This window comes from Pelodiscus sinensis, chromosome 3 (assembly GCF_052426305.1).
Source record: "Pelodiscus sinensis isolate ZL-2025 chromosome 3, ASM5242630v1, whole genome shotgun sequence".
Taxonomy (NCBI): Eukaryota; Metazoa; Chordata; order Testudines; family Trionychidae; genus Pelodiscus; species Pelodiscus sinensis.
The window spans coordinates 86,921,239-87,209,596 of record NC_143054.1 but is presented as its reverse complement, the minus strand read 5'-3'; the positions used below and the strand labels follow the sequence as shown (position 1 = coordinate 87,209,596).

The window sequence follows — 288,358 nt, the reverse complement described above, 5'->3', positions numbered from 1 at the left end:
CACCACTCATGATTTTATAGACCTCTACCATATCCCCTCCTTAGTCTCCCCTTTTCTAAGATGAAAAGTCCTAATCTCTTTAATCTCTCTTCATATGGGACCTGTTCCAAACCCTTAATCATTTCAGTTGCCCTTTTCTGAGCTGGTGTTACTGAGAGTGTTTAGTGGATAAGGGGCTGAACATTGCAGGGGAATGCTTTAAAGAGGCCCTAGAACTGGGTGCTCCTATTGTTTCCCTGAAAAGTAGGGGCTGGCTTAGCACACAGGAGATTGGTTGGGTGGCTAACAGACTGGAAGGGCCAGGGAGCTGGGACTCAGGTAAGAACCAGCAAGTCACTTCTTCTCACAGGAGGCAGGGAGTTATCAAGGTGTCAAACATACACCCATACCAGGAAATTCCATGTTGGCTGGAGCAGGCAGGCAATCAAACTCTGTCCTAGTCTCAGGATTGCATCCTACCACCTGAGGCGCCGCTACAGGAGGGCTAAAGACTCAGAGCCACTTTGGGAGGGCTTGTCATATAAGCCACTTCTGTGAGGAATTGCTGTGAAAAGATCCAATACCGAACTTAAGTGACTTGTGAAACCCTCCTCAGCACACCAGCTTCATTGTCCAACTGGATACTGATGATACCAATGCAAGGAGGCAGCAAGGACCGTGGGGGGGGGGGGGGGACAAAAGACCCTGAGGATAAGGAATATCATGTGATTTTGCACCTGTATCTGGAGAGGCAGATTGAGGAAGGACCCTGAACCTCAGTAGGAACAAGAACCTAAAATTGGTAAGTTACAATGGACTTCTCCCTCCCCACCAATAATTCCTCTTGTTCTGGAGCCAAATTCCTGATCTTAAGATCAAGGACATTTGAGGTAACCTGTGCTGACTCATCCTCCCTGGAGAGAGGCCATACCATGTCTTGCGTGTAAGCTGCAGTGCGAAAGCAACCTCACTGTCACATCCCTTCACCTTAACAAAGTCTTCCAAGTCTTCCCTCCCAATTCAGCCCCCCTCTCCTCCACACCCCAAAATAGTGCCTGAGCATGACGTGGTTCTATGTAAATAATTTTATGGATTTCTGATAAACCACCATGATGTGTCTGGCCTCAAACACTACTTTTTTAAAACAGATTATTAATGCAAAATCATTGTGTCCCTGGCTTTCTGCATTTGGGGGGGGGGGGTGGCGCTGGCAATCAGATAGGAAAGGTCTTAGTTGTAGAAAATTTGTAGAAAACTGGTGGTTTTCTAAAGTTAGTAACAGCCCTTCTGTCCCTTGGAAGATTACCTAATTTTTCTCCCTCCCTATGAGTCTTAAATCCCCTTACAAATGGGAGCCACACAGAATGGAAAAGGAGGTAGAGGTGTCCTAGGAAAGGGAAGGAAAGAGGACACAATTACAGAACACACTGGTTGTCCGAAGAAAAATTACTCGCAGCAGTCTTTCTTCCTTGCAAGATAATACCTGTCCCTGGTGTCTGGTCTCTATCTACACTGAGGCATACTGCACACACTGGGGAATACAGAGATGGGAGATGGCTCCAGATTGTCAGCTGAGCAAACACACTATGGTGTCTGTTTGTAGTGGAAAGGCAGTGGGCTCGTGGTGTAATTTGAGACTTCAGGGAACCAAATCAAATTATTGGTTTTTTTTTCACCCTGGGTCCATTTCATTATTTTTAGTCAGGCACAAATTTAATATTTTCTGGTGATGTCACCTGTGCAAGGTGAATGGTTCACATCTCCCTTTACGCAGAAACTCCAAATGCTAGTTGAGAATATAGTCATTTCTCAAGTGAATTGCCTCCCAGCCCAGTAAGCACACTTCAGCAAATTTCTGACATCAGTGAGCCTGGAGAAGGGTCATTAAAATTATAATCTCAGTAGTTGCATGAAGGGCGCATTTGGTAGGCTGAAAACGTGTTGGTGCTGCTGGCACACCCATATAGATGCCATGGTAGCAAATGCTTTTCTGATTGGGGTGCAAGAGAGGGTATGGGATCTCAGAGGGAGTTTGGGTGAAGGAGTGGATTGTGACCCGGGGCAGAGGATGTGGGTGAAGAGTCTGGAAGGGAGTGTGGATGCAGGAGAGTACTCTGGCCTGGGAGTGGGGTGTTGGATGGGTGCAAGATCTGGGAGGGAGTTGTGACCTGAGGGCAGAATGGAGAGGAGATGCAGAGGGTTTGGGTGATACCAGGATTTGGAGTGTAGGAGGGGGTGGGGTATCAGGTGAAAGCTCTGGCACACAGGTGCTTACCTAAGTAGTTCCCAACCAGCAGCCCAGTAGGATCCTGAGACAGGCCCCCTGCCTGCCACAGCTCCAGGTTGCTCAAAGCAGTTGGCTGCTGGAGCCATGTGCCTTTCTGCACCTTGCCTGGGCAGGGTAAACTTTGTGTGCTGCCCTCACCCCCAACACAATCATCACAGCTCCCACTGACAGGAAACTAGCCAATTAAACCCGCCAATGGGAACTGTGCAATGATTGTGCAGGGGGATAAGGGCAGTGCGTAAAATCTCTCCCAGGAAACTCACTGCTCTGTCCTCAGCAGGGAGTTGTTGCTGAAACTGAGGGAGAGGTGCCTCTCCCCCAACCAGGCAGCTCCATGCACGGAGCCCTGAGTGCCTGGCTGGGTGCGGCTCATTAAGCAGCTGCAGAGTTATGCTTCCATGCAGTTTAGAGTGAACCTTGGACTCCTGCACCAGAAGCAGTGATCCACCAACAGACATACCCTGACAATACCAGCATTTCTCACATGAGCTGAATGAATTGTTACTGATCCTCAAGGTCAGCCATCTTCAATTTATCAGAAAATGCTGCCCAAATTTCATCCTTCATCTAACCAATCACCTATTCAATTATACAACCATATGTCCTACAATACAGCCCATCAGCCAAACTTGAATCAGCCCATTGCTCCCTCTCTTCCACCCATTTTTTTCAGGACATAACAGTGCATAGTGGCAGGGAAATGGTGACATGCTCAGGAATTGTCATCTGCACATGTGTGAAGCCTGGGAACAGTAGCAAGGACAGGCAGGAAAGTGGTTCATAGGAGGATACACAGAACTGTGAGTGACTGCACCTAAGAAGGTTGTTTTAATGTTGTGTAACAATCACAGAAGTATGGATGCAGGTATGTGCTTGTACACAGTGTGATACTCATGTCCAGCACAACACGTATGGATACTCACCAAAGAATACGAAGCATGCGTGAGCATATACAATCCAGTGCGGGTGTATGTACACCAGTGTAGCCATCACTTAAATCTAAACATGTTTTGTCAGTTGAGGTGATATATAACCCATGATGTAAAATGATTGCTGGCTTTAATACCTTGCCTAGTGTGATCAATGAGCATTTTAGTAAGTCCCATTTTTCAAATGGATGTTTACAGAAACATACCAAATTGTTTACAGATGTAACACATGCTCTCTTCTAAATGTTACTTAGTATTTGTAATGTGATGAACTGATTAATAATACAGAGCCATCATGCCACATCAACCTCTTCAGAGTAATGTAGAGGAGTATTTTACAGAGGCATAAGCACATTTGAATGCTCCCAGTTCCTAGCAATGATCGGTAACTAACTTAGTAACGAAAAGCAGCCTGCACAGCAACAAAACGCACAAAATCAACAATCCCGCTAAAGTGAAAAGTGTGCCAGGATTATCATTATACCAATTAGTAATAATAAAAGCAATTAAACTTTGCCAGTTCAATGAATGCTATAGGCTTTAGCAGTTAATGGTTTAGACCATTAACTCGCTTACAGCTCCAAGATGACTAATAGTAAACACTTTTTATTAACTGAACTGCCAATAAGCATAAATCAGTCCACATAAATCAGTCTTGTTGCATGTCCTACTTATAAGAGCATAAAAATGCTACAAGCTAAATCCTTATGGAGGAGATGGATGTTTCTGATATGAAATCTGTAGTTACTGCACGATGGAAACACAGGATTTTTGTGATAATCCCAAAAAATATTATGACGCTTCCTCCACAACCTTCCCAAATGCGAACTACCCATTTACTCCCATTTAACCAAACAGTATGCAAAGATCTCCTTTTCTCCCAAAATACAGGAATTTTGACTCTGATTAGAGTCTGACTTGCACTGTTATGTCCTAGGTTCCACATTTTTCAAGGAACCTAAAGAAATCTGTGCATTTTGATATGTGATCCACTTTATCTTAACTCCCCCCGCCCTTTCTTCTGCCCCACGTCAAGAACAACAAACATACTTTTCACTTCACATCTCTCCTCCATGAAGGAGAACGAATTGCCTGCAAAATTGATGTACGCAAAATCATCTAACTGCTGTCTTGTATATCCTCCCATTCCCCCTACTCACCTCAAAACCTCAGGTGATTAACCCTAGTGATTCAGTTAGTCTCCACTGTCACTGAAGAGAGGGAGTTTTTGGACATCGGCAACATGCAATTGCAGGTTACGGCACTGAGCTATTCAGATTTTATTCAGCTGAGACAATGGAACAGCTTTGACAAAGCCATTAGCCTCCTAGAGCATTTCAAACGCTCTGACTGACAATGGGGGAAAGGTTCAATTTCTGTTTAGTGTGTGTTGATGCAGCCCAAGTAGCTTGGTGGTATGCAGTGTACTTACTTGTATAGCTCCCCTAGCACAGGTTTAAATAGCAGTACAGTTGGCGAGGCACGGGTTGGTCACGTGGTGTTTGGTGTAGCTATAGCCTTGCAGTGACGCACAAACCCCACCCTCACTATGTATTTTTACTGTAGAGGGAATAAAAGACAGTGAGGGCTTGGGGAATGTTTCATTTTGTGGCTTTGTGAGTACATCAGTTCCGCTGAGCTTACAAAGTATCACATTATAGGATCCCATCAGTTATATTAGTCTTATAATGTAGACCTTAATCTGTATATTAGTTGTATTTTTTAAACTCACAGGGTATTTTCCTGTCTTCTGGTTTGATCATAAGAATAGCCAGAGTGGGTCAGACCAAAGGTCCATCCAGCCCAGTATCCTGTCTTCCAACCGTGGTCAATGCCAAGTACCTCATAGGGAATGAACAGAACAGATAATCATCAAGCGATTCCTGTTGCCCTTTCCTAGTTTCTGGCAAACAGAGGCTAGGGACACCACCCCTGCCCATCCTGGCTAATATCCATTGATGGCCCTAGCCTCCTTCCTTTTTGAACCCTCTTGTAGTCTTGACCTTCACAACATCCTTTGGCAAAGTGTTCCACAAGTTGACTGTGTATTGTGTGAAAAAATACTTAATGTTGTTTGTTTTAAACCTGCTGCCTATTAATTTCATTTGGTGACCTCAAGTTCTTGTATTATGAGGAATAAATAACACTTCCTTATTTACTTTCTCAACACCGGTCATGATCCTATAGACCTATGTCATCTCTTTTTCAAGCTGAAAAGTATCAGCCTGATTAATGTCTCCTCATATCAAAGCCGCTCTATACCCCTAATAATCTTTTGTCCCTTTCTGAACCTTTTCCAATTCCCATATATTTTTGAGATGAGGTGACCACATTGGCATGCAATTTACATAAAGACAGTATAATATTTTTTATCTTCCTTTTTTAATGATTCCCATTCTGTTTGCTTTTTTGACTTCTGCTACACATGTGTATGTTTTCAGAGAACTATCCACAATGACTCCAAGCTCTTTCTTGGTTGGTAACTTCTCATTTAGGCCCCATTATTGTATATGTATAGTTGAGGTTATGTTTTCCAATGTGCATTACTTTGCATTTAAATCATTTTTACTTTCTGTCTTCTTGGGCACAGAGTTGAAGGCTGAAATATACTTATGGAACAAACACTATGCTGGGCTATGGAACCGAGCTAACCAGAAGATTCTTACTCAGCCATTAAAATAACACTTTATATTCTATGGTGCTTTTCATGTGGAGATCGAAGCAATTTACAAAGGTGGCCAAGTATGAGTCCCATATTTACAGTTGAGGACACTACAGCACTAAGGGAAAATAATTTGCCCAAGGTCACACAGCAAGACAGTGGAACCATTGGCACAGAGCCCAGATTGCTTGACTCCATCCTTTGCTCTAGTTACTAGACAATGTTGTTTTCATATTGTAAAAACTCCCAAGTTTTTTAAAGTTCTTTCATAAATGACATGAGCCTAAGTGATTTCTATTGATTTCCTGTCACATCAGATGGGAGACTAGTAGACTCACCATTCCTAAACAGGCTATTAGTGTAAGAAATTGATATTTATACTTACATTTTATCTATCATGTAAAGAAATATAAATTGCTTACATCAGGGTCCAATGATAATTTCCTGTATACTTATGTATGCCAGATATTAAAATACATAAAGCTGTGACAAAAACTCTCAAGTTCCAGGGTGCAGTTTTGAGGCTGATGCTGTTTCTTACTGAGTTGAGGGCATATGATGGAAATGTAGAGACAGGGGCAGATATTTTTAAATCAAGAGAATTTGGGATATTTTCAATTCTATGGGCGCCCGTCAGGGATTTCAGGTGTAGAGGCAGCTCTGGATACAGATACTTCCCCCAGCTTGAGTATGTGCAAGACAGACTCAAGCTCTATCTGCTCTCTGTCCCCTTCTCCTACATGGGCAGCAACTTCCTAGTAGACTCAGCACTCTCCTGAGCTGCCAAACCACATATAGCTGCATGGCAGATGTGAACAAGACTGCCATATAGTGAAGCTGTGCAGCTGTTAAATATATTGACTACTCTAGAAATGCTAATGCCAAAGGGATACTGTCCTGATTGTATTATTAATATTTACATTTAGTTCATCTCAAAAACTACATGTTTAAAAGGTCTGACATTGCTGCAGAATTTCCAGTCTGCTGCACCTGAGCATGAGCCAGCATTGCTGCAAAATTTCAATCCAACTTTCTGTGATGTATGCAAGGTCTTATTTCTAATATTACATACTACTATTGCTGTATATTTTTTAGGTTGTCAAGCGATTAAAAAACTTAAGTGCGATTAATCACCCAATTAAAAAACTTAATCATGATTAATCATGTGCAGCTCCCCTTTGAAACACCGTCACGCATTTCAGTGGGGCAGCGCTGCATGGAGCCTGGGATCCGCTAGAGACCCCAGCTGACCCCAAGCTCTATGCAGCACTGCCCCTTTGAAGCGCTGCAGTGGCACATCAAAGGGTCAGTGCAACACAGAGCCCAGGATCAGCTGGAGCACCCAAATGATCCCGGGCTCCGCACGGCGCTGCCCCTTGGAACACCACCCCAGTGCCTCAAAGGGGCAGAACATTAAGAGCCCAGGATCAACTGGAGTGCCCAGCTGACCCCAGGTTCTGCTGCTGCACAGAGCCCAGGATCAGCTGGGCAGTCCCCAGCTGACCCCTGGCTCCACGGCTGCCCCTATAAAATGCCACCTCCACATGCGTTTCAAAGGGACAGCCCTTAGGGATGCCAGGTGTCCTGTTTTGAGCTGGACAGTCCAGTTTTTGAGCTTTCTCTTCAGGAAACAAATTGAGGAAAATATAAATGAGAAAATATAAATGTCCAGGGTATTTTCTAAATAAGATGTACAGGCAGTCCCCGGGTTACGCGGATCAGACTTATGTCGGATCCGTACTTACGAACAGGGTTTTTCTCACCCGGGAGGATGCGGGTGGCAGGACCGCCCAGACGCGCCGCAGTCCCACCGCCCGCATCCTCCGGGGCGAGAAAAGCTGCTCCGCATCTCCCTGGTCTGCTGGAGGGGGGGGGCGCAGCTAGTGCACCCCCCCCCCCCCCCCGCAGACCAGGCTTTTCTTGTGGACGCCTGGGGCAGAGCAGTTGGGGGACCAACCCGGCAGCACCCCAGCTGCTCTGCCCCAGGCGTCCCCAAGTCAGCCGCTGCTGAAACTGACCAGCGGCTGACTACAGGAAGCTGGAGGCAGAGGTGCTCTGCCCCGGGCTTCCTGGAATCAGCCGCTGATCAGTTTCAGCAGCAGCTGACTTGGGGACACCTGGGGTAGAGCAGCTAGGGTGCTGCCAGGTTGGTCCCCGCAGCGCCGAGGTGCGGCGCTGCGGGGACCTACCCGGCAGCGCCCCAGCTGTTCTGTCCCAGGCGTCCAGATTCAGCTGCTGTTGAAACTCATTAGCGGCTGATTCCAGGGAGCCCAGGGCAGAGAAACTCTGCCTCCAGCTTCCTGTAGTCAGCCGCTGGTCAGTTTCAGCAGCGTCTGAATCTGGACGCCAGTTCCGACTTACATACAGATTCAACTTAAGAACAAACTTACAGTCCCTATCTTGTACGTAACCCGGGGACTGCCTGTAATGTAGATTGTGGTGTAATGTCAAGCGTGTCCGGTATTTTTGTTGAAACCATCTGGCAACCCTAGCAGCCCTGGAGCCCGGCATTAGCTGGGGACTCCCCAGCTGATCCTGGGTTCTAGGGAAATGCTGCACGGAGCCTGGGATCAGCTCATAAGTCCTCAGCTAATCCTGGGGTCCACTGCTCCTTTGTGGCATTTCTAAGGGGCAGCCACCACACAGCTGATCCCCGGCACAGCTGTGAGGCAGCTGCCCCTTTGAAACACTGCCTGTTGATCCTGGGCTCCGCATTGCACTGCTCCTTTCAAGTGCCACAGTGACACTTCAAAGGGGCAGCGCAGCATTAACGCCTGCAATTAACGCATTACAAAATTTAACACATTAATCCTTGACTGCGTTAATCGCAGACGTTAACGCACGTCCATTGACAGCCCCAATATTTTTCCATTGTGAGCTACATGAGCATAGTATCAAGCTAACCTTGGAGTTTGCGGGCTGGAGAGGGCAATATGTTTCATCTAGCCGAACCTTGTTAATGCATCCTGAGAAGCAAGATGCTTTTAGGTGTGGGGGGTTTTGTTTGTTTGTTTGTTTTTGTTTTGTTTTTTGTTTTGTTTTGTTTTGTTTGCTTGGTTGGTAGGTTTGTTACGATCATATCTGCTTGGTGTGTGTTCTAGCAAAAATGGTAAATATCTATCAAAACAATTAATTAGCTGAAATTTGAATGTTTTGAGATCCCAATCTCTCAGCAGTGAAATGGCCAAAAGCTACTGCAGTCTTTCAATCTATTGCATACATGAGGTGGGTTAAGGGTCAGATGCTTGGCTTCACTTAAGTGATTAGTGGAAACATCTCTTACCGGCTAATAGGAGATTTACTGCACATTTCACAGCCTGTAATGGGGCATCTACCCTGCACTGGCCCTTTAAGTGTAAAAACCCAGCCCTGGGAGAGGGCTCAAGCAAAGCCCACAGCTGTGGCAGATAGTAGCTAATTAGGGCCCAGATGGGGCTACATAAATGAGGGCTCCAGGCAGGAGGAAGGGAGATTTTTGCTGGGGAGCAAGAGGGAGATGGTTGCCAGGAAAGCAGGTGACTTCCTGAGACAGAGCAGTGCTGGGGAGCCCAAGCCAGGCCTCACTCTCAGGCTGCAGAGCCTGAGGCAAGGCTTGAGTGTACCAAGCTGCAGGGAGACAGGCTAGAAAGAGGCAGCAGGTCGACACTCCCTGCCAATGATGAGTGTCACAGTTTGCCCCTGTGACGGGCTAGATGAAGACTGGCAGTGGGTTACTGAGACAAGGTGGAAATAGGGGACCTTGGTGTTCCCTGGGAGGGAAGACCCCATGCTGTGTCTAGACTGGCCAGTTTTTCTGGAAAATCAGCTGCTTTTCTGGGAAAAACTTGCCAGCTGTCTACACTGGCCACTTGAATTTCCGCAAAAGCACTGACTTCCTACTGTAAGAAATCAGTGCTTTTTGCAGAAATACTATGCTGCTCCCGTTTGGGCAAAAGTCCCTTTTGCGCAAAACGGCCAGTGAAAATGGTGATCGGGGCTTTTTTGTGGAAAAGTGCATCTAGATTGGCCACGGACGCTTTTCCGCAAAAAGTGCTTTTGCGGAAAAGCGTCCATGCCAATCTAGACGCTCTTTTCTGCAAATGCTTTTAACGGAAAAGTTTTCCGTTAAAAGCATTTGCAGAAAATCATGCCAGTCTAGACGTAGCCAATATGTCCTCTTGGCTTGATATTTTGCTTCTTGCATGTGTTCAGGAAATAATGTCACTATTTGTTCTGCTTCCTTCTTCAAGTTGTGATTCCATTTCAAATGGCAAATTGTGATAGCTTCCATAGTTGTTTGCAGTGGTGGTGTATCTCTTCTTTTTATTGGACCAACTTCTATTGGTGGAAGGTACAAGTAGAGCCCCGTGCTGATTCAAATTTATGCCTGAAGATGCGGCTGTCCATGGATACGCATCAGTAGCTGCAGAACCTCGGGGTTCTTCTGGAAACCACAGAGGTAAAAGGAGCAGAATGTGGAGCCAGTGCTCTGCGATGCCACTCCTCCAACACCAGTGTAACGCCCACAGCCCTGCCCAAAGGGGCAGGCACCAGTCTCACTAGCATGGACAGGAGATACAGATAGCTGGGGGTGGGGCTGAAGCTAGTAAAGCTGCGCCAGAGGAGCAAGGGCGGAATTTCGGGTGGTTGGGAGGGGCAGCAGCTGTGCACTCCGGGACCCGACTTGCTTTTCATCCCTTTCTTTTCATCCTTTTTCCCAGGACACTAAGGGAGTAAGGGGAGAGATGCTTGAATTCCATGCATGCTCCTCTTACCTGACAGGTACTGTCCCCACTCCCTTAGCATGTGGGGAAAGGGATGAAAAGCAAGTCGCATCCCTAAGCGTACAACTGCTGCCCCCTCCCCTTTGTCCAAAATTCCACCCTTGAAGACGAGCTGCCAGCATGGGGCATTGTCTCTTGATAAGTACAACAAAAACTGTGAATTAAAAAAAAATCAGATAAAACTTTGATTTATGTTTAATAGCTTGATTGTTTCCCTGGCATATGGCACCCTCATGGAGTCCAACTTTTTCCTGGTTGCTCAGAAACTGTGACCATGTTACCCATACATCTCTTGAAATAGTGCATTTTTATTGTGGCTATCTGAGGAGAATGTAAACAGATGAATCAGTAATAACTCCTTTGCCTGTGCTAAACACAAACATCAAATGCTTTATTTTATTTATTTATTACATAATAAAGCGTAATGCACTTTAATTCTCCATGTTTATAACCAATCTTGCCTTGAAATAATGATGAAGGACATTGTCGTTTTCAGCTCCTGACTAGAAAGCCTGTGTTTAATAGAGAACCTGCACCAGCCCAGATGAGGCTGGTAGCTTTTCAAAAGCATATCACTCAGAGGTCCCACAGGGGCTGAGACAAGTACTGCATAGCCCTGCTCAACCAGCTGGGCCATGAAGTGGCTTTTATTTCTCTGTGTGAGGGAACAGCAAAGGCATGGAGAGGACAGATGCTGTAGGAATAGAAGGGACAAAGGCATGGAGGGAAGGGGTTTCATAAAAAATAATTAATTTTAAATTGAACAAAATAGACGAACAGCTGTGCAGGGAGTTAAGACTCCTCCTTGGATTGTATGCCCTAAATTTTCCTGGACTCGAATTCAGTTTGAATGGCACCTTACTTATTCATATTATCAAAGCTGCATTAATTAAGCAACAAAATACCTCAGGCATTTATTGCTGGCAATCATGTTCATAATGTGTGTTATTGTGGGGGGCAAGGAGAAGGGAAGAACTTCCTAGTTCAATCACCAAAAAGGTGACTCAATGCTGAGGAAACAACAGTTTGGATTTCTATGGTATTTTGAATAACTACTGCACTTCTATAGCACTTCCCATAGCAGGATGCCAAAGAGCTTCTCCAAACATCAATAAATGTATCCATATAAGCAAACAGCAATATGAAGGGAGGTAAATGTTGTTAGCCCCACTTCATAGAAAGGGCAACTGAAAAACAGGAGAGATCAAGTGACTTACCCATGGTCACATAGGAAATGAGTGGCAGAAGTGGAAAGAGCATTGTTGTTGTTGTGGAATAGGAAGGCTGGATGAAGCTCAAAGGGAGATCGTGCCTGTAAAGGCAGTATAGTCCTGTTGCTCAGGCATTAGACTAGGCCTCAGGAGTTCTGAGACAGATCCTCAGCATGGTATAAATGGCCATTCTTCCATTGATTTATATTATCTGAATATCTATTTTATTCTCTGCTTTGCTACTATCTGGCTGGGCAAGTCACTTCAGCTCTCTGTGCTTGTTTGCGCCCATTTGTGAAGTGGAGGAAATACTATCTTTGTCTTGTCTAATGAGACTGCAAGCTTTGGGGGCATGAACTGTTTGGCTATGTCTACACAGCAATGTTATTTCAGAATAACGTCAGTTATTCCAAAATAACGTAGTGCACGTCTACACAGCAAATCTGTTATTTCAAAATAAATTTGAAATAATGGGCTTCTTACTCAGACTCCTGTAACCCTTTTTGTATGAGGAGTAAGGGAAGTTGGGGGAAGAGTGCTCTATTTCGAAATAACTTCTCTGTAGACAGCGCCAAAATTTGAAATAAGCTATTTCGACTTAAGCTATGCAATTAGCGTAGCTCAAGTTGCGTAGCTTATTTCGAGTTTAGCCCTGTTGTGTAGACGTACCCTCTCTGACTATGGCCTGGTTCACACTAGGAAAGTAGGGTGGTATAACTATGTCACCCAGAGGTGTGAAAAATCCATACTCCTGAGAGACGCAGTTAAACTTGTCTAAAGCCCCGATGGGAGAATTTTCTTGTCAAGCTGTCAACCCCCCTGAGGGAAGTGGAACACCTATACCAACTGGAGCAGCTCTCCCATCAGCTTAGGCAATGCCTTAATTAAAGAGCTACAGCAGCACAGCTGCAATGTTTCAACTGTAGAGAACCCCTTAGCCTACGTCTACATGGCAGGCTTCTTGCACAAGAACTGTTTTGTGCAAGAGTTCTTTTGTGCAAGAGCATCCATGGCAGTGTGGACTCTCTCACGTGCAAGAAAGCTCTGATGGCCATTTTAGCCATAGGGGTTTCTTGCACAAGAAACCCCTGTTGCCCATCACTCTGCCTTCTTGTGCAAGAGCTCTTGTGCAAGAGGGCTTATTCCTCGTGGGGACAGGAATAACTCTTGTGCAAGAAGCCCTCTTTTCCAACGCTGTACTGTAAATTTACTTGTGCAATAACACGCTTGCAATGTAGAAGCCTGCAGTGTAGATGTAGCCTCAGTGTTTGTGTTGTGCAGTACCTGGTACAATGGACCTCCAATCTTGCCTGAGACAGCTAGGCACAATTTTCATTAGGCAGTTTCAGCATTTGGTTGCTTATCTAAGTTTCTGGGCTGCACAAACAGCATAAATCACTGTCACCTTCCTCACAATCCCCCAGCCTCCATGTTCACCTTGTACTTACCATTGTCATCTAAGCTGGGAGACAATACACAAAAGTGCTGGCAAGCCCTATTGTGGTACCTATGTAACCACCACCAGACAGATTTGAACCTGGGACCTCTGAAGAGGCATATAGGAGCCTTTACTCTCTGAGCTAAAAGCCAGCTGCCTCTCAGCCCACGCTGTAGAGGTCTCTTGATCTTAACTGTTGCTGTGGTCTAGGTACCACTTGCATTGTTCAGTAACCGCACTAGGGCTATGTCTACACTCGCGGCTTCTTGCACAAGTATGGCCGTTCTTGCGCAAGAATCCGCAGAGCGTCCACACTGCCCGCCCACTCTTGCACAAGGAAATTTACAGTACGGCATGGTAATAGAGGGCTTCTTGCGCAAGAGCTACGCTCTTTTTTAACAGGTGTAAGCCCTCTTGCACAGGAGCTCTTGCACAAGAGGGCAGTGTGGACGCTCGGCAGGGATTTCTTGCAGAAGAAAGCCCTATGGCTAAAATGGCCATCAGAGCGTTCTTGCACAAGAAAGCATCCACATGGCCATGGATGCTCTTGTGCAAAAGCACAACTCGCACATGGCAGTGTGGACGTGTTCTTGCGCAAGACTTCTTGCACAAGAACCCTTGCGCAAGAAGCCGTCAGTATAGACATAGCCTAGTTGTGTGCGTTACACCTACTCTCACTGTTGAATTTAATTCTGTGTTGAGGAAAGTCACTCCTCACAACAGAAATGTTTTAAAATTGATAACAGGTGTGTGAGTCAGGACATCTTCATCCATGTGCATTTACTAATCTACTAATGAGACAGCTCTATTTATGTGCCAAGTGCCAAACCTATTTCTTAATCATTTGCCTACTAACAGGAAAACCCTTTTACCACTGGAGCCTTGCTTTACAGCTTCAGCTTTACACACTGCTGTCAGCCAGACATTTCCTGTCAAGCAAGGGTGATGTGATGGCCTAAACTTTGCCCCTACAAGAATGCACACGGGAATGATGATGATAGCTCAGAAAGGGAAAGCTGGGCTTTTAGTACAATTCTTTTCATGAAGTGAACTCTCCGCTCACTATAAACATTAACATGACAGTAACTCAAGATGCTCAATCTTTTCCTAAATACTGTTTCCTTAACATCTCTCAGGTCAGCCTGCATTTTAATCAGTAGCTCCACAGACAGGTTCTGGTTTTACATGCATTTTAGACTGGGTGCTAAAGAGAAAAATCTGTACATATACACTCAGTAACACATTTTTAAATACTTTGCCCTATTTGCTGTATCTTTTATTTTTTTTCTTCTAAGAAAACTTGCCTTTCTCTTGGGATTGGAGGTGGTATAATATTTCTATCTCCCACACCTTGACTGTCTTATCTGTTAGAGTGTAAGCTCTTTAGGTCAGGGACTAACGTTTATTGTGTGCTTGTAGTGTACCTCACCCCAAACATGCCTAAGGCTTGTAGATGCGATTGAAACATAAATTAATATAAATAACAATTACTTTCTCCATTTTTATCTTGTAAGGGAGCTGTTTTATTGGGCTATCTCAAAGACTAATAGAACCAATCAGGTTTTAGAGCGGTGCTAGGAAAAATGCTATTCATCCAACAGACCATTACTGATTATACCATAGGACCTTGCAATTATTTTGTCTTTGATGTAGTGGCTCCTAATGGCCTTCTCCCCTTGACTCATTCTCACAGGTATTCTGTTTTTCTTCCTTTTTTAAATCAATTTTTATTGAAAACCCGATTTAAAAGCTGCATAAGTTTAAACAGAATGGTGCCGTACAGACAGCAATATAATTACAGAGGAAGACTGGTCTTGTGGCTAAGGCACTGAATTGGAACACAGGAAATCTGAAGGTAATTGGTAATAAAAAAAAGCATGACTTAGCAGGGATGTAGAATGTCTTTCAAAGCAGTTTTTGCAAGTTAGAGGAGAATATTAATATAATTACCTGGGAGGGGCATATATGAAATTCTATTTTGTTTCATTAGACAGTATGAGGAATTAGAACAATTCAGCATGTATAATCTAACCTTGTTACAGTTTTGATTAGGAAATAATGATTTGCAGATCTCTACCTCTAAGCCACCAGACTGTTGCAATGGGGCTATGTCAGAAGCCAATCTTGCCCAGTGTTGCTTCCATTTGTAAAAGTTTTTCAGAGCTTTTTAAATTTGTGATAGAAACCCTTTCATAGAACTTTTTTTTAAAGTGAATTCAATCTCTTTTGGTGGCCTGCAAATTTATTCAGCGCTTGATTTATATGTGGCATAATATTTCATCTGCAGCTATTGAAAAACTGGACATATTTCTCTTTGACACATCTTGTATATTTTGTGGGCTCTGAATATGCTGTTAATAAAGAGTTGTGATAAGATAGATGGCTGCTGCTATGTAACAATCTGAAAGGCTGTTAGCAGAACTGAGTTTATAGCATTACTGCCAGGCAGACTTCTCTTGAAAGTTTTCAGGATCTTGTCCCAAATATAGAGTGCAACAATCCTGAAAAACTGTGCCTGCAATTCTCAAGAGCCAGGTTTCGATTTCTCCAACAAACTAGGAAAAGTTTAAATCTATCTGTTCAAAGCTGATCCATTGCCCCACAAGCAGCTTTTTATACCAGTGTGACAAAGCCCAGAAATATTGGGGAAAGCAATCTCTTTTCTGATTTTCATGTCTGAAAGGATGGTACAATTCAAAGAGGGACATATTTTAGGTCAAAGTAATTAATAATGTTTGATTTTTATTTAAAAAAGGGGTAGGTAGTGAAATCAAATTCATAGAAATAATATACAATATATCGGGATGGGTATGTGTCTCAATATTTTCTCAGTGCAGCTGATATAAAGTTTATCAAGGTTCCTTGCTGCTTGACTTAACATTGGAAAAAATTGTTTTATATATAATTCATATATCATGAAAGTTTCTAGATTATCAAATAACCTGAAATTGGATTTTATTTTTTCTGTCCTCTGTCACCTTTTTTGACCTAACAAAATACATAATCTCATAGACCGTATTTCCAGAAGGGACCATGATGACCATCTGGTTTGGCCTGTCCTCCACAGAACCTCACCCACCCTCTCCTCTATTAAGACCATAATCTCTGTCTGAGTTACTGACGTTCTCCAATTTTGATTTAAAGACTTCAAGCTAGAGAATTCATTATAGAAGAATTGGCCCTATTAATTCTGTTATGACTGTGCAAGTGACAAAGAGGTATTTTGCTTCTATACATTTCCAATTAGCAGTCGCCACTAGGTTGAAGAGTTAGGTATTTCACAGTGTGAGCAATTTTCAGTCTACAATACAGACTAGATCACTGGGACTCAAATTCTGAACAGTCATAAAATGAGAACCATGGAGCAAGCTAATTTTTGCTCTGCTTGAGCTTTGTCCAGTACAACTCACTCAGGTTTTTGAAGTGCTCCTGAATCTTCAGATTCCCACCTAGTGGACTCCAGAGGAGAAACATTGTTTTTGTTATTGGAGGAATTTGTCAATGCTTCGTTTTTGAGGTGTTAAATTTGCAAAATCTTTAATAGAAGCTATTCTTAGGCTCATGCTAAGAAATCCCTTTATTAACATTGAGCACCCTGCCAATTAATGTCCTTATCAGGACGTTTTTTGGGTTTTTTTAAGGGAAGATTGTGATGTTTTTGCAGTGGACAATATTACTAATACCTGGTGGATTCATATTCCCTTGATCCCTAATAATTTGATTTTAGTTCTCCTTAGGGCAGAGAGAATGCTCCTGCTTTCCTGTTGTTTAATAATTTCCTATTAGATCTTAAAGAATTAGCATAAACTATCAGTTGCCTTTGAGTAACAAGGTTTTACTGACATGCCTGAAGATCCCAGCATAGAGGGAATTGCTTAAGTTTCTTTACTGTTTTGTTTCTGAAAAGATCCAGAAGGTAGTACTGAGAGATTGCTTTTCTGCCCTCAGTGGGTTTTTTATGCAGGTAATACAAAGTTTTGTGTCATTACTGGTCCTATCTGTGAGTTATGTCAGTTGCTATAAAGAGGTGGCATGGTCTGCATTTCCATTAGTATGCAGATAATAGTAAATTCTATGTCTCTGTCCCATTGGACCTGCATGTTACAAAGGGGGTGGAGAAGAGAGATTATGACAGTTGTACAAGGAAGAAAACTGAGGCACAGACATTCTCTTCTCAATAGGTTCTCATTCTGGGCTTATCAACACACTATTTAAGTGCCAGCCAGTTCACTAAGCATCTGCTACTGTTTGTTTTCTCATCCTCTTTCCAGGGGGAGAAATACATACAATAGAATGTTTTATTTTGCAATTTTCTGTAAGGCACATGGCCAAGGTCATGAGTAAGACTTCTCCCCATTTTTTCCATATAGTGAGACCTGAAATATGAGGGTGTGTCTACACTGCAGCACTGTTTCGAATTAACTTAATTCGAAATAGTTAATTCGAATTAAGCTAATTTGAAATAACACATCTATACACAAAAACTATTTCGAAGTGGACCCTGAACCAAAGTTAAGGCTGGCCGGAACCAGTGCCGGCAGGGCATCAGGTTGGGACTTAGTGTGTGGGGTTGCTGCCCGAGGCTAACTGAGCTCCGTGCTTAAAGGGACCCTACCCCCACCCCGAACAGACAGTTCTCAGGGTTCCCCATTTGCTTGTCTACCTCAATGAGGGACAGCAAAGCAGTCCTGTCTTGGAATGCCCTGAATGCCCGTACTCGGGACACCACAGCACTCGGCCACATGGAGCCAGAGCTGCCCCTGGGCACGCAGGTGCATCTCGTGAGGTTGTTGCCACCAGATTGGCTGCACTTGCTGCAGGCTGCCATCCAAGGGTCCATTGGGGAGCTGTCAGGATCCAGGAGGCCCTGAGGGAGAGCATCCACCCCGAGGAGCCCAAGGAACCTCCCCGGTCCTCCCCATCGGGGGCTTGTGCCCCATTCCTCCTTCACGTCCTTCCACTTACCCCTTCCTAGCCCCTTTCTGATGTCAAATAAAAGACATGTATGTTCAAAAATAGAAACTGGGTTTATTGAACAAAACTGGGGGCGATGGACTTCTGGGGAGACTGGGAAACGGAGGTGGGAGAGGGGAAGAGAGAGGGTGGGAGAGGGGAGGGGGAAACCTGGGAGGAGAGAGCTGGAAGGGGGAAGCAAGGGGAAGAAAGGGGAGGGGAAGCTCAGGGCTCAGGGTTGGTGGTCTCACCGGAGTAACCTGACTTTCATGCAAACCTGCTCCTGGGTTCGCATGTGGCCTTTGGTGGCCAGACTGGCAGCTATCCTGCCATAGACAGCCATGTTCCTCCATGTAGGACTGAGATCAAGGAACTTGGGGGCATCCCCCCCAAAACTGAATAAGGTCCATGATCTCCACCCTGGACCAGGAAGTTGCCCGCCTTCTCCAGCCCCGTTAGGCTCCTGGGAGCTGGCAGACTGCTCCTGGGGAGCGGTGGAGGGCTGGCTGCCAGTGGCTTGCTGGCTCATGTTTTGGAGCCACTGGGTCAGGGGCCCCAGTGGCCAGTGCTGGCTCTGGGCTGGCAGGCTTGGATCTGGCGCAGTTACTGTGGCCACGATCTACCCCTTTAATGTCTCCGGGGCTGGGGCAGAGGAGAGTAAGTTTTCCTGGTTGTGCCCAGAGTAGCCACCAGGGCACCCTGGGAAGGGCTGGAGGCCCCCTATTTCAAATTAAGTGTCAACACAGCACTTAATTCAAAATAGCTATTTCAAATTTGGTGTTACTCCTTGTAGAATGAGGTTTACCAAATTCGAAATAAGGGCTCCACTATTCTGAATTCATTTCAAAATAGCAGTTTGTCTTTGTAGATGCTATTAAAGTTAATTCGAAATAACTGCTGTTATTTCAAATTAACTTTGTAGTGTAGACATACCCTGAGAGATTTATTTTCCTGTCCTTAAAACAGGTGATAACTTTCTTATCTTGTATACTGCTGTATGGTAGCTACATAAATGCTAATCATTATTATAAAATATGTAATAATTACATAAGGTTGAATGTATTAAAGACTCAGGGTTGTCTTTTTTAGATACAACATTCACCTGTGCATAAGTGGAATATCTATGGAGCTATTTGGCTAATGTGGTATTGGTGTCACTAAGTATGTCACAAAGGAAACAGATAGAAAGCAATGATGGGGGGGAAATCAGCAAAGCTATACCATGCAAATATTTTCCCCCTCTTGTGAAACAGAACCAAAAATGTCTACATTTAACTAGAACCAGTTATGCATAGAATATTGTACACCAGTACAACCTTACTGAAGTCTGTATTGTTCAGCTAGTGGAAAGACTGATAATTCTATGCTTCCACCTTCTGGTCACTCTAAGGTCTGCAAAGCCTCGTCAATTAATATTTCTGAAGAGTGATCTTGGCCTTTTCCTCTCTTGAATATCTTTTAGGATTGAAATCTGTATACTACAAACAACTAATGAGATCCAGGTTTTGACAATACCAAGTGGCTTTTTATCTTCAGGAGTTCTCTTACCCTTGCTGAGTTTTCCTTTGTAGTGGCTACTTTGGCACTGTTAGGGTGTGTGTACACAGCAAAGTCATTTTGGAATAACGGCTGTTATTGTGAAATGACTATGCAAGCGTCTACACAGCAATTCCATTATTTCAAAATAATTTCAAAATAAAGGACAGCTTATTCTGACTTCTGTAAATCTCATTCTATGAAGAATAACACCTATTCCAAAATAGCTATTTCGAAATAACACATGTGTCTACTCCACTTCTGCTACAAGCAGTCCCCGGGTTACGTACAAGATAGGGAATGTAGGTTTGTTCTTAAGTTGAATCTGTATGTAAGTCGGTACTGGCGTCCAGATTCAACCGCTGCTGAAACTGATCAGTTTCAACAGCGGCTGAATCTGGAGGCCAGTTCTGACTTACATACAGATTCAACTTCAGAACCCCAGGCATCCCCAAGTCAACTGCTGCTGAAACTGATCAGCGGCTGATTCCAGAAAGCCCGGGGCAGGGGCTTCCTGTAGTCAGCCACTGGTCAGTTTCAGCAGCGGCTGACTTGGGGACACCTGGGGCAGAGCAGCTGGGGTGCTGCTGGGTTGGTCCAGTGGCGCCCAGAGCGGCGCTACGGGACCAACCGGCAGCGCCCCAGCTGCTGTACCACAGGCGTCCGGAGCAAAGCCGCGGAGCACGGGGGCAGCGGGACAGCCCAGACGCGCCATGGCTATCCTGCTGCCCTCGGGCTCTGTGGCTTTGCTCTGCTTTGCTCCCCGTCCCCCTGGTCTGCAGACCAGGGGGATGGGGAGCAAAGCGGCGGAACACGCGGGCAGCGGACAGCTGGCTGCGTGCTCCGCGGCTTTGCTCTGCTCTGCTCCCTGTCCCTCTGGTCTGCAGACCAGGGGGACGGGGAGCAGAGCGGAGCAGAGCAAAGCGGCGGAACATGCGGCCAGCTGACAGCCCAGACGCGTCTGGGCTGTCAGCTGGCCGCGTGCTCCGCGGCTTTGCTTCCTCTCCCTGGTCTGCTGGAGACCAGGGAGAGGGAGAGCCCTGTTCGTAACTGCGGATCCGACATAAGTCGGATCCGCGTAACTCGGGGACTGCCTGTATTTTGAAATATCCCCTCACCAGGGCCATTCTAAGTTATTCTTCCTGGGGCTCTAAATCAAGATAGCACGTCTACATTAGGGAAGACTAATTTTGAGGCTTTCCTGCAGTGCAGATGTTCTATTTCAAAATAAGCTATTTTGGAATAACTATTCCGGAATAGCTTATTCTGAAATAACTGTGCAGTGTAGACGAGAGCCTTAACATGGATGAATATAGGCAAACAACACAGGAATGCAGGGGCAAGATTAGAAAGGCAAAGGCACAAAATGAGCTCAAACTAGCTATGGGAATAAAGAGAAACAAGAAGACTTTTTATAAATACATTAGAAGCAAGAGGAAAACCAAGGACAGGGTAGGCCCACTGGTCAGTGAGGAGGGTAAAACAGTAACAGGAAACTTGGAAATGGCAGAGATGTTTAATGTCTTCTTTGTTTCAGTCTTCACCGAGAAGTCTGAGGGAATGCCTAACATAGTGAATGCTAGTGGGAAGGTGGGAGGTTTAGAAGATAAAATAAAAAAAGAACAAGTCAAAAATCACCTAGAAAAGTTAGATGTCTGCAAGTCACCCGGGCCTGATGAAATGCATCCTAGAATACTCAAGGAGCTGATAGAGGAGGTATCTGAGCCTCTAGCTATCATCTTTGGAAAATCATGGGAGACAGGAGAGATTCCAGAAGACTGGAAAAGGGCAAATATTGTGCCCATCTATAAAAAGAGAAACAATAACAAGGCATTTGATATGGTCTCGCATGATATTCTTATCAATAAACTAGGCAAATACACCCTAGATGGGGCCACTATAAGGTGGGTGCATAACTGGCTGGATAACCATACTCAGGGAGTAGTTATTAATGGTTCACAATCCTGCTGGTAAGGTATAACAAGTGGGATTCCGCAAGGGTCTGTTTTGGTACCGACTCTGTTCAATACCTTCATCAACAATTTAGATATTGGCATAGGGCACCCCCTCCATTGCTTTGCAAGGCCTATCAACCTAGTGTGTGCAAGATTGGAATGATGGCAATCCCATATGGCAATTCAGAGACCTACCCTGAGCTAGTGCAAGATGTTAGTCTGTAAAACATCTGAACATTGAGATGTGAGTATGTTTTAAAAATATTTCTTCCTTATTTCTGCCCCCAATACTGTCATTCCTTTTCACATTTTGTTTGCTTTTGCATAGCCTAGCACTGGGCTTGAGCTCCTCTTCCACCATATAGGACTCAACTGAGCACTTAATATAGCAAGCGAACCAAAAGCCATCAGAATTTAGATCCATGTGCTCCTGGCAACAGAGAAGGCAGAGAAGAAATATCACGGCAAACAGCAATCCAGTGGAAAGTGCATCTTGGAGAAAAGACAACTATGTGGTATCTTGAGCTCCTTCACCCACTGCATGTGTAGTTCTCTTCCCTTCAGTCAAAGAGTTGGAACCATCACTATATTCAGCATGTTTCCCTCTCAAGAAATCAAAATTTAGAATGCAATAAGGAGCATAATTATTACTTCTCCAAGCATGGCAACTTTTATATACCTGACTAAACCACAGATGCTGCTTTTGGGATGGGGGACCTGGATGGACTGTAAATAACCTGAGATTTGTGGGAAAGTGTTCTTGGGTCTGTTGATTTCAGTCTTCCATGAGAACTGCTAGTTTTGACCTTTGACTGCTCCACTTTGCTCTGCTTCTTCCTCTGGCAGGAGAGAGTGTAAGGCAGAATGCCAAGCAGGAAATGAGGATCAATCTTCATCAACAGCACCTTCCCTTTCACATGGTTTTCCATGGGAGATAGGGTTGCCAGATGGTTTCCCAAAAAATACCGAACATACATGCTAAAAATTTGTTGAACAAAAAAAAATCCACCACGACTATGCTTAACACTGAATAGGAACTTTATTATAAACAATCAACAGTCCACATCATATATTTTGACTACATGAACCTCCCAATGCCAATAATGGCCCTGCCTCCCCACCCATTTCCCCTGCCCCTGCCAGGCTTCCATCGGACGCCCAGCCGGAAAAGCAGAAAATACTGACCAATTCATGTGTCCAGTATTTTCTGTATTTTTTTACTGGACAGCAGGTGCAAAAACCAGACCATCCGTTTGAATACCAGATACCTGGCAACCCTAGAAAGGAATAATATGGACCTTAATTGGCTAAAATGAGTTGGCGTCCACAATAAGAACTGAGTATTTCTCAAGAGCTCTCCAAGCATTAAAAGTATTGCTCTGTAGAGCAGAGAACATATTTTGAAAGGATTTACACTGTGCCAATCAATGTAACAGAGAGTCTTCTTAAACCTAGCAATGTGAACATTGGAAATACTTAGACGTCTCTAAACTACAAAAAGAGATTAAAATTTCAGGGTGAAATAATTTATTATAAGGCATTTGGATGCTTTTGGAACATTGCTTTGCACCATCCATCTTCTTCCCTTTGCTGCTATTTCTGTTCATTTTTAGCTTGGCTCCCATACAGCACTTATTTTGCCTTAATATGTTTGTAAGGCTTAAGTGCCCTTTTGCACTCATTAAGCTCTCAGCAGAAAATCGCTGTAAGTATAAAATGAGTTAGAGTGCCAAAGGGTCTGGCAAAGAAAGAAAGTATAGTGTGAGTACAAGGAAAACAGGAGGTCATGTGGTGGCCCTTCCTTCATAGGCCAGAGGGAGTGTTAATAAATGGGTCAGAAGTCACTACACAATGCTAATGCAAAACTGTCTTGCCAGCTGGTAGGCTTATGGGGTGGGGGCAGAAAAGGGTGGAGGAACAGTTATTTTCCAGCTGCCTGACATACTCATTGTGGAGGAAGGGGATGAAATGCTGTTCTCTTAATTGATAAAAGTCACTTATGCTGGTGCTTGTGGCTTTATTTTTCACAAGAGAGGGCCACCATGAAGCAATGGGCTGCCGCACACATATGCACAAAATGAGGAAGGGCGAAGAAGGGGCATGTCTTCTGCAGAAAGGTGCTATTGCTATGCAGACATTTTTGAAAGGCAGGGGAAAATCGTACGGTATATGCTAAGGAAAATAATGCCACTGGGAAAACTTGATGCGATGGCCCTCTAAAAATCTGTACACAAAACACAGGGTCTGCAAGTGAGCATTAACATGGACTCCTTGTGGTCTGTGGGATCTACTGAGTATAAACAACCTTCAGTTTCTCATGCACCAAATTCTTTTTTTTTTCCTACCAGCATAAAGCTCTTTTGCCCTCATGAAAGGCTGCACATGCTGACAGATGGGCTGCAGATACTGAACAAGTCTCAGTTAGGAAAATTAATTTTGTTTTCTCCTGCTACAGCTCACCAGCAGCCTCACAGTAATTCCATCGTCGGCAATTTCCCCACAGACACATCCAGACTCCCCTTTGACACCAATATACTCCCCTTCTTTGTTTTTCTCTTTACAAATGTATTGATAAGTGACAATGGAAACAGACCATTAATATTGAATAAACGTTAGTAATGTCTCTTCCTTTGCCTTAACTTCCCATTTTCCCTAGTTGCTTTCTCACAATACAAACATACTCTTTTCTCCACTGTCCTCTGAAAGGCCCTTCAGTCCTCCAAAACAGCCTTATTTCTCTTCTGCCCTTCACCTCTGAGCTCAGTGAACGTGCTTTTTCTCCAACCCAATGTTCAGTCTCCTCCAGTCCAGCTTTCAGCTTCTCCACATTCTTACTAAGGACCTTGAATAGCATCTTCCTTCTCAACTGTGAGACTCTGCTCTTTTCTCATTTTCTTTTATTTTGTGCTTTAGCTGTTCACAGTTATCACATCTGTGTCCCCCAAATCTGACATTCCTTTGCCAGTCATGACTTCTATCATCTTTTAGCCCTCTGACATGTCTGGTTGTTCCTTCAGTGTATCATTGGTGGGTTCTTTCCCCCTCTCCCACCTCACACACACCACTTTCCTTTGGATTCCCAAAAGGATCCATTCTTGGCCCCATTCTTTTTCTCTCTCACTACACCCTTTCCTTCAATGATCTTATCTGTTCAGCAAACTCAATTGCCATCTGATTAGTAAATGTGTTTATCTATTCCTGACGTGTATTCATGCATCCAGTCCTACATCGCAACCTGACTCTCTGACACTTCCTGCTGGATGTCCCGCTATCAGTTTAAACTCAGCATGGCAGTGTGGGGGCTAACCCTGGTAGACCAGATCCAGCCTGCGGGCCAGAGTTTTCCCACTCCTGCCCTAATATATTCGACTCCTCCCTCTAGACTGTGCCCAATTTCAGTTGCTTTTTCTTTCAAATGCTACTAAAAATCATCATGCTTTCTCACCCAACATCAATACTCTTGACCAAACTCTCATCATTTCCCATCTCTAATCTCCAAAACGTCCACATGCCACCAGCCAACTCTTTTTGAGCCATACACAATGCATTTGTTAGGCTCATTTGCCTGGCCTAGGATTATGACTTTGTCTCACCCCTTTGAATTTCTTCAATGGCTCCTTCTTTTCTGTTACATTGAATTCAAGCTTCTTGGTCTCACCATGAAGACCCATCAGACTTCACCCTTCACTTCTTATCCCCTCTTGTCTCTTATTGTATCATCCCTTCCAGTGACAACACCCCTGAATGCCCATTTGTCCACTTCCCCTGCTAACTAATGTTGTCACAGCTGAAAGTCAGAAATAGCTGATATTCAGTTGTACATTTTAACCCCTCCCCCCCCAGTTAGTATAATCAAATTGCACTATTTCTAATCCATTTTACCATTACGGTTTATTTCTGTTAGCTTTGTCTGCCTTCCCCATGTGTTTCTTGTGGCAGTCACTTATTTTGTCATGCTTAAATTATTTCCTCTTCTGGGCAAGCTTAGTGTCTTGCTTTGTGTTTATATAGTGCCACCCATGACAGGAAGACCAAGTAAGGCAGACAATCCTTTTGAAAACTGTCTTCCCAAGAAAAATGGAAAAATGTTTTGCTGGGGATGAGTGAACTAAATGTTGGCTAAAATCTGGATACATTTATGAAGTTGGAGGATAAGGGTCCACTGGTGATGGTGCATATGAGTCCTATTGACACTGTGTCAAGAAATATCTCATGATTGCCAAAATAATTTTGGCTGAGTTGCCAACAAGGCATAGAAAACCTTAGAAAAGTAATAACTGGCCTTTATTAATTGCAGTTATTTGAAATGCAATAGAAGACCTAATTGTTTAAGACATATTTGCTGGGACAATATTATGTTATGCCTGCTAAATCTTTTGACAACCAGACTTTCTTTGCAACTATAGTACAGTCTTAATGTAGAAATTGCAGAGGCCACAATATTAGACTTCTATCACAATTTTGTCAGCTACTTGAGGCTGATACTGGGAGTCCAGACTAACAGGCAGGGCTCCTGTGACAGCCCTGGGCATGTGGCAACCAGGGGCTCAAACTGTCAGCCTCAAGTGGCTGACAAAACTGTGCTGGAAGTCTAATAATGTGGCCTCTGCAATTTCCACTGTATCACAAGTTAAGTAGAGTCTTACTCATAGATTATTAATTCAGGGAGTTTAGAAGCATACAAAAGGAAAAGAATGTCTAAGTGAGATTCTCAGAGATCTTTCCTGTCCCACGAGTGAAGGAAGAGTCTAGACATGAATTGCTGGGTAAGGGAGAGGGATTTGGTTTTGAGGCACATTGGTCCAAATTCTGTGGGGAGAAGGGGTTGTATAGTTTGAATGGTTTTCACGTCAAGGGAAGGAGAATTAATCTTTTCAAGGACAGGCTGGCTGGACTACTCCTTAGGGGTGTTAAACTAACAACAAGAAGGAAATATAAAAGAGGGAACAAATGATCACTTATTTAGCACAAAATCATGATGTGGAGAACAAAATTAATCAAGAAACTATGAGACGTTAAGAAAAGTGATTCATTTTATGCTTATACACGGTGTTATGAGCTTGAGTAACAAACAAGAGGAAATGGAATTGCTCACTTATGACCATAAATTTAATCTGGTTGGTATTACTGAATCAGGTGGCATGAATCATCTAACTGGAATGTTAAAAATCAATGGTTATAACTTATTTAGGAAGGCCTGAGTGGGCAAAAGTGGAATTTTATGACAAAAATGACATCTGTTTCTGACTCACTGACAATTTGGTAGCAAATGATCTTGAATGCTCATGGATCAATGTCCTAACAGATAAAATACAGGATGGGGCATTTGATGTATGCTTCACAACAGCATATCATCCTAGGGAACAGGATGACTGGCTACTTAAGTACCTATCAGTAATGTGTAGGTGTGGGGAGGAGGGTGGGAGGGGGAACAGCATGATCAGGCAGCACTTTAGTCTGAATGACATATTCTAGAGGTCTCATGCTGGCAGTATTAAAACACCCTTGGAATTTCTGTACATAACAATTGAAAAATTCCTAACTCAGAAAGTGTTGCACCCAACATGAGGGAAATCTATATTAGTCCACATCTTGACAGAAAAAGAGGAATTGATTACAAAAACTCCAAATAAGAGGTTGCTTAACTTTTAATTGATCATGTTGCCGTGATCACATTTGATATAGGCCCAAACCAATAAGTGTATATACTTGGTGCTTTAAAAGGGCCAATTTTATAATGCTGAAAACAATTGTGAGCCAAATCTGTTGGGAGAAAGAAATTAATCAGAAAAATTTATATAACTGTTAATTGTTTAAGAACATCCTATGTATGACACAAAAGCCACAGTCCTTGAGAAAGAAGATCACCTCAGCAAAACAACCAAACTAACTTAAAGGAGGGTATTCTAATTAAGACCAATCAACATGGATTTATAAAAACTAAAGCCTGTCAAACTAAGTTGATATATTTTTTGAATAAGTTTACAAGTTTGGTTGACAAAACTACTAGTATTGACAATAATCTTAGAGTTCTGTAAAATATTTACTTGGTGCTGTATGACATTTTGATTAAAAAAAATCCTAGAGTAATGCAAAGCAGACTTTGGACATGTTAGACAGATTAAAAAGCAACTACCTAATAGGTCTCAAAAAAAGAACAACCCAGGAAATTATAGACCGGTCAGTTTAACGTCTGTCCCAGGGAAGATAATGGAGCAGGTAATTAAGGAAATCGTATGCAAACACTTGGAAAGTAATAAAGTGATAGGGAATAGCCAGCATGGGTTTGTGAAGAACAAGTCATGCCAAACTAATCTGATAGCTTTCTTTGATAAGATAACGAGCCTTGTGGATAAGGGAGAAGCGGTGGATGTCATATACCTAGACTTTAGTAAGGCATTTGATACGGTCTCGCATGATATTCTTATTGATAAACTAGGCAAATATAACTTAGATAGGGCCACGATAAGGTGGGTGCATAATTGGCTGGATAACCGTAGTCAGAGAGTTGTTGTTAACGGTTCTAAATCCTGCTGGAAAGGGATAACAAGTGGAGTTCCTCAAGGGTCTGTTTTGGGACCCGTACTATTCAATATCTTCATCAATGATGTAGATATTGGGATAGAGAGTACTCTTATTAAGTTTGCAGATGATACCAAACTGGGTGGGGTTGCGACTTCTTTGGAGGATAGGGACATAATTCAAAATGACCTTAGCAAGTTAGAGAAATGGTCAGAGGTAAACAGGATGAGGTTTAATAAAGAGAAATGCAAAGTGCTCCACTTAGGAAGGAACAATCAGTTCCATACATACAAGATGGGAAGCGACTGTCTAGGAAGGAGCATGGCGGAAAGGGATCTAGGGGTCATAGTGGACCACAAGTTGAATATGAGTCAACAGTGTGATGCTGTTGCAAAAAAAGCAAATATGATTCTAGGTTGTATCAACAGGTGTGTTGTAAGCAAAACTCGTGAAGTCATTCTGCCGCTCTACTCTGCACTAGTTAGGCCTCAGCTGGAGTACTGTGTCCAGTTCTGGGCGCCACATTTCAAGAAAGATGTGGAGAAATTGGAAAGGGTACAGAGAAGAGCGACAAGAATGATTAAAGGTCTAGAGAACATGACCTATGAAGCCAGGCTTCATGAACTGGGCTTGTTTAGTTTGGAAAAAAGAAGATTAAGGGGGGACATGATAGCGGTTTTCAAATATCTAAAAGGGTGTCACAAGGAGGAAGGCGAAAATTTGTTCCTCTTGGTTTCTGAGGACAGGACAAGGAGTAATGGGCTTAAAGTGCAGCAGGGGAGGTTTAGATTGGACATTAGGAAAAAATTCCTAACTGTCAGGGTGGTCAAATATTGGAATAAATTGCCAAGGGAGGTGGTGGAATCTCCCTCTCTGGAGATATTTAAGAACAGGTTAGATAGACATCTGTCAGGGATGGTGTAGGTGGAGCTTGGTCCTGCCTTGAGGGCGGGGGGCTGGACTCGATGACCTCTCGAGGTCCCTTCCAGTCCTATTATTCTATGATTCTATGATTCTATGTAACTCTCAGTGTGGAACAATCATCAAGCAGATGTATTTCTAGTGTGTTCCATGCAGATCTTGGCCTTAGGCTATTTAATATTGTTATCAATGACCCTGAAGAAAACACAAAATCATCATTAATAGGCTTTGCAGATTAAATTGGAGGAATGAAAAATAATGAAGAGTACAAGTCATTTATGCAGAGTATCCTGAATTGGTTATTAAGCAGGATATGTTAAGAAGTGGGTACCTTACTAATTGCATAGTTGATGCAATTTGTATCAACTACACGATTAGTTGATAAGGGGAGGCGCGAGCCGGAGCTACCCCCACTGTGGCTGTGCAGTTTAAATGTAGTAGGAGCCGGGTGCACAGGCCAGACTGCTGTGCCATTGTCACCCAGCTCTTACTATATTTAAAATGCAGTGCTGTGGCGGGGGTAGGTCCAGGACCTGAAGCGAGCTGGGACAGAGCAGTCCTAGCTCACGTTGGCTCCGGGACTTCTGCACCTCTGCCTCCCCTGCCCGCACCCCACTGCAGAGACGGTGTTGGGGGGAACCAGCTTTTAAGCCAGCCCCACCAACACCAGCTCCTGTTTCTCCCCTCCCCACTTTGTTGCCTCTGATATAGAGGCAGCAAGGAGGTGGGAAGCAAAAAGTCAAGTAGTGATTCAGCTAGTCGCTTACATCACTAAAGCTGAGCATAAGCAAATAATATGAGTTTAAATACAGCCAAAGGTAAAGCCATACATCTAGAAATAAAGACTATAGTCCACCCTTTTAGGATGAAGGATTACCCTGGGAAGTTGTGTTTCTGAAAGACTCAGAGATCATGGTGAATAATAAGCTGAATATGAACTCTCAGTGTAAGACTATAGCCAAAAGGGCTATCCCAATATTTGGATGTATAAGCAGGGGAATCTTCTGTATCAATTGGGAAGTTATTTTACATCCATATATGACATTGGTCCAACTATTTTTGGAATTCTGTGTCTGATCCTGTTGTCCACAATTCAAGAAGAATGTTTGTAAATTGGAGGTGGTTGAGAGAAGAGTCACAAGGATTAAAAAGCATGCTTTAAGATCTTCTGATAAAAGCACTGGATAAAGGTTAGGGGGTATTTGAAGGGGCAAGTGTCCCAGACTGATCCATAAGGGCAGCTGTTCAGGGGGCAGCTAATTAGGGAGGCGCTGCAAGGAGCAGTCAATCAGGGCCGAGTAGACCCAGATAAGAAGGGGCGTCAGACCAGAGCAGAGCAGCTTCCATCTCTCCCTGGAGCCTGGGATGGGAGGTGGAATAGTTGCCTTGCAGGTGGAGGGCAGCAAGCACCTTGGATAGAGTGGTGCTGCAGGTAGAGACCAGGGGAGCTAAAAGCAGCTCCTGATGGGCTAAGGGCCTGAGGCAAGGGCAAAGAGCAAGCTGGGTCTGTGGGAAAGTGGCCCAGGAAACTCTACCAAAGAGTCCTTGGGTCTGGGACCTGAGGTAGCGGTGAGCCTGGGTCACTCTATCCCTGCTTACCACTGAGGAAGTGGCTGGACTAAGGGACTACAATACTATCCCCAGGAAAGTGGGAGCGCAGAGTGTGGCACAACTGAAGGGTTGTGTCCTGAAGAAGCCATGGTCCTTGGAGTGATGTAGGTCCTGGGGCAGAAATGACTGTGGCAAGACATCCCCAGAAGGTGCACTAGTGAGTAGAGCTAATCCCCAGGACATCCAGCAGGACGTGCTGCAGCGGTGCGCCCCACCCCCTCAATGGGTATTATTATTGTTTTCATTATAATGTCAAAGGAGCCCAATCTATTTATCTTAACAAAGAGAAGGATAAGAGGTGAGTCCATCACAGTTTAAGTACCAATGTGGTGATCAGATATTTGACAAAGGGCTCTTCTGTCCACCAGAAAAAGGTGCAACCAGTGGCTGGAAGTGGATGCTAGACAAATTCAGACTGGAAATAATGTATACAGTTTTAACTGTGAAGGTAATTGGAACAATTTATCAAAGGCTATGATAAATTCTCCATCACTGGCAATACTAAAATAAAAAATGGATGTTTTTCTAAAAGATATGCTCAGTTCTAATAGGAATTAGTTCAGGGAAATCCTAAATCCTGTGTTCTACAGGGGGTCAGACTAGATGATCACGGTGGTCCCTCCTGGTACTATCAGCTATTAGTTAAATCTGTGAACCGAGCCCCTGATCCTGGTTGCAATCCTTTGGTGTTACTCCTGAGCAGCTCATGTAAGAGGATTGGGCAGCTAAGCTGCCTAAAAACGGCCATCCACGCAGGAGGGAAAAGCATGAGTCATCCCTCTGGATTCATGCTGGCTTTCCCCACTCCCAGGCAACTCCGAGTGGAGTCCTTCCTGCCTGGGGCTTGGGTGAGAGTTTATGGTGCCTAGAGTGAGGGGCAAAGTGGGAGATGGGGGCCCCAGCCCCTTCCATGCCCCAAGTTCCTCATCCACACCTTACGACTTGCACTCCAATCCTCTGCCCCAGCACTTAGCCCATCCCATGTCCAAACCCCTCATCTCACCCTAGAGCTTGCATCCCTACACCCCAACCCTCTGCCCCAGCCCTGAACAGCCCCAGAACCAGAGTCCTCACCCCCCACAACCTTACAAGACAGGTTTGGGGGGGGGCGGGACTTGGACCTGCTCTGGGCATCACCAAAAATTATACAACCCTACTACCCCTGGTTCAAGGAAGGGGATAAATAGGAGTGAGCAGCATGCGGAGTGGGGAGCCTTGGGAGAAGAGGCAGGAAGCAGTGAGCAGTGGGGGGGAGAGCCTTAGCAGGGGGTCAGAGGAGTGGGTAAGAGGGTCCCTTTGGAGAGGAGAAGAGAGAAATGAGGAGCAGTCGGGGGAGCTCTTGGGAAAGTGAGTGGGAAAAGAACAAGGGGTGGATGAGGGCGTCCTCGGGGAGGTGGGGGGAGTGGGAAGAGACTGAGCGAGGGCAGGTCCTCAGAGAGAAGAGCCCAAGAAGAGGTGAGGCCATGGTCCAGGCACTGGCAGGCTCCTCCCATATCTCTGGGAGCTTTTGGCACTCGTATATGAGCCTCCCCAAACAGAAGACTCATGTGCCGCCTATGGTGTTACTGCAATACTAGTAAGAATGATAAAGAATCTCTATCAAATTAATTGCTTAGGGAGCTTATTATAGATGATAAACTTCTCATACATGATATAAATGACTTTTTGCTGTTAAGTGAGTTTATTTTTCCTAATCAGGAACATAAACTGCTCTTTCTCGTTTCACATGCCAATGCACAAGTAGTACTGCACTTCATTGACTCAGGCCCTAGATTCCAATTAGATTAATATTAGGTTGATGTCATTCTCACTTATGCCACAAATTTTCCATTTTAAATGACTGGAAAGGAGAAAGTGCCTCCAAAGTTTTCCTGTGGGAGATAAGCCTTTCCTGAAGAATGTCATAATTGTGAACAATAGATACACAGGGAGATCTTATGGGCCTAGAATTCTGGGCAGCACTGGCACATAGCAGCAGCTGTCATCACCATCTGTTCCACCATCCACAATGTGCTTTAGGTACAGACCACGGAAAGTCCTGTCTCAAGGGATCTGACAGGCAGCAGCCTCATGGCTCCTGATTGGCTTCCCACTCTATAAATCTAAGGGTCATTCTAAGAAGTGTTGAAGCAACAGTGTTGATCTCTGGTAGCTGCTATGTCCATTCCAGCTCCTGAATTAGATGTCTGCTTGATTTGGATTTTGTCTCTTGATCTGGAGCCTGAGATCTGACCCTTAGTATCAGCCTGGCCAGGAAACATCTCTATTACTCAGATTTGAGTCAATCTCAGATTTCACTCTGCTCTGACCCTTGGGCCTGACTGATCTTGTTGGTATCCTGATGTACATAAGAGGGATATTAGCTATCATGTAAGGGTATGTCTACACTAGCCACCCTAGTTTGAACTAGACATACTCCAATTGAATAGTTGTGTAAACACATGAAATCTTAGCAGCTACACAATTATTTGATAGTCCCCACGGGTGGGGCCAGCAGCCAGCATACTCCTGGCCCTACACTTAGGGTATGTCTACACTACCCCCCTAGTTCGAACTAGGGGGGTAATGTATGCATACCGAACTTGCTAATGAAGCCCGGGATTTGAATTTCCCGGGCTTCATTAGCATAAAGCCGGCTCCGCCATTTTTAAAAGCCGGCTTGTTCGAACCCCGTGCCGCGCGGCTACACGCGGCACGGGCTAGATAGTTCGAACTATGTAGTTATTCTGAACTATCTGTACGCCTCGTGGAACGAGGTGTACAGATAGATTGGAATGGCTACATAGTTCGAACTATCTAGCCCGTGCCGCGTGTAGCCGCGCGGCACGGGGTTCGAACAAGCCGGCTTTTAAAAATGGCGGAGCCGGCTTTATGCTAATGAAGCCCGGGAAATTCAAATCCCGGGCTTCATTAGCAAGTTCGGTATGCATACATTACCCCCCTAGTTCGAACTAGGGGGGTAGTGTAAACATACCCAGCGAGAGCCCCCTTCTATATCAGAGGCAGCAGCATGGGGTGGGAGCTGGTCTGCCAGGCAAGCCAGTTTAAAAACCAGCTTCCCATGAAGGCTGCCTGCCTGGTGCCCCATGCTGCAGCCTTTGATAGATGATAGCAGCATGGGATGATAGCAGCCCCTGTCTGTGGTGTGCCCAAACACCCCATGGACAGCCTCAGCCTCTCCCTCATCCCCAGTGTTGTTGCCTCTGATAGAGGCAGCAGCACAGGGGCGGGCAGGCAACACCACAGAGCTGGTGCTGGGAGGAATCAGCTTTTAAGCCAGCTCCCCCAGCACCAATTCCTGCTCCCCGCCCTTACCTCTGTAGGAGGCAGAAAGAGGGAGGGGGCAGGTAGGTCCACAGAGCCAGCACACGTGGGTAGCTGGCTTGAAAGCGGGCTCCCAGCACATCTCAGTTCTAGTCTGCACCTCCTCACCCTCTGAGCTGCTGCCTCTCTATCAGAGGAGGCAGTACAAGGATGAAGGGGGCTGGTAGATCCAGAGCTTAAAGGCAGCTCCTTATGGGCATTGGGTCCCACTCTCCCCCCTTGCTTGCTGTCTCTGATACAGAGGCAGCAAGGGGTGTTTGTAGCCAATAAGATTAACCAATAAGCCAGGCTTATCAGTTAATTGTATAGTTAACTGCATGTTGACATCATTAGGCTGATCACAAAAGACATACATTATTTCCAGCAATCCTGTTGTATAACAGAATCCCCCTTAGTATAGGTTAATTGCCATGACAAGTAATGGACAGTAAATCCAGCAATCACAATTTAGCAATAATGCTAATTAAGCATCCAGGCTCATTTAATATGAAGTGACATGGTTGTTCGGTGAGAAATTTCCCTGTGTCTCAAAGCCACCCTTATTACTTTCACCATTATTTAGAGGGACCTGCCAACACCTATAGTTATTCTAGGGACACTTTGCTACTTTAACTTCTCCTAGTAGTCATTAGCACCTGACAGTATAGCAGCAGAGGCGGCAGCCTGACAGCACTCTGTCAATACTAAGCATTGCCTAATGCACCTGATGGTAGAGGCAATTTTATAAAGAAGCCTGACAATTTTTCAATTTGCCGTCTACTGAATCAACTGCAGCTTAGTAATCAAGACAATAGCTGCAAAATGCAGTGCACAGAGTGCATAAATGGGATGGTGTTTTTATGCTCTGAATCAGAATCTGAGAAAAGAGACAGTATTTTTCCTTAAAGCTATGGAAATTCAGAAAAGCCTCTGGATTTGAGCAGGGGGAAGCCAGTTTAAGTTTAATATACACCTGCTGATGTTCTTGAGATGCTTAAGCCTCTGATGAAACTGGTTCCCTAGAATGGGGCAAGGTCGCAGCAATATTATTGTGACATTGAAATTCATGACTGAGACTGTGCACTTATATAAGCACCAGAAGAAAATACAGAACTGCAGTGTCTGTATCTATGGGACTGAAAGGAGAAAGTGTGCTGAGTTCTTGTTTCTGCACATTAGAGATAAGCCTGCTACAGAGGCTGTTGTGAGCCAGTTGCCATTTTAAGTTTGCATTCAGATAAACAATATTACAAAAATAGTATCTTCTGTGTAATGGAGACTACTTGTCTGATAGTTTTGCTTGCCATCCTCTTAATTCTGCCATCTAAATGAAGAAACAATGAGGAGCTGTGCGGCACCTTAAAGACTAATAGATGTATTTGGACATAAGCTTTCATGGGTAAAAACCATTTCATCAGGCTGCATCTGATAAAGTGGTTTTTCTCTACAAAAGCTTATGCCCAAATAAATCTTTTCGTTTTTAAGGTGCCACAGGGCTCCTCGTTGATTTTGCAGATGAAGACTAACACGGTCTCTGAGACTATGCTATGTCTAGACTACAGAGTTTTTGATATCCTGGAAAAACTGCCGCATCCAGGGCACACGTCTGCTCTTCTGACATTTTTTGCAGAAGAGCAGACGTGCTCTTTCAGAAGTCCTGTCTTCCTCGTTCCATGAGGAAGAAGGGCTCTTCCAAAAGAGGAGGGTTTTTTTTAAATTTGGCCTAGTGTAGATGGCCCACATTTTGGAAAAGCCGCTTCCAACAAAACTATTAGAAAAAGGTACGCAAGTTGTGGAGCGCAACTGTGTACCTTTTTTCCGAACCCTCTACTTCCCCCCTATCCCCGGCAATCTAGACATAGCCTAAATGGAGAAACACATTCACTTTTGTATGGGAAAACATGACATGAAAAGGACAAACTGGGTAACATAGCTGCCCTTTGCATTTAATTTGATTACCACATTATTCCTAAGACCTGAATTTCTCTAATTATGGTCTCCCTAGAGCAAAGACTTTAAGCTCTTCCAGAGGAACCCCAAGCCTATTAAGAAAATGGGAAAAAATTACAGATTTTCTATTTTCATAGAGTCCTTTTTACTCAGGATTTAACCAAGCCAACTTTCCATTGAAAAGGAAATGAGATAGCAAAAAATAAAATTCAACTGGCCATGTCTTGGCTATATGCTCAAAACAAGGTTTAATGGACCCTTCCCATCAAATTGGAAATATGCAGAAGAAAGTGAAGCAACCAGAATGCCTAGTTCATAATAGTGGCTCAAGGTCCCATTACACTTTGTATAAATATTGTAATGGAGAGTCCCTGCCACAACGAATTTATAATCTAAATAATCAAGACAAACAGGAAATTTCTAGTAGCCTAGAAACTGAGGGATAAAAACCCAAGTTTAGCCAAAACTTAAAAAATAATGAATAATCTTGCAGCACCTTAGAGACTAACAAAACATGTAGATGGTATCATGAGTTTTTGTGGGCACAACCCACTTATTCAGCTGAATATTTTAAGCACCTGGTTAACTTGTGGAATATAACCCAGACCCGAAAAAGTATTTAGATGCCTAACTTCTATTGAAATAAAAAATTAGGTAAATAAGGTCACACAAAAAAGCTATGGCAGAGTTGGGCACTAAACCCAGAATTCTTGAATCCTAGGCCAATGTATTAACCACAAGATAATTCTTCCTTTCTCTTAGTCTCCTAATATTTCACTAGCTTAAGGGGCTATGTGGAAAAGGCAGCGAAAATGTCTAAATATTATTGTGGAATTTCACAATCAGTCAAAGCAACAGATTTGTGAAATACTGCAACTATTTTGGCCCCTATAAACATTTTGCAAAAGGGAACTAATTTCACACATCTTTTGACTGGTGAATCATTTTCAAAGGCAATATTCTAAATTCCTTGTCAGAATAAGCTTGTAATTTATCTGTCTCTGAAGAAAGATATCTGTCATGTATAAGACCACTACTGGTACTGTCACCAACAGTTTGTAATGTCAAGTCCATTAAACATTTAAAGTCCATTACATAAAAATATGACATAACCAGCAAAGAATGATTAGTGTAGAGGAATTGTATTCTGGATTTATGATGTCTAAAAAGTTGTTCTCCAAATTCACCATTTTGGATCCTGGCAACTGGATTAACACAGTGGGATCTGAGACCCACTGGTAACCACCTATTATAAGGCAGCAACAATCAATGTAAGCAATGTAACCAATCAGTCACCAACACTGTGTCGGCCTAAAAACATTGAATTTAGAGTTATTCTCCTCACAGAGGCAGAATTATTAAGTCTGTGTAGTATCTGAGTTACATCAGTGGGAGCTACATCTTAGTGTTGACATTTACACCGTTAGGCTGATATAAGTTGCCTGACATCAACCTAAGACCAAGGCTTACTCTTTAGCTTTCCCCTTGAGGAAATCCGTCTTTTGTCTGTGCTGATTGGGAAATGAGACCCACCTGATATGAATGGCCTGACTACATCAGCACAGTCACATGCCTTCTTCATAGCTGCTGATCCTTTGTCCAGCTGAAAGAGTTACCGTAAGAGGAAAGCATCTACAGGATTTCACTGACGCAAAAAGTAAGATGAAATGTTGCTTGTCATAAAACCAACCAAGATAGTAGGACAGACTTCAAAAACTGGGACACCCACAAGTACTGAAAAATACGTTCAATTAAATGATCAACAGAACTTGTCAGCCACACAGACTTACCCATATGGCAACCCCCAGTTTTTACCAAGATTAATGGATGACAATACATTTGGAGTTTCTAACTGAAACTGTTTAAAAGGTAATAAGTAAAATATTTAGGCAACTACATAAGAACATAAGAACGGCCGTACTGGGTCAGACTAAAGGTCCATCTAGCCCAGTATCCTGTCTGCTGACAGTGGCCAGCACCAAGTGCCCCAGAGAGGGTGGACTGAAGACAATGATCAAGCGATTTGTCTCCTGCCATCCCTCTCCAGCCTCTGACAAACAGAGGCCAGGGACACCAATTCTATCCCCTGGCTAATAGCCTTTTATGGACCTAACCTCCATGAAATTATCTAGCTTCTCTTTAAACTCTGTTATAGTCCTAGCTTTCACAGCCTCCTCTGGCAAGGAGTTCCATAGGTTGACTACACGCTGTGTGAAGAAGAACTTTCTTTTATTAGTTTTAAACCTGCTACCCATTAATTTCATTTGGTGTCCTCTAGTTCTTCTATTATGGGAACTAATAAATAACTTTTCTTTATCCACCCTCTCCACACCACTCATGATTTTATATACCTCTATCATATCCCACCTCAGTCTCCTCTTTTCTAAACTGAAAAGTCCCAGTTGCTTTAACCTCTCCTCATATGGGACCGGTTCCAAACCCCTAATCATTTTAGTTGCCCTTTTCTGAACCCTTTCCAAGGCCAAAATATCTTTTTTGAGATGAGGAGACCACATCTGTACACAGTATTCAAGACGTGGGCGTACCATAGTTTTATACAGGGGCAATAAGATATTCTGCGTCTTATTTTCTATTCTTTCTCAATAACTCCTAGCATCCTATTTGCCTTTTTGACTGCCGCTGAACACTGCGTGGAAGTTTTCAGAGAACTGTCCACGATAACTCCACGATCTCTTTCCTGATTTGTCATAGCCAAATTACCCTCCATCAAACTGTATGTATAGTTGGGGTTATTTTTTCCCGATGTGCATTACTTTACACATCAAGTGTAAACTATTCAACTATTCAAGAAGTGAGCTCATCTCATTCATTTTTAATCCTATTTCCAAAAACTGTGCCTGATTGCCTCAACTTGCCTCTTCTTGAATGCAATAAAAACCTGCAATAGGATTCTACTTGTGAAATTCCAGAAGGACTGGTTGAATTTCGATGACAGTTGGAGTAGTCAAAATGAAGAAACAGGCAAAATGGTGGAAGAAAGCTTCTGCCTTAACTAAGGAGATGTTTAGAATTGTTTCATAAAACGAAGGTTATGAAAGCATGGTCTATAACCACTTGGTCATTCCCTCACCCCTGCAAGAGATCCTATCTGCATAGAGTCAGCTTGTTGCAGTCACTTAGCTGTCAATCTGTCTGCTACATTTCTGGAAAGGTCAAGTATGATGAGGGACGCCTTTAGTGCTCTTTCAAAATACTTCATTCCCACGCAGAAAAGGGGCTAGCTCTCTCATGTGACAGACTAATTAATTAAGTCTTCTCAGCTGTGCTGAACTGTGACATTTATAATGTATTCTGAAAGGAAAATAAATATAATTTAATCCTTTTAAATAGTTCATCACTTTCCCTGCCAAATTCATGTATTACACTGTTCTATTCAGATAAGGTTTCAAACTTCAATGTCATGTTAGCATTTGGTACATATTTGTATTCTATGTGTGCGTCACTTAAAGATGGTCTCAGTGCAAGTGAGAAAAGAGCCTATATACATATTTCATTTTAGAAACCATTATAACAACCATTCCACAACAATGGCCACAAACATTCCAGCAATGTTAGTGTTAAGCTAGTATGTTTTGGATAATTATTATAGCATTTTTTTAAGTTTTAGGCTTTTCCCTCTACTTCCATCACCTACCTCTTCCTCACAATATTGGAAGAAAATAGTGCATCACCAGCATCACTGCTAACTCTTCTTCGGCCTGAACCTGTGGTAGCCCGTGTCTGCCAGATAGGTATCTTGATCCTGGCTGGAGACTTCAACTCAAGTTTTGGTCTTAACTTGCTGGAGATGTAGCCTACATATCATCTCCAGGAAAGCCAGGTTGAGGAATCCACTTGATATGCAAGATGTCTGTTGATGGAGTCCTTCAGGAAGCAAGGAGTAATGCTGCAGGAGGCGATGGTTTGTCACTGTAGTATCTTGGAGCATGAGGATCTCATAGAGAAGACGCACATGGAGACATCTGGGAAGCGTGACATGGATACTAGCTGACTAGACAAGACTACAGAAGCACCAGAGGAGAAAGGAAAACTGGCTGCTCTATGGGGCAAAAACTAGCTGTTGACTACCTCAGAAAGTAGACAGTGTTCCACCCCCAACCAGGTTCCCTGTCCATCACAGGGCACATTTACCCAAGGCTGGGTAGCCCTGGGCCACCATATTCGGTAAAATAATAGAAATGAGGCACTCCCTCCTAAGGGAGATGAAGGCAATGTTCTGAGAGATGATTTGGCTGCTATGACTCCGCATCTAAGACATTATGGGAAGGCTGCTGAGGGTCATTCACCCCGCAACACACACCCTTTGCTGATCCTGCCCTATGCTGCTTATCCTCGTGATCACTAATGATACTGCCAGGTATGAACCTGAGCAGATCAGCAATGGGAGGAGATCTGCAGGGCTCGGGGAACAACAGTGGAGAAGCTGATGGTACAGGTTGTGTTCTCATCCATCCTGAAGCCGTCAGCAGACATCAACTCTCTAGCCTAGTGCACAGGGATCTTATCTAGGAATAAAGTTAACAGATGACAAAAGCCTAAAAGACAGGCATAAAAAACGTGACCTTAAAAAGGGCTGTAAGTTGGGATGGAGGACATGGTAAATTACTGTAGGGTTATAGGTGCATCAAGAAGGATGATAGTGTGGAAATATACAACATCTTCAATATATATATATACAAGAAACTCTCACTATTCATGGCATCCACTGCCAATGGCAAAATTTGTGAATACTGGGACCTGCTTCCTCCTCCCCCTCAGCAAGCTCCCCAACTCACCGTGGAGGCTGGGACCCATGAGGAACTCACTGCTGGGGTCAGGAGCTGTGGGTGAGAACCACAGAACCATGAATAAGGATTTCGCTAATTATAAGTGTCTCCTATACACAAATGCAAAGAGTATGGGGTATAAATAGGAAGAAATAGAAGTCATGGATGTTAAATTTTGACTTAATTAGCACCACTGGACTAAATGTCATGACTGGAATATGGGTGTAAGCAGGGGCTGAACTGCTGCTTGCTCTCAGCCAGCTAAAAGGAGGGGTGGGTGTGTCCACTACAACTGTTTAGCTCTGCAAGGTAATTAAATGTTAACTGTTGATATGTAAATACAGCTCAGGAGAGAATCCGAGGTGTGGCTATGTAAATCCCATTCAGCCAGGGCTGATGGAGGGTCAATGTTGGAATGGAATGTGGAGAATTGTAAATAATTTGGGACTGTTGTGGGGGTCATTAATCATGCTACCCCTAAATGTGGGAACTGTAAAACATGCCACCAGTGCTTGCAGGAGAGATACCACCATCATGGTAAGAGGTCTCAGAGGAACAAGCCTCCCCCCTTCCAGAGTTGAGTGAACTGAGCTGGGGGCAAGGGTTAAAGGGCTTGAGTCATCCTGCTTCACACCTGTCAGGTGTGAGCTATAATACTGGCTCAACCTGCCCCTTCCCCCCTTTGTTTTAAGGACAGACCTAAAGCAGACTCCCTGAGGAGTCTTTTCTTTTGCTAGTCTAGTGGAGGCTGGATTCCTTTGCCAGTCCAGCTGGTGGCTAAAGAGTTGAAATCACTGAGAGCTGAAATCACTGGTTTAGCTGAGAGCCAGACCCATTACAGCCAGGGGAGTGGTGGCGACCAGCAGAGTGGCTGGTGGGAATCACTGGTTGGTGGCGTAACGTGGCCGGTAGGAGCAGCGGCAAGCGAGGAGCGGTGAGGAGCGGAAACCAGTGGTGTGGCGAGGAGCAGCGACCAGCGGTGTGGCGAGGAGCGGCAGCAGACGAGGAGCAGTGACCAGTGCCGGCAGCAAGCAAGGAGTGGCGGCAGGCAACCAGCGGAGCGTCCAGTGGCGTAGGACGGGACAGCTGGTGGAGCGTGGTGGAGTGTCGTAAGGTGCCCCCTATCTATCTCACCACTCCCATTTCTACCCAGGTTGGGAGGTGAAACCTTGCGGGTGAACTTTGGGTCTCTGGGTGGCACGGACCAGGGACAGAGACTTTTGGGGTGTCGGACTCTCTGGACTTCAGATGATTCTTGGCTGGTGGGCGCTTAGCTCATGTTTATGGTGTTTCCCCCAAGTTAATGCCATATGACTTCTCTCTCTGTTTCATTAAATGTTTCTTTCCTACACTCAGACTCAGTGCTTGCGAGTGGGGAAGCATTGCCTCTCAGAGGCACCCAGGGGTGTGTGAATTTCCCAGATTACTGGGTGGGGGCTCAAGCTGGTTCTGTGTGAGATGGATCCCAAGATATTGAACCCAGCCCTGGTTACTGCCAGGCCTACCCAGCAGAAGGGTTACATGGGCATAGAGGGGTATAGCTTATTCAGGAAGGACAAGCGAGTTTAAAAAGGGAGAAGATGTTGCATTATTTTATCAAGAATATATACACTTGTTCTAACCTCCAGAGCAAGTTGAAAGGCAGACTAGTTGAAAATCTCTGGGGAAAGATAAAAGGGGAATCATATATATAGTAGCCCAATGTCTGTGACTCTGTAATGCTGAAACACTGGCTGTTCCTTCTGGGCGGCACTGTTGCCTTCCACCGTGGTGCTCAGCTAACTTCTGCGCCGCTCAGCTAGGCCGCTGCGGGGGAGCAAGTGGCACAAGCAGCTGTTTGGGGTCCATGGTCCCCATGCAGGGGAGCACGGGGCCAAAATGGCCGCTTGCGCCCTTGATCCCGTGGCAGCCTGACTGAGCACCACGGCGGGAGGCGAAGGGGCTTGGGGCGGTGACGTGAGGTGTGACAGTGACTCCAAGCCCTGCCCCCTGGCCGTGAATGTCACCGCCCTGCCCCCCCTTCATCTCCCACCGTGGCGCTTGGCTGACTTCTGCACCGCTCAGCCGGGCCACCGTGAGGGAGCCCAAATGGACACTTGCTCCACTTGCTCCCCCACGGCAGCCCAGCTGAGTGGCGCAGAAGTCAGCTGAGCGCCACGGCAGAAGTTGAAAGGGGGGGCGGGACAGTGACGTGCGTCATGACATTGGCTCCAGGCCCCGCCCCTGGCTGTGAACAGACCCTGACCGGCGGGAGGGTGGGGGAACGAGGGGAAGGACAACAGGGAGGCTGCAGGATCAGTGCTGCGGTGAAGGGAAATGGTGCAGGGGGGCAGCTGGAGCTCATAGACAGCCGCTCAGCCAGGCTGCCATTTGGGAGGAAGTGGCACAAACAGCTGTTTGGGCTCCGCACTCCTCATACAGGAGGAGGAGGAGAAGAGAAAGAGAGAGTGAGAGGCAGGAGGGGGAGAAGAGAAAGAAAGACGGAGAGAGAGGCAGGAGACGGAGGAGAGTTGAGAGAGGGAGAGGCAGTAGGAGAAGGGGAGAGAGAGAGAGAGAGACGCAGCAAGAGACCGGAGGCTCAGGAGAGAAGACCGAGATAGAAAGGGAATAGGACGTGGAAGAGAGACCTGAAAATCCCATTTTATGATGGGCTAATTGGCTAGTATATAATAATAGGGATCTATAGCAGCCCACCAAATCAGGAGGAAGAAGTGGATGTGGTGTTTTTATAACAAATGACAAAAATATCCAGATTCTAAGAACTTTAATTAGGGACTCTAGCTACTCAGTTATTTGCATGAAAAGTAATATAAAAAACCACAAAATCTTCAGTAAGTTCTTGGCATGTGTGGAGGAAAACCTGTTGTTTCAGAAAGTGGAAGAAACAGATGACAGCCTTTTTAGATTTGATTCTGACTAAGTTGGAGAAATCAATTGCAAATCTAAAAATAGAAGGCAACTTGGGTGAAAGTGATCATGAAATGATAAATTTGTAGGGAATAATTCCGGACACACTGGGTGCAGGTGAAAACAAGCAGAGGATTTATTGGTTCACACAGCTGGTGGAGTACCCACCCAGGGTTAACCTGGAGAGTACTAACTTAACGAAAACATACATTAGATTATATAGGCAGCAGATGGGCGGCGTGGGAGTGATTTGATAGGTCAGGCAGCAGAAATGAGATGAGCAGAAAAGCCAATAAGCTATGAAGGTTACACAGGATCCCCACCCACTGGCAATTAAACATGTTATCACTAATACAAATAATTATTCCTAATAATCTAAATAAGCCAACATAAACAAAGGCATGTTGATGGTCATTTTGTTGTCTGGAAATTGAATACGTCTACTGCAGAGATGAGATTGCCTTGGGTTGGTGCAGTCCTTGGGATCCAAACTTATTTTCTAGGAATAAAGCAGACAGTGAAAACAACCCCCATGTGGCTTGTTTAGGCATCAGCGAGGGCCTTATCGAAGTGAGGCCCTTTTGGAATGTGGTTGACAGGGTGACAAGAGTCATGGTAGCTCAAGTTTAGGATTTGAGTTCTCAGTTCTCAACAAGATACCATGGACTGCCTCAGTTTACCCCTACCTCAGTTTCTAAGAAAGGAAAGTGGTGAGAGCAACTTGAAGAAGCCATCAGCTGAGGTGTGCACCCCTTCCCCCACTCTGTGCTGACCTGAGGAGAAGCAACCAGGGTGCGCAACCCCATCCCTGCCCTGGGTGAGTCTTCTACTAGAGCAATAAGTAATAGACAACATGATGTTGTCAATAACAAATAATGCCAAACAAATCTAATTTCCTTTTCTGACAAGTTTATTGACCTAATGGATGGCGGGAAGCAGTAGACATGATACATTTTGATTTTAGTAAGGCTTTGTGTACAGTTCCACATGACATTCTCAGAAGCAAATTAAGGAAATGTGATTGAGACACTATTACTAGCAGGTAAGTGCATAACTGGTTGAAAACAACAACTCTTTAAGTATTATCGGTGGTTTGCTATCAAACTGGGAGAATATATCTAATAGGATTTCACATGGGTCTCTCCTGGATCTGGCACTATTCAACACTTTCATTCATAACTTGGATAACAGACTAGAAAGTATGCTTATAATCTCTGCAGATGACACCAAACTGAGGGTATGTCTATACTACCCCGCTAGTTCGAACTAGCGGGGTAATGTATGCATACCGAACTTGCTAATGAAGCCCGGGATTTGAATTTCCCGGGCTTCATTAGCATAAAGCCGGCGCCGCCATTTTTAAAATCCGGATAGTGCGAACCCCGTGCCGCGCGGCTACACGCGGCACGGGCTAGATAGTTCGAACTAGGTAGCCATTCCACTAGGCGTACAGATAGTTCGGAATAGCTACCTACTTCGAACTATCTAGCCCGTGCCGCGTGTAGCCGCGCGGCACGGGGTTCGCACTAGCCGGCTTTTAAAAATGGCGGTGCCGGCTTTATGCTAATGAAGCCCGGGAAATTCAAATCCCGGGCTTCATTAGCAAGTTCGGCATGCATACATTACCCCGCTAGTTCGAACTAGCGGGGTAGTGTAGACATACCCTGAGTAAGGTAGCAAACACTTTAGAGACCTGGATTCAAATGTTAACAGTCCTTGATAAAGTGGAAAGTAGATCTAAAATCAACAAAATGAAATTCAGTAATTAGAAGTGCAATGTATGACACATAAGAAGCAAAAATCAATGCAAAAATACAAAATGGGGAATAACTGGGCAGAAGTACTGCTGGAAAGGATCTAGTGGTTATAGCAAATCATATTTTGAATATGAATCAGTAATGTGACACATTTATGAAATATTCTGGGATTTATTAACAGGATCGTCATATATAAGACATGGGTGGTATCTGGTGAGGCCTTAGCTGGGGGTACTCTATCAAGTTTGGAGTGCCTCATCTTAAGAAAGATATGAACAAATTGGAGACAGTTCAGAGGAGAGCAACAAAAATTATAAGGATTGAGAAAAACCTGAGCAATAAAGACATTTTTAAAGAAATAAAGGCCATGTTTGTCTTGAGAAAAGAACACTACTGAAGGAGAATCTGAGACTAGTCTTCAAGTACATTAAGGGCTGTGATAGAAGACAGTCATCAATTTTTCTCCAAGTCTCCTGAAGGGATGACAAAAAGCAATTGTCAATATGCAACCAGGGTAATTTAGATTAGATATTAGGAAAAGCTTTCAAACTATAAGAATAATTATGTACTGGAATATACTCTCAAGGGAGATTGTGGACTACCTATCATTGAAGTTTTTAATAACAGGATGAACAAATGCTTATCAAAATGGTCTAGATATACTTGACTAAGTGCAGGAGGCTGGACTACAGGATTTCTCCAAGTCCCTTCCAGCCTTACAAATCTATGATTCTCTATGGCTACGTCTATATAACAGAGCTATTTCAGGAAACCGGAGATTTCCCAAAATAGCTATTCCACATCTTTAAACGTGCCCATTATTTCAAATTATATTTCAAAATAAGGGGTGGCACTATTCTGGCATCCCTGTAACCTTCATTCCATGAGGATTAAGGGATTTGTCAAAATAGCACTTTATTTCTAAATAACCTCAAAATAAGCTACGCAAATTGCATAGCTTATTTTGCAGTAAGGATGCTGTGTAGATGCACCCTATGACTGCAGAAGTGGAAGCCAGTTTCCTTTTAGCTCTAGTATTTATTTATTTCAATGTCTACAAGGATATATTTTCAAGCTTATCTTCACAGGGAGAAAGGGCTAAAAATTGCTTTAAAAAGACATCTGAGACTTTCCATCATGCAATCTGAAGATCATTTTAGCAATCAAGTGAATCAGCATTGCGGAGTATAGTATAGAGAAAGGTAGTGTCAAACAAAAATAAACTTTCAACAAATAAAATATACAGATTGAAGTGCTGATTTTTTGCTAATAGAAGCCATGCTTAATCTAAATTACTGAGTCTGTTAAAGAAGGCAGTTTACCTGAATTTAAGGGATTATGGTAACATGCTCAAAAGAGATTTGATTTTCTCTTTTGGCTGCTGTGGTTTTACTTTCTCGTTTAGATTCAGAAAAACATACCCCAGACATTAATAACTCATTAGCAGGCTGGGACTCTTGCAAAGGCCTGGACTAGACAGAGGTGACTGGACTGTTAAGTGATTTTCTACTTCAGATTCTATCTGCCCCTCAGATGAAAGGATCTCTGCTAACAGACCTGCCTGCCTCCAGTCAAAAACAACAACCAGAATAATTCTGTATCTGTATATTGATCCAGATGAATGGCAGCAGATGCCTTTTTCTTGGGCTAAAGCAAGTGATACCTTTTATCCATTCACTATGCGACTCCTCATGTCAGGAGGCCATGACAGCTGTGGTGGCTATGGAAAGATCATGGCTCCAAATCGTTCTGTTGATAAAACAAATTTATTTTTTCAGTAGGACAGAACACTGAACATCCTTGGAGGAATTCACAGCCTTTAATATTAATGACCTTTCTTAAGTGCCTTGAAGAATCTGAGCACATCTAAGAATAAAGGTGATTTGCTGCAATTTCTCATCTGCTCTAATTCACCATTCTGTTTGAAAAACACTAAAGTCTAATTGTTCCTTCAGTAAAAGGCACATTGTTCTTACTATCCAGCATGAGATTGTGCTCCGAGTCCTAGAAAGACGTACCACAGTTACTGAGATGCCTTGTTGCAATAATTGGCCTGTGAGGCAGTCTCTAAAATGAGACTTTCATTGAATAGCCCTCACCCATGTAACAGTTTCTTGGGTTGGTTACCAGAGGCACAGAGCAGTAGTTATTAGTACTCAGTACAGAAAAGGGCCTCTTCCTGGGATGCTATGCCCTACACCTGTCTGGATGGTTACTGGCAGAATGTAATAATGAATTTGCCAGTTGTTTCATTTGCAGGTTGTATTTTGACTTTACGGGACATTGTGGTTACTGCTAGAGATTTCCCCAAGCATCCTGAGAAATTTGAGGACTTTTGCAGTTTGTTGGCACAGGTGCCTTAAGGACTTGATCTGTTTGTGTATACAACCTGACCAATCAGTACAGATTTTGTTTGTTTTATTGATATATTGTTTATGTCACATGAGCACAACTGTGGGTAGGAGATCCTAGCAGCAGAGTTTGACTCCACCCCCACCTCTTTTTAGGGGCTTAGGTATTGGTTGGTTCTCCCAAAAACTGAAAAGTCACATGGTCTGAGGTAACCCTTTCCCCGCTGTAATCTGCACAAATTTCTCTATTCCTTCCACACTTTAGGGACACACACCTTTACACAGTTCCTAGGGCTCAAGATGCAACCCTGTTAATTTACACACCCACCCTTACCCAATTCCTAGGGCTCAGGGCATAACTTCCTGCAAGTTTACAGGATCTTTTACCACTGAAAGAGCCTTATACAGTAATATTCTTATTCTTTATTTATTGACAATTCCCTAGCAAGCAGAATACACATGCTAAGCATACAGAGTCATGCTCACCAATCCTGATAAAAGCAGGCAAACTTCCCCTGTTGGCCAGGAAAGGTCAGTCTCTCTGGATCTTAGCTGCTGCACATCACGGTCATGCAGAGTAGTTCTGGCAGCTCTAGTCTTAGGCTATCTTGGAGGTGAGTTCTTCCAGTTCTTCCCTCCTTCTTTTGGCATTCCCTTCCTTCCTTCCTTCCCCCCTTCCCTCCCTTTTCCTCTTCTTGCTTTTCCTCTCTTCCTTTTTTCCTTTTGCTTGCTTGTCTCTTTCTTGGACCCCAGTTTATATAGTGAAACTTGAGTGCTTCTTAGCTATAGCTTAACCAATAATTTTACTAACCAATCATAACATACTGTAACAGAATTACCTAACCAATCATACCCCACCACCTTAGTTGATTTACACCTACCAAAATTAATTATACAACAGACAGAAACAGTTACAAACCAGACAGAGATCATACAGACAAACAATAGAAAATTAAGGACAATAATCATTGAATGTGGATTCCAAAACCTCAACTATTGATAAGCAGCTTCAGGGGGTAGCTGAGTTAGTCTGTACAGAAAAACAACAAATGGCCTGGTAGCACTTTATAGACTAACAAAACATGTTGCTGAAACAAAAGACAGGACGATGCATCACTTTAAAGACTAACAAGATGGTTTAATAAACCATCTTGTTAGTCTTTAAAGTGATGCATCGTCCTGTCTTTTGTTTCAGCAAGACCAGACTAACACGGCTACATCTCTATTACTATAAAACATGTAGATGGTATCATGAGCTTTCATGGGCACAGCCCAAGGCTGTTAACTAAGTTTTCAACTTGATATCTGTTTCTTTATCTGGTGACAGTGGGTACCATTAGGACAGGATTCCCTTCTCACAGCCTAGTGTGACACTATTTTAATACAATTTAGATGGAATGTGAGTATGTGACTCCAGGCTTTACAGCTAATGGCTGCTGCTCTTCAGTCTGGCTGCAGAAGAAGGCTTTAGTTTAGGCCTTCTAATATGGCTACAGAAAAACCGTATTGTTACACTGGGAATTGGGCCTGAACACATTTTTTGGGGGGAAAAAGTATTTGTGTGCAACTCTGAGCCATTATCAGTTGTGCCAAATGGAGAAGTTTAAAAATCTTGAGACAGACCCCAAAACTCATGGAACGTTATATTGTAGTTTTGGTCTGTCTTTGGACTGTGTGTGTGTGTGTGTGTATGTGTGTGTGTGTGTGTGTGTGCGTGCTGCTACGTCTCCCACATTTATTAAACAAAGTGATTTTGGCCCTCCTCCAGGAATTCTTGTTGGCTGTTTGATGGTGCAGAGATTTAAACTTCAGTGCAAACCCCAAAATTCTGATTAACTGTATGTTTTCTCTACTCATGTGCCCACCCTGCAGCCCAATAATTAATTATGAGCCTCTTCATCAGTTCTGTTATCCTAAATGCCCACAATCTGCTCCACCATACCTCATGTTTGCTCCTCCTGCCGCTTAATGAGTTCTTCATTCCCTATCCCAGGCCTGAGAGGCTGCAACAGGGTCTTCTCTCCTGGAGGGGCAGCTCCCTGTACTTCTGCTCCTTCCTTGTCCTGAAGTTGCAGGGACGGAGAGGGAGTAAGGAAGAGCAGACTGATACATTATTTATAGGAGGAGCAAGTGGAGTCATCCTGAACTCTTTTCTTTTACCTTCCTTTCCTATTGCCTGCCCTCCTCTATAATTAGTATCAGCTGCCCCACCTCCCAATAAAAGAGTCCTGTGGGTTCCTGGGGAGTGTGGTGAGAGCTGTGTATTCTTCCTGCAGCAGCTCTTGTTGTCTGCTCTTCTTCAGGTGGTGGGCAAGTTGATAACACGGCATCCTCAGAGGCCAAAGGTGCTCTCTGGAAGTGAGTTCTTCTGGGTTTCAGGCCACCATAGTCCTTAGAAGTAATGGAGGTTCTGATAAAGTCTAAGTTTTGAGCAGTTGTTACGTCCTGGTGCTATGACACTCAGACTTTAACTATCAAAAAGTGGGAAAAGCAGGCGACAGAGAAGCATTGGTGACTTTTCCCTTTTCATTGTGGCCTTGAGAATTTATCTTGCTAAGGAATTCATAAAGTTGCTGCCACTTGGCCCAAAAGACCAGATATCAGTGTTCTTTGGCTCCTGCCATTCACAGTAGCCGTTGATGTGTGCTATAAACCCTTTGGACACACCTCTGCTGTAATAAAAGACCTGTGGCACAACAATAACTGGCGCAGGTCAGCTAACTCGAGTCTATGGGACTCAGGCAGCTGGGCTAAAAACTGCAGTGTAGATGTTCAATCACAAGCTGGACAGGCGATTTGAGACCCTATGAATGAGGAGGGTCTCAGCCCCAGCTCCAGCCCAAGCCTGAACATCTGCATTGCAATTTTTAGCCCCAGCCCAAGTCCCACAAGTCCGTGTCTACTCACCAGGCTCTGAGACTCCGTGCTGCAGGTTTTGTATTGCAGTGGAGACATAAGCTGTGAGACCAAAGAAGAAGAAGCCCTCATACTCTGTTTCCCAAACATCCCAGTTTCCTTAATGAAGGGATGAAACATCTTCCTGTTAAATGAAAGGATTCAAAATATACTATCAAGTTCGGTTGTCGTTATAGAAGGATATTAGGGAAAATCGTTTGTACTGTATGCATAGGAACTGACTTCCTCTCTAGCTGGGGGGTATTGGATGACTCCACCCCTTCACCTAAGACACCACCGACACCACCACCTCCCCCTAATGCACCCAGTTCTTGCTCCTCACCTGCCCTCCTGGAGCTTCCTGAATGTTGCAGATCAGCTGTTCACAGTGCTCCAGAAGTGCTAGGCAGGTGAGAGAAGAGCTGGTCAGCAGGGCCAATCATGGGCAAGGGTCATGGGGAGGAGGAGAAGGGAGGCTGAGTGAAAGGACCTTGGCTGTGGGTGGCTGCAGAGCATCCACTAATTAAGAACATAAGAACATCACAGCCATACTGGGTCAGACCAAAGGTCCATCTAGCCCAATAGCCTGTCTGCCAACAGTGGCCAATACCAGATGCCCCAGAGGGAGGGAACAGAACAGGTAATCATCATATGATCCCTCTCCTTTCATCCATTTCCAGACAAACAGAGGTTAGGAACACCATTCCTACCCATCCTGGCTAATAGCCAACCTCCATGAATCTATCTAGCTCTCTTTTTTAACCCTGTTAAAGTTTTTGTCTTCACCGCATCATTTGGCAAGGAGTTCCACAGGTTGACTGTGTGCTGAGTGAAAACTTCCTTTTGTTTGTTTTAAACCTTCTGCCTATTAATTTCCTTTGGTGACCCCTAGTTCTTATATTGTGGGAATAAGTAAATAACTTTTCCTTATTCACTTTTTCCACATAAGTCATGATTTTATAGACCTCAATCATATCCCCCCTTAGTCTCCTCCTTTCTAAAAATCCAAATCTTTTTAATCTCTCTTCATATGGGAGCCATTCCAAATCCCTAATCCTTTTGGTTGCCCTTTTCTGAATTTTTTCCAATGTCAATATATCTTTCTTGAGATGACACAGTATTCAAGATGTGGGCATTCCATAGTTTTATATAGAAGCAATAAGATATTTTCTGTCTTATTCGCTTTCCCTTTTTAAATGATTCCTAACATTCTATTTTCTTTTTTGACTACTGCTGCACACTGAGTGGATGTTTTCAGAGAACTATCCACAATGACTCCAAGAGTTCTGTCTTGAGTAGTTGTAGCTAAACTAGCCTCCATAATATTGTACATATAGTTGGGATTATTTTTTCCAATGTGCATTAGTCAACATTAAATTTCAGTTGTCATTTTGTTGCCCTGTCACTTAGTTTGGTGAGATCTTTTTGAAATTCTTCACAGTCTGTTTTGGTCTTAACTATCTTGAGCAGTTTAGTATCATCTGCAAATTTTGCCACCTCACATGTTTACCCCTTTCTCCAGATCATTTATAAATAGGATGAATAGGATTGGTCCCAGGATGGACCCTTGGGGACCCCACTAGTTACTTCTCTCCACTCTGAAAACTTACCAGTTATTCCTACCCTTTGTTTCCTGTCTTTTAACCAGTTTTCAATCCATAAAAGGACCTTCCCTCATATCTCATGACAACTTACTTTACTTGAGAGTCTTTGGTGAGGGACTTTGTCAAAGGCTTTCTGGCACTATATCCAGTGGATCCCCCTTGTCCATATGTTTGTTGACCCTCTCAAAGAACTCTAGAAGATTAGTAAGGCATAATTACTTTATAGAAAGCATGTTGACTTTCCCCCAACAAATTATGTTAATCTATGTGTTTTTGACAATTTTATTCAAAACAATAGTTTCAATTAATGTGCCTGGTACTGACGTTAGACTTACTGGTCTGTAATTGCCAGGATCACCTCTAGAACCCTTTTTAAATATTGGCATCATGTTAGCTATCTTCCAGTCATTAGATACAGAAGCTGATTAAAATGATAGGTTAATAACCACAGTTAATAGTTCCACAATTTCCCATTTGAATTCTTTCAAAACTCTTGGGTGAATGCCATCTGGTCCCAGTGACTTGTTACTGTTCCAAAACAACCTCTAATGACACCTCACCCTGGGACATTACCTCAGATTTGTCACCTAAAAAGAATGGCTCAGATTTAGGAATCTTCCTAATATCCTCAGCCATGAAAACTGAAGCAAGAATTCATTTAATTTCCCCACAATGACTTTATCATCTTTGAGTGCTCCTTTAACATCTCAATCATCCAAGGGCCCTACTGGTGGTTTAGCCATTTTTCCCCACAGAGTCAGCACCTATGACTGTATGTCTTAACAGATAAAAATAGTCTACTCAGTTATTACAGAAAGTTATTAATGTAGTTTTACATCAGAGACTGCCTCAATGACAGAAATTCTTGTGTATTGTTGAGTGTATTTGTCATTAGTAATGGGATCACATAATAAACAATAACACTTTGCTTTTAAAGCACATTTTTCCTCCATGAATATCAAAGCACTTTACAAGCATTAATTGCTAAAACTTCACCAAACGATTGTTACATAAGTATTATTATCCCATATTACAATGGGTAAAATAAGACACTAAAAATAAGTTCAGTGACTTCCTCAAGATTACAAAACAAATCAATCATAGAATCATAGAGCTGGAAAACATCTCAGAAGGTCAAGTCCAGTCCCCTGCTCTAGGCAGAACCAATCCCAACTAAATCAACCCAGCCAGGACTTTGTCAAGCCAAGACTTAAACACCTCTAGGGATGGAGACTCCACTACTTCCCTAGGTAACCCATTCCAGTGCTTTACCACTTTCCTAGTGAAATAGTTTTTCCTAATATCCAACCTGGACCTCTCCCCCTGCAACTTGAGACCATTGCTCCTTGTTCTGCCATCCATCACCACTGAGAACAGCCTCTCTCCATCCACTTTGGAAGCTCCCTTCAGGAAGTTGAAGGCTGCTATCAAATCCCCCCTTACTCTTTGCTTCTGCAGACTAAATAGACCCAACTCCCTCAACCTCTCTTCATAGATCATATGCTCCAGCCCCCTAATCATTTTGGTTGCCCTCCGCTGGACCCTCTCCAATGCATCCATATCCTTTTTGTAGTGGGAGGCCCAGAAATGGACACAATACTCCAGATGTGGCCTCACCAGAGCCGAATAAAGGGGAATAATCACATCTCTGGATCTGCTGGCAATGCTCCTCTTAATGCAACCTAATATGCCATTAGCCTTCTTGGCTACAAGGGCACATTGTTGGCTCACATCCAGCTTCTCATCCACTGTAACCCCACTTGTCCTTGTTGAACCTCATCAGATTTCTTGTGGCCCAATCCTCCAATTTGTATAAGTCACTCAGGACCCTATCTCTGCCCTCAAGCGTATCTACCTCTCCCCCTAGCTTAGTGTCATCTGCAAACTTGCTGAGGGTGCAATCCATCCCCTCATCCAGGTAATTAATAAAGATATTGAACAAATCAATGATATCTATGGGAATAAAATTAGATCTCTTCACTCTAGCCATTTGCTTATAGTCTTTCATCTGCACCATATTTATCTAAGGATCACAATTTGTTCTCAAGAGCAAGAAAGTGGGCTAAAAATCACTTTAAAGGTGAGTTGCAATCACCCCATCTTTTGCCAGAAACCTTAAAACACCCAGATAATTTCCTGAAGCAGAATTGACCCTGACTTAAAGTGTGTGATGTTGGACTCAACACTCAAAACTATTTCTCATTATGTAAACTTTTAGATTGCTACGCTTAGCAGTCTTTGAAAAAAAGATGAGTTGGCAAAATAAAGATGACTCTTGGTTTATCTCTGCAACATCTGAATAAGTAACACTTTTCATTTGACACAAAAATTATGACATTGCTTTTGTAACATTGCAAAAACAAGCTAGCAATTTATATAGTGATTAAACTGAACTACGTTGTTACACTTCATGCTGATGATTGTGGTGATGTTCTTTTATTATGCTTAGGTACTCCTAATTGGGTTAAAGAGCATAAACAGTAATAATAAGAAGGTAAATTGTTATTGGAAGCACTATATAAGTGACTGGTATAATTCTAAATGTGAGTGTAGTGTGTGTGAAATTTTTTTTTAATCAGGGCCAGGTACTCCACTTGTGTATATCAGCTAAGGATGGAGCCTATAATACTTATTATGGCTTTCAAGGAAGGCTTTCAGTCAAGGCTTCCAAGTTAAAAATAAGGGCAGCAAAAAAGCTTACAATGTTAGTGTCTCTTAAATATATGAATTAACTTGTAAATGTGTTGTATTAGATGAATTGATGTTCCCAGTCAACTTTGAGAAATGGGTTTTAACTTCTCTTCCAGAGTTCAAAAAGGGTATTTTAAGATTATAGAAACATGTTTCTCTTTCCCATGCAGATTGTCTTAAGAGACTATTATCATGACACTCATGGAGAAATTAACATTGATTAACAGGATCTATTTGAAAAGGTGTAAAAATGTTTGGCAACATCTAAAAGATCATTATATGTTACAATTTAATTAAATGTACTCACATTCTTTATGTTCTTCTCTGTTTTGTTTTGTTTTTCCATTAAAAGGTTGTCTTTTAGAAGCTCATAACATATTACGGTATTTTAATACAAGAATGAAGTCTACCTTTCCTCCCCCTAAGATTTTGAATTCTTAGCACTATGAATCTGTCCTGCAGTATTGCTCTTCACCTATATTGATAGGTGGAAATTAATACAAAGGATTTATCTGTGATTGTTGTTTATCTGATTTGAGTGCCCTAGAGTTTATCTACCTCTTTCTGGTACTAGAGTTCCCAAAAACTGTTCAGTATTATAGGTGTAGCATCATTACAATTGCCTATGCAAGGATTATTATTGGGTGTCTATTAATCACAGTTAATGCGCACAATTAACTAAGAAAAATTAATAATGATTAAAACATTACTCGCAATTCATCATGGTTTTAGTCACACTGTTAATAAATTTCACCTGGCATTCTATTGTTTAAATATTTTGAATGTTTTTCTACATTTTCAAATGTATTGATTTCAATTACAACACAGATTACAAAGTGCATAATGCTCAGTTAATATTTAATTACATATATTTGCACTGTGAAGAACAAAAGGAATAGTATTTTTCAATTCCCCCATTGCACATACTGTAGAGCAATCTCTTTATCATGCAAATTTAATTTACAAATATGGAATTATGTACAAAAACAGCATTCAGATATAAAAAGGTAAAATTTTAGAGCCTATAAATCCACTCAGGCCTACTTCTTGTTCTGCTAACCACTCAGACAAACAAGTTTGTTTACCTAAAAGCTTGTTACAAGGAGAAGGAAAAAAATATTCTTAACCTCTGAGGACAGAAGAAACAATGGTCTTAAATTGAAGTAAGGGAGGTTTAGTTTGCACATTAGAAAAATCTTGGTCTGTGGTTGCATACTGAAATAAATTGCCTTGGGAGAAGGGGCTGAAGGTTTAAAGAATTTTTGGTGGGGCCCAGAATGGATCCAAATCCTGCCACCCACCTTCCTAAGGCTCCGGGAGGGAGTTTAGGTGAAGGAGGAGGTTTGGGGTGTAGGCTCTGGGCTGGAGCATGGTATTGGGGTGCAGGCTCTGGAAGGAAGTTTAGGTGCAAGAGAAGTGAGGGGTCAGGCTCCGGGAAGGAATTTGGGGGTAGAAGAGGGGGAGGGAAAGTGGTGAGGGGTGCAGTGCTTACCTGGAGCAGCTCTAATAAGTGACCCAGTTCCCTCAACAGCTGCCCCTAGGCAGGGGGCCCGAGGGTTTCTGTGCACTACTGCCTGTAGGTACTGCTCCGGTAGCTCCCATTGGCACACATATATATGCTCTGGGCTGCCAGCCACTTTAGCCCTGCTGTGCTGTGCTGTGGATGGTGGTGATGGTTGGGAGCCTCAGGGCCCTTATAAATCACCTGCCAATGATGGTGACCCTGATCTTTGGTGGAGCGGGGCCCCCAGGCCTGCGATATTCCTCAGGCCCAGGCACCACAAGCCCATATAACTCACCCTCCCTGCTAGGGAGGTTTCCACTTCCACATGAAGTTTCTTGTGATAAGAAGGAGCCTTTCATGGCTGCGGCAGGGGAGACGGGCTGTGTTGTTAGATGTCTGATTCCCATTCCAGTTAGGAAGGGATGAGTGTGGTATTGATGAGTGTGGTATTGAAATGAACCCTGCTGAGACTGCAAATAGGAGTGCTAATCGCAGTGCGGAGTGTTTGTTGTGTGGACACTTATCCGCTAAAAGCTGGACTCAAAGCATTAACTAATTTTACATAGGTGACTGACAAACCATCAAGTGGTGATAATTTTGGCTAATGCATATTTGGGTTAGATTTGAAATAGCATTTTAGGAATGGCAGAAATTGTCACTTGCCGTATGACCAGTTTGGTCTTCTCATTCTGTTAGAATGAAACCATGATATGTGAGTCCTGACAAGATACCTTTGGATCAACCTACTCAGTTACTTATTTGGAATTTGAAAGTTTCTTTCAGACTCTAGGTTGTAGTCATTTAATTGATCACATAAACCTTTTTTAACATGAGGTTTTAACTGCAGGTGGCAGCAAAGCCCTAAAGATCAATGTATATTTTGAACAAAGTACAAGCAAGGCTACATTTATCATATCAAGAGTAAACAGAAATATATTTAAAAGCTGTAGATCATGAGACGATTGCATAGCAAATAGAACCACGTAGAATTCATTTGTTAAAAACTAACTAGACATCTCATCCCAGTTGAGTGATAAGCAGTGACAGCTCCCTTAAAAAGCGTGGCAAGCGTTTTGCAGAAATAGTCTCCACCAAAGTGACATTGAGCACTATATGTAAATTTTTCTCCTTCTGTCATTCCCTCTAGCTGACCACTGAGAAGATAGCAGCCAAAAGAAGTCTGGTAAAGCAAGGTTTTTATACGTCCTTGCCTAGGACATTAATGCAAGCTCTGGCTGCTCCAAAACATCAGAGCATTCTCCTGTAGGACGTGATGAACATAACTAGCAGAAATAATGAAACCAAGCAGAATCACAAATAAGGACATATGCTTAACCTCTGAAAATTGTCAAAAGTCAAAGTTAATGATGATTTAATGAAAAATAATGGTATGGAAATTAAAGGCAGCAGGGTGTGTGATGGAAGGTAATCCACAACTGTCTTAAACATGATGCAACAGGGCCAGGGCAGTTGATGGGTGGGGGGGAGGAGGCAGTTGCCCCATGTCCTGGAGATTCAAAAGGGCCTGGGGCTGCTTTTAAAGGAGTGGTGTAGGCTGCAGCCCCAGGTCCTTTAAATAGCTGCTGGAGTGCCACACGCTCTGGGCAACTTGGAGGGCTAGGGGGCCAGTGTGATGTGCTTTGGGGGTCACTAAGGAATGGCTGCAGTGAGTTCTGCTGCCCCTTTTGCCCAAGGCACGACCCCTTTGGGAACATGGGGCACTGCCCGCTTGCCCCGGGGCCTGGCAAGTATGTCAGCCCCTCCCGCCTACTGTTTGATAGTTATCATGATACTGTTATCATGCACATTTAATTTACAAATATGGAATTATGTACAAAAACAGCATTTTCGGAAAAGAGTGTCTAGATTTGCACGGACGGTTTTCCGCAAAAGCACTTTTTTCCGCAAAAGCCATTTAAAGAGGGATAAGGGATCTTTTGGAAAAGGCTTTATTTTCCGAAAGATTCGCGTCTAGACCGGCGCTTTTTTCCGGCAAAGCTCTGTGCCGAAAAAAAGCGGCAGTGATTTTTATGCTAATGAAGTGGGGGAGATTTAAATCTCCGTTTCATTAGCAATTGCGATACGTCTAATTTGCATCCCTTTTACGAAAAAGTCCTTCTTTCAAAATAATCCTTACTCCTTATAAAATTAGGTTTAAGGGTTATTTTGAAAGAAGGTATTTCAAAATAGCGGTCGGATGCAATTATGCAAATGAAGCGTGGGAAATTCAAATTTGCGCTTCATTTGCAATTTCACTCGGCTGCATTTGCATTCCTCTCTCGAAAGAGGAATGCAGTGTAGACACCCAGAGTAAGAAGTCCTCCAGATCATTATTATTCGAAATAATGGTTTGTAGTGTAGACATGCTCTTTGTAATTCAGAATAACGTAAGTTATTCTGGAATAATGCAGCTGTGTAGATGTACCCTCAGTGTTTTATGAGACAGGCATCTGTAAAAGCTCTGTAGAGGTTGATAGAACCTAGAAGTTGGTGTAAATTTGCAACAATCAAGTCTGAGTACTTGACTTTTTCATCTGGATTGTTTTGTCCTCTACATTTAAAGAGTTACTATAAGTGCCCTAATTATTCAACTTCTGAATTGAAGTCTTTGCTTCTTCCAGTACATTTTCAATGGATGTCTCCCAGACTGATCCAAGTGTAGTTTCTATTGCTGGACAGAGATCTAGCACTCTTGTATCAGATGCCTGGATTGCATTGTTTAATGATACAAATGGTTTCAACAGTAGTGTGGCCGAGTCTCTTGGGCAGAGGGGGTGTCCTCCTTTTTGGTCCGCCCCCCTCGCCCCCGCCTCGGCCTCTGTCCACCTGAGGGGCCGCTCCTGCAGTTCGTGTTCTCCGTCCACCTGTGCATCCCGGGGTCTGGGCTGGCCTGTCGTGGCTGGAGTGTCCGTCCTTTCCCCAACCCTCAGGTTCGCTGGTCCTTCCCGGTCGCTGCTGGGTGCTGCCCAGTTGGTCTCGGCTCCTCCGATCCGTCGTACCTCTGGGCTCTGCTTCTCCCCAGCAGGCCTCTCTCCCGCGACTTGTTCAGGAGGGGTGAGAGCCACGCCAGCCCCTGCTCTCCTCCCCCCTTCCTCCTCTTCCTCCGTCCTCTTGTCTGCCCCCGCCCAGCATTCGCCCTGGCCCTCCGTTGCCTGGTCCCCGCGTCGGGTGGTTTACGCGTGGGGAGGGGCTTTCTCCCAGCCGTGGCTCACCGGCTTGGGGCCGCGGTCAGTGCGGTGGTTGAATCCCCCGTAACAAGTAGAATTACAAGAAGATAGTAAGTTCAGAGAACACAATCACTATTTTATCAAAAGTACTCTGCAAGCCTTACTGCTTAGATATGTCTTGGTAGATACTTTCCAAAGGGTATGTCTACACTACAAAGTTAATTCGAACTAACAGACGTTAGTTCGAATTAACTTTGATAGGCGCTACACATACAAACCGCTAGTTTGAACTTAATTTGAACTAGCGGAGCGCTTAATTCGAACTAGGTAAACCTCATTCCATGAGGACTAACGCCTAGTTCGAATTAAGTAGTTCGAATTAAGGGCTGTGTAGCCACTTAATTCGAACTAGTGGGAGGCTAGCCCTCCCCAGCTTCACTGGTGGCCACTCTGGGCACCACCAGGGAAACTCTTCTGCCCCCCTCCTGGCCCCGGATCCCTTAAAGGGGCACGGGCTGGCGACGGTTCCCGTGCCAGGTGCAAGCCTGCCAGCACCCGCTGCCACCCAGCCCTCCGCCTCTTCCCGGGACCAGGCTGGCGGCTCCCAGGAGCCTGCCCCGGGCCGCAAAAGGTGGGCGCCCGCCTGGTCTAGTGCAGACATCATGGACCTCATCCATGACCTCCGCACTAGGCACAGGAAAGTGGCACAGGATAGCTGCCAGCCTGGCCACCCAGGAGCAGGTTTGCACGAAAATCAAGGTAGTCCAGTGAGACCCCCGACCCTGAGCCCTGAGCTTAGAATGGCCGTACTGGGTCAGACCAAAGGTCCATCTAGCCCAGTAGCCTGTCTGCTGACAGCAGCCAACACTAGGTACCCTGGAGGGGATGGACTGAAGATAATGACCAAGCCATTTGTCTCGTGCCATCCATCTCCAGCCTTCCACAAACAGAGGCCAGGGACACCATTTCTACCCCCTGGCTAATAGCACTCCATGGACCCAACCTCCATGACTTTATCTCACTTCTCTTTAAACTCTGTTACCGTTCTAGCCTTCACAGCCTCCTGCAGCAAGGAGTTCCACAGGTTGACTATTTGCTTTGTGAAGAACTTTCTGTTATTAGTTTGAAGCCTGCTACCCATTCATTTCATTTGGTGTCCTCTAGTCCTTCTATTATGGGAACTAATGAAGAACTTTTCTTTATGCACCCTCTCCACACCACTCATGCTTTTATAGACCTCTATCATATCCCCCCTCAGTCTCCTCTTTTCTAAGCTGAGAAGTCCCAGTCTCTTTAGCCTCTCTTCATATGGGACCTGTTCCAAATCCCAGATCATTTTAGTTGCCCTCCCCTCTCCCACCCTCTCTCTTCCCCTCTCCCACCTCCTTTTCCCAGTCTCCCCAAGTTTTGTTCAATAAAGAGAGTTTCTATTTTTGAACACACATGTCCTTTATTTTGTACATCAGGAAGGGGTGTTGGGAAGGGGTAAGTAGAAGGAGGTGAGGGAGGAATGGGGTACGAGCCCCCGATGGGGAGGACTGGGGTGGCTCTCCTGCAGCCCCCCAATTGACCCCCTCCCCAGATGGCAGCCTGCGGCAAGTGCAGCCGGGCTGATGGCCGAGTGCTGTGATGTGCCGAGTGTGGGCACTCAGGCACTCCAAGACAGGACTGCTTTGCTGTCCCTGATCGAGTTAGACAAGCGAGTGGGGAACCCCTGAGAACTGCCTGTCCGGGGTGGGGGTCGGGTCCCTTTAAGCACAGCCCTCGGCTAGCCTGAGACAACAGCTCCAGGCTCTAAGTCCTAACCTGATGCCCTGCCGGCACTGCTTCCGGCCAGCCTTAACCTCGGTTCAGGGGCTGCTGTGCAGGCTGAGGGCACCAATAGGCTGGAAATGTATTTCCCTCTGCCACTCCAGAGTTTAGTTGAGGGGCAGAGAGGCTTCCCCATTCTGACACTGTATGAGGCTTTGGCACATACAGAGCTTGACTCCTCCTAGCCAGGGTCCCAGGCTAGATCTTGGGCATTCTTGGGGCACTGATCCAACCAGAGGGAGGCAGTGGGGGAAGGAAGGAGCCTATAGGCCAGGTTGTTGAGCTGAGTGATCTGCCCAGGGTCTGGTTCTCTGCACAGTGCATCGTCCCACCGGGGGAGATATGGAGGAACAGGAGGGGCTCAGAGAATAAAGGGAATATCAGGGAGAGGACAGCGAGAGGCAGAGCCATAAAGGACTGATGGGTGGGCAGCAGAGGTGACACATAACTGGCCACTTCCTGGCATCTGCCAACATTCAGAGCTATCCTTAAGATTTATGGGGCCCTTCACAATATTGTTAAACTGGTGTCCCAATGCCCAGTGGCAGCCGATTTTATAATTGCTCAGCAAGACACTAATGACAATTTTGTAAACACGGTACCAGCACAGTCCATCAGACTCAAACCAGCTCCTCCCATGGAGCTGTCCATGGTGCTCCCAATCTCTCAGCCAGCCAGCCTCATGGACTGCACACCTTGGAGCATAGGTGAGCAATAAAATGGCAGCAGTTTGTCAGGGTAAGCCCCTGACAGCCCGCCATCACTATATTTAATTCCACAGGTACCGGTGATTGCAGCTCCTTATGGCCATAGAGCACTCTTTCCGGCCAATGGGAGCTTCAGGAAGTGGCATGGACTGGGACATCGCTTCCCATAGCTCCCGTTAGCCGGGAATGGCCATCCGTGGCCAACAGGAGCTACAATTGCCTGTACCATAAATATAGAAATGGTTAATCTGGCCCACAGGCTAGTATTTACCCACCCCTGTGTTGGAGACTGCAGAAACACTGACTTCTGTCTGGTCCCTCGGCTCCTTTTATATAGCGTTCCTGGCCCCTGATTGGACACTTCTCCTGTAGCCACTCTAGTTTCATTGGAGGATTTCTTTATTGTCCTTTTCTGAGGTGGGGTGGGGCAAGGCCACAAGCCTCCAGTGGGGAGCTTTGGGGCCTGTTCCACTCCATCAAACTCCTTCCCCCTCTGACAAGCAGGTTGGGCATCTACCTGAAACAAATACCAATAGTCTGTGCCCCTGTTTCCCCAGGTTCTCTGTCAAGGTCCTTAGCCTGTAGCAATCTGCTTATAATAGTATTTTATCTAATAGGCTTGCCCTGGCTTCCCATGGTTCCCTTCCCCTCTGCCTGCAGAGATTTGGTAGTCTCTTTGTTACCATGGGTTTTGAATGTGTATGGTGATGTAGTGGTAAATACAAAATGGAGTCACAAATGGGTTCCATTTTAGACGAGAGGCAAAGGTTAGGGTTTCCCGCCTCAGGTTTCCCACCTAATCTAGTCCTTGCACTTGTTACTAGTCTGTGCACCCCATCCTAACAGTGTGCACATGACACTCCGAGGCTATGCACACCACCCATTATGCACTTGGCACCTCAGATCTGCACGACACCCTATGTAGCCTATGTGCATACATCGCCAAAGAAGTGCACTCAGCCCTCCTCAGCTTTTCCCACCTTAAAGGCAATAAAACCCTTTGGTTCTGAGAGGTTCGGATTGGTGCTTCCCTTGTGGAGGTACTTACTGGATCGTGTGGAGTTAGCTTGTTGTCTTGTCTGTCTACCCAAGTCGGTCCTGTTTGATATGAGTGTATGAGAGGTTATTAATTGTATCACCATTGGGATTATGTCAGTAAGGGTATGTCTACCCTACCACCCTAGTTCGAACTAGGGTGGTTAATGTAGGCAGCCAAAGTTGCAAATGAAGCCCGGGATTTGAATTTCCGGGGCTTCATTTGCATCTTGCCGGGCGCCACCATTTTTAAAGCCCCGCTAGTTCGGACTCCGTGCCCGCGGCTACATGCGGCACGGACTAGGTAGTTCGGATTAGGCTCCCTATTCCGAACTACCGTTACTCCTCATGGAACGAGATGTACCAGTAGTTTGGAATAGGAAGCCTAATCCGAACTACCTAGTCCGTGCCGCGTGTAGCCGCGGGCACGGAGTCCGAACTAGCGGGGCTTTAAAAATGGCGGCGCCCGGCAAGATGCAAATGAAGCCCGGGAAATTCAAATCCTGGGCTTCATTTGCAACTTCGGTTGCCTACATTAACCACCCTAGTTCGAACTAGGGTGGTAGTGTAGACATACCCAGGGGCTACGTCTACATTGGCATCCCTTTCCGGAAAAGGGATGCTAATGTGACGAGTCGGAATTGCAAATCCGCGGGGGATTTAAATATCCCCCGCGGCATTTGCATTTACATGGCTGCCGCTTTTTTCCGGCTTGGGGATAAGCCGGAGAAAAGCACCAGTCTAGACGCGATTCTCTGGAAAATAAGCCCTTTTCCGGAGGATTTCTTATTCCTAGATCAAAGTAGGAATAAGAGATCCTCCGGAATAGGGCTTTATTCCGGAGGATCGGGCCAGTCTAGACGCTTTTTTCCGGCTTTTCCCCAAGCCGGAAAAAAGCGGCGGACATCTTTATTTAAATCCCGCGGGGGATTTAAATATCCCCTGCGGATTTCCCTATTCTGAAGTTGAAAATTAGCATGCCCCTTTCGGAAAAGGGGCCAGTGTAGACGTAGCCTAAGTGTTTAATTAGCTGGATATTTTTTTGGGCCACCTGCGCATGGTGTATTCCTGCGTTGAAGTAATTAGGCCAGGAATAGTGGCAGCTAGACCATCATCGTTATTGCTTGGGGACTATGTGAGCGTGCTGAATAGTCACTTTCAGTTACTCCTGTGCATAACTGCTACCCGAGGAGCTGAGGATCCTAAGACAGATCAGTGTCGTAAGGCCTGGTAACTGAGCTCGAGGGCTCTCCTCACTGTTCCTCCATTGCGGCTTTCCATTAGCCAAAGTGTAGAGGTCGTGAGCAACAGCTGCATTATCAAGTGACTGATTGTAAAGTATATTCCTATTGTCTAAGGGACTTTTCTATCTTCTTTATTTTCAGGGTTTACCAGTTGCTTGTCATTTTCTGTGTATGTTATCTAAATGTGTTACAATATATGGTTTTGCCCCTATTCTTTCAAAACTCCACCAGTGATTAGATACGGATTTCTCGGGCATATCTCAGGGTATGTCTACACTACAGCGCTAGTTCGAACTAACTTAGTTCGAATTAGTTAATTCGAACTAAGCTAATTCGAACTAACGCGTCTAAAACTAAAAACTAGTTCGAATTAGCGTTTTGCTAATTCGAACTAGCAAGTCCACATTGAGTGGACTCTGAACAGGGCTTAAGGATGGCCGGAAGCAGTGCCGGCAGGGCATCAGAGGAGGACTTAGAGCGTGGAGATGCTGTCTCAGGCTAGCCGAGGGCTGCGCTTAAAGGGTCCCGACCCCCACCCCGGACAGACAGTTCTAAGGGGTGCCCCGCTTGAAAACCAGTCCTGGCTTGGAGTGCCCGGAGTACCCACACTGGGCACATCACACCACTCGGCCATCAGCCCGGCTGCACTTGCCGCAGGCTGCCATCTGAGGAGAGGGGGCAATTGGGGGGCTGCAGGAGAGCTTCCACCCCCAGAAGCCCGCAGAGCCAGCCCAGTCCTCCCCATCGGGGGCTCGTACCCCATTCCTCCCTCACCTCCTTCCACTTACCCTTCCCTAGCCCCCCTTCTTATTGATGTACAAAATAAAGATAACGTTTCTTCCAACATTGACTCTGTCTTTATTGAACAAAACTGGGGGAGACTGGGAAAAGGAGGTGGGAGAGGGGAAGAGAAAGGCTGGGAGAGGGGAGGGCAACTAACATGATCAGGGGTTGGGAACAGGTCCCAGATGAAGAGAGGCTACAGAGACTGGGACTGTTCAGCTTAGAAAAGAGGAGACGGAGGGGGGACAGGATAGAGGTCTCTAAAAGCAGGGTTTGGGTGGAGAGGGTGCATTCAGAAAAGTTCTTCATTAGTTCCCATAAAGAAGGACTAGAGGACACCAAAGGAAAGGAATGGGTAGCAGGCTTCAAACTAGTAAGAGAAAGTTGTTCTTCACAAAGCAAATAGTTAACCTGCAGGAGGCTGTGAAGGCTACAACTAGAACAGAGTTTAAAGGGAAGTGAGATCAAGTCATGGAGGTTGGGTCCATGGAGTAGTCTTAGCCAGGGGGTAGGAGTGGTGTCCCTGCCCAAGGTTTGTGGAAGGCTGGAGAGGGATGGCACGAGACAAATGGCTTGGTCACTGTCTTCGGTCCATCCCCTCCAGGGTCCCTAGGGTTGGCCGCTGTCGGCAGACAGGCTACTGAGCTAGATGGACCTTTGGTCAGACCCAGGACGGCCATTGTAAGCTCAGGGCTCAGGGTCGGGGGTCTCAGTGGACCCCCTTGATTTTCATGCAAACCTGCTCCTGGGTGGCCAGGCTGGCAGCTCTCCTGCCCTAGACGGCCACTTTCCTGTGCCTAGTGCGGAGATCGTGGACAAGGTCCACGATGTCCGCACTAGCCCAGGAAGGTGCCCGCCTCTTGCGGTCCAGGGCAAGCTCCCAGGAGCCGCCAGCCTGGTCCCGGGAAGAGAGGGTGGGCTGGGGGACATCAGGTGGGTGGCTCTGTGCCGTGCCAGGTGCAGGGTCTGCTGGCTGGGTGCTAGCAGGCTTGCACCTGGCACGGGCACCGTAGCCAGCCCGTGCCCCTTTAAGGAGTCTGGGGCCGGGAGGGGGGCATAGAGTTTCCCTGGTGTTGGCCAGAGTGGCCACCAGGGAAACCTGGGGAGGGCTAGCCTCCCACTAGTTCGAATTAAGGGGCTACACACCCATTAATTCGAACTAGCTAGTTCGAACTAGGCTTAGCTAGTAAACCTCGTAAAATGAGGTTTTCCTAGTTCGAACTAAGCGCTCCGCTAGTTCAATTCAAATTCGAACTAGCGGAGCGCTAGTGTAGCAGCTATGAATGTTAGTTCGAACTAACGTCCGTTAGTTCGAACTAACATTGTAGTGTAGACATACCCTCACTTCTGAAACAGGAACAATATAACAACTAGATAGTCAGAGTGAGCCTAGGTTATTTCAATTAGATCAAATTAATCGTTGCTGTGTTTCCTGTGCAACATCGTAGCCCCTCTACCTTTGGTAGTTCTAATCCAGTGGTCTCCAACCTTTTTAACCACAAGATCACCTTTTCAAATTAAGTGCAATGTAAGATCTACCTCAAACCCAAATACCCTTGCCCCCCTTCCTTCCTGACCCCTCTGAGACCCCACCCCTGAACCTCCCCCTTCTCCGAGGCCTGCTCACTCCATCCCCCTTTCTCCCTTAACCTCATTCACTTTCACCAGGCTGGGGCAGGGAATTGGGGTGCAGGCTCTAGTCTTGGGCCAAAGGGGTTCAGAGTGTGGGAGAGGCTCCTGGCTTGGCCCAGGATGAAAGATTGGGGTCCAGGACACGGTTCAGGGTGCAAGCTCTAGGAAGGAGTTTGGGTGCAGGAGGGGGTGCAGGGCTGGGACAGGGGTTCAGGAAGCAGGCTTTGGTTGGGCACCACTTAACTGAGACTGCTTCCAGGTGGTAGAGCAGTGAAGTTAAGGCAGGCTGACTCCTGCCCTGGCCCTGTACCACTCCTGAAAGCAGCTGACATGTACAGCAATGGCTCCATGTGCTGCCCCTTATCTACAGGCACTGACCTAATAGCTTCTACTGACCATGGTTCCCCATTACTGATTAATGGGAGCTGCAGGAGTGGTGTCTTCAGGAAAGGACAGCGTGGGGAGACCCCCCCCTGCTCTGTGTCTCAGGGGCTGCAGGGACATGCCAGCCACCTCCAGGAGCAGCAATTACCACAGGGATAATTATTCCAGACATGACAGGTTAGGTATTTTAGAACTCACTACTCAAAGAATTAAATTTAAGCATAAGAGAGAAATGAAAATTATGAAATGCACAGACCAAAAATAACCCACTTTGCAAGCAGCAAAAGAAGTAAAAACACAAAACCCACGTATGTGTTGAGTCAGGAGATGAGAGTGAAAGACAGTGTGAGAATGACAGACACACACACACACAGTGAGTGAGCGTGACAGGTTTGCATTGCCAAGCTCTCTATACCCCTTTTCTCTGTGTGGAGATAGGGTATAGAAGTTGGGGGGGGGGAAGACATCCTGACATCAGCACCCCTCTTCTCCCTCCCACACACTGCACAGCAAGCAGGAGGCTCCCGGGGGCAGCTCCAAGGCAGAAGGCAGGAGCAGCATGACAGTGGGTGGAAGGGCAGCTGAAGTGCCAACACTTCATAGCTTCCTGGCCAAACCAGTCAGGATCACCTGTCAGAGGCTCCAAGATCTACCGGAAGTTTCTGACCTACTAGTTGGTGACCACTGTCCTAATCCTGGGCTCCAATACAGTCTAGGATCCCACTGTAGCCTTCTCAGCTCCCTGGTTGGTTCCCCTTCTGGCCTGGGTCCCTGCTATAGCCCTCTTGGCTTCCAGGTTGGTTCCCCTTTCAGTCTGGGTCCCTGCTGTAGATCTCTCAGTTTCGGTGTGGGGTACCCTTCCTGTGTGAGTCTGCACTGTAGTCCTCTTAGTCCCCAGGTATGTCCCCTCTTTTACCTGGGTTTCTTTTCCCTGGTTCTCTTTCTGCTTGGACTCCGGTCTTTACCACCCCCTCCTTTGGGGGTAGTCACTGGCTGAACCCGGTCCTTTCACATGCCTCTCTCCTGTCTCTGGGAGCAATGCCTCTTCATATGGCCCTTATGATGGCAGTGCAAGCATTTCCCATGCCTACCACTGGCCACAGCCTCCCCACTTTCTGATTTTGGCTTAGCCCTTCCCTCAGGGCTAGCCTGGGTCTTGCAGGTCACATTAGGGCACTCCCTTTTTATGTTCCCAGGCTCCCCACAGATCCAACATACTCTGGGACCCCCTATGACCCTCACAGAGGGCACTCTTGCAATGTCCTCATTGTCTGGGTGAAGCCACCTTGCCTTTCCTGGTAGGGTACTCTCTCCTTATGTGTCCCCTGTACCCAATAGAAATTTCTTGGCCTTGGAACTGGCCTCCCACCCTTGGTGCCTGTTCTCTCCTGAGGTCCATATGCTCAGTCCTACAACAGCCCAAATAGTCCCTATTGCTGCTCGGCAAGGCAAGCCACATAGGACCCCCAATAAACATCTTTCTTGCTCAGCCTCAGCTTCTCAAGTCCTGTAGACCCTTTCCCAGAATAGCTGTACTCCTACAGTATGCAGCATCAAAATGCACACTGACACAGCGCTTCTGAATTGCCACAGAAGAGACTAGAGGCCTCAGGACAGATTTTCCATTGCCTCTCTGCACCTTGTGTAAGCATTTTATGCTGGTGGAAAATAAGTGCACAGTGGAGGTAACTTATTAACATTCTGTGATAGAATTTTACATCTATTTTGTTCTCACTATATCTTGGTTGTAAGGCTGCATGTGGTGCAGGCCAATGGAGAATCTGATACCTCTTCTTGTCTCTTATGTCTCACATGTGAACGAACAACTTGCCAAATTCTCATCTTGACTGATCCTGCCAAGATAACAACATATAACAGCTAACTCAGGCCTCAAATAAATTTACTGATAAGGGAAAAATTAGAAAGTTGAGATTGTCAAGTAACCAGGCTTGAAAAGGAATGAGGCCATTGGCTGCTAAGGTATTTATTTGCATGGCCACAAACCACAAATTAATTCGCAATGCATCACTTTGACATTCTGAACGTGAAAATACTTGAAATCCACAATTCTGCCTTCAGGGTAGTTTTACTATTCCTATGAGATTGTGATGGCCGTGACAGGAAGGAGCTAGAATTGTACATTCATTAATAATGACACATCTATTTGTAGCCTTGTAGCCTTTCTTACTTTGGGATATGTGTCTTCTCACAGAGGAAGATGGAAGGTTAACTGTAGATGGCTTTATATTACAACCAAAGGTGAGGAGCTAGAAACTGAAACATGTACATGGGATATTTGATCTGCTGTTATTCTGCCACTTGTCCTGTACCCAAAGTAAACTCAAAGTATTTCAAGGTCATTATATAATAATGGAGGTATAGTAGATATAAATGTCCAGTGGGTTACTGAAAAGGAGAGAAAAATAATGAAATTCTGCCATGCTTCATAGGCAATGACTCCAGAAAATTAAGAATTGTACTCTGTGGCTCATGTCTGCCTGCACCTATGATTGTAACAACAACACAAATTGTGAAGAACAATTTCAGTGTATACCAATTATGATCCATGTTTGTGTGCCCCATGGTTGGTTAGTAATTGTGCTGTGCTCTGCTAAAATGCCTAAGAAGCTAGGAGCTGGGGATCTGTCCTATAACAAAAGTTCAAATGGATAGGTGGAAGGAAGCTCCCATGGGTATTCCCACAAATGAATGGACTTTACATGAACAAGAGAAGTGAGTGTTTACGGGCTCCTACATTTTTGCTAAATCCAATAAAGCAGGAAAGCAGTTTTCAGGTGGGCTTATTTCAGGTGGGTAGATCATTGACAGACTCTTGGTCATCGTGAAGACTAATAACTGCCAGTCTTTTGCATTTACAGCATGATATCTGGGGAGGGGAGGTAGTTGATCAGAGGGGCTACTTTTCTGCAATTACTGAGAGAACTAGAACTGAAGAAACTGCTGCAGTTGCATCAAGTGATATTATTTAAAGTGTAATTACAGGAGCAGCTGGTGGTCCAGAGCAAGATGAGAGTCCCATGATGCTAACTGGACAAGTAAAGACAAGGGGTGAAATTTTGCCTGAGTGAAGTTAGTGACACAATTCCCATTGAATTCGCTACTAGGGCCAGAATTTTACTAGAAGTCCCTAACTTGGCTCTTTCTCTCTCTTTTCTCTTGGTCCAATAACCAGTGGGATGTTTCAGTGATGCTCCTAAAACTGGAGAGGGAATGAAATGCTCTAACTGGAAGGATGCCATGGCAGTTAGAACCGACAGTTAGGGCCAAATAGCAATTTTCCTGTGACTGATTGGAAGAGCTGTTCCCAAAGGTTCTTCGTGGAAGAGGGAAAAAAGCTGCCAATGTTAGGTTACAAGTTACCAGGAGTCCCAGTTTTCTGTTCTCAGTTGTATGAAAAATATGAGGGAGAGAATACATCTATTTATACACTGCAGTAGTGAGTGTGATATAGAAACTGTGTCATCAAGTATCAGGAGGTATAAACGGCATGTCCATGCAGCTGAATTCTCAGTGGTATCTTTGTATGTAGGAGTCTAGTTACCCTGACATTGTACATCCTGGAAGCACCTGCCCTGTGCCCTGAATAATGTAAAGATTAGAACTAGGTGGAAAACATTTTTCCTGTCACATAAAATGTTCATTCTAAATTTTTTTCCTGTCCCAAATCGGTATGAAAACTCTGTCAAAACTTTTCATTTTAACTTTGACCATTTATGTTTTAAAAATGTGATTAAAATCATTAGCTTAAATCTGCTATATATTTGAAAAAGCTTTTGTGTCTGTCTGTGTGTCCATCCGTCCGTCCATCTGTGAGTCTCTTCAAGAACTCCTCCTAAACGGTAAGAGCTAGGACCATCAAATTTGGTATGCACCTTCCTCTTATCATAACTTAAAGCAAGGACAGGGTTTGTTTGTGCCAGAACAATTGGATGTGTGTGGAATGTGATCATTTTTTCATTAAATACAAATGGAGGGGTCTGGTAGCAGGGACAATCATACTCCAGAATGATCACAGGAGTGCAGCAAACAACCCCCCCCCCCCAACAGCCCCAGATAGCACTGAAGCAGCCACCAGCCTGGCCCCCACCACTCCAGCCTGGCCCAGGGCAGCAGCTGCCACTGTCCCAAGCAGGCCCCAAGGAGCAATACCAGTGACCAGGCAGTGCAGCCCCCGAAACCCCAAGCCAGCCCCAGGAAGCAGCCACCAACCCCTCCCCTGAGCCCCCCATAGGTCCCAACCCCCTGCCATGACTCCTGCAACCCCACCCCCTGCTTAGACTCTGGAATCCCTCACCTCCTGTCCTGAGCCCCTCCTCAACCCCAACCCTGACTCCTGAACCTCCTCACTCCAGCTCTTTGCCCTGACTCCTGCACCTCCCCCCTCAGCCCTGACTCTTACCTCCCAACCCCTTTCCCTGAGCCCCACCCCCTGCTCTGACTCCTACAACCTCCACATCCACAGCTCCCTGTCCTGAAGCGCTTGAACAATGCCTGGTAAATCTTCTAATCTTAAAATGAAAGTAATTTTGAATAGAAAAACTAGACTTTTTTTGATAATGTGAGTAAAAAAATTTCAATAGTTTCTATTTTTTTTTTAAATTTTCAAGCTGAAATATTAACCAAACCTTTTAGAAAGAAAGAGTTGGATAGAGACACATTGCTTTATCTGAGGAAAAAACATTTTATCAAAAAATTCTTGACCAGCTGCAGTGAAGACTATCAGGGTGGTAGGGTGGGGCAGAAAAGAACTGGGACACAGCCTTTGAACTTGATTGGAGAGTGATGGAGTATTGTATCTTCCACACACGTATCAGTGCTTGTCATAAACCATTCTGGCCACCCAGTTTCAGTGCTAACATTGCAGAGACTCTAAAATCTCTTTACCTAGAGCTAAAGTAAAGACACTGCTATGCAAATACTTGGACTAGGCCGTAATGCTGTTCTTTACTTCACATTGGTTGTTGCCCACAGTACTTCCTTGATCAATAAAGAGGGGTTCCTTTTAAATTGTTTGATTAAAATACTCTGTTGCTAGGTATAGTATAAGTGGAGGTAACTTATTGACACACCAGACCTAGTAAGCAATGACTATCCATATTACTCTGCATTCATAATCCTTCATGCTGTTCTCATTCTAATTTTTTTAATGTATTTGGACAACTGGTTCCTAAAGACTCCTTGGGGAAGGAAAGTAAAGGGGTGACAGTTACAACGCATCCCTTCCTTTGTGTGGGATGATGATATATGTCTTTGATAAATTTACAAGCCACAAATCTGAAAACTGCAAAAATGACAATTTGATATGTGTTTTGCATAGTCATAGCTCTTTATAGTTCAGCCAAAAATGTACATGTTAATGTGTACATTTTTGGCTGAACTATAAAGAGCTATGACTAAGGCTATGATTCTGCCACAGAAATCACAGAGGTCACAGATTCCAGGACTTTGTGGTGTTACCCAGACTAAGAGAAGATCATAATCAAAATGGAGTCTGCTGGGTTCCATTTTACCTCAACAGTTTTTCCCACCAAAACTTACAGGCTGTGTCTACACTGCACCCCTTTTCCGGGATGCAGCCATGTTTATACACTTCATTTGTATAAACATGGCTGCCGCTTTTTTCCGGCTCGGGGCTTTGCCGGAGAAAAGCGCCAGTCTAGACGGGATCTTTCGGAAAATAAACCCTTTTCCGAAAGGTCCCTTAATCCTCTTAAAATCAGGAATAAGGGACCTTTCGGGAAAAGGTTTATTTTCCGAAAGATCCCATCTAGACTGGCGCTTTTCTCCGGCAAAGCCCTGAGCCAGAAAAAAGTGGCAGCCATGTTTATATAAATGAAGCAGGGGATATTTAAATCCCCCGCTTCATTTGCAATTCTGACTTGTCTCATCTGCATCCCTTTTCCAGAAAAGGGGTGCAGTGTAGACACAGCCACAGAGTGCATCATCTCAAAAGGCTTTGCACTCCACCCCCTAGCCTGTGCACATGGCCCTATACCTGTGCACTCCTCTCCAATATGATGTGTGCGCATCCAGGTCGTGCACCCGACCCTCTTTTCGTGTGCACACCACCCTATTTCTGCACCCCTCACGCCAACCCAGTTTTCCCACCTTAGACTCTTTATAAGCCCTCTCTTGAGGAGAGCTCGGGTTGTTTCTCCTCCATCCCTTCATGATCGTGTGTCATCGTCATCTCTGAGGAGCTCCATCCATGCGTGGTGAATTGACTAGGACTGCCCGAGTCCAGTCATAGTGCTGTGTTCTTCTGAGGTGTGAGGGAAGCCTCCCCTATAAGGAAACTGGGACCGGTGCTGCGGGACTTTGGGACTGTTATTATCCACTACGTGTCCTGCCTACGGATCGTACATCTAGCCAAAGGACTGGTGTCAGCAGATCCTAAAGGTGTCAACCCACGTGGAGGTGAGGATCCAGCTCGAGGACTGCTCCGGAATCCAGACTGATCTACCTTCGAGGGATTTCCCTGCTGATCCTCCCCTACGGCTTCAAATAAGTCACAGGGTAGCAGGTCGCAGACACCCATCACTGCCTCCAAGTTTTGTAAAGTATATTCCTTTTGTGTACAGGGACCTTTCTATCTCTTTTTTCTTCCGGGTTAGGGTGGGACAATTACAGTTGTGTTGTTGTTGCTGAGCATTCCTATTTTCAAAATATGTGGTTTGGCCCTAAATTTTGTCTCTGGCCTGATTTGTGGCTCCATTCCAATGGTGATTAGATACGTACCACCAGGTTGAATCTATCTTCTATGGGGGGACAGCCTTAGGCTTTAATTAATTGCTTAGGCTCCACAGCAATTGTTTACCTAAGTCTTCCAGGTAACAGTTGGATCTCTGTAACTTCTAGGGCAGGGCTGGAGTAGTTGTCAGCCCCACATTCACCGAACAGTTGACCAACTGTCAGCCTCTGGCAACAGTTCCTAGCTACTGGAGCAGTCCGTCTAAGAAAGGTCCAGCAGTCATCAGCTCCTGCCCCAGGAGCAAGATCTGGCAGCGCTCTCTTACTCCACTCCCTCTCCCCTCAACCCTGATGGTATTTTTGTTTAAAGTCTGGGCAGATCGCAGGCTTACATAAATTTTGATTTATTACCCATGACCTATCTATTACTTTAACTAAGATTCGTGACAGAATCTTAATGTTACCTATGATGCTACGATTAGGTTTGTTTTACTCATTGTGTAACATAAGAAGACTGCAACCTCTTTAAAACATATTTTTGGTAGTTTAACTTATGCTTTTATCACTTCTCTGGACTCCTATCATATCTTACTTTACAGTTGTCAAGATGCTGCTGGTTACAGATCTGAGGTTATTCAGGAAGCACCTCGGGCAATATTAGTTGAAAAAGCAGAATATATTATACCTGTTGTCAAACTTTCATAGTCAGTGCCGATGAACCTTCAGACATGATTTTTTTACAGCATATCATGGGCACAAATCCTTTGTCTTTCCTCTTCTTTCCGTGTTCTGTGCTGTAGCAGTAATGACCTTTTCCATGCATGTCTAAATATTGCCTTCAAAGAGCTAGGGGCCAGAGCAGAGAGCAGTGTGGCTCCTTGAATGTAATACTCCTCCAGAGGGTATTCGCTGGCCTGATGCGCTTAGCATTTTTAAAAATAACTTAAGAATGTATTAGGTTTAGAAAGACTTTCTCAAAGTGGGTTAGACTTACTGATAGTAACATGATGAATAATGAACACCAACTGCATACACAAATATTCCCAGACAATAACTACATTAAAATGGAATTAAGACTGAGAGTTTATGCCAGTAATTTAGGGCAAACTACATTACAGGGATGTAGCTTTTGTGCTAAAACCATGTGCTGAACTCTCAGAACTTTTCACATATTAACTGTAAAGAAATCCAGTAAGATTTAGTATGTGTCCCAGAACCCTAAATTAATGACTGACGAGTAACATCACTCCTAAAAATGATAAAGAATTACATCTAACAGTATGAGAAAAGCTAAAGTGTAGAAGAGAGAAGTATTTAAGAATATGTGCAAATAAAAGAAAACAAATATATGTTCTGATGTCATTTCTATATATTCCCAGTTGATCTGATTTATATATTCCTAATATTCTCTAATAGTTTAAAATTATTTTTAATTTGAATTTAGAGCTTGCATGTTGTGTTGACAACACTGGAAAATGTGTCAGTGTTAAGACCTGACCTTTCTGTTCCCCTCTTTGAGGATTTTCTATTCTCGGAATTCCAGCCCCCGTATTAGCTTTATTAGGCTGCCATTACTCTTTCCTTTTCTCCGGATAATCTCTATTCAGGTCTTTAATGATCAGCCAATTGATGGGCAGACATGTCTATCATTCCCCTGTCTCCTTAGCACAAGGAGTATAAGGCATCATAGTGTAAATGATAGTCATAAGATATCAGACCTGCTGATAGAGGGGTGCAGAAGGACAAAGGGGGCAGTTGCACTGGGGGCCTTAGTCTCCTGCTGCTACAGGCCTCAACCAGTTCTTTAAACTATCACTGCGGAGAGCCCCTGAGCTCAGATCTGCAGAGTGGCAGTGCAGGAGCGGGTCCAGAGTTCCTTGCCTCTTTAAAGCCTGTGTTCAGGACTTCAGAGCCGAGGATTGAGAGGGAGGAGCTTCCTGTCAACCCCACTCAGGTCTGCAGAGTGGCAGCAGTGTGGGTGGGGGGCAGAGTTCCGGAGATCCCTACCACTATGAGTCCACACCTGGGGGGAGCAGCACTGTGGCGGAGGGGGCCAGAGCGCTAAACAGAGGCAGCATTTTCCTGTTTAAATCTGTCTCTCCCTTCCAGGCTGCATGTCTACAGACAATGAGGAAAACCCTGGGTCTGTGCAGTGACCAGTCACTATCACCCACCAACAACTTTCCTTTCCCTTCCCACACCAGCCAATGTGAGTCTGTGGCTGCATTTTTACTGAGTGAGCACATGAGGACAGGACTGGTGGGGGGGGGGGAGCAAAGGCAAGGGGGTCAAAGGAACCAGGTTTGGAAGGGAAAAGAGGGAGTCCCTCAATGCTGCTCTTAGTTCACAGGCCCTGGAAGGCTTTAAGGCCAAGTTCAGTCCCATGAGAGTGGGAGCAAAAGGAGAAATTGCCCAGGGGCCCTGAGAGATTTAAAGGTGCCCAGTGTCCTCTGTCTAGAGCTGCAGTAGCAGCTGCTGTGAGACCCAGGCCCTTTTACATTGCCTAGGTGGACTTCAGGACTCCTAGGCATATGCTCCCAAGTCCCAGTGCCTGCTGCGTGCTGCAGAATGGCTGTGCACATTTGGTGGTGCACCCTGCTGGACAGTGCCAAGGCAGGAGGGGCCAAGGGCGGCCAGAGGGCGAGTTGGAACAGCAGCCCCCAGCTGCACTGGGAAGACAGAGCTGGGGGAGGAGCCAGCCTGGCTATGGCAGCAATCAGTGCAGCTTTGTAACCATGAGAGTGAGCTGGGAGGGAAGAGCTGGGTTGGGAATAGGGAGAGCTGGACTGAGAAGAAAAGGATGGAGCTGAGCTCTGGGGCTGAGCCAGGCATGGGGCTGTTGGGAGTGAGGGCCAAGAGGGGCAGAGGAACTGGGCTGAGAAAGTCTGGAACCTCCCAGCCAGAGAAGGGAAAAGAGCACAGGAGTGGGGACAGAGATAGGCAGCTATGTCTAGGACAAAGCACCCAAGGGCAGAAAGGGGGTCACAGACCGCTTGGGAGCAGAGCTGGGCTGGGGTGAATCAGAGAGGAGAAAGGGCCAAGCTAAGCACAGGACTGCTGGGGGGCAGGGAAGGGAAGGGTGGGAGGAGCACCTCCAGGCAGGTGGGGGTTGGGACTGTGACCAACCAGGGAGTCCTCAGAGTAAGGGGTGGTGGTCAGGATTTCTCTGGGTGGGGGGAGTTTGTGGCTTCATCCAAGGGAAGAGGACAAGGGGACTCAATTTATTGTACTGTCCTTGTGCCTGGAATTCCTGTCAGCAGGCCTGTAAGACATAAGGATAGAGATAATTCATAAAATCAAACTGGATTCATGAGTTATTCTTAGACAAATCGTATCTCGTCCTCCTTCCAAAATAGTGGAGTCGAGGTAACTCTCAAGGAGCACAGAAGAGTTCTTACAATCCCTCTCTGAGATTACTGCTTACTGATTTCAAGCTTCACGTGTTCATTCAGCAAACAGTCCCAACAATAATACCAGTATAGTTTCATCAAAACATTGTAAGTCCGTTTCCATTTACATTATATACATCTCATTCCTTTTTATCCCACAGGAATGGCACATGGGGCAGAGTTCATGGGGGCGCTCATATCACTCCAATTCTTCTAATTGGTCGAGACAGCCACTAGTGAGTTGTCCCCTTGAAGCATGAGTTTTAGCACCACAATCTCTTGTAGATGGGTGGTCCTTGTCCCCCAGGGAAGTAGATTCTCTCCACTTTTTCCCAGAGCCAACTTCCCTGCTTCTTCCCACCTGCTGAGGAGGTGTGAACCGCACTTCCATTCCTGGCCCTGTCAGCTTCATTTTATGTATGCAGTGCTGTTTTAGCGGTGTCAGTTTTAATGCAACATGGTGGGTGAGGTAATGTCTTTTATTGGACCATTCTGTTGGTAAGAAAAACAAGCTTTAGAGCCACATAGAGCTCTTTTTCAGAGAAATTTAATCAGAGTGTCACAGCTAAATGCAAGGTGGAACAGATTGCTTAGCATAATTAGTTCACACACATTAAAAGGGCCACTAGTAGTTACTGGGGGGAAAAAGAGGAAGAGAGGGGAAAATAATAGGAGGTTGTCTGTGACTAATACATTGTTCTAATTTGCCATAAATGTAGAGTCTCTATGTAGTCCACGATTTTCAGTTAGCAATGTTATTCCAGGATTATTTTTTGAAAGTATTGTGCATGTTTCCTTTGAGAGTTGAGGACTGATTGTTCGATATAGACCATGTGTAAACTATAGAATTAAGTCATCTTAAGTTACAACAATGATCATAATCTATTCTAAATACACTGCTTTGCACACGTTCATGCAGTGCTCCCTGTGTCAGTGGAGTGTGCCCACAGTTATTCTAGTGCTGACAGAGAGCAGTGCACTATGGGTAGCTACAGGGCATCCCCGCTATATGTCACCCCAGTATACATCGGTTCTGCACTAACATTGTTGACACTCATAGGAACTATTGCATTATAAGTCCTCCCATTCCCCGCTTTTACATCGTGGGGGAAAAAAAAAGACCAATTCACGCAAATGGAAGTTGACCACAGGAAAAAAATTCCCCGCTTTACATCATTTGTCTATACATCCACATTTTTTGGAATGTATCTTGGACGTATCACATGGCACAGTGTATCTCACTGTAAATCGCTCTCCCACTAGCAGTTCTAGAAATAGATTACAGTGGGAAGTGCATAATGATAGGATCACTGTCCCTTGATGCAGTTTTCTCCATCCCCTAATTCCAAGGGCTTCCAACTACATTTTGTGCCATTGGTCAGCTGCCCTTGTAAACTTTGCACCTGCCATCTCTGCTTGAAAGCATGGATCCTGCACTGCTTACCAGTCTAGTGATAAGCATTATGAACACAATATGACTGATCTTGCAGTATTTCATGAGCTGTTAATCTGAACAGGAATCTTTAGTGCCTACCCCGGTATGTGCCATGGAAAGAAACAAGTCAAGATTGAAGTTGGCATTTAAGGAGCAGTTGCACACAGTGGATTGTCATTATTTGGATTGGGAAATAAGAACTAAGTGGTGGGATCAGATTGTGATGCAGGTATGGAACGACAAGCAGTGGCTGCAGAATCTTCACATAGGCAAAGCCACCTTTCTTGAACACAGTGTGGGGCTTTCTCTTGCCCTGCAGCATGAGGACATGATAATGAGAGCTGCCCTAATGGAGGAAAAACATGTAGTGATTGCTGTGCAGAAGATGACCACTCCACACTGCTACCAGTGAGTCACTCATCAGTGTGAAACTGGGAAGCCCACTAGGAGTGAGGATTGTGATATAAGGCTATGTCTAAACTACATCACTCTGTCGAAACAGAGATGTAAATTAGGCAGATCGAAAATGCAAATGAAGCGGGTATTTAAATATCCCACGCGTCATTTGCATAATGGTATCTGAGCACTTTTTCGAAAAAGGGCTTTTTGAAAGTGAAAGTGCCATCTAGACGTGGTTCTTTCAAAAAAAATCACCTTTTTCGAAATCCTGTACTCCTCAAAAAATGAGGCGTATGGGATCGTTTGGAAAAGGGTTTTTTTTTTTAAAAGAACCACGTCTAGATGGCACTTTCACTTTCAAAAAGTCCTTTTCCGAAAAAGCCATTATGCAAATAAAGCACAGAATATTTAAATCTCCACTTCATTTGCACTTTCGATCTGCCTAATTTATAGTCCTCTTTTTGAGAGAGGGATGTAGTTTAAACATGCCCTAAGTGTGCAGGGCCATTAATTACCAGCTGTGAAGGACTGCAGCTGTGGGCAATGCATGGAAAATAGTAGATAACTTTGCAGCAATAGGATTCTCTAACTGTGTCAGAGCAATAGATGGTATGCATCCCCCAGTTTTGGCCCCAGAGCATTTTGCAATGGAGTACATCGGGATGTGGAACTTTTTTTGGATTGGGAGCCACTAACTCACAGAAAAATCACTCAGGGCTGCACAAAAGTGAGAAACAATGCTGGGGGAAGACCTAAACCTCAGAGCCAAATCAAGGCAAGACGGGGGCTGCATCTGGCCACCAGGATTTAGGTTCCCCACCTCTAGAGTACATCAACAGAAAGGGCTTCTTCTCCATGGTATTGTAGGGGCTAGTAGATCACCAGTGTTGTTTCACTGACATCAGTGTGAGTTGGTCAGAGAAGGTGCATGATAAATACATCTTCAGGAATACTGGTCTGTATAGAAAGGTGCATGCAGGGACTTTCTTTCCAGATCAAAGATTGCAAAAGGGCATGTGGAAATGCCCACAGTAATGTTGGGAGACCCAACCCATCCTTTACTCCCGTGGCTCTTGAAGCTATACACTGTAAACCTTGACAGCATCAAGGCACTCTTCAATAACAGGCTCAGTAGGTGCAGAATGCCCATAGAATAAGTGTTTGACGATTAAAGGGGTGCTCGCACTGCCTTTTTATCAGGTTAGTTCCAATGAGGAGAATATCCCCATTGTTATAGCAGCCTGATGTGCTCTGCATAACATATGTGAAGACAAGGGGGGAAGTTTCCCCAGCAATGGAATGCAGAGGTGGATTGCCTTCTTTTAAGCAACCAGACACAGGCTATTTCAAGGACTCCAAAGGGGTTCTATTTTTATCAGAGAAGCTTTGAAGCACCATTTGAACAATGAGCCCCAGTAATGTGTTTTTCTGGTAATGACTTGAGTCAGGTTTTGCTTACTTGCCACCTTAAATTACCCTTGTAATGATGCCTGCCTGAGCATTAACTGTATTCTACATATGTGTCATTATGTATGATTTCTGCTGCAACAATCCTGTATAGGTAACAAATAAAGAATCACTGTTTTTTGTTAAACTTCAATCCATAGATTAACATTTCTTACACGGGACATGATGGTGAGCAGCACTGTTCAAAGTGAGACTCTTACAACTATATGTAAATTCAGCTGCCATAATGGAATATACCCTGGGGCTACGTCTACACTACAAATTTAAAATATGCTAATGAGGGACTCATTTTCATGAGTCATTATCTCATTTGCATATTTTCTGCCAATCCATTTTTGCGCTTGGGTTTTTGTGCAAAAACAAGCAGTGTGGACATTTTTGTGTGTGTGCAAAAAACCCCTTTTTCCGCAAGATCCTTATTCCCCAAAAAAGGAGGTATACCAATCTTACAGAAAAAGGGGTTTTTGCGCAAAAAGAAAATGTCCATACTGCTTGTTTTTGTGCAAAAACCCTAGCGCAAAAATGGATTGGCAGAAAATATGTAAATGAGATTGTGGCTCATGCAAATGAGTCCCTCATTAGCATTTTTTTTTTTTGCCAAGAAAACTCCTAGTGTTGACGTAGCCCTAGGGGTGGAATGCAAGCAGTACTGCAAGGGGTTGGGAATGTGTAAGGGGAAGTTTGAGGAAGGGAAGGAAGGCTATTTCGAAATAAGGTATGCAACTGTTGCAGCTCAATTTGTGTAATTTATATTGAGTCAAACCCTGCTGTGTAGATGCACCCCCAGTGAGCCAGCAGACTCTTCCTCTAGCCACCTCTCTGACTGAAAGAGGGAGCCTAACAGAGGGGGATGAGCTGGGTTGGATTGGGCTTTTAAGGGCAGGAAGCTGATAGTGGAGAGGGCCGTAGTCTCCAGTTACACCCTAGGAAATGGGAGGTTAGTTTGGCACTATAAAGGAAAATAGCACTCCCTGGGAGGAGAGAGTTTGCAGCTGGCAAACTCAAGATGAAGAGAGAGCAAGAAGATGTGGAAAGGCTCAGGGAAAAAAGCAATCTGGTCCAGGATGGAACACACTTTGGCTGATGCCTAGAAGGTTTCTGGGCTGGAACTGAGACTAGAGAATGGGCTAGGTTCTTCTACCAACCACTGGGGAAGTGGCACAGACATGGCAGAGGAGAGAAGACTCCCCAAAAGACTAGAAGAGGTAAGCTCACATGGTGACCTGGCCCAATGGCCAAATTATAAAGGGTGTGTCTAGACTACCTAGTTTTGTCGACAAAAGACTTTTGTCGACAAAACTATACCAGCGTCTACACTACCGCTGAGTTCTGTCGACATAACGTCGACAGAACTCAGCAGTTTTGTCGACGCTGGTATACCTCATTTTACGAGGCATAACACCTTCTGTCGACAGAACTCTGTCGACAGGTGTTATTGCCTGTAACATTGCGTCCAGACTACGGAGTTCTGTCGACAAAGCAGCTTGCTTTGTCGACAGAACTCAATGTGTCTGGACGCTCTTTGTCGACGGAAGTTTTGTCGACAGTATCTGTCGACAAAACTTCCGTCGACAAAACGCGGTAGTCTAGACGTACCCAAAGAAAGAGCAACGAGAGTTGCAGAGACACAGAGAAAATTCAGTAGACAGTAGAGCAAGCACCAGAAGGGGGCCCTGGAGCTAGTCCCCAGAGTGGCCAGGAAAAAGTGACCACTAGCACTGAATGAACCCCAGGACGTAGTGTGCAGGAAAACTGTTCCTCAAGTATTTTACATGTATGAGATAAAGCAGGGTGGACTTTTATACTGAGTGAGAACATGGGACCAGAAAGAGGGGAACAATTATTCAAAAAATACACAAAGTTCTTCTTATCTTGTGGCATTTCTCCTTTCCTTTTTGTGATTTCCTTGATGTTATAGCGATGGCTATGGCTTAAAAAAAATCAACTTTTCTTTTTGAAAAGTCAAAATACCATCAGTATTTAAACCATTTTATAGAAAAATGATACATTTTTAATAATTATTTCCATAGATTTATTTATGCCTCCAGTGGGTCAGAATTTGTACACAAACATCTGTACAACCAGCTGTAATCATAGATTGCTCCTTTTAGTTCATAGAAAATATCTGTATTAACTTGTATGTTTTTGAGACACACACACAGAAATCTCAGCATCAGAGATTAAGCTCAACATCAGGAACTAGTCCTTTACTTTAAAATAGGGCACAGTGGGTTTATTCTGTAATGATGTTCTATCAGGTTTGTTAGGATCAGGGTATTAAAGCATGAAGGACAGAAATGTTTAAGTTTCATAGTTATTTTTAAAAATCTTACAGCATGCTTATAAATAGTGAAGTGTAATTTTATAAAAATGGTAACACTGGCATACATAAGCAAAGAGCTATGGTAGTTAGGAAAAGCTATAATTGTCTTTGTCTTTAAGATTTGAGATATCTTATTGGTATTTTAAAATAGTTGCATTATTGAAATATTTAACAAAAATAAGAATTAAGGTACCTTTCTGTGAACATACATGCCCGCACACAAATTGAAAGTATATCATGGCTGCTAGCTAACAAATTAAGCAGAGCAGAGGAGACCTGCAAATAGAAGTCAAATATCTCACAAAAATGTACCTTCAGAAAAAATTGGCTGACTTTCTAATATCTTCATGGTTGTCAGGAGACATAATTACAAGACTCACGTAGTCTTGGAAACACTTTTTGCCTCAAAAGATTCAGCAGTTGAGCTTTAGACTAATGGTTTAAAACAAAGTAAGCAGTGATTGCAGATGCTTCTCTTTATTCAAAACTATAATAAGATAAATAAGAGTCCAACAGTATTTATGAAAGTGTTAATACAGATAAATCCAAAATGCACCTTGTAATCCTCAATATAATGATTCTGTATTTTAAGGAACATGAACACCAAGCGTAAGGTTCACCTCTACAAACACAATGTTAAACAAACATGCACTAGAACAAAGTGACTGTGGTGGATAGCCCCATCCCTTGTCATGTTGGTTTTATTTCAGAGAAAGCAAAACTAAAAATCATTATATCCTTTATACACACACCCAAGCAGCTCTGCAAATCACATATAGGCAAGTATATGTACAATACACGCACACCTTCAAAACATATTAACGCTGGTGGTTTTCAGTTATTTTATAGAAAACATCCACATGCACGCAGAGCACCCTTGCACAAAATACATACACAGCAAACATAAGGCTATACAGACACTGAATACATAGCTACAAAATATGTATCCCTGTGATAGTATATTAACTCCACACACGTGAACAAAGGTTTAAATGTGAGTCTAAGGCTACGTCTACACTGCAGATATTTGTCAGCAAAGAGTATGCTAATGGCATGGCTGCAACTGACCTTGGTCAGCTAATTTGGGCTCATGGGGCTTGGATTGTTGCAGTGTAGATATTTGAGTTTAGGCTGGAGCCCATACTTGAGACAGTGTAAGATTGGTGAGTCTCAAAGCTCAGGCTTCAGCCGGAGCCTGGATATCTACACTGCTATCTTCAGCCCCATGAACCTGAGTCAGCTGACCTGAGACTCTAAGGCTATGTCTAGACTACAAAGATAAATCAGAACAATTTATTGATTTACTTTTGAAAGAAGCTTTTCCAACATTTGGCCCATCCACACGGACAAACCTTTTTCCTTGTAAAATGAGGTTTACAAGGATGCCGACAAAACGTGTCCACTTTTCTGACATTTTTTTCAGAAAAGCAGACACGTTCCTTGGATGCGGCAGAGTTTTCCAGGATACTTCTGGTATCCCGGAAAAGCTCTGCATTCTAACATACCCTAAGACTCAGTGCCACAAGGTTTTTTTTTATTGCAGTATAGACATATCCTGGGACCTCAGTTTGCTTTACCTGGAGCGTATATCAGGCTTCATGTGTTATTAGACCCATCTGAGCAGGAATAGGGTCTTCATAAAAGAAGAAGGTGAAAGCTGAAGGAGACAGGTGTGATGGACGGGAATTTAAGATAGAGAAACCTAAGAGACATGGATTCTCCATCCCCCATACCCCTCCTTGCCCTGGCTCTAGGAAGACAGACTATAGAATGACACAGATATGGAATTAATCCCTGGAAAGGGGGAAAAGACATAAAGAGGCAGTCCTGAATGGCTAGCATTCCAACAGGGAAAGAAGCTGTGTAGACCTGAGCTGTATTCAACAACCCCTCTCCCCATTAAATCAGTCTTGTGTAAAACTTGGAGAGTTCGTCACTAAAATTGGGAAGGGAAAGAGAGGGCAAAGGGGGCAGGGGCAGTAAGGGAAGGGGGAGGCACCAGGAGGGTGCAGGGCTAAGGGAAGGTGCAAGTGCCAGGGGATTCTGGGGTGAGGAGGAGGGCAGAGCTGGCCACCGGAAGCAGCACTGGACGGGGGAATCGGGGCAGGCTGGGGAGATTGGGGGGCCGGTGGAAGCAGCGCTGCCAGGGGGTGTGAGGTTGGGGGCAGGGAACTGGCCAGGGAAGATGGGAGGGGGAGAAGAAGCGGCTGCCGGAAGGAGGGCTGGATGCGGGCAGCAGGGCTGGCCAAGGGAGATTGGGAGGAGAAGCGGGAGGGACCTGGCTGCCCAGGAGGGGGTTGGGGGAAGTGGGGCTGGCAAGAGGCGCAGCGGGGGGAGAAGGGGGGAGGAATGCGAGTTGGACTGACCCGGCCATATGTAGATCTTGGGATGCTGTTCTCCCCCCCCCCTACCCCCCCCCCACAAAGCATGAGTTAGTCCGGCCCGGGGATTCTATTGTCCCCCCCACACACCCTCCCCTCCAGTAGTTGCGAACTGTCTGGCTGGTAGACACACTCATGCAGCCTGAGCACATTTACCAACCAGGCAGTTCGAAACTATAAACTGATACATCTAGTAATAATACTACTTACCTAATGAGAAAATACCAGACATGTTATATGTCTGGAATTTTCTCAGTTTGTTTTTTATGTGTTTATATTTTTGGGCTGAAAAAAGGCTGAAAAAAAAGGGTTCCAACTAAAGTAAAAAGTTTGGGAAACCCTGGTCTAACCAGCTTTCTGTCTGTCTTACAGTCCATTTATCCAATCCATATTCCTTAACTTGCTGGCAAGAATATTGTGGGTGACCATATCAAAAGCTTTGCTAAAGCTGGCACTGGGGGTTTTGGGAGGACCAGAAACAACGTATTTGAATATTCATAATTTGATTAATGAATATGCAAATATGCAAACGAACATTGCCGGTCCTCCAAAAGTTCGTGAATGGATTTACTGGTCCCCGTGTCAAAAAGTTTGGGAACCCCTGCCCTAGGGCACGAAGGTTTTTTTAGATTCCCTTACACCTCTGTGGAAAAGCACAAAATTCAAAATAGATTCCAGCATGTGGTGACATGGACACATTTCTTCGTAGCATTCTGCAAGAAGATAGTTCTCACCCACTAAATTGTCTTTTGGTAATGAGCTGTTAGCTCTCTGTCTGGCTTCATCATTGTTGTTCCTGATGAACTAGAAATAGGCTTTTCCAATCATGGACACATTGATAATAAATCTACAGTCAATATTCCTAATATCAGGTACAGAAATACAGAGCTGTCCTTACCCTTAAGCAGAATATGCAGTTGTGTAGGGCACCCAAAAATCTGGGGTACATCCCGGTTCTGTGGAATCCTGAGCAGGTACTTAAATTGACCAGATTTCTTCCTGAGTTCTGTGGGTAAAAATGGGTGCTACAATCTGCCTAGCTATGAGAATGAGCTAATTCTTATTAATATGTATGAATATGATAGCCAATAGAGTAAGCATCAGTATTATGTGGGTTAGGAAATTGTTAGAACAGTGGAAAGTTGAACAAATATTGTCGGACTCTTTAAAAGAGGCATGTTCAGTATTTAGTTTTAGGTGGTTTTTCCTTGGATTTTTCTTTCTTAATTTCTAGCTTCTCCAAAGTTTTTTATCCTTTATTTGAGCATAGAGGAACCTGGACCACGAGATACTTTTGACAAGCCAGAGCCAAGGCTTGTCCTTTGTCTCTTTCGACCAGGTTCTCGAGGAAAAGTGTGAGCACATTAATCTAGGTTATCGTTATAAAAGATACCCTGTGTGATGGGGTGTGGTCACAGTAGTCCCCTTGATATTGTTCCCCAGAAGGCCCGTATGCGGGGGAGGTGGGGGTGCAAAGGGTACACCCCCCATTGTCCCCCAAAGAAGAGTGAGGCTGGGGCAGTGAGTTGCCCTCGCCCCCGTCCTGCCGTGCTCCAGCCAGCCAGCCAGGGAAAGGCAGAAGCGGCATGTTGCCCCAACCTCCCTTCCCTGTGCTCTGGCTGGCCAGAGGAAGGCAGGGGCAGCACTTTGCCCCATCTTCCCTCTCCCAGAAGGAGGCCAGGAGTGGGGCTGAGCTATGGGAGCAGGGCAGCTACCAGCCCCTCCCATGGCTCACACACCCCCACCGAAATTCCTGAGTACAGGCCTGCCCCGTGTGCTGATCATGCCACTGATACCTGCCTTTTTGCTCTCTGGGGCTCCCCACCACTTTGTTCTTCAGGGTGAGATCCTCTGCTCCCCCCCAGATAAGGCATAGAATTGGAGTTACCACCTCTGTACAGAGCAATGCAGACACTAAACCACTTCAGCTCTGGGAAGACACAGTTCTAGGGCATAGCACTCATGAAACCAACCCTAAGTAGGACAAAAAACTCAAATTCATCCATCTTTCTCTGTGTAAAAGTTTTAAACCATGAAAACTTACCAGGTTTTATCAATGAAAGAGAGAGATACACTGTGGTTACTCCTCCGAGGTACCAATCATTTACATCGGGCCTGATAATAAACAAAAATGTATTTTATTATATATTAAAGTAGGATTTAAATGGTTGCAAGTAAAAACAAACAGATCAAAGTATATTACTAAATTAAAATGAATAGAAAATACAAAGCTAGTTCTAATGCACTAAGAAACTTGTCACATGGAAATTTTTACCCAACACAGCTGATCTTAATTCAGATCTTAGTTTCAATCAGAGTCAAAGTCTTTTACATGAATAGAAATAGGATATACACATTCAGCAGATTATAACATTAAATTGATAGTTTACATGAAATATTTTGTTTAAAGCATCTTATGTATATTCATATTCTTGAAGCATGGGGGTGGGGCCATCACACCCCACATCTTTAGATCAGTACTATTTCCTATTAATTCTGGGTTTGGAACTTTGACAACTTTTTCATTTATGTTAATAAATGTCTCTAAGGCTGTATTTTGATCTCATCATGAATGTCCTTGCATCTTGAGGGTCCTAGCAAGACTCTGTGTAGCCTGATTTTGAGGCAAGCATGTTATTATCTTCTGTTCAGATCAACTGGTGAGTTTATAATCCACATTATGTAAACACTATTAATCTCCCAAAATCAGGCAATAGGCATCATTTGAAAACGCATAATCTGGATATTACTAGCCTGTTGAAATGCATATAACAAAATCGTATGTAAAATTGAAATTTTGCTATATGATTGTTACTGAAATGTTGTAGTTCTGAGTAACACCCACAAAAAATTCATTTTCTTGGATACAATGACATATTAGCATGCCAGAAAGGTGCTCAAGAGCCATTTCCTGCTTACCTGGCCATTCACCAGTAGCTGCATGTCTGCACTAGGAAATAACTTATTTTGAAATAACGTATTTTGAAATAATAACTCCAGAAATAATATTTTGAAATAGTACGTCCATGCTACAAGGAAGCCTCAAAATTAGTCTGAGGCAGGCGCCCTTCATGTGGATGTGCTACCTCGACTTAGAGCCCCAGGAAACACTGAGGAGTAATTACTTTGAATGACTCTGGGGAGTAGTGATTGAAATGTAGCTGTGTTAGTCTGGTGTAGCTGAAACAAAATACAGGACTATGTAGCACTTTAAAGACTAACAAGATGGTTTATTAGGTGATGAGCTTTCATGGGCCAGACCCACTTTCTCAGATCAAATAGTGGAAGAAAATTGTCACAACTATATATACCAAAGGATACAATTAAAAAAAATGAACACATATGAAAAGGACAAATCAAATTTCAGAACAGAAGGGGAATGGGGGGGAGGTAAATGTCTGTGAGCTAATGATATTACCAGCAGTGAAACGTCCACACTACCACTGTTTTGAAATAACTGTTTTGAACTAAGTGTTATTCCTCATGGAAAGCAGCAGTTGTTATTTCAAAATAACCAGCCTTTTATTTCAAAATAATGGGCTAGGTAGTATGAACACTCCACTTATTATTTTGCAAGAAGGGGAATTATTTTGAAATAACTCCATAATGTAGACCAGAGTTAGGAGAGAAGGTATAAATAAGAAATGTATATCGCATCCCAGAGATGGTTCGAATCTTGCACATGTACAGGACTGTTTTGTCTACACTCTGTTGGGGGTGTGCATGTATGCATGTGTGTCTGTATGTAAACCGCGAAGAGGATATACAAATAAGTGACTCTGATCTCAATACCACCCCTTTTTTCCTCCCATCTCTGTGCTCGTTGCATCAATACATATTTGAAGAACCCCGGAATGTGGGGGGTGGGGGGGGTTTACTGGCTGAAAGAAAATATAGTCTGTGAAATGTTATAGTTAATGGTGAGAGAGACATTTTGCTTTTAAGTTTATTTAGGTGTGAGCTTGTGGTTTTATTTGTTTTATTTCATTCATAACCAATTCTAACTTGTAGCCCATAGGGCTTGCCTGGTTGTTTGCCAATAGATTTTTTTCTCATTGGTTTCTTATTTTATGTGTTTGATTATTTGTTTTTCTGTCTGTCCACTGGTTCAAGAGCTCCTCCTAGATGACTAGAGACAGGACCAACAAATTTGGTACACAGCTTCCTCTTATCATAACCTAAAGCAAAATAAGGGTTTGGTTGTGCGAGGAAAATGGGATGTTAAGGGATTGTTTCACATAAAACCATGGGCTATGTCTACACTGGCAGCTTCTTGCACAAGAACTCTTTTGCGGAAGAGTTCTTGTGCAAAAATTCTTCCACAAGAGAGTGTCTACACTGCCATGTGCATTTGCGCAAGAGATGTGCTTTTGCACAAAAGCATCCATGGCAGTGTAGACGCTCTCTTCTGCAAGAAAGCTCTGATGGCCATTTTAAACACAGGGGCTTCTTGTGCAAGAAATTCATGTTGCCTGTCTACATTGCCCTCTTCTGGAAGAGCTCTTGCACAAGAGGGATTATTCCTCATGGGGAGAGGAATAATTCTTCCGGAAGAAGCCCTGTTTTACAACGCTATACTGTAAATTTACTTCTGGAAGAATGCTCGTGCAGTATAGACAGCCGGCAAGTTTTTGCAGAAGAACGACTGTTCTTCTACAAGAAGCTGCCAGTGTAGACATAGCCATACAGAAAAGAAACAAATTACCGGGGGGCATGCCCCCCTGATTGCCCCAACCCCGAGCCTCCCATCCTTCAGTCACCCTTTAAGGAGGGCAAGGGGGCTATAGCTCTCCCCGCAATTCATATGAGGATATAGCTGCTATTCCATCAGGGAGTCAGGAGAAAGTGCACAATTTTCTGCATTCTTCACTCTGGCTGGGGAGTAGGAGGAAGATTAATCTGGACTTGCCCCATCCAGGTAACATGCACCCTTCCCTCAACTGCAGCAGCCGGATAATATTCACCCCTCCCTCAGCTGCAGCTGGATAATATGGACCCCTCCCTCAGCTGCAGCAGCCATGGGAGAGGCACTTCTCATCCGGACCCATGCTGCTGTGGGAGAGAGGGCTGGGGACAATTGTCCTCTCTCCCTGGGGCAGCCTGCACACTGAACCACTCATCCCCATCCCAGAGCATGTACATTTTTATTTCCCCAAAACCAAAAATTAATCGAGTTAAGGACTAAAGAAATGCTGGGTAAATTTTCTAGTAGGTTTATATTGGGAGTATTTTTGGCTTTAACACAAGGGACCTGCAGGCTACATATTGTACGTTGAGCTAAGGCAACGTTAGTGTGTGTGTTTGGGACTCTTCACCTAGAGGTGGTGATGGGCTAAAGCACAAGGATCATGTATGGCTGTGACCATATAGATAAATAGATATTGTGTTGAAGCAGAACAGAGAGCTACCTAAGTTCATACCCTGTTTAAACTTAACAGATACACCACAGCTTGGAAAGAACTGAAATAAGTTAGAACAGAAATAAATGTCATCAATATGTACAAAACATAGCAGCCTATGGAGTGAGTACACTCCATCATTTCGGTGGGTGAGGAAATCAGACCACCGAGGATGGCTGCTCGAGGGGGGGGGAAACAACTCTCACCCCCAGCGCAGGAGGCCCCAAGGGGCACAAAGCGCCGCGCCCCTTCCTGGTCTGCAGGGGAGCTCGAGGCCCTCCTGGACCTCTGGGCCGAGGAAGAGGCCCTCCACGACCTACGGTCCTGTCGGCATAACACGGACATATTCCGCCGCATGTCCCAGAAGCTCTCTGACCAGGGTCATCCAGCCCAGACCCTGGAACAGGTCCAGGCTAAGGTCAAAGAGCTGTGGCTGGGCTATGTCCGGGCCACTGAGGGCCAGGGGGCAGGAGCCGACACCTGCGTCCACTACCAATGGCTCCACGCCATCCTGGGCTAGGCACCACCACCCCACGGACCCTCAGTGCCGGTGGACACCTGCAGGCGCGCCCCCCCGTCACCAGGCCCAGTGAGGTGGAGGAGGAAGCACAGCTGCCCAGTGGGTCAGAGGATGAGGCGGAACAGGGGAGCAGCGGGACCCTCCAGGAGGAGGCCCTCTCCGGCAGCCCCGACGTCTCCTGTGCGTCCTTGGAGGCCGGGGAAGGATCCACTGGTGAGTGTTGCACTTTGCACTCACAAGGGCAGGAGGGAGCCAGGTGCCTGAGGTGGGGAGGGGGTGAGCACATCACTCCGGCCGTGCGAGGTGCACACTGTGTAACATTAGCAGTATGCAGCACGTGCAACCACATGCAGCCTGGTGACCGAGCAGCACGTGGCCGCAGTAGGTAGCTCCAGGGCACACCTGGGACCATGCTGCTCACACACATCCGGCAGGACCAAGGGAGAAGGCTACGTGGATGCCAGCTCGAACCAGCCAGGGCCCCAGGGGCTCAGGCCAGAGCCCACACCTCCGCAAGGGTGCAGCACGCAGAACGGCACACTGTCCCATGCCTGGCTGTGAGGCACAGCCAGCTGCTCCTGGGAAAACCGCAGCATCACAGCCCTGTGAGCGTGGCCCCCACTGAGCCCCTCGCCTGCTCCCGGTGCCTTAGCTGGCCCCCCGAGGGAAGTCCCCACTGCAGCCACACATGTCCCGGGGCTACGTGTGTGAAGGCTAGCAGGAGGGGGAGAGGGGAAGTGCTCAGGGCGGTCCTAGGGCCACCTGAGTTTTGCTGCAAGGATGGTGCACTCCCCAGCCACTCTCCTGGTTCTGTCCAGGAGACATCCCACATGATGGGGATCTGAGAGCCCAGACCCCATCTGCTAGATGTGCTCCCTGTCAAACACCATTGATTAAGTCCACCGGCAGGGATTTCCACAGGTTAACACAACACAAGCGCCCTCCCACCCCCCCAGGGTCCAGGTCACAGACTGGTGGTTACAATAAATGGAGGAGGACCCTACTCCAGGGTGGTCCTGTATGCAACCATACAACACGGAGAGAGGGGGGGTAACTGAGTGGGCCCAAGCCACATTACTGTGGTGTCACCTGGGCTCAGGGGTGGAGGGCATGGGGTACGGGGACAGTGGCCGGGCTGCCTGACTGACCCATCCTTTCTTCTCTTCCCAGCAGTGGGACCAAGCAGAGGCGGGGGACCCTACAGCCCTGTGGCAGCAGCAGCACCCACAGCCATCCAAGCACCAAGCTGGGGACCAATTGATTCAGTGGCACGTGCAGGCCGTCGAATGGGTGGAGGCAGCCATCACACGCCAGGTAGACCTGGAGTGGCACCAGCAGGCCTGGGCCTCCTTCCAGGCCCAGTGTGTGCACCTGGCAGATGCCATCTCCGCCTTCACCATGCACATTGGCCATGCCATTCATTATGGCATGGCATTGCCCCATGCACCCGCCATCCCTCCCATAGCAATGCCCGTGCCCCCTCCTGCTCCCGCAATGGCCCCTCCTGCCCACCTCCCCGTGCTGCCTGCCCCGACGCGGCCTGACCCCCATGTGCAGGTCCACCCCCACAGAAGCAGTCGCTGTGGCCACCCCTCCCAGCAGTAGCTCCCTGCTCCCAGTTAAGAGCCTCCTCCCCCCTCCCACCCTACATCTCCCCCATCCAAAATTGTAAATAAAAAGTTCCAAATGTTATGTTGTGTTCTAAAAAAACCCTTGTTGGTTGTTTATTGGGAGGTAAGGGAAGGAGAGGAGGGAAGGGTTGGGGATGGAAGGGAGATGTAAAGAGAGACAGAGGCGACCCTACTGTGGGGCCTGGGAGAACATCTCCATCAGGGCCTCCTGGATGCCCACCCCATCACGGTGCGCTTGATGGCTGGCAGCTGTGTGGGACTGTTGAAAGGCCTGGCCCTCACCTGCCATCCATACCGGAAGGAAGGCCTCCCCCCTCTGCTCCACGATGTTGTGGAGCACACAGCACGCGGCCACTACCTCGGGGACATTCCGCTCACCCATCTCCAGATGGGTGAGCAAACACCGAAAATGGGTTTTCAGACAGCTGAAGGCGCACTCGACCTGGTTGCAGGCCTGGTTGAGGCAGTCATTGAACCGTGCCCGGTTGTGGTCTGTCTGCCCCGTGTAGGGCCACATTAACCAGGGCAGCAGGGGATAGGCCGCGTCCCCCACAACACGTGTGGGCATGGACACGTCCCCGTCAGTAAATTCCCGCTGGGGGAAGTAAGTGCCTGCGTCCAGCCTGCCAAACAGGCCGGAGTTGCGTAGGATGCGGGCGTCATGTGCGCTGCTGGACCAGCCTGCATAAATGTCCAGGAAGCGGCCATGGTGGTCCACGAGGGCCTGGAGTATGATTGAGAAATACCCCTTTCTGTTTATAAAATGGGCCTCTCGATGCTCCGTGGCACGGACGGGGATGTGGGTTGCATCCAGGGCTCCCCCACAGTTGGAGAACCCCAGGGCAGCGAAGCCAGCCACTGTAGCCTCCACGTTGCACAGGCAGATGACTCACTGGAGCAGGACATCGTTGATGGCATGGACGACCTGCAGAAGGGTGCACAGAAACACAGGGGAACGCATCACATAAGGCAGGGTGAGTGCATGCTCCCACTTGCCCCAAGATCCTTCCCCCCCCCCCACCCCACCAGCAGGCTTGTGCAAGGGAGGGACAGCCCAAACCCCTACGTGATGGGGCATTCCCCATCGGCCCAGCCTGGAGTCTTGCCTGCCCCTGGGCATGAAGTGCAGCACCCTACCCTGCCCCTCACCCCCATGACTTACCTGCATGACGACGGCACTGACAGTCAATCTGCCCACCCCGAACTGGTGTGCCACCGATTGGTAGCTGTCCGGGGTGGCCAGCTTCCATACTGCGATGGCGACCCTCTTGTCAACGGGGATGGGTGCCCGCAGCCGGGTGGTGATTCTCTGGAGCGCAGGGGCAAGCCAGGCACATAGCTCCAGAAACGTCTGCTTTCGCATCCGAAAGTTCCAGAGCCATTGCTGGTCATCCCATTGCCCCAGGACCAGCTGGTCCCACCAGTCGGTACTGGTGTCCAGTCTCCACAAGGGCCTCTCAACGGTGGGGTGGGGATGCCACAGGGACACCATGGCCTCCCTAGTGAAGGAGTCCAGAGTGACCTGCGCCTCGAGGTCCGGACTTCTGCTTTTGCGCAAAAGCGCCCCGCCAATGTAGACACGCTTTTGCACAAAAGCGCATCGTTCTTACGATATAGATGCTTACGATATAGATGCTTTCTTGTGCAAATACTCTAATGCAAAAACTCTTGTGTTAAAAGTATTTGCGCAAAATCAGGCCAATGTAGACGTAGCCTCTAAGTCTCTCTTAAGTTCTCTATAACTTACAGCTTTTTAGCATTTAAGCTCTGCTTCTTCTACTAAAGAATTGAGGAACCTGGATCTGAACTCTCTTGGCATGCCAGAGGTGAGACTTACACTGGTCTTGCTATGGAGGAGCTTGGCTGATGTAGACTGAAGCCTGCCCGTGAGGCAAGGAACTAGACTTTGGGCTGCTGTTGGCCACAAAGGCCAATGTAGACACACTGCTGATACCCCCAGAGTGGTGGGCCCTGCTGGAGAGCAATGCCCTGAAGAAGACATCACAGTTTAAAATGCAATGCATTTTCAGGCAGTGGAGATAGCAGAGCAAAATGACAACAGGTGAGACACGATCCACAGAGGGCAGCAAGGACTGGATGTGAGTTAATTTGGCTGTTGAATATAGTTCAGATGAGCTCAGTTTAGCATGTCATGGTGCTCTGTAGAACTTGATTGTCATTATTTTGTACTCCCCTAATCTTTATTTGTGAAATGACCAATAATAATGCTCTCTTCCAGACAATACATGGAGAATGATATTTGTATTTTGTATGTATATATGTCCCTCAATTTACCTACTTAACATTGAAGGCTGACATACAGAGTTAAATGAGGCTGTTAGGGAGAACAAAGTAGGAAAAAGAACAATGACAGAGATAAGACACCTCCAGAGAATACAAAATACCCTAAAGAGAACGAAGAGGCACCATCTATTGGGAAATGCCTATCACCTACCTGATTAATAGGTTTATTTTATCAAGGGCAGTGCCTACAATCAAAGGGATACTAAAGTGTTTTTAAAAGTCATGTCTAAAGCAAAGGAGGGGTGAACAAGTACCAACTTCTTGGGGAGAGATTTTTGTCAAGTTGCTCTGTGACAGGCTATTACTCTCCTGCATTTCAGTCTCCCAATCCAGAAAAGGAAGTACAGGCAGTCCCCGACTTACACGGATCCGACTTATGTCAGATCCGCACTTACGAACGGGGCTTTCTCGCCCCGGAGCTCACAGGCAGCGGTCAGCCACCTCGAGCTCCGGGGCGAGAAAAGCTGCTCCCGGTGCCCCTGGTCTGCTGGGGACCGTCTCCAGCAGACCAGGGGCATCGGGAGCAAACCCGCAGCAGCGGCAGGTTCCCCGCTTCTGAGGCTTTGCCAGAGCAAAGCCTCAGAAGCACGGGAATCCGCCGCTGCTGCGGGTTTGCTCGCGGTGCCTCTGGTCTGCTGGGGACCGTCTCCAGCAGACCAGGGACACTGCGAGCAAACCTGCAGCAGCGGGGGGGGGGGGGGGTCCCGTGCTTCTGAGGCTTTGCCAGAGCAGGTTTGCTCGCGGTGTCCCTGGTCTGCTGGAGACGGTCCCCAGCAGACCAGGGGCACCGGGAGCAAACCCGCAGCCGCGCGGTCCGGCCAGAGCAAAGCCTCAAAGGCGAGGCACCCCCCGCTGCCGCTTTGCTCCCTGTGTCCCTGGTCTGCTGGGGGGGGCGCAGCTAGTGTGCCCCCCCCCAGCAGACCAGGCTTTTGTTGTGGACCCTGGGGCAGAGCAGCTGGGGCGCTGCCGGTTGGTCCCGCAGCGCCGCTCTGGGCACCACTGGACCAACCCAGCAGCACCCCAGCTGCTCTGCCCCAGACGTCCCCAAGTCAGTCGTTGCTGAAACTGACCAGCGCTGACTACAGGAAGCCTGAGGCACAGTTGCTCTGCCCCAGGCTTCCTGGAATCAGCTGCTGATCAGTTTCAGCGGCAGCTGACTTGGGGTTCTTAAGCTGAATCTGTATGAAAGTCAGAACTGGCGGTCAGTTTCAGCAGCGGCTGAATCTGGACGCCAGTTCCGACTTACATACAGATTCAACTTAAGAACAAACCTACAGTCCCTAGTACGTAACCCGGGGACTGCCTGTAGTCGCGTTAAGTTGAGCTTTTTATGTTCCACGGAGTTGGGAAACAGAGTAAACCATTCAGGTGCCAGCACAGTCAAAGTGTGGATTCCACTTTCTATCCCAGAGAAAATAAAAAAAAGTCACCTGAAGGGTGCACTTAAGAGAGATTGGAATGGGGTCTGAAATGCAGCTTGTCCTGTAACCATAACATTGTTGAGATTGAATAACGTTGGCCTGAAAAAAAATTATTCTCCATTGTCAATGGCTTTAACTCCTTCTGGACAATTCTCCACGTAACTAATAAATCTGTAGAAGTAATGGTAACACATGTTTAATCATGTTAACTGCTGACAGACTGATTTTGTTGAGTACTATTTTTAAGCAGACTGTTGTGCAGTATTTAGGCAAAGGAAAGGCTGTAGCAGAGCTAGGTATGATGGCATTGTTCATGTTTACAAACTACCCTGTTAACATTTTTCAAACAGTAAAATGTCCTCACCTCTAGTAACCAGTCTCCGACTGTAACAGTGTCAACGCTCTTCCCAAGGAAAAGGGCAGGAAAGTAATTCCTCTGACGGTTCCCTGCTCTTCCCTGGGAACAGTGTTGTCCTACAGAGCATCGCATGGCGAGCACATGCTGCAGCTAGGCCAGGACAAATGCAGACCTTTTCGTCGTGCAGGATCAGGGCTCTGCCAGTACCGGGGCAGCACCGTCCATCCATGTGCAGGAGCAGGAATAACGTGCGAATAGGAAGAGTGCCACCTAATGCTGGAAGGGGAATGGGAGCAATTGAGGGAAGCGGTGGCTGGGGGCGAGGAGGTGGACGCGCCTGTCAGCGGGCGCACCTGCAGCGCGGGAAAAGCGCGTGGTGCGCAGCACCAGCTGATAAGACCAGCCCTGTAGGCAGCAGAACAGCTCGCGCCTGTTTGGGAGGGGGGGGATACGTGCGCACGCGCGGCTCCGGCTGCCTCGGAACCCTGGCGGCTTGGCCTGCCAGGGCCGAGCGTGAGCAGCCGGAAGTGACGTCGTGCCGAGGGTAAACAGTTGAGCCGGAGCCTGGTAACCAAGTGGCGGCTGCAGCAACAGTCGCCGGCTCCCCCGCGCGGGGCCAAGCGGCAGCTCCGCTCGGGCTGGGCAAGCCGCGGCCGCGGCCGGAGACCCCGCTCCCGAGAGTGGCGTTAGCGGGCAGCCGCTCTGCCCGAGCCCGGCAGCGGGGGACGCGGCTGCCAGCGGGAGGCGGCACCGGTCGCTGGTCTCCCCCGCCGCTTTCAGCCGCACCTGGCGGGGGCGCCCGGGCTGAGGGAGCCGGGACCGGCGCCACCGCCGCGGGGAGTTGAGGACGCTCCGCCTGTGACCCGGGCAGCGTGTGCGGTCAGCGCGCCGCGGCGTCGCTCCGCTGCCCCCCGGTCGCTTTCCTGGAAAGCGGCGCGGGAGGGGTAACGGGGTCTCGCGGTGAAGATGGCGACCCCCGGGATGAGCTGGCAGCAGCATTACTACGGCGGCGGCTCCTCAGCCAGCGCAGGGAAATTCACCGCGTCCAATTCCCAAGCGGGGCTCAGCGTGGAATACAGCCAGGATCTGCACCTCAAAATGAGCAAGAAAATAGCCCAGCTCACCAAGGTAAGAGCTTTCCTCCCCACTCTCCGGCAGGGTCGTGTCTCCTGCTGCGAAGTGCTCTGCAGGTGAAAGGTACAGATCGCCCAGCGCTTTCTCGTCTCTTTCAAGCGCCTTCCTTCTGGGAGGTACAAAACCGGCTTAAAATCCCCCATTACGATGGAGATCTCTGTCATTACAACCTGACGGATCAGTCTCTTTTAAAAGCGGCGTGTGGATTGGCTGCGCTGCCCCGGTTGGCAATGATACCTCAGTTCCCCAAGGTAGAATCCACAACCTTGGTAGAATCCAATAGATATAGTGGAATTCACGATTGTCTTGACGTCTGTTGAAGGTGAAATCGTAAAGCAAAGGATGACAGCCAGTGAGATAGTTTGTTTAAAAAGTGACATTAAAGTGCTTTGTAAAGCTGTAAAGTGAGCCCCAATTAATTCTTTGTGTACATAGTTTTGCCTGTATAACTGTTTAAACTGGCACTGAATTTTATGTTTATACACTGAAATTTATAGGTTTTTTTTTAAACTTGTCGTTTGCATAAGAGGTAGCTAAGCCATTTTAGTAAACTTGACTCTTGCTCTGCTTTTGACTATGAATTAACTCGAGTAATTAGTTCGTTTTTTTGAGGGGGTGAGGGAAAATTTAGTTTTGTCTTTCTGATTTAATGGCTTTTATGATAGGATCCTAAGCCCTGTAAGATGAGACTGTGCATACATTTTTTTAAAGCTGACATTTTAAAGGAATATTGTCAAGATTAGTAGACTGAAGGATGGCAAGAACTATTGATTGCTATGGTTGTGATTTGTGTGCTCAGAATAACTTTTTACAAATGCATAATTCAAGTCTATACTTTTCCTAGGTATGAAAAAGAATCACAGTGCATGAACAGCTTTGCATGAGGGAAATACAAAATGTGTGTTAATTTCCCTTCATCTGTTAAATAAAACATTGTTTCGAGCATCATATAGCTTATATTTAAAACAAGAAGATCTCAAACCCATAAGTGATAAACATATTAGTATCTTTCAAACATCTGCTAAATTGGAGAAAGAAAAACATTTGATCTTTGTTCAGCCTTTTTGCTGAACAGAAGCATCATACAGGCCATACCAATCTTGTATCTAATTTTTGAATGAAATTAAAGGCAAATACTCCAGAGTTTGTAAATGTGGACACCATAAACAGCATAGTATGCTATCTCTATCAGAAAACAAATTAATTTGACAAAGTCATATTTTTTTTTTCTTTTTCTAGATGTTGACCTAATCCTTGCTCTCATTAACTTAAGTTAGAGAAGGATCAGAGCTTTCCTTAGGAAGTCATTTTCATTTTGGGTAAAATATGGTTAAAGCTAATCAAATAACTGCTGTAGTTTAGCTTATTTTCTATATATGTATTATCTTAAAACTTAAACTGTGGTTTAAAACTAATACAAATTATATTTTTTATCTTTGGTCACCATGTCTGAAGAGTTTTCACTTAACTTCCTAAAAGTGGTGTAAGCCAACTTAAATTGTGGCATGAATGTAAAATAATATTTGTACAGACTAATCCCATTTTTGGTTCATTTCCTATTTTAGTAGCTTTCACAGCATTTAATTATTATCTTTAGATGCATATTCCATTTCCATAGTAAAATAAATGCACGGTCATATGAGTTCCTGTCATGCTGTATACTCTGAAACGTTCAAGTAGCTCCATATTCAAGGATTTTGTGCATATAAATGTTCAGAAATGTGGTGTTTTGTGGTCTTTTTCTCAGTGTCTTTCATTACAGTAGTTTTATCAGAACTAATGCTACAGTTTATTTAAAGGTTCATGTTGCTATAAAACGAACCCAATACTACGTTATGTATGGGGTTTTTATTTCCAATGATCCCAAAACGTTTCATAAAGCTAAGTACAGTTTGAACCTCTTTAACTTGGACTTTCTGGTTTTTCAGCATCTGTGGCCCAGAAGGGCCATGGATGTTCCAGGATGAGAGTCCCAGTGAAGTCTTCTAGCTGGGAGCCCTGCATCAGGGCTGGAGCCCAGTAGTGGGGCAACCCTGTGATGGAGCTGGGACTTTGACAGTTGGGCTGCCCCAGAGTGGGAGCAGGAGCCCAGGAGTGGGGCTGCCACCCAGCAGCACAACCAGGAGTCTGGCAGTCCTGCAATTACCCAGCGAAGATGCCCGGAGTGGCTGGGAGACACCTGCCTGGTGGGACTGGAGTCCAGCAGCAGGGCTGCCACCTGGCAGCTCAACTGCCAGAGGGAACTAGGATCCCTGCACATGGAGGGGTGTGTGGCAGGTGGGGATCTGGCAGTAGGCCATGGCTAGGGGTGCCAGTGCTGAGGGGAGGGGCATAAATGATCTCCTGTGATCTGGCAAAATTCCTCATCTATGACTGGTTAGGTCCCGAGGAACCTGTGTGTGGGTCACCCTTCAGTATATGTATTAAAATGTTGGGTAAAATACAGATTAATGGCTTGTCCATGCAAGTTGGGATTCTAGCTGGGTCATATATGAAGGTCTAGCTATGCTGGGACTAACCATGTGGATCCTACTATTATACATTAAAAGTTCAGAACTTATAGCACATGGGAGCAGGATCCACATAGGTAGGAGGTGTGTGGCAAGCTATTGCGCTATAAGTTTACATCAGCATACCCCATGTTCTCTGTATGGGTAAGTACCACAGTCCTGATCCTGAAAAGTTGTGTGTGTGAGGCTTTATAGCGTCAAGTCTTCATATTTGTTTGCTGGCAATACTATAGGTTCTACTGGCTTTTGTTCTGCTTTTGTTACAGAAATACTCTTGTTCCAGATACTAGTAGCGGAATTTTTCAGGGGATTGAGCCTAGAGTAGAAGAACTCACAGAAAATGCCTTGTCACTAGTTAAGTCTCACTCGAGTAAATCAAGAGGGTTACATGTTTGGGTACCTCTGTGTCCCTATTATTGTGATAATGTAATAGCTGTTATCAGTTTCTTAGGTAAATAGGTCCCAAATCTTTTTAGGGATGTACGTAAAAAACACCTTAAACTCCATACAGAAGCTGGTTGGTAAGCAGTGCAAACTATGGAACACTGAGATTATTGTTTGTAGTAATATTTCAGTATCTACAAGTTCCAGTTACGGGCTAAGACCCCACTATGCTAGGTATTGTACATCCATAGAACAGATGTCACTGCCCCAAACAGCTTACAATTTAAGTAATTTTTTCTAAGGGGAAAAGACATATTGAGTTGTTGTCTGCATAGTCTCAGATGCAAGCCTTACATTTTTGTATGTGATGGAAGAATTTTAAAAAAAGTTCAAGTGACCTTAAAATGATATCTTCCAAATAAAGCCAGAAATTCATCTTAAATTGTGTTCCGGGTGTTGAAATTTCAGCCCATCTCAAGCAAACAAATACTTTTTTTCCCCTCCACAGCAAGCAGTTATTTCATACTGCTTTGATATTCAGACATGCAGTTGGTCAAATGTTCATATGCAATCACATATAATCACAGATTATTTCTTGATGGCATGCTTTAATTTTGTTGTCAGATACTATTTTATCTTCTAAACTGGTACACAGATCTTTTGAAGCGCCTGGAAATAAGGCGCTTAAGCCAAATAGGGACTAAAATTGTTTCAGCCATGATTTACCACACATCTCCTACATGAGGCATCCTTTTTTTAAGAGTTGTATTTGTTACTACTATCTGATCTCTGTTTTCCCTGTGATTTAAGTACTTTAAAGTTACTGATTATGTACTGTTGGTCTTGAGTACTTCAAAATTTTCAATATGTTGATACGCTAACTTAGAGAAAACTAACGTGTATGGTTTTGCAGGGGCAGACTAGAACCTGTGTCTGGGATGGCTGCTATTTCTATACCACAACAATGTAGCTATGGTAGGACTGCATCTATTACCTCCTCAGACCCTGAAGGGAGGAGCCCCAGAAGTAGTACCACCTCAGAAGGTTGGACTGAAAATTTCTGTCATGGTACCTGATTGGTCCATGTATTAGGTCAGGAGGAGTTTGAGGATATGTCAGTGTAGTGAGTCACTATTTGTATAATGGGACATGGGTGGGCACCCACTGCTAAAGGCCCCTCCTCCAGCCTTGTGAGAGGGACAACTGAACCCAGATTTCAACTGAACACGGGGGACAAATAATGAATAATGGGATCATGGGTGTGGGTCAAAGGTTTAAAATGAGGGATCAGGATGGGGACACTGAGCATAGAACCTTGGACAATGCTCACTGCTCCTTGAAGCTGTCCAGGGAGAAAAGTGGATGCCATCCTGAGGAACTCCGGTCTGATGCGTGAAACTATATGTCAGTGCAATGAGACAGACTGTGCTGTAATATCTGCATTTTGGCTCTCTCTTGGATTTCTGATTCCTCCTTTGCCCCATAACTTTGGTACTTTGATTTCTGACTGCAGACCCTAGCTTTGTGCCTTGGATCACACTCCCTAGTATTGGTACTAGAACTCTACCCCCCGGTCCTAAACTCAGACTACTGCTTTTTGGCCACCCTGCTCCTTTTTGCACATGCACTGATCGCTATGCCTGCCTGCCCTAGCCCTGGTCTCGACAATAAGCAGCTTCTGAAGAGCCTAAGAGTGACTAAGAACCTGATGATGTTATACTTATGTGTTTTTGCCTCAGTCAGGATTAGGGTCTTGTTGTGATAGGTCTTCTGTAGAGGCACAGAAGACCCTTAAGGAGCCTGGAATAAATGATTTGAGTAGTCCTGAATACAGGATAATTGTTACTGGATTACTGTTTCAGTTGCTCTTTTTTTTTTTTTTTTTTTTTTAAACTGCATCATCAGAGTCCTTAAAGTGCTTTTAACATATGAAGCAGGCATCTCAAAGATCTTGATTGTATATGTACTTTATGAATTACCTATGTGCCTGTGGATGAAATACTTTCATCTTTCACTTAATATGCTGGAATTACAAATTGCATTGGGATGAAAACTAAATCCAAATAACGTGTATTAGCTGAGTCACAGTGTAGTTTAGTCAGCTGAAACAAGTAGATTAGATAGTTGGAAAATAACCATCTGTATGTGCCTCCATGGGGAGACTTTAGAATTGCAGATTTCTTGAAGTGGGACATTTTGACAGCTGTCAGTTTTTGATACCTACCCTGAAACCTTTATAATGTAATTAGCATTGCTTCAGAGAAGCTATTTCTTCAAAAATAAAAAAGCATCTGAAGGCCAACTACCAGTTAAAATAATATGAAAGTAGATCAGCTCTCCTCAAACACTAAGTTTAAAATTTCCTTTTGTAGGCTGCTTTGTGCTTGGCCCTGTGGCTGATGTTCAGTTAAGAATTCAGCTGGCAACAAGATCTTTTAATAGAAGAACAGTAAACTCTCTTTTCCTAGACAGTTAGGATTTCTTTGTTTGCCATAATGACTAAATATTTCCAAAACCTATTTAGCAATTCCCCCCCTTCACTGTCTTGTTTTCAGAAAAAGGGTTTGTTTATTTGTTTTAAATTAGTAAATTCTTGTAAAGAAACATACAGCTAGAGATTCCTATTGGTCACTATTTTATATGTGGAATTTTCATTGAGGTTAGTGGTTTTTATTTGTTTATTTATTTATTGGTAAGAAAGAATGATAGGCTTTGGTCCAAACATCTCCACATAGACATGGCAGTATGTTTTTACCTTTACATGTAGTTCATTCATGCTGGATAACTTGATTGAGCATAGGACGTTTGGGCTATGTCTACACTGGAAAGTTTTTGCGCAAAAACTCGCGGAGCATTCACACTTCAAGTGTGTTTTTGCACAAGAAAATTTACAGTGAATCAACAGGACAGAGGGGTTTTTGTGGTATAGGTATTCTTCTTTCTACAAGGAATAACTCCTTTTTGCACAAGACCTCTTGCGCAAAAAGGTGTGTGTGTGTATGGGAAACAGGATTTTTGTGTGTGCAGAAACAGCCTATCGAAAGTAGAGCAAGTGTCCTAGTGGCCATTCTGTTAATGGCAATCAGAGTTTTCTTGGCAGAGAGCGTCCATGCAATCTGGACGCTCTCTTGTGCAAAGCGCATCACTTTTCTGATGCGCTTTTGCAGTGTTGATGTGCTCTTGCACAAGAAGTTTTTGCCGAAGATCTTTTCTGCAAAAAGCTTCTTGTGCAAGAAGCCTGCAGTGTAGACATAGCTTTGGAAATAAAACTTGACTCTTGGGAATTCTTTCAAATCATGAGACTTGACTCTGACTCAGTTTCTGATAGCTGTAACTTAAATTGTATGCTATATAAACAATGAGAAAAGAGTGCTTTGTTAAAAGTGAGGTTACTCTCTGCTGTAGCCTTTATCAAATACATTTATAGTCTAAAATAAAGTTAGAAACTTAAGATTGTACCCAGAAGCAATTTCTAGTTTCCATGACCTTTCTTTTTGTACCTGTCTCTCTGAAAGGTCAAAAGACTGTCTGAATGAAATAATAAATTCTGATTTCTATCTGTGATTCCAAGTGTGTCAAATGCTTCTTCTCTACCCCGTCAAGTTAATGCAGTAAGAATGAAATATTTAATCTTTGGGAAAGCTTTTCTCTTAGCTGTACAACAGCCATAAATATACGAGAGCTGCTTCATTATTATGCATCCTATGTTAATTCTGAAAATAATGTTTTATGACTGGACTCTAGATATTTTTTTACAGGCAGTCCCCAGGTTACGTACAAGATAGGGACTATAGGTTTGTTCTTAAGTTGAATTTGTATGTAAGTCGGAACTGGCTCCAGATTCAGCTGCTGCCACTGAAACTGACCAGGGGCTGACTACAGGAAGCCGGAGGCAGAGTTGCTCTGCCCCCAGCTTCCTGGAATCAGCCTGATCAGTTTCAACAGCTGCTGAATCTGGAGCCTGGGACAGAACAGCTGGGGCGCTGCCCGGTAGGTTCCCACAGGACCAACCCGGCAGCACCCCAGCTGCTCTACCCGAGGCGTTCCGCAACAAAAGCCTGGTCTGCTGGGGGGGGGGGGGGCGCACACTAGCTGCGCCCCCTCCCCCCCAGCAGACCAGGGAGATCGGAGCAAAGCCGCACAGGCGGAGGGACCCCGCTGCCCGTGCGGCTTTGCTCCTGTCTCCCTGGGGTGCTGGGGGGAGTCTAGTAAATAGTCTCCTGAGTTATGTTCTCAACTTTGCCACTGACCTGCTTGAATTTTGGCAACTCACTTCTCTTTCTTTGTTTCTCCTTCTGCCCTTTTGCTGTCTTGTTTGTTTAGATCAGTTTGTTTCTCAAACTTCTGTTCAGGTGATTCCTTTTGTATAGCAAGCCTCTAAGAATATCAAGAACCGCCCGCCCCGCGCCCACCCCGTGCATTACATTTTTTTTAATTTACAATTATAAATTATGGCAGCAAAGCATGGTTTGGGATGGAGGTTGATGGCTCGCAACTGTGATTTAATCTCATGACTCCATGAGGGCTCCTGATCTCCAGACTGAGAACCCCTAATTTAGATGTCAAGTTTTTGAGACTGGGAACTCACTTATCTAATGTACAGGTACCTACACAATGGAGCCCTGATCTCTTTGGGGGCTGTAGGCATTAGCAGTACTTGTATTTATAATCCAAGTCATATTCTTCCTAATGGAAAAAAAATTGCTTCCCATTTACTGTTACAGGATGCTTCCCGTTCACTATTACAGAATATTTTCTTGTGAGAATAGAAGCCTTATGGTCAAAGCTACAGTCCCCCATCTTGCCAGATCATGTTCAAGGCTCGTAAAGTACACAATAGTTTAACAGAAAATTGAGCTACTAGCAGGTGAAGCCCATCGTTGACTGGGCAAAGTCGTTTTACGTAGGTTACTCATCTAGGAAAGCAAGAAATTTAAATATATGTAATAGACACTTTTATTAATGTGCTGCAAAAGGAAGTAAAAGAACAGTTTTAAATTTGTAGGATTTCAACTTTAAACGTTACTAATTTTATTGAATGACACACTCATAAAGCTTCCGTTACTCTTTCCCTAACTAATTTGATTTATTTTGTGATTTGTAACAGTAAAAATTTTTTTGCATTAAAATGATAGTTGGATAGGTGACTTGATTTTAATTTTGTTAGCAAATATTTTTATGAACTCCAATCATCATTGTCGTGACTTTTTTCGATGAAAAACAAAAATAATTTAAACCTTTCACCCAGCATATTCTGGTGTAAAAAGTAGTGCAATCAGCTAATTTAAGTGGCAGGATTGTTGATTCAAAATTTGGTAGGTAATCATGAAGTATGACTTTGTTTGTTTGTGGATTTGTTTGTGCAAAATAAACTCTTCAAAATATATAATAGATTACCAGTACCAATTCTGTCCTACTTTGACTCTACAGTGCTAACAAGTATTGTTGTGTCATTCCCTTCCTTCAGTCAAGGAACTAAGACCTATTAAAAGTTTGCTAGTATAGGACTAAAAGAGAAACCTTGAAATGAGGAAAGAGGGGGAAACCTCCAGATAAGCCAGGTTTTACTGAGAGATATCTTACGGAATTCTTAAATTGCTGTATTGCTCAAATTACATTTTTATGTTAACTACCATCCCACTGTAGTGTTAAGAGTGTTAACATTTTTCTAAAAAAAGGTTTTAAGCGTTTTGATAGTTTTAAACAAACTTATGTTTACATCCCAGTCTGCATTAAAAATAGCAGTCGTTCATCATTCCAGTATGATCCTAGGATTGCAAGCGAGGGACAAAAATTTGGAGGACAGGAATTAATAAAAGAACAGATTTAAACAGTAATACCACATGGACAAGTCTTGAAAAATAAAATGGGAGATGTTAAATGATTTGATACTATTGCAAATTTGGCAGTGCTGGTATCTGTGTCCTTTAACTCTAAATACTGAATGTATTAAGGATTTCCTTGCAGTGTGCTCTAATTTTTTTCTATGCATGTGCAGAATGAATTTTACATGCACCAATGTGGAGGTGATGTGTGATGAGAGTAAGTTGATGGGTTTGAGTTGGAGAGGGCTAAGAGTTGGCATAAAGGATCACGGTGCATGTAGGTGGGGGTTCCAAGAGGAGGTGAGAGCTCTGGGGTGGTGCTGGGGATGAGAGGGGTTTGGGGGATGCAGTTGCTTTGGGAAGAGGTGGCTCACTTGCCTCCCCCACTCCAGCCCGCTTTGCCTGCAGCAGCACTGGAATGAGAGGAGTGGAGAGGTACTTCTCCCTGGCTGCAGCAGCTCTGGGGTTGGGGGAGAGGCATCTCTCCCCCTGAAGCTCTGAAGGCGTACACAGCCCTTGGTAGGCTGCTGCATGGTCACACAGCTTCAAGGGAAATTAGATGTGTAATCAGGGGCAGATGACCGTTTTGTGAGGCCCCAGGCAGCATAATGCCGCGGGGCCCCCCTTTGCCACGGCGCATGCGCAGTGACGCCATGTGCATGCGCGGTGGCACCACAGCGCATGCGCGGGGCTTTCTGAAGCGCGGGGCCAGGGGCGGCCGCCCCGTTCACCCTACCTTATATCCGCCCCTGTGTGTAATGTTTTACACTTTTTATCAGTATTTTCCAAAGTATTTGTTGTGCCTTTGTGAGGGTGTGAAGGACCAGTGATATATGGCCATGCCCACCTGTCTGTCCATCTCACAAATTTCCAGAAAATACAGAATTTCAGGTTTTTTTTTCTTTTTTTTCTTTTTTTCAAGTTGATTTGTAGCTGTTATGGTTGTGAAGAAAACATTTAAAATTTGAGTCAGGGTAACCAGTTCACTAATGTCACACCTCAGTTTTCAGAGACCCATTCATTTCAATGGAAGTTAATTAGGATACCAGTATTACTTTTAAATGCCCGCTTCAGCTATGTCATGCTTCAGACATCAAAGATCTTATGAAGAGCTACACAGTTTGCATTACATGGTTACTCGTTTTAGTTCTACACCTAGAAAAGGAGGCAGCAGGTCTTGCAGTGATCTTCTGAATGCATTCCATATCCCAGTTCAATTTCATAGCAGAGCCGCATAGCATGTTGACCTCTTGAATGGTAATATTTAAGTAACCTATTATAAATTTAAAAATCTTGAAAAGTAATCTTATGTTTAACTTTTAGATAACATTTTGTACCCAAGATTGAATGCCATTTCCTAAAATAAAACTAAATTTCACTTTGTTAAACTGTAACGCATGGTGTTGAAAAGGGGCATGGTTTAATTTTCTGGTAGCTCAATTTATAAGATTGGGCTATTCTGTTCTGCAGTATAAGTAATGACAATTACATTGCATTACACTGCCTAAATCATTCTATTTTCTTTCTACTATATATTACATTTTTTTTAAATGAGAACTCTTGTGTCAAGACGTGCTTGACCTTTGTAGAGCATAGATATAGTTCTTATTCGGTATGTCCTATTTGGTCTATGCATTTCAGCCTTGTCCCACCGAGGTAAGTGCCCTGCTATGTTAACATAACTCCTATTCCACAAAAGGAATAGCACTTACAGTTTTGTAGTTAGGGCCACTCAATGTCTGTCTGACCTTGCCATACTGGAGCTGTGAAATTAACAAGAAAGCCAGGCAGCAAAATTCCAGCTGCCCCCAACTCCCCATTATTAGCTGGGCTATTCCCCATTGTCTAGAGGCACCTCACTTCTCACTCAGGAGGTAAAAAGCACAGGTGGCTGGCAGGGATGTAAAATCCTGTTGAATTAGTTAAAGGTTAAGTTTAACCAGTTAACTAATTAAACATGGGAATGACAGGGGGCCCTCTGCTGCAGACAGGGTCTGCTCTGGCCAGGCTGGAGCATCTCTACTCACAGCAGACCTCCACAGAGCTGAAGCATCCCCCTGCCTGCAATGGCTGCTCCACCCTGCACCAGTTAACCGTAACCCATAAGCATCACCCTTTAAGGATGATACTTACTAGTTAACCATTCACATCGGTAGTGGCTGGTCCCATGCTTCTGTCTGGGGACCTGCAAGGAATTGAGAGCCCTGTCTGTCAGCCTCTCACGCTGTCCCTCTTCAGTTGGTGGAAGCATTCCTTCAGAGGATGCACACCACCAACAGAATGTGATTTAGTGTGGACATCTGCCACCACAGTAACTACTGCAAGTAGCAGGGTCGAATTAGAGCTGTAGTGTAGACAGAACTTTAGTATCTTACCTTCTTGACAACCTTAACTATAAGTTTTCTCAGTTTTAAACTTCCTGATTTTGGGGGCAGGGGAGAGAGGGTTGTGGGTGTATATACAATGGTGTATGTGTGTGAGAGGCCGACGAATGAAGACCATATCCTACCTTGAACTTTTTGGAAGTAAGATGTGTAATGGGCTGCTTAGTTAAAGACTTAATTACAGGTACTTACAGAATTGCTTGTCAAGGTGCTAACAAAATCCATGGTTTTCCTTCATCCTGTTTGAAACAAGTTGATAAAAGAGCATCATTAAACTTATTGGCTAGAAAAATTAGTGACTTGGCATTAGATAAATAAAGCAACATAATGTTTCTAATGAGTCAAATTTTCTGTTGGTAGCTAATAATTCACTTGGGGGGGGAGGAGAAACCAAATAGGCGTTCATACATTCTAAATGCCTTTCAAAATAAAATATTGTCAGTTCTGAAGTCAAATTGGGCATGGATCCTGAGCTATCCTTCCATTTCTCTGTGCTTGCTGAAAGGACAGCATGGAGAAAAATCCATCACAAAACAGCAAAAATGTACTTTATATGTGCATAGAGAGAATTGCAGCCATTCGAGCTTTCCAAAAAACGTGCAATTGGAAGAATGGCAAATGTAGAAATTAATTATTGAAAACCAAGAGTTTCTGAATTATAGCCAACCTTCCATTGCACTGCTGGCTCAGGCGAACACTAATTTATGTGGATTTACCTCCTTTAATTAACTAGTATTCAGAGAGAGGGAACCCATGTTTCAATACGCAACTTCAGAGGAATCTGTCAGTGTGGATTTAGTATGCCTTTTTGAACTGCAGAGACGGTCTTTTATTTAGTTCATGTGGGAGAACATACAAAGCAGTGGTAATGCATATTGCAAGGTGTTCAGTTTTGTCCATCAAACTAGCTTCTTAGTTTGGCAACTTTAAAATCCCTAAAGCCTCATCAAATTAAAAAGAGATCTCTTATGACAGCTGGATGTGATAGCCAGAAGGTGGTCATAAGCCTGGAACATCACATTGTGGGCATTGTGTCCTGGTACCAATATATAGAACAGCTTTGGTTGTAGAAATACTGGTTGTCTTAAGTCTGACACAATGTATAGCATGATGCCTCTGCGCTGTTTGACAGTAGTAGTTACTAAGCAATGACTTCAGGATCTGTGAGCAGTAGCTGCTTCTGCCTGAAGAATCTAGGTTCTGTAATTCAAAGGCTATAGTAGATCCATAAATGTCAGTGCATGGACTGCGCACTAGAAGGGGACAGTATATATGTGGGATGTGTATATAGGATTCTTATTTCCCAGACTTAATTAAATCTTGCTAAGTTTCACGAGCTCTATAAATCACATTTCAGTAGTCCCTACTATTGCTTTCAATACAGACAGATAATTCTTGATCAAATCCCTACTTCTATCCTAGCAGAGAGAGAGAACCAACAATTCCCAAGGTAAATCCAAGAAGCAGTGGGACTTCCATTTTGTTTGCCAAATGTACAACACGGAAATCCTGTTTTACCATCTTTGGCCTGCTCTGCACTACAAAGTTAGGTCAACCTAAATCAGTTTCTTTTGATATAGTTTTGCACCTCAACTAATCTCCCAGAAGTATAAGCGTCCCATTTCATTGATGCAGTAACATCAACTGCCCGAATGACAGTCATTTTTTTATCTACTTTCATTGACATATAGTGTAAGTGTAAATGTGTTACTTGTGTCAATCCTAACAGTCCTTCAGCAGCTGTCCCACAATGTCCCTCTCCTCTCCACAGTAGATCAAGTCACAGTTTTGAGCTCCACTGCCCAGAGATCAAACAATAGAAGCTTGCCCCCTTAAAAACTTGCAGCATCAGAGGCAGCAGTGCATGTAAACCACATGAAATTTTCAGCGGTTACTCATTTAATTAAGCATGTTTTTATATTCCTAGGTGGGAAACCAGCAGGACCTGGACTATGCTAGACTTTCAAAGAGCATCTACAGTTGTAGAGTCTTGTATAGTGTACTGTTTGTGGGTGCAGGGGAATTATGGGAAGCAGGCACGGGAACCAGAGGGAGACTCAACCCATGTTGCCCAAAATCTCCTCTTTGCTTTCCTTCCCCTACTCCTTTCTTTGCTATTTAAAAAAGTTCCATCCTGCTGCTTTTAGAGAATACACCAACCACATATTGACTCATTTTGCAAGTCAAATAGAAAAAATTAAAGGCAATGAGTTATAGTTAAAATCAAATCACTCTCCCATGCTTGAATAGAAGTAAAAGAAAGAGGCAAAAGTAGTATCTGATTTTCCTTTCTTTGTTTGTTGAGCTAGGTAGTGGCATAATTCTTTGCACGAAGACAAAGAATTTATCTGAACACGTATGTCCCTTCTGTACTAATGAGCCATCTCAATGAAACCTTTATCAATATACTCTGCAGTCCTTTCCCAGATATTTCTAGGGATGGAGCCTGTGACAGCGCAGTTGGGATTCCTGCGATCTTGCACCCCCCGTAGCAGCAAGAACAGATTCCGCCAGCAGTAGAATAGAGGGGTTTTATTGCTTTTCCAGGATACAGCACAGCATAGATGTGGTGTGATTAAAGGAATTGGGGCCAGGATGTTTCAGATCCTTTGGGTTAGGGATCTATCACCCTTAACCTCAGCTCCAGCAACTTTAGTCTTTCTCCCTCATGGTTCCAGCCCAAGACTGACCCTTCCCCCAGCACACACTTCCTTTGTCCCATCTCTTCCCTTAACCAGTAGAACCGGTTTGGCCACTGTCCTGAGGCCCCTCTTGCTGGGCCTTGCTTACAGATAACCGCCAGTGGGGGTCCTCCAAAGCCCACTGCCCAAGCATAGCAACCAGTAAGATACTGACACTACATCAAAACATGTGGGCAAGTCAGTGGGAATCACACATCACAGCACAGAGGGACCCCGGGATACAGAGCAGACAGCACACCACAGAGCCTTATTCTTTCCCCCATAGTTAACATTCCCATGTCACTCTGCAATTAATTCTACTGGCACAATTACAATAAATACGATAGCACCGGGTTAGTCCCTGGCAGAGCCCCCACTCCATGTTTACCTGCGCCTCCGCATGTATCAGAGTTGCGCAGCTCATTGGCAACAAATCACTGTTCGTGGCCAATGCGGCCATAACTACAGTACTGTGTATGAAGACTTTTGTATTGTCTGAGTCTCAATAGTTTTCATATTTACTTAGAGCCAAGCGCGCAGGGTGGATTGATTTAAATCCACAAGCAGCAAACCTTCATTTATATAATTGTTTTTAATCTTGTTTTGCAGTTTTACTTTAGTTATTTTCTGAAGTAAGATTGATTAGTAAGCATTCAAACATTTTTTTTATTGCAATTCAGTGTACCCTTTAAACTTGGTGCTGCTTCTTGCTAACAAGACTAGTCTGTATTTCTTTCCTCTTATTAGATGGTCTCCACTACACAGCTCAATATAAGGCAGCTTATGTTGACCTAATTATGTCAATGTCTACATGTTCCTTGTAAGAAGTAAGTGTCCTACTATACCTATATAATAACACTACCTCCATAACAAGAGGCATAAGGCTTTTGTCAGTGTAGTTAGGGTGGTGCGGTGTCTGGATAGACACCGCACCCTTTAAACTAGCTATCTAGTCAATTTCACCACTCCTGAAATTTTCTGCCATGACACTGACAAGAAACACTGGCAGCTGGAGTCCCCTAGAGTTCTCACTTCCTTCTGGGAGCTGAGGAGATAAGTTCTGGACCCTGTTCCTCACTGGGAGCTGTGATGAGAGAGACTGGATGGCATTCACCCGAGGGTTCTGAAAGAACTCAAATGTGAAATCGCTGAACTATTAACTGTGGTTTGTAACCTAGCCTTTAAATCAGCTTCTGTACCCAAGGACTGGAAGACAGCTAACATAACACCAATATTTAAAAAGGGCTCTAGAGGCGACCTGGCAATTACAGACGAGTAAGTCTAACGTCAGTACCGGGCAAATTAGTTGAAACAATAGTAAAGAATAAAATTGTTGGACACGTAGAAGAACATAAGTTGTTTGGCAAAAGTCAACATGGTTTCTGGAAAGGGAAATCATGTCTTCCTAAACTATTAGAGTTCTTTGAAGGGATTTACAAACATGAGGAAAGGGGGATCCAGTAGATATAGTATACTTAGATTTCCAGAAAGCCTTTGACAAGGTCCCTCACCAAAGGCTCTTGTGTAAATTAGGTTGTCATGGGATAAGAGGGAAGGTCCTTTCATGGATTGAGAACTGATTAAAAGACAGGGAACAAAGGATGGGAATGAATGGTAAATTTTCAGATTGGAGAGGGATAACTAGTGGTATTCCCTAAGGGTTAATCCTAGGACCAGTCCAATTCAACTTATTCATAAACGATCTAGAGAAAGAGGTGATCGGTGAGGTGGCAAAGTTTGCGGATAATACTAAACTGTTCAAGATAGTCAAGACCAAAGCAGACTGTGAAGAACTTCAAAAAGATCTCACCAAACTGAGTGAGTGAGCAACAAAATGGCAAATGAAATGTAATGTGGATAAGTGTAAAGTAATGCATATTGGCAAAAATAACCCCACTATGCATACAATATGATGGGGGCTGATTTAGCTACAACTAATCAGGAAAGAGATCTTGGAGTTATTGTGGATAGTACTCTGAAAATGTCCATGTGGTGTGCTGCAGCAGTCAAAAAAGCCAATAGGAATCTAGGAATTATTTAAAAAAGGATAGAAAGTAAGACGACGAATATCTTACTGCCCCTATATAAAACTATAGTACGCCCACATCTTGAATATTGTGTACAGATGTGGTCTCCTCATCTCAAAAAAGATATTTTGGCATTAGAAAGGTTTCAGAAATGATTAGGGGTTTGGAACGGGTCCCATATGAGGAGAGGATAAAGAGACTGGGACTTTTCAGTTTAGAAAAGAGGAGACTGAGGGGAGATGTGATTGAGGTCTATAAAATCATGAGTGGTGTGGAGATGGTGAATAAAGAAAAGTTATTTATTTGTTCCCATAATAGAAGAACTAGAGGACACCAATTTAAATTAATGGGTAGCAGGTTTAAAACTAATAAGCAAAAGTTCTTCTTCACACAGCACATGGTCCACCTGTGGAACTCCTTGCCAGAGGAGGCTGTGAAGGCTAGGACTATAACAGAGTTTAAAAAAGAGCTAGATAAATTCATGGAGGTTAGGGCCATACAAGGCTATTAGCCAGGAGGTAAGGAATGGTGCCCCTGGCCTCTGTCAAAGGCTGGAAAAGGATGGAAGGAGACAAATTGCTTGATCATTGTCTCAGGTCCACCCCCTCTGGAGCACCTGATACTGGCCACTGTCGGCAGACAGGATATTGGGCTAGATGGACCTTTGGTCTGACCCAGTGTAGCCATTCTTATGTTCTTATGGGTACCTTAAGACCTCACTCTTGCTTGAGCCATGAACTGACAGACTGCACAGCTTCTGTCAGGGAGCAGGTGGAATGGGCAAGAATCTAAGGCAGCTGAACCCTACTTCTTGGGGATGAGAAGCCCCCAGTGATTTCCCTGCTCCTGCAGGAAATGGGGGAAGGAGGAGAAACTAGGCTCTTGCCAGGAACCTGAGAGATTGGGCTTTCAGCTCCCCACATTGCCCTCTTAGGTTGGTGAATGTCCTCTTTTTGAGGACACACACCACCTACCCAAAAAGGGTAGTGTGCATATGAACCACTGCATCCATGGTGACCGTAAGCTGACCTAATACAGATCAACTTAGGTTTGTAGTGTAGACATACCCTATGACAGGAGAGGTGATAGCTGTTTACTTCACCTTGAATTGTCCTTTGGGTATGTGTTAACTATTTAGCCTAAATGATCTGTTCAACCTTTTATTTAATTGTGTGCCATTGTGAGTACATATAAAGCTTGTCTCTTTCACAAAAGTTTGTCCAATAGATATTACCTCACACACATTGCATCTCTTATCTATACACATTTAAATAAAATATAGCTTAACATACATTTATTCATTTTATTTTTACAAGTTTTATAAAATGAAGTATATTACATTTAATATTTATTATTACCTTTTTACAAGTGATTTGTGACTGGCACAGAAGTAATAGTTTGTTTGAAAGTATAACCACTAAAATTCCTAACTATTACACATACTGCATGCTCTGCAGTATAAAACCACAGTAAAGTCATATGAACATAAGAACGGCCGTACTGGGTCAGACCAAAGGTCCATCTAGCCCAGTATCCTGTCTACCGACAGTGGCCACCATCAGGTGCCCCAGAGAGGGTGGACCGAAGACAATGATCAAGCAATTTGTCTCCTGCCATCCCTCTCCAGCCTCTTACAAACAGAGGCCAAGGACACCATTTTATCCCCTGGCTAATAGCCTTGTATGGACCTAACCTCCATGAATTTATCCAGCTTCTCTTTAAACTCTTTTATAGTCCTACCCTTCACAGCCTCCTCTGGCAAGGAGTTCCACAGGTTGACTACACGCTGTGTGAAGAAGAACTTTCTTTTATTAGTTTTAAACCTGCTACCCATTAATTTAATTTGGTGTCCTCTAATTCTTCTATTATGGGAACTAATAAATAACTTTTCTTTATCAGCCCTCTCCACACCACTCATGATTTTATAGACTTTTATCATATCCCCCCTCAGTCTCCTCTTTTCTAAACTGAAAAGTCCCAGTCTCTTTAACCTCTCCTCATATGGGACCCGTTCCAAACCCCTAATCATTTTAGTTGCCCTTTTCTGAACCCTTTCCAAGGTCAAAATATCTTTTTTGAGATGAGGAGACCACATCTGTACACAGTATTCAAGATGTGGGCGTACCATAGTTTTATACAGGGGCAGTAAGATATTCTGGGTCTTATTTTCTATCCCTTTCCTAATAATTCCTAGCATCCTATTTGCCTTTTTGACCGCCGCTGCACTCTGTGTGGAAGTTTTCAGAGGACTATCCATGATAACTCCAAGATCTCTTTCCTGATTTGTCGTAGCCAAATTAGCCCCCATCATACTGTACGTATAGTTGGGGTTATTTTTCCCGATGTGCATTACTTTACACTTATCCACATTAAATTTCATTTGCCATTTTGTTGCCCAATCACTCAGTTTGGTGAGATCTTCTTGGAGTCCCTCACAGTCTGCTTCTGTCTTGACTATCCTAAACAGTTTGGTATCATCTGCAAACTTTACTACCTCACTGCTTACCCCTTTCTCCAGATCATTTATGAATAAGTTGAAAAGGATTGGTCCCAGGACTGACCCTTGGGGTACATCACTACTTACCCCTCTCCAATCCGAAAATTTACCATTTATTCCTACCCTTTGTTTCCTGTCTTTTAACCAGTTCTCAATCCAAGAAAGTCACCCCCTTGGGACCAGGGTCTGCAAGAGCAGCTGCCAGCCCTGCTCCTAGGGGGAAGGCTTCATAGCAGGCTCTGCAGTTGTCCCCCCAGGAGCCAGTGTGTAATCTACAGTGGGAGAGGTGGGCTGGTCCTGCCATGGACAGAGTCTGCTCTGGGAGGTTCCATGGGGCTGAAGCCGTCCCCTGCCCAGAGAGGCCGTGAGTTGCTCCAGTCCCTATTGGTTAACCAGAACCCGTAAGCCTCACCCATTAAGGTTAACTGGTTAACCATTTACATCCTTAGTGTCAAGCTCTATTTAGAACAGGGGTGAGCAAAAGGGCCTCCGTGGGCTGAATCTGACCCGTCCCTAGGCCAATTAGGGCTTGGGGGTGGGAGAGCACCCAAAGCCTTCAGCGCTGTGCCCCTGCCCTGCCCTGCGAGGAGCCCGCACCACAGCAGGGTGGGGGCAGGGAGGGAGAAGGCTTTGCATGCTCCCCCGCCCCCAGACCTTAATTGGGATGGGGGTGGGAGAGCGCGCAAAGCTTCTTCCCGACCTGCCAGGAGCATGTGGCACTTTGAAGCGCCACGCGCTGCTCGCAGGGCTGGGGGGGAGGAGAGTGGAGGAGGCTTCGTGTGCTCCTCCGCTCCCAGGCTAATCAGGACCTGGGGGTGGGGGAGCTCCATGAAACTTCCTTCACCCTGCCCCGGCCCTTTGAGGAGCCTAAGGTACTTCAAAGTGCCACGTGCTCCTTGCAGGGTGGGAGGAGGCTTCCAGCATCAGGTGACATGGTCACATGTCTTTGTAGCAGTGATGTAGTCAGCAGGATCCACAGAACCAAGTCCATTAAGCTTTAGATCAGAACCCCATTCTATTCGAAATTTGAATTTTGGGATTGAGAGTTGTGTTGGTTTAAAAAGCAGTTGCAATAAGTGAGCAACAATATGAGAGCCTTGACAACCTGCCTCCCCCAAACCCTGGAAACAACAGACTGCTCTGTTGGATGCTGTCGCAGCCTCTGTCCGTGGGGATCCTGGGCCTGCAGTGGAAAGAGACTGTTTCACAGCAGTATTCCCCTCCTCCATCCCACACCTACCTCTGCCGCTGCTGCCTCTGCCTTTTAAGACAGTGAACCCCGCCCCCCGCAATTACTGCCTCTGCAGGAAGCAGCCAGGGGAGGCAGATCTAGCAGGCATGGAAAGTGGCCTTAATGGACACCTCTCCGTACCTATTGGCTCCCTCCTGCCCCTTCACCCTCTGCCCTCTGTGTTGCTGCAGCGTGGGGGGGGGGGGAGAGGATGAACTGGTTCCTGCTTCCCCCCCCCCCCCCCCGCTGCCTTTGATACAGAGGCAGCATGGGGAGGAATGAGTGTAGTCAACAAGATAAACCTGGCTTATCGGTTAATCATCCCTAATGTCTCTGAAATGAATCTGTAATTAGATCATGCACAGACAGAATCTATTGGTCAAGAACGTGTTTCTTTGGAACAGATTAAAGGTGATGATCAGGTTAAAGCCCTTAATTGAGGAAAAAGGTAAAGTTTCTGTGGATGATGGATTTTTGTCTAGTAAAGCTTATGAAATTGAATCTGAACAAGATAAAAATGATTTATTTAAGGTAAGCTCGGTGTGATGTGTCACTGTGGAGAGTAGCAGTTTATCTGCTGGGAGTGGCGGTCTGTGAAGGAAGCTGTCTTAATTTCTCAAATTGGCCATGGGTATATTAGGACAAAGGAGAGGATGTATCCAATTGTTTGCCCGTATTGAATCACAGGTGCATGCCTGTGGAGGAAAAGTTTGTTTTCAGTTCTTTGTAAAGCAGACAAAAGAAGCCTGTTCACCTATAGTGGTTGAAAATGTGCCAGTTATCTGAGCTGGTTCTGGATACAACTACAGCTCAGCAAGGGAATGGTCTAGAGTTGGTCTGCTAGGCAGAAGGACGTTGTTACTAGGTTCTATCCAGTTAGTGTTAATACATAATCCCAGAGACTAAACAGTTCTGGTGCTTATATTTTGCCTTTTGCTTTATTGCTTGTAAAGAATGTCACAACTCTGAACAGGGTCATATCTTAGCCAGGACACACAAGAGGATAAAAGTGATATGACTGAGTTATTCATTGACAGTGTGGAAACTTGTAATGAGGAGGAAATGCTTCCTGTGCTTGTATGTATTGAACCTGGTAACTTTCAGGATGCCAGTGAAGAAAGCTGCAAAAGGAAAGAGTGCCTTTTAACATTTTGCCCAGTGAGTTTTAGGCATGTAAAACATTTATTAACTGGTTAAATGAAATGTTTAACTGGTCAGCTGTGATCCAGTGGAGGGGGCTGGGACCAGAGCCGGGGCTGGGGCTGCTGCTGCAGCGCAGCCAGCCAAGTTCCTGCCTGCCCCTGCCCAGAAGCTGTGTGTAATTCCTCTTCCTGGGCCAGAGATGATCCTGGTGTAAGTGAAACTCAGAAGGAGTTGGTTGTAGCTCATCAGAGCAATGCTTCTGTAGAGCCAGAGGAATGTGATTTGTTTCTTGAAGTCCTAAAGAATAGAATCCTTATGGTAGTTTTTGTAAGCAATTTCCTGTATCTGAAAGGTATGGAAATGATTTCATGGAGGTAGTTTGTTCTTAATTACCAAAGGTTTTTTTTTTTCTGTTGAAAATGGATCCACTGACTTTGGTTTGGAAGGATCCAGTGAGGGATGTGAATGGTTAACCGGTGGGGGCTAGAGCAGCTCCCCCTCCCCACCGTCACAGGTAGGGGACTGTTTCATCCCCTCTCCTAGCCCCCGGGGCCTATCAATGGCAGGGAGGGCTTCAACATGGCCGGAGCAGCCCCTGTTGATGGTGGGCCCGTCCCAGGCATGATGATGGGGTGGCCTCTCCAGTCTGGTAAGGCCGGAATGACCCTAGTCTGGCTGCTACCTCTTTAATCTGTTAAACATTACAGTTAACTGGTTAACTAATTAAATGGAATTTTATATTCCTAAACCAACTTTGAGGAGATTTTAGATGGAGTGGAAATTGTCAAGGAATTTGAATAGCCCTGTGATTGACCAAATGGCTGTGTTTGATCACCTTGCTGGGAAGACAGTGTTATTGGGACAGGAGTGTCTCCAGGATGATTCTGTATATGAACCACAGTGTGTGTGTCTTAGGTTCAGAGATGTCTGTGTAGCTGAGTGTGCAAAGCAGAACAGCTGTGCAGTTAACTTAGATGCTGTGGATATGTCTTGTAATCCCTTAGTGGACTTGACATCCGATTCCATGTGGAAGCAGAGAGTGGTAGTGGAAAGACAATAACGTGCTAGTGAAAATGGATGGTATCTCTTTACAACAGATTCCAGCCTTGGAATAGAACAGTTAAAAATCTGAAAATGGATTAACAGGCTAGTGGCTGTGTTGATGCAAATTACCTGATTGACTGTGAGGGGAAAAATGTGATGCTAAATGTTAGTGGAGAAGATACAACCACCCAGTCTGTAGATTCTGTTAAGAAAGAGAACTCGGAATTTGACCATGCAGAGCAAGGAGGAAGGGAGGAAACAACATCTTGAAAGGAAGCCACCAGTTAACCCTTATTCCTACTTTCAATAAGAGATCCTCCGGAAAAGAGCTTATTTTCCGGAGAATCACGTCTAGACTGGCGCTTTTCTCCGGCTTATCCCCAAGCCGGAAAAAAGCGGCAGCCATGTAAATGCAAATGCCGCGGGGGATATTTAAATCCCCCACGGATTTTGCTATTCCGAAGTCTACATTAGCATCCCTTTTCCGGAAAGGGGTGCCAATGTAGACACAGCCCATGGGTATTGAGCCACAGTTGCGATTGTATGTTTTTGTTATCAGCAACACATGGGTTACAAAAGTTAACATTAACAAAAATAAAATTCCATTGTAAGTGTCCATTTACAATGTGCTTCATATTATGGGGGAAAAACACTGAAAATGTTAAGAATGATATATCAAACACGCTTTATGTTAAGATCTTGTGATACTAATATTTCACAGTGCTTAAAACCCAGTCTTGGAACTTCACACAAGAAAAGACATTCTAGACATACTGTGCTATATGTAAAGAGAAAAAGAGGCACACAGCCATGTTGTTTTCATTGCTAAATAACAAAATTTCTACACTATGGAGAACATTAATATCTACTTTGACTTGATGTTAATTGAATTCTAAACATTTGCCAGAGCTTGTATGGGTAAAGTAACTATTTTCTTTAGCTTTTGGCAATATCACCCAAGACCTACAGGAGCCATGCTGCAAGACCAGCTCCAATCCACTATTGTTCTAGCCAAGTTTTACCTTGGATTTGTAAAAGGGGTTCAGTAGTATTGTTAATCATTATGTTGATAAACCATTTCTGTTTACACTGATAGTACAGCTACTAATGGGTTAGAAACTGTAATACAACAACAAGAAAGAAAATCCTTGAGATGCAATCAGCGATGTTTGTATCAGCCCTTTCTGCATCAGTTTTGTGTTGACTGTGATGTTATCTTATTAAAATATGACCATATATATCACCATTGCAGCCACTATTACATATTTGCAACAAATCTTATTCAAAGTGTGCCATGCAAAGTGTCTTTGAAAAGCTTATGATCTGCTGGTTATGTTTATGCTCTTTGTATGTAGGTCATAGAATCATAGAATAATAGGACTGGAAGGGACCTCGAGAGGTCATCAAGTCCAGCCCCCTGCCCTCAAGGCAGGACCAAGCTCCGTCTACACCGTCCCTGACAGATGTCTATCTAACCTGTTCTTAAATATCTCCAGAGAGGGAGATTTCACCACCTCCCTTGGCAATTTATTCCAATATTTGACCACCCTGACAGTTAGGAATTTTTTCCTAATGTCCAATCTAAACCTCGCTTGCTGCACTTTAAGCCCATTACTCCTTGTCCTGTCCTCAGAAACCAAGAGGAACAAATTTTCTCCTTCCTCCTTGTGACACCCTTTTAGATATTTGAAAACCGCTATGATGTCCCCCCCTTAATCTTCTTTTTTCCAAACTAAACAAGTCCAGTTCATGAAGCCTGGCTTCATAGGTCATGTTCTCTAAACCTTTAATCATTCTTGTCGCTCTTCTCTGTACCCTTTCCAATTTCTCCACATCTTTCTTGAAATGTGGCGCCCAGAACTGGACACAGTACTCCAGCTGAGGCCTAACTAGTGCAGAGTAGAGCGGCAGAATGACTTCACGAGTTTTGCTTACAACACACCTGTTGATACAACCTAGAATCATATTTGCTTTTTTTGCAACAGCATCACACAGTTGACTCATATTCAGCTTGTGGTCCACTATGACCCCTAGATCCCTTTCCGCCATGCTCCTTCCTAGATAGTCGCTTCCCATCTTGTATGTATGGAACTGATTGTATGTATGGAACTGATTGGTCATCATTTTCATATTTGAAGAGGAATACTGGCTTTGTACTTGTCTTTCAATACATTTGATTCTAAATAGGGAAGTTAAATTGCAAGTAATTTGTCGTGAGAATCACAGGTCCGATGATGCATACCCAAGGGGGGGGAAGGACAGAACCAGATAGACAGTTTTAGCAAATAAAGGATATTTATTTAAGAATTTATAGTATTTATTCTAAGATTTTTAATAGACCGTGTTAATAATGAATTTACAGTATTATATTTATTCTATGATTTCTAGTTAAACGTGTCAGATATAAAGGCAGTCCCCGGGTTACGTACAAGATAGGGACTGTAGGTTTGTTCTTAAGTTGAATCTATATGTAAGTCAGAACTGGCATCCAGATTCAGCCGCTGCTGAAACTGATCAGCAGCTGATTCCAGGAAGCCCGGGGCAGAGCAACTCTGCCTCGGGCTTCCTGTAGTCAGCCGCTGGTCAGTTTCAGCAGCGGCCAACTTGGGGACGCCTGGGGCAGAGCAGCTCGGGTGCTGCTGGGTTGGTCCAGTAGCGCGGCCGCTCCTTGGTGCTACTGGACCAACCCAGCAGCACCCCAGCTGCTCTGCCCCAGGCGTCCTGATTCAGCCACTGCTGAAACTGATCAGCAGTGGCTGAATCAGGACTCCTGGGGCAGAGCAGCTGGGGTGCTGCCGGGTTGGTCCAGTAGTGCCAAGGAGCGGTGCTGCGGGACCAACCGGCAGCACCCCACCTGCTCTACCACAGGCCCCGGGCTTTGCTCCACGTCTCCCTGGTCTGCTGGGGGGGGGGGGGGGCGCACTAGCTGCGTCTCTCTCCCCCCCCCCCCCCCAGCAGACCAGGGAGACGGGGAGCAAAGCGGCGGAGGACCCGAGGCCGGAGCCGCGGCGCTTCCAGATCAGCTGGAAGCGCCGTGGGTCCGGCCGTGTCCTCTGCGGCTTTGCTCAGCGTCTCCCTGGTCTGCTGGCTCCCCCAGCAGACTAGGGAGACGGGGAGCAGCTTTTCTCGCCCCGGAGGAGGCGGGCGGCGGGACCAGGCGTCCGGCCGCTCCAGTCCTCCGGGGCGAGAAAATCCCCGTTCGTAACTGTGGATCCGACATAAGTTGGATCCGCGTAACTCGGGGACTGCCTGTATAAGGATGGGAACGGCAAAGGGAATAGTCTCTAATCTTAAAATATCCAGCTACACTAATTAAATAACAACAGTGATAACTACAAACTCGATGTACTACCCAAAACAACTACAACACTAAGCTTATACAACAAGAAAAAAATCAAATCATACATACCAACTTACACAGCACACAGAACATTTCACAGATATCGGTTCGGTTGCGAAGGCCTTGGTTACACCTGAGTCGGGGGAGGTGGCTGGTCGGTTGATCAGGCCGGCAGCACTTTGAAGTATGCGAGAAGGCATACTCACGGTGGTACGTGTGTTGTGAAGACCTCCTAGAGCGAACTGTGCGATGGGTATTTATCCCCAAATCTGCACATTGCTTTCCCGCGCTTGCATATTACCATGCATGGCCCAATGGTCACCAAGTGGGGGGTCTGTGTCCCAGGGGTTGGGCCGAAACTGTGCAGGTTTCATGCAACCAGGTAAGCCCTGCAGTTCTCACGCCAAGGTGACAGGTGGGAGAGTCTGAGGCTATTTTCCCCTTTTCACACCTTCCCTTTTCCGATGCAGGAAGGGTGCGGCCCGTTTCTCCCAAGGAGTACTGCAGCCAACTATGGCAAGAGCGGCTCGGCCAAACTTTTTTACTGGGGGGGGCAGTTTCTTTTCTCTAACATAATTGACTAATCAAATAGTTCATAGGGCGCCTCCAACTTTGAAGTGTAGCAACAGCACTAGGGCTGTTGCTATACTTCAAAGGCAAAAGTGCTGTGGGGAGCCCAGGGTCAGCTGGGGACTCCGTGCAGTGCTGCTGCTTTGAAACGCCGCAGGGAGCCTGGTATCAGGCTCCTTATGGCATTTCAAAATGGTAGCACCACATGGAGCCTGGGGTTAGTGCGGGAGTCTACAGCTAATCCTGGGCTCCACTTGGTGCTGCTGCTTTGAAATGCTGCGTATAGCCTGTGGACACCCCAGCTGGCCCTGGGCTCCACTCAGCATTTCAAAGTGGCAGCGCTGCATTGAGCCGTGGGCTCTGGCCCCAGGCTCCATGCGGCACTGCCGTTTTGAAGTACCCCCTTCTCTTCTCCAACTCCCTCTTGACTTGGGACATTAGGAAAAACTTTCTGATAGAGGCAGCAAGGGGGGGAAACGACTAGTCAACTAGCCTGTCAGCTATCTGATAAGCATTTGCTTATCGGATAGTCGACTGGTCCTTCACATTCCTAATTCTGAGTAGCACTGGTGAAGCACTGGGCCTGCATACTGTGAAAGGACTAATCAAATTGTATGGTCCATTGAGTGGTACTTGACTGACTGGTCTTTGGAAGGTGCAAATTCATATCTGATGATCCTTCCTGTGAACATTCAGACTTGCATGGAGGCAGTAGCATCCACCTGCAAAGAACTGAGTCATGTATGGACAGTGATTTGCCCATGTGACTCCAAACGCCATCTTGTTGCTGTACTCACAGTAAGAACAATGGGATTTCCTCCAATGTGGCAGAAGGTATAAAATGCCCTGGAAACCCCACCCCCCATTTCAACTTCAGTCTAGGGATGTTAAATATCAGTTAATTGAATAGTCGAGTAACCTCATGAATTCTTATCAGTTAGTCGACTATTCTATAATCCCCGGGGGTGGGGTTGGCAGCCAGTGCGCTCCAGCCCCACTCCCAAGGAGTCTCCAGCCACTCTTTACAGGCAGGTGCCAGGTGGGGAGCTGGTCCGCAAGCAGAGCCAGTTCAAAAACCAGCTCCCCTCACAGACCAGCTGCCTTTCGCCCTGTGCTCCTGCCTCTGATACAGAGACAGTACCGTGGGTGGCAGCAGCCCCTGTCCAGTGGGGGAGGGAAATGTGTGTATTCTATAGCTTTAACCTATAAGCTTTTGCTTATTGGATAATTGTTTAATTGACTACACTATTACATTTGTAGCATAGAGAATACACTTATTAAGTTTGCAGATGCTACCAAGCTGGGAGGGGTTGCAACTGTTTTGGAGGATAGGGTCATATTCAGAATGATCTGGACAAACTGGAGAAATGGTCTGAGGTAAATAGCACAAAGGACAAATGCAAAGTGCTCCACATAGGAAGGAACAATCAGTTTCACACATATAGACTGGGAAGTGAGTGTCTAGGAAGGAGTACTGCAGAAAGGGATTTAGGGGTCATAGTGTGACGCTGTTGCAAAAAAAAGCAAACTTGATTTTGGGATGCATTAACAGGAGTGTTGAGAGCAAGAGAAGTCATTCTTCTGCTTTACTCTGCCCTGATTAGGCCTCAGTTGGAGTATTGTGTCCAGTTCTGAGCACCACATTTCAAGAAAGATGTGGAAAAATTGGAGAAGGTCTAGAGAAGAGCAACAAAAATGATTAAAGGCTTAGATAACTTGAGCTATGAGGGAAGACTGAAAGAATTGGGCTTGTTTCATTTAGAAAAGAGAAGACTGAGGGGGGACAATAGCAGTTTTCAAATACCTAAAATGGTGTAATAAGGAGGAGGGAGAAAACTTGTTCTCCTTGGCATCTGAGGATGGGACAAGAAGCAATGGGTTTAAATCGTAACAAAGGAGGTTTAGGCTGGACATTAGGAAAAAGTTCCTAACTGTTAGGGTGGTTAACACTGGAATAAGTTGCCTAGGGAGGTTATGGAATCTTCATCTCTGGAGATATTTAAGAGCGGGTTAGATACATTTATCCGGAATGGTCTAGACGGTATTGGGTCCAGCCGTGATGGAGGGTGGACTAGCTTCGATGACCTCTCGAGGTCCCTTCCAGTTCTAGTGTATTATTATTTTATGATCCCTACTTCAGTCCTGTTTCTTACCTTTGGAGAATCTTTGCTACAAACTGAAGCTCTTAAACAAAGGATTGAATGATCCATCCAAACTCCAAAGACTTGACTTAAGCCAGCAATTTATTCTATTACTGCTACAAGCCTGAACAAAGAACTTTGCAATTGTTGTATGTACAGGCAGTCCCCGGGTTACGTACAAGATAGGGACTGTAGGTTTGTTCTTAAGTTGAATCTGTATGTAAGTCGGAACTGGCGTCCAGATTCAGCCCCTGCTGAAACTGATCAGTTTCAACAGCGGCTGAATCTGGACGCCAGTTCCGACTTACATACAGATTCAACTTAAGAACCCCAGGCATCCCCAAGTCAGCTGCTGCTGAAACTGATCAGCGGCTGATTCCAGGAAGCCCGGGGCAGGAGCTTCCTGTAGTCAGCCGCTGGTCAGTTTCAGCAGCGGCTGACTTGGGGACTCCTGGGGCAGAGCAGCTGGGGTGCTGCCGAGTTGGTCCAGTAGTGCCAAGGAGCGGTGCTGCGGGACCAACCGGCAGCACCCCACCTGCTCTACCACAGGCCCCGGGCTTTGCTCCACGTCTCCCTGGTCTGCTGGGGGGGGGGGGGGGCGCACTAGCTGCGTCGCCCCCCAGCAGACCAGGGAGATGCTGAGCAAAGCGGAGAAGGACCCGGGTGGGACCGCGGCACTGATCTGGAAGTACCGCGATCCCGCCCGGGTCCTCCTCCACTTTGCTCAGCGTCCCCCTGGTCCGCAGCGCTGATATGGCTCCTCCCCCCCCCCCCCCCCCCCAGCAGACCAGGGAGACGCAGAGCAGGTTTTCTTGCCCCGGAGGGGACTGCCTGTACTGGATTTCTTTAATAATTTTAACTTTCACCCTTTCTTTCTCTTGTTAAATAAAGTTACATTTTAGAAGATAAACAACTGGCAGCGGAGTGATATTTGGGTAAGATCTGAGTTATGATACTCTTATCAATAAACTAGGCAAATACAACTTAGATGGGGCTACTATAAGGTGGGTACATAACTGGCTGGGTAACCGTACACAGAGAGTAGTTATTAATGGTTCACAAACCTGCTGGAAAGGTATAACAAGTGGGGTTCCGCAGGGGTCTGTTTTGGGACTGGCTCTGTTCAATATCTCCATCAATGATTTAGATATTGGCATAGAAAGTACGCTTATTAAGTTTGCAGATGATACCAAGCTGGGAGGGGTTACAACTAATCTGGAGGATAGGGTCATAATTCAAAATGATCTGGACAAATTGGAGAAATGGTCTGAGGTAAACAGGATGAAGTTTAATAAAGACAAATGCAAAGTGTTCCTCTTAGGAAGGAACAGTCAGTTTCACACATACAGAATGGGAAGCGACTGTCTAGGAAGGAGTACGGCAGAAAGGGAACTAGGGGTTATAGTGGACCACAAGCTGAATATGAGTCAGCAGTGTGATGCTGTTGCAAAAAAAGTAAACGTGGTTGTGGGATGCATTAACAGGTGTGTTGTGAGCAAGACACAGAAGTCATTCTTCCTCTCTATTCTGCACTGGTTAGGCCTCAGTTGGAGTATTGTATCCAGTTCTGGGCACCGCATTTCAAGAAAGATGTGGAGAAATTGGAGAGGGTCCAGAGAAGAGCAGAAGAATGATTAAAGGTCTAGAGAACATGACCTATGAAGGAAGGCTGAAGGAATTGGGTTTGTTTAGTTTAGAAAAGAGAAGGTTGAGGGGTGACATGATAGCAGTTTTTAGGTATCTAAAAGGGTATCATAAGAAGGAGGGAGAAAACTTGTTCATCTTGGCCTCTGAGGATAGAACAAGAAGCAATGGGCTTAAACTGCAGCAAGGGAGGTTTAGGTTGGACCTTAGGAAAAAGTTCCTAACTGTCAGGGTAGTCAAACACTGGAATAAATTGCCCAGGGAGGTTGTGGAATCTCCATCTGTGGAGGTATTTAAGAGTAGGTTAGATAAATGTCTATCAGGGATGGTCTAGACAGCATTTGGTCTTGCCATGGGGGCAGGGGACTGGACTCGATGACCTCTAACGGTTCCTTCCAGTCTTGGTATTCTGTGGCTACATCTACATTGGCAAGATTTTGTGCAAAAGAGACTGCTTTTGCGCAAAATCTTGCCACCTGTCTACATTGGCCACGAGTACTTGCGCAAGAACACTGGCATTCTAATGTATAAAATCAGTGCTTCTTTCACAGATACTCTGATGCTCCCGCTCAGGGATAAGCCCTCTTGTGCAACTGCTCTTGCGCAAGAGGCCAGTGTAGACAGGCAACATCAATTTCTTGCGCAAAAAAGCCCAATGTTTAAAATGGCCATCAGAGCTTTCTTGCACAAGAGTGTCTACACTGGCATGGATGCTCTTGCACAAAAACACATATTTTGTGAAAAGCACATGCCAGCGTGGATGCTCTCTTACTCAAATACTCTAACGCAAAAACTCTTGCGTTAAAGAGTATTGGTGCAAAATCTTGCCAATAAAGACGTAGCCTGTGATTCTATAAATAGACCTGGCTGTGTGGCTGGCCCTTTGGAATTGGAAGAGCCCTTTATTGTACGAGATTGGTTTTCATAATCACTAATCCATTAAGAAGTTCTACTGATAGTAATGCGGGGGAAATGAAGTGGAGTATCTGAGATACTTGCCTGTATGACTTTTTTTAGCTAGCGTGGTGAAACAGAAATCCTCATTTTGACTGCATTGGTGTGTCTTATAGTGGAGGAATCCCACCAGTTTTGGGCTGCAGCAGCCCTGTCTCAGCAGTTCATCTTGAATTGATACTCCCAGTAGTGACCTTCCATAGCATCGTTTCCCAAAGTGTGTTCCACAGTCCTGTACCGGTCCTTAGAAAAATTGTTGCATACGATGCTACTTATTTGTGTGACGGGGTAGCAGCACCCCACACTGCCAAGCGCGGAGGCGCGGCCCTCTTGGGATAGAGCCTGCCATCGCGGCATCTCTGCCGGGCATGCTTCTGGGTGGTGGGGCTAGATCCAGCGGGCGCTAGGACCCAGGGAGAAGACCAGGCACTGTGCACACTGACGCAGAATGCCTGGCACCGGACACAGGCGGGGGAGCCGGCACCAGCCGATTAAAGTGGCTGGGATTGGAGTTGGGAGGGAGGGCAGAACAACTTGCTGGACAGGTAGGGCCAGTGACACAAATTATTTACATATTCATCATCTGCTTAATAAATATGCAAATAAATGTTCCCGGTCCTCCAAAAGCTTGTGAATTGATTTACTGATCCCCAGTATCAAAAAGATTGGGAACCACTGTTCCAGAGCATGCCTTGTTACAGTTGCATTAATAGATCTCCTAGAGAAGTTGCATATAGTTCCATAATAATGCACCCATAGTTTTTTTTAATATATCAGAGATATTAAATTTAAGATTTTTGTCTAAGACTTGGTAGGAGATTCCCATAATTGTCACTGAATTAATATAGGTGGCTGTAATTTCAAATGTAGTTTAAAAAAGATGAGCCACTTAGTTATAAATCTGTATTATTTAAATACATCTGATTTTTTTAAAATCATTTTTATACACAAAAATAAATTATGAGAAAATGTTTGGAAGATAGATTGCTGTAGCAGAATCTACATTGTGCAGCATGAATAATAAAATTTTGAGATTATTCTTGGAACATTTTTTAAAGTAACATGTTTTTGTGTCTGATTTGTTTTAAAAATTCTCCATGTATAGTCCTGTGTATGCTAGTGCTACAATATATAGATTTATACATGGAAAATTTTTAAAATAATCAAAGAAAATGGAAGTAGCAGGAATCACTTTAAAATTGTTACTGATTAAATTGAAGAAATTAATAGAATTAACATCTCAAAGAATAAAATGAAACCGGTCTAATTTGGAATACTACATGAGTTAAACATACAATTCCAAGAAACTTCAGGGGGTAACAGAGTTAATCTGTACAGGATAAACTTAAAAAACAACGAATGGTCTGGTAGCACTTTATAGACTAACAAAACATGCAGATGGTATCATGAGCTTTCGTGGGCACAGCCCACTTCTTCAGATGACTGGAGTTTTGAGTTTAGGAAAACTCTGGTCATCTGAAGAAGTGGGCTGGCCCAAAAAAGCTCATGATACCACCTGCATATTTTGTTAGTCTATAAAGTGCTACCAGACCATTTGTTGTTTAAGTTTATAAAATGTCAAGTTACACAAATATAAAACTGAGACTTGTACAGCATAGACCTCTGTAAATGCCTCAAGGCACAAAGCCTTAATCAAGAGTATTGTCTGTAATGTCAAATCACTAGTGACTGTGTAGTAACTATTCTGCCTTATTATAATTGCACATATGCAAAATCATTTCTTCTATTTATTAAATTAGTTTTCATTTTGAATATAATATTTCTGCCTTTTCATTTTCACTACTGAAAAATCAAAGATATCTTCCCCTTACTCCATTTTTAAAGTTCTGTTGAAGGGAAACAGACTGAATAATTTGTAAATGTCTTTCTACTAATGTGCTTCCCTTCCCCCATCCGTGGCCAATGGATTGGAGGCCAATGGACTGGAGGCCAGAAGGGCCATTTGCCCTCGACCTCAAACTCAGAAGGGGCCTCAATTTAGACGCTTGTTAATTTTTTGGCATTTGATAACATGATGAAGCAGTTAAAGAACTATCACCATTCAAAGACGAAATGAGTGTATGAATGGGCTCACCATGCTCAGTATTAACTGTGACTTTGCACAAAAGCTAGATTTTTCCCCCCCTTGATAATTAGTGCTTTTTCATAAAAAAAAAAGACTAGAAAAGCATTTGTTAAATAAAAAATTCAAATTTTGTGTCTTTTTTTGTTTTGTTTTGTGTCTCATTAGTTTTTGTTTGTTACGGGTAGGAGCCTCAAAAACTGGAAGTGGCCCAGGCTTCTCTGAACCTCTGAGAGTGCCTGCTGCCATCATGTTGATTAGTAAAGATATTTCTTCATTCCCTTCTTTTTACTATCTTTATTATTGTGGTGCCTCGGATGCTAGTCATGGACCAGGAACTCACTATATTGGGTACTATTCAAACATAGAACAAAAAGACAGACCATGAAAAGGTGATGCTCATGTGCCAGTGTAGTACTTCTGAGTGTTACAGATTCATAATAACATTAACTAATAAAAGAATGTTTTGATTCTTGCGGCTATGTCAGTGGAATGAAAACAAGTCACGGTGAATGTTGTGATATATGAATTTATACATATAGGCTGCATTTTGAAATCTGTGTGGTTTACTTTACATGATAGAGACCTATAGGTTATTGGAAATGTTCCCAGTGGACCACATCCTGTTATCCTTCTTTCATCCACAAAGGTAAAGCTCATTCTGATTGGAGAACACTGTGATATGAGTAGAAGTGTCTGAGCCACCCAAAGGTCCTCTTAAAAAACAAAACAAAAAAAGAAACAAACAAAAACCTTGTGGGTATGTCTGTTGCTAAGCTAATTCGAAATAACAGCAGTTATTTCGAATTAACTTTAATAGCATCTACAAAGGCAAACTGCTTTTTTGAAATAAATTCAGAATAGTGGAGCCCTTATTTTGAACTTGGTAAACCTCATTCTGCAAGGAGTAACACCAAATTTGAAATAGCTATTTTGAATTAAGTGCTGTGTAGACACTTAATTTGAAATAGGGGGCCTCCAGCCCTTCCCAGGGTGCCCTGGTGGCTACTCTGGGCACAACCAGGAAAACTTACTCTCCTCTGCCCCAGCCCTGGAGACATTAAAGGGGAAGACCCTGGCCACAGTGCCTGTAAAAGCTCCAAGCTTGCCAGCCCAGAGCCAGCAGTGGTTATCGGGGCCCCTGACCTAGTGGCCCCAAAACATGAGCCAGCAAGCCACTGGCAGCCAGCCCTCCACCACTCCTCAGGAGCAGTCTGCCAGCTCCCAGGAGCCTGACAGGGCTGGAGAAGGCGGGCACCTTCCTGGTCCAGGGTGGAGATCATGGACCTTATTCAGGTTTGGGGGGGGATGCCCCCGTGTCCATGATGTCCGCACTAGATGGAGGAATGCGGCTGTCTATGGCAGGATAGCTGCCAGCCTAGCCACCAAAGGCCACATGCGAACCCAGGAGCAGGTTTGCATGGCAATCAAGTTGGTCCGGTGAGACCCCCAACCCTGCGCCCTGAGCTTCCCCTCCCCCTTCTTCCCCTTGCTTCCCCTTTGCAGCTCCCTCCTCCCAGATTTCCCCCTCCCCTCTCTCTTCCCCTCTCCCATCTCCTTTTCCTAGTCTCCCCAGAGGTTCATCTCTCCCCCCCACCCCAGTTTTGTTCAATAAACCCAGTTTCTATTTTTTGAACATATGTGTCTTTTATTTGACATCAGGAAGGGGGGGCTAGAGAGGGGTAAGTGGAAGGATGTGAGGGAGGAATGGGGTATGAGCCCCCGGTGGGGAGGACCGTGGTGGCTCTGAGGGCTCCTCAGGGTGGACACTCTCCCGCAGGGCCTCTTGGATCCTGAAAGCCCCCGATGGACCTCTCGGATGGTAGCCTGTAGCAAGTGCAGCTGGGCTGATGGCAACGACCCCATGAGACGCACTGGCATGCCCTGGGGCAGCTCTGGCTCCATATGGCCGAGTGCTGTGGTGTCCCGAGTGCGGTCACTCAGGGCACTCCCAAGACAGGACTGCTTTGCTGTCTCTGTCATCGATGTGGACAAGCAAGCGGGGAACCCTGAGAACTGTCTGTCCGAGGTGGGGGTAAGGTCCCTTTAAGCACGGAGCTCAGTTAGCCTCAGGCAGCAGCTCCACACACTGAGTCCTAACCTGATGTCCTGCCGGCACTGGTTCCGGCCAGCCTTAACTTCGGTTCAGGGTCCACTCAGTGTGAACGTGCTATTTCAAAATAGCAAAACGCTATTTCGAAATAGTTGTTGTGTATAGATGTGTTAATTCATAGAATCATAGAGCTGGAAGAGACCTCAGAAGGTCATCAAGTCCAGCCCTCTGCTCTAGGCAGGACAAATCCCAACTAAATCAATCCGGCCAGGGCTTTGTCAGGCCGAGACTTAAACACCTCTAGGGATGGAGACTCCACTACTTCCCTAGGTAACCCATTCCAGTGCTTCACTATCCTCCTAGAGAAATAGTTTTTCCTAATATCCAACCTGGACCTCTCCCACCACAACTTGAGACCATTGCTTTTTGTTCTGCCATCTGTTGCTACTGAGAACAGCCTCTCTCCATCCTCTTTGCAACCTCCCTTCAGGAAGTTGAAGGCTGCTATCAAATCCCCCCTCACTCTTCTCTTCTGCAGACTAAATAGACCCAGTTCCCTCAGCCTCTCCTCATAAGTCATATGTTCCGGCCCCCTGAACATTTTGGTTGCCCTCTGCTGGACTCTCTCCAATGCGTCCACATCCTTTTTGTAGCGGGGGGCCCAGAACTGGACACAATACTCTAGATGTGGCCTCACCAAAGCCGAATAAAGGGGAATAACAACATCTCTGGATCTTCTGGCAATGCTCCTCTTAATGCAATCTAATATGCCATTAGCCTCCTTGGCTACAAGGGCACACTATTGACTCATATGCAGCTTCTCATCCACTGTAAACCCCAGGTCCTTTTCTGCAGAACTACTACTTAACTGGTTGGTCCCGAGCTTGTAACAACGCTTGGGATTCTTCCGTCCCAAGTGCAGGACTCTGCACTTGTCCTTGTTGAACCTCATCAGATTTCTTGTGGCCCAATCCTCCAATTTGTCTAAGTCCCTGTGGACCCTATCTCTGACCTCAAGCGTATCTACCTCTCCCCCTAGCTTAGTGTCTTCTGCAAACTTGCTGAGGGTACAATCCATCCCCTCATCCAGGTCACTAATAAAGATATTGAACAAAACCGGTCTTAGAACCGAACCTTGGGGTACTCCGCTAGAAACCAACCGCCATCCTGACATCGAGCCATTGATCACTATCCGCTGGGCCCGGCCTTCTAGCCATCTTTCTATCCATCTTACTGTCCATTTATCCAATCCACATTCCCTTAACTTGCTGGGAAGAATATTGTGGGAGACCGTATCAAAAGGCTTGCTAAAGTCAAGGTATATCACATCCACTGTCTTTCCCATGTCCAAAGAGCCAGTTACTTCATCATAGAAGCTAATCAGATTGGTCAGGCATGACTTTCCCTTTGTGACTCCATGCTGACTATTCCTAATCACTTTCCTCTCTTCGAAGTGCCTCAAAATGGATTCCTTAAGGATCCCTTCCATGAGTTTTCCAGGAACTGAGATAAGACTGACTGGCCTATAGTTCCCTGGATCATCCTTCTCTTTTTTTGAAGATGGGCACTACATTTGCTTTTTTCCAATCATCCGGAATTTCTCCCGATCTCCATGACTTTTCAAAGATAATGGCCAAAGGTTCCTCAGTGACATTTGCCAACTCCCTTAGTGCCCTCAGATGCATTAAATCCGGACCCATGGATTTGTGTACGTTTAGCTTTTGTAAATAGTTCCTAACCTGTTCTTTACCCACCATGGGCTGTCCATCTTCATCCCATCTTGCGTCACTTAGCGAATTAGTCTGGGAGCCCACCTTGTCCATGAATACAGAGGCAAAGAAAGCATTGAGTACTCAGCTTTCCTCACATCATCTGTCACTAGGTTACCTCCTTCATCCAGAAGGGGCCCCAAACCCTCTCTGATCACCTTCTTCTTGTTAAGATGACGTGGAAACCTTTCTTGTTATCCTTCACATGCTTAGCCAGTTGCAGTTCCATTTGCGCTTTCGCTTTCCTGATAACCCCCCGGCATTCTCGAACTATACATTTAAACCCCTCCCTGGTCATTTGTCCAAGTTTCCACTTTTTGTAAACTTCCTTTTTGTGCTTAAGTTTACCAAGGATTTGCCCTGTAAACCAATCCGGTCTCCTACCATGTTCGCCTCTCTTGCTACGCATCGGGGATGGTTTCTTTCTGTTCCTTTCAATAAGGCTTCTTTATAATACTGCCAGCTGTTCTGGACTCCTTTCCCCTTCATATTAGCATCCCAGGGGATTCTGCCCATCAGATCTCGGAGGGAGTCAAAATCTTCTTTTTTGAAGTCCAAGGTGTGTATTTTACTATTCTCTTTTCTTCCTTTGGTCAGGATCCTGAAATCTACCATCCCATGATCACTGTTTCCCAGGTTGTCACCCACCTCTACTTCCCCTATTAGTTCCTCCCTGCTTGTGAGCAGAAGGTCAAGCTGTGCACGGCCCTTGGTCGGATCCTTCAGCACTTGTGTCAAGAAGCTATCCCCAACATTCTCCAAAAACTTCCTGGATTGCCTGTGTATTGCCGTATTGGTTTCCCAAGAGATGTCAGGGTGATTAAAGTCCCCCACGAGAACCAGGGCCTGTGATCTGAAAGCTTCTCTCAGTTGTCCGAAGAAAGCCTCGTCTACCTCATCCACCTGATTCGATGGCTTGTAGCAGACACCAACCACAACATCAGTGCTGTTGTTTGCTCCTTTAAACTTAACCCGTAGACTCTCAACAGGCTTTTCTCCCTCTTTATACTGGAGTTCAGAGCAATCATAGTGCGCTTACATATAGTGCAACTCCTCCTCCTTTTCTCCGCTGCCTGTTCTTCCTGAACAGTCTATACCCTTCCATGACAGCGCTCCAGTCATGTGAGTCATCCCACCAAGTCTCTGTTATCCCAATTAAATCATATTTCTTGGACTGGGCCAGGGCCTCCAGTTCTTCCTGTTTGTTGCCCAGGCTTCTCGCATTAGTGTACAAACACCTCAGGTAACCAGTTGATCGCCCTATCTTCTCCATTCGAATCAGGGGTCCTCCTTTCTTGCTCGTTCCTCTCTGCATTTCTTCCCGGTATCTGATTTTCCCACTCCCCTCAGGGTTTTGGTCACTGTGCCCCGACGAACCTAGTTCAAAGCCCTCCTCACTAGGTTTGCAAGCCTGCCCGCGAAGATGCTCCTTCCTCTCTTCGTTAGGTGGATCCCATCTCTTCCTAACAATCCTTGTGCCCGGAACAGAGTCCCATGGTCAAAGAAACCAAAGCCCTTTCTGCGACACCACCTGTGCAACCACGCATTTACGTCCTCAATTTGACGATCCCTGCCCAGTCCTTTCCCTTCAACAGGGAGGATGGATGAGAACACCACTTGCGCTCCGAATTCTTGGATCCTTCTTCCCAGCGCTACGTAATCTGCAGTAACCCGCTCAAGGTCATTCTTGGCCGTATCGTTAGTTCCCATGTGGAGAAGCAGGAAGGGGTAGCGATCCGAAGGTTTGATCAGTTTGGTAAGCCTCTCAGTCACATCATGAATGTGAGCTCCCAGTAAGCAGCACATCTCTCGAGATTCCAGGTCCGGACGGCAGATGGATGACTCAGTCCCTTTTAGGAGGGAGTCCCTGACCACCACCACCCATCATTTTCTTTTGGGGGTGGTGGCTGTGGAACCCCCATCCCTAGGACTACACTTCCTATGCCTTCCAGTAGATGGTGTTCCTTTCCGGTTTCTTCCTTGTGAGGTCCCTTCCAAAGCATTCAGCACTGCAGAGCCTGTGGAGAGAGCCTGATTCGAATTAACTTAATTCGAAATAGTTAACTCGAATTAACGCTGTAGTGTAGACGTACCCTGAGAGATTATGGGAGCCATAATCATATAAAAAGAGCAGAAACTTGGTGATCAGTTCTTAGTTTTAACTTAAATTGTGTTCTTGATACAATAGGGGTAAATGCTTATGAGAAAGAAAGGATAAGGCTATTTACAGGGTAGTGTGGCATGTCATATATTATTTTAGCATTATTAAGAAGAGACTTATCCTTAAAAGATCACAAACAGACTTTTTTCCTGTTTCCTGTAATGAAGAATTTTTACCTTTTCATCATTCAGTGGCAGATCCCAAAATGTCAGTACAATAAAACACCTTTAGAAATTATCAGCGTATTAACGCTTCCGCAATTTTTTAAATAATCTATTCTAACTCCCAGTAAACCGGGGGGAACTTTTTAAGAAATATGTTATTTCAGGACAGTTATATGAATTTAGGAGACTTGATCAGTATTAAAGAGTATTCATAGTCTGACTACTTTGCTAGAATTGTGAGTACCGTGAATTACTTTAAAAATTGATGTTCATACTCAGATGGACTTTATGAACATTTGCGTATAAGTGGTATAGATAAATTTTCAAGTTCATGTCTGCAACTTTCAAATGGAGGAGTTTCAGTGCAATGCACTGGTGTGTGCTACAGTTCACATACACACAGTTCAAACTGCAAGGCTAAGTAGACATGCCCATGATTGTGTTTATAACTGTGAAGGGCAACCTTGGTTAGTGAGTGGGCCGTGTGAGTAACCCTCCATCTCAGTGGAGGGTAAGATAGTTGTAAATAAGACAGGCTTCTGGGTTAGGGTAGTTTTGCTAATTGCGATTGCATACTTAGAATTTATAGGCTATGCCAATTGAACCATAGCAATGCTTTGATTGACTGAAAGCCATGCGCTCCCTTTGCATCCAGTGTTCTGTGCAGTCAGCATGCATCTTGCTGTGAGCATGCCACTTTAGTAATACTGGTAGGGGAAAAATCTATATGGACTAGGGATGCCATGGACTAGGGATACTAGTTGACTACATGATTAACCAATTAAGTCCAGAGGCAATGGTAAAGAACCAGTGTTCGTGGGGAGCTGGCTTTTAAGCTAGCTCCCCACAGCATCGGATCCTGCAGAGCTGCTTTCCACCCCCTCCCTTGCCCTACACTTTAAGGAGAGCATTAATCTCCCTGAACATTCAATAACAGATTTTAAAAGTATTCTTCTACAAAGGAATTTTATCACCTAATTACAGAGAGGGACTTCTGAACTGGAATTCATGTACAAGTTCAACACTGTTATTATCTTTATTCAAGCCCAATTTAACTGCTTAATGCACTACAAAGGCAATTTTCCCCATCTTTGATATTCAAATTTCCACATCAAAAGCTATAAATGGGACTCATCCAGCCTGATTCATTTAGCTTCATTAATATTGGTCCTACAATTGACAGGTAACTGATTTTGCTGTTATATATATACCCTGGATCTATAATTTCCACTCCAACTCTGATGAAATAATTGTCTTCCTCCTCTCTCTCCTCCCCCCCCCTCCCCCCGAAAGCTCATGATATAATGTATTAGTTTCTAAAATGCCACAGGACTGCTTGTTGTTTTTAAGAGAGATTTTAATTACTGAAAAGCTTTTTGCTGGCTATATTTGGTCTGAAGTAACTCATAAAACTCTTAATAGTTAAGGAAAGTCTGTGCTGGAACATTCAGCTTTATAGTTCACATGTTTTCTATTTTTTATAGTTTTATTTTGCTTAATTTACTTTGCATTACAGTTCCCATTCCAACCCTCGTCATTTGTGGTATAATTTTCTGTCTACTGTAGATAGATTAGGGGTGGCAGAAGCTTTATTTTGGGACAAACTCTATCTGCTCTCTTCTAAATTGATTTGGTACATATAGTTGTTTTGTTTTTTAATTGGTCTCCCACAGCATCTACCTCTGACAGGGGTTTTCCAAGTCATGGTCTTTGCTTCAAAGGACTTTTAAATGTCTTATTTCAAAATAACAAGGTGAGTGTCCACACTACCAAGCCCGTTGTTTTGAAATAACTGCTGCTTGTGAGGAGGAATAGCTTATTTCAAAATAGCTGTTGTGAAATAATTCCCTAGTGTAGACATAGCTGAAGATACTACAGTCGAAAGCTCAGAACCTAAAATGATGCATGTGCTTAGTTGTAAGCATGAGAGGTCTCTTTGTCTCAGTCTTATTGACTTCAGACACTTAAACATGTTTAAGTTTTAGGTCTTTATCCTACAAATTGGCAAAGGGAAGGAGAAGTGGTTATAAGTAAAGCAGTCAAGATGATAGTTGTTCAGCAGGTATTTTAATAAATTAAAGGTATTATGTTCAATTATCCCCTGCCTTATCATAAACAGCCAGTTAGTTTCTTGTAGAAACTATAATTTTGCCTTTGGTCAGCTTTGATGAAAGATTTATACTGCTTGCAGCAACTAAAGGTATGAATAGTGGGGAGAAACAGAGTCCTGAGGGTTCTGTTGATATATTTTTATTTAGTGCCATGATGATTAACAGCACAATACTATGGAAGATAAAATCACAAAATAAAGGAGTTTTTCTGATTTAGTATAGTAATTTCTAAGAGTATATCTACACTATGGGATGAGGTCAAATTGAGATACTTCAATTTCAGCTACACATTTAACATAGATGAAGTTGCGTATCGCAACTCAACTATTGGTGCTGTCCACACTGCAGGAAATCGAAGGGAGAATACTCTCTCTTCCACTTCCCTTACTCCTCATGGAACATAGGACTACAGGCATCAACCAGCGTGCCCCTCTCAGTTCAAATTACCGGGTCTTCACTAGACCCACTAATTCGAACCTTGGAAAATCAACAGCGGCAGCTTCAATCTTTTCTGTCGTGTAGTACCTAAGTTACTAATTCATAAAACTTTTTGTTCTCAAGGAGGTATCACAAAACTTAAATGCCTGTTAGACTGTATTTAGTATAGATGTTCAGCAGAAACTATCCGCAAAGGACTGATTGGAGAGAGCACCAAAAAAAAAAAAAAAAACCTGGTCTTAACGTTTCTCAGAAAGTGTGGAACGTTAGGTGGTGACAGAAATTTGATAGTGATCCTGGCTTGAATAAATTCTAATGAATTTCTTTAATAACATTACCTAGTACATATTTCATGTTAAATAGAAAAAAATAAATCCATTGCTAGAGGTGTTTTGGTTTTAGATTTGTTTTTTTAATAATGTAGCCAAGAACAACAATTCAGTATTTCCTTTTTCACTGGAGCTTAAAATTAAAAAAAAAAAAAAAAAAAAAAAAGAGGGAAAGCAGTCCTTTAGGCAGAGGAGGTAGTGTACTACATAAAGAGCAAACTAAGTTAATGCCTATTACACCCGCTGGCGTGTAGGGCAGCAACGAAGGTTCTGCGTTTTTGTCTGTGTTTGGCCATTAAAGAGCAAACTAAAGGGCATACAAAATACTGTAATTATTTTGTGAAAATGAGGTTTCACATTGAATTTTTCAATTTGACTTGATGTAATGGAATCTAAAACTGTAGGATATTATCTTTTCATATTGCTAACAAGATTTTTCAGAAAACTGACAATATGAAGGGCCAGATTTTACAGAACAGTATGGCTGTGTCTACACAACAGCTTTATTTTGGAATAATTGGCAGGGGCCTGGGGATGTGGGGGGTGCAGAAGTCTGGAAATGTGGGGATATGGGGGACTGAGGTCAGGGGATTCAGGTGTATGATGGCCTTAGGGTTGGTGTGTGAGATGGTGCAGGAGTGTTATGATGCTGCAGACAGATGAGGTGTGGGCCCAAATTGGGGCTTGTTGGTCAGGTTTCATTTTTAAATAAACTAAAATATTATATCCAACACAAAAGGTTTCAACATTATCTTTATGGTAGGAGTTGGGAACCTTTTTTGGGTTGGGGGCCACTGACCCACAGACAAAAATCAGTTGGGGACCACACAGGTGAGAAGTAAAAACAAAACAAAAAAAAAACCCAACCCTCATTGATGTGACTCCCAACTGAAACACCTCACTCTCCTGGTGCTCCAGCCCCATAGTGGGGTGAGGGGTAGGGACAACTGAGGTTCAAGGCCTTAGGCCAGATTTATTCTTCTGTGTTCCATGTTTAGTGGATATTGTGGAGCCCCCTAGCCTCTGTGTTAGGGCCAAAAATGAGGCATTAAGTGTGTGGGACAGGGCTGCCAGTGAGTGGGGTAGGGATGGGAGTGCAGGAACTGAGAAGGAGACTGGGTTTAGGAAGGGATGAGGGTGTGAGGTCTAGCCAAGGGGCAAGCTGCCTGGCCAGGGGGCAGGAACAGGTTGTAGGCTGGCTGCCTGGTGAGGGGTGTCTGGCCAGGGGGCAGACGACAGGAGGTCTGCCCAGGGAGCAGGGAAGATTTTGGACAGGGGGCTGAGGGCAAGGGTGGTGATGGCCAGAAGGATGGGGGAAGGAGATGTCTGGCTAGGTGGCAGGGGGGATTTTGACCAGGGGTTTGGGGCAGAGAATGGCTGGGGGTGATGAGTGGTGTGTGTGTCTGGTCATGAGGGAGAGGAGACACTTGTTTTTGCATTGTGTGGCAGGCACTGTGTAATATGCCTCCCCTCCAGCTGCTCCCATTCACTGTCAGGAAGCCTCTGGAAAGAGTTGGTAAAGGAGGCTGCATGAAGTGTGGTCTGAGGGAAGGAAATGTCAGTATGCAGGGAGACATGTTTGGTTCCTGGTTTCCCCCACATGTGGGGGAGGAAGAGGTGGGAGGAACGGCAGGAAAACGCTCTTGTGCTGAGCCATGTCTAGCCTGTTTGTTCCTTGGGGCCTTCTCCCCCAGCCCCTCTCTGCAGGAAGCTGCACTGGCATTCGAGTCGGGGGGGGGGGGGGAAGGGAGAGAAAGCAAGATGCTGTAGCACCAGTGTTGGCTTGGAGCAGCAAGTGGGGGCTGAGCTGGGGCTGCCTATTGAGCCATATTTGGCTTGTGAGCCATAGGTTGCCGAACCCTGCCATGGAAACCTCTGCTTAGAGCTTAAATTCTCAGATTATTTCCTGGAGCCTACTATGGTGGCTCTTCATATGCTAAAAATACTCCAGGGCACAGTTGGGGTGAGGTGGCTTGGGATTTCAGGCTTCATATGTTGAGCTGGGAGTGGAGAGAGCTTGGGGCTTTGCCCTGTGTTGGAGATAGGGGCTTCTGCCTTGCAGGGCTCTGGGTGTCTCTCTGGGGAAGGAGCATTTGGGTCTTTAGCTCTATAGTTGGGGCACTGGGCATTATCCCAGTGGGAGTGCTGGAGTTTGGGGCATTAGCACTGCAAGTTTGAAAATATTTACTGTAGCTCTGATCCAGATAGCTTTGGCTGAATTTAAGCCCTGCATCTAATGCATATCTACAAGTACTTTATTAAGCGCTAAAATATTGTGAAGAGGAGTAGGGAGGGATTAAAAAAAATTTACTGACTTGGATTCTAACCAGAAAACTTGCTTTAAGAAGGGACTGATGTGTAACTTTTCACTTCAGATACATTAGGTGGTCTCAGCGGGTCACAGAGTTGCACTAGTTTACTCCAGAACTGGCAGATAAGGCAGTAATGCCTTCTCCTTTGAGTGCTTGCTCACGTTGATTCCATTCTAGGTGTGCACACTCCCATGTCAGAGATTTTTGCCTAGCACTATCTGTAGGGTCATCAGTGGAACTCTCAAGTGCTATGCCCAGACCATGGTATATCAGACATTGCTGGTCCTTTGCTGTCTCAGTGTCGACTGCCAGTTTCGACTGATGGTCATTCGGAGAGCCAGTTTCGACTGATGGGCAGCCAGCAGCTTTTTCTTTTAACTCAGTACCTTGGGCCACTGGTTCAAACATGACTTAGGTCTTCATAGCCATGTCAGAGAACTCAAAATGGTTTGTGTGGGCTGCCAGGCTTTCTTGTCCCTCCTGAAAGGCAAGGTGGTATAGGTCCTGACAGACAATGTTGCCTTGCTGTTCCTTACTCTGGCACTGTGAGGGTGTGTCTAGACCACAGGTTTGTTTTTTTTTTTCCCAAAAAAGTGGCCTTTTTTGAACCCCAAACAAACTGTACCTGCTTCTAGATTGCCACCACGTTCTGTCGACAGTACATCGAAAGAATGCAGCGGTTTTGTCAACGGTGGTAAACCTGGTTTTATGAGGGAGAACGCCTTTTTCGACAGAGATCTGTCAAAAAAAGTTGTGTGTGGATGCGGGGAGCCTGTTCTTTCAGGGGAAAAAAGTCCTCCAGGAAGAAGCCCTGGCGGACAGTCCAGCCTTTACATGCTGAGCAGTGCCAGGTCGCAGAAAGGTGGCAGGACCCTGTGATCAGAGAAGCAGCGGCCCCCTCCAGGTCTTCAGCCCCCTACCACCGCAATTAAAGGACGTTTCAGTTACGAAATCTTTATTTTTGAGTGACAGGTTTACTTTGTTTATAAACAGCTGAACAGTAACAAGAGAAAGGTGGTTTATACACAGTTAGCACATTTTCTGTACTGCTAGTGTTTCTAATAAAAAAACAAAGAAAACCGGGTGTGTATGTATTTATGGGAAGAGAGTGAGGGTTGTGGAGGGAAAGGTAGGGGTGGGCCAGGCCAAACCCTCCATGGGGGAGGCCCTGGGGAGAGTCTGTGGGCTGCTTCTGAGAATCTCTCCCTCAGGGCCTCTTTTATTCAGACACCATCCTGGTGAGCCTGGCGGATGGCAGCTCTCCGGGGCTGCTTAAATGGCCTCTCCTTGCCATCAGCACCTGTCCGCCCACCCCGGCAGGAAGGCCTCCCCTTTCCTCTCCACCAGGTTATGGAGGGCACAACATGCAGCCACCACCTCCGGGATGTTGCATTCGCCCATCTCCAGGCATGAGAGGACGCAACGGAACCTCCGTTTCAGATGGCCAAACGTGCATTCCACCTGGATGCGAGCCTGGCCAAGATGCACGTTGAAAAGCTCATTGCTTGCATCCAGGTGGCCAGTGTAGGGCTTCATGAACCCAGCATCAGGGGGTAGGCTGTGTTGGCCACTGTGCACACCGGCATCTGCACGTCCCCGAGCATGAAGTGCTGCTGGGGGAAAAATGTTCCTGCCTGTAACCTGCAATACAGGTAAGAGTTGTGGAATACACGGGCATCATGTGCCCACCCCGACCACCCGACACAGATGTCATTAAAATGTCCCCACTGGTCAACCAGGGCCTGCAGCACCATGGAATAGTAGCCCTTCCTGTTTATAAATTGGGCTGCTCGATGGGGCAGTGCGCGGATTGGGATGTGTGTCCCATCGAGGGCTCCTCCACAGTTCAGGAAGCCAAGGGCAGAAAACCTGACAAGGATGTTGTCCAGGTCCCTGAGATGGACGAGCTTCTTCAGCAGCTCCACACTGATAGCCCTCACCACCTTCAGCAAGAGACAAATAGACAGAAACAAGGGAGTTAGACAGGTTACCTTAGAGCTTGGGAGGAGACCCCCCCCCATCCACTCCTCCCCTTGTCACGATGCCCCCCTCCTCTGCATCAGTGCAGTGTTGGCCGAGAAGCTGCCTCCAAGTGCCACTCCATCCCCCACTCCCTCTTGCCCTTGCCTGGCAGTCCCCCTTCTTAACCCTCACGCTAAGCAGGGCCTGTCCCCTGAAAGTGACTTACCTCCATCAAAATGGCCCTGACAGTAGGACTCCCCATGCCAAACCAGTGTCCCACGGAGCGGTAGCTGTTGGGGGTGGCCAGCTTCCAAAAGGTGATCGTGATCCGCTTCTGCAGGGGGATGGCGGGCTGCAGGTGGGTGTCCTGGTGTTAGAGTAGGAGCGAGCCAGGCACACAGCTCCTGGAATGTGGCCTTCTGCATTCGGAAGTTGTGGAGCTACTGGTCATCATCCCAGAGCTCCATGACGAGCTGGTCCCACCAGTCCGAACTCCTCTCATGCCTCCAAATCCGCCTGTCCCCAAAATAGTTTGGGGGCAAGGACAGAGCTCCTGCATCCTGGACAAAGGTCTCGAAGGTATGGTCTGGGTCCACATGGGGCAGGAGATTTATGACAGAGTCATGAAGATGCAGCAGAAGCTGCAGTATGGCAGCATGGGGCCATCGTCTGCCCAGGGGTAGCTCAGGCTCCATGGCCAAAAACACAGTGAAAAGCAGAAAAGAAAAAAAAAACAGAAAAGAAACTGCTGTGGTGTCCAAGAAAGCAGGGCAACCAGAGCAAGAACTGCAGCAGCTTTGCTTTCTCTCTAGGAGGTAGGCAACCCAGAAGCAGGCTGTTCAGGGGAATCCCTTTAAGCACATGTCTCTGCAAAGGGCATGCAGCAGCACCGGGAAGTAAAGGCTGCCCCCTTGCCCTATAGCAGTTCCAGGTTCCTTTTTTGCTGAAAGACCATCCAGCAGTCTAGATGCTTTTTTGAAAAGTGGATCGATTTTTTTCGATCCGTGTAATGCAGTCTAGACGTTTTTTCAAAAGAGGCTTTTTCGAAAGTATCTTTTGAAAAAGCCTCTTTCAAAAAAGGCGTGTAGACTAGACGTAGCCTAAGTGCAGCAGGTGAGGGACCGCAAAGACCTTAAATACCTTGCCTCTGTAGGCTCTTCTTAAAAAAAAAATAACCTCCCCAGAGTCATAGATGCACTGGCTCTGGGAAAGAAAAAGAAGAAGAAAAAAACTGCCACCCCATCAAGTTATTTCACCCTAAAAACCAGGACGGAACACTTGAATTACTTCCCCGGGGGTACCCCAAGCTCTTTTGCCCTAAAGAGCTTGAAAAAAGAAGAGAGAAACTAGCTGCAGTCTCTGATAGCTGACTGCCTAGTCTTAGGCAAGCAAATACATACATACAGACGCGCGCGCGCACACACACACACACACACACACACACACACACACACACATCCCCTGTTATTTTCCAGGACACACAAATCAAATAATCACCTTGAAGTGATTTTTATTAACACACAAAAGATATACTTGATAAAGCATACTTGGTTGCTAGTTGTATAGAGCAGCTAAGTAAAACAAATTAAAACACAGAGAAAGTCTTTGGGAAGAACTCTTAGATAGTGAATGAGGGAGAGAGAGATTCACACAGAGAAGCTTAAACCAAACATCCAAAATAAAAAAAATATCCAGATCACAACTAGATATACTTTCCCTCTGCTCATGATACATGCTGATCTGTACTTCAAGGTCCAGTTGACTCTCACGTCCAATATTTCCTACAGGCATGGTAATTCTGATCCCTGCATCTGCTCTCCCCATCCCTTTTCATAGAAATTCCCCACAAATGAAGAGCAGACCAGATATTTATATCTAATTCAGATTTCAGTATCCTGATTGGTACGTCTGGCCCCATGCCAACACCCTTGCTAGCTACCTGAGTTTGACCCCTTAGTCACTAGGTGCTGGCCAGTGCTGCTCCTATCCATCACAGATGCCTTTCTGATTCCATATTTGGGAGCACTGATGTACACTTTCCTGCTGGTGCCATCCACAAGGTCCTGCTAAAGGTGAATCAAGACCAAGCCATGGTCATCCTTATAGCCCCAACTTTGCCTCATCAGAACTGGCGAGTTTGTCAGCAGTAACCCCTCTGCAGCTGTCTCTTAGCCATGGTTCTGGGACCTCAGACCCAGGTGATCTGCTGAACCAAAACCTGGTGATGCTGCACTTGACATCCTGGCTGCTGCATGGCTAAGTGGGGATGAACAACTGATGACCAGTAGGTCCTGCTGGGAAGCAGAAAACCCTCCACTAGAGCTACCAATCTGCAACATGGAAGTGGGTCATCTGTTGGGCCTTGGCTCATCACTTTTGTGTGGAAAAGGTCCTGCTGCAAGATGTCCTGGAGTATTTACTGTACCTTAAGCAGCCAGGGCCTGTCACTATCTTCAGACAGGGTATACCTGGCTGTCATTTTGGCTGTCCAATGTCTATTTCATCTCAGAACAGTCTTTGCCCATCCATGATGGCGTGGTTCTTGAAAGGACTGGGGTGTCTTTACCCACATGTGCAGGACCTGGTATCCCATTAGAACCTGAATCTTGTGTTGTCAAGGCTCATGGGTATGACCTTTTGAGCCCCTCTCCTTCCTTCTCCTTCCTACTTCTCTGGTCGAAGGTCTCCTTCTTAGTCACTATAAATTCAGCTTGTCAGGGTTCCAAGATTAGGGCGCTCACATCAGAAGCTCCTTACATGATCTTCTATAAGGACATGGTCTGACTGCATCTGCACAAGCCTTTTCTATCCAAAGTCATTACCAGTTCCATACTCATCAAGGCATAGACTTGCTGGTTCTTTGTCAAAGGCTTCATGCAACAGATGAGAAATGCAGGTTGAGTATGTTGGATGTCTGACAGGCCATGGCCTTCTGCATGGAAAGAACAAAGCCATTCCATAAGTCTACACAGTTGTTTGTTGCTCTTCTAGATAGGATGAATGGGGATGCCCAGTGTCTGCCCAGATAATTAATATTGTGGATCACAGCCTGCAGTCGCTACTGTTATGAGCTGGCAAAGATGTTTTTGCTGGCAATCATGATGGGTCACTAAACTAGGGTCCAGGCATCCTCAACAGCCTTTCTTGCTCAGATGCCAGTTCAAAAAATTTGTTGGACTCTTACCTGGTCGTCACTTCACACTGCAATGACCCAGCAAGCTCGAGATGATGCTGGTTTCAGCAGAGCAATCCTCCAATCTTCAAGACTGAACTCTAAGCCCACCTCCAGGGATTCTGATTGTGAGCCATCTGGAATGTATTCAACATGAGCAAGCGCTCAAAGAAGAAAAAATAGTTCCTTACCTTTCATAATTATTGTTCTTTGAGATGTGTTGTTCATGCCCATTCGATTATGTCCTGCCTATGTCAGTTGTCAGCAAGAAGGAACTAAGAGGACGTTGGTGTGGCAGTGCCTGATATATGCAAGAGTCCCAGTGGCCTGTGCTGCTTCCTGCAGCTTCCCTTTGGCTTAGAATAGTGAACCACAGTCAATGGGAGCCTTTGGCAACCATGCCTGTGGACACTAGGTAAATAACCTGTCTGGTGGTCCATCAGCAGCTTACCCTGATGAGCTGTTACCCATCACTGCAGGAGAGGTTTTGCAGTTAGAGCTGAAGTTGTTCACAAAGATGTATGAGTTGCATACTAGTCTCTGCTCCCAGGAACTTCCATACAATCTGAATAGAAAAGACCGATATGAAGCACCAGTTATAGGGAAACCAACTTGCTGAATATGGCAGAGGCCCTCAGGGATTAGGGATTTCTCAGCAACAGGGTAGATATAAAGAATTTGTTTAGTATGCATGTTTGGGGGCAGAAATTAAGACATTCAACAGGAAACGGCATATATGCTGGGAGACAGAAATAGAAGCTTTTGACTTAAAATGCTGGATATAGCCATATGTCAGCTAAGGTAATTTGACCTTTAGAACCTATGTGTAGCATTGCTGTCATATTTATAATTTTATTCAAAATCGGCAGGACTTGTATACCTATTGTCTGTTTTAGATACTAGAAGGAAAGATTATTAATCTAATTTCTTTCCTAACATAGGAGCTCTGCTTGCTTACAGAACAATATTAACAGTTTAATATGAAAAAGCATTTAGACCTTGAAAGTATTCTCTTCTTTTGAAATTCATCAATAAATCACGTGGAAATATCTGTTTAAAAATTAACTAGAAATGAGTTGAAAAGACCTGAAATAATTGTCCTTTTAAAAACAACTTTCTTGTTATCTCAAATAAAATCTTGAGAACATTTTCCTTCATTCTCCTCCTTACGCCCATTTTATTTGACACTGCTTTTCTCCTCTTTTGTTTTGAATGGAACTGAAATTGATCTGGATGATGATTACATATTGATGGTGAAATGGTGATTTTTTTTTTGGTGTTTTTTTTTAAATTATGTCAATAAAGCCTTTAAATTTTTAGAATTCAAAGGACTTTTCCCTATATTACAAAAGTCCATACAATGAACCTACGTATGTAGAGCTGGCTAGAGCTTTCATTTGGCAGGCTCCACAATTGCACATGGTTGCGTCAATCCAGAAAGGAAGTCCTCTCTGTTCTTTGACTGGAAGTATTCTGAGTCCATCCTAGCCCTTCCTTAACCCTGAAGTAGAGTATGGACTTGGGCTGCTTTAAGTTCTTTCTGCACAGGTGAAGAGAAGGAGGAATTCTGTACCAAAACAAAAAAGTCTGTGCATTGTATTTTCAAATTCTGCATATTTTTATTTTGACAAATAAAACAAAATCACACCAGTGTCAATTAATTTAGAAATTTTTCTAAATATCTGCCAGCAAGTATGTCTGTAACAATGCAGATAAAAAAGATTCAGAAAATGTTTTTTTCACAAATAGATTCCTTGCTAAGAATATTAATATAGAACTGTGGTAATTCAATAAAGAACCATATTTCCTACACCTCCCAGAAACAGTGCAAAGGCTGGGTGGAGTCTGTCATAACAGAGGAGCTGAGGGAGAAGGAAGTAATTGCAGGAAAGGAGCCAGAGTGTGAACTTAAAGGGTTTGTAAGGAAGGTGGAGAACAGAAGTTTTTTGGGGGTGGAACTGTTGGGGAGCTTCCCCCATGCAGACCCTGGCTGAACCTAGCCTCTCCTATTCAGCCAGGCACATGTGTCCTACATCCCCACTCAGACCACCACTTCTCTCATCCCCATTTGCCCTTGCACTCCTTACCCCCATCTCCATTTATCTCTGGGCCCTCTCTCAGCCACTCCCATTCTTCCCTGTAGCTCTGCAGTCCCTCCCCACTGTGCCTCCACTCCCATTCAGCCCCTGTCCCAGTCTGTCCTCCCCCACTAGCCCTTATGAATTCCATCTGCTCCGCCAGCGATCCCATGTCGTCTCCCTCTTCATAACCCCTGTGTCTCCTACCCTGGCTCAACAGGTGCTGGGTAGAAGGTAGGGTCTTTTCTTCCCTAAGGTTTACAGGATTTTTTTGAAAAAGCCTTCCCTTTTAGAAAGAACCGTATCTAGACCGCGGTTTTACTTTGGAAAGAGTGCTTTTTTTGAAAGAGTGCCATCATGTGATTATGCAAATGAAGCACAGGAAATTCAAATCCCGGCTTCATTTGCAATTTCTAAGTGCCTAATTTACATTCCTCTTTCAAAAGAGGGATGTAATCTAGACACAGCTAACTTGCTGTGAGTGGCGCTGTGTTCTATTGCCCCAGTGCCTCCTGGTGGGCAAAAGGCAGACTTGTAGTATTTTTTTTCAGTAGAAGCCTTTTATCTGTGCAAAAAATTTAAAAACGTGCATTTCATTAATTATGCATGCAGTAACACAGAATCCCCCAGGAGTATTAATTTGCACAAGTCCCTGCCTTTTCCTAGGCCTCTGGAATCCACTTGATTCATTTTTAAGATTTTTCTTATAATGGTTACTTAGAAAGAAAAAAGTTTCTACATTGCGGATCTTTGTCCTTTTTGCTGCTTCTTTTAGTGCCTCTTAACTCTTCCAACCATATTTCTTCAATGTCCCTTATGCAGCTACATTCTGTAGGTTTGGGAGTGAATGACACTTTTCTGTTAGAAAATACTGATACAAAAGAATTGAAATGCTCCATAAAAATGCTTCAATTCTATCAAAACTTATGATGGAAACCAGAAAGGCCAGCCTTCCTGGCATTCTGTTAGCCTGCCTGGCTCCCTACGTGGTATGCTGCCTTTTTGGTTTGCCGGCTAGGCAACTCTCAAAACTTGTGTAGCTGGCAAGTCTCTAGAACCCATCAGCTCCCTAGGAGGGAGCTTGCAAGGAGCCGGACAGCAACATATTTGGTGTGTCCTAAATGAAATATTTTGGAATTTCAGTCCTGTGAAAAATGTTGACTTTTCAACCTGATACAGGACAGCTTGTTTTTCAAAATCTTGACATCTTACAAGAACAGAGATTCCATTTACCATTCAGCTCTTATGTTTGATATACATTACTCTCCAGCAGAAAAATTCTTACACACATTGCAATCTTTTATATTAATATTTGGGTATTCTGAGGTATGTAGATCATTTTTTCCTTTCTGCAAAACTTGCGTAAGATGCCATATGATTATTCACCAGCAGAATGGCAGTACCAGAAGCACAACAATACTGTTTTACTCAAAAGAATAAAATGACTGTGATATTTGGTACATAAGGCCTGTGAAGTCTCATTCGTAAAAATGTATGCTGCTTAATTTGGGTCATGAACCTGTATGATTGTTTGTTTGTGACTGCATGTCAAAATGTTTGGAGATTATTTTTTGATTTAGCAATAAGTCATGAATATACCTTACTTAATAAAATTCTGTTTTAAACTTGCAGGTAATATATGCTTTAAATACCAAGAATGATGAACATGAAGCCGCTATTCAAGCCCTCAAGGATGATCATGAAGAAGAAATCCAGCAAATTCTTACAGAAACAAGGGAAAAGATTTTACAGTATAAGAGTAAAGTTGCTGAAGAAATGGATCTTAAGAGAAAGATCCAGGTTTTGGAAGAGTCATTAGAAGATCATAAAAAGATGAAACATCAAGCTTTGACAGAATTTGAAGCTTACAAAGATAGAGTAGAAGATATGCAGCTTTGTGCAGAAGCCCAGCATGTGCAGCGTGTAGTAACTATGTCAAGAGAAGTAGAAGAAATTAGAAAGAAGTTTGAGGAGAGGCTACGAAGCTTTGTACAATTGCAAGTCCAGTTTGAGAGAGACAAACACTCAGCTCTGGAAGACTTGAAAGCAGCACACAGACTGGAAATCCAAGAACTTCTGAAAACTCATCAGAATCACAATGCTACTTTAAGTAAGGGGCAAGAGAAGCTGGAGGAGTTGCATAGGCTGGAACTGGAAGATTTAACCAGCAAAACTGAAGAGCTAAGACTGGAGAGGAAAAAACTCATTGAGGAGTATGAAGGCAAACTCAGCAAAGCTCAGTCTTTTTATGAACATGAACTTGATGCCTTGAAAAGATCTCAGCTCTTTACAGCTGAAAGCCTGCATGCCTGCAAAGAAAAAGAAGTGGAGCTAAGAAGAGAGTTTCAAAGTCAAGAGGCTGTTTTACGGAAGAACCTTGGGAAACTGAAGAATGACTTGCAGATGGTACAGGATGAAGCAGGCAGTCTGCGAGAGAAATGCCAAAAGCTTCAGATAGCACTCAATACAGCAGAAAACATGGTTCAGGTGAGATTGACAGCACATCATTCTTTTAAGTTCCAGTGTGTTTAGCAGAAAACTAGCCATATGAAATCAGTGGCAATCGTTAGCATAGGGCTCTAACAAAGTCCCTGTCCATAATGGTCATTTTAGTGGTCATAAGATTGTAAAAATAATAAATGTCATGATGTCAGATATTTAAATATGAGGTTTCAGTGTGCTGTGATTATAGGGATCCTGACACACAAAAAGGGGTTGTGATGCTGAAGGGGTCACAAGGTTATTGTGGAGAGTGTTGCAGAGCTGCTATCCTTACTTCTGCGGTAGTGGTGGTGACAGCACTGCTGTCAGACCAGAGTAGCTGGAGACAGTCAACTGTATAAATCAGCACCTTTCATCCTCCAGTTGAGGGCTATATTGTTTTTACTCAGCTAGATTCTGGAAGAGATTTGTTATAACTTGCCTGCTAGTGGTCAGACTAACACCACAGTGAAATCTCAGTCTCATCCTTTCAGTTCTCACCAGATCTCCCTTTCAAGCATTAGCCACCCGCTTAAGTTCCCATTTCCTGATGATAATTGTCAGATTTATATCCAAATATATAATTGCTGTTGTATCAGTTGGGAACATTCATGGCATATCCACTGTATACCATTTTTCAAAGAGAGAGAGTCTCTCTCTGTCTCCACCTGAAATTGGTCCCTAAAGTAAATACAGACGTCAACATGAATCAAACCATACACTTCCTAGTATTTTTATTTATTTATTGTAAATCCTTGTGCTTCTGATAAGAGAAGGTTTTCCTTTGAGTGGTGTCCTTGTGGGTGCTCCACTCAGCTGTCGGTGTGTTCTCTCACTGGCGTTTGGAGATTTTTAGTGTAATGGTGCCTTCCCATGCCGTGCATGTGCAGCAGCCATCTCACACTGTTTTTGTCAGTTAGCTGAGTGTCCCTTAATTCTTTTTTTACCATCCTTGGTAGAAGATGGAGTGCTCTCCTCAAATGAGAAAAGATAGGAAAATTTAGTTAGTTGTTCATAGTTTTACTCGGTTTAGTGTTAGTAGTTATTTAGTTACTGTTTTAAAAAAAAAAAATGACTCCCCATTTTTTCCACCTTGTTTCCCTGCTTCAAGGTCTTCACCCTAGTTCAGCATAATGCCAGGTTCTCCTGACGTTAAAAAATGCAACTCCTGCAGATACTTGATGCCCGCCTCAGACGGGCATGCCTTGTATATAAAGTGCTTAGGTGAATGTTATGTGGCGCATAAATACCCACATTGTCAAAGTATGACTGCCAGGGCCAGAAAGGACCAAGAGATGAGGCTTAAAAACCTGCTCTTGCAGAAATCTTGCCTTCTGGCAGCTGAAGGGATAACAGCCCCCTCAGAACCTGTAACACCAAGAAAAAGGGCTAACTCGTTGCCCAATTGCGATTCCCATAAGTCCCAGGCCTCTATGGCACACTCCTTGCCAACCATGCCATTCACTTCATGTGCTCCATGCTCGTCAGTGTCATCAATATCCTGCATGGCTCATAAACAAAAGATGGCACTGCCAAAAGGTGTTGAGCTGGAACTGAAAAGAATGGACACCGCTCTGTTACTGACTACGCTGGCACCCACAAAGATCCAAGAGTCTTGGTGCCCAGCAGCACTCAAGCATTCCTCAGCACCGCAGGCACCAAAGCTTAAACAGAATGAATCAGAGCTCTGGCACCGAGCATCACTGTTGCTGCTGCCCTCCTCACTGGTGCCAATGGATAAGATGCTTCCACATTCCCCTAGGATTCAGAAACCTACCCCGTACCAGTGTCCCTTTGAGAATATTTCATTCTCCCCTACGCTGTCATCTCCAGGTACGGGACCTGACACTGGAAAGGACAGCCGTTTTTCCTCCCAGCACTGGTCGTCAACGGCTTCAGTGAGCTCTTGACACTTAAGCAAGCACAGACCATGGTACCATCTGCCTCAATACCCTTGGGTCAGTCACCCATGGCCATACCCAGCTCAGCAATACCAACCTCAGTGGCCTCCCTGGGAACCATGGGCCCAATACCATCCTTAACCATTTCATCGGCACTGATCTCGTCACTTAACTGCGGCTACTCCAACGTGTACCCCAGCAAAGTCTCCCCCGCAGACTACTCAATCCTCAATAGAAAATACTTTATCCCAATGAAGGACATGGATTTTTATCTTCTCTCCATCCCCAGCCAAACTCATTGGTTGTTGATTTTGTTCATCACCAATTTAGTCAACCACAGTACAAATCTACACCTCAGGACAAGGAGCACAAAAGACTTGATATTTTAGGGAGGAAAGCTTTTTCATTGGCTACGCACCAGTTTAGGACCTCTAACTACACAGCCCTCCGGGTTAATTATGATTATTCTAATTACACTAGGCTTCAGGAGCTGCTCAATGACTTATCAGAAGAAAAGAGGCTACAGCTGCAGTCCATCATGAAAGAGGGCCAATCCATTGCCCTACAGCACTCCAAGCATCGATGAATGTAGCCAATAAGGTGGCCTGATCGGCTGCAATAGTGATTGTCATATGCTGAGTTGGCTGCAGTATCTGGTGTTCCCAGGGAACAGCAAACCAAAGTGGAGGACCTGCCCTTTGATAGGGCTCAATTTTTCACGGACAAAATAGATGAGGTAATCCACTCAATGAAAGGTTTGCACACAACCCTCCGGACACTTGAAATGTTCATGCTGTCCAATAAGAGGAGGTGGTACACCCCATATCAGAGGACAAAAGATACCTCCTACCAAAAGCAGCCTCAGAGGCCATTTGACAATGGGCCCAAGCACTGGCTGAGTAGAAGGGCACAGCACACCCAGGTATCAGTGCCCCAATCTGCTGCTCCCAAACCACAAGTTTGAAGGTTTGTTGAGGGCATGAGTGACCACCCCCTACATCTGGTGCGTACCATCCATGTGTTCCATCATCATTTGAGGCCCTTTTACCACCAATCTCAGCACTATGGACCTTGAAATAATAAGAATTGGCTGTACCATCCCTTCCTGTCCATACCCCCTTTCCCATCTCTCTTCAGGGACCCCTCTCATGAGCCTCTTCTACAAGCAAAAGCTCAAAAACTACTCAGTTTAGGGACCACAGAGCAAAGAAGGCTAACAGAAGAGGGTTCTATTCCAACTGTTTTCTCATTTTGAGAAAGATGGGGTAGAAGCCAATCTTAGATCTCAGGAAGCTCAGTACATTCAGGATGGTAACAGGAACCATCATCCTGGCACTGGATGAGGGGGACTGATTCTCAACCCACAACCTTCAAGATGTATACTTTCATATAACAATATACCCAGCTCAGGCAAGGTTCCTCAGGTTCATGGTGGGCAAAGAACATTACCAGTATCATGTCCTCCATTTTGGATTATTGATAGCACCGCACAGCTTCAAGACCCTAGTCATAGTCACAGCCTTCCTCAGAAACTAGGAAGTCACCGTATTCCCATACTTCAACAATTGCTTAATCAAGAGGTCTTCCTGACAACATACAATGATCATGACAGACCTTACTTGAGTCGTTTTTACCCATTTGGGTCTTTTAATAAACATAGAAATCTACTCTGGATCCCACCCAGAGAATAGAATTTATTGGAACATTACCAGATTCTCCCTATGAGAGTGTTTCTCCATATGAACTGTTTTTAAACACTGTGTGATGTTGTACAAACCATTCTATAGGCCCCAGTGACAACCCACACATGCCCACAGGCTTTAGGACAGATGGCAGCCACAACCTTAAATACTGCATACAGATGTGGTCTCCTCACCTCAAAGATATTTTGGCATTAGAAGAGGTTCAGAAAAGAGTAAGTAAAATGATTAGGGGTTTGGAACGGGTACCATATGAGGAGAGGCTAAAGAGACTGGGACTTTTCAGTTTAGAAAAGAGGAGACTGAGGGGGGATGTGATTGAGGTCTATGAAATCATGAGTGGTGTGCAGATGGTGAATAAAGAAAAGTTATTTACTTGTTGCCATAATATAAGAACTAGAGGACACCAAATGAAATTAATGGGTAGCAGGTTTAAAACTAATAAAAGAAAGTTCTTCACACAGCGTGTAGTCAACCTGTGGAACTCCTTGCCAAAGGAGGCTGTGAAGGCTAGGACTATAACAGAATTTTAAAAAGAGCTAAATAAATTCATGGAGGTTAGGTCCATACAAGGCTATTAGCCAGGAGGTAAGGAATGGTGCCCCTGGCCTCAGTTTGTCAGAGGCTGGAGAAGGATGGCAGAAGACAAATTGCTTGATCATTGTCTTCAGTCAACCCCCTCTGGAGCACTTGGCGTTGGCCACTGTTGGCAGACAGGATACTGAACTAGATGGACCTTTGGTCTGACCCAGTATGGCCACTCTTGTGTCCCTACGAGGCGCCATGTGAGATGCCTACAAACCTGGCTGTTAGAGCACAGTCTCGTGAAGTGAGTTACACCAACAGCACTAGTGCTGACATCGCTGCAATGGTGGACCTGCCCACACAATCTTCTCTCTGGAGTCCCCTTCCATTGCCCAGATCCCTTGCAGATAATCACCATAGATGCTTCCATTCTAAGCTGGGGAGCTCACTGCAGGCACCATATAGTGCAGGGCAGATGGTTACTGACCAAGAGTCAAGGCTGCACATCAATACTTTGGAACTCTGGGTAGTTGGCAATGCTTGACTCCATTTCCTACTGCTGATTCAGGGTCATACCATATCCCTCCTCATGGGCAATGCTCCCTGTATGTATTATATCAATGGTTAGTGGGGTGCCCAATCACACTCACTATACCAAGGCAATCAAGATCTGGAACTGATGTGTGGAAAAACAACATTACACCAACCTCAATGTACATACCAGGTCAACAGAATACCAGAACAGACAAGCTAAGCAAACATTTTTCCCAACAGCACGAGTGGGAACTCAGCTTGATAGTCATCCTGCCCATATTCTGGCAATGGGGGTTCCCAGTCATCGACCTCTTTGTCAGAACAATCAACCACAAATGTCACTGCTTCTGTTTCTGAGAAGGCCAGGACAAATGCTCCACAGGAGGACGCGTTCACCATACCATGGACGGATTCTTTTTCATACGTATTTCCTCCAATTCCCCTGATCCCCAGGGTAATGTACAAGATCTGAGAGGATCGAGTGTATGTCATCCTAATACCGCCATGTTTGTGGAGGCAGCATTGGCTTCCTTACCCCCAGTACCTGTCAGTCACCAAACCTATTCAACTCCCTGTAACTTCCCAATCGTTAATTCAACACAAAGAGTGAACATACCACCTGAACCCTCAGAATCTGAAGCTTACAGCCTGGCTTCTCCATGGTTCCAGAATACTGATCTTTCCTGCTCCCACAGAGTGAATCAAATCCTCCTCAGCAGTTGCTGCCCTTCCATGAGATACATCTATCAAAACAAATGGAAGGGGTTTCGGGAATGGTGCAGTCAGTGCCATCTACAACCACATACTTCTTCAGTACTGTACCTATTGTACTGGAATACTTAATGTGTCTGTGATGCCGGGCTCTCCATCAGCTCCAGAAGAGTTCATCTCTTGGCCATCGCCATTTTCCATGAGCCAGTAAATGGTGTCTTGGTGTTTGTTCATCCCATCGCCAAGTGGTTCCTATCTGGCCTATCGAAAGCACAACCCAACATATGTGTGCTTGTCCCATCATGAGACCAAACCTTGTGTTGAACTTGTTAATAAAGACACCTTTCAAACCTTTAGGAATGGCCTTAATTCAGCACGTGGCCATGAAGATGTCCTTCCTTGTTGCTATCACATCGGCATGAAGGGTAGGGAAGATTGCAGGCCTTATGTCGGGCCCACCCTTTACACTCTTTACCACGGATAAGATTATCCTCAGACCCCGGCTTGAGTTTTTACCAAAGGTCATCTCTGACTTCCATATCAATGAGCCCATTTACTTACCCATTTACCATCCCATTTACCACACAACTCACCCTTGATACAAGACAGGTGCTCGCATTTTACATAGACAGGACCAAATCCTTTAGAAAATCAAATAGACATTTTATATCCATGTCCGGCCTTACCAAAGGAGAAGCTATCTCTGCACAACACACATCCAGATGGATTGCAACTTGCATAAACAGAGCCACTGCAGTCAGTTACTGCGCATTCCACCAGAGTGATGGCTGCATCCACTACCTTTTTACGCAATGTGCCACTAGCCAACATCTGAAGAGCAGCTACATGGTCTTCCTTGCATACTTTCGCACAACATTATATACTACAGCAAGGACTGCTACCCATCACGTTCAATAACTCCAAAGACTGCCCCCCCTCCACTACTGTGGGTTCTGCTCTTCAGTCACCTAATTGGACCACCCACAGGGACACCACTCAAGAGAGACGAAATTACTCACTCGGTGCAGTAACAATGGTTCTGTGAGATGTGTGTCTGTGGGTGCTCCACTACCTTCCCTTCCTCCCTTCTACTTTGGAGTCCATTAGAGGCTTTCCAGTAGAAAAGGAACGAAGGGGCACTCATGCTGCACATGTAGCTAATGGACGAAAACAGCACAAGATGGCTGCTGCATGTGCACTGCTAGACTAAAAATCTTTGATTGTTGGTGTGAGGACACACCAACACCAAAGTGGAGCATGCATCTCAAAGAATAATCATCGTTACTGCACAGGACAAGTAACTTCTTTCATGCCATAGATGCCCAACAGGCACTAGTATTCAATCTACAGCAAACAAAAGCAATTACAAAGACACCCTGGAGGGGGCTAAGAGCCCACTCCACCAGAGTGCAAACAACCTCTGTGGCATCTCTATGAGAGATACTTATTAAAAGGTGTATATAGGGTGGCTATATATAGCTCTATCTACAACTTTACAAAACATTAAGCATTGATCTCCAGACTTCTTTTACAGAGATAGCTGTAGGACATCAGTATTATGGACATGGGTACCATTTGTATCCTTGCACCCTCCTCCTTGCTGACAAAAGCTTATTAATTTCCCTCATGCTGAATACACATCATTTTAAGAAAAAATTGAGGTTAGTTACCAGTAACTGGAGGTTCTTTGGAATGTGTGGTCCTTTTCTCTGTTCTGCCCTACATCTCCTCTGTTGTGGATCATGATTTGGTTCATGGTAGAAGGAAGAATTGGGAAAAAAAAAAAAACCCAGTCTGCATGGTCTGTTATATCTTCAGTTCAGCACATAAGGAGAATTACAGATATGAGGACCAACCAATACTGCTTATTTAAAATTTCCAGTCACAAGTGTGTGAGGCTCATGAATACTGATATGTTGAATACAAATGGAAACTACATATCCCAAGGAACTTCCAGTTATAGTTGAGTGTCCTCCATTTACCTACCTTCTACAGTAACTTGAGTTCTTCCAGATCTGTGTTCCCAAAGATAGCTGCGCTTTCTCTACCCTTCACCTCTAATAGCCTAATGGGGTTATAGCTGTCGTAGTATCTATCTCTTTCTTCCGTGTGGTCATTCTGCAACATAACTGATCTTACCTGAGTGTGGATCCAAATGTGAATTAGAGGCAGTAATAAAAATAATAAAAACCTGTAATTATATGCTTCTATATAGGTTTGTTAAATTTGTAACAGAGATCAGGTACACATAGAAACAGAAAGCTTTCTTGGTAATACTCAATGTTAGTATGTGCATCATTTTATGTAGAGGACCTTGTTTTGTATATGAATAATAAGCCTGATAAGCCAAAACATCATCTGTTGCTATCCTAAATTTGTATTTGTTAAAGTTAACAGCAGAATTATGTAGTGTTAATGAATATCATGTTGATGTTTCCTTAGGTGCTTCAAAAACAGCTAGATGATGTCAAGGAGGAGGAGATATCATTGTTAAGCAAACATAAGGAGGTGGAAAGTGAGCTAGCAGCTGCTAGGGAGCGCTTACAGCAGCAGGCCACAGATCTTGTACTCAAAGCCAGTATGTATGTCCATAACTTTGTATGTAAATGAGTCTCAAATATTAATTTAGGATCATGCTATTAGTTTTTCTATTTAAATTATGCAGTTCTAGCATCTCTGACAGGTTTTACATTGTCCCTAAAAAGTACTGAAGCACTTTTTTTAAAATTGATGTTATATGCATTGTGTTTATGATTATATTTGCTTTACAAGCTTTATACTATTTGTAAATAGTTTTAAAAGTAATTGACTTTTATAAGTGGCCTAATTCTTGACACAGCCAATTTATTAAAATGTCAGATCATTTTACCTTTTAGGAAGGTGTATTCTTCATTTTTCTGACACTGAAGACATATAGTCCCAAGAAAAGTCTCTTGGGGTCTAAGTATAAGCATGGGAGGTATGTTTATACCTGTCACAGTTCTATGGCAACTGCACCTATTCTCCCCTCCTTTCCCTTATGATTGACTTCAGGTCTCGGTTGTCCAATTGCCACTTGTCTTTGGATTTCACTTATTTCCTTTCTAGGAATTCTATTGCCACATAGCAACCTGCCTTGCTCTACAATATCTCCAGTGAACCGATCTAGCAACTGGTGCCAATGTTGTTGAACTTAGAGTAATACAGCTATCAGAATCTTATTTGGGGGATAAGACAATATGCCACATTTATTGCAAATACAGAGTTCATGTCCTGTCCTTAGCTACTAAAATTATTTCACACACTCTCTCATTCTCTGATTCACATGCACAAACTGACACACTTCTACGCATGCGATATTGCCACCCTCCAGTTGCTCATGCTAGTCCACTGGCCAGGTGGTCTAGACATGAGGATGGGAGCTGAGTCATATTGGTACACACTGATGCTCCTGGAAGATGATCATAGAATTAAAACACCTGACCCTTTAATTTTGCATCCATCTTTTTATATGGTTTAGTCCTTAGATCCTGTCCTGCAACAGGGCACTGTATGACCGTGAGTCATTAGTTAATAGCAGATATGACTTGGATCTTTTTCTTAATAGGGCTTTTTTGTCTCTCTTTTTTTCAGTGGGTTCTTTTGCAGGGTTCAACCACATTGTTTTTTTTTAGCCATCAAGACAGTGCTGGCAGGTATTGGGGATTGATTGGCATTGGTGACTGGTTCCATTACATGCACACCTACATTCACACTTTTAAATAATACTAAAGGGCTGTGCCCCACTACTCACTAGGCTCACCAGCCCCCTCTCTCTCTGGAGGTAGGCAGCCCTAGCTCTCCCCTCAACTGCCTATGAGGGCCAGCCGAGGCCCTGATTCTCTTCCCCCGCTGTCGAGGACTGCAGGACTGAGACCGTGCCATCCCTGGTTCTACTTCCTTCCCTCCCACAAGCTGTGCCAGCCCAGCTGCCTCTCCTTCTCCCCCCCCACTGTTGGGCAGGGCCAAAGCCATGCCAGCCCCAGCTCTACCCCATTCCCTCCCTCCCCCTCGACTGTGCTAGCCCTGGCTCTCCTCTACCCACCTCCACCCACCAAGGAGCACCAAACCATTCGAGGCCCAGCTCTCTCCCCCTGACAGAGAGATGACCTCACATTGTCATCCCACAGGAAATTTTTTTTGGCCCCCAGCTGAAACACTTTACTTCCCTGGTGCTTCAGCCCTTGGAGTGGGGAGGGAAGAGGATTGAAGTTCAAGGTAAGGCCAGATTAACTCATCAGGCATTTCAGGGTAAGTGGATTTTGTGGGCCCCATAGGCTCTGAGGTGGGGCCAAAAATGAGGGGTTCAGTGTGGGATAGAGCTGACAGTGAGTGGGATAGGGATGGGAGTGCATGATCTGAACAGGAGGTGGGGTGTAGGAGAGGCTGAGGGTAAGAGGTAGGAGGCAGGAGCAGTCTGGGGGCAGGGTGTCTGGCCAGAGGGAGGGGGCAGAAATGGGATGGGGGAGTGACTGGCCAGGAAGGAGGGGACAGGAACAGGCCTGGGGAGGGGTGACTGGCTGGAGGGTGAGGGCAGTTGTAGGCAAAGTTTAAAATGGGGTTTCAGTCACTTCTGTTACAATGTTTTAAAGGAGTTACTAGAACAGATTCTTCAGAGGCAATTCTTAACAGGCTATTAACAAATTAATCTAAAAGTGGTTAACTGTTTCATTTATAAAATCCCATTCATAGAAATTGGTCCACTGTTTATGAAATAACATAACATCACAAGGGTAGATATAATTCATTAAAAGGGCAACTTTGTTCTTTAGCCCTACATTGTCCCCCTTTTGACCTTTCAACTTTCACAAGGGGAATGGGTTAGTCTAGTGTGTAATCATCTGAACTGTAGTGAGAGGTGACATCAGTCTGCAGCTTTAGTTTGGCATTCATTTTCTTTATCCAACAATACATAACACACAGACACAAACAAATGCAGTGTAATACCAATACAATTAGCAAAGGGTAGAACATAATAGATAGTATGCTCTTGGATATTGGGGACCAATCTATGAAAATACTGTAACCATGATATGCAATGATTTTTTTTTGAGATTTAGCAGTTCTTAGCACGTCTCCACTTGCATGCAGTATCTGACACATTTCCCTATATCCTTTTATCTGTTGTAAAAACTGAGTCACCTTTGTTTCTTTAAATAAGTGATCAGTCAAATCATGCCAGTCCACATTAAGATTATCAGAAAAGTTAACCAGATTGGTAGTTACAGCTCTCTCTAGCTTTTACCTTTGGTAAATAGTAAGTGTGGTTGCTAATGTACAGCATGCTGCCATTGCATCTACATTCATCCACCAGCAGCTGACACTTTCCCAGGAAGTAATGCATATACACTGACACTGTCCATTTGAATGGCTTACTTATTTGCCAAAATGTAGCTCTGACAGTGGATATTCTCAAAGCAAAGCCTGCCTGAGCACTCTCCTGCAACTCTCTCTCTCTTTTTTTCTTCCTCCCACTGTTCCTGGACACATTGAGAGTGAGGCTATAAAAGGGAGCATGGTGCTCTGGTCACCTCAGTTTCTTCTTCGGGTAGTGTTCCCGTGGGTGCTCCACTGTGGGTGTCGGGTTCATCCCGGCGCCGCAGATCGGAGATCTTTTAGCCATTGTCTGCCAGACTGCGCATGCATGGCAGCCATCTTGTGGCTTTTCGCGCCATTTCTGATCGTGTGGTCTGGCTCCCGCCAGTTCCTCCTAACCATCTTCAGGCACAGATGGAGTAACAGCTCCACCTCCTGTCTACCTTGACAGGAATTGAGAGAGTGAAAAATTGTATATAGTTAATTGTTCTATTCATACTTATAGTTAGTTCATAGTTCTTAATTAGCACGTTCGCAAAAAAAAAAAAATTTTTTTAGAGAACAAAATTTGATAAAACTGCCAAATGCTGGGATTCCCAGGATTCAAGAAGTGTGCAACATGCAGGGAGTCCATGCCCACTTCAGATGGGCACACGTCTTGCATAAAATGCCTTGGTGAGGAACACATTCTTCAAGTGTCCCCACTGCACTAAACTGACTGCCCGGACACGATGTGACTGAGATGCGACTCAAAATGCTGTTATTCGACAGAGCTCTTCAGCCACAGTCGGACTCCTCAGCCATGCCACCCCGCTGTCCTTCTTCGAAGGTGGCGCATAAAAAGAAAACTCTTTCCCCGTCCCGCTCTCTACCACCGACTAGAGCAAGTATGGGAGACAAGCCGGGCACCTCTCAATTGACGGTGGCCTACAGACCAGACAAAGAGAAACAGGTGCGCAGCACATTGGCACCGAGCCCAGCAGTACGTACCGCCCCGCAACTGAAGTCGGCACCCACTCCGGCATTCACTCCGGCACCAACATCGTCGGCACAGAGTCCGTTGATTACATCGGCACCGGAGTTTACACTGGCACAGCCGACACCGCACGTGTTGGCACCGACTCCGCTGGCACCGGCCACTTCGGTACCGGACTCTTCAGCAATGGCTCTGTCAGCACTGACACGTCATTCTGATATGGAACTGTCTTACTCATGAGCAATAACAACTCCCAGATTGATGCCACCCACATCTCCCATACACCATTCCCTGGCACCCACCATGGGAAGAAAGAAGACCCACAAGCTTCCCACACCATCACCAAGCCTAGAATTGGAAGCATTCTCCCCTGAACCACCTTCTCCATCTCTGGTGCGGACCGCTCATTCAGCCATTACACTCCCATTACTCAACAGTTCTCACCCAGGCTGCGTCTAGACTGGCATGATTTCGTGCAAATACTTTTAACGGAAATGTTTTTCCGTTAAAAGCATATGCACAAGAGAGCGTCTATACTGGCATGTGCCTTTGCGCAAAGGATTTGTTTTTGTGCAAAAGCATCCGTGCCAGTGTAGACGCTCTCTTGCGCAAGAAAGCTGCGATGGCCATTTTAGCCATCGGGCTTTCTTGTGCAAGAAATTAACTTGGCTGTCTACACTGGCCCTCTTGTGCAAGAATACTTGCACAAGAGGGCTTATCTTTGAGCGGGAGCGTCGAAGTATTTGCGCAAGAACCACTGATTTTTGTACAGTACAAAATCAGTGTTCTTGCGCAAATACTCGTGGCCAGTGTAGACAGGCAGCAAGATATTGCACAAAAGCAGCCACTTTTGTGCAAAATCTTGCCAGTCTAGGCGCACCCCCAGCGTATCTCCTCATTCAAGATTCCACCACCATTACCACCACCATCATCAACCTTCACCAGCTTACTCACACGGTAGTTCAAGATCCCCTAGGTCTCCCTCATACTCCAGAAGTTCCAGGTACAGGGATGACCACAGATGCACGTACAGGCATTCACCTTACCGTGATGACCGCTAGCGCAGACACTATAGTCACCGGGAGCAGTGTTTCTGTTCACCGACTGATTCAAGGGGCATCTCACCCTCACCTGCTCCTTCATACATTGCCCTGGACAAGAGCAGATCTCCCTCTCTACCTGCAGAGAGACCACCTACGCCCACTGGCGACTAACCAATAACAATCCAACAGCTTACGGCAGAGGACGTGCATCTATCTGACACAGAAGGGTCACACCACCGATCCTCCACAGACATAGCTCCTTCTTCTCCGAATGATTCTGTCTTCTCAGGAGACGCTTCACCGACAGACGACCTGAAGGATTTTCAGGAACTGTTTAAAAGGGTCGCAGACAGCCAGAATGTCCAACTAGGGGAGGTTCATCAGAAGCAACACCACCTGCTGAGAAACCTCCCTCCCTCCCACTCATCCAAAGTTGCCCTCCCATTGACGAAGCGATACTTGAGAGAGCTAATGACATATGGCAAACTCCCACCTCCACGCCTCTGACTAACAAAAGAGCGGACAAAAAGTATTTTGTACTGGCCAAGGGGATGGAATTCTTATTCAACCTTCCGCAACCTAACTCTCTGGCCTTGGATGCTGTGCAGCAAAGGGCCAAAGCACCCCATTACAAGAATACCACCGGGAATAAGGACAGCAAATAACTTGACCTCCTAGGCAGAAAGGTATACTCAATTTACAGGATGCCTATTTCCATATTATCGTTCATCCGGCTCACAGGTGATTCCTCCGGTTCCTGGTAGGTGCCGACCACTACCAATACAAGGTCCTTCCATTTGGCCTATTGTGAGCCCCCAGGGTTTTCTCCAAACGGGTGGTGGTGGTGGAGGCCTTCCTTTGACTAGGGATCGTCATTTTTCCCTACCTGGATGACTGCCTTCACAGAGCTCCCTCTTTCGATGAAGCGTTACGTGCAGTCAACACGACAAGGTCTCTGTTCGACGCCTTGGGTCTCATAATCAACATCCAGAAGTTGTCCCTCATACTTCAACAATCCATAGAGTTCATAGGAGCCCGTCTCGACTCCATTACGGTGCAGGCTTACCTACCTGCCTCCAGCCTTCACACTATCCAAGATCTTGTACAGATCCTCACTATGCGTCCCACGGTTCCCATACTTACCTGCCTGCAGTGACGACATAAGCCGTAGCCAGTGCAAGGCTGCATTTCTGATGTCTTCAACATTGGGTATCCACAATATATGCTCTTCACAGACAAGACGTACACAGAATGATGGTCGTACCTGCCATAGTCAATCTCTAAAATGGTGGACTATCCCCCACAACATGTTGTCAGGTATACTGTTCCACCAGCCCGAGCCTACTGTCCAGATTACGATGGATGCATCTCTACTCAACTGGGGAGCTCATATGCAAAACAAGCAGTCAAGGCCACTGGTCTCCTGATGAATCTCTCCTCCACATAAACTTGCTCGAGCTATGAGCTGTCTCCAATGCTTGCAAATACTTCCTCCCACTTATCCGCAACAGGGGGTACGAGTATTCACAGACAATATGACAATAGTCTATTATATAAACAGACAGGGAGTAGCCTGTTCCCACTCTATTTGCATGGAAGCTGTACGCTTGTGGAATTTCTGCAACCGACACAATGTGACTCTTACAGCAGCCTACCTTCCTGGGGAGGACAACATCACAGCAGATGCGCTCAGCAGGTGCTTTGCCCAACAGCACGAATGGGAACTACATCCAAATGTTCTTCGCACATTATTTGACCATTGCGGCCACCCATTAGTAGATCTCTTCACCACACAGTGCAATGTGAAGTATGTACAATATTGCTCGAGGGCAGGCATTGGCCGCACATCCAGGGGAGACGCTTTCCTCTACAGTGGGAGTCATCGTCTCCTATATGCCTTCCCTCCCATTCCTCTAATTCCTAAGATCCTGGAGAAGGTAAATTATGGACAAAGCAAGAGTGATTTTAATAGCACCATTCTGGCCGCATTAGACTTGGTTTCCTTACCTGTTGCGTATGTCACCTCACCCTCCATACCATCTTCCCAGTCAACTCAATCTGTTGATACAGGATTACATCCACAACCGGATCACCTCGCTCTGTCCGCATGGCTCCTAATTGGTTCCAACAAAAGGAAATGAGTTGTTCCCATGCAGTCAAACACGTACTATTACGTGGCAGAAAATCTTCAACTCGTAATACCTACCTTCATAAGTGGCAAAGAATGGTGCTCAGGCAAGAACCTAGACTCCAGCAAAACTCCTTTACACTCAGTCTTGGACTATATTTTATACCTCAAGCACCTTGGGCTCACCCTTTCATCTCTCAGAGTACATCTGGCAGCAGTTACAGCATTCCACCAACCTATCTATGGTTATATTGTATTTTCCCATCCCACTACGAGAAGATTCATGAAAGGCCTGACCAATCTTTTCCCTGAGCACAGACAACCTCTGGATCCATGGAATCTAGAATTGGTCTTAGACACCTTAATATGTCCGCCATTTGAGCCCTTGGACACATGCGATTTTCATATATTCATACGAAGGTCGTGTACCTCTTAGCGATCACCTCGGCTCGCAAAGGGAGAGAACCAGTGGCCCTCTCGGCTCCTCCCCCCGTATCATTTTTACAGCACAGGGAGTCATTCTACCTCCCCAGCCATCATTTTTGCCCAAGGTTAACTCTTCCTTTCATATAAATAAACCCATTATTCTCCCTGTCTTTTATCCCAAGCCACATTTCTTGGAGCATCATGCAAGACTGCACTACCTTGATGTCCATAAGGCTTTAGCCTTTTACATCGAAAGAACTTGCGATCTGCGGAAGTCCCAACATCTATTAATTTCACTGGATGACCGTTCCAAGGGTCGCCCACTCTCTGCACAACGAATTTCAAAAATAATAGTTTCCTGCATCCTACGATGTTACGAATTAAGAAACATACTGCTTCCACACACCATAAGGGCCTACTCTACTAGGGCAATGGTGTCTTCAGCAGCCTTCCTCAAGGGAGTTCCCCTCAAAGACATTTCTCGAGTGGCCACTTGGTCGTCGGGCCTTACGTTCGCAAAACACTACGCGCTATCAAACGTACTTATGACTGACACAGCAGTAGCCACTGCAGTCCTTTCTACAGCGGCAACTCATTGACTCCGAACCCACCGTCTTCAGTTCGGCTACTGCTGTTGAATTACCCACAGTTGAGCAACCAGAAACAGCGCGAAAAGGCTCAAGATGGCTGTTGCGCATGCACGGTCCGGCAGACAACAGCTAAAAAATCTCCAATCTGCAGCGCCGGGACGAGCCCGGCATCCACAGTGGAGCACCCATGGGGACACACGCCTCGAAGAACCATCGTTACTACACAAGGTGAGTAACTTCTTCTTCCATCCTCATTGCAGATGAACCAGGAACATCAGTCCGATATTGAATCATCAACTTTGACTTCTCAGTGCCAGTTTTAAATATTTCTTTTTAGTCATTTTCAGTGCTCCAAAAGAGGTGTACATAACTAATAAATGTAAACTAATGGGAAATCCTAAAGAAAAAAGACCAAGATTTATGACATGTGTCTTTGGTCCTATTTACAGCTTCAGATACCCATGTTTGGTGTCTGACTTGTTTGGAGGAAGATCATGATTCATCTTGCTGTGCCATTTGCACCACCTTCACCTCAAGAGCTCATAAGGAATGAACAGAACAAAACAAAACAGTTCCAGCTCTATAGGATTTGTGATTACTGATAGGCTTCATACCAAACTTCTTTGGGGACTTAAAAGCAGCATAGGATCCTATCCAAGGCATTCTCCTACCAGAGTGAAATCTAATATCATAGTACTAAAGAATCCACAGTCATCAGATTCAGTGCTACAGCAAGTTGAACCCCTGCTGATGTCAACCTCTGTTAACAGAAAGACACCTCAGGAATGCAATCCTTCAGATCTGTCATCTCCAGGTGACAGGCCTTGGTGGTTTCGGTCTGTTAGCAGAGTCTGTCTGCACACTGGAACCCCTTGGATCTCAGGTTCTCCATTCCAAGGCCAGCTTCAGAAAGCAGGCCAAAACCAAAGGCTCACAGTGACTACAAATCCCAAACAAAGCTTACACCAATTCTGTGAGTGTGATGATTTAAAAAATATTACTGGAAAAATACTAGAGACACACCAGATTCTTCAATACCATACGCTTCCACAATTACAATGGTGGTCTAAGCACATAAACCAGAACCTGCTGTCAGGGATCCTTGCAGGAAAAAAATAAGGGAATTAAAGGATGAATTGGGGTATGTCTACACAGCAAAGTTATTTCGAAATAACTTGACTAGCATCTACACAGCCAAACCGCTATTTTGAAATTAATTTGAAATAGCGGAGCGCTTACTTCGAATTTGGTAAACCTCATTCCACGAGGAATAATGCCAAATTCGAAATAGCTATTTCAAAATAAGTGCTGTGTAGACACATATAGAAATAGGGAGCCTCCAGCCTTCCCAGGGTACCCTGGTGGCCACTCCAGCCTCAACCAAGAACACCCCACTCCCTCCCCACTACCCAGAGCCCTTAAAGGGGTTGACTCTGGCCACAGTGCCTGTGCCAGCTCCAAACCTGCCAGCTCAGAGCCAGCAGTCACTGCCCCATACCCAGTGGCCCCAAAACATGAGCCAGCAAACCACTGGCAGCCAGCCCTCCACCACTCCCCAGGAGCAGTGTGCCAGCTCCCAGAAGCCTGCCAGGGCCCGGAACAGGTGGGCGCCTTCCTGGTCCAGGGTGAAGATCATGGACCTTATTCAGGTTTGGGAGGGATGCCCCCAATGTCCATGAACTCCGCACTAGATGGAGGAATGCAGTTGTCTATGGAAGGATAGTTGCCAGCCTGGCCACCAAAGGCTACATACGAACCCAGGAGCAGGTTTGCATGAAAATCAAGTTGATCAGGTGAGACCCCCCCAGCCCTAAGCTTCATAAGAACATAAGAACGGCCGTACTGGGTCAGACCAAAGGTCCATCTAGCCCAGTATCCTGTCTACCGACAGTGGCCAGCACCAGGTGCCCCAAAGAAGGTGGACCGAAGACAACGATCAAGCGATTTGTCTCCTGCCATCCCTCTCCAGCCTCTGACAGACAGAGGCCAAGGACACCATTTTATCCCCTGGCTAATAGCCTTTTATGGACCTAACCTCCATGAAATTATCTAGCTTCTCTTTAAACTCTATTATAGTCCTAGCCTTCACAGCCTCCTCTGGCAAGGAGTTCCACAGGTTGACTACACGCTGTGTGAAGAAGAACTTTCTTTTATTAGTTTTAAACCTGCTCCCTATTAATTTCATTTGGTGTCCTCTAGTTCTTCTATTTAGGGAACTAATAAATAACTTTTCTTTATCGGCCCTCTCCACACCACTCATGATTTTATAAACCTCTATCATATCCCCCCTCAGTCTCCTCTTTTCTAAACTGAAAAGTCCCAGTCGCTTTAACCTCTCCTCATATGGGACCCATTCCAAACCCCTAATCATTTTAGTTGCCTTTTTCTGAACCCTTTCCAAGGCCAAAATATCTTTTTTGAGGTGAGGAGACCACATCTGTACACAGTATTCAAGATGTGGGCGTACCATAGTTTTATACAGGGACAGTAAGATATTCTGGGTCTTATTTTCTATCCCTTTCCTAATAATTCCTAGCATTCTATTTGCCTTTTGACCGCCGCTGCACACTGTGTGGAAGTTTTCAGAGAACTGTCCACGATAACTCCAAGATCTCTTTCCTGATTTGTCGTAGCCAAATTAGCCCCCATCATACTGTACGTATAGTTGGGGTTATTTTTCCCGATGTGCATTACTTTACACTTATCCACATTAAATTTCATTTGCCATTTTGTTGCCCAATCACTCAGTTTGGTGAGATCTTCTTGGAGTCCCTCACAGTCTGCTTCTGTCTTGACTATCCTAAACAGTTTGGTATCATCTGCAAACTTTACTACCTCACTGCTTACCCCTTTCTCCAGATCATTTATGAATAAGTTGAAAAGGATTGGTCCCAGGACTGATCTTTGGGGTACACCACTAATTACCCCTCTCCACTCTGAAAATTTACCATTCATTCCCATCCTTTGTTCCCTGTCTTTTTTAACCAGTTCTCAATCCAAGAAAGGACCTTCCCTCTTATCCCATGGCCATGTAATTTACACAAGAGCCTTTGGTGAGGGACCTTGTCAAAGGCTTTCTGAAAATCTAAGTATACTATACCTACTGGATCCCCCTTGTCCGCATGTTTGTTAACCCCTTCAAAGAACTCTAACAGATTAGTAAGACAGGATTTCCCTTTACAGAAACCATGTTGACTTTTGCCCAACAAATTATGTTCTTCTACATGCTTCACAATTTTATTCTTTACTATTGTTTCGACTAATTTGCCCGGTATTGAAGTTAGACTTACCGGTCTGTAATTGCCAGGATCGCCTCTAGAGCCCTTTTTAAATATTGGTGTCACGTTGGCTACCTTCCAGTCATTAGGTACGGAAGCCGATTTAAAGGATAGATTACAAACCACAGATAATAGCTCAGCAATTTCCCATTTTAGTTCTTTTAGAACCCTTGGATGAATGCCATCCAGTCCCGGAGACTTCCCCTCTCCCTTCTTCCCCTTGCTTCCCCCTTCCGGCTTCCTCCTCCCAGGTTTCCCTCTCCCCTCTCCCACCTCCTTTCCCCAGTCTCACCAGAGTTTCATCCCCCACCCCCAGTTTTATTAAATAAAGAGAGTTTGTGTTAATGAAAATACATGTATTTTATTTGACATTATGAAGAGGGGTTAGGGAGGGATAAGTGGAAGGATGTGAGGGAGGAATGAGGCACAAGCCCCCAGTGGGGAAGACCAGGGAGGCTCTTACTGCTCCTGAGGGTGGAAGTTCTCTTGCAGAGCCTCCTGGATACTAACACCCTCCCACCCACTGGATCTCCCAGATGGCAGCCTACAGAAAGTGCAGCCAGGCTCACAGCAACACATCCACGAGAAACACCAGAGTGCCCAGGGGCAGCTCTGGCTCCATGTTGCAGAGTGCTGTGGTATCCCGAGTGAGGGCAACCAGAGCATGCAGAGACAAAATGCTTTGATGTCCCTTATTGAGGTAGACAAGCAAGCAGGGAAACTGAGAACCAGCTGTGTGGGGGTGGAGGGTCCCTTTAAGCACAGGCCTCAGATAGCATCAGGAAGCAGCCACACAAAGTAACTCCTGACCTGATGCCTTGCTGGCCCTGGTTCCGGCCGCTCTTAAATGCGATTCAGCGTCCACTCAGCGTGGATGCGCTATTTCGAAATAGCCAAACACTATTTTGAAATGCATTTTGTGTGTAGATGCATTATTTCGAAATAATTTTTCGAATTTACTATTTCAAAATAAGATATTTCCTACAACAACAAAAATCACTCTATTGGAAGGTTTATTGCAACTGGTCACGAATATATAATTAGTTCCTGAAATGGGTCAGACTGTTTTTCAAAAGTGTTGGACAAGCTTTATCAACTGTCATGTAAAGGGTTTTCATTTTTGTAGACATCCAGCTCTTAATTCACTGGTTGTTGCGGTAGCTGCCTCAAGAACAAAAAGAAAATAGGTACACCTCATCCCATCAGACAGAAAAGGGAAAGAGCTTGATAACTTAAGCAGAAAGATCTCCTCTTCTGTTTCACTCCAGCTTAAGGGTTTCTAATTAGCAAGTCATAATATCCATTTTCTATCCCAGATGCTACTGGTCCCTGGCCACTTTTTCCAGATCCCTTCCTAAAAACTAGAAGAAGCTGTCAAAACCCAGGACAATTACTATCCTGGGTTGGAAAGTTTATTGTAGGTGGCCTCATTTGACTCCTGTAATGCAGCACCCTGGACAGCCACTTCAGCAGCTACATTGGGGTGATACTTATAGCTGAAATGTTGTTATGCAAGACCAGATGATTAGAACGTGTGGAAGACTGTCCATTGATGAGATGGTCTATTAAGTTAAGGAATGGATGAGGAGTAAGGGAATTCAAAAAGTGTTTTTCCTTCAGCTTCCTGCTATGTTGACAGTGCCAAAAGCTGAGTTAAGTTATTTCGACTTAAGCTATGCAATTTATGTAGCTGAAGTTGCATAACTTAATTTGACTATAGCCTTGCTGTAGACATGCCCTAAGGTGCCACAGGCCTGCTCATTGTTTTTAAAGTTACAGACTAACATGGCTACACCTATGAGATTTTTCCACAATTTACTGTCTTGCACCGGGACAAATTCTTCCATCACATCCTAAATTCCCCTCCAAAGTTGTACTGGACTTTAACCTGACTCAGATCAATAGCTTAGTAGTATTCTCTTTTTTATAAACCCCTCATACTCATTCAGATGAGACAAAGCTTCATACCTTGTATGTCAAGAAGTCACCAAAAATTTGGGGATACTACTAATAAAGGAAACAATTACATTTCCACATTTGTCTAAATGGGTTGGGCTTTGTACAACAGAAATTTGTTTTGTATAGTGAAAAGCTACAAACGAAGTTTTGCTCTTTTAAAGAGAAAATATGGTTTCCATGGCATATCTCAAATTTATCACCATTTTTAGAAACATGAAGAGCTAAAATCTGGAGCTCTGGTCACACTTTCACAAAGCACTATTCACAAGATGTAGCATCTCAGTTTTGTAATGCAGTGCTAGAAACATTATTCAGTTAGGACACTGCATTTCAAGTAACAGAGATTGTGGTACTGCTTATATAATTATACCATGAGTGAGAATGTACTCAGGCCACTTGAAAAAGAAATAAGGATCATTCATCAGTAACTGGAAATATTTGAGATGTATTCTCTACATATACACTTCAGCCTACCTCACGTTTTTCTGGGGTGTGCTAATTAACTTGGAACCTCAGAGAGGCAGCAAAAGGATCTAAGGTGACAAGAATACTATGCACCCTCCTCCCCCATTTAATACCCTTGCCCTCAAAACATTCAGGGATAGTGAGGGAGGGGCAGGAGAGCATTCCAATGGGGGACTACTGAAAGAAAGTTCAAGTCACAGCTGCTTCACTTGGATAAGAATATGTAGTCTTTTTATAAGAACTCCTATTACAGGTGAATAATCTTCAGATATGAGATTTTAAATGGCTGTTTTCTTTTTATAGGTCACATTGGGATTCTTCAAGCTACGCAGATGACACAGGAAGTTACAATAAGAGATTTAGAATCAGAAAAATCTAGATTAAAAGAGAAACTATCTGAGCTGGAAGAGGAAAGAAATCTATTGCAGAACAAAACACAAACTCTGGATGAAAGACAAAGGCAGCAGATTCTGGCACTGGAAAAGGTAAACACCTTATTCTTTTTATTTTAGACCACTAAAATAGAAGCCTTAGAATTCTAATCAGAAATGTTAATGAATTCAGAAATACCTTTACCTCTCTTTTAGAGCCATGGTAGCACATTACACTGCCAACTTTTCACGTTACTTAATGTAGATTGTGTGCATAGCAGAGCTGAAGGTGATAGTTTCAGCTGAGATGAAGACAGAGAGGAGCTAGGTCCAATATTAATCATATTGATTTCTGGCATCTGTTGTGTCGCTTAATTCTTGAAGCGTATTGCCATTATTCTTCCAATGTGTCTCACGTTCTAGAATGCCTCATTGGAGATGGGAATGAGGCTGAGGTCAAAGAAAAAATATAAATCAGTAATCCCTGCAAATGTACATGCAGATACTTTATGGGCCCATGACAGGGTAAATACAGAAAATTAAAACTTGAGCTATTTCATAAAGATGATTTAATTATTTTTTTCCGGTCCCATTAATTAAGCTCATGATGATATAGGTTACATATAAAGTGATGCAAATCAGAAACATTTACTGGTTTAACTGTGTTCTGGAGGTTAGGTCCATAAAAGGCTTTTAGCCAGGGGGTAAGGAATGGTGCCCGTGGCCTCTGTTTGTCAAAGGCTGGAGAAGGATGGCAGGAGACAATTTGCTTGATCATTGTCTTCAGTCAACCCCCTCTGGGGCACCTGGCACTGGCCACTGTTGGCAGACAGGATACTGGGCTAGATGGACCTTTGATCTGATCCAGGATGGCCATTCTTATGTTCTTAACAAACTTCTTTTGAGTTTTGCCCTAAAGGCTTCATAATAAGGAATTTCCTCCTTGCCTTACTATACACCAGCACTAGTTCATTACTAAAATAAGAGAGAAAAAGGACTGGTTTCCAAAAATAATAATGAATAATGTATGAGAATAATGAATTAAAAATTGCCTATAGATCTGAAATTTGCCTGTTGTTTCTTTACCAGATAAAATAGAGCAAAAAAGAAAACAGATTTTAACTTTTTTTACTTAGTCTATAAGGGCATGTCTAGACAACCCTCTTTTGAAAGAGAGAGATAAATTAGGCAGCTCAAAAGTGCAAATGAAGTGGATATTTTTTTTGAGGAGTACGGGATTTTTCTAAAAGTTTTTTTTTTTTTCCCGAAAGAGCTGAGTCTAGATTGCAGTTTCACTTTCAAAATACCCTTTTTCAAAAGAATGCTGTGATGCAATGCAAATGAAGTGCGGAAAATTAAAATCCCATTTCATTGTACTTTCGATCTGCCTAATATACAGATATGTATATGTAGTCTAGACATAGCCTAATTGAAACTCCTCTTTGTGTATTCTGGCTTAAAGATGTTTATTCTATGCTACATACATATGAAATTTTTTAGAGTATTTGTACAAAACTTCATTAGAGCTTCCTTTTTTTTCTTTTTCTCTTTACTGAAATGGACAAACACTTAATAGGTGATTTGGAATTTTTTGTTGTTTGGCTTTTACAGAAGGTAAATGAAGTGAGGGAAACACAACGAGAGTATTATGAGAAAGAGCTGATAAAGCTACAAACAAGATTGGAAGGGGAGGCTGCACAGTTAAATGAGGCTCATTCTAAGACCTTGGAAGAATTGGCCTGGAAACACCACACTGCGCTTGAGACTGCACATAGCAATGCTGCCAAGGAAAAGAAAAAACTGCAGCTGGTAAGTTTGGAAGAAATCAAACCATGTTTCAAGGAATAAAGGATGATGAGCCAAACTATGGGAACATGGTGTATGCATATGGATTGCATATGTTAATTTCCTTGTTTCATTCATTTCATCCCTTAGTCTTCCCAGAAGTTTTGACTGTAGTACATTTGCATTTGTGAAGAATAACAAAGGGCATTTCAGAGCTGTTGGAGTCCTTTCATATAGAAACATGCACACTGCAATTCCTAAACTAAATAGGGTCAAATTAAGGATGGTATATAGGTTAGACCTCACTTCTCTGGCCCTCTCAGCACTTGACTGGTCCTGGATGAGGGATTTTTCCAGACCAGGGGAAGCCATATCTGACCCCACCCCCTGCCCTACTGCCTCATCCTTGCACCGGGCTTAACCCCCAACTCTTCTCCAGTCCAGCTGGGCTGCATGCCAGTCTCCTGTCTCTCTTTCCCCCCCTCCCCCCCATGCTGGGCTCCTGGCCCCCCACCTCCTCCAGCGCATCGGGACTCTTGGATCCTGGAACTTCCATGGTTCAGCCAGACCACGGATGTTGCCCGACCAGAGAATTCCGGTTTATAGAGGTGCAACCGGTAGCAAACCTAGCTGTGTTAGCTAACTTGCTTCTTGATTTAAATACATGTATACAGCATCAACAAAGCTGTAGTTATATCTTTATGGTTATGAAAAATAGTACATTAAAGATTACCCTCTAAACTTTAGTGGAAAAGTGAGCATACCTTTGACAAGATGTAAGAGCACTATGTGGTGTTCATTGAGCACCTAGTTAATTTCAGGATAGCTTCTCCTCACCCATACACAGGTCTTGGAGATAGAACTATGGGCTTAATCCATATATCAGTGAAGTCACTGAGAGTCTTTTTCTGTTGCCTCAGTGAGATGAAGCTCCAGCTGTTCAATAGTGTTTGCTTGTTACAGGGTTGAAGGAAAATGCTTTCAGTAGAGCTCCAAATCTAGAGTTGCGGGACTAGGCTGAACTTCAAGCTAAAAAGTTTCCTGTATGAATTCATTTGAGAGCATGGTGATGTCCTGTTTTCACCCACATAGTTATCATTGAGGTAACTGATTCAACAGAGACATTCGTTTTATGGCTCATTACAATAATTTGTAATGGACCCCACAGTCTGCAAACCCTTAATTACCCATGTCATTTCAAGTGGTCTCCTTTAGCAATTGAACCAACTTGTTTTTAGCTTAGACACTCTGGTTATCTTCTCTACACCTGAAGAAATCTGTGAAGCTTGAAACTGTTGGTCCAGAAGTTGGTCCAGTCCTCACTTACCTTCTCTCTCTGATATCATGGGACCAACTTGGCTAAAACAGTACAAACAACTTTGGGAAATGAGTTTTTGGTCTTGTGTCTATATCACATATGTCCACACTCATTGTGGACCAAATTATTAAGAAGTCTCAGCAAAGTCTAGGGTCTGAGTCAGCATAGCGGCTGAACTACTCCCTAGTACAAGGGTGAGCAATAATTTTTGATGGGGGGGGTGCACTCCAAGAATTTGGAAAGTGGTCAAGGGCCACACTCTTCCATGATATTAATGGAGGAGGTATAGGGTCTGGGTGGAGGTTAGGTGCAGAAGGGAGCTTGGGGTAAGGGAAGAGGTTTCGGTGTGAAGAAGGTAATTGTGACCTGGGGCACTGGACTGAGGTGCAGGGGGTTAGATTATGACCTAGGTCAGGGAATTAGGGTTCAGGAGGGGGTATAGGAAGATTGAGGTGCAGGGTTTTGGTTATGAGATAGGGTAGGAGGGGACAGTGATCTGGGGGAGGGGTATGGGTGCAGGAGTGGGGCAGAGGATTTGGGTATATAGAGTGGGGGGCAGAGGATTGGGGGAGGAAGGGGCTGGGGTGTCAGCGGCAGGCTGTGGGCAGGAGACTTACCAGCCAGCAACCCAGCACTTTCGTGAAGCAGCCGCCCTGCCTGCCCCATCCTCACACAGGCTGCAGCCATTTACTCTATAAATAATTATGAGCCCTGGAGGGGAGAGGGTGTGGTGCTTCTTGGCTGCCAGTTATTGAAACAGACAGCTCCCACTGGCCAGTTTTTGGCCCAAAACCGGCCATTGGGATTGTGCTAGGGAAGAGAGCAGCTCCTAAAGCCTTCCTCCCTCCCTTCTGGGCTCACAGATTTTAAAGCAAAACTGCCCAGCAGTCTTGTTTCTTAGTGGCGCACAGGAGGGGCAAGGCAAGCGGGAGCCTGCCTGGGGCTCTCTGCTGCGTCCGTGAGCTGGATCCAGTAGCTTTGTGGGCTGGGTCCAGCCCATGGGCCATATTTTGCCCAGGCCTGTCCTTGTAGGTAGTACCTGTCTCAAGTTTCCTGTAAGACGGGAAGTACCAGCTGGACATTTTGCAAAGGTACATTGTGGGAAGGATAGAGAAAGGCAGACGCTGCATATACTTTTGTGAAGAAATTAGGAAGATAGTGAAAGGGAGCAAAGGCAAAAGGAAAACATAGTGACAAGTATAAGTGACTGGTGAAATACATACTGAAAGGAATTTTTTAATTATAAATTGTATCTTTGAGTGTGTTGTAGGCAGAGCTGGTAGCACCAATATTTAATATCACCTTGGCACTGTTTTCAATTGCTAATAACTTTTTCAGTTTTATAGATTGAAGTTTGAATTGGCTATGCTTGTATCTATCTCTGGCTCAATATTATTTTACTTTTATCAACAACAAAAATCAACCAGTTCTGTAAATCAGATGGAAAAATGTATGTTTTCTAATATTAAAGAAAAAGAAGTTAAAATTGTTTTCTTGAAAAGCCCTAGGATCTTCATACTTGTGAGAAGGGAATGGAAAATTGTCAGGAGTGCTGCCTAATGTCAGGGATGTGCTTTTTTTTTTTTTTATTCAGTGAAAAGATGCCAAATTTAGACAAGTTATAACTTATATAAGTATTTGAAAGATCACAATTGGCACATATTCAGTAGAAACTGGTTAGAATTTTCAGCAAAAATTCTTCAGATTCCATCTGCACTGAGCATGCTCCATCTCTGGGATGCTGGGACTGAGCAGGATTCTCATTGCAATGACTGTGACCAATGTGACACTGGGCATCGGAACTAAGAATATAGGTGTTCTAAATGCCACTTCCTCTCCTCCAGTGGGAACAAGAACTGAGCTATCATGAAATAGCCTTGGACAAAGAATCAGTAGGATAGGGAGGAGCGGACTGAGACTGGCTGGGAAAAGGGACTAGGAGGTAATGTGGGGACAGAGTCTCAGATTGAGAACCCAGCTGGGAGCAAAGCCTGGGACTTGGAGAGGTCTTTGAAGTGGGAGACTGGAGTATGCTGGACAAGGAGATTATAGGAGTAGGAAGAAGCAGGGGACTGGGTCAAGGTAAGATATAGGAGGAACAGAGGCAGAAAGAGCCTTTGTCCATTAGACTATTTCCATATGGAGCCTAGAATGGAGCGCACAATTCCTGAACCTTACCTTTCCTCAGCTGTCAATAAATATGTTTAAAACCCACTGGCAAAATGTGTATCTCACCTCCTCTAGTGCATGGTCAAAGTAAGAGATAACAGCCTACTATTTCTGATAGATGAAGTAGTACCCATATGTGCTGTATACCTAAAGAGTCAATCCTACTAATGATCCATATAACCTGTTAGTATAATTCCATATAATGGATTTTTTTTCATTTTACTTTTTTCGAAACTAGGAAATTACATCCACAATACCTGTATTTTAAGAAAGAAATTTCTGAATGAAGACTGCCTATGAAACCTTAATTTGACCCTTTTGTACATTTTTATTATGATACAATTGTTAATTATGTAATCACATTGCTATTTTTTCCACAAAACCTCTACCTCATTTAGTACGCAGTATGGGCTAGGGATGTTAAGGACTAGTCGACGAATCGATTCCCCCACCCTTGCTGCCTCTGTGATACAGACAGCAAAGGGAGGGGAAAGAGGTACTTCAAAGCAGCAGCACTGCACAGCTGAGCCGGGGACGAGCTGTGTGGCACTGCCGCTTTGAAACCCCAAGGCGGCATTTCAAAGGGGAAGCTGCCACACAGCTGATCCCAGTGGGGGCGATTGCACATTTCAGAGGAGGAATGTGGAAGTGCCTTATCAACTAGTCAACCACAATTTAACATCCCTAGTATGGACCATTCTGGGAATGAATCAGGATTTTGTACTAAAGGAGTCTTGTTGAAGTAATTTTCATTTTGCTGCTCTTACGTTTTTGTATTTTGAAATAATCTTGTGATGTTGCATTATTATATACTGGACTAATGTTCCATTTTATTTTATTTGTGTCCAAAATATTAATAAGAAACTAGTTTTAAAAATAACTTCAGTTTTTTAAAAGAGTAAAGATCCCAACACAAACATATATAGCATGTTTATGAAACAGTGATGTAAATCACAGATTGACAGATACAGAAAGGCACACATGCAATTTATTATTTGTTGTTAATATTTCATTTTGTAATGTTTGTGTTACTCTTCAAGCTGGAGCCCCTGATTAAAATCAGGACCTTCTTAGGCAAAATGATGTATAAATGTGGATATAGATGTAGTCTCTGCCCCCCATCCAAATTATAATCAAAAAAGGTAAGTATGAGGTGGAGGGGTGAAAAGTAGGTTATCAAATATATACATTTTCATTTCATGAATACTATTATAGAGGTGTGTGGCAAGTAAATTTGCTGTGTTTTTAGTTTTATAATGAAACGAAGTTACTTATTCTTTCCCCCCCAGCTGCAGCTCAGCTGCCATTCTGACCTATCAGCATAGCAATTAAGATTTTATAGCTTCTTTTTAGGCATTTTATATAAAACCTAAATATCGTGTTAGCAAATGTAACACTAATATTTGACACATTCTTTTGATCGTGAATTAGTGGAGCCCTCAAACAAGATTGAGAGTCTACATTATTTTAATGATTTGGGCCAATTCACTGCTAAGTAATGATGGTATTCTAAAAGGAGGTTTTACATACTCTTCCTTTATCTTATCAACAAGTGTTGTGGATTAGAAAATATACAAAAAATCATGATCTCCAGCATGAGAGACAAAACTTACCCATAATATAATTCTTTAGGGAGAAGAAAGTTCTTTATAGGAGTTCAAATCTTCCAGTGTATTTCTGAAGGACAAAATACCCTTTGGTTTTCTTTAATACAGTACATTTTTAAAATGTAATAACTGCTAAGAAGATATGTCATTTTTCTCTTCTGTTTTTGTGTTTTCTTAAGGAGCTGGAGCAGCAATTTGAAAAGGAGAAACTACATCTGGAAGGGGATAAGAATCAGCTTAGACAGCAGTTGGAAAATATGAGGGAAGAACTGACAACAAAGCTGACTTCAGCCAATCAGGAGGCAAGATTTTTCTTAGTCAAATCAGCTCATTGTCATGCATTAGCCTACATTTAATGAGTAATGATAGCTTATTCAACTGATTTTATGAATTGGATATTAGACTGGGCCCATGCTGTTGGGCCTTTTTTAGTTTATTCTCTATTTAATATGAGTATTCCTCATAATTTATTTGACCTCTGTCACAATGGCTTCTTTTTTTCAGTATATTTTTCTACAAATTAGAGTAGCAAAGGGAAAGGAAATTAAAATACGAAGTTGTATCATGTAAACAGCTCCATTAATCTCCACTCTGCTCCTGTGCAAATCAAGTACTTACTAAACTTCCATGCACAGAATACTTCCAGAAGTAATTAAACAGAAAAGATCAATCTTTTTGCTAACCTAGATTTTGTTATAATACGTTTACTGCAAATTGTCGCTAATTTGACAGCATGCAGATCCTTTTAAAACATTTCCCGATAATAAAATTATCCATTATGATACAGTATACAGTAATGCATTCAAGGCTACCTTGATATAGTTTTAGTTTGTATTTAAAATATAGGATATTGATGGTTTCAATCAATTTCTTAGTCAGAAAGTGTCTGCCTTACAGTTTATGTCCAACTAAATCTTGGTAAGGAAACCAAGACTTGAGAGAATCAACTCCTAGAGTTGATTCTTTCAGGTCAGATGTATTGTAATATTCCCTCAGTGCATGGAATTTTTTGCCCTGTGCCAGCAAAATACTTAAGTACATGCTTAAGTCCCATTGACTTCACTGTTCAGTGGGATTTATTTACGTTGCTGAATAGTGATGGACTTTCATATGTGTGCAAGTGCTTTGTTGAACTAAGACTTCACATCGTTATTTCTAATTTTCTATCGCTTCTGTGGATCAGGGATGATGTCTCCTAATTCTGATAATCTGCAACATCAAAAAGTACTAAATTCATTGTTTGTTTGTTTTTTAATTTAACTGATTATTTTTTGGATGCCAGTACAAGTTGCATTAATATAAATTTGTATATGAGCTATGAATATTTAGCTATATCTTTCTCCCTGCACTTGCTACATCTTCTGCCCTCTTTGAACCAACCGTTTTTAAAGCTCATCGATGTTGTTGTTTAATCAGTTATAAATGTTACTATTGAACAAAGTTTGTAATTGCGGAATACTCCAGAACAGTAGGGCTGACAGTTTGCGGGGGCCCTGCTCCATGCCGCCAGAAGGGATGGGTACTAGGCAACCCTTAGCGCCACCTGGAGAGTGCCAATGCCACCCTCCCACCCCCCCCCACCCCCCCCGGTCCCTGGCAGCCCTTCGTGCTGCCCGGAGTGTGCTGTGCTGCCATGGAGAGCACTGGGTCCTTTTGTATTGCTGGATCCAGGGGCAGTTGCCCTATTTGCCTCCCCTTCCTGGTAACAGGCCTGCTCATGAACTATGCACTACTGAATGGTTATAGGAATGAGTATTTTTGCCAGTAGTTGAAGCCTTTTAAGTTTGGGAATGGAAGCTCTGTATCCCTCTTGCCAGTTTGAAGAAGTACCACTGATTTGGCTGCTTTAATTTTATCTCAGTATAATTTTTTTTCAGGTTGCTAACATAATCTCTGAAGCTTATAATCATTTGTGGTATTTGTTTATGTTGCCATTTCCGTAGAAAGACTCCTAATCTCCCTTTTGTCCTCCTACGGGGGCATTTTCATGCTAGCATTGCAATTTGATTTTCTAATTGCTATTCTTAAGATTGGAAAACTTAACTGTGAGTCTCTGTAACATAAAATGTTCTATATTTTTGTTAATGTGTTCATAGCTAGAGGGCAACTCAATCTATGAAGGAGTTTACATTTGGCAGAGGGATAGCTCAGTGGTTTGAGCATTGGCCTGCTAAACCCAGGCTTGTGAGTTCAATCCTTGAAGAGGCCATTTGGGGCAAAAATTCATCAGGGATGGTATTTGGTCCTGCTGAGAAGGCAGGGGACTGGACTCAATGACCTTTCAAGGTCCCTTCCCGTCCTAGGAGATAGGCAATCTCCATTTTTATTTACTGATAATTCACCTTTATTATCCAACTGCTACCAAACAGGGACTGTAATTCACATTTCAAGAGAGAGATATCATTCTTATTCAGAAAACAAAAGGCCAATCCACTAGATTAGCTAGTGTATTTTATTCTAGATTTTTCTTTGCTTTGTCTTGATTTGCTGTCTTCACAAGAGACTCTTCCTCTGCTTACAACAATAATTTACTTCTAACCTTTCATAAGCAAAGCCAGGATGAGGTTTGAAAGCAGAGGTGAAAGTAAGCGGGCGCACTCTGTTCTGCAGCTCTGATAACAGCTGGCTGAACTGCAGCAAAAGCCAGCAGGGAGCTATTTAAAGAGCTGGCAGAGACCCGGGTTGCAATAAGACAGTACCTGTAAGAAATGTTAAGATCTTCTTCGAGTAGTGTCCCCGTGGGTGCTCCACTCTAGGTGAAGGGTCGCCCTGAGCCGCAGATCGGAGCTCTGTAAAGCAGTTTCCCCCGTTGGGCCACGCATGCCCAGGAGGCGTCTCGAGCCCTTCCCGCCTCCTGCAGCGCACGGCCCAACCCCCTCCCTTCCAGTTCCTCTTTAACCGCCCTTGTCAGCGGACGGAGCAAACAGGAGCTCCTTGTCAGTCTCTCTGACTACTTTCCCACTAGTTAGCCTTACGATGGTGGACAGTGCCAAACAATCTTTTGGCGGGAGTTCCATTCCAACAAATCGAACCAACTATCCAAATCACCACGGATGCTTCCCTGCTCGGCTGGGGGTCACATATGGACGGTCGTGAAGTTCAAGGCAGGTGGCCCCCAAACGAGACACTCTTACACATCAATCTCCTCGAATTGAGGGCAGTAAGGAAAGCCTGTGCGCACTTTTGTCTCCGACATCGCCAGTCATACAGTCCGCATCCTAACGGACAACATTTGCACGATGTTCTACATAAACAAACAGGTCGGAGCCCGCTCCTGCTCCCTATGCGCGGAGGCTGTTTGCCTGTGGAACTCGTGCATCTGCAACCAAGTCACCCTTTTAGCATCTTATCTACCCGGGGTGAACAACACCAAAGCGGACTCTTTGAGTCGGAACTATACCTTAGATCACGAATGGGAGTTACATACGGAAGTCACAAACTCAGTTTTACACCAATGGGGATGGCCATCTATAGACCTCTTCGCTTCTACCCAGAACACCAAATGTCCTCGATTCTGCTCACGTGCGGGACTTGGCAAACACTCTCTGGGGGATGCCTTCCTAATCAAATGGACAGCCCCCCTACACTACACCTTTCCCCCCCATACCGCTCATCCCAAGAGTTCTACGCAGGATCCTGAGAGACAAAGCCCTAGTCATCCTGATTGCCTCGTCATGGTCTCACCAAACCTGGTACCCATACCTTCACAGGTTAGCGGTCCAGCCTCCCCATCCTCTACCATACCGGATAGACCTACTATCTCAGGACTACGGCAGGATACTGCGTCCACAACTCCGTACCCTGCATCTTCAAGCGTGGCTTCTCTCTGGTTCTCAGAGATAGAAGATTGCTGTTCCCAGCGAGTAAAAGACATCATTTTCCATAGCAGGAGGCAGTCTACTCGAAAAACCTACCAGCAGAAATGGACATGATTCTGTCACTGGTGTCAGTGAGCCAAAGTGGAACCCTGTGTCTCCCTACTAAATATCATCCTAGACTACATCCTGGACCTTAAAACATCAGGACTGTCAATCTCCTCTCTCTAAGGGTATGTCTAGACTACAGGCTTTTGTCGACAGAAGTTCTGTCGACAGATACTGTCGACAAAGCGCATCTAGACTACATCCAGTTCTGTCAACAAAGCAAGCCGCTTTGTCGACATGACAGTGTAGATGAAAAGGACAGTGTAGATTCAATAATGCCTTCTGTCGACAGAACTGTCGACAAAAGGCGTTATTCCTCATAGAATGAGGTTTACAGCCATCGACAAAGCTGCTGAGTTCTGTCGACGTTATGTCAACAGAACTCAGCAGCAGTGTAGACGCAGGTATAGTTTTGTCGACAAAAGTCCACTTTGTCGACAAAACCCTGTAGTCTAGACACACCCTAAGAGTACATCTCTCCGCAATAGCAGCATTTCATACTTCGGTGGACGGCTTTTCCATTTTTAACCATCCTATCACGAAGAGATTCCTTAAGGGACTCTACAACATATACCCACCATATAAGGCCCCACCTCCCTTATGGAACCTAAATCTTGTTCTGGACTACCTCACAAGACCTCCTTTTGAGCCATTAGCAACAATACCACTTCCCTTTCTTTTTATGAAAGTCCGTTTCCTCTTAGCCATCACCTCCGTCAGGAGGTTGAGTGAATTTGGGGCATTAACGTCAGAACCTCCTTACACAGTTTTCACGAAGGATAGGGTCATATTTAGACCCCACCCTACATTCTTGCCAAAGGTCTGTACAGAATTCCATCTCAACGAACTGATCGTGTTTGCTTCCTTTTTCCCAAAACCGCACTCTTCACAGAAGGATGCCAGCCTGCATACTCTGGACATCCGGAGGGCTCTGGCCTTCTTCCTAGAAAGAACAAAACCATTTCGTAAATCTGAAAGACTTTTTATCTCCATCGCCGAATGATCCAAGGGGACACCAATATCATCACAACGAATCTCAAAGTGGATATCGACATGCATAATTAAGTGCCACACTGGTTAAAATACCACTACAGCGCCCACCACGAGCGCATTCCACTCGAGCGACAGCTGCTTCTACAGCCTTTCTGAGCAATGTCCCCTTAAGAGACATTTACCGGGCAGCAACATGGTCTTCAAACCATACCTTTGCAAAACATTACGCTATCCTTCCACAACTCAGGGACAAATCAGCAGTTGCCACAGCAGTGCTCTCCACCACTGCCAGACACTGACTCCGGCTCCCTCCAACCACATATTGAATACTGCTTTGTAGTTACTTAGAGTGGAGCACCCACGGGGGACTCTACTCGAAGAAGAAAAGGGAGTTACTCACTTCGTGCAGTAACGAGTGTTCTTCGAGATGTGTCCCCATGGGTGCTCCACGACCCTCTCTTCCTCCTTTCTGCTCAGAGTCCAAATTGCTCGGGCAGACACGAGGAACTAAAAGGGAGGGGGTTTGGCCGTGCGCTGCAGGAGGTGGGAAGGGCTCAAGACGCCTCCTGGGCATGCGCGGCCCAATGGGGGAAACTGCTTTACAGAGCTCCGATCTGCGGCTCAGGGCGACCCTTTACCTAGAGTGGAGCACCCACGGGGGGGCACATCTTGAAGAACACTCGTTACTGCACGAGGTGAGTAACTCCCTTTTACTTTCATTGCTGCTTGAAAGAGGTACAATACTGCATTTATTTTCTGTAAGTAGTACAAGACTGAGTATTCACTGTTGTAGAAGAAACTTGCTTGTTAAATGATGGTTACATCCTTTTATTTTGTCTTTAAAATTCCTGTTAATGTTTAGATATTTAAAATAATATTTTGGCTCTACCTAAAATGAAATATACATTTATTGCCCTTTCTCTTCATAATCCCATCACTCTTTTAGTCAAGACTAAAGGTAACAGCTAATATCTAACTTAGATCTCCCCTCCCGTGATCTGAGACCATTGCTTCTTGTTCTGCCATCTGTCAATGGAGAACAGCCTCTTTCCATCCTCTTTGGAACCTCCCTTCAGGAAGTTTAAGGTTGCTATCAAATCCCCCCCTAACTCTTCTCTTTTTCAGACTAAACAAGCCCAAATCCCTCAGCCTCTCCTCATAGGTCATGTGCTCTAGCCCCCTAATAATTTTGGTTGATTTCCCCTGGACCCTCTCCAGTGCTTCTACCTCCTTTCTATAGTGGGAGGGAGGGGGCAGACCTGGATGCAGTACTTCAAATGTGGCCTCACCAATGCCGAATGAAGGGGAATAATCACTTCTCTAGATCTGTTAGAGTGCTCCTCCTAATACACCTTAATATGCCATTAGCCTTTTTGGCTACAAGGGCACATATCCGACTTCTCATCCACTGTAATCCCCAGATCCTTTTCTGCAGAACTACTACTTAGCTGTTGGTCCCCAGCCTGTAACAATGCTTGGTATTCTTCTGTCCCAAGTGTAGGACTCTGCACTTGTCCTTGTTGAACCTCATCAGATTTCTTTTGGCCCAATCCTCCAGTTTGTCTAGGTCACTCTGGACTCTATCCCTACCCTGCAATGTATCCACCTCTGCCCCTAGCTTAGTGTCACCTGCAAACTTGCTGAAGGTACAATCCATCCCCTCATCCAGGTTATTAATAAAGATGTTGAACAAAGCTGGCCCTGGAACTGATCCTTGGGGCACTCCACTTGAAACCGACCGCCAGCCAGACATTGAGCCATTGAACACTACCCATTGAGCCCAACAATCTAACCGTCATTCTGTTGCAGAAGTAGAGTCCAGCTGATTGTTCCTTAGGCATTAGCTATTGGCTTATTTCAGATCTTCAAGAGACATCCCTGGGGGTGCTCCTCAGCAGGTGTTGTAGTGTCCCAGGGCCACAGAGAGGATTCTTCCTAGCAGCACATTGGGGTCGCACATGCGTGGTGGCGTGAGGCACACAGTGCCATCCTGCACTACCGTGCATGTGTGGGCCACCCTCCCTTCAGTTCCTTCATACCGTCCCTGGCTCAAGATGGACCTCTGCAGTGCTCTTCATTCCTCAATAGTTCTCTGTAGAATAGATGATTAGTTAACTCCAAGTTCTTCTCTCTAGTTGTTCTTAAAAAAAGCGCCATTCACCCCAAATTGGTTCTCCCGCCATTTAAGATCACCTGGAATGATAGGTTCACTGGAGTTTAAACTCAGCACAGACTGCAGTGACACAAATGATAGCCTTGCAAAATGCGTTAAGTGCCTTGGGGACTCCCATGTTCAAAGGGACTGCCCACACTGTGCTAAACTTAAGGCATGAATGCGGAGTGATAGGAACCACTCATTTAAAAATGCTCACAATTGAGAAGGGCAAACACTCTTCAGACCTGGGCTCTCAGCAGATTACTAATGATGAGAGACAAACCAAAGAAATCACTAAAGAAACGCACCACCTCTCTTCCACAAGATCTGCACTCTCTTAAACAGCATTTGACTGAGAGGCAGGCAACAAAAATCACATCTCATCATGTACAATAAGCTGGGCACCTCTGGTGCTGACCAAGCTCCCCACGAATGTGCCTCACATGGTGCCTATACGGAGGCTATAGGCCATTCAGTGCCTGCCTCAGAACTCAGCAACACATACGGCGCCGAACAGCACAGTGCCTGAGATCACGATGCTGAAAGTGGTTACCACGGCACCGCAACAGCTGACGGGGCAGTCTTATCAGCACTTCCCCACCTTTGCTGACCACAGCAGCTTCCCACACTGCGTGCTTGGCACCTAGAATACCACAGGTGCCAACGCTGCTTGCAACATCATTAGCCTTGGTGCCTTTCACTCCTACCATTAGCTATCGGCATCCAAGGAACCTTGTGGTCTTCTCAACTTTTAACTCCGTTTTTAAGCACTGACAAACTATCTTACTCAGCACCATCCAAATACACGTCATCACCTATTTTGTTATGAAGTGATGATGATGAGGAGCCAGGGGTTTTCTCATCCCATCTGTCACCATGCACAGAATCATCAGGACATTTGTCTCATGCCGATTTTTGCCCACCTTACCAACGTGGGCATGGCCCCCCCGGATCCATACCCATGGATACCACCACCCCCTTATCCACTTCCATGGCAGTTTTGGAGCCCATGACCTCAATATCACAAAAAGAGGCCATATAAGACCTAAAAGTACTTTTTCCCCTATCCCAATCCATTCTAATACAGAGTGAATAGAATGAAATCGATGAACAACAGTCCACCGATTTAGGTCCAGACACATTATTAGACACAAACTCACTATCTGTGACAGGTGAGGCTGTCATGCCACAACCCTTGGCAACCACTGAAGACTTCACCCCCTTCCAGGAACTTTTTAAGAGAGTCACAGCTAAGTTAAACATTGCGATGGAGGAAATGCAGGACACACAACACAAGCTTACAAACATCCTGCAGGCTACGCCTTCTTTAAAAATTGCCTTGCCTGTTAACTCAGCCATTATAGAACTTGCCAAAATCCTTTGGAAAACCCCTTCCTCAATCCCTCCCACCTGCAAAAAGGCATTATGCAAGTATTATGTCCCACCAAAGGGGTCGGAGTTTTTATTTACTTGTCCACCACTAAACTCCCTGGTAGTTGATGTGCCTCTGCAAAGAAACAAGCAACAGCAAAATTGTTCCGTGCCATCAAACAGGGATAATGAAAGACTGACACACTCGGCAAAAAGGTGTATACCTCAGCCATATTACAAATAAGAGTGGCCAACTATACAGCACGCCTCAGTAAATATGACTTCAACAGTTATGCAAAGTTCAACACCTTTATAAACAATATACCAGAGATGAAAAAGATGCAGTTTAGAATGATTATCGCAGAGGGCCAGGCAATATTGAGGACAGCCCTTGAAGCTGCCCTAGACATAGTGGACACGACCACAAGAACAGCAGCCATGGCAGTTGTCACGAGACGGGCTTTGTGGTTCAATTCCTTCACCTTCCCTCTTGAAATTCAATCGACTGTGGACGATCTACTATTTGAGGGGAGTAAAGCTCTTTTAATTGAAAACCAATGATGTCCTCCACTCCATGAAAGACTCCCAGGCCACATTACGCTCCCTTGGCATTCAGACACCTGCAACAAAGACAAGGCAATACAAATACCAACCATACCAGAGGCCAAGATACCTGCAGTCCACATACCAATAGCAAAGGCAAGACCACCCGCCATACCAACAATGCCGCTGCGGTAGACAGCAGCACAGATTAGTCAGGCCAATGCTTCCAACCATCCGCCTCAACCCAATAAACACATTTGAGGCATTGTCGAGAAACTAAAAATCATCTTCCCTCCTCCAGAGGTCCCAAATACTAGGAAAGCTTTCACTAACCATCTTCTGCCACTTTATGACAAATAGTGCAACATTACATCTGACAGATGGGCGCTACAGATAATTTCATTCAGATACACCATCCCATTCCTGTCCATCCACCCACCCTGTCCCTCTTCAGAGACTCCTCTCAGGAGACTATATTACAACAAGAAGTAGATCATCTTTTACAATTGGGTGCTACAGAACCTATTCCCCCAGAGTTTCAGAGGACTGCATTTTATTCTCATTACTTCCTTATCTGGAAAACAAAAAACAGAGGCTGGTGCCCAATTCTTGATTTGAAGGCCCTGAACAAATTTGTAAAGAGGCAAAAGTTACATTTTCCCCCCTGCCTCCTGACAGGTTCCTGAGGATCTGTGAGTTAGTTCAATTGCTCCGCATAATGATATTGTATCACAGCCCATAACTGTTTACAACTCCTGGGACATACGGCGTCTTGCAATCCTATGGTCCTCAGCGTCTGTCTGTTTGAGGTGCCTCCAGGGATGGCTCAGATCAAATTACAAACCCAACATGCACTCCCTGACCAAAACCCTGTTAGTCTCTGACACAGCAAAAAGATCAATACTGTGGTGGACAAAACCATACAATTTTATGAACGGGCATACCCTTTCAAACTCCAGAACCCACAGTGGTCATCACCACAGATACTTCCCTCATGGGCTGCAGAGCACACATGAGACCTTACAACCCAGGGTCTATGGACCCTGGCAGAGAGGATGCTACACATCAATGTCCTCGAGCTCAGGGCCATCTGGCTTGCATGCCAGCATTTTGTATCCTACATCACTGCAACACACGTCAGAATATGTACCGACAACACAGTCTTTGTTTTTTGTAACAGACAAGGCAGGATACGATCCCATGCCCTATGCAAGGATGCCATAGCACTAACTATGGAACTGGTGCCTCACTCATGGCATCTCGGTGAGTGAATGCCATCTTCCTGGCGCCCTAAACACCACAGAGGACGCCCTAAGCAAAGCCTCACCTCACCTCAAGATCATGAATGGTAGATCAACCATTTAGTTCTGACAGATATTTGCACAGTGGGAATACCCTCTTCTAGACCTATTCGCTACCAGAACAAACAACAAATGCCCACTTTATTGCTCCATGGTGGGCATGGGAAAGCACTCACTCGGAGACGCCCTTATCCTCAAGTAGAATGACCACCTACTCCATGCATTCCCTCCCTTTCCCCTCTCAACAGAGTATTCATCAAAATACAGAAGGACAAAATGAGGGTTATCCTAACAGCACCTTGCTGACCCCGGCAGCCATGGTTTCCCCTCCTGCGCAGAATGACCCTATATTGCCCGATCATACCCCCATGCAACCCGAGCATACTGTTCTAACAAGGAACCACAGCTTCTCACCCTCACAATTTCTCCTTCTTCACCTCAAAGTGTGGTACCTTGATGGTTCATGGACATAGAATTACAGTGTTCAAAGCAGGTATGTGAGGTGCTCCTCCACACAGGGCCCTGCAATGGGGAAGGCATACACTAAGAAATGGTCTTGTTTTGTACATTGGGCTGCTTCCCGTAACATATCATTGGATGATGCCCCTCTTGCCTACAATCCTTGATTACTTACTGCATGTTAAGCACTCCCACCTTTCCATGAGCTCAATTAGAGTACATCTCGCAGCAATAACAACATTCCATATGACCGTTGATGACACCACGGTCTTCGCACATCCCTCAAGGACTGGGGCAGATAACCAACTCCTTATCCAAAATCTCTGAGGGAAAGTGAACATTATGACAAGGAGGTGCCAGTGGAGAAGCCTAATGATATTCTTTTTATCAGTGATCCAGGTCAGAGTCTGGTGTGGTTTTCCAGTTATATGGTCTTTCAAAAGAAGTCCCAACCCACCAAGAGGGGCAACAATTACAGTGTTCTTAATTTATAGATCCCTAAGTGTTGTATAAAGGTGGCTATGTACCATTATCTCCATTTTTTTTTAAACAAAGGCACAGAAAGCTGAAATTACTTGCTGTGTGGTGCTGAACTTGTCAGTGCACTTTTCTGTATGTCAGTCACTCCATCTGTAAAAGAGGGATAATGGTACATCTGTGTAATTAGTTTATTATCTTTGATTGTGCTGCTCTAGACTCAGTCTTTGCCTGTCAGTGCCTGTAGAGATGGTTCCAGAAGATGCTTGTACTTGGAAATATAAGGGTCAGAAAATAGTTTCTCACCAGGGATCCTTGAATAATTGATTTTTTTACTGAAATGGTGAAGAGATAATTTTCACAAACTATAACTATTGACTAGACTCAATAGCACTAAACTGTTTCCATAGTGCTAATATAGTTCCTAAGCTTTTGTTTGCTTGAATTGCAACCAGAGGGCAATTCAAATTATAGTAAGCAAGGTTTAATTATTCAGATTGATCTTATTCTAGGACACTAGGGTTAACGCTATGCCTCTTGCAAAAAATGCTTTGGGATTTTGTAAGGACAACTGATAAGGCATACATTTTACATTATTTTCAAAGATGACAGGGATTCCAGTAACACCTTATCACTATACTCGATCATTGGTTTGGTATTGCTTCAGAAAAATTGCCTTCTAGCGAATCAAGTACCATATCCTGCAACATCTAGGTTTCCTCTGAGATTTCTGTCCAGTTGTGAATTTGATAAAAGTTGGTTTTGCTTATACATTCTTATATCTCATTTGGATTTTGATTAACACTATTTTTCCTGTTAACTAATTCAATAATGTTTTTGTTCTTGAGACAAGGTGGGTGAAGAAATATCTTTTTTTGGACAAAATTCTGTTAGTGAGAGACAAGCTTTTGAGCCATTCAGAGCACTCATACTGGTATGAGGGGAAAAAACCCTCCCAGCTAGATCCCTACCTGGATACAAATATGCATCTGCATCCATATTTGCAAAAATGAACTATAGATATCTGCCTCTATATCCGCTCGTACCCATGGATATAAAGTGGATATCCCCAAATTTGCAGGGTTCTAGATACAAAATTTGTATCTGCATTCGCTTCCTCAAAAATGAGCCGTGGATATTCCACATCAACATCTGTGGATGCAGATACCCATGGATATAAAGTGATATCCGTGGATTTACAGGGCTCTACTCCCAGCATCACAGCAAATTGAGGTGGGACACATTGTCATAAGTAGGTAGCATGTGGTGGAATCAGCCATTCAAAGTAGAATGGCTTATTAATACCTCTGCAGTCATAGGACAGAAAGAGGGGATTGGTTAGTTACAGATTGTTGCGATAAGCCATAAATCCATTGTTTATGTTCAGTCCATGATTTTTAGGGTCTAGCAGACTAATGAATTTAAGCCCCTACACTTGTCTTGTGAAAGTGTTTTCAGGATTCCTTCGAGGATGGGGTCTGATAAGTATTCCAAAATAACATAGTCCACGTCTACACTACAAACTTTTATTTCATCATAATGTCAAAATAATGTCGACTGGAGGACTTCGTACTCCAACTACTGTAACCCTCATTTTACAAGGAGTAAGTGAAGTTGGAGGAAAAGTGCTCTTCCTCGGACTTCCTGTTGTGTAGACCGCACCAAAAGCCAAAATAAGCTATTTCAACTTAAGCTATGCAATTGACATAGCTCAAGTTGCATAGCTTATTTAGGTTGATAATGATAATAGTGATTGTAAATAAGTATTAAAACATGTAAATATGTATCCAGGGCTGCGTTAGAGAGGCACAGGGCTTGGGCCATGCTCTTCATCTGCTCCACTCTCCCCTTTTTCCCTTCACCAGAGCAGTGCAGCCAAAGAGATTATGGGGCTTGACTCAGCAACAGCAAACAGTTGCCCTCCACCCCCTCATCACCGTGTGGGCAATGGGAACTATCTGGCAGCCAGATCAGCTCTGCTGTGCTGCCCTTCCAGCCCAGGGCATGAACACATGAGAAGCCCAGTGCATTGGGCCAGGAGAGGCCAGCAGGGTGGGGCAGATTGAGGAGTGGAGCAGGCTTCCAGGCGGCTCTGGCTCCTACCTCCTGAGTAGTGAGGATGAGGGGGAGGCAACCCCTGCTGTCACACTGTGCCAATCCCATAATCTCCTGGTTCCCTCCTATCCATAGGACGGTTGGGGTGCCTGATGGGGACCCCCCAAAAGAGCAGCACCTGTGGAAGCTGCCCCAGTTTGACCTATGGATGAGACAGCTCTGTATAATATTTTAAGTCTGTGCCTCCACATCGGAAACCAGGTTTACTCATATTTGTAAAATATGTATTTGAAGACTGTCATATTTTTCAGAGTTCACAGTTGCATACTTCATACTATATACTTGAAATGGAGGAATTTATAAGGTCACCATAAGATTATTTTCTCTTTAATGTCTTGTCTTCGAGCAATTTGAAGTTTTTCAAATGAAGAATTTAATGGAGCATTCTTGTAGCATGTTAGTGGTTTTTATATTGAAATGCATCCTGATTAATGGATAAAATAGGTTAATTAAGGTAGGGAAATTCTCTTTGTCAGTTGCTTGGTCATGGGCTTTTCTGAGTGTTTCCCTTATTCTTCTATCACTTCTATTCCTTAGGCTACTCCATTTGCTGTAGCATAAGTTCCTCTTAGCGATTTTCTTGTTCCCCAACTTTCCACTTAGGTTCTTCTCATACTTTGGGGCAATAACCAAGTTTCACCCTTTCTTCTATCTTATGCTAGTCCTTTGATGGGGCCTGAAAGTCTCACTGGTATTTCACATGTGCCCTGTTGCTCCTACTTATGATTGTTGCCATTTCTGCATGTGCTTCACCTGCTAAGACTTCCCCCCCACCCTCCTTGTTGTACCTCCCTCAGGGGCCAACGTGCCCCATTTGTGCTGTCACTTCGCTGTCTAAAGCTGTCAGTCTAGTTTGCATAAATTCCACCTGTAAATTAGTCGCATCTGTTCTGAGTCATATATTTTTCTGTGTCTGTGCAGTTTTAAGTAATCTTTGCTACATATCCTGAGTTCAGTCCCTACATTCCACACCCCCTTTCAGAGCATTGCTCTGCTTTTACTACTTGTCTGGGTGCCATCCTAACAATCTGACTCTCTCCCCCACTGCATCAATGCCTCCTATTTGTATTCTATAATTCCTCACAAAATGTTGGTCTAGGTTGGTTATCTTTTCTTTTAAAGGTATTCAGTTGTTAATCATACAACTATTGTAAATTTAAATACGTAGGAGAATTTCTGCCTGTCGGAATATGAAAATAGTCAAGTTAAAGAGAAAATAGGTTGCACCCAAAAATGTGATTTACCAGGATTATGATGCCAGGGCTGAAAAATTGCTGTGAAGATGCTCATGCCCACTCTGTAGCCCCTAAGCTTTAGGATCCTGAAAGGGGGGGAGGGTCCGGCATCCCAATCTCTAGCCTAAACATGAATGTCTGCGCAGCAATGTTTTAGCTTCACAGTCTGCCTACCAGCCCCAGTCAGCTGACCTGGGCCAATGATGCCCATGTGGTTCTACTCTTTGTAGACCTCTTTAGAGTGAAAGATGTGAGGCTGATTTTGTTGGATTGCCATTAATAATGGCTATTTAATCATTGTATTTCTTTACATATTGTAGGTGTGTCGACTACAAGACCTAGTAAGAAAAAGTGAAAAGGGCCTTGGTACTGCAGAAGGACACATCTCCAATCTTCAGGAAGCCCAGGAAATACTCCAAAAAGAACTAGAGTTAACCAGAGCAAGGCTGAGAGAGACCACGGATTCATTATATAATGTTGAGGTAACCACATAACGGGAAAGTAAATGATTTAAAACACAATTACAGTGATATCTGATGGTTTTTAAAATGTCAAGGCCTGGTTTCCTGGATATATTAAACATGTAGCTTCATATAGGTCTATTAAAAATGTTTATTTCCTTTTTTCATTTCAAGTCTTAAGGCCTATAAATTAGATGTGAATATTTTAAGAGCTTATTTGTATTGTTAACTCTGAGTGTTGCTACAAACACATCTTTCTGTCTGAAATTGAACTGTAATCATAGAATCATAGAATACTAGGACTGGAAGGGACCTCAAGAGGTCATCGAGTCCAGTCCCCTGCCCTCATGGCAGGACCAAATACTGTCTAGATCATCTCTGATACACATTTATCTAACATACTCTTAAATATCTCCAGAGATGGAGATTCCACAGCCTCCCTGGGCCATTTATTCCAGTCTTTGACTACCCTGACAGCTAGGAACTTTTTCCTAATGTCCATCCTATACCTCCCTTGCTGCAGTTTAAGCCCACTGCTTCTTGTTCTATCCTCAGAGGCCAAGATGAACAAGTTTTCTCCCTCCTCCTTATGACACCCTTTTAGATGCCTGAAAACTGCTATCATGTCTCCCCTCAGTCTTCTCTTTTCTAAACTTAACAAACCGAATTCTTTCAGCCTTCCTTCATAGGTCATGTTCTCTAGACCTTTAATCATTCTTCTTGCTATTCTCTGGACCCTCTCCAATTTCTCCACATCCTTCTTGAAATGCGGTGCCCAGAACTGGACACAGTACTCCAACTGAGGCCTAACTAGCACAGAGTAGAGAGGAAGAATGACTTCTCGAGTCTTGCTCACAACACACCTGTTAATGCATCCCAGAATCATGTTTGCTTTTTTTGCAACAGCATCACACTGCTGACTCATATTCAGCTTATGTTCCACTAAAACCCCTAGAACCCTTTCTGCCGTACTCCTTCCTAGACAGTCGCTTCCCATTCTGTATGTGTGAAACTGATTGTTCCTTCCTAAGTGGAGCACTTTGCATTTGTCTTTATCAAACTTCATCCTATTTACCTCAGACCATTTCTCCAATTTGTCCAGATCATTTTGAATTATGACCCTATCCTCCAGATTAGTTGCAACCCCTCCTAGCTTGGTATCATCTGCAAACTTAATAAGCGTACTTTCTATGCCAATATCTAAATTGTTGATGAAGATATTGAACAGAGCCGGTCCCAAAACAGACCCCTGCAGAACCCCACTTGTTATACCTTTCCAGCAGGATTGTGAACCATTAATAACTAATCTCTTAGTACGGTTATCCAGCCAGTTACGCACCCACCTTATAGTAGCCCCACCTGAGTTGTATTTGCCTAGTTTATTGATAAGAATATCATGTGAGACCATATCAAACGCCTTACTAAAGTCTAACTATACCACATCCATCACTTCTCCCTTATCCACAAGACTCGTTATCCCATCAAAGAAAGCTATCAGATTGGTTTGACATGATTTGTTCTTTATGAATCCATGCTGGCTGTTCCCTATCACCTTGCCACCTTCCAAGTGTTTACAGATGATTTCCTTAATTACTTGCTCCATTATCTTCTCTGGCACAAAAGTTAAACTAACTGGTCTGTAGTTTCCTGGGTTGTTATTGTTTCCCTTTTTATAAATGGGCACTATATTTGCCCTTTTCCAGTCTTTTAGAATCTCTCCTGTCTCCCTTGATTTTCCAAAGATGATAACTAGAGGCTCAGATGCCTCCTCTGTCAGCTCCTTGAGTATTCTAGGATGCATTTCATCAGGCCCTGGTGACTTGTAGGCATCTAACTTTTCTAGGTGATTTTTGACTTGTTCTTTTTTTATTTTATCTTCTAAACCTCCCACCTTCCCACTAGCATTCACTATGTTAGGCATTCCCTCAGACTTCTCGGTGAAGACCAGAACAAAGAAGTCATTAAGCATCTCTGCCATTTCCAAGTTTCCTGTTACTGTTTCTCCCGCCTCACTGACCAGTGGGCCTACCCTGTCCTTGGTCTTCCTCATGCTTCTAATGTATTTATAAAAAGTCTTCTTGTTTCCCTTTATTCCCGTAGCTAGTTTGAGCTCATTTTGTGCCTTTGCCTTTCTAATCTTGCCCCTGCATTCCTGTTTTGTTTGTCTATATTCATCCTTTGTAATTTGTCCTACTTTCCATTTTTTATATGACTCCTTTTTTTTATTTTTAGATCATGCAAGATCTCATGGTTAAGCCAAGGCAGTGTTTTGCTATATTTTCTATCTTTCCGGTGCAGCGGAATAGCTTCCTTTTGGGCCCTTAATAATGTCCCTTTGAAAAACTGCCAACTCTCCTCAGTTGTTTTTCCCCTCAGTCTTGATTCCCATGTGACCTTACCTATCAGCTCTCTGAGCTTACCAAAATCCGCCTTTCCGAAATCCATTGTCTCTATTTTGCTGTTCTCCCTTCTATCCTTCCTTAGAATTGTGAACTCTGATTTCATGATCGCTTTCACCCAAGCTGCCTTCCACTTTCAAATTCTCAACCAGTTCCTCCCTAGTTGTTAGGCTCAAATCTAGAACAGCTTCCCCCCTGGTAGCCTTTTCAACCTTCTGAAATAAAAAGTTGTGTCCAATGCAGTCCAAGAACTCATTGGATACTCTGTGCCCCTCTGTGTTATTGTCCCAACATATATCTGAATAGTTGAAGTCCCCCTTCACCACCAAATCCTTTGGATGATATTGTGAGTTGTTTAAAAAAAGCCTCATCCACTTCTTCCACCTGGGTAGGTGGCCTGTAATAGACTCCTAGCATAACATCACCCTTGTTTTTAATCCTTTTTAGCCTAACGCAGAGACTCTCAACACTTCCATCTCCTATGTCCATTTCCACTTCACTCCAAGTTCATTTTTAATATATAAGGCAACACCTCCTCCCTTTTTTCCCTGTCTATCCTTCCTGAGCAAGCTGTACCCTTCTATACTAACATTCCAATCGTGTATTATCCCACCAAGTTTCTGTGATGCCAACAAAGTCATAATCGACTGAGTAGCTTTATTAGAGCTATAATTTTGTGTTTCTCATGTTGATTTTCACTTCATGTGCACTCAGACCATGAAATAATTAACTTTCTCCTTCGAGTGGTCCCCATGGGTGCTCCACTCTGGTTGCTGGTGCGTCCTCGCGCCGGCGACCAGAGATCTTTCTAGCTGTTTCCACCATGCTGCGCACACGTGTTGTTGAAATCTCTTAGGCATGCACGCGGCGTGGCTCCTCATTTCCTTCTCGACCGTCCTCGGCAGCAGACTGAGCTTCTTTCTCTCTTCAACTTTGGTCAGAAATAGATTGAAACCTTGGTTAATTCCTACAGTTACCTTAGAGTCCAAGTTATTTCATCCTGCTACCCACCCCCAGTCTATAGTTAAAACAAAACAAAACAAAAAATGTTCTCTTGTTGCGGCTTGCTGCTTGTTCCCCACACCTCATGCTGGGATCCCCCGGCTTTAAAAGGTGTCAGACATGCCGGGAGGCTATGCCCGTGTCTGATGGGCATTCCTATTGTATTAAGTGTCTCGGCGAATCCCACCGGACTCAGAAGTGCCAGCACTGCTCGAAATTGACCTCCAGAGCATGTCGGGATCGAGCTAACAGGCTAAAAATGATCCTTTATGAAAAGTCTCTCCTACCTCCATCAGACAATCCACCAGTAGCTCCAGAAATGGCCTGCCTCACCAAGGGTACAGATAAATCATGTCCCTCTGCCCTTTCTAGCCTGATGGCATCAAGAACGGCCAATTCCCCAATTTCCCTACCCTCGGCGCCCTCAGCCTCATGGGTCAGCACCACGGATAAGCCAGGCACGTCTGGTACGGCTCCAGCCAAGACACGGGCACCACAGAAATGAGTGCATTCGGAACTGAGACAAAGATCATCGGCACCGCCCGCGCCGACGGCACCGACCTCCTCTTCGGTACCAGCCACACCGGCAGGCCATAAGGAGCATACGGCGTCAAAACAGCCATGGCACTACTCCGCGGCACTGACATCAGCTGCGAAAAAGTCCCGCACCGACATGTTGACCCTGGACAACTCGGCACCGGTATCGGCACTGAGCAAATCCCCTACCTCAGCACCGAGCCAGCTACTGCTCCCTGGAACAGAGCCACTCACCACTGGCACCAACCTCTTCAGTCCAACCAGTACTCTCCCACAGATCGTCTCACGTTTCATGGACTCCAAGTGAGGCAGTCATGGAACCCAGGAGCAGATTCTCCTCCCAGCACTTTATTCCTGTGCACAGACCTCCTTCTTGTCAGCCTTCCGTCACACAATACACATACTCACCTCCGCCACCACTATGGTATGCACAACAATACAGTTACCCACCAATGCCATACGCTACTCAATGGCAACCATGTGAGCCACTCCCCAAGCAAAGTCATCATCGTCCTCCTTCAACAACTTCCAGACCACCAGCTTTGCCGCCTCTTACTGCTTCCATTACAGAGCCAAATTCCCCACGTCACTCTGAGATACAAGATTCTTTCTCAGGTGGTGAGGATAGGTCCCCTCTACATAATTCCTCAACCTCACCTGGTGAGGCAGTAACACCTGAAGCTCCACCATATGGTGATGATTCTAGAACATTTCAAGATCTCTTCAAGCGGGTGGCATTAGCACAGGAACGGGACTTACAGGAGGTACAAGTTAAACAGTACAAGCACTTATGTACACTAGAATCATCCACTACCTCTTGTCTGGCAATCGCTATGGATGAGGCCATTATGGACCCAGCTGATAACATCTGGCAGACTCCCGCGTCTATTCCCCCTACCAACAAGAAGGCGAATGGCAAGTACTTTATCGCGCCAAAAGAAGTGGATTTTCTTTTCACCCATCCACCACCAAATTCCCTAGTGGTGGATTCTGTTCATCACAAAGGAAGACAACCAATCTTAGGATGACACCACAGGATAGAGGCCATAAGAAAATAGACGTTATGGGCCATAAGGTTTATTTGTCTGTCACCCTGCTCTTTCGAGCAGCAAACTACACAGCAATGCTTATGGATTATGATCATGCAAATTATTCCAAACTACAAGCCTTGGCACAACACTTACCAAAACGTAAATGATCAACACTCTTTAATAGAATGCATGAAGGCCACGCAGTCTCCCGCACTGCCTTACAGTCCGCAAAGGACGTAGCAGATACTGCAGCCCATGTCACTGCATCAGCCATCATACTACGCAGGATATCATGGCTACAGGCTTCTGGAGTCCCCAGAGATTTACAGCAAAAGGTTGAGGACCTACCATTCGATAAAACCAACCTCTTTGCTGCCACGACAGATGAGGTATTACATTCTATGTAAGACTCGCGTACCACATTCAGGACATTGGGCATGTACACCCCCCCCCCCCCAACAAAAAGAACGAGAGTCTCGACTTACCAGAGACCAAGGAAGCCTTTCAGACAGCAGCTTCGATACGATTTCCAGCAGAGACAGAGGCTGCAACGTCGTAGACCCCAGCGACAGAAACACTCTGCGACTACTCACCCACCTGCAACAAATTTGAAAAATGTGTCGGGAGCTAAATAGCCACTCCAATAACACTCGCGCCCGGGCCTCCTCAGTTCAACCACTCACTCCGGGCTTTTTTCCACCAATGCACTCAAATAACATCGGACAAATGCGTCCTACAACTGATCCAACATGGTTACGTCATTTCCTTCATCTTTCTGCCCCCCCAGCCATACCTCCTAACCTGTCTCTTTTCAGGGACCCATCTCACGAAATCCTCCTATACCAGGAAGTTTCACACCTATTACAATTGTGTGCTATGGAGCAAGTACCACCAGAATTCCATGGTCGGAGCGTCTATTCAACTTACTTCCGAACCCAGAAGAAGAATGGTGGATGGCGTCCTATATCGGACCTAAGGAGACTCAACAAGTACATTGCTTACCACCGCTTCATAATGGTTACTTTAGCAACTATCATCTCTGCTTCTAGATCAAGGAGACTGGCTTTCAGCTCTTGATCTCCAAGACACCTACTTTCACATCATAATCCACTCGGTGCACAGACGTTTTCTATGATTCAAGGTGGGCACCCAACATTACCAGTACCGAGTGCTCCCCTTTGGCCTTTCAACCGCCCCCAGAGTCTTTTCCAAAACTCTGGCAGTCGTAAGGGCTTCGCTACGTCATCAAGGAGTCATCATTTTTCCATACCTGGATGACTGCTTGATAAAAGGATCGTCCTTTCACGAGACCCAGGAAATGATCGATATTACCATGAGCTCCCTCACCAATCTCGGCTTCCACATAAATCTCTCAAAATCCACGTTACATCTAACCCAGAAGTTAGAGTTCATAGGAGCACTCATCAATACCCTGGTAGCAAGGGCCACTCTACCCGAACACAGATTCAACACCAGGCGCGATCTTATCATGAGTACACAACTAGCTTCTACCATGACGATACGCGAATGCCTCAAGATTCTAGGACATATGGCCTCTACAACATATGTAGTCAAGCTTGCCAGACTTCACATGAAAGGCCTTCAGTCATGGTTAACTACGACTTAGAAGCCCTCCAGAGATTCTCTCTCCAAACGAGTGACTATTCCACCTCGCATCCTCAAGTCACTGCAATGGTGGACAAAACCTCAGAATATGCTAGAAGGCGTACGATTCCATCGTCCTTCTCCCACACTCACAATAGTGACCGATACATCACTTATGGGTTGGGGAGCACTCCTAGGCACCATCACAGCTCAAGGCAAATGGTCCTTTATGGAACAAACCTTACATATCAACCTTCTCGAGTTGCGAGCAGTCAGATATACATGCCAACATTTCCAACCCTACTTAACTCACAAATTCATTTCTACAATGACAGACAATACCACCTGCATGTACTATATCAACCAACAGGGTGGGGCACAATCCCACTCCTTTTGCATGGAAGCCATCAGATTATGGAATTGGTGCCTTACATACCATGTTACCCCCATAACTTCCTACCTACATGGAGTACTCAATGTCACGGCAGATGCCCTAAGCCTCACGTTCCATGATCAACACAAATGGGATATGGACAGGAACGAGCTTGCCCCGGTGTTCCACCAATGGGGACAACCGGACGTAGACCTCTTTGTCACAAAAAGCAACAGAAAATGTCATCTCTATTGTTCAAGGTGAGCTCTAGGGAAGCACTCCCTCGGCAACACCTTTTCTATCACATGGGACAGTCCCTTCCTTTACACCTTCCCGTCCTTTCCCCTCCTTCACAAGGTACTCAAGATCAGAACAGATCGTGCTCAAGTCATACTTGTGACACCGGTGTGGCCCAGACAAACGTGATACCCCTACTTCTACAAGATGGCAATGGTAGATCCGTATGCCTTCCCAATTCACCACGACCTCCTATCGCAGAACTACGGGAGGGATCTCCACTCGGCACTCCACAAGCTGCATCTTCATGCCTGGCTCCTTCATCGGCTTCAAGATGCCAAAAATGTCTGTTCAGAACCGGTGAAAGAGATACTGATCAACAGTAGGAGACAGTCTACCAGGAAAACTTATCTCTACAAATGGAACAGGTTCGCGCACTGGTTCAAAAGTTCCTACATAACATCCCTTGAGCATGCCCCCCTTCCCACCCTACTGGACTACTTACTATACCTGAAGCAGTCATGCCTAGCTCTTACTACTATCAAAGTTCATGCAGCTGCCATAGCAGCTTTTCATCATACTGGACAAGGGGTCTCCTTTCTCGCTGACTCAATAACTAGAAGATTTTTTTTTTAAGGGACTACAGAATACCTTCCCACCGGTCTGTCCACCACTTCCTATTTGGGACCTCAACCACGTTCTCAAGAGCCTGACGAAGCCACCCTTCGAACCACTGGCAACCTGCTCTTGGTCTCATTTATCAATGAAAGTCTCATTCCTCGTGGCAATAACCTCCAGTAGGAGGGTGAGCTAACTCGCCGCACTGATGGATGATCCCCCTTATACAGCATTTGCAAAGGATAGGGTAATACTTCGGCCACACCCTAAGTTCCTCCCCAAAGTCCTTTCGCCTTTTCATGTCAATGAATCTATACACTTACCTGCATTTTTCCTAAGCCTCATGCTGATCCAGTTCAGGCAGTATGGCACACTCTGGACATCCGCAGGGCGCTTGCATTTTATCTCGACCACACCAAGCCCTGGCGTCTATCCCCGAGTCTTTTTTTTGTCCTACGTGGAACGATCCAAAGGACAGGCAGTCTCATCAAAGAGGATTTCTAAATGGATCTCTTCTTGTAGTCAAACATGTTATATGCTCTATAACAAAAACTTACCTGAAACAATTACAGCACATTCCAACAGGGCGATGTCCCCCACTACTGCCTTTCTCAGCAATGTTCCTCTACAAGGTATCTGTAATGCCACCACCTGGTCTTCAGACCATATTTTTGCACAACGTTATGCTCTTTCTTCCTCAGTTTCATCTTCCACGGCGGTGGGACAGTCAGTATTGTCCACAGTGACTAACACGGGGCTCCAAACCCACCTCCTCGGGTTGACAACTGCTGTGTAGTCACCCAGAGTGGAACACCCACAGGGACCACTCGAAGGAGAAGAAAGAGTTACTCACCTTGTGCAGTAACGGTGGTTCTTTGAGATGTGTCCCCGTGGGTGCTGCATTATCCTCCCTCCTTCCCCTGCTTGGAGCCTAATGCTCTAATGGGTAGAGAAGGAACAGAGGAGCCGTACCATACGCGTGCCTAACTGATTCCAATGACACGGGGGGGCAGTCTGGCGCGGCTCGGTGGAAACAGCTAGAAAGATCTCCGGTCGCTGGCATGAGGACGCACCAGCACCCAGAGTGGAGCACCCACGGGGACACATCTCGAAGAACCACCGTTACTGCACAAGGTGAGTAACTCTTTCTTTAATTGCATGTCCTTTTTAAAATTTTCTTTTTAAAATGGGAAAATTACCCTAAAAGAACGAGTAAGAAAGTTTCAGAAAGCAAATGTTCACAATTATTGTAAAGTGTGAAAAAGGTGTTAAGAATATTCTCTTGAAATCAAATTCAACTAAAAAAATATACTGTCTTGTGAACCTATGATTTAATCTATTTAAACATATTTGTTTTTTGTTATTTTGAGAACTAAATTTTCTAAAGGATCTGCAACTTAATAATTATGTTTGTGTACTTATATGGTGGCAAGGAGTCTTACTTATAATTAATTTAACCTACTGATGCCTAACAGAAATGTAGGCTTTTTATAGACAAATTTGCTTATTATATACCAGGGATGTAAAATCCCATTTAAACAGTTAACTGGCTAACCATTATGTCTAACTGGTTTGGGGGCTCCTTCAACCTTAACTGGCCCACAGTGCTGTAGGCTGCTCTGGCCAGCCGGGGCAGAGCCTGCAACACCGCGGGTAGGGGCTGCTTGGGCTGACCCATCCATGCCAGGCCATAGGCAGGGGGCTGCTTCAGCCCAGCTGGACCACCAGTTAACCAGTTACCCTAGTGAGCATGCCAGGAAGGTGAATGCTTACCAAGTAACATTTAACAAAACAATATGAATTTTTTAATTTATTTACACCTTCAAGTTTTTTTTAAAATCAGGGTTTTTTTTTTTCTGTTAAAATTGGTTTTTTAAGTAAAATAGTTAATATTAAAAAAAAAATTAAATCAACTGTGGCAAGGCTGTTCCCTATTCTGGCACTTCAAGTACAGAAGGTGGAGGTCTTCAAGAGACTTTACAAATACCTTATCTCCCTGGGCTTCTGCTTAAAAGCTCTCCAAGGTCACAGATTTCCTGGCCTTGGGAGATAGGCTGCCACCATCAAGTGAAATCCCCCTTCTTGAATCCAGGAAGAAGCAATTGAAACTTCTCCCCAAACTCTTCTAACACAAGATGACAGCTTAAATAAAAAGAGAAAAAAACCTGTAATATCTGATAAGCTGACCTCTTAGTCTTAGGCATGCATATACTGACCTTCTATTACCTTACAGGATACAAAAATCAAATTGTCCCCTTTAAAAACAATGATTTTATTAACAAAACAAACAGATATACTTGATAAAGCATATTTGGTTGCTATGTGTTTTAAAACAACTGAGAAAAGAATTTAAAAACAGAGAAATTCCATTCCTGGAATATAGGTTAAAGTACAGCCTATGGGGGAGGCACATGGACTTAGCACAGAGAAGTTTAACCAAACAATAACACAAAGAAAATAACCTGATTGTGTCTAAACAGACATTCCCTATCTGCTCACAGATCCATACTTTGTTACAGTCCATTTTCATACCTGGTATTCTTTGTAGGCATGGTAGTCCTGCCTGGTTCAATTCATCTTGTCTATCATCTCCCCTCCCCTGCAAACTCCGGGCTTAAAATTCACAAAAAAAAGAAGAAAAGCAAGCAGGGTTTCTTTCATTTAAAATCTCAGCACCTTCCCCCATTGGCTCTTCTGGCTCCCTGCCAACATCTCCTAGCTGCTTGAGTTTAACCCTTTGGTTACTGAAGGCTGGGATGTTCAGAAAATACCAGCACTCCTCCTATCCATCACAGGTCAACATGAGGAACTTAAAATATTGGCTTCTGCAGCTAACTCAGTCGTCTTCACTTTCATTTTCCTGTTTGTTCATCATCTGGAAAAGAAAAACAAGCTTTCCTGCTTTTTCAGATGCCAAATGATTTCTCAGTTTGGAATGAATTAATCCAAAGGGAGAAAATGCTTTTTCTATACCGGCAGAAGAGGCTACTGTTGTTAAAAGTGAGATTACCACGTCAATAGTTTCTGAATCCAAGTGTGACTTCCACCAGTTCACTGGTGTGACTTTCTTTAAAACATCATCATCAGATATATACTACCTGAATAGTTAACCCTTAGCTCTGAAGTTTATTATAGTGGGTATTATGGAAGGATGATTGCTGGATTCCATGTCATAGCCAACACGTCGTCTTCAGCAATTAAGGTTTGACCTGGTACCATGTATTGAGAATATTTGCAAGAAAATGAACCAGATAACGATTGTCCCATTTTTTTCTTAATGCTTGTATTTTAAGTGTCATTGCATATTTCTCTCTTTAAGATTTCACTCTGTTCCTTCCAAATTTCAACAGCAATAAAACAACTATTTCTAGGTATTTTGTTCAATGAAAAAGTTTACCAATCTGCATGTGGCACCCATGTTCCTTTCATCATCTTCAACGCAGCTTCCTCCTGAGAAGGAAGATTTCTAATGATGTTGTTTCATATGGACAACCAGGCCTTCAATTTCATTGTTGCACTGTTTGCATATTGCATTCATACTTGTCTTATACACAGGTAGAGGAACTTTTATTAAAATATTCCCAAACTGGGTCTCTTTTTTTCCCCTGCCTGCTGCCATTATAGGGTTTTCCCTTCTAGTGAAAGAATGGTATATTAGATCTCAAATCAATGAAGGTTACACCCGGAAAGACGTCAATAATATGCTTTGGAATATGCTCCTCAAATAGTTTCACTTCCATTTCTACCTGTCCTTTCCTTCTCATATCTCCAGATTTCTTTTCCTTTGTCCAGATTTATTCCACTTTCAACAATCTTCTATTCATTATACTTTTTTAAACTTTGCACCTTTAGGCTATGTCTACACAGCAGTGTTATTTCAGAATAACTGACTTTATTCCAAAATAACATGGTCCGTGTCTACACTACAAGCAGTTATTTTGATATGCAGTAGACTTCCAATAATCCGGCACCTTTGGAACCCAGGGGGTGCCGGATTATTGGATATGCTGGAGTATCAGGAGGTACTCCGGCAGGGGTGCTGTGACAGGTCTGTGAGGGAAATTGATGAGGGGCGGACTTGGGGAAGCCATGGGGAAGAGCATCTGGGGTGCTGCCGGGTTGGTCCCGCAGCGCCGCTCAGGTGAGGGGCGGTGCTGCGGGACCAACCTGTCAGCACCCCAGCTGCTCCGCCCCATGGCTTTCCAAAGTCTGCTGCTGCTGAAACTGACGAGTGGCAGACTTGGGGAAGTGGTGGGCAGAGCAGCTGGGGTGCTGCATGGTTGGTCCCGCAGTGCTACCCGTCGCCTCCCTGCTTGGCGCCCGGCAGCACCCCAGCTGCTCTGCTCTGCAGCTTTCCCAAGTCCGCCGCTCGTCAGTTCCACCAGTGGCAGCAGTGGACTTGGGGAAGCGGTGTGGAGCAGAGCGGGGGGGGGGGGGTGAGGACCGACTCGGCAGCACCCCAGCTCCTCTCTTCTGCGCCGCTTCCCCAAGTCCGCCGCTGGTCAGTTTCAGCAGTGGGCTTGGGGAAGCGGCGCGGAGAACCTCCAATTGTCCGGCTGGCTGGAGGACTTCCGGGTTCCAGTTGGTACCAGATTATCAGGAGTTCTGGACCACTGGATGCCGGACAATTGGAATTTTACTGTAATGTCAAAATAATGTCAAGTTGGAGGACTTCTTACTTTGACTCCTGTAATTCTCATTTTATGAGGCATAAGGGAAGTTGGAGAAAGAGTGCTCTTTCTCAGACTTCCTGCTGTATAAATAGCACCGAAAGCCTAAATAAGCTATTTTGACTTTAGAGAGAGTTAAGGGCTTGACTCTGTGTACGCAAATTTACAGAGACACTAGGGCTATGTCTACACTGGGCCACTTATTCCGGAAAATCAGTCGCTTTTACGGAATAAGCTGTGAGCTGTCTACACTGGCCCTTGAATTTCCGGAAAAGCAATGATGCTCTACTGTACAAAATCAGCTGCTATTCCGGAAAAACTATTCTGCTCCCGCTCGGGCATAAGTCCTTATTCCGGAACACTGTTCCGGAAAAGGGCCAGTGTAGACAGCCTAGTAGTCTGTTCCGGAAAAAAGCCCCGATCGCAAAAATGGCGATCGGGGCTCTTTTCCGAAAAAGCGCGTCTACATTGGCCACAGACGCTTTTCCGGAAAAAGGGCTTTTCCGGAAAAGCAGCCTGCCAATGTAGACACTCCTTTTCCGGAAAAACTGAAAATGGAATAGTATTCCGTTTTAAGCATTTCCGGAAATTCATGCCAGTGTAGACACAGCCAGAAGGTTTGAGGTCTGTTGTTTTTCACGTCTGTGTATTTTTTATTTGTGTGACAAAGCTCCTATGAAAACGTGGTGGGTCCTGCGTTCCTTGCAGGTTTTGCTTGCCTCAGAGTCTCACAGCAGCCCACAGTTTTAGGCACCACATCTAAGGCTTCAGTTTGCTGTTTGTTGATTCTTTTCATTATTGGCCAGCGTTATAGTAAAACAGAATAAACTCCACAATCCTTTTCTCTGAGTGGAAATGGGGAGTTGTGGGGGGAGGGGAAGAACCCGGGCCCACCCTCTACTCCGGGTTCGAGCCCAGGGCCTGTAATAGTAGCTGCCTCTGTGAATCCTCAACGCCTGTTATAAGACAGCTCCAAGACCCCTGGGCTACGTCCCCACATCTTGCTCAGCATCTTCCTTCTCTCCGCTTAATCCTCTTAGTGTTCAGTTGTTCTCTCCTTTCCTCTTACTTGCAGCAGTGTCCTCCTCCATGTCTCAGGTACACAAGTGCCCCAACTGTAGTTAAAGCTTCTTTTAAGCCACTCTGAACTGGTTTTCTTAATTAGCCCCAGGTGATCTAACAAGCCTAAGTTAGCCTAACTCTGCAGGCCTGGTCAATTAGCCTCAGGTGTTCCACTGCCCCGATTGTCTCTGCTGGTTATAAACCAGCCCCTCCCTGTTACTCAATCTGAGGTTTATATATAGTTCCCCTCCACAACTTTTTTATAGCTATCTGTTCTGACCCTGTCACATGTGTTTAACAAGCATTTATCTTTAGAAACACAAATCCACAGTTTGAGAACTGCAAAACTAATATCTGTGATGGTATCTTAGATGGAGCACTGAATCCCAGTGGGTAGATAGAATGATTAGCCTTAATAATCTGTACGGAAGCCTCTGGACCCATATAAGATTGGGTCCCTAATCCATGAACTATTGGAACTCCATTTATAAAACTTTACTTACACATTACATGAATATATTGCCTCATACTATAGAATTAGACTTTATAACCCTATTCCATGGTGGGATATCTTAGAGGTATAATGTATCTTAATTAAAACTATCTTTAGATAGATTTCTCCCTCCAAAAGGATTATCAAAAATATCTGATTTAAATAAAAATATATTTTTTAATAATTTATTTTTATCTGCCCTGGTTTTGATTAATTCACTCCAGCTGTCAACCATGCAATGCGTGAGGCCCTGGCTGTGATGCACAATTAATAAATGCTCGTTATGGTATTATTTTCCCTTGATTTTCTGTCTTCACCACAATTCAGTCAAAATTATTTGACAGTCATCCTGCTTTTCAAGTAGGGTTTTAATCATAATGCATGTTACTCAAGGAAGCCAAATAAAGGTTCCATGGGTAATGACAGCACTTGCAGCTGAGTATAGATGAGTATAGCACTTTACTGACAAACTATAGGAAGTCTGAGATGTGAGATTTTTTTGGGCTGGGGACAAAATTTAATGGAAGTATCAAAAGACACATCTTTCACATGAGGATGCTTCCATTCCAGAAATTTTTTCCTCAAAGTATGGAGGTATTAGAGCTTATCACTGAAACGGTTTCAAATATTATTTAACACAGACAAAACAAGATATTTCTTCCTAATTGTGGAAACAGTAGAGTGATTTAGCTGAAACTTTCCCTAAAACTGCAGCCTGACTCCCACTGTGGAAAATTTCAGTTCAAAGGATACAAGTTTAACAGAATTATAAGCAACAGAAATTAAGGTCTTTAAGGCTATATTACCAGCTCCACCTGTAGCATATCCTTGGGTCTTTAAATCCTTTCCATTCATCAGAGAATATTTTAATCTTCAGGGTGTATTCAACTGAATTCCTATTTTAAGAAATAAGTCACATCAAGTAAAATTTTAAATTTCCAGGGCTGTAGCTAAACTGACATTTACTTAATTGCTTCTCTAGCCTATTGGTTCCCAGTCTTTTTGATATGGGGGAGCAGCAAAACCCATTCACAAACTTTTGGCATACTGGCAACATTTTATTTGCATATTCATTATGCAAATGATGAATATGCAAATAAATGTTCCCGTTCTGCCAAAAGCCCAGCCCCAAGAGCTGCCAGTGTTAGCCCTAACCTCTAGAGACCCCCAACCCTCCACTACCCCCCAGCACCACGCACTGTCCCCAGAGTCCCCTGCACCCAACCCCCCCCCCCCCCGTGCCAGCCTCCCACCTTGAGAGTTCCCCAGTGCCAGCTCCCCGTTCAGAACACCTCAGTGCTACCACTGTGGGCCTTCTATCTTCCTCTTACCTGGGCCCCTTACAGCCCACTACCATCAGTCGTCCCCCCCCCCCCCCCCAGCTGGGGACTCTTGTACATTTCAAAGCTGGGACTCTGAATGCAGCCCGTGGGGGGGCTCTTTTAGATTTCAAAGGAGAAATGCAGAATTGCCTATCAACTAATTGAGTAGTCGATAGAATTTCTATCGACTACTTGACTAGTAAATTACTTGATATTTAAAATCCTTAGTTAGAACAGGGCAAATACTGTTTAAAAAAAAAAAAAAAGTCCTACGAATATTCATTAAAAACCCCCCTCATATACTTTTCAATACACCTTATGTCTCGGCTTTTTTCATAAATTACTGGTAACAAGAATATTTATTGTCATTTAAGCATATATTGTAAAATGTGCGCAGAAAATGAATTTTGAATTTCTGATTACAATCGTCCACCACAAAAAGTTGATTCTTATAATTCTATCTGGCAAAACAAGCAACAGATGCATATACCATGTGACATGTGTATTTGATTACAACACTTCAAATTTTGAATTTCGAGTACTGAATACTCGCACCCAAATGCTCGCATATGATACATTTGAACAAACATTACTTGCATAAATGATTCCTTTAATTTTACAAATAAATAATAAAAAAATGTTTTGTGAAGAAGCATAATTTAGACAGATCAAATATTTGTGGACTTGAAAATGACAATAAAAACAGTCTTCATTAGAAGCCACATTTTCTAATTATTTTCTTAACTAGCAATCTTATCTGGCATTGCCTAGGTCCTTTAGGGCCAGGGGCTAGCCATGTGGGGGGGGGGGGGAGAAAGCAAGAGTCCAGGCAGGGCGTTGGGGAGCAAGGTAGAAGGCTGGGGTTATAGAGAGCTATGAGAGTTGAGTGTTGAAAGGGTGGGGACAGGCTAAGGGCAGAGGAGCCCATCCAGTGGGGCCATTTCTCTGCTCCCAGCCCCTCCAAACCACTGTGGGCCTTCTATCTTCCTCTCAACTCTTTTCCTGGCTGCTGGGGTCCTTCTGTCCCCCCCCCTTCCCCTGGCTGCCAGGGAGCTTTGCTCTCTCTCTCTCCCATCTGGTGCTGCAGCCAAGGGTGAAGGGAGGGAAGAGTTTGGGGGCAGGGGAGCTACTTACCTGGTCTGGTGGCAAGAAAGATGGAGAGCCACAGCCGTGCTGGCCACTCTCTTGGTGGTGTGGCTGCCACCAAAGGTCTCTCTGCAGTATAACTCTCTGCTATGCGCTCGCTGCTCCCAGTGGCCTCTCTCAGTATTGCATCCTTCCCCTCTGTGTTCCTCTCTTTTCATGTTATATAAAATAGTCCTATTCCCAGCACTTCCCATTTTCGTGGCACAACCAAACCATAAGCTTGCTTTAAGTTAGCATAAGTGGAAGCTGCATGCCTAATTTGGTGGTTCTAGCTTTTACTGTTTAGGAAGAGTTCTTGAACAAACAGACTCCCAGGTGAGTAGACAGACAGGTGCACGTTTCTAATAAATTATTTAATACGTTAAAATAAGGCACCCATATACAGTTTAATGACCAAAAATGTCAATTCTAATTGTATACGCTGGCAGGAATTTTATTTTAAGTCAGAGGAAGATTTTTGTTCAGAATACTTTTTTGCAGCTGCTGAGTCTCTATTATAAAGTTTATATTTTCAGGGGGAGCTAGAACGAGAGAGACAGCAGCATGAAGTAATGATTTCTGCCATGAGAGAAGAGGAGAAGATCAAAGTTGACAGAATGGCTCATGACCTAGAAATAAAATGGACAGAAAATCTTCGGTAAGTGTTTTTTCTTTGTTTTAAGTAAGAAAGAAAAGCGTGCATTAAATGTAACAAGTAATACTAATATGATGTAGAGCAAAGACTTTTGTAATTATATATACTTTTTACATTCATTTCTCAATAATACTAGTAAATGTTTATTTTTATGAAAGATTAGATCATATTTTAGTTATATTACTTTTGCTTTTAGACAGGAATGCAGTAAACTTCGTGAAGAGTTGAGGCTTCAGCATGAAGAAGATAAAAAGGCAGCTATGACTCAACTCTTGCAACTGAAAGAACGTGAAAAAAATGCTGCCAGGGATGGATGGCAAAAGAAGGTGGAAGATCTTTTAGACCAGGTAACTAGAATGGCTAACTCAGTATCAGGAAACTGCTGTAATTTAGCTTGAGTGCTGATGGCTTATTAGTGACTAATTGTATGAAAGCAGTAGAAAACGTGTCTCTAGGTTTAATTTGGATGAATGTAACTCATTACAGATTACTCAAATAACAATACTGATTAATGTGAAAATTAACATGATGAGCAAGTATACATAGTCTTTCCTTGTGGTACTGAACTTGAGAAAATTGTTTTCATTTCTTTGGTATTCTTACCCCCACTCTGAATTTCTGCCTACCTACCTATTCATGTTTCTTCTTGTAAGTATTTATGTATGCTATATTGCTTAGTTAGTATTCTGATTTTTGGTGGGGGGGCATCTTTTATGGTACAGTAGAAACAATTAACGTCAAAATTTGCCAATTACCTGTATCACGACACATTTACTACAGCTATCTCCACTAAGTAGGGGAGAAAATCTCAGTAGTCTCAGATTCTGCTGTGTGTGGTAATTTGGGTAAATGCTGGAGGTTTTTTAATTGCAGCTACTGTATGTGTTCATGCTAATATTTATTATAATACAGTACTTTCTCTGTGTTAAATCATTTACCCAAATTCTTTGCTTTATACTTTCTTGCAATTTCAGTAGTGAAATAGCATTGATTTTATTGACTATTTGGATGAAAAGGAAGAATATGAGATGACCTAAAATTTTAATGACAAATAGGAATAGCTTTTTGGAAATGATTAAATAAACACTTAATTTTTTATGCTTGTATTCTGACTGTATTTCAGCCATGGTTTGAAATTCAAGAGCTCGAAAAATTAAGTGTGCAACTTTGTGCTCATTGTACGATGGTTAATTTTCTAAATGCTGAAAAAACTTAAACAACAAATGGCCCTGCAGCACCCTAGAGACTAACAAAAAATGTAGATATTATCATGAGCTTTCGTGGGTATAACCCACTTCTTCAAAACTGTGCCCACAAAAGCTATTGATACTATCTAAATTTTTTTATTAGTCTCCATGGTGCTTCAGGGCCATTCATTGTTTAAGTTTCTTTTTCCCCCAGTTACAGACTAACACACCTACTGCTCTGAGATTTCTAAATGCTGTCATTTGTGCTTATAAAGGAGACGGCTTCTGAAATTCTTGACCTAAATTATCTTTTACAGTTTCATTGTAATCAAGAATTTTTGTTTCCCTCACTTTTTAGAGTTCATTCTCATTTTGAGTTGTATAATTTTTGAAGATACATTTATTTCCATTTCTTCAGTTTGTAAGTGGCACGTTCTCAGTTACATTCCTAAAAGAGTCTCATTTTAAAAAGTGATTACCGTAAATTAGCGTATATAACCTGCACCTGTGCATAACCCGCAGTTTTTCCTAAATATGTAAAAAAAGTCTTAGATAATCCATGCACGTGTATAGCTCACAGGTTATATACGCTACTTTAAGGTTCCTGGTAATTGCACATACCAGCCACAGCCTCCAGAAGAGGAGAACGGAGGGGGGAACGGAGAGCGCAGCTCAGGCAAGCTAGCTGGCTTGCAGGAAGGGAGCTGCACTCGTGCCCAGGCTCTGCGCAGCCGCAGCCAGGCGAACCCACCCTCCTCTGGGAGGGGGGAACAGAGAGTACAGCGCAGGTGAGCTGGCCGGCCTGCGGGAAGGGAGCCACACTCATGCCCAAGCTCCACTCAGCCGTAGCCAGGTACAATCCATCCTCCTCCAGGAGGGGGGGAATGGAGAGCGCAGCGCAGGCGAGCTGGCCGGCCAGTGGAGGGGAGCTGCACTCATGCCCAGGCAAGTAGAAATAAACTTGTATACCCTGCGGACATGTATACCCCGCGGGGGGGTTGCAAGGTTTGTAAAACTTTGTATAACCCGCGGGTTATATGCACTAATACACAGTACATCGGATAAAAGATGCTTAACTTTGTGTTTGTTTTATTTGTTAAAATACTTCAGTTAAGTTTAAGCTAGTTAACAATGTTATGTCATGGGGAGTTTTACAGTATAGCAAGAAATCTGTGGAAATGCAGAGAGCTTGAGTAGTTGCAAGTGTCCATTTTATTGCATAGCACAGAACTAACTAGAACAAGCCCAAACTAGTTGGACTGACCCCAGTGACCTACTCAGTTACTATAACAACAAGATCTATATCTACAACCCAATATACAACAAGCAAAATATGTTGTAAAAAAGCTGACCTGTTTCTCTGTATTGTAAAAGTATCAGTTTATGACTGTTGGATATAAGCACGTACTTTTTGTTTTTTTGTTTTTTTTTCCTGAATAAGATTTTGGAATGGAGTTTTTCTCAGTTAAGGGGAATATTCTGGGAATATAAATTGCTAATTCTCTTAAGTTCATTCACTTGTGTCCAGCAACACACAATAAAGACTTATGCCATACCATGACATCATGTGGAGACAGAGGGCTAATTAAAAGCTAAAACAATACAAAAGGCATTTTCCATTTTTCTTCACTTGTTACTTTTTTCATAAACAATTCCTCATTTTGAATTATTGTGTACTGTTAACTGTATTCTAGTAAAGTCTGACCATGCTGATTTTATGGTTGTGATTTTGTCTGGTGGTGATAGTTCTTTGTATTGAGCTTTTTTATTTTGGTTTTTTACTTCTGGCTCTGACAGCTTTGCTTTAGTTTTCTGTATCTCATGTTCTCAATTTTGAATGGATTAAATATTTTCATTTTGTTTCTCTGTGATTGGCAAAAGGATTTTGCTGTAGATGTTTGTGTAACTTTTTTTCTGATTCCAACACTCTTCTTTCTGTAGTTGTGATAATCTCTACTTCTGGCAGAATTAGACAATTCTAGTTGTCAAATAATAAGTATTGGGATGTAGAGAAGCCTCTGCCTGGGCCCCTGTATCAGAGGCAGCAGCGCAGGGTGCCAGGCAGGAGCTGGTCAATTAGGTGAATCAGTTTAAAGAAGTAGTTCCCTGTGCAGACTGATACAGAGGCAGCAGCGCAGGGTGGCATCAGTCACTGTCCGTGGGAGTCTAAGCTCCCTGTGGACAGAGGCTGCTGGGTGTGTGGGGGAAGAGAGGTTGAGGAGGCTGCCGCAAAGCAGACTCTGTGGTGGCCCGGCTCGGTCCAGCCTCTGTCCATAGGGAGCTCAGACTCCTGTGGATAGAGGCTGCTTCCAGGGACCAGCCTCTGTTCTCAGCGAGCACGAGCAGGCTGCTGCTGCAAAGCCAGGGCCCACCCCCGTCAGAGGATACTTTGCAGCAGTCTCCCTTGGACCTCCCCACCCGTCACCAATCCCGCACTGCTGCCTGTGATAGAGGCAGCAGTGCAAGGGGAGGCATATAGTTTCAAGGAGCCAGTGCTGGGCATGGGGGAGACTGGCTTTTAAACCGGCTGCCCCCAGCACTGGCTCCTGCTTAGTTCTCCCTCTCCCTGTGATGCAGAGCCAGCAAAGAGAGGAGGAGAATGTGAGTAGTTGACTAGATGAAGCAATAAGCCTAGGTTTATCGTTTATTCTTCTTCGAGTGGTGTCCCCATGGGTGCTCCACTGTAGGTGTTGGATCATCCCGGCACCGTGGATTGGAGTTTTCTTGAGCAGTGGTCAGCCGGACCGGACCGCACATGTGCAGCACACACCTTGTGCCGTTCCCGCTCTTTTGATCTCTCATGCAATCCGGCTTCTACCAGTTCCTTTTTTGCCTCCCGCGGTCACAGGTGGAGCGAGCCTTCTCTCCTCAGAAAAATCCTCTCAGGAATAGAATAGTTAGTTGTATAGTCTTTGTAGTTAGTTACAGTTTTTATAGTTCTAGTTGTTGTTGTTTATTTTATTAGTTAAAAAAAAAAGTTCATTAGTTGTAATATGTCATGCAGTTAGCCATGCCGGGCTCTCCTGGTTTTAAGAAGTGTTCCACATGCTATGAAACCATGCCAGCTTCAGACGGTCATGTCGAGTGTATCAAGTTCCTCGGAAAAACTCACAAGCCTCAAAAATGTGTCCACTGTGCCAAGTTGATGGTTAGGGCACATTAGGATAGGGAGATGAGATTTAAAATGTTTTTCCGACAAAGCGCTTCAGCTGCTGGAGCATTCTCATACAGTTTCCACTCCGCAGTCTCCTAGGGTGGAGAAAAGAAGGCCGTTTCATCACAGTCAGCTCCAGCTTGAAAAAGAGCTTTGCCAGCTTGGTCTTTACCTTCAGCACAAGTGGCACCCAAACATAAGTTGCTTTCAGAGCCAAAATTGCAAGAAAAATCTACAATGGTGCCATCAAGGGTTGGAACGGTCCACCATTTGGCAGCAATGGTACCGTCTCCGATGGTGCTGACAATATCTGCACCTTCCATGTCGGAACCGTCAACAACTGTACTGACGACCTCGGCACCAACCACACACATGCCGATGACCTCAGCACCAACCAGCGCAGCACTGACCAGCACGGCACCAACCAGTTTGGCATAGATATCTTCGGCACCATGTCTTGTCCTGCTTTCTGGTGTCGAAGAAAGCACCTCACAAATTCACCTCCATGAGATCAGTGAGCCCAGAACCGCTAACGTTCTCACTGCACTGTCTTCCACACCACCTTCTCCATATTCTCCTCAAATAACAGATGACAGGGCTCACATCCCACGAGAACAAGCTAGACACCATGCGCCTAGGTACTGTTTATCACCATCCCCTTATACAAGATACCTACCTCATTCTCCTCCTTCTTCAAGGGGATCACCATGCTCACCCCATTCCCCGCACTTACCGCCACATCATCAGGTGTACTACAGGAGCAGTATGTCATCTTGGCACATTCCACCAGTGTGATTTTACCACAGATGACCTAGTGCAACATACTAGAGGTATCGCTTTCTGCATGACTTAACTCGTCATCGCTATCATCACTCTGAATATGACTATCCTTTCTGCCACAGTCACCTAGCTTCCTGTGCTCCCAGAGTTTCCCTGCAACCCTCACATTGTCAGGGAGTAGAAATGTCACTTCCTAATGCTCCCTCTGCTGCTCATCAGTCGGAACCGGAGGAAGATCAACTCTCCGAGCTCGAAGAGCACCCACCAAACGTATCTCTGATCACTCATTGTCATCCCCTGACTAAGTGGTCATACCTGGTGATCTGTCCCTTCCTGATGACCTGAGACAGTTCCAGAAGCTTTTCAGAAGGATGGCTGCATCTCAGGACATCACATTAACTGAGGTACCTAAGAAACAACACAGGCTCCTCAAAAACCTCCAGCCCTCACAACAGGGAAAAGTTGCAATCCCCATAAATGACGCCATCATGGAGACTGCCAATGAGATTGTTGCCGGCAAGAGTAAGTCTCAGGTCCGACGCTGGGTTCTCGAAGTACAAAGACATGCTACACAGGTATCTGTCAAATACAAGCAGTTTATTTTCTGACAGCTATCAGCTGTGCCCCTTAACTAAAAGAACAACATGATAAGAAAAGCGGCATTTTTACATCCTTTCTGCTAGGCTGGGAGCCTCATTTCAGCTGCGGATCAAGTGGGAGACTGTCTCAGCTTCTGAGGCGCTGGTCCCCAAAGCCCATTGGTGAGGTCCAAATTACTGTACTCTAGAGCAGCTTTAAATACTGTGTCTCTACCTTGTTTGTGGCAGTTTGGAAATTTCCAGGGGTTACTCATTGCTTGTTACAGTATGGCTCAGCTGTACTGCTTGTCCTTTGACTTTGTTCACATGATCAGTGCATTTAGGTAAACAAAGATTGAGTTGTAGATAAGGGCAGGAACATAACATTCTTGCTACAATGGCATATGTTCCCAGAGGCTTGCTTTTGGCTCATCAGTAGTAGGGAAGGGGGAAGGTTTGAAAGGGGGGGGGGGGTAATGCAGACCTCACCATCCCTATACTTCACACGTACAGAGTTCTTCTGCAATTGACCCCTACAGAGATATGGCAGACTCCAGCTTCAGCACATCCACCTAACAAAAGAGCTGACCGAAGATATTTTGTCCCTCCAAAGGGAACTGATTTCTTATTTTCCCACCCTCAACCAAATTCTTTAGTTGTCAATGCTGCTCAACACAGAGCCAAATAACCACAATATAGAAACACGACGGATAAAGTTAATAAACGTATAGAACTGTTTGGGAGACAGCTTTATTCTTCAGCCACCTTACTTCTGTGTATAGCAAACTACACAGCGCTACTCTCCAATCACAACTTCGATAACTACACGAAGCTGAATTCTCTTAGAACACCTGCCAGACTACAAAAGACCCACATTAAAATCCATAGTTCAGGAGGACTATGCCTCCTTCAGAATAGCACTCCAAATAGCGCTAGACATTGCTGACACAGCAGCCAGAGCTACTGCGACATCAGTAGTTATGAGGAGAGCCTCCTGGTTACAATCTGCAGTGGTCCCTCATGATCTAAAGTTGAAGATGGAAGATCTTCCTTTCGACAAACAAAAATTATTTGCTAGAAAGATGGATGATGTGCTGCATTCCAGCAAAGATTCTAGAACAGGGCTTCCCAACCTGGGGTAAGCATACCCCCAGGGGGTGCAAGAAGCTTGTCAAGGGGGCATATTTGGGGAATATTTGGTAAATAACTAATTATCCTAATTGAAATATTCCAAAAGTAGTAGTGTTAGTGAAAAAAGTTGTGGATTTTAGAGTCTAGAATTTATTTCCTTTCATATTGAATAGGGGGTACGGGAAGGTTTACTAAAAGCCAAGGGGCTACGCAGACCGAAAAAGGTTGGGAACCCTGCTCTAGAAGAACACTGTGCACACTTGGGATGTATACTCCCCCATTCCGCTGTAAACGATACACTCCATATCAAAAGCAGTGGGAGTTCTCCTACTTCAGGTACTAACAACTCACTTTTTTGATCAGTCAAGGAGCAAACAATGCCCACAGAGGAAATGTCCACAGGGCACTCATAATACCGGCAACCAGGTGAATAAGCAGCAGGTTTGATCTGTTGTTCAAGGGTCTGCAAAATCTCCCTATCTCATGTGAAAATGATAGAATATTGACTGACAACGTATCAGCGCTGTACTACATAAATCGTCAGGGAGGTGCCTGTTCTCATGCTTTATGTACAGAGGTGGTCCGAGGATACAAAATTACCCTTGTAGCTTCATACTTACCAGGAGTAAATAATATCACAGCAGACACTTTGCCGCAGACCACAAATGGGAGCTGCACCCTTGGGTCCTCTGATCCATCTTCTAACAATGGGGTACACCGGAAATCAACTTATTCACTTCCTACATAAACAAGAAGTGTTGCTGTTACTGCTCCCAAGCAGGCATTGGACTGAGGTATCTAGGAGACGCCTTCCTTTTCAGTTGGAACGGCCCCCTCTTATACGTGTTTTCCCCTATCCCACTCATTCCCAAGGTGTTGGAGAAGATCACCAAAGACAGAGTGACAGTTATTCTCCTAGCACCGCTTTGGGCATGAGAGATACAGTTTCTTTGTCTGTATGTGATGTCTTTTCAGCCTCCCTACCACCGTCTGATTTGGCACAATCTTCTAACTCAGAACAGGGGATCCTTACTTCACCCATGGCCACATCTTCTCCGCCTAACAGCATGGCTCATTGTTGATTCTACCAGGAGGAATTACAGTGCTCTGACCAAGTAAAACAGGTACTTTTACACAGCAGAAAACAATCTACCCAAACACTTACCTTCAAAAGTGGTGTAGATTCCTCTTGGTGCTCTAACAAGTATTTAGACCTCAAATACAGCGCCATTACATACAGTTTTGGACTACATACCGTCCCTCAAAGATGCTGGATTATCCTTTGCCTCTTTAAAAGTGCAATATGTCAGTGATCACTGCCTTGCACCAACCAGTTGAGGGGTGGTCAGTTTTCACTCACCCCATCACAAAGAGGGTCTTTCCAACCTACATGCACCACGCAGGATATCACCACCATCATGGAACTTAAAAATTGTTCTAGACACTGTTACCTGGGCACCCTTTGAACCTCTAGCTACTTGTCCACTGTCTAGAATGACACTAAAGTTACTTTTTCTGCTGGCAATCACTTCTGCTCGCAGAGTTGGTGAGTTGTCAGCCTTGATGGTGGTCCCACTGTACACTATTTTTAATAGAGACATTGTAGTATTACATCCACATTTTTCCTTCATTCCTAAGGTTTGTTCTGATTTTCACATAAACGAACATATTGTACTCCCTGCGTTCTACCCTAAGCCACACTCAATGACGAAGGATGCAATATCTCATTTATTGGATGTATACAGAGCTCTTGTATTCTATATAGATAGGACCCGATCTTTCTGCAAGTTGGATCGTTTGTTCATTTCTACAGTGGACCACAATAAGGGATATCCGCTATCATCACAAAGCATCTCCAAACTCATAGTCTCCTGAATCTCACAGTGTTATATTTAAGGAATAAACCACTACCTCAAACACCTAGAACATGGTCAACAAGAGCGGTGTTGACTTCTACAGCCTTTCTTCATGAGGTTCCCCTCAAGGACATCTGCAGAGTGGGTACTTGGTCCACAAAGCAGCCTCTGTTCATGACGGTTCTGGGCTTGATGTGGACAAAGGCTGCTCTGTGGCAGCAGTCCCTGTATATGGAGTGGTCAGAGTTTAACTGGCTCCCCTCATGGATCAGCTCCCACCTGCCACCCCAAGCTGCTGCCTCTGATAGAGAGGCAGCAGCACGGGGTGGCAGGGGACATCCCCCAGGAGTGGGGTGAGAGCGCACTGGATGCTGACTCCAGTTCCAGGGACTATCAAATAGTCATGTAACTGCTAAAATTTAATGCGGTTACACAACTGGTGAATTACACACTATCTAACATCCCTAGGTTTCGGTCTCAAAGCCTGAAAATCAAAGTTCTGAATGTATATCTTAAATTTATAACAGCAATGCTGTCTTTCAACCATCTATAGATCTGAAGGAGATGTATTTCTTCTACATCTGTGTCTGGTTATCTGGATATCTATTTTGCATCTGGAACAGGAGGTGTTACTAGTAAAGGGCCCTTCCTTTTGATCTATTCACCTTGCTAAAGGTTATTACCATGGTTTTAGTGGTTTTGGTTGAAGCATTTTAAAAACTAGAGAGATTCCCACTCCTCTTGCAGCCATGAATCTCTTTCAAACTAAATATCGGAGTGAGGGTCTCAGACTCAGTCCTTACAGACTCAAATGGACTATCCTATATCAGAATCAGAAAGAACCCTCATTATAATTAATACCAATCATAAGAACATAAGAACGGCCATACTGGGTCAGACCAAAGGTCCATCTAGCCCAGTATCCTGTCTGCCGACAGTGGCCAGCACCAGGTGCCCCAGAGAGGGTGGACCGAAGATAATGATCAAGCGATTTGTCTCCTGCCATCCCTCTCTAGCCTCTGACAGAGGCCAAGGACACCATTTTATCCCCTGGCTAATAGCTTTTTATGGACCTAACCTCCATGAAATTATCTAGCTTCTCTTTAAACTCTATTATAGTCCTAGCCTTCACAGCCTCCTCTGCAAGGAGTTCCACAGGTTGACTACACGCTGTGTGAAGAAGAACTTTCTTTTAAACCTGCTCCCCAATAATTTCATTTGGTGTCCTATAGTTCTTCTATTATGCGAACTAATAACTTTATTGGCCCTCTCCTCTTTATTGGCCCTCTCCACACCACTCATGATTTTATATACCTCTATCATATTCCCCCTCAGTCTCCTCTTTTCTAAACTGAAAAGTCCCAGTCTCTTTAACCTCTCCTCATATGGGACCCATTCCAAACCCCTAATCATTTTAGTTGCCCTTTTCTGAACCATTTCCAAGGCCAAAATATCTTTTTTGAGGTGAGGAGACCATATCTGTACACAGTATTCAAGATGTGGGCGTACCATAGTTTTATACAGGGGCAGTAAGATATTCTGGGTCTTATTTTTTATCCCTTTCCTAATAATTCCTAGCATCCTATTTGCCTTTTTGACCGCCGCTGCACACTGTGTGGAAGTTTTCAGAGAACTGTCCACGATAACTCCAAGATCTCTTTCCTGATTTGTCGTAGCCAAATTAGCCCCCATCATACTGTACGTATAGTTGGGGTTATTTTTCCTGATTTGCATTACTTTACACTTATCCACATTAAATTTCATTTGCCATTTTGTTGCCCAATCACTCAGTTTGGTGAGATCTTCTTGGAGTCCCTCACAGTCTGCTTCTGTCTTGACTATCCTAAACAGTTTGGTATCATCAGCAAACTTTACTACCTCACTGCTTATCCCTTTCTCCAGATCATTTATGAATAAGTTGAAAAGGATTAGTCCCAGGACTGACCCTTGGGGTACACCACTAGTTACCCCTCTCCAATCTGAAAATTTACCATTTATTCCTACCCTTTGTTTCCTGTATTTTAACCAGTTCTCAATCCAAGAAAGGACCTTCCCTCTTATCCCATAGCCATGTAATTTACATGATGAGGGACCTTGTCAAAGGCTTTCTGAAAATCCAAGTATACTATATCTACTGGATCCCCCTTGTCCGCATGTTTGTTAACCCCTTCAAGAACTCTAATAGATTAGTAAGACAGGATTTCCTTTACAGAAACCATGTTGACTTTTGTCCAACAAATTATGTAATTCTACATGCTTCACAATTTTATTCTTTACTATTGTTTCGACTAATTTGTCCGGTACTGAAGTTAGACCTACCGGTCTGTAATTGCCAGGATCGCCTCTAGAGCCCCTTTTAAATATTGGTGTCACGTTGGCTACCTTCCAGTCATTAGGTACGGAAGCTGATTTAAAGGATAGGTTACAAACCACAGATAATAGCTCAGCAATTTCCCATTTGAGTTCTTTTAGAACCCTTGGATGAATGCTATCCGGTCCCAGAGATTTGTTAACATTAAGTTTTTCTATTTGTTCCAAAACCTCTTCTAATGACACTTCAATCCGGGACAGTTCTTCAGATTCATCACCCACAAAGGACGGTGCAGATTCAGGAATCTCCCCAACGTCCTCAGCAGTGAAGACTGAAGCAAAGAAATCATTTAGTTTCTCCGCAATAGCTTTATCGTCCTTGATTGCTCCTCTTATAGCTCGATCATCTAGGGGACCCACAGGTTTTTTAGCAGGCTTCTTAAAAAACATTTTGTTGTTCCTTTTTTAGTGTTTGGCTAGCTGTTCCTCAAAATCTTTTTTTGCTTTTCTTATTACATTTTTACACTTGATTTGACAGTGTTTATGTTCCTTTCTATTTATCTCACTAGGATTGGACTTCCACTTCTTAAAAGATACCTTTTTGTCCCTCACTGCTTCTTTTACATGGTGGTTAAGCCACAGTGACTCTTTTTTTAGGTCTCTTGCTATGTTTTTTAATTTGGGGTATACATTTAAGTTGGGCCTCTATTATGGTGTCTTTCAAAAGTTTCCATGCAGCTTTCAGGGATTTGGCTCTAGTCACTGTGCCTTTTAATTTCTGTTTAACTAAACTCCTCATTTTTGTGTGATTCCCCTTTTTGAAATTAAATGCCAGGGTGCTGGACTGCTGAGGTGTTCTTCCCCCCACAGGAATGTTGAATGTTGTTATATTATGGTCACTATTCCCAAGCGGTCCTGTAATGGTTATATCCTGGAGCTGATCCTGCACTCCACTCAGTACTAAATCGAGAATTCCCTCCCCCCCCCCCCTGTGGGTTCCTGCACCAGCTGCTCCAAGAAGCAATCACTTAAGCCATTGAGAAATTTTATCTCTACTTCTCTTCCTGAGGTGACATGTATCCAGTCAATATGGGGGTAATTAAAATCCCCCATTATTACAGAGTTCTTTATTTTGGTAGCCTCTCTAATCTCCCTTAGCATTTCAATGTCAGTATCGCTGTCCTGGTCAAGTGGTCGGCAATATATCCCTACTGCTAATTTCTTATTATTGGAGCATGGAATTACTATCCATAGCGATTCTATTGAACATGTTGATTCACTTAATATTTTTATTTCGTTTGATTCTACATTATCTTTCACATACAGTGCCACTCCGCCACCCACCTGGCTTGCTCTATCCTTTCTATATATTTTATATCCCGGTATGATTGTGTCCCACAGATTTTCCTCATTCCACCAGGTTTCAGTAATGCCTATTATGTCAGTCTCCTCATTTAATATGACGTACTCTAGTTCACCCATCTTATTAGTCAGACTTCTAGCATTTGTGTACAAGCACTTTAAAAATTTGTCACTGCTTATTTGTCTGCTCTTCCCTGATGCATTGGATTCCTTTATATGTGGTTGTTTGTCTGCTCTGGCCCATGGTTTGCCCTCTCCCCTCCTCTCTTTCTGACTACAGCTTAGAGAATCTCTATCAACGGATTCTCCTCTAAGAGAAGTCTCTCTCCGATTTACGTGCATCTCCGCAACAATCGGTTTTCCCCCATCTCTTAGTTTAAAAACTGCTCTACGGCCTTTTTAATGTTCAGTGCCAGCAGTCTGGTTCCACCCTGGTTTAGGTGGAGCCCATCCTTCCTGTATAGGCTCCCCCTCTCCCAAAAGTGTCCCCAGTTCCTAATAAATCTAAACCCCTTTTCCCTACACCATCATCTCATCCATGCATTGAGACTCTGAAGCTCTGCCTGCCTACCTGGCCCTGCGCGTGGAACTGGAAGCATTTCCGAGAATGCCACCATAGAGGTCCTGGATTTCAGTCTCTTTCCTAGCAGCCTAAATTTGGCCTCCAGGACATCTCTCCTACCCTTCCCTACGTCATTGGTACCAACATGTACCATGACCACCGGCTCCTCCCCAGCACTACACATAAGTCTGTCTAGATGCCTCGAGAGATCCGCAACCTTCGCACCAGGCAGGCAATTGACCATACGGTTCTCCCGGTCATCACAAACCCAACTATCTATGTTTCTAACGATCGAATCACCCACTACTAACACCTGCTTCTTCCTAACTGGCATTCCCTCCCCCTCAGAGGTATCCTCAGTGTGAGAGGATACCGCAACATCCTCTGGGAGGAGGGTCCCAACTACGGGATGGTTTCCCTTTGCTCCCATTGAATGCTCTGTGCCCTTGAGACTTTCATCCTCCTTAAGAGCACTGGGGCTCTCAGACTGGAGGTGGGACAGCACTACAGTGTCCTTGAAAGTCTCATCAACACAGCTCTCTACCTCCCTTAGCTCCTCCAGTTCAGCCACCCTGGCCTCCACAGCCCGAACTCGGTCTCTGAGGGTCAGGAGCTCCTTGCAACAGGTGCACACATATGCCACCCGCCCATAGGGCAGGTAATCATACATGTTACACTCGACACAATAAACAGGATAGCCCCCACACTGCTGCTGGGCTTCTGACTCCATTTTTCTAATGAATAAGTTTAAGTATTAACTGGGATTCTTTTTAAATCTCTGGAATATAGATTATTCTAAGAGTTATGTTTTAAAGAAGGTCAGAAGTCACTAGTGCCCTCTAACCTACCCCTCTAAACTCCCTCTCCAAACTCTCCTGTTAGCTGTTCCTGTTCGCGCTCTCCCTGGTCGCTGAGTCACAGGCTTATATAGCTCTGGTAGCCCCTCCCCCTGACTGAGGCTCAGCCAATCCACACAGATGCGGAGCACATTTGAAATCTTAGATGTCACCGTATGCTTGGTCCAAGTAGGAATAAAGTAGTAGCAGTACTGGAGAGGTGTATTCAATTAAAGAAGGAAAATGTTTTGGGCATTCAGTGTCCTCTGTCTCTGCTTTCTGCTTTTGTATTGCACAAACCAGTCATCTGGGAGGAACGTAAAATTATGGTTAAGATATTCCTTTAATTTTACTTCTGATAGCTATTAAATATTTACTCACATTAGGATCATTATTTTCTGATGGCCAAAGAGCAAAATGGGTATTCATGATTTTCATGTACGTACTTACATGTGTGCCTTCACTTTTTTCAAATAAATGAGCCAATGAGATAAGAACATAAGAAAGGCCATACTGGGTCAGACCAAAGAACCATCTAGCACAGTATCCTGACTGCTGACAGTGGCCAATACCAGATGCCCCAGAGGGAGGGATCCCAACAGGTAATCCTCATGTGATCCCTCCCCTGTCACCCACCTCCAGAGAAACAGAGGCTAAGGATACCAGTCCTACCCATCCTGGCCATTAATGGACCTAATAGCCATGGACCTAACCTCCATGAATCTATCTAGCTCTTTTTTAACCCTGTTTAAGTTTTAGCCTTCATCGCATCCTCTGGCAAGTAGTTCCACATGTTGACTGTGCACTGAGTGAAGAAAAACTTATTTTTGTTTGTTTTAAACCTGCTGCCTATTAATTTCATACACTTATAATTAGTGTAGGTCTTTTATTGTGGGAATAAGTAAATAACTTTTCCTTATTCACTTTTTCCATACCAGTCATGATTTTATAGACTTCTATCATATCCCCCCTTAATCTCCTCTTTTCTAAGCTGAAAAGTCTAAGTCTTTTATTAGAGTTCTTTGTGCCAGCTTGTTTTCATTCATAAAGGATATAACCATAACATAAAGGATAGAAGAAATGTTGAAACAATTACAGGAATGAATAAAATGCGCCACATAAGATACAGTTTGGTAGACTCATAGACTTCAAGGTCAGAAGGGATCATCCCATGGGGTAGTAATTAAGCAGATCGTGGGCTAAATCTGGACTCCTAGATGTTTTTGAATGGATCACAAAAATCTTTATTTACTTAATTGTTGGGGGTGTCTTTAATTTCTCTGGAGTTTGACCTTGGCTATATGCGGACTGTTAAATTCATCATTTTGCACTCTGCACTGTTAAATTTTATTCTATTTCTATTACTCCAGTTTACAAGGTCATCCAGGTCGTCTTGTGTGATATTATTGTCCTCCTCCTTACTGGGTATACTTCACAACTTTGTGTTACCTGCATACTTTATTAGTGCGCTCTCACGTTTTGTGCCAACATCAATTGTAAAATGTTAAATGAGATTGGTCCCAAGACTAATACCCGAGGAACTCAATCAGTAACCTGCCTCCAGCATGACACTTTTCTTTTTGAGCATGCCCCATTGTCTGAGGTGCCAACAGCCAAATTGGGCTCCTAAGCAAGGTGGAGAGGCTTGGCTCCACAATCCCAGAAGGGGTGGTGTCTTGGACCAAAAGACACGTCCAGGACAGCAAGCACGCCACACCAGCCTCCTCACAGCCTCAGCGCTGCCTGGAGTGTGGTGCACCCCCTTGGGCCTTAGAGCCTCTTTGAATGCACTGTGCAGCACTCTAAAGGTCCTGGAGCTCCAAGCACTGCTGTTGCTGCCAGGAGTTCTGGGTCCTTTAGAATCTCTGGGCTCTGGAGCATTTGGCCTCTGTCGCCTCCCTCCTCCCCCATCAGCAGGATTTCCCATTGTAGTCTCCCTTTTAACCAATTCCGTATCCACCTTCCATGCTCATTATAGTAGCTTTCTTATAATGAAAGAGTTGTCTTGTAGGCCTGGCTGTCTAAGAACAGAAGAGTACTCTATATATAGTGATTATCCTTTTTTGTTCATTTAATTATCTATCCGTTTACAAAATCACTTATTTGCAGTACATCTCTTTTGATTATTAGTGTGAATTAAAGATGATCCTCTGTACCTGACAGTAGGGAGGATCAAAAGGGAACTGTAGGGTTGCAGAAATAATTTGAGCCAAACACTGTAATGAGGTATAAGGAGTAAAGAGATTAACTTTAAAGCTTGTCTCTCAATTTGAAATATTTGAAGAAATTAAAGTAGGCAGAAAATTGTCTATAAGATATGAGAGTATTTTTCCTGCACAAGAATCTCATCTAGAAAAAAATTGGCCAGATATGAAGTCAATTCTTCCTTGGTGTTATAAACTTAAATACAGTAAGTTCTCCTCAATATTAATCCTGATATTTGCAACTTCCGTGTAATGGCTACATATTGCAAGGAACCAACCCATGTGTTAATATCATTAATGGGATTCAGTTATTAGAAATGACATGCTGCTTTTAAGAATTTTTTGGAAGAATGTTACCGTCTGTTTTTCTTTCCTTTTGGTAATAAATTGTTAGGAGCATACAAATTACTATACTGAATCAGGTCTTTGAGCCATCTAGCCCATATGTATCTTGTCTCCAACAGAAGTCAGCACCAAATGCTTCAGAGAAAACATGGAAGAAACCCTGCAGTAGTAGGTTGATGTAGGCTAATCCACTACCCATTACAGTTTTGTCCTAACTGTTAAAAGTTAAGAATTGTTTTATGCCCACTGGCTGTTCCCCTGGCACTCCTGGAAGAGTATCTCCTCTCTTCCCCCTCCTTTGGCATCATGGGAGCTGTCGTCTAGAGTGTAGCACACAGGATCTTCCCAACTAGAACACTCCCAATAAAGCTTCAGGGAGTAGCCGAGTTAGTCTATACAGGATAAACTTAAAAAACAACAAATGGTCTGGTAGCACTTTATAGACTAACAAAACATGTAGATGGCATCATGAGCTTTTGTAGGCACAGCCCACTTCTTCAGATGACCAGAGTTAAGTTACTCCCAATAAAGTTCAGAGAGACTTCTAATAAAGGGGGCCTACATGTTAATTATTCATATTACAATAATGCTTAGAGGCCTCAAGCAAAGTTAGGGCCTGACTGTACTAGAGACTTACATAGACACATAAGAAGGCAGTCCTTTTCCCTAAGAGTTAACTGAAGTGATTTGCCCAGTGTTGTATAGCAGGTCATTAGCAGAACTAAGGATACAACCTAAATCTGCTAAGCCCCAGTCTGGTGCCCCTGTTCACTGAACCACACTGCTTCTTACTGTTAATAGAAATAATGATTTACTGTTCAAAAATTAGTTCCCTCTAATTTGAATAAAAAAACTTGGGGGGGGGGGGGGGAAGAGTCTCATTTATTTATTTATTTTATAAATTCAGGCTATGGAAAGATACTTTTGCTCTTTTCATGTTCTGTCAAAGTATCCTCCGAAATTTCAAGAATGAAAACATCTAGGCCGTCATTGTGGTCCAAAAATCTGTTCTAATTGAGTAGCCCATCTGTTTTAATGATATAAGTGACAAAGAGGGGAAGGGATAATCTGTCATTCTAGATTGAAATCTGAATCAGACACTGTTTCCAGTTACGCAAATAACCTTCATTTATTATCTGATACATATAATCAGGTAATACTGATATAATGCATCTACATGCTGGTATATGTTGATGTATGTCTGCAGTTTTAGTAATTGATGCTAAGAGATGTAAGGTGCTGTTACAATATATAATTTTGTAATGGACTGTTGCATGAAAATCACTCTCTCTTTTGTAAGGATTCTTAAATTTCAGAGGAAAAATCCACTTTAACAAAAGTATGATTTTTTTTAAAAGACTAAGGTATTATAAGGTTACTAACTAAAAAAATGCCTACAGTTAAACATCTATAGCAATGTTCTAAGTGTAATTCTGACTAATGATAAATGCAAAAAGTCAGTATATACTTGATAGCCTTTTCCAGTGCACATTACCTAAAGCTGACAGCTGATAAATGCATCAATTTGGTAAATGCACAAATTGTTCAGTTACATGATATAGGAACGTTCTATTACACTGAAATACTGATGTTCTGGATATTTGAAATATGAGAGGAAATGAAAGTTTTTCACTTCATGAATATGCTACCTTGGAGTCTGTGTTCAGTAGTTTTGCAGTAAGTCATTGCAAAATTTGTGTCTAATTTTTTTTTTCAAAACAGATTTCAAATTATTTTTCCCTGGTCAAATTATAATTAATGGTTTGTGTTTTACTCTCCCTTCTTTATCCCTTTTTCTTTTACTTAGTTGATTTCTGAATGTTTCCCTTTATTCCTGTGATCTTTTCTTCATAGCGGCACTGTCTTGGTGAAGCTTTGCATAAATCTATCAGCAATGTAAGTGAGCTGCACTTACAAATTGTACACAAGGGCATGCTTGCACTTCTAAACTTGCATATATTTAAATTTCTATAAAACTTTAAACTGTGAAGTAAAATACATGATAATATTAGAGAAGAGGATATGTATGCATCTGGTTAATAAAAGCTTCTGTGCTGCATCTATTCATCTGTATAAATGCACATATCATCTGACATCAAATGCTACATGGTCATACTATCTGCAGCATTTTTATTATGTTATGGCAATCTTTCAGGCAGTATATTTGCACATTGTGAAGCTTTTTATAAAGCATGAAATAATTATGCTTATTTATTATATATAATTTATAGTTGCTGTTTGTAATATGAATCTTAATTGCAGTTTGATTACCTTTTTTTGTTCTATTTATAATGTCAACTTTTAAATCGGTTGAAAGACCTAGTTGACAAGACTGCAAATCCAAAGTACTGTGTTGTTGTCTTGTTTTGTATCCTCAGTATAGGGAGAAACTAAAAGGGAAGCTAGATGATTTTGTTACTGTAAAGATGTGCAAAGAGAGACACAGTGTGCTTTTGCAAATATAAATACGTGGTGAATCATTACAAACATTTTTAAAAAAATTTTGTTTAAAACATTGTAAATGCTTAAAATTCCTTTGACGTATACTATTGTTTCTTTTTTGATATTTGAGACAATTAAAACAAACTAAAACTTCACATATAGTGTATAGAAAACCTATATTTTTATTAGTTTCCCATGTGAATTATTTGTTATGCAAAAAGAGGAAAAAAATGGTTAATTCAGAATTTTCAGTCTGATTCATAGCAGTGGAACAATTTCTGGCACCAGAGGATAGTAGTGCAAATTATGCATCAACATTATAGATGTAAATTATCGTATGTGAACACATTTTGATAGTGACTGATCCTATAGCAGTTGGTTAATAACAACACTTCTAGTTAAATCCACACATTTTGCAAAATGTGGTATTTTGTATAATAGATAATGCTGTTCTATTTCACCAGAGGTATACTTTTCAAAACTTTCCAGAAGCCTGTGTTTTACAGAAAGTGCACACTTAACTGAATTCCATAGGTTGGCATCACAGTTTATATCACCAGTGTAGTACAAGGTAGGCATTTGCTCAGGGAAAGAGTTTGCAGACGTCAGCAGTGGCTGGATGTCCTAAAACAGGGGTGGGGAATCTCTGACCCATGGGCCGGATGTGGCCCACCAAACAATTTAATCCAGCAGGGGTCCTGTGGGTGTGAAATGCTGCGGGGAGTCCCAGGGGTTCTTTTAAAAACTTCTCCCAGCCTCTCTTAGGCTATGTCTAGACTGCAGGCTTCTTTCGAAAGAGGCTCTTTCGAAAGCATCTTTCGAAAGAGCCTCTTTCGAAAGATCGCGTCTAGAGTGCAGGCGGATCTTTCGAAAGAGAAATCCGCTTTTTCGAAAGAGAGCACCCAGAGAGTCTGGATGCTCTCTTTCAAAGACGGCCTCTTTACATTGAAGACCGCCTTCTTTCGAAAGAGGAACTTTCGAAAGAAGGCGTTCTTCCTCGTAAATTGAGGTTTACCGCCATCGAAAGAAAAGCTGTGTTCTTTCGAAATAATTTCGAAAGAACGCGGCTTGAGTCTGGACGCAGGGGAAGTTCTTTCGAAAAAAGGCTTCTTTTTTCGAAAGAACCCCTGAGTCTGGACACGGCCTTACAGGGTGGGCCAGGCACTTCTGGTTCCTCTCCTGCACGCAGGAGAGGTGTGCAGGAGAACTGGCTAGCAGAGAAATAGGAGCTCTGGTGTTGCTGTGCTTGCTGCCCTTCCTCTGCACCAGACAGCTGTGAAGAGACTAGAGCTATAAGAGGCTTGCAGGGACCAGGAGGGAAGGGAGAAAATCCAATCCTGGAGTGCGGGGGAAGGGAAGCTCCCAAGTCTCTTCCCTGCATGGAGGAGGCCATAGTGGGGCCAGCTTCCTCCCTTCCCCTCCCATCAACTCTACCTCCAGTCCCTTCCCTGCATAGGGTGGCCACACATTGCCAGCAGTATCTCCTTAAGAGTTAAGGAGGTGTGTGGGGAAGGGGGGAATCCCTTGCAGGAGTGGGAGGGAATGGAATCCCCCTCCCCAGTTCCTTCCCTGCATGGGGTGCCTTTAGGGAGGAAGGGGTGGACACAGCTGGGAAAAGAAAAGCAAACTCAGCCATCACACTAAAATTCTAAATTAAAAAAAAAAAAAGAACATAGCACTACATCAAGGAAGTTTTGTGGGATTTTTTTTCTTCTCACTTTTTTGTAGGCCCTGACTGATATCTCTGTGAGTTAGTGGCCCCTAACCCAAAAAATGTTCCCCACCCTGTCTTAGAATCTAACGATCAGTAGAGTATTATAGGCAGAACTGGTAGTTAAACTTATAGTTAAGGTTGCCTAATACTTTCCATAATATAAAATTCTATTTTCAGCTGTTTATCGTTTTGCCAAACTTTAGCTTATTAAAATGTTAACTGATGGCAAATGGGAAGTAGCTGTTCCCCTCATTAGCCAGGGAGCTACATAAGGCTGGCAGGAAGGAAAGCAAAGCTGGGGGAGAGAGGAAAGGGAGGAGCCAAGTAGCCAAAGGCTGTGCTCCTCTGTTTGCTGCAGAAGCTAGCAGTTTCTGAGGCTGCAAGCCTGAAGCTGTCTGTAAATATAAGGTGGTGAGAACTAACACTCAATAGAGAGCATGGGTGATTGTAGAAAAGGAGGACAGGGGCAAGGGTAGGTGTGGAGTGGATAGAAACAAAGTGGAAAGGTGGACAGGAACCAAGATCGGAGTAGATAGGAATAGGAGAAAGGGTAGGGGGGCAGCAGCTGAGATAGGGTATAGTGGATATGATTAGGAGGCAAGAGCCAGAGTGGGGGTGGAAAGGAGCAGAAGGGGAGTAGGCTGCAGTTATGATTGGTGGAAATAGGTGCAGGGGTGAAGGATGGATGCTGGAGTGCAGGGATGTTGTGAATGCATGAGGAGGGCAACCAGAGAGAGGGGTAGAGTGGATAGAAACAGGAGCCAGGGTGGGGGATAAGAACAGAGCAAGAGGGAGGGTCAGTAGCCAGTTTTGGAGAAAGAGGGCCAACAGAAGCCAGCATGGCAGGGGGAGGAGGCAGTAGCTGGGGTGGGATAAACAGAAGCAGAGGAGGAAGGAAGGGATCAAGACATGGAGCAGAGTGAACATGGGACTGAAGGGTTCATAACCACTGAAGCACACATTCTGGAACTCAGATTTAACCCAGAATTCTCAAGTCACAGCATTCTTCTACTGTCAATAAAAATCTGTGAAGCCCACAGACAAAATGCCCTCTCATCACCCTCTCTAGTGTTTTGTCAAAATAGAGGATAACAATTTACTACTGTTACCAGTTACTCTGTAGTTGAAATGGTAGATATGTGTGCTATGGATCTAAAAATTTCTGTCCTACTACTGACCCATGTGCATATCAGTATGGTTCCACATGATAGAATTTGATACTGTATATATTTTTGTTAGTTTCTAAGGTGTCACAGAACTATTCTTTGTTTTTTCCATTTTACTTTTTCCCAAAATCAAGGTAATTGACCTAAAATCCCATATTAGAAGAGCTAGAAGTCAAGCATTCAAAAGTTAAGAAATGCCTAATTAAACAGCCTTTACAACCTTAATTTAGCCATATATATATATACATTATGATTCAGTCTTTAATTACATGATCACTTAATGTTTCCACACAAACCCTGCCTACCTCATTCGAAGCACAGGCTGGATCATTCTGTGAAGATGAATTAGAGTTGTGTAGTGAATGAGACTGTTAGTAGGGATATTGCATAACGATTAATTGAATAATCGTGTAACCACATCAAATTTTAGCAGTTACAGGATTATTTGATAATCCCCAGGGATGGGGCTGACAGCCAATGTGTTCCCGGCTTCGTTCCTGGGGAGCACCCTGCCACCCCATGCTACTACCTCTGTTTAAAAACCAGCTCCCTGCATAGACTGGCTCCTGCCTGCCACTCCATGCTGCTGCCTCTATTAGGTACATCTAGACTACATGGCTCTATCGACAGAGCCATGTAAAGTAGTTTACTCCGCATAGTCAATGAAGCGGGGATTTAAATAATCCCCACTTCATTAAAATTAAAAAGACCACCACGCTGTGCCGACAATCAGCTGATCCGGCACAGCACAGCAGTCTAGACGTGGCGCAGTCGACAAGGGAAGCCTTTGTTGACCGCTCCGGTAAACCTGAAACGACGTACCCTTAGAGACAGCAGCATGGAGCAGCAGTAGTCCCTGTAGATGGGGGACCTGAGCTTCCCATGAACAGAGGCTGCACCGGCATCCCATGGAGCAGCTTCTGTCAGTGGCAACCCTGGGCCTGCCATGGACAGAGTCTGCTCCGCGGCAACCTCCCTTGCCCTCCCCCTTGCCCCCATTCCCTATGGGATACCAGCAACGCCTCTGTCCATGGAGAGCTCAGGCCCCTGTGGACAGAGGTTGCTGCTGCGGAGCAGTCTTTCTCTGTGGCAGCTCTGAGCTCTCTGCGGACAAAGGCTGCTCTGTGGGATGCTGAAACAGCCTCTGTCCACAGGAAGCTCAAGCCCCACCCCTCTCCGGGGACAGTGGATCAAAGGCAGTAATGCATGGCAGCAGGGGGCTCCCCGGGAGCTAGGCTGGGAGTGCACTGGCTGGCGGCACTACTACCAGGGACCATCAAATAATTGGGTAACAGCTAAGATTTGTAACAGCTAACGTGATTATTATATTAAACGATATCTAACAACCCTAGTAGATGATTATGTAGTTCAAAGACTGTGTCATAATGCATACTCGTATAGGGCTGAATTAAGGTTGTATTGGTAATCTTACTTCTGGTGTTTCCTAACTTCTAATACCTTAATGTTGTTTTAACAAAGGGGTTTAGGCACAATTCTTATAGTTAGGCCAATAGGAGCTGTTAGGTTTCACAGAACTTTTAAAATTGGGTAATTTAAGTGACTAAGTTTAGATTTCTATTTTATTTTATTTATTTATTTTTTAATTTCTGTATGTATGTATTTATTTTGTTCTAAATATAAAGGAGATAGCAAAGCAAGATCTAGAGAAAAGAACAAATTCTGATGCATATTTAGAACTAAGAAAGGAATAAGTAATTTATATGTTACCAAAGACTTGGCATTACATATATAATATCTTCTTAAAATTATCTTAAAAGAAATGAGAGAGATTAATTTTTCAATGTTTTTGTGATGTACACTGTTTATAATTAGCTTGAAAAAGGTTTTAGATTCTGATATTAAGAAATTCTGTTACTTTACTTCCTGTATGAAGTAAATGAATTAACAGAAATATTAATGCTAGTGTACACAGTACAAGCTTTTTGTGCATAGTTTAGATTTCAGAATTTAGTATGTTCTTTCAACTATAGCTAAATCTTTAAAAAGCATTCAAAGTAAAATGTTTACTTTACTTACGGGATAGCGTCTTTCTATGTATACATATACTCGAGTTTTAAAGGCAACCAGACATGCTTATTTCACTCAAACTTAATTTGCTCGTTTTATTTCAGTGCTAATTTTACTTTAAATGTAGCTTCTTTCCTTACAAATCTGCTTTAGTTTTGTACTTCTAAAAAATAATTTCAGCAGGAATATAAATGTTGCACATCTCACACTGTTATTCTTCGCATGCTATTCTTAATTTTATGCCGTGAGTTTCAATTCATTGCAGAATAGCAGAGTATATTGATATATTGCTATGACATTATAAGTGACTTCATAATTAATCTTGGCATGTGCACAATTAAATGACACTATCAGGTTTTTTTCATCAGCTTTAATGGACTTAGGCTTAAAAATAGTTTTTTCTCCATTAATTTAAATATTTTGTCATTTGGCAATTGTATTTTCCCTCTTGTGTAATTAATGGAGCAAAATTCTTTTTTATAACAAACTTTTAGTATATTCTTGTTCCCGAGGCTTGTAGGTACTGGGGTGCCTTGTCAGCAACCCTGCTGTCTAATTAAGGAGTTGTGTTGTTTGGATCCAAAGTGAATCCCATCACTACAACCTTCTTTGTCTGGAAGGATGATGCCTGTGCCACTGGATATTAAAATTGGAGTATAAACTTACAATTGGAATAAAGGAAAATGGAACTCTGCCATGGACTATAGAGAATCCTCTTATACTCAAATATATTTATCTACTAATATCGTTGATCATGTCAACAAGTTTCCAGGAAAAATATGTTTAATTGTGGTGGTGTTAGGGAAGAGTCACCAGAAGAACCAGAAAACAACATTCTAATTTTATGAATCTAATAAAAACTATGAGAACTTTAAATTAGTTGTGATAAAGTACTATGTTTTTAAAAACATATGTTGTATAACATAAGCTAGATAAACTTCTCCACAGATTTGGTTAATTTCAATATATCCAGTGTTGGACCTCAGACCTTGATAGTGTCACTTTAATTTTTTTCTTTATTAAACATCTTGAAGAACATTTTGGTAACACGTAGCTCTTTTACGAAACATCAAATGCCTTGTAACTGGTGCTGTTTTCAGTGAGATCATTCACAAAATTTTTGGGCTCTAATTCTTATAACTTCTGAGGTAAACTATGTAAATTAATTATTAGTTACTGTTTCTTTCTTGTGTTATGCTCTTCATAGTTCCATGATATTTGGTTACAATCCAGTAGATATGTTATCTGAATTTCAGATGAAGAAATGTGATGTTAAGAAATATGTTCTAGAAATTTCACACCAAAAGTTCTTATAAAATATTTTTCTTTTTGAAAGCATTTTTTCCTGATTTGACATTTGTATTTATGATTTACTGATTGCTATTTTGTGGATTAGATCTCCTTGCTGAAACAGAATCTGGAGATGCAGCTTTCCCAGTCTCAGAGTTCCTTGCAACAACTACAGGCCCAATTTAGTCAAGAACGACAAAGGCTTACCCAAGAGCTTGAGGAACTGGAAGAAGAGCATCAGCAAAGGCACAAGTCCCTAAAGGAAGCACATATCCTTGCATTTCAAAACATGGAACAAACAAAAGAACAACAACAAAAGGCATGCTCTTTTGGATATTTCAGACAAACCTATAGGACACACCACAGTTATATGATTGAATGTGCCGGTATATGAAACACAGAGAATTAGTAAAGAATATGCTTTGCATTATCTATTTCTCTTTTACAGGGGATGTGACTTGCTTTAGTAATATGGTTATTACAATTAAACAGTATGCAGGCAAATTGAATAACATCCTTTATAATAAAAACAAGGAGTCCATTGGCACTGTAAACACTAACAAATTTATTAAGGTATTAGAGCATAAGCTTTCATGAACTACATCTTACTTCCTCAGATATGAATGAGAGAGACTGACTGACTGAGGAAGTGAGTTGTAGCCAATGAAAACTTTTGCTCTAATAAATGTATTAGTCTTTAAAGTGCCACCCGACTCCTTGCTTTTTCTGAAACACACTAACATAGCTGCCTCTCTGAAATTTCTCTTTTATAAAATAGACATTATCTATTAGAAGTTTCACACTCTGCTATATCTTTTGGCATCATGTTAGTATTTTAATCATTATCAATATCACCTACATATTTTGTCCAATTATCTAATTTTTCTTTTAAAAATGTCCTGCTACAGATTGTACCTCCCTTAACCAGGACTCTCTGGTCAGGAAGCATCCATGGTCCGGCAGAACCACAAATGTTCTTGGACCACAGAGTCCAGGTATAGGGAGATCTGGCCACAGGGCAGGAGCGTAGCAGGGGGTACCAGTGACTCAGCTGAGATCCCTTTGTGGTGGGGGAGAGGTGACTTCACAGCTGGGAGATCTGGCCCCAGCAGCTGGGCTGTAGCAGGGAACTCCGGCCCTGGCTACACAGTTCCGGCCCCGGTGGCAGCCAGGGAGCTCAGTCTACTCAGCTCTAGCCCAAGGAGTAACGGCTGACCAGGCAGCAGTGGGGCAAGCTGGAGACCTAGCAGGGGGAAGGGAGTTGGCAGCGTTTTAGCATGGGCCAGGAGGGGAAGAACCTCCCCTAGTCCAGCAAATCCCCTTGTTTGGGACTGGTCAGGTCCCAAAGGTGCCGGACCATGGAGGTCCAACCTGTGTGCTCAGAGTTACGAACATTCAGAGTTATGAAGAGGAGACCGCGAGAGTCAAAGCAGGAGGTAACAAATGCAGAGAAGTGTTTTGCCTGTTGGGACAGAAAGGAAAGGGCAAATTTTAGAAATATTATACAATGAATGCAAAAATAGTTGCATTGAAATCATATTGTGGTTTCATACTCTATTTTGTTCACAGGGGACCAAAACTACCCGAACAATAAATGACTTTAGAAACTTAAATTTTGGGTATTCATGGTGATTGTAGCCTGCCTTTATTCCATGCACAAATTGGGAGTAGAGTACAGTACTTACTCTTTATATTAAAACATACTAGTAATCATCAGTGATGGGAAAGACTAAGAATCAAGTACTCTATGGCACTTTAATTTGTGGTAATAGTATAAAGATTACATTTTTAATGATGGTTTAGTGTTTCAGTGGCTTTTTAAAATGATAAATTGAGGTGTTTTTAATAATACATGCATTTTTGTCATTTTTAAAGAGAATCTTTCCTGTTACTTCATTGTTAAATATTTTATGCACTGTTTTACTCTGTAATAAAAGTCTTTTTTTTTTTATTTCATAGGAACTAGAAGAGCATTTACAACAAAAACATTCAGAAGAACTTCAGACACTGAAAGAAACACACAAACAAGCGATGGAAGGTTTCAAATTGGAAATGGAACAGGAACTTCAGACACTTCGATTTGAGCTGGAAGATGAAGGGAAAGCAATGCTGGGTATAGTATTTTTAAGCTAGTGTAAAATACATCAGAAAATATTATTACCTTTTGCATAATTAATATAACTTTTGACATAAAGCACTTTTCACAATTTCCATAGCACTATAAGTGAAAAATAGTATAAAACTAAGAATGACATTAGGAATAAAGAAGGTAAATAATTTGAATAAATATAAAGTTGTAGATAGGGATTTTCAAAAGCACTCAGTATTGGCCTATTGTATTGAAATCAACAGATATTAGAGTTCAATGAGAGCAGGTAGATCAACTGAACCTTTGGAAAAAATCCACCACTGAATGTGTTAGTGATGTTTCAGCAACCAGAATTTCATGATGGAGAAATGAGTAGTCCTGTGGCATGCTGGAGACCAACAAATGAATTGAAGTGGGCCTTACCCATGAAAACTCATGATCCTACATATTTTTGTTAGTTTCTAAGGTACCAAAGGAGGACTACTCATTGTTTTTAAGGTAACAGACTAACATGGCTACCCCTCTGAAACTTTTTATGATGGAGAAAGTTAAAGAAAGTATCAATGAAATAGAACAGTTTCAGTATATACATATAATAGTGGAAAAATAAAGACACTAAGAATCCATCTGCAAAAACATTTTAGTCAGATGACTCAGTAAGTACTTATTGCTCATTACTAATCTATAGTGTATTACAAATCAATCTGTAATTTAGCATAGACAGGACCTTAACTAGAGAGATCCATAGTTTTAGCTTGGTTAAGGAATATGATTACTAAAAAATAAGCTTGTACATGACTGGATTCCATGACTTTTTATATTTGATATATAGATAGATATCATTATTTGTTTTGAGACCACATGAATTGCTAGGCACCACACAAAACAGATTAAAGATTTGGTGACTTCCTCAAAGAGTACACAATCTAAATTTAGTACAACAGAACAAGTGATGATTATAGACTCTGAGGGAAAGAACAAATCATGAAATTTACTCCATAATACACATGCATATTTTGAGGGTTCTGAGTTGTTTGTGTGGTTTTCAGTTTAAGGAACTTTTTCCCTTTCTGACTCTTTCAACTGATTAGATGGCAGGAATTAGCTTTTAGAAGCAGTTTGAATGAGGTAAGTTTAGGTGGGTTGGTGGATAGACTTGCTGGGAAAAAAATGGACACGTAAGTTGCAGAAGACGACAGAGATGCCTGTGAGAAGAAATGATTAAGGGAATACTGAAGCTAGTGTAATTGATTGTACAAAGGCAATGGGGAAAGTGTAAAAATGGCTAGCATGTACAGCTACACTACACTAGCCATTTTCGTGCGTCCCCCATGCCTCTCCACCACCAATGACAGCAGCTTCAGTACTCCCTTAAAAACTAATCAAAAATAGATTTCAAATTTATGATTATGTACATAGATGCAAGACTTCATTTTAGTATAAGATGGCCATTTCTTTAGCAGCTTCTGGTAAGGTAACACTTTATCTGTATAATCATAGACTATTAGGACTGGAAAGCACCTTGAGAGGTCATCAAATCCAGTCCCCTGCCCTCATGGCAGGACCCAGTACTGTCTAGACCATCCCCGATAGACATTTATCTAACCTACTCTTAAATATCTCCAGAGATGGAGATTCCACAACCACCCTAGGCAATTTATTCCAGTGTTTAACCACCCTGACAGTTAGGAACTTTTTCCTAATGTCCAACCTAAACTTCCCTTGCTGCTTATACTTAGTGAATAGACCAAAACAACACTGTACGTGCAGAAATGTTTATCAATTAGACACCAGCAGTATGTTTCACTTGAGCCCACTACTTTCTTTCTGCTTTGGGCGCTACCATTTTCATTCCATTTTTTTCAGCACTTTATCAAAGTCAGGTTACCTCTAGTCTTCTCACACAGACAGATCTCCTATAGACTTCATTAATGTTTGTTCCATAACACTAGCCAGAATCTCCTTTCTGATCCTCGATAGCAAGGTATCAGGAATAATGCCAACTTCAATTCCTTGGACAGGGATTATCTGGAGCAAGAGGTCCTTTTGTGAAATGTGTTGGGAGGTTATCTGCTTGTTACAGGAATATGACAGAACATCTAACATTATCCCCACTCCTTTCCTTAGACTCATTAAAAATGAGAGGATTTGCTGTTCATTGTTGAAGGAGGGAATCTGAACAATGCCATTCTTCTGTTGCACCTCTCTTTCATGGTTCTATTGAGCAGTACCAGACACTAGAATCAAAGACAATCTTTGAGCAAACAAAGAAATAATGTTATCTCCACAGAAAGTGAACTCAGAAATGGTCTGTTGCTCCAGTCAGTCCAGAAACTGAATATTTTTGTGAACCAATGATTTCCTGATAATCTTGCAAAATTTTATGTACCTTGGAATGCCCTCCCACGTCACAAAAGGATAGTATTTCATCTTGACAAAAGGTATGTCAGTACTAGAGCTGGAAGGTATGAATTCCAGCTCAAGGGGTCATATTTGTTCTGATCAAACTAGCATGCTAAAAATAGAAGTGTGGCTGCTGCAGCATGGGAGACTAGCTGCTCTGAATAAAATGCTGTCTAAGACATCAGATTAATACTTGGGTTGACTAGCCCATCCCATCACTTGCATTACTGAAGACAAACTTCTATTTTTAGTGCACTTGCTTGGTCAGAGGTAGTTTGGATATGTCTCCTTAAAGCTCAAAGGTATTATCTGAGCTCAGTATGGACATATTTTAAGTGTATTGAAAAACAGGGAGCTGTAGTCATGGAATTTGTGGTGCAATTAGCTGCACCACATTACTAATCAGTAGGCTCTCTCTATCTTTTTAAGGTAACCTGGAGTTTAACTAACCTTAGAGCCATGAACCTCACTTTGAATCTATAAATATAAAAGTTTTGGTTTTGGATGCTGTTGTTTAAATAGGTCAGTGAACTGGGTTTTTTTTGTTTGTTTTTTTTTCTCATCAGCCCTTTTAGAAGAGGGATGTTGATAAACTAGAGAGAATTTAGAGAAGAGCCCCAAGAATGATTAAAGGACTAGAAAACACACCTCATAGTGATAAACTGAAGGAGTTGAGTCTGTTTTCCTTAACAAAGAGCAGGTTAAGGAATTATATGATCACAGTGTGTAAATACCCTACAGAAATTTGGTAGTGCAGGAATTTGACAGGGTTCTTCATTCCAGCAGTCAAAGGTATAACAAAATCCACTGACTGGAAATTGAAGCTAGACAAATTCAGACTCAAAATAAGGCATAACATTTTAACAGGTGGGATAACTAATTATTGGAACAATTTACCATGAGTCATGGAGAATATATTTTTTTCCTCTATCCTTGGCAATTATTAAATTAAGATTGGATGCTTTTCGAAATGATATGTTCTTGTTCAAACAGGAATTACTTGGAGAAGTTCTTTGGCCTTTGTTATATGGGAGGAGGAGATCAGATTAGATAATCACAGTGTTTCCTTCTGTCCTATATATGAATCTCTACTGTCATCTAAAAACCTATATTTTTTTATTCTATTGCGCCTTCTTTCATGTAAAATCAGATTTTCTGTCCTTTTTTGGACTTCTTTATTAACAAAATAGAGAAGCAGCAATATTGCTACATATCAAAAGAATAACATTTTGTCTTAACAGAATCCAATGTTTGTTTCTCTGATGTGAGGGTCCCAAAAGAGATCTAAAGTTTCCACAGCACTCTGTCCTAAATAGATTAAGCACAAAAGAAGCTTTTAATGCAGAGTCATACCCAGCTTATAGGAATTAAATAGTATCTGATTAGATAAGCTGCCACTTAAGGTATATCTTCATGGCAGAGTTAACTTAGACTTTAAGTTGTAGTGTGCATGTGCACACACACAAAAACTTTTACCTGGATTGGTGGGTATATTATGGACTTGTGTAAACAGACTTATGGATAGACTGGTCAACTCAAGCTAACTCAAATCTGTCTACCTATGCTGGGAACCACACTTTCCATCTGCAACGCAGACATACTTTACTTGAAGTTTCCCGTTTACTTCAGTGGATCAAGACCTAAATTTCAAAAATGTTAACAGCAAAAGATCAAGTAATCAAGCAGTAAAAGCACCAAAGCATGCACTAGAGCTTGTTGTCAGCTATTAAGTAACCAGAGTCTCAGAATGCTTAATAAGTGAAGTTGACACATGTCTTAGCAAAAAAATCAACTTCAGAATGAATGACAAATCTTAGTTGAAGGTTACATCCAAATTCCATGCAACAGCAGCTAGAATGTTACAAAATTAGTTTACTTCAGCATAGAATGACTCTTAAATGGGAAGGCAAGTGACATGGCCAAAAAGTAGGATTTCACCCTTACCCAGGATTAATTATACCTTAGAGTACATCCAATTAGTGCTATCGCTCAGGAAACCTCAATGCTTCAGCTGTCAGCATGCTTTTCAGCCAAGATAGACAAACATGCACTCTGTTCCAGCTAGAATGCCAAAAATACTGTAATGCCCCCACCTTGGGATATCTGCCCAAATGCATACCTAGGATTTCATGTGCACTGTAACTTAATGATCTTCAGATGCCCAGTTCCTAACTGGTGTGCCATTTTTAATCATGCATTGCTGATTGTAATGCCTAAAGACAGGAAGAGTTAAAGGGGTTGTTTCTGGGGCTTTTAGAACCTCCAACAGGGGAAACTTAGCTATTTTACTTTAGGTAGTGTAAGGAATAAGTGTATAGGAACACAGCAATTTTCATCTGATCAAGGAGTAATACAAGTGAGCATGTTATTTAATTCTGGAATTATTGGATTTAAACACACACAAACATAAGCAGTAGATGTAGAACATTTTAGATATTTACCTAACGTATGGAACAATATTGAGTAATTAATGGCAGTGGCCAGTTGCTTACACAATGGAGAGAGAGGCTGTTAGGAGAAACATTTGATGGTTTAGAAGACTTACTTAAACAGTATATTATTGGCTAATTTTTATAACTGTCTTTATAAAACATGTTATCATGACCTCTAGTACATTATTTTTAATTTTTAATAAATTTTAATATTAAAAGCATTTAGATGTAAGGGTTTTAGACATTAAGGTTTTTAGACTTAGTTGTTTTTTAATTGATTAGCAAAAACTACTACCTAGATTTGATTTTGGTTTTAAAAGCCTGTTTTTAAATTAACACTTAACTATGTGGGTTTTTTATTTTATCAGTTTATAGTGGCTGAATGCACATAATACGGTTGCAATTTGCTTAATTACATATCAGGCTATGTATACTCCTCAAATCCAGGACAACAGGGTCACTTGTTTCTCTTAAGATACAGCAGAAAAAAACCCAACCATATTGTAACTAGCAGCCATTGCTGTATGCACGTATGGTAATGCATGCCAGTGACTGTTTCTACTACAGTACATAGATCATAAGGTCTCTGAGAGTGCTGCTAATGTGGCAGCCCCACCAACAGCTATGTCTCCTGTCTGGGGTCATACAGCCCCAATGGCGGTGGGGCTGGGGGCAGTGCAGCTGCATAGCTGGGAGGAGCAGCCAGCATGGGACATTGACGCCTGGGAGTGGTGGGATCATATTCTTCTCCTTTGGCCGCAGGGTCTGCTGGGAGTAGAGCCCTGTTGATCAGTGGATGTTAATGTCTATTTGCAGATATCTACATCTGTGGGTAATCATGTCTATCCATGCAGGGCTCTACTAATTGGCAACTCCTGCTCCTCTTGTTGCCAGAAGACAAGACAGACCCAAGACTCATGAGCAGAGAGGTGTAAGCAGCAAGGCCACAGGGGCGCATTGGTTACTTAGAGCTTGGGAGGGGACAACAGGGGAGCTCCCTGGTCTGAGACTTCTGGAAGGGAGTGGGTGTAAGGGCTTATGGATCAAGGGCACAAGACTCACAGGAGGGAAGAAGGGACAGTATTTGCATCTGTGAGAAGAGGAGGGTCAGGCTAGTGGGGTTCGGCAGGCACTTGGGAGGAGAAGAGGTGGGTTGTGGTGGAGCAGTGGCAGTTTCTGAGGTGACAGCTGTACTTGGGCCCCCATTCCTGTCATATACATGATAATGAGAGTCACATAAGAGTAGGGGGGATTTGGGAGAGGTCTGGATTTTTGGGGGGGAGGAAGAGGAGTCTATTGAAGGTTCATCTAATCTTTGGCCTGTTCTTCCTTGCTGACATCAGTATCATGAGCCATAAGAGACACAGTATCCTCTTTAGGGTCTTGGTAGCTAGCCATCCTGCCCCCCATATTCTCACTTTTTACCAGGAGGAAAAAGAACCAGCTTTCCTGCTTGAAGCCCAATCGCACAATCAGTTTGTCATTCCTTTATTTTTATTGATTTGAATCCAACTTGTGTTCAAAGCCATCTGAGATTAGCATCCCTTTTCACTTACGATCTGGTAAAGTGATCCCTTAGTCCTGCTTCTTTTTTAGAAAGCAGAAGTGAGTCTCATTTGGGAGCTCAAATATCCAGTATTCTAATATGTTTGTTTTTTTCTGATTTCTATAATCTTCAGCAAGTACTGTTTTCATCAAGAACCATTTCCCCTGTAACTGGAATCACATTTCATAAATACATCCTAGCAATTAGCCTCCTTTTACCAATTGTTTCCCACAACAAAAAACAGAGAAAGTGGGTATTTGATTTATTTAAAAAACAAATTGTTATATGTATTTATATTACATAATCTAGATCTATTAATATATCATTTTCGATTTTTTCAGTCTTCTCTGATTTAACATTAGTAAAATGGAGATGTTGTCATATTTATTCATTCTGTATCATATGCTCTGACTAGTTTAAGGAAGGTGGCCGCAGCCCCATCTTCCATAGTTAACTGCCCCAAAATTCTGTAATCTGGCCCTGATGGGCATCTCAGAAAAAGATCAATATAGAAGAATTAAATATATTTTTTCTAACTTTCAACGCTGCAACTCCAAACTGGAATCTAAAAATCAGTCTGTTCTTTTCTTATCAGTCTTAATTACTAGTTTTAAGGATTCTGCCATTCAGACTGTGCCTTCATTAAAATCTGTGCAACCTCATTGTCTTTAAATGATGCTCTCTCAATTACATCTTTGCAAGTAATGTTAATGGGATTCTACAGATGTGACTGCGGGTGTACTTAGCCTCTGGAATCTCTATTCCTAGTGATAATTAAAGATACTATTTAGTCATGGATATTTTTAATAAAAGTCACTGGTAGGTCATAAACAATAAAAAAAATTCATGGCTCATGACCATGTTATTCTATCTGCTCTGGACTCAATCTTAGGTGGGGGGGGGAGGGTGCTGCTCTGGGATGGGAGTCCTGGGACCAGTAGAACCAGCTGCTAGAGGCCAGTGAACAGCAATTGCTCTGACTACCCTTGGGGATGCCAACTCACTACTGCTCCTGCTACCCCGGAACTGCTGATCAGGCAGTCCCTGAGGCCAGCCACACTAGCTTCTGCTCAGATGCTCCCCAGGGCTTGTGGTCACCAGGGAAGTGGCCACTGCAGCTGGCCCTCACCCTCAGCTTCTCTTCCCTAGCCCCCAACTGATGCTTGGAGCCACTGCTTCCACCCACCTCCCGCTGTTTCCACAACTCTTGTGACTGCTGCTCAGGCATTCCTTGGTGCCAGCTGCCCTAGGCCACCTGAGCAATAGCCGATGTGGCTGGTCCCCTTAAAGTTAAAGTGTACTCTAAGAACACCAACAGGATCAGGCTCTACAGGTAGGACAGCCCTGTGTTCTGTTTGAGTGGCCCTGGGGTTAGCCACATTGGCCACTGTAGAAGCCACAAAGGTTGCAGAAAGTCATGGAATCCGTGACTTTCTGTGACAGACACTGAGCCTTAGTGATAGAATCATAGGGCTGGAAGAGACCTCAGGAGGCCTTCAATGCAGGACCAATCCCAACTAAATCAACCCAGCCAAGGCTTTGTCAAGCCAAGACTTAACAACCTCTAGGGATGGAGATTCCACCACCTCCCTACATAACCCATTCCAGTACTTCACCACCCTCCTAGTGAAACAGTTTTTCCTAATATCCAACCTAGACCTCCCCCACTGTAGCTTGAGACCATTGCTCCTTGTTCTGCCATCTGTCACTACCATGAACAGCCTTTCTCCATCCTCTTTGGAACCTCCCTTCAGGAAGTTGAAGGCTGCTATCAAATCCCCTTTCACTCTTCTCTTCTGCAGACTAAACAAACCCAAATCCCTCAGTTTCTCCTCATCGGTCATGGGCTCCAGCCCCCTAATCATTTTGGTCGTCCTCCACTGGACCCTCTCCAATGTGTCCATATCCTTTCTATAGTGGGGGGCCCAGAACTGGACACAATACTCCAGATGTGTCCTCACCAGAGCCAAATAAAGGGGAATAATCACTTCTCTAGATCTGCTGGCAATGCTCCTCCTAATGCGACCCAATATGCCATTAGCCTTCTTGGCTACTGTTGACTCATATTGAGCTTCTCATCCACTGTAATCCCCAGGTCCTTTTCTACAGAACTGCTACTTAGCCAGTCAGTCCCCAGTCTGTAACAAGGCTTGGGATTCTTTCGTCCCAAGTGCAGGACTCTACACTTGTCCTTGTTGAACCTCATCAGATTTTTTTGGCCCAATCCTCTAATCTGTCTAGGTCATTCTGGACCCTATCCCTGCCCTCCAGCGTATCTACCTATCCCCTTAGCTTTAGTGTCAGCTACATAATGATAGTGATAATGCATAAGAATCCATTTTGGCTGAGAGAATCCAAGCTGAATTTATAAAGGTGACAGATAGAAAAACTTGTTCTTACCCATTACCACACAATTATAACTAAGAGTATAACAATTTTGGCTGCACTTGGACCTTAGTTAACATTTCTGTTGTTGATGTATAAACTGGAATATCATCCATCTGTTTTCCATGGCTTGGTATGTCAAAATTCTGCTTGTCCACTCATAAGGTTGAAGAACATTTTTTTTTCTTCAAATAAAATGTCATTAATTGGAATGATTTTTTTCCATCATCAGTCATAGTAAAATAGGGTCAAGCAGGTTTTGTACCTAAGCTGGTAAACTTCCATGGTAGTTTTGCAAGTACTCTGTCACTCAGGTAAGCAGACATGACTGTGAATGTGCACAGGGAGTAGATGTGTTGTATCTAATCCCATTTTTACATAAGTATTTTTCCGAATAGAAAACACTTTAAGAACAAGTGTACTGAGTTACCAGTACATTTTCCTGCAACACATCACCTATTCTAGTGTTGAACAAGACTGACTTTGCTTAAGATGGAAGATAGCTGACATGAAAAGTTCAACATACATTTAATATTAATTTATACAAGTAATTTTCTCTCTCTCCTTTTATTAGGTGAGCAGTAATATGTTTTCAGAGTTGTATTATGTTAATTAACAATAATTTTTACAAAATAAATATTTTTCCTTTAATTATGGTAACTAGCTTCTTTGCGCTCAGAGTTAAATCATCAACATGCAGCAGCAATTGACCAACTAAGACACAACCATCAACAAGAATTGGTAGCTGCTAAAATGGAACTTGAAAGAAGTATAGAACTCAGCAGACGACAGGTAAATAATCATTAATGGTAACTGTATGTAAAGTGGTATATTTAGAATTTGTTTTGTATTAACTGGAGAGCATAAATGTACTATAAGCTTAAGGGGGTAGCTGAGTTAGACTAAGAAAGTCTAGAAGATTAACTTTAATGGGAAATAACACTTTCTCCCTCTGAGACTCTATAGACTTTAATCTTTGAAAGGCAGTCAAAGCTGGACAATGTTCCTTCCCCAGTTATAGATTCATAGAAGATTAGGGTTGGAAGAGACCTCAGGCCAAGGCTGGGCAATAATTTTTAATGGAGGGGCCACTCCAAGATTTTAGCAAGGGCTGCATTGGATGCAGAAGGGAGCTTGGGTTGGGGAACTGGGGTGCAGGAGGGTGTGTAGAGTCTGAGAGGGAGTTTGGGGGAAGAAAGGGGTTGTGATCTGGGTCAGAGGCTTGGGGTGCGGAGTCCAGAAGAGGGTATGGGTGCAGGAGAAGATTCTGGTCTGGGGGAGGGGCTTTAGTTGGGGGTGCAGGATCTGGGAGGGAGTTGTGACCTGGATGAAGGGGGTGTAGAGGATTTGGGTGGTAACCTGGTACAGGAGAGTGGGGTACAGAGTCAGGGAGGGGTATAGGTGCAGGAAAGGATTTTGACCTGGTGAGATGGGTTTAGGAGGATTCAGGGTCTGGGAGGGAATTGTGACCTGGGAAAAAAGGGGAAAGAGATACAGAGGGTTTGGATGGTGATGGCCTGGGGCAGATAGTTGGTGAGCAGAGAAGGTGGGTGTCAGATACAGACTCTGGCTGTGAGGCGCTTACCTAGGCCACTGTTTCTGAAAGTGTACTGCAGAAACATTTTAACTGGCTGCCCCAGTTTGTTTACGTACCGGTGCCGCAGCCATGGAGCCTCACGGTTCCCATTGGCTCCGTTTTGTCCTTTGCAGACAAGGGGAGCTGTGGGAAGCAGCGTGGGCCAGGCCACCGCTTTCCATGGCTCCCCTTGGCTACAAAGGAGGAAACGGAGCCAGGGGGAACTGCGAAGCTCTGTGGCCACGGCGCCGGTACATAAACAAACTGGGGCAGCCAGTTAAAGTGTTTCTGAAAGTGTTTCCGTGGTACCTTTCAGAAACACTGACCTAAATGGCTCCCAGCCAGCAGCCTTGCGGAAACCTGAGCTCCATTGGCAATCTGCTCCACCTGGCTCTGCTCTGGATGGGGCGGGGGGAAGGGCAGGGAGGGAGGAAGGGAGATGGCTTCATTGAGTGCCCCTGCCTCCAGCAAAATTTCTCAGTTTCTCCTCACTCCCCAGCATAGATTAACCACATTTAAAGCAGCTGCAGCTGCACTGTGCTTAGGGGTTCCAGGAGGCAGCTGAGGGCTAGATCCGGTGGTTTGGCAGGCCAGATCCAGCCTGCTAGCTTCCTCTTGTCCACCTCTGCCTCAGGCAGTTACTTAGTCCAACCCCCTTTTCGAAGCAGGACCAAATCCAAATAAATCATCCCAGCCAGGGTCTTTATCAAGCCAGGTTGTATATTTGCCTAATATGCCACCCCTTTTTCTTTTTCCTGCCCTCATATACAAACCTAATTGGGAGTCTTAAACTAACCCCAAGTCAAGTCTATAAATCACACTTCAAATTCAGAATTGTTCAACTGGACTCAGCGGGAAAAAGTTTTATTTCCCATTAAAGTTAAGCTTCTAGACTTTCTATTAGCAAGACTTCAAAAGGAAAACAATGCTTTCTATGGAGCCACTCTTGCTCTAGGAACCTAAATCCAACATGTAAGTGTTATAGAAAACTTCAAAACTCCCATTAAGGTGGTATCTAATTCTGTAGCTACCCAAAATCCCTAAAGGCCTACAGTTCTACTAGCAGGTATGTGCTCAGCCACCTCACTCTAGGTCATGGGTGGGCAAAAGCCTTTCAGTGGGCTGATCCGGCCTGTCTAGGGCTTTGATCCAGCCCGCGAGGCAGTTTCAGGCCCTGCCCTCTAGCTCATTGCCTAGGAGTGGGATAGGGGCAAGAGCCCTTCTAGCTGCTTTTGTTTAAAGGGCTCGCGTCTTCCCCAGCCTTGGGTAGCAGGGGAGGGGAAGGTGCAAGCCCTTTAAATAAAAACAGTTGAAAGGGCTGGAGTTCTCTGGCTCCCTAGCAAAGGCACTAGAGGAGTCGAGAGCTACGAGCCCTGTCAGCTGTCTCTATTTAAAGGGCTCTCCTGTTCCCAGCAACTGCTAGGCAATGCTTTCCCTGACAGGTGTAGGGAAGGGGCCAACCCTTTAAATAGAAACAGCTGAAAGGGATCACTGTGCCCAGCAACGCACTAGAGGTGAGGGGAGCTGTAAGCCCTCTCAGTTGTTTCTATTTCAAGTGCTCTCCTGTTCCCTGGGGCTGTTAGACAACATATTGTTGTGTAAAAACATATTGGCATCTTTTCACAGCACATGGCCCTGCCCCTTCCGAGTCCGCCCACGAACACTTCTGAACTTGGTGAAGTGGGCCCCCTTTCAAAAATTATTGCCCAGCCCTGCTCTAGATGCCTAGACACGTAACTCATGCCTACATTTTAGCAGATTCCTTGAATTACCCAGTGTCTTGCCTGTGGAGCTTGATCCTGTTGGTGTTCTAAGAATATACTTAAACCCATACAAAACTGCCAGAGGAGAAGGTAGAGACAGTGGTGCTGTGCTCATTTTAACTTTTAGCCCAGCGGGAGAAAATGTGGGAGATCCCGATGGCATTCACCCTTCTGCCTGATATAAATAAGGGTTTAAACTTGCTATGCCTGCCATGCCAGTGTCCTAGCCCCAGAGCAAGGTGATATTCTGGAACATGTCTCTGTCTCCTGTTGAAGCTGTTCCATTGTGTCTAAATAATTTAAATATGAATTGTAGGAGGATGAATGGGCAAGGGTCTCCCACATCCCAGATGAATGACTTAACCCTGGGAATACAAAGTCATTTTTACTCTTTCAAAAAAGAGCTTAGATACCTAAATCCAGGAGAGGGTCTGCAGCTGTGAATCCTGACTAGAGAAAGGCACTTCCTTTTGGCCTGTGGTGAGGCACCTACGTTCTTCTGAGGGGTAGAGTTTAATCCATTCCCTCCACTCCCCACTCAGTGTACTAGCTTTTTTTGAATCCCATTCTTTGGTGCTGATGTCGCTCCATGCATTGCATGGGAAGTCTGCATGCCCAATTCAGTAGCAGTTTATGATTGTCACTTCAATTTTTCAATTTCTGTTAAAAAAAAAAAAAAAAAAAAAAAATTAGGAGCTCACTTCAGATTTTTCAGTAGTATCAATTCCAAGTGACTGTACAGTCTCAATTTCATTCCACGAGGAGTACAGCTAGTTCGGATTAGAAGCCTAATCCAAACTAGCTACTCTGTGCCGCGTGTAGCCGCGCGGCACGGGGTTCAAACTAGCCGGCATTTAAAAATGGCGCCAGCCGGCTTCATGCAAATGAAGCCCGGGAAATTCAAATCCCGGGCTTCATTTGCAATTGCGGATGACTACATTACCCCCGCTAGTTCGAACTAGCGGGGTAGTGTAGACATACCCGAAGTTACTTATTGGGAGTTCTGTGATGATCGCCTCTGCATTGACACTACCTTCCTGTCTTTCCCCTAAGTTAGGGTTGAATATATTGTCAGTTCTCTCCAATCTGAGAGAGAACCAAGTTGGTTCGGAGGTGCATTCTCTTATGGACATACAGTAGGCTTATAACATCACTGTCAGATGAAATTCCTTGTGTATCCCATTATGGGTATCACTTTTTCAAGGCAGTTCCATAAGTCAACACCGGGGCCGCAATATTCAACAAATATGAATGCACAGAGATGACTCTTAAATAACTGTAAATAATATTAAGATTTTCCAGGCAACTTTCATTCTGTCCTCACGTGTAGGTTTATTGTACAGTCTTTAATTATATGATTGCATACTATATTTCTCTTCAGAACCCATGTCTCATTCAGTGTACAGGATGAACAATGCTCAGTGCAAGAAGCAGTTATTTAGTATTTATTTTTATAGTCATTGCCTTTTGTTGTCCCATGCCTCAAACATTAGAGAATGGGCAGGATGCCAGTCTCATTTTTTGCACAACTGTAACTCATTCATTATCCAATCTTCGTCCTGAATGAATTAAAGACTATATACAATGTATACAGAAGAAGAAAGAGTTCAAGTTGTTAATGCAATCTTAACTCTCCCATTTGATGAATATTGAATGTTTCTGAAGCATAGCTTTTTAATATAGTGTCATGTAAATGGATTTTTCAAGGTGATTCTTTTAAAAGAAAAATGAAAATGCAACTGTTCGGTAAACAGAACTCCAAAATGTTTAAACACATGCTTAAGAGTGTCCCGTTTACCAATAAATAAGTTTAAGTGCCTGTCTGAATAAGGTAGAGAGAGTATGCTGAATCATAGCTTCATGCATTCCATATGCACTTTCATTGATCATATGGAAGGAGACATTCACTCAAATTTTTTCCTCCACTCCCATCTCCATCATGATAGAGGGTGGTTAGGCAAACTTGTGTGATGCTTTGACCCTGTGAGCAAGTTCACAATGGCTGGAGCAGAAAGCTGGACCCAGTCTCATAGGACAGGAACTTTTGATGTGGAGTGAGTACTGGGTGGTCTTGCTGTCCATCATCCCCTGTCCCAGGGCATCCTCTCAGCACTTGTCTGGAACTAGGGCTGAGGTACCAGGGAAGAGGGTGCTGCTGCAGGGTGTTAGGGCTCCCTCAATGGGGCAAAGAAGTGGCAGAGAACAAGAATGCTGGTCTGTGATTTTTTTTCCATCCCCTACCTGAATTTGGATCCCAGGTGGGTTGCAAAAAAACAAAATTTCAAGTTGTGGGTTGCCTTTTCAAAAGACCAAAGGTCTGTGACCATTCCATGTATCAGAATTCTACCATTCCACACAAATATGCTAGAACTGTTCAAGTTGCACATTTTTTTTATAATTACAAAACAGGCTTTTTTTTACTTTCCTTATCCTTGAAAATTGCTGAGCTTTTCTTGAACTGTATTCAAACCAAATACATAAAAATAAGAGTATCAAGGCTAAGAACAAATATGTCATACTTACTTTTAGCCAAAAAAAAAAAAATTCTCACTTTTTAGAATGAAACAGCTTGTATAACCTTAATTGTAGGGGATTTTTTCCTCTCCCACAACATATTGATACATAGACTTCTTTCACACATCGGTGAGTGAGAGTCTTTTTTCTATTCTTTCACAATAGAAAATGTTTTGATCTCCAGTTTACTTTATCAGGATTTTGATAATGACTTTTTAAACTTATACTTTATATTTAAACACAGTTAATTATAAATTAAAAGTCTAAAACAAATGAAAAAGTAATCTGTTATAATCATCCTGAGGCAAGTATTTTCCATTTGAAACAGTTACATATTAAATTATCTTCTGTGCTCTTGATATTTGTTTATTAGGAAAAGGAATTTTTGTGCCGAGTATCAGACCTACACGAAGAACTCAAACATCGTGACCATCATATATCTGAATTAGATAAGGAGGTTCTGACTCTGCATGAGAATATAAGTGCCCTAACCAAAGAACTGGAATTTAAGGGGAAAGAGGTTCTCAGAATACGCAGTGAATCCAACCAACAGATTAGGTATGAATTTTTCTATTCTAAACTAATGTTTTATCCTGTTGATTAATCTGAACCACTAATGTTTGTCAGAGATTCTTGACTCTTTGTGGAATGTTAGTTTAGATATTTAGTCATGTGATATTGTATATCATTTAACCTCTGCCAGGAGGTAATGTAAGTAGATACTATTATATGGTTGAGCTGTAATTTTAATAACAGATTTTGGCCAGCTTTAACTAAAATCCTCTTAAATGTTGTTTGAAACTCATTGTGTTTATTTAAAGAAAAGCATTAAAGGAGATGACTTTTCCATGAAATAAGCTTGAAATGTAGAGAAAAGTAAGTAACAGGATTTACTGATTCAGTAATTGCTGACAGTGTTATTTGGTGTTGTACAAAAAGCCATCTCAAACCTGTCAGAAAATCGTGATGAACAAAGCAGACTGATGTTAGAATAACTTTTTTTTAACCAAAAATAAATTAAACAGGATACATGAGCAAGATTTAAGCAAGAAACATGAGAAAGAGCTGGATGTCATGACAGCAGACCACATCAGAGAGAAACAAAGCATGCTCGCAGATTTTAATAAGACCCAAGAGCTACTCAAGGAAATTAATTCAGCTTTACAAGTTTCGTAAGTTTTATTCCATTAAAAAATCATATGTGGCTGAGTATGAAGTGAAAAATAATTCATTAAGGTATCCACTAAGTTATCAAGTATCCTTGGAAAGAGAGACAAGTGCAAAACCCACCAAAGTATGGGGCCTAATCCTGCATTCCTTATACCCTCAAAATTCTCGTTAACTTCATTTGGAGTTTTGTGAGTTTAATTAGACCCAAAGACACAGGGTAGAAAAGATAGCATTAATTTAGTACAGTTCTTATTAAATTGCAGGGAATGTTGTTTAAAAGATTATATTATTGCTGTGCATTGCTGTCATAAGTGAGAAAAATATTGCTTATATAAAGCTATAAATACCATAAATCATGTTTACTTCCAAAATATTGAGTATTGTAAAAGATTAAGTGTAAAGGGCTCCACCCTTCTTATGAGCACCCCTCTGTGGCCAAGGGGAGTTTTGCAGTCGCTCTGCCTGGCTGTCTGTAGAAGAGAAAGTGTCCAGTATATGGCCTGGGACCAGATCTCTTCCTACCCTCTGTTGTGGCTGCTAGGAATTGTGGGGGACCCAGGCACACCCACTCCTCTGGGTCCCGGCCCAGGGATCCTGTAAGTAGCAGTTCCTGCCATGTATCTAGTCAGTAGCTGTCATGTTCCCTGGGCAGCTGCTCTGTCCAGCTTTTTCTCTCAGGCTTTGTGGTCAAGTTCCCCCTGGACTCTGTCCAGGGTTCTGTCAGGTGTTGTTGGCTTACAAGCTAATCTTCCTCCACTGGACCTGGTCTGACCAGGTCTGAAGTCCAGCTTCCACTCAGAGATGCCTGGAGTGCTGCTGTTCTCCCAGCCAGCCCTCATGTCTACCTGGGGTGAGCTCCAGCAAGGAACTGCCAGGCCCTAGCCCAGCAGCTTCTTTTATATTCGCCTACTGCACCCTGATTGCCCGCCACAAAGGCTGCCACTCTGTCCTTCTTGGAGGACCTCTCTTCTGCTCCTGTCACTGGGGTAGGATGTGGCCAGGCCTCCAACCTCCATTGGAGCCTAGTCCACCCAGTCACAGGAGGATAAGATGTTTCTCAGTAATTATGCTTTGATTAAAATTCAGTAACATCCATTTGAACAAGATAGATTTCTTTTCGACCTCTAAAAAAATGGGTGAAAACTTTTTTTCCTTTTCTTCACCACCAGAAACTCATACATTTTTTTTCTAGGTCTCCCTGCGTATATAATTGTACCTTCAGTAAATTGGCATTGTATCATATCTCAACTATAAAATACTTTTAATTATGCAGAAGACTGGCAAACTATTAATTAATGATCTTAGCTAAACTATATCATAATATATTTTTCACAGGAGCAGAAATTTATCTGGGAACAATTTTCATTCCAAATTTAATCCTCAGAATCAACAAATAAATGAAAAGAAATTCAGTGAAAATAACTCAAATTTCAGAAATATATTGTACTTAAAGGTTTTTAGAATGGTGGATAATTAATAATGAGCAACTGATAACAGTAACACATTTAAAAACTGTTCCTTTATAAATAGTAAACTTGAAGGAAATTAAGATCAGATTTCCCATCTCTTTTCTGAACTAACAGCAAATAGTGCATTGCTTGTTTGTAAATATTTATAATACTGATAATTTAAGAATCTCAAGCTGTTACCTAAATATTTCAAGCTTAAATTTATTTGTTCATATATATCCTTAGCATCTTTCAAATTGGTATGGCTCAATTGTATATGTTTTACTATACTCTGAGGTTTATAAACTAAGCCAAAGAGCAGAGAATCTACTTTAGATAGAAAAATATAAGTGTGTGGAAAGGAACTGGGTAGTACTGTGTGTCAGAGATTACATTCTGGCAACATTAAAGAAGTTAAAGAGTGAGTTGAGCTAGAAAAGACTGAGAAAAATGTTTAAAATAATAGTAATAGTTAGTTCTTCTATAGCACCTTTCATCCATAGATTTCAAAGTGTACAAAAGTAGTTAGCATCATTTATGTCCACTTTACAGGGTAGGAGACTGAGGCATAGGCCTAAGTGCTGGAAATAGAACTGAGGTGTGTATGTCTAAAGAGACAAATCCTTCAAGAAGGCAAAGATATTATTTGAAATTCAAACAAATTTGCAGGAAAAATTATAAGGGATATGATATTATACACACGCCTGTCATCATAATCAGAGAACAATATATCTGAAGAAGGCACAATAACATCAGGAAAGAAGATGAACCACCACTTTAAGATCACAGAAAGAATAGTACAAAGACTGATGTTATGCTTATTCTTGATTAAGTGAATAGATGGAAAACAGGAAATGCTAGACCAATAAGACGACTGAATTCAATTTTAGAAAATATACTAGAGTCATTAATAAGGGATAAGATGGTGAGTTTCTTACTGAGAGCAGTCAGCACATAAATTTACAGTTTTAAAGTAAAACTTAGTTTGACTAATCCGATAGACTTTTTCCAAAAAGGACAGAAAAAAATAATCAGATTTATTTGTATTGCAGCAAGATATTTGCAAAAGGATAGTTGCACTACCATAAAGTTAACCATGCAAGGTTGAATTTAGCATTAATCCTCGTGAAAAGCAGGAGTACCAAAAGTGACTTAAATGACTCTTAAAGTCAATGGAACAGGGTTGTTGGTGTGGACTCGTTTAGAAATTCTACCTAATTGAACGTATCCAGTCTAAACTCCCAGTGTAGACCATGCCTAGGTTACATTAAATGGTCCAAGGTTAGAGTGATCTAGGGAGCAAAAGGATTTATGAACTGTAATAGTTGCACCCTCAGCAAGTTTGTAGATTACACTAAGCTAGGGGGAGAGGTAGACACGCTGGAGGGAAAAGATAGAGTCCAGAGTGACTGAGACAAATTGGAGGATTGGGCCACAAGAAATCTGATGAGGTTCAACAAGGACAAGTGTAGAGTCCTGCACTTGGGATGGAAGAATCCCAAGCATTGTTACAGGCTGGGGACCAAGTATCAGTTCTGTAGAAAAGGAGCAGGGGGTTACAGTGGATGAGAAGCTGGACATGAGTCAACAGTGTGCCGTTGTAACCAAGAAGGCTAATAGCATACTAGGTTGCATTAAGAGGAGCATTGCCAGTCGATCCAGAGATGTGATTATTCCTCTTTACTCTGCTCTGGTGAGGCCACATCTGGAGTATTGTGTCCAGTCCTGGGCCCCCAATTACAGGAAGGATTTGGATGCATTGGCAAGGGTCCAGTGGAGGGGAACCAAAATGATTAGGAGGCTGGAGAATAAGACCTATGAGGCGAGGTTGAGGGAGTTGGGTCTATTTAGTCTGCAGAAGAGAAGAGTGAGGGGGGTTTGATAACAGCCTTCAACTTCCTGAAGGGAGGTTCCAAAGTGGCTGGAGAAAGGCTGTTCACAGTAGTGATGGATGGCAGAACAAGAAACAATGGTCTCAAGTTGCGGTGGGAGAGGTCCGGGTTGGATATTAGGAAAAACTATTTCACTAGGAGGGTGATGAAGCATTTGAATGAGCTACCTAGGGAAGTAGTGCAGTCTCCATCCCTAGAGGTGTTTAAGTCCCGGCTTGACAAAGCTCTGGCTGTGTTGATTTAATTGGGATTGATCCTGCCTTGTGCAGGGGGCTGGACTTGATGGCCTTCTGAGGTCTCTTCCAGCTCTGATTCTATGATGATTTGAAATTTTGGACACCATTTCTGATATCCACAATTAAAGGAAAAAAGATTATTAGCTTATATAAAACTGAATAAATTGTAAAGCAAAGGATGTGATTCAACTATATAAAGCTATAACAAGGATATATTATGGATGTGGAGTTTTGGTCACCAAAGGATAGCCATATTTTAGAAAATGTCTGAAGGAAGACAACATGACTACACAAGGCTTTCTCGACTAACTATCTCCATTTTGCACCACTTAATGCACTGCATAACAAACTTGAACTGGAGAATCTGTCTCCTAGTAACTGTGAGGGGTAGTATTAATTAGCTTATTGGATTGTTTTAATTATATTTCTCTAATACACAGAAAATAGGTCCCTCCAGATGTCTGAAAATAAGGTGGCAGCTGTATATAAGTGTGTGTGTTATATTTTGGGGATTTGTCTACAATAGCTTACCCTAGCAGAAAGTTTATTGACAAAATTAAAGCCACTGAGTGTATTTCCATTCTGCTGAATCGAAAGCTTTTTCTGCATTTGAAGATGCAATTATGTTGTCTGCATTTGAGGTATTTTGTTAAAATATGTTATATAAGCTCATTATATGGTGATTTGGGGCATGAGGCATTAATAAATCTTGGTTAGCAGGACTAGTTTTTCAAATGCTTACTATAGTCATGGCTGTCTCATCATGTGAGAATTTTATTATCTGAATTTTAAGACAATGGATTTGTTATTGCACATTTCAGAAAGAAGAGTTTCAGAAAGTACTAGCTTCCTACAGATCAGAATATGCATTGCCTTTTGCATCATGCAGCTGCTACACAGTTCTGCATGGTGGCAGAATAAGACCAGTAAACTGCTTGGGAACCCCAGTGTATTATGGAGAAGTGTGACTGAAGTTCCTTCTTCCCATATACTGCCACTCCTCATTCTGGTGTCCTTGATCGCGTTTCCTCATGCCAACATCATGCATTCATTCCATGTTAGTTGCTGTATCTCCAGTCCTCTGCTTGATTTAGTCATAAGGCCTTCACTCCCTTTAATTATTGGAGAAGCTTCACCAGCTGGAAGAGATCTCTATGCCCCATCATGGCCAAAAAGGTAAACCACCCGGAAGCTGTAGGGTTGCCAGATGCTTTCAATAAAAACAACAGACACACTTGACATTACATCACAATCTACATTACATCTTATTTAGAAAATACTGGACATTCATATTTTCTCACTTATGTTTTCTCAATTTGTTTCCCAAACAGAAAGCTCAAATACTGGACTGTCCGGTTCAAAACCGGACACCTGGCAACCTTAGTCAGCTGGGGAGATTACTTGTTTAAATAGGTGACCCATTTAAACTTTTTCCTCTGTCACTTGGGCTGTGTCTAGACTGCAGGTTTTTTTTTTAAAAAGGTAGCCTTTTTTCAAAAAAACTTCACCTGCGTCTAGACTACAGCCGCGTTCTTTCAAAATTAAATCGAAAGAATGTGGCTTTTCTTTCGACGGCGGTACTCCTCATTTCACAAGGAATAACGCTTTTTTTCGAAAATGCTCTTTCGGAAAAAAGGCGCTATGTAATGCAAACTGTGCTTTTTTGAAAGAGAGCATCCAGACTGCTCTCTTTCGAAAAAGCGGCTTGCTTTTTCGAAAGTACTGGTTGCAGTCTAGACGCTCTTTTTTGAAAGAGGCTTTTTTGAAAGTATCTTTCGAAAAAGCCTCTTTCGAAAGAGGCTTGCAGTCTAGAGGAAGCCTTAGTGAGGGTTAACAATCTCATATTAGGAAATAGAAAGAAGGACTGTACTTGCTCAGTTTATCAATTGATGTCATTCTAATGAGTCCCAGATGTAGACAGTCATGTAAGGCCAAAGTTAAAATTACATAACTGCTTCTGAAGGGGAAATATTCATGAAATGTGAAGAGATCTGTAGCTTAGAAAGCTACGTGGAATTAAAATACGTCTGACTTAACACCTTAAATTGTAGTTTTCCCCCCTTTTTTCCCTTTTATGGAAAAGCTTGTTTAAATTATCTGTATTCATGATGAAACTCAAGGCAGTAACCTGTACAACAGCTGGATTTGGCAGACAGTAACAATCTAGTGGGCAGTATTTCACATCATGAGTTTGATTTCTGTTAGGAATTTGAGAATAATATTTTCGTGACAAGTGGTATTTTTAATCTATCTTCTGAAAACTCAAAAGTTTCAAGAATTCCTGTGCTATTTCTCCTACAATTGTTCACTAAATTGGCTGGCTTATAATCGTTCTCTCCTTTAATGCTTTCCCACTCTGTAAATTTCCTTGTATTTTTCTCAACTTAATCAACTTTTACTTGCCTCATTAAATGCTAATATTCAGGTGTTTGTTTGTCTCTTTCAGCTATTTCCTTTTATTCCATCTCTCTGATGGTACTTTGTTGGTTTTGTGGACAGGAATTAGTTACAAATTAGTCTTCACCATTCCTGGATATCTTTGCCCCACTGTTCTCCACTTGAGTAGAGGAAGATGATGCCACCCTTGTGTCTTTCTTTTCTCTTTCTTCAGTACCACAACCATGCACCTTTTTACAGTCTAGTAATCTATTAAAGGAAATATTTTATTTTATTTTTCTCAGAAAAATCTAATTGAGCTGCATATTGCCAGCTTCAGCAAATTCAAGTTTAAGATAAAGTTAAATGCTAATTTTAAAGTTACAAACTAGCATGGCGCTACCCCTCTGAAACTCTTTAGATGCTAATGTTTAGTCTCTGTACAGCACACAAGAACCGATCTTATCTGCCACATCTTGTCATTCCACTGCACATATTTTTATTTGCTCAGAGGGCCTGATTTTCAATCTAGCTTAAACTAGGCCTTTTAATTGGTGTCCATTGTTGCACACACAGAAAGCATGATGAATTTTCAAAATCTTTCCCAAAATATTGTTTGCCATAGCAAAGATGGTAGTTTATATTGAAGTTAAGATTGAAACTTCTTTAACCAGTAATTTTGATTTATATTAAAATGTTAATTATATGAGGGATAAAAATAAAACATAGCCTGAATGAATACCTCATTATACTTATCAAAGGTCTGGTTGTATTCATTTGGAATTTAATTCTGGACAACATTAAATTAAAGGTGATTTCTTTTTCTCCTGTGAAGTTTAGAAGAAATGGAAGAGAAATATCAAAACAGGGAATCAAGACCAGAAGATTTACAGCTTATTGCAGAGTTGAAAGACTTGATTGCAGAAAGGGACCAACTCATAAAGAAACTGATTGTAAGACATTTTGTGGTCTTTCTGGTACTAATGTATTAACAGATATATCTATTAGTCTGATTCCTTGAAAAAACTTGATTAAAGTTGATTTTAAGGTCTCAGTTGTACTAATATTTATGCATACACTTAACTTGATTGCAGTAGTCCCATTGATTTAACTGAAAATACAGTAGTAAAGTTAAGCACATACCTAAATGTTTGCACAACTGGGCTTAATATTGTAAACACATATAAAAATGTAAGTTCCCAAAAAAACCACCCGTTTCAATATTACAATACTCTCTTAACGCATAAGTGCCTGGAATTCAGAAAATTCCAAGTTAAGGTTACTTAAATACAGGTTGAATGTCTCTAGTCTGGCACCACAGAGACATGACCTATGCTGAACCAGAGAATTTGTCATAAATAAACTTTATGGGACTGTGGGAAAGCTTAACCACATCCATGGTAAATGGATATCCAACTAACTAAAATCATGCCGGACCACTAATGTTGCAGGATCCGAGGGTGCCAGACTAGAGAGGTTCAGCCTATCGAATATAAAACATATATGCATTGGAAAGTATGGGAATATGGAATTAAGGAATGCCAAATAATTTTACTCCCACCTTTGGATGGGGTACCATCCTATAGGTGCCCTCAGTGTAAGATAGTTATATTCCCATGGCTAAGTGGCATGTTAAAAAACAGACAGTAAGTCTGGTAGCTGAGTGCATCTTAAAACCTGTGTACACTGGTGTTTTGCCTGCATCTGTGGGCATCTTAAACCATATTGGCCATGACTTTTGCAAAAAAGTATACAAATGTTAACTGTAAACAATACTAAAATTAAGAAATCTGCATTATCACAAAGCTCAATCATTGAGGAAAATGAAATATTAAAATAATGTGAGGGAGTTCTATTGGGAAAAGAGGATGGGAGTTAAATATTGTAGGTCTTGGGATATATATGAAATTTATTGTTTTTCACTTGTATAGTGTATGCCATCTGAGGCTCTCAATATACATGCTTTATAAACAACAATTAAATTAGCTTTATAACACCTTTGTAAAACAGGTAAGTATTATTATCTCCATTGTACAACTAAAATTGAGACACAGTATCAAGACAAGCTTAGTGTCGGAGTCTCCTAACACTCAATTCTGTGCGTTAACCACAAGACCATTCATTAGTCTTTTCTCGAGAGGCAAAATGTTGGTGTTACTACTGTTTGTCAAGAGAAGGTGAACTGAAGATTAGTCTCTGGTTGAGTAGGTAGCATGCATACAGTATAACGAATAGGTGGTGGATATATTCATATATTGAGCATGTTATAGTGTGATGGTAATATGTGCTTACAATTGTCATGTGTAAACAGACTCTCGTGATTTTGAGTGGATGATTTGCAGGAATATGAGGGCAGACATAAAATTATTTGGGGTACCATAACTACAGTGTCATACTTTCCAGTGGAAAGAACAATGTATAAATGAATTTCCTGGCTTTTGGGGATAATTTTTTCTTAAACTACAACATTATGTGGTGTTTCTTTCTCTGAAGTTATTCAAGGCTTAAACATTGTGTTTTGGAATTTCCTTCATTTTTTTAGCTGAATGACACAATGTTGTATTTTTGATTGGAAGATCTTCACTATCGGAATCAAAGTGTGAAAACAATAGCTAGTTCTAAGATTCCAACCTTTCAGCTAAATAGCTGATATAAATGCCACATCCATTTTGGACTGCATTCATTGGATTTGGGAAAGAGATGTGGGTGGCAAAGGGAGTAATGTGAAAACGTAACGTGTCTGGGCACGCTGGGTGATGTAGTAAAAGGTATGGGTACCTTTTTCTACTAAGGCAGAGAATACTGGAAAGAGCAGGTTTGTTTCCCCAGTAACCTTTTATTGTAACACACCAGTTCCACTAACTCAAGTTTATTAACATTTATGTTCTACTTGTTCCTTTCACATCTGTGTGGCCCCTGCTATACTGTACCACAGTAATAATGTGGTGGATGGGGAGAATTTCAGTTATGTTTCTTTTTGAAAAATCTCAAAATTCCATTTTATCAACCTTGAAGAAGAGGAGTAAGGTACTCCTGCCTAGATTTGAACCCATGACTCTAGGAAAATGAAATATTTAAGAACATATGTTTAAATCAGTAAGACAAACTTTTCATCAGAGCATGACTATTTCATTGTAACTTCTTACTTTTTGTTCCTAAACCTGCTTTTCTTTCAGCAGAAAATATTTCAAATGTCCACTCCCTTAATTCTTTCCATTCCATCTCAGTTTATATATTCGTGAGTCTCCCCCACACCCTTGCCTATGTAGAAAACATTCCTCAGAAGCAAAGTTAATGTCCTGGTGTACTCTGTAGTTTACTAGAGAAGGACTGATCTGTGAGTCAAGAGTCCTTGGTTCTAACCCAGCTTCTAAGAGTTGCTTGCTATGTGACCTTGGACAGGTCTGTTATATTTTCTGAATCCTGTAAAATGGGTAAGATATACTATAGGAATGTTGTGAGATGGATAAATAATGGGCTGGATTCTCTTGTCTGGCTGAGCTGGTTTTGGTACAATCGTGTGGCTGTAAAGGGGGTTGGTCTAGTCTTCAGCATATCGTGAAGGTCATCCTCTAGCCCACTGAAGTGCTATGTCTAATGAACCTGTGCAGAATTGTAAAGATGAGAATAAAATATGGGGATTGGCTCCCAGTCTTGTGTTTAATGTGCTAGACTGTGTGACCTCGAGAGTTTGGGGGCACCATTACCACTTTCTGTACTAATGAATCAAGAAGAGGATATAAGTTGTCCTTGTGGTGCTTACATTTTTAACACCAGACAGTCCTTCTGCTGAACTTTACTATGTCAGACTCTTGACAAATCTTACAAGGTTTAGTGACTCTTAAGCCTCCAGCAGCCTGATGGAATGTTTGATGCTCCTAATTCAGCAATGAACAGCTTACAAAATGAAAAAGCAAGGGTTTTTTTTAAGCATAGACATTCAAAAGCTTGAAAAAACCAATCTGAAATTTGTATGTCAAACTATCTCTGAAATATTTCATGACAAAATAGCATTAAGTCTTAAATATAATCCACATCTAATTTTCCCAGCTTCCGTATCTCAAAAATGGCGTGTTCAATTTACCTCACTTTTGGCACCAAAAAGAAGAAAAAGTTGCTCTGATCATAAACCATACATACAAAATTTGATTCAGACAGGACCTTAAACAGGATTTTAGACAGGTGAAGATGGAGAAAATCAGCTTAATAAAGGAGAAACTGATTACAACCATACAGCTCTGAAACTCCATGGCTCAAAGCGCTTGTTGCTGAATTAGGAACATCAGCTGTCAGGCTGCTGTAGCTTTATTTGGGGAGTTGTAGACACCCAGCATATTATAATGGGATTGTTTTTAGCAACTGTGTAGTAATGTTGTGTGGATTAGTTAAAAGTTCATACAATGTTTTGAAAATGTAAAGCATTTGAAATTCGGGGAACTTGCGAAGGCTCACTCCTTAGCCTTTAGGGGGGTTTTTAATGCAGCTTTTCTGATGGGGATGTATTTGACTAAAGCCACACAAGTGGATAGCAACAGAGCAAAAACTTCTTATGTTCTTATATAACAGAGCAAAAACTGAGCCTTGTGGATCCCTGCCTATTCACAATCCACTAGACCAGGGCTACTTTGGAAGCCCCGGGGGCCACAATGATACTCACAGAACATGCTGAGGTCCGCATCTTAAGTGTGGTTGCATATACATACAAATATATATGCAAATAGCTTCTTTCATACAATGCCCTGGCGCTCCTGGCACCACCTCTTTGGGGGTTAGAAACACTGACACCCTGTACCCCATCTGTTCCAGCCAGCCCATCCACTTGCGTCTTTCTAATGCTTACCCAGCCTGAGAGACGCCTCGCCATTGTGGAGCATGTTCCCAGTGGAGGCCACGTTCAAATGATTCCATCTGTGGGCAGCATGTTGAGCCCTGTGTAAACCCAAAACACACTGTGGGCCTCAAACAAATGGGCCGTGAGCTGCATGCGGCCCACAGGCAGCGCATTGAGTAGCCTTGCACTAGACCATGCTCTCTTTCAAGCAAAAAATGTACATAACAGAAACCCATTAATGTAAATTATTTAGTGTTTCTTTCATTGTTTATAAGATAATACATACATTTTAAATAATGGATTGATTGTAATTGGTAAGGAATAAAGGTTTAAAACTGAATATGTCGGAAACCATTTTATGTACATATCTTGCCATTAGCGAATGGAAAATGCATAAAGAGAACTTTATATTTCTTGTGCTTTATTAGGATGACAAAAAATTCTATCAGCTGGAACTAGTCAACAGAGAGACTAACTTCAACAAAGTGTTTAATGCAAGTCCTAATGTTGGTGTTATTAATCCACTGGTGAAGGTAGGTTCCACAGGTTTTACTGCTAAAATGGAAAAGAAATCGATGTTAATACATAGTAGGAAAATTATCTGTAGACGTGATAGTCTCTGTATTTTATTAGATGTGTTCAAAACACTGAATGTAGTTTACCATTACCTGTATTCTATTTATTATTATTTATTTGTATTATGTAGTATTTAGGGACCCCAGTTAAGATTGTAACCCAGTGTGCTCAGTCATACTGTGAAAACATGGCATAAAACTTTTTAAAATCTAGATTGTAAGTAGACAAGACAAATAACAGATATCGGGGGAAGGATTATAACATACAAGAAGAGTGAACGGTGATGGTCTGAAATGTCATGTTAGTTCCACAGGTGAGTGAAGTAATATTTTTATTGGACCATCTTCTGCTGGTGAGAGAGATGAGCTTTCAAGCTTACACATAGTTTGGAGCCTAACAGAGACAACATCAAAACTGTCAACACCTAAATCAAATAAAAGTGAGGCCTACACTTACAGGAGTATGTAGAATACAAACACTGTATGCCCAGCTAACGGGTGCAAATAGCAGCTTAGTTAGTGAAGAATGCTTTAGGTGAATAGAGTAAAATGTCCTACTAAGGATTTCTACATGCCAATTAGTGCATCCCACATCTCTTCTGCCATTTTAGCAGTGTAGTATCTCACTCTCTCAGCCTTTCCCTATGAGAATTCTTTGCTGTAATGTGTAGCTTACAGGAACCCTACACATTGCTACAAGACAAAGAGCTGGGAGTGTAGCTTCAAAAGTTGTGGAAGATTTTCTTATCTGTCTTAACCCTTTGAGGTTTAAACTGCAGTGTTAGCTGGTGTGGGTTTTTTTGTTTTGGTTTGGATTTTTTTGTCACTTTGTTTTATGAAGCACTTATGGCTTATGCAGACTTCTGCAGTTTCAGATCTGCATATTGATCACACAAATATTTGGACTTATGTGTGCCTGTTTATGTCCTGTGTTCCCTGTAAACTATGCATGTGTGTGGCTGTTCAAGAGAATTTCACACACTCGGATTCAGTAGAGCATGCATAGCCAGCAGCATGTGTTCTAGTGCCCTTTCTCATGCTGTCCTACAGCTGCTCCCAGGAGGGACCTGACACTCCTGCTGGCTGTGCAGAGCAGGGAGGGATGCTGGGGTTGGAAGGGCAATCAGGGGCACTGCTAATTTCAGGGTATCCCCTTGGCCATGTACCCAAACTCCACAAAGCAGAGAAGAAGGGGGAGGGGGACACAGCCTGGCTCAGGAGAGAACTCTGAACTGCTGCAGTCGGAATGGCGAGTGACTACCTTTCTTAAAAAGGCAGTTTGTTCCTTAGATTTCCCCAGCAGCCAGCTCACAATCTGTCTTTCATACACGCACTCACAGATAGACTCTATCTCCTCTTAACACACACACACACACACACACACACACACACACACACACACACACACACACACACACACACACACAAATTCTCTCTCTCTCTTTTCTTATACCCCATTAGCAGTCACCACAGACCAGGGCAGAGGGGACTGAGTCTGGCTCAGGAAGACTATTGCTGTATTCTGAGGGGCACATCCCTTTCTTAAAGAGACAGTGCAATGTTAACCTGATATTTCCTCAATAGTTAGCTCACACACACACACAAACTGTGTTACACACACCGTTTCCCTTATCTGTGGGTCACACAAGCTCTCTCCCTTTCACACTCACCTCCTGACACATATACTTGTACAGGCAGTTCCCGGGTTACGTACAAGGTAGGGACTGTAGGTTTGTTCTTAAGTTGAATTTGTATGTAAGTCGGAACTGGCGTCCAGATTCAGCCGCTGCTGAAACTGACCAGTGGCTGACTACAGGAAGCCCGAGGCAGAGCTGCTCTGCCCTGGGCTTCCTGGAATCAGCCGCTGATCAGTTTCAACAGCGGCTGAATCTGGACACCAGGGACAAAGTAGCTGGGGCGCTGCCGGGTTGGTCCCGCAGCGCCGCTCCTCGGGGCTACTGGACCAACCCGGCAGCGCCCCAGCTGCTCTACCCCAGGCGTCAGCGAGAAAAGCCTTGGTGGGGGGGCACACTAGCTGCACCTCCCCCCAGCAGACCAGGGAGACGCAGAGCAAAGCTGCGGAGGACGTGGGCGGCGGGACCGCGGTGCCTCTCGGCGGTCCCGCCGCCCGCGTCTCCCTGGTCTGCTGGGGGGGGGGGGGCGCAGCTAGTGTGCCCCCCCCAGCAGACCAGGCTTTTCTTGCCGCGGAGGACCCCCCCCCCCCAGCAGACCAGGGAGATGCGGAGCGGCTTTTCTTGCCAGCTTCCTGTGGGGTGTTCAGAAGTCCTGCAGCTGTGCACCATTTCTGGGGATTACAGAAGTGCGCTGGCTGCTCCCCCTCCCCCACGTCTGTGGCCTGCCAGGAACTTGCAGGGGTTTGGGAGAGCCTCCAGAGGAGGCTTGTGCCGGGGCTTCCCTTCTTTGAGGGAGGGAGGAGTCATCCCTGGAGGAGGTGCACACCTGGGCTTCCCTGCTCTGTGGGAGGGGGGTTGTCGTCCCTGGAGGAGGCATGCGCTGGGGCTTCCCTCCTCTGTGGAGGGGAGGGGAGAGGAATCCCGGGAGAAGGCAGGTGCGGGGGACTCCCTGTCCCCTGCCTCCTGCAACACCCTGTCCCCTGCCCCCACTGGCACCCTGTCCCCTGCCCCAGCACCCTTCCCCAGTACCATGTCCTCTGCTCCCACCAGCACAGTTGGGGCCCCATTAGTGAGGGTTGGGAGAGTTTTGGAGGAGTTATTTTTTTTACATCTCACTTGTATAGCCCCAACTGACTTTTCTGTGGGTCAGTGACCCCTGACTTAAAACAGGTTCCCTGCCCTTCTCATAAATAAAGACAATGCGGAAATTTTTTGTGTTTGACATAGTATTTTATTTAAAAATGAAGCCTGGCCAGCAAACCCCCAATTGGGGCCAAGCTTCCATCTGGTCATAGCATCATAACAATCCTGCCCCCCTCCCTAGACTCTAGATCTGAGCCTATCATACATTGGACACCCCCCTGCCCTGAGCCCCTCACAAACCCCAATCCAAATTCCTGCACCCTCACATCCGCAAGGCTTGCTTAGTAGCCCAACCCTCCATCTGACCCCAACACTTCCCAGCCTGGCGCTCCCTCCCTGAGCCAGCGTCCCCTTCTCCACCTCCTCCTGCATCCAGATTTCTTCCCAGAGCTTGCACCTCTCACCCCTTCCCACACCCAAATCCCTCATTCCCACCCCAGAGTCTACACATCCTGTCTCAACCGAGTGAGGGTATGGCTAGACTGCAGCAGTTTTTCCAGGGTTCCAGAGATATCCTGGAAAAACTATTCACACATTTGTTCTTCCACATTTTTTGTGTGTGGAAGTGCAAACATGCTCTTAAGGTAACCCCTGTACTCCTAGTTCCACGAGGAATAAGGGGGCTGCCAAAAGAAGGTTTTTTTCTGACATTTGGTCCAGTCTAGAAAAACCTCTTCCTACGGAAGAATCGGGGGGAAAACAGTGGCAGTGTAGAGTGTATTAGGGCTGGGGATAGCAAGTGATGGAGAGGAGGAGAATAGAGAGGGTGGGGCTTCAAGGAAGGGGTGAGGTTTTGCGGGAAGGATGGGGCGGTAGATCTTGGCTTGTTCTGACATTTAAAAAGTGATCTTGGGTGTACCACTGACATAGACAATCTGGGAGCTGAACCCTAAATAAATGCATCTTATGCTATATAGATACCTATATAAACTCATGAAATTTGCCCTCTGTCTCAATGTAAAGAGAGCTGCACGGACTCCTGGCTGCTCCCTAGTAATAATTATTTAAACTGGTTTTAAAAAAATGCTTTTTAAAATTCATGACCATGAAATTTACCAAAACAAACAGTGAATTTGGTAGGGCCCTATTTATATTTAATACAATAAGTATAAAAAATATTTTATTAACTATAAATAAGCCCCTACCAAATTCACTGTCTGTTTTGATCAACTTCATGGTCACAGAATTTTTAAAATGATACATTTCATGATTTCAGTTATGTATAGCTGAAATTTCATGGTGTAATAATTATAAGGAACCTCACATAAGTAGTTGAGGTGGGATCACAAGGTTCTTGTAGGAGGATGCTACTTCTACCCTTACTTCTATGCTGTTGCTGACAGTAATGCTGCCTTCAGAGCTGGGCAGCTGAAGAGCGATGGCTACTGGCGGGGATACCAGAGCTGCACCCTTAGTCAGCAGCCACCACCCTCCGACTGTCCAACTCGGAAGGTAGCAGTGCAGAAGTAAGGGTAGCATGGTATGGTATTCCTATCCTTATTTTTGTACTACTGTTGTTGAGGCACTGCCTGCAGAGCTGAGCACCTAGCCAACAGCTGCTACTGTCCAACTGCCCAGCTGTAAATGCGGTGTAGAAGTAGGGGTGGCAATACTGCAACCCCCTTAAAATAACCTTGTAACCCCTTGCAACTCCCTTTTATGTGAAGATAAGTGTTTGTCTCTCCTGTGAAATCTGTATAGCGTAGTGTAAAAGTACACAGAAGGCCAAATTTCATGGTCTGACAGGTTTTTTCATAGCCATGAATTTGGTAGGGCTTTAACTATAAAGAGATAGGATTTAAGTGGTTATAAGAGTTAGCACACAGAATAAAGTATATTTACTAAGCAAAATAAAACAAAACACAAGCTAAGTTTAAGAAACTAAAGAAACTAGTTACATGTAATATTGCACCCTAAAGGTTTTTTAATAATCTTCACAGACTGGACATCCTTCTAGTCTGGGCCCAATTCCTTCCCCCAGCTCAAGCTTAGTTGTTTCCAGCAGTCATCTTAGGTGGGATAGCAGGGGAGAACTGATGATCTGGATTACCTCACTCCCCACCCTTAAACAGGATTTGCATCCCATCCTTTGTTTGTGTGATCTTCTCCCACCTTCTCATGAGTTTAAGAAGAATTCCACTATCCGGTAACATGCTCACATGTCTCTTCAAGGCCCCTGTCTCCATAATTCATGGGCTGATCCACACATGGGCAGGAAGGATGTGCTTCATTGTCTCTTGCTAATAGTACATCACAGCCCTGAAGTGTAATCCGTGGGAGTGACCCAAAGCAGCAATTGTACAATTACAAATACACTGTTCAATATTCCTAACTTGATCTACAAAAACGATTATGTATACAAGTGGGATAAACATATTTAATAGATTACAACCTTTCCAATTATCTCACATGAAATACCTTGCGTAAAGCATATTCTGGTTATGGTTGATTCTTATTCATAAGCATGTTCTCATAAAGAATATGGAATGCCCATCACAATGTACTTCTATAATTTTTACCTTTTAAAACTGGAGTTAGGACTGCCTTACATATTAAAAGATTTCTAAAACTTGGATTTTGTATAATACTTAGCAATATTTTAGATTTTAATTATTGAACAGTATATAGTTTTCTAGTTTAAAGTAAACAAACTTTATCAAACCATTTTCTTTAGCTCACCTGGAATAATTCTGTCCTTACCCATTTAAAAAACACACACACTGAGCTATGTTGATAACACAGCAACAGTATAGAGAGCTAGCATGGAAGATAACCATGGGTTCAGCAGCAACTTCGGAATTCATAACTAGGGGCCTGACCAAGTATACATTGCAATCAATGGAAGGATGCCTACTGACAGCAGTAGAATTAGGATCAAACCCTAAAAGTTGCAGAAGTGATTTGTGGAAAACTGAGCCACCAGAACAATATTTGGGGAGATGCTTGTTTCTTCTTGGCCAGACTAAACAGAAGCATTAAAGTTTCTTGAAATTGAACATATTGTAAATTCTACTTTTCCTGGAACAGAGATGATAGACTAAATAATCAACAAAAAAGGAAAGTAAGACTGAGGGAGACCATCTAAAAAGAAGGAGGGGAAATAACAGCTAATGTTGCACTAATAAGATATGAGTTAACAGTCAAAATAACAACATGAAGATTCAAGTGTCATTTGTTTTTCTACTTCTTGATGCATCTTTATTTTACTTGTTCATATGTTTCTCTTCATTATATAACCAAATGAACAAGATCTGGGAAGTGCTCTATTAAACATACTGGAGAAAACATGGTGAAAGTATTTATGTACAGAGTGTTGACTATATTTTAAGTTTTAATTAAATAAATTAGTATTTAATGGAAATCCCATTCCCAGTACTGTTAGATATATTTTCCACAGTTTTCTTGAAGCTACTCTACAGTAGATGTGGAAAAAAATATCCTTCTCCTCAAAGTCCACCAGCTTCCACTATTCCAATATTTTTCTGTGGCAGTCTTTTTTTAGTCAGCCTTTTATTACAAAGTAACTTGATTCAGTATTCTTTTAGGTCATGACCATATTATTCAGCATTGGTTTTTAAAGCACTGACAGCAGTTATTTTAACATGTGTATCCCACTATACAGCAGCTGTTCTGGTGTGAACCAGCTGAGTGTGCAATCTATTTGTTCTTGTTGACATTGTCATATGTTGACAGGAACAGGAGGAAGAAAAAAGCCCAACATATAAAAGATGAAAAACCTGAGTATTTTCCATCAGCTGTAGCATAAGAAGTTTGTGTGCAAAAAGCCAGAGTTCAGTGGGTAATGTCAGTGAGAGGGAACAGAAATCCTTGAGTACTTTATAGACCAACATTTCAATTGTAAGGACTTCTTCCCTTGCCAAAATAATTTGGCCTTTCTTGTTCTGAAAGCATTGGATTTTTGCATGTTTTTAAATTATATGTTACTAGAGAACAGTTTAGAGGAAATGGAGACTTAAATCAGGAATTGTAAGTACGGGCTTTGAACACTTGAGGCGTGATCAGGCACAATTGACAGCTGCTTAAATGTATGCCACAGATTTCTGTAGTATATAGTCATATTATCTTGTATTCTATAATGTTTTGAGTAAATTTCATGGAAGTGCTGTCAGTTTATATCTCCAGAATGCACTGTTTGCAAAATTACAGAAACCTAGTTTCTCTGTATTTCACAATAGAAACTGTTTTATTTTTCCTGAGTGCTTGGGTGTAGAGAATATGCTCAGGGAAATGTAAAGCTGTTACATTTAAAGTGTGTGTTTAAAAAAAAAAAAAGCTGCCAGAAAAGATTGACCTATCAAACACAAAGCTTTAATATAATATAATTTATTTTGAACCACTACTGGTACTCTTCACAGTCAGATCTCTTATACTTTCACTAATCTTATTTTTTACCACATATGGGCTATGTCTACACTGCAGGCTTCTTGCGCAAGAATGGCCTTTCTTGCTTAAAAACTTGTGAGCATCTACACTGCACATGCATTCTTGTGCAAGTAAATGTACAGTAAGGCGTTGGATCTGAGATCTTCTTGCACAGCAGTTCTGACGCTCCATACGAAGAAGAAGCCTTCTTGCGCAAGAGAGCAGTGTGGACAGGCATCAGGGAGTTTTTGCGCAAGAACTGGCCTTCCAGGAAAAAACACTGTGGCCGCTTGGATGCTCCATACCCGCACTCACAGCTCGCTACTTCCTGCTAGCCGAACCCCCACCCCCTTAAAGGCCCAGGCACCCTTCAGATACCCTTCAGGCACCCTTCAGGCAGCATAGCCGGCAGCTCTCCACCTCACGGCTCTGCCAGCTGCACTCCAGAGCCACCCCGTGAGCCTGCATCCTCTTCCCAGCAGCCAACCCAGGACTCCCAGCAGGCCCACAGGGACAGCAAGCATCGAGCCCCTTGCTGGTCCAGGGCTGAGGTGAAGGCCCTCCTGGACCTTTGGGTTCAGGAGGAAAAAGCCCTCCACAACCCCTAGTCCCAGCGACTCAAAGCCGATATCTTCAGCCACATGGCCCGGGTGCTCACAGACCTGGGACATCCAGCCCGGACCCTTGAACAGGTCCAAGCTAAGGTCAAGGAGTTGCGCCTGGGCAATGTAAGAGCCACTGACAGCGAGGGGCAGGAGCCGACACCTGCCCCCTCTACGACTGCTTGCATACCATCTTGGGGGAGACGGTGGTCTAAGGGCCTTCGCCAGCGGTAAACACTGGACTGCACACCCCGGTGGTCAGGCAGGCTGACCTGGAGGAGGAGGGAGACCTGACCACCGCATTGGAGGACGAGGGAGAGGACCGCAGCAGCACTGTCACCCTCCACTTCAAGCCAGTGCCCAGCAGCCAGTGCCTCGTCCAAGGCCAGTGACAGATCCTCCAGTGAGTGTTGCGCTTCTCACTCACAAGGTTAGGGGAGGCGAGTGCCTGGGAGGGTGGGGAGAAATGTCAGGCAGTCATTTCGAGCTGCACACCGTGCAGCAGTATGCAGCACTTGCAGCCTCATGCAGCCTGACTGCGTGGCACGTGGACACTGCAGGCAGCTCCAGGGTCCCCACGGAGCGCAGCCCCCACGGAGCCCCTTGGCTGCTCCTGGCCCCTATGCTGCCCCAACGGGAATCCCCAGACAGTGGTCACACACTTTCCTGGGCTACTTGTCCGAGGGCTAGCGGGAGGGGGAGCAGGGAAGCAGCCAGGCCGGGCCTCTGGCCACTGAGTCTTGCTGCAGGGACGGTACGCTCCCCAGTAGCCCTGGCTGCGTCTCCGAGGAAATCAATGACAGTAGTCCAAGAACCCAGACTTCGTCTGCCACACTTGCTCCCATGCAATTGGGGATGTGCACGCAAACATGACTACAGCATCCCAATGGTGTATGCTCACAGACAGTGACAAGAGTAGAAGCCATGTGCTTTACCTTGGGGAGGGAGTGTACACGGTGCTAGGCAGACAGACACAGCATGCCAAGTGGCTAGGACACAGACAAAAGGGGGTCTTCATTCATGGTGATGTCTCCCAAATCCATGGAGGATCACTTCATTCCCCAGGATTTTGAGCTAGTCCTTATTGTGAACACACACAGGGGACCGATTGGGCCCAAGCCACAGTTGTGTGGTATCACGTGAGGCTCAGGGATGAGGGCACGAGACTCAGGGACACTGTGGGCAGGGCTGACTAACTTCCTTGCTGTATTCTGTGTTCTCTGCAGGAGGACCAGCTGGGAGCGAGGGACCCTCCAGCCCTGCAGTGGCGGCACTGACCACCAAGGCACCAGTCCGGCGGGCCAGGCAGCAGGACCAGCTTATGTGGTGTCACGTGCAGGTCGTGGAGAGGATGGAGGAGGCAGTCAGCACGAAGCTGTGGGCCGACCAGGAGTGGCGGCAGCAGGCGTGGGGCCAATTCCTGCACCGCTGCGATTGCATGTGCGACAGCATCGCTGTGCTGACCTCGCACATTGGCCATGCCGTGCAGTATGGCATGGCCTTGCCCCCCCTGCTGCCCTCCCTGCCATGCCTATGCCCCCTCCTGCCACCCCTTATGTTGCCATTGGATGCCCCCTTCTGCCGCCCCTCCTGCTGCCGTTGCCATGCCCCCTCCTGCTGCACCCCGTCCTGCCCACCTCCCTGTGATGCCTTCCCAACCCGGCCTGAAGGGCGCCGAAGCCTCTGCACCCGCGGAGGCACTGGCAGGAGCCACCTCTCCCAGCAATATCTCCCCGTTCCATTTCAGAGCCCCTTCCCCTCCCAATTCAGCGCCCCCTCCAACTGCCCACCTTTCGTCCCTAAGTAAAAAAATACAGTTTATTCTTTGTTTACCAAAAACAGTTGTGTTTATTGGGAGGAGAGGGAAAGTGAGGACGGAAGGGTTTGGTATGAGAGGAGAGATGTGGACGATAGACAGAAGAGACCCTAGTGTGGGTCCTGGGAGAACTTCTCCTTGACAGCCTCCCGGATGCTCACTCCATTGTGGTGTGCCTGCCAGATGGCAGCTGTGTGGGGCTGCTCAAACGCCCGGCCCTCGCCTGCCATCCACCCTGGGAGGAAGGCCTCCCCCTTCTGCTCCACTGTGTTGTGCAGCAAGCAACATGCTGTGACAACCTCCACAATGTTCTGCTCACCCATTTTGAGATGGGTGAGCAGACAATGGAATCTCGCGTTCAGCCATCTGAAGGCGCACACCACCTGGTTGCGGGCCTGATTCAGGTGCTGGTTGAATGTTTCCCATCCAGAGTCCATGTGTCCGGTGTACGTCCGCATCAGCCATTATATGAGGGGATAGGCCATGTCCCCCACAATGCACAGTAGCATGCAGAGGTCCCCAGTCATCAATTCCTGCTGGGGGACGAAAGTGCCCACCTCCATCCTGCGAAACAGGCTGGAGTTTCTGAGGATGCGGGCGTCATGTGCCCTGCCCGACCACCCTACATAGATGTCCATGAAGCGGCCATGGTGGTCCTCGAGGGCCTGGAGCACCATCGAAAAGTACCCCTTCCTATTGATGAAATTGGGCCGCTTGATGCTCTGGTGCCTGGATGGGGATATGGGTCCCATCCACGGCTCCCCGGCCGTTGGGGAACCCCAGGGCAGCAAAGCCAGCCACGGTTGCATCCACATCCCGCAGGTGGATCACCCTCCTGAGCAGGATGTCGTTGATGGCTCGGACAACCTGCAGAAGGGCACATAGAAACACAGGGAACGCACAGAATGAGGCAGGGCAGGGGCATGAGCCTTTGGGGGGTGCCCACCCCTCTGCGATACCCTCTCCCCCCCCAAACATGCCAGGGCCCCTTAGCCCTGGAGCCCACCCCACACACCAGCAGGCCTGTGTGAGGGAGGGACAGCACGAGCCCCTGGGTGATGGGGCTTCCCTACCCCGTCCCCCGGTACCTCTCCCAGCCTGGCGTCTTCCCTTCCCCCAGGCAGGGACTGCAGTCCCCCCCGAGGGCCTTATCTGCATCAAGATGGCACCCACTGTGGACCTGCCCATCCCGAACTGGTGTGCCATCAAGTGGCAGCTGTCTGGAGTGGCCAGCTTCCACAGGGCAATGGCGACTCTCTTGTTGATGGGGATGGCAGGCCGCAGTTGGATGTTGTGTCTGAGAAGCGCAGGGGCAAGCCAGCCACACAGCTTCAGGAACGTCTGCTTCCTCATCCTGAAGTTGTGAAGCCACTGCTGGTTGTCCCATAGCTGGTTGTCCCAGGACCAGCTGATCCCACTAGTCAGAACTTGTGTTGAATCTCCAGTATCGCCTCTCCACAGTTGAGTAGGGATGCCACAGCGAAGCCACCGCATCTAGGGAGAGGGAGTCTGGAGTGAACTCGGCATCGAGCTTGTGCAGGAGTAGTGAGGCAGCGTAGAACAGCATCTGCACGCACTCCAAAATGGTCATGTGGAGCCAGAGCAGACACAGGGCCATCCCTGGCTCCGTGGCACAGCAAGCAGAAGGCAAAAGTCCCCAAAAGCACTAGGGCACAAGCTGTGGTATCCAATGAGGCAGAGAGCAACTACAACAGGCACTACTATAGCTTTCAGTCCCTACCAGAGGTCCCAAAGCAGAGAAACAGCTGTCCAGGGAGATCCATTTAAGCACGTGTCTCAAAGGAGCTCCAGCCCCTGCCCCTGGAAGGTCCTGGTGCCCTTTTGCCCTGTCCAAAGTGGTTCGGGGGGGGGGGGGGGAGAGGTCTTTGTGCAAGAGCATCCCGCCAGTATGGACACTCTTGCGCAAAAGCACTTCACTTTTGCGATGCGCTTTGACTGGTGTGGACGCACTCTTGCACAAGAACTTTTGCACAAGAACTCTTGTGCAAAATTATTCTTGTGCAAGAAGCCTGCAGTGTAGACATAGCCATGGTGTTTTCTTGTTTTTTCAGCAGAGTGTGCCTGAGGAGGCAAGTGGGACCATTTTAATTTAATTGTTCTCAAAGAAAACCTTTCATCCTAATACTTAAAAAGGGACTTTACTGTTCCAGTATCAAGGCCTTGGTTACTGACCTTTCTTCAGGTGGGTGGAAGAGAGAAATACAGAGGCTTTGTTTACACTACTATGCTTTTAGCAACACTGCTGTGTCAATACAGCTGAGTCACTAAAAGTCGGACAGAGTGAACACTTTGTTGGCACATTTTGCCAACAAAATACTTCTACTCCTAGAACCAGCATTTGTGTTGTCAACAGGAGAGTGCTCCTGCTGACAACGAGCCATTTACAGTGCCACTTACTGTGGTAAAATTTTTGGTTTTGGGGAGGATTGGCGGTTTAATTACCTGTACATAACATAAGTATTGTTGCAGCTTGCCAAGTAGGCAAGAGGGCAATACATGAATTCAAACATAGATCTGTCATGTGGCAGTATATTGCCAATAGGGCAATGTTTTTTAATTGATCTAAATTTCAACTCTTTTCCATACTTGAACTCATCATTCCTATTGTTTCAAATGCAGTTCTGCTCTGAAGGGTGTATGTTAAAATTATATGAAGAAGTTACATGTGCACTTTTCAGGGACTTCCTATCAAATGTGCACAGTTTACAAGTAACAGGATTGTTTTTCTAAATGCTTTAGATGGGGAAGTAACTATTTATACATAGTATTTGTGAGAAAAAATAAACAGTTTCACTTTGAGAATAAGTGGAATATAGTTTGTAATAAAAAGTGTTTTACTTTGTAAATAGGAAGCACTTGAGCCAGAAGTAATGAAGAGACAATAAATACTGTACCCCTCACTAGGCCATTTCTCTGTGTAAACTTTTTGAGATTTGAACCTCCCATATATTTATAAGTTCTAAAGAATCAGTTATTGGAGCTAAAGCTCATACTGGCATCACAGATTGTAGGTAATCTTTCATTTTTACATGCTAATAAATTACTGATACTGATATTTTAGTATCACAATAACTCATCTATCTCTTTTGAGTCATCTGAGGTACAGTCAGTTGAGGTTGAAAGATCCTTCATTGAAAAGTTGATTCAGTTATGCCATCTAGTGGCTAGAATATTCTACTTGGAGATAAAAGGTGTTTTTTCCTCTTTCTGGCAAGGAACTGAAATACTCTGTAGCAGTGGTCCCCAACCTTTTCAGGTTGCTGGGCGCCAGGGGGCGCGGCCATTCGCCCGCCGGGCGCCTGGGGGCAGGGCCCCCCCCAGCCGCATGCCCGGGGGCGAGGCCCCCCCCATAGCCACGCGCCCGGGGCCGGCGCCCCCCCCCCCCCCCGTAGGCGCCGCGCGCCCGGGGGCGGGGCTAAGGCCGGGGCCGGCGATGGGGCCAGGGCACGCGCGGCGCCCCCGGGGGCGGGGCCAAGGCCGGCGCCGGCAAGGGCACGCGCGGTGCCCCCGGGGGCGGGACCGGCCATGCGCCCGGGGCTGGCACCTGCCGCACGCCATGGGGCAGGGCCAGCCCAGATTGCTCCGCGGGTGCATGTGAAGAGCCCGGCGGGCGCCATGCGCCTGCGGGCACCGGGTTGGGGACCACGGCTCTGTAGGATCAGTTATATCAATAATAATGTAATAACACCCATTTGATTTGGGGATCGTCAGTGCTTCTAATCAAAGAATGTACCTTAATTGCAGGTTTTCTAAGTTTCTAATAAAAAAGAAAAACTAATTGTTTACCAAACTATATTTAAATGGCAAAGTGAAACTTATTGAACAGATTTACCTTTTCCTCCAATGAGTTTGCTATATTGCATTTGACAGCAGAAATATTTCACTAATACAAAGAATGGATTTAAAAGAAATAAAGAATAGCAGTCTGAAACATAATTTTGTAGAGAACTAGCTACCTCTTCATCTCTTTCCAGTAAAATATCTAGTCCTATACATTCAGTCTGTCAGAATAATATATTGATCGCCGAGCAAATCCTTAATTCCTTAGTAAATTAGCTTAAATATTTAATTTTCCTTTTAGAATTTATGCTATTCAGCACTGTTCAAAGGATACAATCAAGGTTTAGTTCAGTTATAGAAACTATTCCGCTTCCTTCCCAATTCCTAGTCTCACAATAGTTTTAAAAAATTATAAAAAAACCTTTCTTATCTACCAATCACCTCATCTGTTCTGGTGCAAGGAGCCTTCCTTACATTTGTTATTTTTAATGCAGCAAAAGAAGAAGAATGATAAAACAACAAACAGGTTTGTGAGTGTACCCAATCTAAGTGCTCTGGAATCTAGCGGAGTGGGCAATGGACATCCTAACCGCCTGGATCCCATTCCTAATTCACCCATTCACGATATTGAGTTCAACAGCAGCAAACCACTTCCACAGCCAATACCACCCAAAGAGCCCAAGACGTTTTTGAGGTGAGCACTGTCTCACCAATCCTTTTTTTTAACTCATTGAAATTTTGCATTCCTATTTAGATGAAAATCCCACATGCTTTATTAACGCTGAGTACAAATATTACTGTGGAATTTTTGCGCTCCGTTTGTAACCTCTTTACAGTATTCCTTTTTATTGTAGAGCCTATCGAAATGTAACATTTTCCCACCATTTTATAAGTCTTGAACCTTCAACCTTTTAATATTTCTCAATATGATTCATGTGCTTCCAATTGTTTACGTTTTATGAACAATTGTTTTAAATGTTTTGTGATTTACCAGTTGTCCTTTAGGAATTCTTTTTAACATTGGGATTTTTTAAAATTCATTATTGTGTCATGACTTTTATTATGACAAAACTGTTTTCTGTGCAACATTTTTTTCACTTTTCCTTATTTGTGTCAAGTTGTTTCATAAACTTTAGTTTATAACAGAAATGGGAAACATGCATGCTTGGGTGTTTTAAGGCTGCCTTTCCAGTAATGAAAATCAAGATTAAAATCTCCAAGATTAGATCTTTGAAAGGGATGGGGGAGTGCATTGCACTATTAATTTAAACAAATAAATTAAGGGGGAAGAGTCAGGGCTTTAGGTTCCTGGATCCTGAGTGCACAGTAAAAGTGTGTTCTCTGTCGGTACCTAAAATGTCTTGTTATCCTATTCCTATAACACACTTTATTTGCAAATTGAAGCCATGGCATAAGAATTAGCTGGACAAGCAGTTGTTTCCTTCTCTTATGATTTATATGAGTAATGACACAATTCTGACAAGTGTTAAAAATAGAAGTGGGAAATGATCGTATTAAAAATAAATAAGTAGTAATATTCTGTTTCAACAAAATATACATTTGTTAAATATATTGTGTTGCTTATTTTTCCCCGTGCATGTGATATGCATGCGTATGCTCAGACGTCAGTAACATGCATGTGCATGAATTCATGGATTATGATGCTGGAGTTTCCATTGCAAATTGTTTCGTGCCTTGTATTATCCCAGTAAAACGGTAGGATTATTTTGTTCTTAATTTTTGTTGACCAAAGAACTTTGATCTAGTATTAAAATTACATGTATATTTTCTTGTTAATTCAGTGGATTTATTAACATATTAGAGAGAGGAGCAACTTATTTGTCATGCACCAGTTCCCTTGTTCCTAGTGTATAATTAATGTATTTTAAACTGCATGCATGAAATTATACAAATAATATTTCAGTTTGATTTATGTAAAATATTGAAATACTATGTATTTTTGTTTAGTTACTGACTAGTCTTTATTAAGCACATGTCTTTAAGAATGTGATGCTTGCATCATACTTCTAAAACCTATCTTAACTAGAAGAAAAGGATACTAAAAGAGGACCCTCCAAAGTTCCCCCCAACAAAAATTTTTACCCCAAAAAATTAACGGTATGCTTTTAATTAATATTATCTTCAAATATTTTTCTATCTTATGATGTGGTTTTTTTAATTTGTCTGTGCTGCTGATGCTCTCCAATGGAGTGGATGATCACAGATATTGCAGAGGGACATTAAATTAGACCATATACTACGCTAATGAGATATTTGACTTAAGAAAAGATTTTTGGATCATTTGTGTTCCATATTGCATTATCTGTGCTTTTTCCAGACCTATTGCACTCTTTGTTTTTGGCTGTGGGTTAAATTTTTTTTTTTCTTTTATGAATTTAGCCCTCCTCAGACTGAAGCTTCACCGGATCCACAGCGCCAGGAATGGTTTGCCCGATACTTCACGTTCTGAGAAAATGTTTTTTTGTGGCACAGCGTGGTGTGGATTATTTCTAAGAGCATGACTTTAAGTAAACCCTATGTGAACAAGCTTTCCTGTACTATGTCAAACACTGTGAATGAGAAAGTATGTCTCTGATTTGAAAATGCACTGTATTTCATGTGGTATTTGTTGGAATCACTTGACATGATACTATATAATGTGCGTAATTATATCAATTATTTTTATTTAAAACAGAAGAGTCTTTAAACTTTGTAATTATTAAATAATAAATTTTGGTAGAACAAACATAAGGCTTTCCCCATTTTTCCTATAAATAAATGTTTTCTTTGGTTGCAATAAGGTTCTTTCCCCCTCTCCCAAAGCAATTTACTGTATGGTTGTATCAAAATAATATTTCAATGATAAATAAAATAAAATTAAAAATATCAGAGTAGGGAATGGTAAGTTTAATTCCCTACTTTATAATAAATTCCCAAATTTATTTTTATTTATACCACTTTAGAAACTGTCCTCTTAATAATATTTAAAGTTTTGAATATTAAATAAATCACACATAGTTTAGATGCTGGCCTTTAGAACTGAGTATCTTTGACAAAATCATAGCAAAAAAGAAAATTCTGATTTTTTTTTTTTAACTTTTACCTACTGCTCATTAGACCCTGCACTCTAGAAATAACTGCTACACTTGATGCTGAGTTTCTCCAGAACCTGCCTTCATGAATTACCTGTTTATTTTATGTATATCTACAAAGACAAATGTTCTTTGGAACATTTGGGATGCTAAAGCTCTTTGGAATATTTGAGATATTAAATTATCACTGTGTAAACCAAAAATCATTAAAGGAAATCTGCATTTTGAGGATATACTGCTTCTGGAACAATACAAGCTTTAAAAGTAACCCTAAACTAATTATACACAATCCTATGCAAATCATCATTAAAGCTCAATTCCATTCAGTTATCGACTTGAAGGAAGTTTCTTTTTTACCCTGTGATATGAATCCATGAACTACATGGCTTTTTTAGGTAGTAAGCCTGATTTGCTAGTCTGTTATACTGGTGTCATTCCAGTATTACTTCATTGCCAAAAATACTGCTACCACAGATTGGAGAATCAAACCTGTTGCCTATTATTTTTATTTATATATTAATTTGATAAGTCAAAGATTACCACAAAGTAATTAACACTGGTAGTCTCTGGCAGAAAAATATATTTCGGTTCTATGAATGTATTTTAAGTCTAAAACTCTCTTTAAAATCAGCCTAGAACTATTGTATTATTTAAATAAGATTTTAATCCACCCATACAAAAGTACATAGATCTTCATTATTTCTTCTGAAGACCAGACTATATCCTTTTTCCATTTATATACAAAGAAATATCCAGTTAAATATACTCTCACTAGTTATAATTTTTATATGTAGTGTGTATATATATATAATATAAAAGAACAATTTGTATCTTTTCATATAAATATAAAATATTCTAAATAAATTTTTTGAAAGTATATCTTCTATAACTCAGCTTGAAAACATCACTGAAAATCATGCTGTAGTGTTGCTGCCATAAAGTAAACAGAAGATTCTGTGGTTGGTGGACTCAACTGTAGGTATATGCAACTTTTTAATTTTAGAAGACAGCCATTTTGGGCCAAAATGTTAAATGTCTTGGCTATTACTGGAAATGAAACACACTAGATAGACACTCTTGCTATAACATACTGAAGTGAGTGTTTTTTTTTCTTCTCTCCCTTGCCAGTGTTGTTAGAAGGACACTGCTTCTTTGCCAACCGAGTTTCTCATTAGTTAGAGCCTTAAGTTGCATAATCATGTTTTTGCATATGGAATTTATAGATATAAACTACCAATAAAACCAACTAAACTTCAGATTTTCCTATTCATGCATGTTTTGCTCTTTTAGTAAATGGTGTATTGGTAGTCTCTGCCATTGGGCATCAGCTTTCCAGAGGTGTGGAGAACAAACTCGAGAAACCAACAGTTCCAGAGTCTTATAAGGTCGGTAGCTTTTCGACTGCCAAACAAGTGCATCCCAACAAAAGCAATCAACTCCCAAAGAATCTAGGAAGACCGAACGTTTCTGCCAAATGGTATCCAGAATACTTGATGCAAACTTTATTCCACGTTATGATGACTGTCTTGCATGTTAGATTCCCATAGGAATCTGCATTACCAAATGAGACCATAGTTTAATTGAGGCTTGTGTTCTACTTCAAGCAGTATCTGATGTTTTAGAGGAGGGGGGGGGAAACCTTAATGCCCCCAAGAACCCAGTTCTGCTAATCTTTTCTCTCACGTAGCCATCTTCATCTTAATATTGCTTCTATGAAAATACTCTTATAAGGGAGGATTTTCAAAATCAGACTGATTTGTGCAGTATTGTTTATGGGACTGAGCAAATTTCTTCTTAGCTCCCATGAACGACATTTTAGCATTCTGAGGCACAAGATTAGCTTACCATATCATTGTAGTGTATTGAAATACTAATGTCGTTAATGATGATAAAATTGTCTCTCCCCTTTTATTATAACTTTATCTAGAAGGTTTAGGGTTGTTATATACCAACATTAAATATTCAGATAAAATAACAAACTGGTAACGTACATGGGCAAACTCAGAGAGACACTTTCACACTTACAATTTGTCAAAAACATAACGAAACTGTTTTTAGTCAGCATTGTGCTTCATGAGGGCATGATAAGGGAATAAAGTTCAGTGATGAATTACATTGGGCATAATGGCAAAATATAAATAAACACTATGAACAATCTTGAGGTTCAGCCACAGGGAAACATTCTCTTCTTCATGCTGGACTTTTTTTCATTCTTGTGGTATAAAAAGACTAGAAAGCTGGTGGATAGTCCCAGTTGGCAGAAAACTGCTGTGGCTGACTGCTACCAGCTCCCTTATGACCTCCCAGCTGAGAGTTGGAAGCATGGCAGAGGAGCTATTATACTTTGTTCTCTCACTGTGGGTCATAGGCACCTAGTATATTTTACAGCATCCCCAAGGCTGTTCAAATTATGCATAAAACTGGCCCTGGGATCATCTGATTCCTTTCCCCCACATACTTTAAGTTATCCCCAACAGATATTAGACACAGCTGAGAATTTGGCGTGCAGCTGAGTATTTGCTTTGGTGACTTGTAGTGGTAACAGATTAAATTCAGTAAGGACAAATGCAAAGGATTCCACCTAGGAAGGAACAATGAGTTTCACACTTAGGCTATGTCTACACTGTAGCCTTCTTGTAGAAAAGCTTATGCAAATGAAGCATGGAGTGGAATATCACCACGCTTCATTTGCATAATTAATTAGCAGCCGCTTTTGCGCAAGAGGCTTTTGTGCAAAAAGGAGCTGTGTAGATGGCTCCTTTTTGTGCAAAAACCCCCTCTTGCATCACAAATCCTTTGCAACATCTCCTGAACCCCTGCCCCAGCCACAATTCCCTCCCAAACAATTCACCCTTCCATACTCTTCTCCAGCTCAGAATCCTCTCCACCCATATATCCTCCCAGAGCCTGCACCTTAATCGCCTGCACTAGATCACAACCCCCTCCTTCACCCAAACTCCTTCAGATCCCACATCCCCTCCTGCACCCCAAGCCCTTAACCCAATCTCCCTTCTGCGCCCATCCTCCATCCCAGACCCCACACTTTCTCCATTAATATCCTAGAAGAGTGTGGCCCTTGACCATGCACCAAATTATTGCAGCGGTACCCTCCCCAGTCTAGATGGTGATTGATCCTGCTGTGAGTGCAGGGGACTTGACTTGATGACCTCTCAAGGTCCCTTCCAGTGCTATGATTCTATTATATATGCTATATAAAAAATATTTTTGTTTGTTCTATATTTACTGATTTAATTTGTTCTTTTGTCCTGCATGTTCTGTTGTTGTGAGACAAATAGCTCAAAGAGATCACTTGTCTCTATTTTCTTTATAAGATTATTTTCACATTCATTTTTAGAAAATTATAAATAAACCTTAATTTTGTGGAAATCTTGGGACACAAACATAAAAACCAATAAGTAAAATCTGAAGAAAGTATATTAAAAACATTTTCCATTCACATTTGTTATGATCAGTTATTTACTGGTTCATCAGTTAAATCCTATTTAACTCTGTTTTCCATGGTAATTAATCCCAGTTTAGTTTCTCATTGTATACAAACTTCTAGCCATTGTTTCCAATCTGAATTTATGATACAATTTTCTTCATGGTTATGTTGGAATTTAAAGTTAGACAGGCATTATGCCTTTTGTCATGAATTGACCATTATTTCTTCCATTTTGAGGTTAGAGCTACAGTGGGGTGAAGTTTTCGAGACAAATTATTTATTCAGTTAAAATTATGGCTTAATATCAACTGAAACTATTTGCAGAATTGATAGAAATGTAATGAGTAGTACAGCAAAGAATAGTTTTAGGGATAGATTTGCTTTTAGGTGCCATTCATAGAGGAACTAGTGTTGGTGTCACTATATCAGAGGCAGCAGCATAGGAGGACAAGTGGGAGTGCGCAGGGAGCTGGCTAGTTGTCTGCCACATCATGTGTAACTGCTGAATTTTTCAGCTGTTATGTGGTTACTTAATTAAACACATTTTAACATCCCTAGTTGGAATCTTTCTTTTATGTTTGAGGGTAAGATTTACAGTGGGTGATTAGAAATTGCCTAGTGAATGGCCAAGGAGGCTGCAAGGCTAGTATCAGAAGGGAGACTTCAGGAAGGTCCACGGTGAGATATTTTACTTAGCATATGGCTGGAATTCAACTGGTTAGTATCTTTATCCTACTTAGATCATTAGAGACTATGTAAATTGGGTTGAGGAAATTACCAGTGAAGGTGAATATTGTATGTGATGGGAAGCCAAAGAAGTTGACTTGTAGTGATGGTGTGTGGGAGGTTTTTTTTTTTTTTTCTTTTCAATAATCCCTTCTCTAGATCTCAAGAATTGGTTCATCACTCTCAACTTCAGGATGCGTACTTCTTGTGTTTATCCATCCTGCTTCCTAAAAGCATCTGTGTTTTATTACCTTTTATAGTAATTTAGAGTCCTATCATTTGGCTTGGAACAATTCCATGGATTTTTACCAAATGTCTTTCAGTTGCAGCAACTAATCTGAAGTGAGGAAGGATATATATCTTTCTCAAAGACTGAGTGAGAAAAGGCCACTCATAACCACAAGTCAGAAATGATGTTCAAACAATTTTCCATCTAGCCTTCTGGATAGGCCTGAGGACTAGCCGAGACGAATCTACTCTGATTCTTACGCAGTCAGTAGAGATTGGAATCCACATGAACATACCATTCACAAATAATGTCACAATATGTTAACTCATTTCTAACCTTCATTCTCAGCTAAGAACACAGCTGCTTGTACTTACATCATCCCTCCTCTGCCATTCAGGACTATGCCTCTGCCGGACTATGCCTCTGCCTTCTTGAAATCTGTTTACTCACTGGTTAAAATTCAGCATAAACTTATCCATAGTGGTCCCTCCGCATCTGCTGGCATCTCTGTTTTGCTTGACAGAAACTCAAAATATTGCCTAAGCTGTAGTATTTCAATCATCCTATCCCTACCAACAACTCTTGTTTCAGATTGTCCCAGTATGGTCAGGGCACACATCTAGACAAATGTCAACACAGAGAGTGAGGTCTAGGGTAAAGTTTCAGTTAGACATAATTGTACTA

The 288,358-nt window shown here is 43.7% G+C and overlaps 1 protein-coding gene and 1 long non-coding RNA gene across 11 annotated transcripts; one reads left to right on the top strand and one right to left on the bottom strand.

The window, feature by feature from the left end:
* Window positions 1–97,596: 97,596 nt before the first annotated feature.
* On the top strand, window positions 97,597–284,530 carry FAM184A (family with sequence similarity 184 member A). Of its 10 annotated transcripts, XR_332068.5 has the most exons (19): window positions 97,599–98,146; window positions 150,792–151,646; window positions 159,454–159,589; window positions 173,514–173,695; window positions 175,193–175,390; window positions 180,640–180,762; window positions 195,353–195,514; window positions 212,504–212,625; window positions 212,819–212,969; window positions 237,674–237,886; window positions 239,527–239,680; window positions 249,087–249,214; window positions 254,649–254,833; window positions 255,301–255,447; window positions 262,233–262,350; window positions 266,657–266,761; window positions 280,677–280,876; window positions 281,805–281,898; window positions 282,583–284,530. XR_332068.5 is itself a non-coding variant. In XM_025184660.3 (18 exons), the coding sequence occupies exons 1-18, from the start codon at window positions 97,985–97,987 to the stop codon at window positions 282,650–282,652; spliced, it is 3,243 nt and encodes a 1,080-aa protein (XP_025040445.3). In that variant the 5' UTR covers window positions 97,599–97,984; the 3' UTR covers window positions 282,653–284,530. The 10 variants fall into 10 exon arrangements, 7 of the variants coding, with proteins under 7 accessions (XP_006123130.3, XP_006123127.3, XP_025040445.3 ...); XM_025184660.3 differs by lacking the exon at window positions 281,805–281,898 and having other exon boundaries at window positions 280,677–280,708; XM_006123073.5 differs by lacking the exon at window positions 281,805–281,898.
* LOC142827869 (uncharacterized) lies at window positions 198,686–203,745 on the bottom strand. The gene is made up of 3 exons (XR_012902652.2): window positions 203,619–203,745; window positions 200,948–201,059; window positions 198,686–198,823 (listed from the first exon to the last, which is right to left on the bottom strand). It is a non-coding gene; the product is annotated as an uncharacterized LOC142827869 (long non-coding RNA).
* Window positions 284,531–288,358: the final 3,828 nt, after the last annotated feature.

Bases quoted from the DNA above. Each gene is read 5' to 3' on its own strand.
- FAM184A (XM_006123073.5), top strand. From the start codon at position 97,985: ATGGCGACCCCCGGGATGAGCTGGCAGCAGCATTACTACGGCGGCGGC. The intron at 175,391-180,639 runs GTAAGTTTGGAA...TGTTTTCTTAAG, and splicing joins AAAAGAAAAAACTGCAGCTG to GAGCTGGAGCAGCAATTTGA. The intron at 266,762-280,676 runs GTAGGTTCCACA...TTTTTAATGCAG, and splicing joins TTATTAATCCACTGGTGAAG to CAAAAGAAGAAGAATGATAA.